At 42.3% G+C, this 262,354-nt stretch overlaps 2 protein-coding genes across 8 annotated transcripts; one reads left to right on the forward strand and one right to left on the reverse strand.

The window, feature by feature from the left end:
- The first annotated feature begins 56,999 nt into the window (after nt 1–56,999).
- LOC147622470 (dual specificity protein kinase YAK1 homolog) lies at nt 57,000–214,416 on the forward strand. Of its 7 annotated transcripts, XM_086822051.1 has the most exons (23): nt 57,339–57,971; nt 58,204–58,519; nt 58,624–58,722; nt 58,834–58,900; nt 58,982–59,157; nt 113,665–113,864; nt 114,105–114,258; nt 114,365–114,474; nt 130,823–130,892; nt 131,096–131,178; nt 131,272–131,350; nt 131,619–131,659; nt 151,037–151,159; nt 172,017–172,164; nt 172,278–172,395; nt 172,498–172,580; nt 173,176–173,250; nt 173,348–173,422; nt 173,518–174,377; nt 212,562–212,759; nt 213,080–213,366; nt 213,513–213,629; nt 213,732–214,416. In XM_086822051.1, the coding sequence occupies exons 6-23, from the start codon at nt 113,668–113,670 to the stop codon at nt 213,803–213,805; spliced, it is 2,892 nt and encodes a 963-aa protein (XP_086678177.1). In that variant the 5' UTR covers nt 57,339–57,971; nt 58,204–58,519; nt 58,624–58,722; nt 58,834–58,900; nt 58,982–59,157; nt 113,665–113,667; the 3' UTR covers nt 213,806–214,416. The 7 variants fall into 7 exon arrangements, with proteins under 7 accessions (XP_086678173.1, XP_086678172.1, XP_086678174.1 ...); XM_086822053.1 differs by having other exon boundaries at nt 57,190–57,971; nt 58,204–58,722; nt 58,837–58,900; nt 172,281–172,395; XM_086822052.1 differs by lacking the exons at nt 58,834–58,900; nt 58,982–59,157 and having other exon boundaries at nt 57,189–57,971.
- Nucleotides 214,417–229,827: 15,411 nt separating this feature from the next.
- On the reverse strand, nt 229,828–236,820 carry LOC147622471 (uncharacterized). Its single transcript, XM_086821909.1, has 3 exons — nt 236,449–236,820; nt 236,029–236,364; nt 229,828–229,833 (listed from the first exon to the last, which is right to left on the reverse strand). Exons 1-3 carry the CDS (start codon nt 236,818–236,820, stop codon nt 229,828–229,830), a joined length of 714 nt encoding a protein of 237 aa, XP_086678035.1.
- Between the last annotated feature and the right edge of the window lie 25,534 nt (nt 236,821–262,354).

Below are 262,354 nucleotides of genomic sequence, written 5' to 3' on the forward strand. Positions count from 1 at the left end.
ATGCTCACATAAGATGAAGAGTTGATTGAGTACAGTGTTTATTAGTTAAAAATTAAGGTTTATTAGTAAAAAAAGGAGATATTTTAGTAAAATGATAAATTTTTGACACCTCAATAAAAAGAGGAAGAGCCCCATCAAGTAGGCACCTTTATTATCATCATTGCTTAACATTTAAAATTTAAAAAAAATCAAGATATTTCATCCCTCCTCTCTCTTGGTGCAAACTGGATCAAAAAGGGAGCCAAACTGATCCAAAACTTGTCCAAATTGGGTCAAACTGAAGTTGGAAGCCTCTAGAACCCAGTTGGAATCGGTTAGTGCCCTCCCTCACCTATAAATAGACCCTCATTCCCTTGTATTTTCATCCTTGTGAATTTACATGCCATTATTATCTTCATTTTAGTGTAATTTCTATTATCCCTCTATTTGCCTCTTCTCCCTCTATTTGCCTCTTCTCCTGGGAGCTCTATTTGCCTCTTCTCCTGGGAGCTTTGGAGCTTCTATATTCTCCATCCTCTCTTGAAGATTACCCTCCCCCTCTTGGTGGCCAAGGACTTGCTTGTGGGCTTCACTTCCATCCAAAGAATCAAGCCAAAATCAAAGGTAAGCTCTAATTAGTTTAATGGCTTTTTCTATCCCTCTCAATGATTTTCTTCTTCTCAACCCCTCTAAAGCTTGAGAAGATTTCAATGGAATGGTTTTCTCTTGGAATGAAGTTTTCCAATGATTCATAATGTTTAATTAGATTAATGCTAGTCTTTATGCTTAATTATAATGTTTCCTTTAAGAAAATCTCTCTTTTGGAAAGATTAATCATCTTTATGATTAGATCCTTGTTAGAAGGATGATTCTCAATGATAATCTCTTTATTTTAATCAAAACTCTAGGCTTGATAAGCTAGAGAAAGAGATTAGATATTTTCATGATTTTTAATCTAGTAAAAATGATTATGAGTAAGAAAAATCATATTAACTCATTCTAAATTGAAAGAGGATTATGCTAACATTTTTAGAAATGTGGAATGGTTATTTTATAATAATCAAGAGATTTATCCATAATTATGCTTATAATTATGATTATATTTATATTATGTATGCATAATTTAATTTTAGTCTAAAATAAGAGTTCCTATCATATTTCCATTTTAAAATAGAAAATTGAACATTCTCAGTAATTGCAGCGAAGCTATGGTAAAATGTCCTTTAAAAAAAGATAAATCTTATTTTTATGCATAATTTTAAAAAGCAAAAAGAGGAATTCCTATCATGTTCTAGGCATAGATATTCCTATGCTAAAAGAATCATTTTTGTCATTTTTATGAAAAAAATTTTTATAGAATTTATGCATAATTAATTAAATAGAGAAAAGAGAAATTTTTGTTATATCTATTTTTACATGCATAGTAAATTTTATGCAAAAAGAGGAGTTTTGAGCATTATCCAATTGATAGAAAAATAAAGAAGGTTATGCACATTTTTTTTCTGGAATCATTCAATTTATGAGAAATATGAAAATGATTCATTTAAATAATTTGATTAGTGTTTATACTAAAAGAAGAAATATGGGTATAAATGATTTTGTAAATCCCATGAATCTTTTATTCAAAAAGAAGAATATTGAGTATATCTTATTTTGAGAAATTTGAGAAAGATCAGAAAAAAGAAGAATTTAGAATACATTTAACCTTTGGAAATTCGAAGTATATGTCTAGATTCTTGGAAAATAGAATTTTGGAGTACTTTCTGAACGGGAAAAGGGTTTCCCAAGAAAAAGACCAGAAACACGCTTAGTTGAATGAACGTATGATTGATTTATTCCTAGATTCCTTGGAAAAGGAATCTGGAATCCCTAAGAGGATCAAGTATCCAAAAAGTGAACGAAAATTTAGATTTAAACATGGGACGTCCATCTATAAAATCCAATTCATCGATTAAAAGTCTTCATTAATGAAGCTTAAGGAATGAAAACACAATACGTAAATGCTCTTTCTGAGTTTTTATTATAAAGTTCCGATAAAATTTATTTTACCTTTTTAAGCCTTCAACAACACTCTGATACTTTAGATTTAATGGAATCGAGAAAAAAGTTACCTTTAACTAGGCAGAAACTTAGAAAAGTTCTATCAGTATCAAAAGTAAAGTAACTGTACTTTCAACCTGAGTGAATGGATGTGAATGGATGTGAACAGATGTGAGAGGATGTGAACAGATGTGAACAGATGTGAATGGATGTGAACACATGTGAATGGATGTGAACAGATGTGAAAGGATGTGAACAGATGTGAATGGATGTGAATGGATGTGATTGGATGTGAACAGATGTAAATGGATTTGATATGATGTGAATGGAGGTGAATGGATATGAACAGATGTAAATGGATTTGATATGATGTGAATGGAGGTGAATGGATGTGATATGGATCTAGGATGATGTGAATGGATGTGATTGGATATGGATATGATGTGATATGATGTGAATGGAGGTGAATGGATGTGAATGGATCTAGGATGATGTGAATAGATGTGATTTGATATGGAAATGATGTGAATGGATGTAGGACGATGGGAATAGATATGAATAGATGTGGAATGATGCGATGAGAAATGATGTGGAATAATGTGGAGTTTGTTGGAAACTATATTTGTATATGAAACTTGTTTTTAAAAGGTTGTTTTATGTCAAGAATGTTGGGGGAGCATTCTGATTATCTTGTCGAATGAGGTCGTGAGGACCTAAGTGAAAAGTTTGCACAACATTTGACGGAGAGTCAATGAAGGACGTCTTGCGTGGCAAGGTTTGGCCGAGGTCTTGTCGAGGTCTTGACTAGCCTCCCTTCGATTAAAATGGTGAGCTTTCGGTACGATGGATGAGGGACCAAGGAAGTGACCTATGAGTAAAGTGCTAGGTCACCTACTAAAAGGAACCTAGAGGGTGCTGACCATACGATGCTTGCCCCAGATACCCGCACATGCGTCTAGGAAGAAAATGAGTTAGAGTTGTTTTCTGAATACGGGCATGGATCTGGATGATTGGCCTTGCTGGTCTTCAACAGATGAGTTCATGGCTCTTTTACATGGATCTTGTTGTTGGTTGATCTTGCTGATCTCCAACTAAGAGTCCATATGGTTTTTATGTGATTATATTCCTAGGCACTATGGGCTAAGGACTATTGAAAAGGCCCCTGAGTGAGCAGGTGGTAAGCGTTCTGGTTTGTCGATGATGCCATAGGTACGTTGAGGAAGGAATGAATGAAATTGGATTTTATTGTTAGAAAGTGAAAAAGTTGGAAATTGGATCTGGATATTTTTGAGGATTATGATTCGAAATACTATGGTTTCATTTCAAGTCTGCTTTAAAGATAGTTGAATCTACAAAAGGAAATTTCATATATTGGGTACGTAAGTGGTGTGTCTAAATTATATTTTGCATGAGTGCCAGCTAGGGATCCTGTGAAGTCTTTTCCCTAGTACCCGGGACAAAACATAACCAAATTTTCATAATGGATCCTATCAATACAATGGTTGGCTAACCCATGGGACTAGATGGGGTTAGGCTCGACTGATAGATCCCTATAATTAAAATTCAATTATGTTCAAGTTACGATAGTTGAAGTAAATCATGGATAATCCTTGTTCTATGGAAAAGAATCAACGGCTGTGCCTCTTTGACGAGGAAAAAAGCGTTGGTCTCTATGATCCAAGTGCAAGTTCCTCCCTTGATCCAACCATGTGATCTGCAGGTTTGGTTGGAATGAAAAAGGGAAGTTAAAGCCTTTCACGATGTTAGAATAATTCTCTTGGTTGGAATCGCCTATTCTTTTTAGGCAAGGGAAGTTTTTTTTTTAATTTCAGTTTTCGAAGAACCGATGGATTAGTCTCTTGTCCGAACATTCGTGGGCGAGGCCTCAAGTGGGAGGCTTTGCCTTGCCCAAGAAGTTGCTACTTCCGCTGCTAGCACCTGAGAATTCAATGCACAGAGGGGGCAGGGATCTTTCAGCTGGTATCAGAGCGAATGGGTTGAAATTGATCAACCAAGAAGCAAGAAATGTCAAAATTTTATGAGTTACTACTAAAAGATTGTAATTGTGTGATGAAATTCATACAAATTGATATTTAGAATGAAGATTCATAAATTGGGAATTGGGTTTTTACATAGAAGTACCGCAATTGTGTGGAATCCCTGACTTGCTTGAGGCTTAGATATGATGGTATTTACCTCATAACTCTAAGGACCATGACTACCCGTATATACCATGGGTATAGCTGGTATAGTTGCAGCTCTTTACTGACAATATATATGAGTGAATCTAAGACCTTGAAGTTATAAGCAAAAATGCTATCCCAGATGATGAATTTGAATGATGGTTGATATGATTTTAGAATTCTGGTTGATATGAATATGAATGCTAGTTGATATGATTTTAGAATTTAGGTTGAGAATTGATGAATTGATTTGGATTCTGATTGAAAGATGATGATTTTTGAATTTTGGTTGAAAGAAGATAAGTTGAATAAAGCCACAATGAGGATGAATGGAGAGAATCCCAGTTTGATGATGTTAGTAACTTGGAAGACGATTATGGCTTTCAGCACATCACTATGAGATTAGTGGATTGTACTGACAGATTGTTCGCAGTTTGACCTTTGATCCAGTAGACCCAATTGAGGGAAGACAAATTGAGAACCTAAATAACTGAAATTTTCGTGGGAAGTGTTCAAATGAAATTACGGGTTTGATGGACCATTATTGTGTTAAGGATATGAATGAACTATGTTCTGATAATGAGTTCTGTATGTTCTTCTTATAGAAGGGACTTTTAACCTAGGATTCTGTGAGGGCTGGGCAAACTTTAAGGAACCCCAGAATTCAGTTGGATCTAAAGTTGGATTTGAATTATAAATAAAGTGGTCTTTTCTGATAAATACATGCGCGTGCATCTAGAAAGAAAATGAGTTAGAGTTGTTTTCTAAACACGGGCATGGATCTTGTTGATTGGCCTTGCTGGTCTTCAACAGATGAGTTCATGGCTCTTTTACATGGATCTTGTTGGTTGATCTTGCTGATCTCCAACTGAGAGTCCATATGGTTTTTATGTGATTATATTCCTAGGTACTATGGGCTAGGGACTATTGAAAAGGCCCCTGAGTGAGCAAGTGGTGAGCGTTCTGGTTGCCGATGATGCCATAGGTACGTTAAGGAAGGAATGACTGAAATTGGATTTTATGGTTGGAAAGTGGAAAAGTTAGAAATTGGATCTGGATATTTTGGAGGATTATGATTCTAAATACTATGTTTTCATTTCAAGTCTGATTTAAAGACAGTTGAATCTACAAAAGGAAATTTCATATATTGGGTACGTAAGTGATGTGTCTAAATTTTAACTTGCATGAGTGCCGGCTAGGGGTCCTGTGAACTCTTTTCCCTAGTACCCGGGACAAAACATAACCAAATTTTCATAATGGTGGATCCTATCAATACAATGGTTGGGCGGTTGGCTAACCCATGGGACTAGATGGGGTTAGGCTGGACTGATGGATCCCTATAATTAAAATTCAATTCTATTCAAGTTATGATAGTTGAAGTAAATCATGGATAAGCCTTGTTCTATGGAAAAGAATCAACGGTTATGCCTCTTTGACGAGGAAAAAAGCATTGGTCTCTATGATCCAAGTGCAAGTTCCTCCCTTGATCCGGCCATGTGATCCGCAGGTTCGGTTGGAATAAAAAAGGGAAGTTAAAGCCTTTGACTACGTTAGAATAATTCTCCTAGAGGAATCGCCTATGCTTTCTGGGCCAGGGAAGTTTTTTTCTGATTTCGGTTTTTGAAGAACCGATGGATTAGTCTCTTGTCCGGACATTCGTCGTGGGCGAGGCCCCGAGTGGGAGGCTTTGCCCTATGCAAGAAGTTGCTACTTCCGTTGCTAGCACACAAGAATTCAATGCGCAGAGGGGGTAGGGATCTTTTAGCTAGAATCAGAGGGAATTGGTTGAAATTGATCAACCAAGAAGCAAGAAATGTCAGAAATTTATCGGTTACCAGTAAAAGATTGTAATTGTGTGATGAAATTCATACAAATTGATATTCAGAATGAAGATTCATAAATTGGGAATTGGGATTTTACATAGAAGTACGGCAATTGTGTGGAATCCCTGACTTGCTTGAGGTTTAGATATGCTGCTGTTTATCTTATAACTCCAACGACCATGACTACCTGTATATATCGTGGGTATAGCTGCAGCTCTTTACTGACAATATATATGAGTGAATCTAAGATCTTGAAGTTATAAGCAAAAATGCTATCACAGATGATGAATTCGAATGCTGGTTGATACGATTTTAGAATTTTGGTTGAGAATTGATGAATTGATTTGGATTCTGATTGATTTCAAAATTCTGGTTGAAAGAAGATAAGTTGAATAAATCCACAATGAGGATGAATGGAGAGAATCCCAGTAATGATGTTAGTAACTTGGAAGACGATTATGGCTTTCAGCAGATCACTATGAGATTAGTGGATTGTGCTGAGATAGATTGTTTGAAGTTTGACCTTTGACCCAGTAGACCCAATTGAGGAATAACAAATTGAGAACCTAAATAACTGAAATTTTTGTGGGAAGTGTTCCGATGAAATTATTAGTCTGATGGACCATTATTGTGTCAAGGATATGAATGAACTATGTTCTGATAATGAGTTCTTTATGTTCTTGAATCTTTAACCCAGGATTCTATGAGGATTGGGCAAACTTTAAGGAACCCCAGAATTCAGTTGGATCTAAAGTTGGATTTGAATTATAAATAAAGTGGTCTTTTCACCTGAGCGTCTTGGTGGTTAAGTTGGAAAAAAGAGACTTAACAAAGAATTTTCGTATTGATAGGATCATGGATCGAGGTCGTCGTGGTAGGAATGCTAACCCTCAACTTGATGAGGAAGAGCTCGATCATCCAGATGTTCGCAAAGCTCTTCATAGATTATCTCAGCCTGGACCTTTCAAAGTTGAAGGGGAGCACTTGGAAACAGTAGAGAAGTGGATCGAAGCCATGGAAGAATACTTCGATGTCACTAGATATAATGATAAAATTAAGGTGGCTCTTGCGAGGCTGAAAATCATAGAAACAGCCAGGGTAGCATGGAGGAACCACTGTGAGACAAACTGTTTGGATCGGAACACCCACGCATGGAATGATCTCAAAGCTTACTTAAGGAAGAGATTTTGTCCTCCCGGCTTCCTAGAAACTAAGATGAATGAATTCCTGGAGCTAACCCAGGGAAGCCGAACCACGGACCAAGAACCACGGAGGAATACCATCAGGCGTTTGCTCTCCTCCTCAAATACTCGCCCACCACCACTGGATGAAAAAGAGCTCATGGCCAGGTCAAACTCAGGATATGGGAAGTTCCAGAATGGAAGAAAGGTCTTTTTTCCAGAACACAATCCCCTGGAATTCAACTTGGGAAGTTCAACCCTTGGACAAAGAAGTTAAATGCTTTAACTATTAAGGATATAGACATCGCAGTATGGATTGCCCAACTCCTTTTGGATCAAGGTTTTCAGGACAAGGAAGTCAAGGACCAAGATTCCAGATGCCAGTTCCTTCCTTCTTCCAGAGTAATCAAGGTCCTTCCCGACAAAATGAGGAAAACCCCAGAGGTAGATCCCCTAACCAACCCTCAGCTTCAATGCAAAGCAATGCAAGACCTCCGCCTCAGAATGCCTCAGAATAGGGGAACTCAAAGAGAGATATTCCCAAATTGGCCATCTACTTCCAAGGCAGTAATGCTGGAAGTGATAGAAGAAGAAAGAGATGAAAGAGATTATCCTCCAGCTGTGAGATGAGGACATCTCGTGTTTCTTAAGTAGGATAGGATGTAAGATTTCTCCCTCTAGCTTTTGATATGTAAAGATGTAAGAATCGCCCCTTCAATCTCTTGTAATCATCCCCCCCTCAGAAATGGAAAAAGATCTTGTTTTACCCTGTTTTGGCCTTGAGAGAGAAAATATCTAGAGAGAGGTAATTCAAAATTGAGATATCTTTGGATACAAAAATTTCCCTAATATCTAAGATGAATTCCCCTAAAACAAAAGTTCAAAATGAATTTTCCAATGTGCATTAGGAATTAATTAAATATGTGTATAAGAGACCTTAGCCTAAGGATCCACATTTTTAAAAAAATTTGGATTAAGGTGGTCCAAATAAGGTGGTCCAAATAAGGTTCCAAAGGGCTAATAGGTCCAAATAAGGTTCCAAAGGGCTAATAGGATTAATCTACCTGTTGTGAGGATCATAAAAATGCAAAGAATAAAATGAAATACCCTATAAATGAGTAAATGCTCACATAAGATGAAGAGTTGATTGAGTACAATGTTTATTAGTTAAAAATTAAGGTTTATTAGTAAAAAAAGGGATATTTTAGTAAAATGATAAATTTTTGACACCTCAATAAAAGGAGGGAGAGCCCCATCAAGCAGGCACCTTTATTATCATTATTGCTTAACATTTAAAATTCAAAAAAAACAATATATTTCATCCCTTCTCTCTCTTGCTGCAAACTGGATCAAAAGGGAGCCAAACTGATCCAAAACTTGTCCAAATTGGGTCAAACTGAAGCTGGAAGCCTCTAGAACCCAGTTGGAATCGGTTAGTGGCCTCTCTCACCTATAAATAGACCATCATTCCTTTGTATTTTCATCTTTGTGAATTTACATGCCATTATTATCTTTAATTTCTATTATCCCTCTATTTGCCTCTTCTCTTGGGAGCTTTGGAGCTTCTCTATTCTCCATCCTCTCTTGAAGATTACCCTCCCCCTCTTGGTGGCCAAGGACTTGCTTGTGGGCTTCACTTCTATCCAAAGAATCAAGCCAAAATCAAAGGTAAGCTCTAATCAGTTTAATGGTTTTTTCTATCCCTCTCAATGATTTTCTTCTTCTCAACCCCTCTAAAGCTTGAGAAGATTTTAATGGAATGGTTTTCTCTTGGAATGAAGTTTTCCAATGATTCATAATGTTTAATTAGATTAATGCTAGTCTTTATGCTTAATTATAATGTTTCCTTTAAGAAAATCTCTCTTTTGGAAAGATTAATCATCTTTATGATTAGATCCTTGTTAGAAGGATGATTCTCAATGATAATCTCTTTATTTTAATCAAAACTCTAGGCTTGATAAGCTAGAGAAAGAGATTAGATATTTTCATGATTTTTAATCTAGTAAAAATGATGGTTAATTCTTTTTAGCTTGATTATGAGTAAGAAAAATCATATTAACTCATTCTAAATTGAAAGAGGATTATGCTAACATTTTTAGAAATGTGGAATGGTTATTTTATAATAATCAAGAGATTTATCCATAATTATGCTTATAATTATGATTATATTTATATTATGTATGCATAATTTAATTTTAGAGTTCCTATCATATTTCCATTTTAAAATAGAAAATTGAACATTCTCAGTAATTGTAGCGAAGCTATGGTAAAATGTCCTTTAAAAAAAGATAAATCTTATTTTTATGCATAATTTTAATAAAGCAAAAAGAGGAATTCCTATCATGTTCTAGGCATAGATATTCCTATGCTAAAAGAATCATTTTCGTCATTTTTATGGAAAATTCTTTTATAGAATTTATGCATAATTAATTAAATAGAGAAAAGAGAAATTTTTGTTATATCTATTTTTACATGCATAGTAAATTTTATGCAAAAAGAGGAGTTTTGAGCATTATGCAATTGATAGAAAAATAAAGAAGGTTATGCACATTTTTTTTCTGGAATCATTCAATTTATGAGAAATATGAAAATGATTCATTTAAATAATTTGATTAGTGTTTATACTGAAAGAAGAAATATGGGTATAAATGATTTTGTAAATCCCATGAATCTTTTATTCAAAAAGAAGAATATTGAGTATATCTTATTTTGAGAAATTTAAGAAAGAATGAGAAAATATTCATCGAGAAAACTTGGATAATTCTTAATCAGAAAAAAGAAGAATTTAGAATACATTTAACCTTTGGAAATTCGAAGTATATGTCTAGATTCTTGGAAAATAGAGTTTTGGAGTACTTTCTGAACGAGAAAAGAGTTTCGTAGAAAAAGACCAGAAACACGTTTAGTTGAATGAACGTATGATTGATTTATTCCTAGATTCCCTAGAAAAGGAATCTGGAACACCTAAGAGGATCAAGTATCCAAAAAGTGAACAGAAATTTAGATTTAAACATGGGACGTCCATCTATAAAATCCAATTCATCGATTAAAAGTCTTCATTAATGAAGCTTAAGGAATGAAAACACAATACGTAAATGCTCTTTCTGAGTTTTTATTTTAAAGTTCTGATAAAATTTATTTTACCTTTTTAAGCCTTCAACAACACTCTGATACCTTAGATTTAATGGAATCCAGAAAAGAGTTGGCGAAAACTTAGAAAAGCTCTATTAGTATCAAAAGTAGAGTAACTGTACTTTCAACCTGAGTGAATGGATGTGAATGGATGTGAACACATGTGAGAGGATGTGAACAGATGTGAATGGATGTGAACACATGTGAATGGATGTGAAGAGATGTGAAAGGATGTGAATGGATGTAAATGGATGTGATTGGATGTGAACAGATGTAAATGGATTTGATATGATGTGAATGGAGGTGAATGGATATGAACAGATGTAAATGGATTTGATATGATGTGAATGGAGGTGAATGGATGTGAATGGATGTGATATGGATATAGGATGATGTGAATGGATGTGATTGGATATGGATATGATGTGATATGATGTAAATGGAGGTGAATGAATGTGAATGGATCTAGGATGATGTGAATGGATGTGATTGGATATGGAAATGATGTGAATGGATGTAGGACGATGGGAATAGATATGAATAGATGTGGAATGATGCGATGAGAAATGACGTGGAATAATGTGGAGTTTGTTGGAAACTGTATTTGTATATGAAACTTGTTTTTAAAAGATTGTTTTATGTCAAGAATGTTGGGGGAGCATTCTGATTGTCTTGTCGAATAAGGTCGTGAGGACCTAAGTGAAAAGTTTGCACAACATCTGACGGAGAGTCAATGAAGGACGGCCTTGCTTGTCTTCAACAGATGAGTTCATGGCTCTTTTACATGGATCTTGTTGGTTGATCTTGCTGATCTCCAACTGAGAGTCCATATGGTTTTTATGTGATTATATTCCTAGGCACTATGGGCTAAGGACTATTGAAAAGGCCCCTGAGTGAGCAGGTGGTGAGCGTTCTGGTTGTCGATGATGCCATAGGTACATTGAGGAAGGAATGACTAAAATTGGATTTTATTGTTGGAAAGTTGGAAATTGGATCTGGATATTTAAGAGGATTATGATTCGAAATACGATGGTTTCATTTCAAGTCTGCTTTAAAGATAGTTGAATCTACAAAAGGAAATTTCATCTTTTGGGTACGTAAGTGGTGTGTCTAAATTATATTTTGCATGAGTGCTAGCTAGGGATCTTGTGAACTCTTTTCCCTAGTACCCGGGACAAAACATAACCAAATTTTCATAATGGATCCTATCAATACAATGGTTGGCTAACCCATGGGACTAGATGGGGTTAGGCTTGACTGATAGATCCCTATAATTAAAATTCAATTCTGTTCAAGTTACGATAGTTGAAGTAAATCATGGATAATCCTTGTTCTATTGAAAACAATCAACGGCTGTGCCTCTTTGACGAGGAAAAAAGCGTTGGTCTCTATGATCCAAGTGCAAGTTCCTCCCTTGATCCAGCCATGTGATCCGCAAGTTTGGTTGGAATGAAAAAAGCGTTGGTCTCTATGATCCAAGTGCAAGTTCGTCCCTTGATCCAGCCACGTGATCCACAAGTTTGGTTGGAATAAAAAAGGGAAGTTAAAGCCTTTCACGACGTTAGAATAATTCTCTTGGTTGGAATCGCCTATGCTTTTTGGGCGAGGGAAGTTTTTTTTCTGATTTCAGTTTTCGAAGAACCGATGGATTAGTCTCTTGTCCGGACATTCGTGGGTGAGGCCCCAAGTGGGAGCTTTGCCTTGTGTAAGAAGTTGCTACTTCCGCTGCTAGCATCCGAGAATCAATGCACAGAGAGGGCAGGGATCTTTCAGCTGGTATCAGAGCGAATTGGTTGAAATTGATCAACCAAGAAGCAAGAAATGTCAAAAATTTATGAGTTACCGGTAAAAGATTGTAATTGTGTGATGAAATTCATACAAATTGATATTCAGAATGAAGATTCATAAATTGGGAATTGGGTTTTTACATAGAAGTGCCGCAGTTGTGTGGAATCCCTGACTTGCTTGAGGCTTAGATATGATGGTGTTTACCTTATAACTCCAAGGACCATGACTACCCGTATATACCGTGGGTATAGCTACAGCTCTTTACTGACAATATATATGAGTGAATCTAAGACCTTGAAGTTATAAGCAAAAATGCTATCCCAGATGATGAATTCGAATGCTGGTTGATATGATTTTAGAATTCTGGTTGAGAATTGATGAATTGATTTGGATTCTGATTGAAAGATGATGATTTTTGAATTTTGGTTGAAAGAAGATAAGTTGAATAAAGCCACAATGAGGATGAATGGAGAGAATCCCAATTTGATGATGTTAGTAACTTAGAAGACGATTATGACTTTTAGCATATCACTATGAGATTAGTGGATTGTGCTGACAGATTGTTCACAGTTTGACCTTTGATCCAGTAGACCCAATTGAGGAATGACAAATTGAGAACCTAAATAACTGAAATTTCCGTGGGAAGTGTTTAGAAGAAATTATTGGTCTGATGGACCATTATTGTGTTAAGGATATGAATGAACTATGTTCTGATCATGAGTTCTGTATGTTCTTCTTATAGAAGGGACTTTTAACCTAGGATTCTGTAAGGGTTGGGCAAACTTTAAGGAACCCTAGAATTCAGTTGGATCTAAAGTTGGATTTGAATTATAAATAAAGTGGTCTTTTCTGATAGATACCCGCGCGTGAGTTAGAGTTGTTTTCTGAACACGGGCATGGATCTGGTTGATTGGCCTTGCTAGTCTTCAACAGATGAGTTCATGGCTCTTTTACATGGATCTTATTGGTTGATCTCGCTGATCTCCAACTGAGAGTCCATATGGTTTTTATGTGATTATATTCCTAGATACTATGGGCTAGGGACTATTGAGAAGGCCCCTGAGTGAGCAGGTGGTGAGCGTTTTGGTTGCCGATGATGCCATAGGTACGTTGAGGAAGGAATGACTGAAATTGGATTTTACGGTTGGAAAGTGGAAAAGTTAGAAATTGGATCTGGATATTTTGGAGGATTATGATTCTAAATACTATGGTTTCATTTCAAGTCTGCTTTAAAAATAGTTAAATCTACAAAAGGAAATTTCATATATTGGGTACGTAAGTGATGTGTCTAAATTTTATTTTGCATGAGTGCCGGCTAGGGGTCCTGTGAACTCTTTTCCCTAGTACCCGGGACAAAACATAACCAAATTTTCATAATGGATCCTATCAATACAATGGTTGGGCGGTTGGCTAACCCATGGGACTAGATGGGGTTAGGCTAGACTGATGGATCGCTATAATTGAAATTCAATTCTATTCAAGTTACGATAGTGGAAGTAAATCATGGATAAGCCTTGTGCTATGGAAAAGAATCAACGGCGGTTGTGCCTCTTTGACGAGGAAAAAAGCGTTGGTCTCTATGATCCAAGTGCAAGTTCCTCCCTTGATCCGACCATGTGATCCGCAGGTTCGGTTGGAATAAAAAGGGAAGTTAAAGCCTTTGACTACGTTAGAATAATTCTCCTAGTAGAGGAATCGCCTATGCTTTCTGGGCCAGGGAAGTTTTTTTCTGATTTCGGTTTTTGAAGAACCGATGGATTAGTCTCTTGTCCGGACATTCGTGGTGGGCGAGGCCCCGACGAGTGGGAGGCTTTGCCCTATGCAAGAAGTTGCTACTTCCGCTGCTAGCACACCAGAATTCAATGCGCAGAGGGGACAGGGATCTTTTAGTTGGAATCAGAGGGAATTGGTTGAAATTGATCAACCAAGAAGCAAGAAATGTCAGAAATTTATCGGTTACCAGTAAAAGATTATAATTGTGTGATGAAATTCATACAAGTTGATATATTCAGAATGAAGATTCATAAATTGGGAATTGGGTTTTTAAATAGAAGTACCGCAATTGTGTGGAATCCTTGACTTGCTTGAGGTTTAGATATGCTGCTGTTTACCTTATAACTCCAACGACCATGACTACCTGTATATATCGTGGGTATAGCTACAGCTCTTTACTGACAATATATATGAGTGAATCTAAGACCTTGAAGTTATAAGCAAAAATGCTATCCCAGATGATGAATTCGAATGTTGGTTGATATGATTTTAGAATTTTGGTTGAGAATTGATGAACTGATTTGGATTCTGATTGATTTTGGAATTCTGGTTGAAAGAAGATAAGTTGAATAAATCCACAATGAGGATGAATGGAGAGAATCCCAGTAATGACGTTAGTAACTTGGAAGACGATTATGGCTTTCAGCAGATCACTATGAGATTAGTGGATTGTGCTGAGATAGATTGTTTGAAGTTTGACCTTTGACCCAGTAGACCCAATTGAGGAATGACAAATTGAGAACCTAAATAACTGAAATTTCCGTGGGAAGTGTTCAGATGAAATTATTGGTCTGATGGACCATTATTGTGTCAAGGATATGAATGAACTATGTTCTGATAATGAGTTCTTTATGTTCTTCTTATAGAAGGGATCTTTAACCTAGGATTCTATGAGGGTTGGGCAAACTTTAAGGAACCCCAGAATTCAGTTGGATCTAAAGTTGGATTTGAATTATAAATAAAGTGGTCTTTTCACCTGAGCGTCTTGGTGGTTAAGTTGGAAAAAAGAGACTTAACAAAGATTTTTTGTATTGATAGGATCATGGATCGAGGTTGTCGTGGTAGAAATGCTAACCCTCAACTTGATGAGGAAGAGCTTGATCATCCAGATGTTCGCAAAGCTCTTCATAGATTTTCTCAGCCTAGACCTTTCAAAGGTGAAGGGGAGCACTTGGAAACAGTAGAGAAGTGGATCGAAGCCATGGAAGAATACTTCGATGTCACTAGATACAATGATAAAATTAAGGTGGCTCTTGTGAGGCTGAAAATCATAGAAATAGCCAGGGTAGCATGGAGGAACCACTGTGAGACAAACTGTTTGGATCGGAACACCCAAGCATGGAATGATCTCAAAGCTTACTTAAGGAAGAGATTCTGTCCTCCTGGCTTCCTAGAAACTAAGATGAATGAATTCCTGGAGCTAACCCAGCGAAGCCGAACCACGGACCACGAACCACGGAGGAATACCATCAGGCATTTGCTCTCCTCCTCAAATACTCGCCCACCACCACTGGATGAAGAAGAGCTCATGGCCAGGTTCATTTTCGGGGAATGAACAAACCTTTGAATACCCTGGTGAAGAATGCCAAGCCAGTTTCTATGCCTAAAGCCATACGAATGGCAAAGGATTTCACTAAGGCCTTTGTTGTCAAGGTCCCGCCATCATCTTTCAAAAGATTCCTAGCTCCGAAAGGTGATTCCAACTTTCCGCCTCCTAAGAGACAACAAGGTCAAACTCAGGATATAGGAAGTTCCAGAATGGAAGAAGGGTCTTTTTCCGAGAACACAATCCCCTGGAATTTAACTTGAGAAGTTCAACCCTTGAACAAAGAAGTTAAATGCTTTAACTATTAAGGATACGGACATCGCAGTATGGATTGCCCAACTTCTTTTGGATCAAGGTTTCAGGACAAGGAAGTCAAGGACCAAGATTCCAGATGCCAACTCCTTCCTTCTTCCAGAGTAATCAAGGTCCTTACCGACAAAATGAGGGAAACCCCAGAGGTAGATCCCCTAACCAACCCTCAGCTTCAATGCAAAGCAATGCAAGACCTCCGCCTCAGAATTCCTCAGAATAGGGGAAGTCAAAGAGAGATATTCCCAAATTGGCCATCTACTTCCAAGGCAGTAATGCTGGAAGTGATAGAAGAAGAAAGAGATTATCCTCCAGCTGTGAGATGAGGACATCTCGCGTTTCTTAAGTAGGGTAGGATGTAAGATTTCTCCCTACTTAAAGGTGTAAGAACCGCCTCTTCAATCTCTTGTAATCACCCCGCCCTCAGAAATGGAAAAAGATCTTATTTTACCCTGTTTTGGCCTTGAGAGAGAAAATGTCTAGAGAGAGATAATTCAAAATTGAGATATCTTTGGATACAAAAATTTTCCTAATATCTAAGATGAATTCCCCTAGAACAAAAGTTCAAAATGAATTTTCCAATGTGCATTAGGAATTAATTAAATATGTGTATAAGAGACCTTAGCCTAAGGGTCCACATTTTTAAAAAAATTTGGATTAAGCTGGTTCAAATAAGGTTCCAAAGGGCCAATAGGATTAATCTACGTGTTGTGATCATAAAAATGTAAAGAATAAAATGAAATACCCTATAAATGAGTAAATGCTCACATAAGATGAAGAGTTGATTGAGTACAGTGTTTATTAGTTAAAAATTAAGGTTTATTAGTAAAAAAGAGATATTTTAGTAAAATGATAAATTTTTGACACCTCAATAAAAGGAGGGAGAGCCCCATCAAGCAGGCACCTTTATTATCATCATTGCTTAACATTTAAAATTTAAAAAAATCAAGATATTTCATCCCTCCTCTCTCTTGGTGCAAACTGGTGGATAAAAAAGGGAGCCAAACTGATCCAAAACTTGTCCAAATTAGGTCAAACTGAAGCTGGAAGCCTCTAGAACCCAAGTGGAATTGGTTAGTGGCCTCCCTCACCTATAAATAGACCCTCATTCCTTTGTATTTTCATCTTTGTGAATTTACATGCCATTATTATCTTCATTTTAGTGTACTTTCTATTATCCCTTTATTTGCCTCTTCTCCTGGGAGCTTTGGAGCTTCTCTATTCTCCATCCTCTCTTGAAGATTACCCTCCCCCTCTTGGTGGCCAAGGACTTGCTTGTGGGCTTCACTTCTATCCAAAGAATCAAGCCAAAATCAAAGGTAAGCTCTAATTAGTTTAATGGTTTTTTCTATTCCTCTCAATGATTTTCTTCTTCTCAACCCCTCTAAAGCTTCAGAAGATTTCAATGGAATGGTTTTCTCTTGAAATGAAGTTTTCCAATGATTCATAATGTTTAATTAGATTAATGCTAGTCCTTATGCTTAATTATAATGTTTCCTTTAAGAAAATCTCTCTTTTGGAAAGATTAATCATCTTTATGCTTAATTATAATGTTTCCTTTAAGAAAATCATCTTTATGCTTAATTATAATGTTTTGGAAAGAAAATCATCTTTTGGAAAGAAAATCATCTTTATGCTTAATTATAATGTTTCCTTTAAGAAAATCTCTCTTTTGGAAAGATTAATCATCTTTATGATTAGATCCTTGTTAGAAGGATGATTCTCAATGATAATCACTTTATTTTAATCAAAACTCTAGGCTTGATAAGCTAGAGAAAGAGATTAGATATTTTCATGATTTTTAATCTAGTAAAAATGATGGTTAATTCTTTTTAGCTTGATTATGAGTAAGAAAAATCATATTAACTCATTCTAAATTGAAAGAGGGTTATGCTAACATTTTTAGAAATGAGGAATGGTTATTTTATAATAATCAAGAGATTTATCCATAATTATGCTTATAATTATGATTATATTTATATTATGTATGCATAATTTAATTTTAGTCTAAAATAAGAGTTCCTATCATATTTCCATTTTAGAATAGAAAATTGAACATTCTCAGTAATTGTAGCAAAGCTATGGTAAAATGTCCTTAAAAAAAGATAAATCTTATTTTTATGCATAATTTTGATAAAGCAAAAGAGGAATTCCTATCATGTTCTAGGCATAGATATTCCTATGCTAAAAGAATGATTTTCATCATTTTTATGAAAATTTCTTTTATAGAATTTATGCATAATTAATTAAATAGAGAAAAGAGAAATTTTTGTTATATCTATTTTTACATGCATAGTAATTTTATGCAAAAAGAGGAGTTTTGAGCATTATCCAATTGATAGAAAAATAAAGAAGGTTATGCACATTTTTTTCCTAGAATCATTCAATTTAGGAGAATTATGGAAATGATTCATTTAAATAATTTGATTAGTGTTTATACTGAAAGAAGAAATATGGGTATAAATGATTTTGTAAATCCCATGAATCTTTTATTCAAAAAGAAGAATATTGAGTATATCTTATTTTGAGAAATTTGAGAAAGAATGAGAAAATATTCATCGAGAAAACTTGGATATTTCTTAATAATAATAAAAAAGAAGAATTAAGAATACATTTAACCTTTGGAAATTCGAAGTATATGTCTAGATTCTTAGAAAATAGAATTTTGGAGTACTTTCTGAACGGGAAAAGGGTTTTGCAGAAAAAGACCAGAAACACGCTTAGTTGAATGAACGTATGATTGATTTATTCCTAGATTCCCTGGAAAAGGAATGTGGAATCCCTAAGAGGATCAAGTATCCAAAAAGTGAACGGAAATTTAGATTTAAACATGGGACGTCCATCTATAAAATCCAATTCATCGATTAAAAGTCTTCATTAATGAAGCTTAAGGAATGAAAACACAATACGTAAATGCTCTTTCTGAGTTTTTATTATAAAGTTCTGATAAAATTTATTTTACCTTTTTAAGCCTTCAACAACACTCTGATACTTTAGATTTAATGGAATCGAGAAAAAAGTTACCTTTAACTAAGCCAAGGAATTGGCGAAAACTTAGAAAAGTTCTATCAGTATCAAAAGTAGAGTAACTGTACTTTCAACCTGAGTGAATGGATGTGAATGGATGTGAACACATGTGAGAGGATGTGAACAGATGTGAGGATGTGAACAGATGTGAATGGATGTGAACACATGTGAGAGGATGTGAACAGATGTGAACACATGTGAATGGATGTGAACACATGTGAATGGATGTGAACACATGTGAGTGGATGTGAACGGATGTGAAAGGATGTGAACAGATGTGAATGGATGTGAATGGATGTGATTGGATGTGAACACATTAAATGGATTTAATATGATGTGAATGGATGTGATTGGATGTGAACAGATGTAAATGGATTTGATATGATGTGAATGGAGGTGAATGGGTATGAACAGATGTAAATGGATTTGATATGATGTGAATGGAGGTGAATGGATGTGAATGGATGTGATATGGATCTAGGATGATGTGAATGGATGTGATTGGATATGGATATGATGTGATATGATGTGAATGGAGGTGAATGGATGTGAATGGATCTAGGATGATGTGAATGGATGTGATTGGATATGGAAATCATGTGAATGGATGTAGGACGATCGGAATAGACGTGAATAGATGTGGAATGATGCGATGAGAAATGACGTGGAATAATGTGGAGTTTGTTGAAAACTGTATTTGTATATGAAACCTATTTTTAAAAGATTATTTTATGTCAAGAATGCTGGGGGAGCATTCTGATTATCTTGTTGAATGAGGTCGTGAGGACCTAAGTGAAAAGTTTGCACAACAGCTGACGGAGAGTCAATGAAGGACGTCTTGCGTGGCAAGGTTCGCTTGCTGAGGTCTTGACCAGCCTCCCTTCGATTAAAATGGTGAGCTTTCAGTATGGTGGATAAGGGACCAAGGAAGTAACCTATGAGTGAAGTGCTAGGTCACTTACTAAGGAACCTAGAGGGTGCTGACCATACGATGCTCGCCCCGGATACCCGCGCATGCGTCTAGGAAGAAAATGAGTTAGAGTTGTTTTCTGAACACGGGCATGGATCTAATTGATTGGCATTGCTAGTCTTCAACAGATGAGTTCATGGCTCTTTTACATGGATCTTGTTGGTTGATCTTGCTGATCTCCAACTGAGAGTCCATATGGTTTTTATGTGATTATATTCCTAGGTACTATGGGCTAAGGACTATTGAAAAGGCCCCTGAGTGAGCAGGTGGTGAGCGTTCTGGTTGCCGATGATGCCATAGGTACGTTGAGGAAGGAATGACTGAAATTGGATTTTATTGTTGAAAAGTGAAAAAGTTAAAAATTGGATCTGGATATTTTTGAGGATTATGATTCGAAATACTATGGTTTCTTTTCAAGTCTGCTTTAAAGATAGTTGAATCTACAAAAGGAAATTTCATATATTGGGTACGTAAGTGGTGTGTCTAAATTATATTTTGCATGAGTGCCGGCTAGGGATCCTGTGAACTCTTTTTCCTAGTACCCGGGACAAAACATACCCAAATTTTCATAATGGATCCTATCAATACAATGGTTGGCTAACCCATGGGACTAGATGGGGTTGGCTAACCCATGGGACTAGATGGGGTTAGGCTCGACTGATAGATCCCTATAATTAGAATTCAATTCTGTTCAAGTTACATTAGTTGAAGTAAATCATGGATAATCCTTGTTCTATGGAAAAGAACCAACGGCTGTGCCTCTTTGATGAGGAAAAAAGCGTTGGTCTCTATGATCTTTATGATCCAAGTGCAAGTTCCTCCCTTGATCCAGTCATGTGATCCGCAGGTTTGGTTGGAATGATAAAGGGAAGTTAAAGCCTTTCACTACGTTAGAGTAATTCTCTTGGTTGGAATCGCCTATGCTTTTTGGGCCAGGAAAGTTTCTTTTCTGATTTCAATTTTCGAAGAACCGATGGATTAGTCTCTTGTCCAGACATTCGTGGGTGAGGCCCCAAGTGGGAGGCTTTGCCTTGTGCAAGAAGTTGCTACTTCCGCTGCTAGCACCCGAGAATTCAATGTGCAGAGGGGGCAGGGATCTTTCAGCTAGTATTAGAGCGAATTGGTTGAAATTGATCAACCAAGAAGCAAGAAATGTCAAAAATTTATGAGTTACCAAGAAAAGATTGTAATTGTGTGATGAAATTCATACAAATTGATATTCAGATCAATCGAGAATTGGGTTTTTACATAGAAGTACCACAATTGTGTGGAATCCCTGACTTGCTTGAGGCTTAGATATGATGGTGTTTACCTTATAACTCCAAGGACCATGACTACCCGTATATATCGTGGGTATGACTGCAGCTCTTTACTAACAATATATATGAGTGAATCTTAGACCTTGAAGTTATAACTCCTAGGACCATGACTACCCGTATATATCGTGGGTATGGCTACAGCTCGTTACTAACAATATATATGAGTGAATCTAAGACCTTGAAGTTATAAGCAAAAATGCTATCCCAGATGATGAATTCGGATGCTGGTTGATATGATTTTAGAATTCTGGTTGAGAATTGATGAATTGATTTGGATTCTGATTGAAAGATGATTTTTGAATTCTGGTTGAAAGAAGATAAGTTGAATAAAGCCACAATGAGGATGAATGGAGAGAATCCCAGTGATGATGTTAGTAACTTGGAAGATGATTATGGCTTTCAGCACATCACTATGAGATTAGTAGATTAAGCTTCGCAGTTTGACCTTTGATCCAGTAGACCCAATTGAGAGGAATGACAAATTGAGAACCTAAATAACTGAAATTTTCATGGGAGAAGTGTTCAAATGAAATTACTGGTTTGATGGACCATTATTGTGTTAAGGATATGAATGAACTATGTTCTGATAATGAGTTCTCTATGTTCTTCTTATAGAAGGGACTTTTAACCCAGGATTCTGTGAGGGTTGGGCAAACTTTAAGGAACCCCAGAATTCAGTTGGATCTAAAGTTGGATTTGAATTATAAATAAAGTGGTCTTTTTTTATAGATACCCGCGCGTGCGTCTAGAAAGAAAATGAGTTAGTCTTGTGGTTGATCTTACTGATCTCCCACTGAGAGTCCATATGGTTTTTATGTGATTATATTCCTAGGTACTATGGGCTAGGGACTATTGAAAAGGCCCTTGAGTGAGCAGGTGGTGAACGTTCTGGTTGCCGATGATGCCCATAGGTACGTTGAGGAAGGAATGACTAAAATTGGATTTTATGGTTGGAAAGTGGAAAAGTTGGAAATTGGATCTGGATATTTTGGAGGATTATGATTCGAAATACTATGGTTTCATTTCAAGTCTGCTTTAAAGACAGTTGAATCTACAAAAGGAAATTTCATATATTGGGTACGTAAGTGATGTGTCTAAATTTATTTTGCATGAGAACCGGCTAGGGGTCCTGTGAACGAGATATTTTAGAGGAATGATGAATTTTTGACACCTTGGTAAGGAGAGGGGGACCTTTGAGGTAGGCTTTTTAATCCAAAAAAATTGAGATATTTTATCTCTCCTCGATCAAACTCGATCAAAATGGGAGCTAAACTGGTCCAAATCTTGTCCAAATTGAAGCTGGAAAATTCTAGAATCTAATTGGACTCAGCTAGTGACCTCCCTCACCTATAAATAGACCCTCATTCTTTTGTATTCTCAACTGTGAGCTATACCATGCCAGTATTACATTAAAATAATCATATTTTTTATTATCCCTTAAAAATCCTCTACTTTTCGAGAGATTGGAGCTTCTCTCTCTCTTCAACAACTCTTGAAGCTTTCTTCTCAACTCACTAAACCAATTGATTGGTTGGGGGCTTCACTTCTAGATAAAGAAGCAAGCCAAACCTAGAGGTAAGAAGGAATTTCATGGTTTTTGTTAATATTCTCAAATGATTTCACTTCTCAACCCCTCTCAAGCTTGAGAAGTTTCGTTGTTGTTTTTAATACAAATCAAGCTTTCTCTAAGAACTTTAATGATTAATCATAAAAAGTTAATCTTTATGCTTATTTTGAATGCTTTTTATGTATATATCTCTCTCCCAAAGCAATATTCATTCCTATGGCTAATTCTTTAGAAAAAGAATGCTTCTCATTGATAAATTCTTATTTCAAAACCAAACTCTAAGCTTGTTAAGCTAGAGGTTAAGAAAATATTATTTTTATGCTTTTATGTTAATAAAATTATGGTAAATTTATGATTTAATTCCATAATTTGGATTTAAGTTTAAGGATAGTTCTTCTATCATAATTGTATTATAAAATCTTATTCTTTTCTAGAAAAAGTAAAAATTATCTGTAATAGCAGCGAAGCTATGGTAAAATTTTTAGAAATTAATACATATCTTATTTTTATGCATAATGCTAAAAGAGGAATTCCTACCATATTTTAAGGTGGGACATCCTATGCTAAAAGAATGATTTTCATCATATTCATGAGAAACTAATTTTTAGTATTTATGCATAAATAATTAATTAAAGCAAAGAGAAATTTTTGGTAATTAGCAAAGAGAAATTTTTGGTAATTTTTTATTTTTATGCAAAAAGCAAAATTCCCATGATAATGGAGATCCATGTAATTAAATAAAAAAAGAGAAATTTTGATATATTAAAATAATAGATTTTTTTATTTAATTTTAAGAGAAATTTTAGATAAATTTATTTTATGCATGAGAAATTTTAAATGATAAAAGGAGAATTCCCATGACATTTGGAATTCAATCATTTAAATGGTAAAAGTGGAATTCTTGGCATATATAAAATAATGGATATTTTTAGTTAATTTTAAGAGGATTTTTAGATAAAATTATTTTATGCATGAGAAATTTTAAATGATAAAAGAGGAATTCCCATGACATTTGGAATTCCATTTAAATGGTAAAAAGAAAATTCTTGGCATAATTAAAATAATGGATATTTTTATTTAATTTAAAGAGGAATTTTAGATAAATTTATTTTATGCATGAGAAATTTTAAATGATAAAAGAGGAATTCCCATGACATTTGGAATTCACTGATTTAAACGGTAAAAGTGGATTCTTGGCATAATTGAAATAATGGATATTTTTATTTAATTTAAAGAGAAATTTTAGATAAATTTATTTTATGCAGCATGAGAAATTTTTAAATGATAAAAGAGGAATTCCCATGACATTTGGAATTCAATCATTTATATGGTAAAAGTGAAATTCTTGGCATAATTAAAAATGGATATTTAATTAAAAGAAGAATTTTTGTGGTATTTAAGTAGGGAAAGGTTTAAATTAAATGTTGGTGACAAAAGAGGAATTTTCACCATAATTCCACCTAGAGAATTAGGGTTGATAAATTAAATTGGTAGAAGAATATCTTTAGATATTTTATGTAGATAAATCACCAAATTGATATTTACCCAAAATTAGATTAAATGGAAGAAGAGTATTTTCATAAAAATTTGATATTCTCATATAAAACCATTTCTTAATCTATTATAGTTAGAATGAAATTCATAAAGTTGGAATTTTCTTATGCTTAGAAGTTCAGTAGATATTTATTTGAAGAAAATCCTTGGAAGCAAAGTTAGAAATAAACTGAATGATTTTGGTTAGACCGTGACTATGAGAGGGCGGCCAGTAAACTACTTATCCATCTCTCGATCTGATCAGAGTCCTACCCTTGGGAGTCTATGATGAAATCCTTGGAATGGATTGGCTCCATAAGAATCAGGCTGACATTCATTGTCACAAAGGAATCATCTCTTTCCTTGACCTTCACAGGAATAAAATTCAAAGAACTAGAATTTGCGGATCCCCAGTATTGCAATTAGTCAAGACTTCTAAATTGTTAAAAGGGCTCAGAAAGAGGCAAGTTGTTTATGTCGTTAAAATGAATCCAGTAGACATAAAATGCAAGGCTAAAGAACCATAGTGGTTAAGTGAGTATGCAGATGTGTTCCCTAAAGAGCTGACTGAGATGCCTCCATCTCGCTAAGTAGATCATGAGATCGAGTTAACCCCTGGAGCTCAGTCAGTAGCCCAGCGTGCATACAAAATACAAGGACCTTAAGCCATAGAACTTAAGGAATAGTTAAGACAACTGTTAGAGCAAGGATTCATCAAACCCAGTGTCTCACCTTGGGGTGTGCCCGTTCTCTTTCAAAAGAAGAAAGATGGAATGTTAAGACTCTGTATTGACTACGGAGGATTGAATCAATTAACAAATTAAAAATAAGTATCCTATCCCTAGGATTGATGAACTTCTGGATCAGTTAAGTGGGACCCAAATGTTCACAAAGATAGATCTCAAATCCGGGTACTACCAGATCAGAATCAAGGAACAGGACATCCCGAAGACAGTATTCAATACTCACTATGGGTATTATGAGTTCAAAGTCATGCTGTTTGGATTGACTAATACCCCCGTGATATTTAATCGTCTTATGCAGGATATTCTCAAAGAATTCTTGGATGATTTTATTCTTATCTTCTTTGATGATATCTTGGTATACTCAAAGAATGCTGTAGATTATGAAGATCATGTGCGCAAGGTCCTGGAAATCCTAAGGAAACACCAACTCTTTGTAAAAAAGAGCAAGTGTTCTTTTTCTGTTGACCAGGTGGAATACTTGGGATTCATAGTGTCAAAAGATGGGATTTCTCTTGACCCCACAAAGATCCAAGCCGTTGTAGATCGGTCGGAACCCAAGACAGTAAAGGAAGTCAAAGGATTCCTAGGATTAACAAGATGGTATAGGATCTTTATACCCAGGTATACTCAGATAGCATCCCCTTTAACTAACCTTCTCAAGAAGAGTACCCTTTTTCACTGGACTGCAATGTGTCAAAGTGCCTTTGATAAATTGAAGACAGCCTTAGTAACCAACCTTGTTCTTAAATTGCCAGATTTTACCAAATCTTTTAAGGTAGTTACTGATGCCAGTGGGTTTGCCTTAGGCGGTGCTCTTATGCAGGAAGGTCATGCAGTGGCCTATGAATCCAGAAAACTCAGAACACATGAGAGAAATTATGCCATCCATGACTTGGAGTTACTCTCAGTAGTTTATGCTGTGAAGTTGTGGAGACATTATCTTTTGGGACAGAGGTTCACCACCTTGATGATGACAGATCATCAAAGTTTGAAGTGGATCTTCAGCCAAAGGGATCTCAACATGCGTCAAAGGAGATGGATGCAAACCCTGTAGGAATTTGATTTTGAAATTAAGTATCGATCGAGGAAAGAAAATGTGGTGGTAGATGCGCTCAGCAGAAAAGCCTCCTTGCTTGCAATTACAGTGGTGTCAAATCCATTAATCTGTGAAGCAAGGGAGAAAATCATGCACGACAAATTCTTTTCCCCTATTGCTACCCTTCTATAGCAGGAAAGCAAGACTCCTCAGGAAATGAGTCGAGTTCTTGGGTACAAATTGGATGAAGGATACATGTATTATAATAATTGGCTATGCATACCCAATGATGAGGGAATAAAGGGAAGGATTCTGAGAGAAGCCCATGATAGCTTGATAGCTGGACATCCAAGATTTATAAAAACCTATATGTTTGTGAAGAAAATATTCTTCTAGCCTAGACTCAAAAAGGATGTACTTGATCATGTGCGGCAATGCTTAATGTGTCAGAGAGTCAAGATGCGAGGAAAACTGCAGCCTCTAGACATTCCACAGATGAAGTGAAAATGTATCAGTATGGACTTTGTCACTGGATTACCTTCATTGCAATCAGGTTACAACTCCATTTTTGTGTAAGTTGACAAACTAACCAAAGTTGCCCATCTGATTCCAGTGAAAGAAACATATACTGCAGTGGATGTTGCTAGAGCTTTCCTTAAAGAGATTTTCAGATTGCATGGCTTACCCGGGAGGATATTAAGTGACAGAGATCCCAAATTCACATCGAAATTCTGGACCACATTCTTCGAAGTCGTAGGAACTTTCTTGGATCTCAGCACAACCTATCACCTCGAAATAGATGGCCAGACTAAAAGAGTGAACCATGTAATAGAAGATATCCTTCGGTCATGCTGTGGTTGGCAGGGAACCCAAGAACTGGTTAAGCCATTTGCACATCTGGTTAAATTTGCTTACAATGCTTCTTATCATTGAAGTATTGGGATGAGCCCTTTCAAAGCTTTGTATGGACAAGATTGCCTTACACCATTGACTTGGTCCGACCCATTGATCAGAGTCGAAATGTCCAGACAAATTCTTAATGACATGGACTAGAAAATACAATCAATCCGTAAAGATATTAAGGCAACCCAAGAGAGGCAAAAGCAATATGTAGATAAAAAGAGATCAGAGAGAGAGTTCGAAGAATCAGATATGGTCTTCATTTGAGTACGACTAAAAAGAAGTTCCTTATCTTTAGGGAAGTACAAGAAGCTCTCTCCTAGATATTGTGGACCTTATGCTGTTATAAAGAAAGTGAGCGATCTAGCTTATAAACTTCTTATGCCTCCCCATCTCAAGGTACATAATGTATTCCACGTCAGTTTGCTTAAGAAATATGTACCCAGCCTGATTCGTCACGTACTTGATGTGAACAAGTGATTTCTCCGACTCAAGGCCAGATGGCACTCCAACCTGAAGAAATCCTTAACGTTCAGGAGAAGGTTCTCAGGAGCAGAGTCCTCAAAGAGTTTTTAGTCAAGTGGAAGTTCTTCCCTCTAGAAGATGCCACCTAGGAGAAAGAAGAAGAATTGGCAAAAGATTACCCCCACTTTGCGAGATAAGGACATCTCGCATTTTTTAAGTGGGAGAGAATGTAAGATTCCTCCTCAGCCTGAATAATGAATAAGCTTTTACCTCAATCTCCTGTAATCATTTCCTATTTCTAAATACAAGAAAATATTATTTTTCCTTGTTTTTGCCTAGAGAATAAAAATTCTAGAGAGAGATAATTCAATATTGAGATATTTTTAGATATAAAAAATCTCCTAATATCAAAAATATATTTTCCCAAAAATAGAAGTTCAAAATAAATTCTCCAAGGTGCATTAGAAATCAATTAAAAAATGAAATAAGTGACCTTAGCCTAAGGGTCAAGATTTTCAAAAATTTTGGGATTATGGTCCAATTAAGGTTCCTATGAGACAATAGGATTAATCCAAGTGTTGGGATGAGATAAATCCAATGAATAAAAGAAAATACCCAAAAAATGAGAAAATCCTCACATAAGATGAAGAGTTGACTGAGTACAAGATTTATTAGTTACAAAATAAGAGATATTAATTTAAAAAATGAGATATCTTAGAGCAATGATGAATTTTTGACACCTTGGTAAGGAGAGGGGGACCTTTGAGATAGGCGCCTCCTTGGGAAGGTTTTTAATTCAAAAAATTGAGATATTTTTATCTCTCCTCTCTCCTGGATCAAACTGGATCAAAATGGGAGCTAAACTGGTCCAAATCTTGTCCAAATTCAGCCAAACTGAAGCTGGAAAATTCTAGAACCTAGTTGGACTCAGTTAGTGACCTCCCTCACCTATAAATAGACCCTCATTCTTTTGTATTCTCATCTGTGAGCTATAGCATGCCAATATTATATTAAAATATTCATATTTTCTATTATCCTTTAAAAATCCTCTACTTTTTGAGAGATTGGAGCTTCTCTCTCTCTTCAACAACTATTGAAGCTTTCTTCTCAACTCACTAAACCAATTGATTGGTTGGGGGCTTCACTTCTAGATAAAGAAGCAAGCCAAACCTAGAGGTAAGAAGGAATTTCATGGTTTTTGTTAATATTCTCAAATGATTTCACTTCTCAAACCCTCTCAAGCTTGAGAAGTTTCTAATTAGTTATTTTTAATGCAAATCAAGCTTTCTCTAAGAACTTTAATGATTAATCACAAAAAGTTAATCTTTATGCTTATTTTGAATGATTTTTATGTATATCTCTCTCTCCCAAAAGAATAATCATTTCTATGGCTAATTCTTTAGAAAAAGAATGCTTCTCATTGATAAATTCTTAATTCAAAACCAAACTCTAAGCTTGTTAAGCTAGAGGTTAAGAAAATAGTATTTTTATGCTTTTATGTTAATAAAATTATGGTAAATTTATGATTTAATTCCATAATTTGGATTTAAGTTTAAGGATAGTTCTTCTATCATAATTGTATTACAAAGTCTTATTCTTTTCTAGAAAAATTAAAAATTATCTGTAATAGCAGCAAAGCTATGGTAAAAGTTTTAGAAATTAATACATATCTTATTTTTATGCATAATGCTAAAAGAGGACTTCCTACCATATTTTAGGATGGGACATCCTATGCTAAAAGAATGATTTTCATCATATTCATGAGAAACTAATTTTTAGTATTTATGCATAAATAATTAATTAAATAAAAGAGAATTTTTTGGTAATTTTATTTTTATTCAAAAAGAGAAATTTCCATGATAATGGAGATCCATTTAATTAAATGAAAAAAGAAAAAATTTGGTATATTAAAATAATGGATATTTTTATTTAATTTTAAGAGAAATTTTAGATAAATTTATTTTATGCATGAGAAATTTTAAATGAGAAAAGAGGAATTCCTATGACATTTGGAATTCAATCATTTAAATGGTAAAAGTGAAGTTCTTGGCATATTTTAAATAATGGATATTTTTATTTAATTTTAAGAGAAATTTTAGATAAAATTATTTTATGCATGAGAAATTTTAAATGATAAAAGAGAAATTCCCATGACATTTGGAATTCAATCATTTAAATGATAAAAGTGGAGTTCTTGTCATAATTGAAATAATGGATATTTTTATTTAATTTAAAGAGAAATTTTAGATAAATTTATTTTATGCATGAAAATTTTTAAATGATAAAAGAGGAATTCCCATGACTTTTTGAATTTAATTATTCGAATGGTAAAAGTGGAATTCTTGGCATAATTGAAATAATGGATATTTTTATTTAATTTAAAGAGGAATTTTAGATAAATTTATTTTATGCATGAGAAATTTTTAAATGATAAAAGAGGAATTCCCATGACATTTGGAATTCATTCATTTAAATGGTAAAAGTGGAATTCTTGGCATAATTAAAAAAAATGGATATTTGTATTTAATTAAAAGAAGAATTTTTGTGATATTTAAGTAGAGAAAGGTTATAAATTAAATGTGTGACAAAAGATAAATTTTCACCATAATTCCACCTAGAGAATTAGGGTTGATAAATTAAATTGGTAGAAGAATATCTTTAGATATTTTATGTGGATAAATCACCAAATTGATATTTACCCAAAATTAGATTAAATGAAAGAAGAGTATTTTCATAAAAATCTGATATTCTCATATAAAACCATTTCTTAATCTATTATGGTTAGAATGAAATTCATAAAGTTAGAATTTTCTTACGGTTAGAAGTTCAGTAGATGTTTATCTGAAGAAAATCCTTGGAATCAAAGTTAGAAATAAACCCAATGATTTTGGTTAGACCACGACTATGAGAGGCACGGCCAGTAAACTACTTGTCCATCTCTCTCGATCTGATTCAAGCAAAAACTTCGTGAAACCAATTCTAGTTCTTAATACAAATAATAGACTACCGTTAAATTAACCTAGTTTTCCCTTGATCGAAATCACCAAGAATCTAGTTGGACATTCAGCCAAATGATGGGTAGATTACCTTGATGAGAGATCAATGATTCTCATTAGGAAAATATGGATTAAGGAAAAAAAGGGTTTTGTGGAACCAATCTCAAACTGAAAATCTGTTTTCTTTTAAAGGATTGTTTTACACAGAATGCTGGAGGAAGCATTTGGTATGTGTTTGACTAAGAAGAGGCTCGTTGCAACAGCTGCTCTGCTGTGGCAGTCATCGAGGGACGTCCTTGTGGCAAATCCTGCCGAGGTCTTGACCAGCCTTGGTATGGTTAAAATGGTGCACTTTCGGTACGATGGGCGAGGATCGACGAAGCGGTCCCTAAGTGAAGCGCTAGGACACCTAAGTAGGATCCTAGAGGGTTTTGACCAGGTGATGCTTACACGGGCTCGCGGTTGCTAGAACACCCATGCGTACGTCGAGGAAGATTCACATGAACTGAAAAGAATGACTTTTGTGAAGCGAATTTTGATATTGGATCTCGTTGGTTGACCAGCTGGTCTTCAACGAAGAGTCCGAATGATATATTTTGTAAAACATCGGACTCAATATTTTGGAGGATTATGATCAGTAATACTATGATCAGCAATATTTTGGAGGATTATGATCACCAATACTATGATTTCCATTGAAAGATTATTTTAAAGACAGCCGAATCTCTTATAATGATCAGCAATATTTTGGAGGATTATGATCAGCAATACTATGATTTTCATTGAAAGATTATTTTAAAGATAGCCAAATCTGTTATAATGGCAATTTTATACTGGGTGTGTACGTGGCATGCCTACCTTAAATTTTGCTTGAAACGCGGGCTAGGGAACCTAGGAACTCTTTTTCTTGATACGCGGGCAAAACATAACCAAATTTTTATAAAGGAATCCCACTAATACAGTGCTTGGGTGGTTGGCTAACCAACCCATGGGCCGGTTAGGCTGGATCAAGGAATTTTAATGATACAAATAAGTTACGATTAATTCGTTAGTTAGATTAAGTCCTAGGAAGACCCTTGTTCTGTGGGAGAGAATCAGCGGCTGTGCCTTGTTAAAGGAGAAAAAAAGTGGTGATTCTATGGACCAAGTGCAAGTGTGTTCTTTGATCTGACCATGTGACTTCGGGTTTGGTTGGATCAGTTTGAATAGATAAGACTCTGACTCGTTAGATTAATTCTCCCGTTAGATGATTTTCCTGGTGGAATCGCCTGTGCCTTCCGGGCGAGGGAAGTTTTTTTGAGTTCAGTTTCAGAGGAACCATCGGGCTAGTCTCTTGTCCGGATATGTGTGGGTGAGGCCTCAAGTGTGGATCCCTACCCCGCACGAGAGGCTGACGCTGCTTCTGTCCTCGCCAGTGACCCGGAGGGGGCACCGTGGAGGGGGCAGGGGTCTCACAATTGACGAGAGAATTCACAAAGGATGAAGAGTGTAGTGGCTTGAAGTCTCCTAACGGGCACAAAATCTTACAGTTTGTATTACCACTAGCTATTAAGTATTGCCTCACCAAGGAATAAGAGCGGCAATATACAAGATTGGTGCAATGGTATGGTGGATATCAAAGAAGGAGATTAGAAGAAATACATTGGAAGCAACTCTTCTAAACTCCATTGAAGAAATTACAATAGCAGAGAAATTATTTCCAACAAGTTTTTTGACCATTCAATTGCACCTATTAGTTCATGTGGTTGACAAGGTTGCTATAGCAGGGGTTGTCCATATAGCCAATTGTGGATGTTTTTCCTTGAGAGATTTATGAAGACACTAAAAGGTTTTGTTTGTCAAAAAGCTTGCCGCCCTGAGGGCAGTATGGTAATGGGATGGCTTGTTCAAGAATCTCTTGTATACATAATAGAATTTCTGAGTACGTCAGACCCAGATATGCCATGATTGTGGACACAAGAAGAGGATGATTGATTCATTGGGGAAGAGCCTCAAGGACAAGGCCTTTAGAGAACAATGGATATGGCATTGCGAGAGAAGATTAATAAATTTTACATCTAAACTCACGTGCTACGGAGAAATGGATTGAGAGGTATAACCTAGCAAAGAGTGAAAGAGACCGAGATCGTTTAAATTTTAAAGAGTCGAACAAGCCGAGCATTACCATATCTAGATTTTCTCGCTCAACTTCTAGAATTTCCTTTTAGTAGATGGCTTCAGCAAACAATATGATAAGTAAAACACAGCGGTGAGGTTATAAGCGACGAGGAGAAGGAGCTTGCATATGATTGTGATTACCATGTAAGCGAGTATTTATATGTACATAAGAAACCGTAAGACATAGTCTTGTATAAGTTTTCATCTTTCATACAACTTCACGATCTCCTTTTGCTTGTAATACTGCAAATTCAATGCACTTTGGTCACACATTTGTCACTTTTGAGAAGTGAATAGATAAGAAGAGAACAACATTTGATTGTGGTGTCAAGGCCAAACTTTCAACACAACCACTTCTAATGCCAAAAATAGAAGAGGACGATACATATAAACTACCTTCTACTCCTATAGCAAACGAGGCTCCACCCATTGACAAAAATGCAGATGGAGAGATCTTTCTAGAAATAGATATATTTGGAACCATGGATCTAGTTGAGGATGGGAGAGTTGATGATGAGATATAACATCTTATTTCACCACATAGTCATCAACAAAAATGCAGATGGAGAGATCTTTCTAGAAATAGATATATTTGGAACCTATGATCTAGTTGAGGATGATGAGTTGATGATGAGATGTAACAACCTTCCAATCCTGCTCATCCTTATTGATGACATTTCACCACATAGTCATCAACTCCAGCCTTATCTTAGGCTAGTAAAATGTCAGCCTCAACCAAATCACAGGTCTGTTGTACCCTGATGGATGACCTATTTGTAGGAGAATCATGACATTTATAAAGGATTCTTTTCCTAGTCTTAGCATAATTTGATATGGATTAAGTATTGATGACTAGCACACACCCTATTAGGTGATATGACTCATGAATCCTAGTCTAAAACTATGGAGCTCCCTACATGAACCTTCTAGTAATACTGACAAAACACCCAATGGTCCAATGTAGCCCTCTCAAGGAATCATACAAGTAAACACTAATCTCATGTGAATTGGTGAAAACCTCCCCAATCTAACTTAAATAGTGATCTACAACTCAATTAAAATTAACTTTCCTATACTAAATGCCCATATCAAAGTCTTGCATAAGCTCTACTCACCGTATCAAAATACCTTTCCTATACTAAATGCTCATATCAAAGTCTTGCATAAGCTCTACTCAACGTGTCTTCCTCCCTCTAAACTCAGGTCTATCATAGTTGTACTTGATCGACTCATTGTCATGAAGACAACAAATTTGGATTCATCCAAATAATGTCTCCAAATTTTCAATGCATATATAACCGCATATAATTCTTTCTCTTGAGTATGCCACCTGACTTGGCTATCTTCAAGCTTCTTGATTTCAAATGCCATAGGTCACCCCCCATCTCCTATGTGTAATCACTAGCATGGGTCTCAACCACAAATGGTTTTCCAAAGGATTCGGTAAGGCCAAAATAGGTGCATCCTTCACCTTGAGCCTAAGAGTATGGAATGTCTCGTCAAGCCTCTCATCCAAGTAATAGGACTATTGGACTTTTTCCCCATCCATTGAGAAAGTTTGTGAAAAGAATAGTCAAATTCAAATAATCCTTCATCACTAAAATTTTAACAAAGACAATGAGTCCCAAGAATGCTCAAAGTTGCTTGATTATCTGAGGAACTAGCCAATCCATCTGCTCAACATTAATTCTCATATCATCCCAAGAAATCTAATGACCTAGGTATGTGAGCTCCTTAAAGAATAACTCACATTTAGAGAGTTTAGCATACAATCATATCCATCTTAGAATCCCCAAGATGATCTCGATGGTATGACTATAAACTAAAATATCATCTAAGAATACCAAAACAAACTTTCCCAAATAATCCCTAAAGAGATCATTCATCATCATCTGCTAAAAAGTAGCAAGAGCATTCATGAGCCTAGAAAGTTAAACGAGAAACTTGTAATGGCCATATCGCATATGAAAACTCATCTTAAAGACATCTTCCTTGGATGCGTGTATCTAGTAAAACAACAAACTCATAATAGCCCTACCGCATTGTTAACCCTTGCTGAAGAACTCTATGGCATCGATGCTAGCCCCACCATGTTTGGGCCATAGGTGCCAAAATGTGCAGAAGTCACTTGAAAACCATGTTTTGTATATTTTACGTGTATGCACCATGTGATTTTAGGTGGAGAGTGCTAGCTTTAAAATAGGTGTTTACACTAGCTAGAGTGGCCAAATGAGCCAGAGCACTAGAATCTTAACTTTGGCCGCCCAAGAGTGTGAACCCTAGAGGTCACCTACAAAACCAAAAATGTAACTCTCATGACTTATTCTTTTATGCTAATTTAATAGAGTGCTCTTATTCTCTATCTACTATCTTATGCCATTGCTTGCTTGTGTGAGCTCTTATGTGTACTTACATGCTTGCATGTAAGTGCTCTTATTCTCTATCTACTATCTTATGCCATTGCTTGCATGTAAGTGCTCTTATTCTCTATCTACTATCTTATGCCATTGCTTGCTTGCTTGTGTGAGCTCTTATGTGTACTTACATGCTTGCATGTGAGACAATGATTTGAGAGAGTAAGCTGTGAGGAGGGTCGAGCTTCCTCTGGACAGAGTGGAGTGTTGAAGTGCGGCTACGTGACAACATCATCTCCTATGAGAATCCCGAGCACAAGTATGTGAGTGACACACCTTGCCCCTGCATTTGTGAGCTAGGTCATGAAATATTGGCTTCTTGGTTGAGCTGTTTTATGCTCCCGAGTGTGGTTGGGCAAAGCTCCATGACATTGGTTTGTTCTTACTCTCTTTCTATGGTGCAAAAAATTCCCATAAGTGGCACCGTTACTAGGGAATAGCCCCATGGCATTGGCCATGAATGCATTTTGAATGCGTGTGTGCGTATGGTTGATTTTTGTTTTATTTTTATTTTTTGTTTTTTTTAAAAATGGTTAAAATAAATTCTAAAAAGCTATCCATTTTGTTGCATTATTGTTGAAATCTTTAGAAATTTATGTTCAATTTCTGTGATTTCTACATGTTTTGTAATTTCTACATGGTTTTTAATTTTTGCATTTTCAATGAGTTCTGTAATTTGTGCATTTGGGTTAACTCTACTCCAACTTATCGTCGTTTACAAGTTCAATTTTTGGTTTTTTGCATTTTTCACCTTTTTGTATTTTTTAATTTGGAAAAGAAAAAAACTATCAATTGAACATAAAATTGAAAGAATTGGGTTAAATAGACCATAAAATTGGTTTCCTAGCATAGTATTTATCCCAATTTTGACTCCTTACGTGGAGAAATTGGGATAAAAATAGAAATTAGGGGAGGATTAGCAACACACATAAATTTCTGTGTTTTTTGCACATTTTGTGTTTTTACATTAGTATAATTAACATAAGTTAATTAGACTTAATCCTCTCTCTAATTTGGGGCATCTTGACTAGTTATCCACATTTAATGCATGCAATCTTTTAGGCCACTAGTCACAAAAATCTGAATCCTAGAAATAACCAGTTTTGGTTAATTCGGGATGGGCTAGCTGTATTCAATGCACGCTGGCTGTATTCAATGCACGCTGGCTTTTAGGCAAGCCCCAAGTCAAAGATTCTAGGAAAACCCCTTTTCGATAAAATCAAAAATTGAAACCATGAAAGTAAAAAATGCAAAATACAAAATACAAAAGAGAAGGTAAAAGGGACAAGGTAAAACAAAAATATATATATATATAATTTTTTTTCAAAAAGTGCACGCACAAGTTTACCTAATATATGTTTTAGGCTATTGTGATCCTATTGATGCAACTTATGTAACACCCCAAAAAATTGCCATTTCACATAGTTGAGCTCAACTATGAGAGCCAACATCTGTAGCACCTGACTGACCCCAAAAAAGTACACTTTTTTGTGCCATTTTGTGCCATATGGGTTAAGAAACACCAAAAACATGTTTTCGAAAAAAAAATTCCCAAAAAATTAAATTTAAAATTTAAAAGTGAAGAATTTATGAAATTATCAAACTTGTTCAGGGCATCTATAGGACCTTCCAACAACCCATATTCACATGCACCTATGATCTGAGCATGTATTAGAGGCCTATTTAGACAATAGCACATCTATCAAGATAAGCGCATACCAGCCTATAGTAGGCTAAGGACCTTCGATTGAAACCTAGTTTAGCATTATATAAGGACCTGTACTAGGGGCCAGTGATACATCTTCATATTTCGATTCAATGGAAGGATCCCCAATCCCAAGATGTGAGAATCCTAACTAGGCCTCACCAGTCAAGCTAGCCTACTAGTCTTTTTGACCATGTATCTCGCTACCTCAAAGGTTCAGCCTCAATCGCTACCTCTGAACCAAATCTTACTACATATAGACCACATGATGAAGGAGTTGAGGTAAACTCTAGAGAGACACCTAGTGTACTCTCATGGTTACAAGCAGGAAGAAGCACTCACATTGATATCCTTGTCCATACAGCTCTTGTTGCACCTACTGCAATTATGTCTATCAAACCACCCCTATGCAAGTGCTTATGTCTGATGGTAGAACACTAGAAGAAGTGCAGGTAGTAGAGGCACTGATCGAGGCTGCTAGAGAAAAGGAACAAGAGACTTTGCAATTGGCACATTAAAATGATTAGCAGCCCAAACAACTCATTATGTCCAAAACAAGGCCCAAGCCAGGACTGCACAAGTAGTGCCCGACAGTCTCGACACAAGCAATAACATTGCGTCAATATCGGGGAAAGTGCTAGGCTTACAAATCTTGGATCAACTTCTCACAAATGATTGGGAGTATGATGCATCAACAGAGACTCTTGTGGATTTTGCCATAGTCCAAGCTTATGGTGTTAGCTGGGAAGGGATTGTCCAATCAATATCTGGGGCAAAAATAGAGGAGGAATGATTGCAAGGCATCTGCGATTACATACATAGGATCATTGAACATGAAAGAATCCAAAGACCTATGGCACAAGTCAAGAAGTCCAAAGCAAGAATGCCCATAATGAACGAAATGGTAACACCTCATGTGAGCCAAGTGGATCCTACTTTTGTAGTATCACCTGGCTACATGATGGACCAAGCTTCGACTCCTGCTATTGTTCCTCTAGGTTACACATGACTCCAAGAATATGGGTTCTACACCACTTATAACGACACCACCTGTGAGACTAACCATGCAAGATTGCCCATTAGTTTCATGCCCTTAGTTACAACTATGATAACCACAGTTGCACAGTAATCCCTATAACAATGGCTCCAGACCTAGATCACATATCCACCTCATTAGCTAGGGCCACAGAAGGAGGGACCTTCACCCAAGATCCTCGATTCCTTGCATCTTCCTCTACTTTGCCAATGTACCTTAGAGCAGGGGACATCCTCTCACAAATGACTAAACCAATGGTGCCCTTGGCTCATATGCCATTGGTAGCTTAAGGAATTCTTGTATGACCCCCCACCTATTGGACTCATGTTGCTCCTCTAGGATTCATGCCATTATGCCCGTAGGCAGCACCCTTCATACCATATGTTACCTGTGTTGTACCAATACCTCCAACAACAACCCTTCCAACTGATCTAGTAGCCTTTACGTAAGCATTGGGGAGACCTATGGCTAAAAGTATAGGACCAATCACATGAGAGATAACAAATGAGTAGCTCTGGAAAGGCTGCACAAATTGTGAAGCTTATGCACAAGTTCAATCAAGAGGGACACATTTAGCCTCACACTAGATGGCAAGGCTGGTGATTGGTATCAGACTCTAAGAGTTGAAGAACCTCTAAACTTTACTAAGCTTTGAAGGTTATTCCTAAAATAATTTGTGTATGAGGGAGCTTTGTGGAGTGTGGCTTTCGTAGTTGCACAAAGCTGAGAGAGAAGCAGATGAGTCAGTGAGAGATTTTATTAGTCGTCTTAAGCAGTTGAACTCTCGTTGTGCTCTACATGAGCGCTTTTCCAACAATAAACTACTTGATCGATTTATCCACCACACGGGCTTAAACATGAACATATCCATAATGGTTTGTTCATTAGAGGTATCACTACCTAGGAGGACATCATGGCTAATGCTATCCAACTTAAGGATAACTTGATAATAAAGGGAGTAAGACCTTTAGATTCTAAGTCCGTTATGTCATCAGTAAGCGGTTGTAATCTGTTACGCCAGCAGCAAAAAGTGGTCATAGTCTCCGGCAAGCAGTTGTAGCACTACCACTGCAAAACCTGTAGTTAAAGGTAATACTTTAGAAAAAATGATGTAGATTGACTTCGCAAAGCCCTCTAAGAGGAAATGAAGGCTACCAAAGCTTTGGACAATATGCACATGTACCCAAGGAGAGAGCTACATTGGTGTTCCATTTGCCATCAGTACCACTTGCGAATGTCCAATTTTAAAAGCTCGTTATAATGGTAATTGTAGCTTTTTGTGGGTGCTATGGTCACAAAGCTCGAGACTTCCAAACACGCCAATAGCCTATTGCCAATAAAACAAGACCACAACTAGCATTACTAGCACTATAACAAATGCTAGATTGAGTGGAGATCCTAAATTGTTTGAAGCGATAAGAGCTCTCCTTAATGGAGAACTTAATGTTGGATTACCACCATTTGCTGATATGCATAAGGCATGTCCCCAATATACAATGGAGACACCTCGAGTTGTACCCAAATCAATAGTTTGAGTGGAAGAAGAAAATACCAAATCTATAGTTATAATTCCACTTAACAAATTGGGACAATACTTTGAAGGTGACGAGTCTAACACTCTACTACCAGTCACCACCAAGGGCATCACAGTAATGGGAGTCCTAGATGGTGGTGAGGGAGTGAGCATAATTACCAAGAAATGCTAGGAGAAGATGGCCAAGCCACGTGTAGAAGTCTCAAGACAGCATTGTCAAGATGGCTGACGAAACAATTGCCAAACCTTTTGGGATGCTATGAGATTTAAAGATCAAGGTTCTCAAACATCGAGTTAAACATACCTTCATTGTTATGGACTTTTCCAAGTAACTCAAATCATATGAAATAATCTTAGGATGCACATTCATGAGAGAGGTAAAGATGGTACATGGCTAGTCTAAGAACCATGTTTACCTCCAATTTGATGATTCCATCATCAAGGTTGATCTTGTGATGACTGGTTGCATACGTCCTATAGGTAGTGGGGGACATTTTGAAAATCGTTCAGACACCACAACTTATGTTGAAATGTGGTCAGTGCATTTGTTAAGCCAAATGGCATAACTCTATAAGCATAAACTCCATGTTCTGTAATAAAAGTAGTTCTCTGTTGATCCTTTGGAGTAATGGAAATTTGGTTATATCCTGGATACCCATTTAAGAAGTTGTATGCTTCCTTGCCATTTGAGTACGTGTTCTGAATATAGCAAGGTGTAATGATCTCATCTTATTAGCGTTGACCTTTTTGAGATCGACACATACTCATAATTTTCCATTCTTTTTAGGCACAAACACAATGGGTGACACCCAGCCCGACGAATGTTCAATTTCATAGATGAATCCACATTCAATGAGCTTGTCTATCGCTTCTTCAACAATGTTAGCATACTTTGGATTCATTGGATAAGGTTGTTGGATAGGTTTAGCGTTTGGTACCATGGGGATTGTGTGTTGCACAACCTCAGCAGGTACTCCCTTCATATCATGGTAAGTCCATGTGAAGCAATCCTTATATTCCTTGAGGAGATCAATAAGTTCACGTTCCTAGAGGACTTTTTCTATAAATACTAACTTAGGATCTTCCCCAGGTTCATCAGCCAAGTTTACATCGTTTACTTCAACAGGACCACTATAAACTCCTTCTTCTTGACTTATGGGTTGTGTGTGGCATTATTAAACACTAACTTGCAGTCCCCTATGGTGTAATACTCAAGTGTAGGGCTCAAGTTAGGGCTTGACCTCTTGATTTTCTTCAGCTACATTAATTGCAGCTTCTTCTTCCCTCTCTTTCTGGGCCTTATTCTTATTTCGCCTCGTAGAACGATTAAGTTTTGGTTCATCTATGACATTGATTTTGGCTATCAGCTCAGTGGAAGGAGGTTTACAATACATATTTTTTTGTAATTCCTCTCCCCAATTGTCAATAAACTTGTGATGTGCATAGAATGCACCAGTGTATTGTAGCCATTAAGCAGTAGACGTCCTCTCTTGTTTCTATGATGATTGGCTACATAGTGTTTACATCTCCGCCATCTTCAGAGATGCTCCTTGGTGCTTTGAAGAACTTCATCCCTTTCTTCAGACTGGGAATCTATAACAGATTTGAAGCTACTCGTTGTAGTTTCTTTTGATATTATCAGCTCTGTTTTGCTTGTGGTAAATGAGGAGTTGGTGTTGCTTTCATTCTCTGTCTTAGACTCCTCATCACCACTATTGGTGCTTGTGCTTGAGTCATCCCATGTGGACTCAAGTTCACTATAACCAATCCCCATGTGGTAAATGAAGAGTTGGTGTTGCTTTCATTCTCTGTTTTAGACTCCTCATCACCACTATTGGTGCTTGTGCTTGAGTCATCCCATGTGGACTCAAGTTCACTATAACCAATCCCCAACACGACATTAGAAGATAGATCACAAATCAGTCATAGTGGCACAACCTTAGGGAGCTCCTCACCATCAACAAGTGTAACCCATGTGGATCCTTTGGTTCCCCAACTATCGATTGTGGCCATCATATGTATTCACTTTAGATCATATTTAGGCTCAATAGTTTGTTTGTCAGCATCCTTGTGGATTGGATCCTTCCCTGCATCAATCTCTTCTCTACAAGTATAGCAGTATTACAAGGGGGCTCCTTAAAATCAAGGAGCCCCATGCACACATTTAGTCTCCATGACTCAAACAAAACCAAAACAAGGGATAGGAGCTACTAAGGAAGCATCTAGACAAATAGTGCAATGCTTTTATTATCATGGACCGCATGTCAAGGTTGCTGACTACCAAGTTTAGAATGCACCTACAGTTCATAATACCACATAACATGAAAAGAGAATAGAGGGGAACACAGCAGACACACCTAAACCATAGTTTCTCTCATTTCATCAACACACACATTGTTATGTTAATGTCATGGGGGGGTGTGTGTTCAGGGGAGAGAGAGAGAGAGAGAGAGAGAGAGAGAGAGAGAGAGAGAGAGAGAGAGAGAGAGAGAGAGAGAATGTGCATGTGTGTGTGTGTGTGTGTGTGTGTGTGTGTGTGTGTAAAGAGGAGAAAATGTGTCTACTAGATGACATATTTTACAAAGAGATCAATTCGGCCACAACATACTATGAAATAGAGACACATTACAAGCATCATCAAAGTTAACTAGTGTTGTAATATCATGGTTATCAATCTAAATAGCCTAAACATGTGGCAAACCACTGACATAGATGTAATCATATATGGAAATACTTAAATGTAAAGCCAAGTGTATACAATAAAAGGAATTAGAACATCACCCAAGGATAGCATCCCATGTACATCCAGTCAACTGAAATCTATGGTTGGAACCTAGAAAAACAATTGGGTATGCATGCTTTATAAATTCTATCTAGTTGTTATCTCTGTCGAGTTATGTCTACAACATAAAATCTTCTATAATGATCTTTACAGCAATATTGAGAACAGTAATGACCTCCAAAGAAGATGTCAAGAGTATTTATGTTATGTGGATACTCTTTGTGACGTAAGATAATGCCAAATCCTCTCATTCCTCATGTAAAGTTGAGGAAAAAAATAGGTTGGTGTGGCTCCATTTTAAGATGAGAAACTGAGTACAAAGATAACCATAGCACATAGGTCTCTTTTTTGTCATTGTGTCATAAAAGCTATGAGGGGATATATATGTCCCTTTCCTTCAAGATCTAAGTGATATGGGTTCAGATTGTATGGGCATACTCCCATTAATAGATGGGGATGTAAGGATCAAAAGCTACATATATAATGTCTCTTATCCATATACTATGATAGATACTATGTCTCTTGTCCATATACTACGATAGATGGGGACGTAAGGATCAAAAGCCACATATAGGGGGAACAATTGAAAAACCATTTAAAAGTTTCTTCTATATAGGAAAAATAAAAGAAGCTAGATATTTCAATGCTCTAAAATAACAAAAACTCAATGTGTTTTTATTATCCTTATGTTAAGCATTCATTTATTATATTTTTTAGTTATAAAACTCACGTGTAGTATACATTTTGGAAAGTAAAATTGGGTATTGTTTGGACAAATGTTTTTATCAAGAATTTAGGAGGTAACAAGGTAAACGGAACTATAAATAGGTGATGCACATGTGGATCTAGTGATCAATTACCATAATGAAGGTAAAAGAAATTACCACTCTATATATGTAACCAAGATAGCGACCTTCTTCTGTTGTAGTAGCTTCTTCATGTGTAGTATCTTCTAGCTTTGTGAGCGAGAGTTGACACATCTATGGTAACCATTGTTTGAGGCAAATTAAGAGTTTATCATAAACATATTTGGAAAGATGTTGGAATCAAAAAATTTCTTTTTAAGTATGAGATATTTAAATAGGTGTGAGAAGCTCCACCAACCTCTATCATGTGTGGAACAAGGTATATGCAGAACTAATTTTACAATTGGGTGTTCTATGTATTAATATAATATTAGTGCTCTTTAGTTATTTCATAATACCATAAGGGCCAGGGTTCAAGAAAAGACAGGTTTGCTTTATCATGGAGCTTGGACAACTTTTAAAAATTTTGCAAAAAATAATCTTACTTGGATGAAATTACGAAGAAAAATATTATTCAAAATTCATTTTCCACTTCAACCCGTGGGGAGAAGGATTAATGTCAGGTTCAGTAAATGTTTCCTCTTAACATTGATCTAGGTGGTATTTAGCATGTTTATTAGCATACATCATGCAAATAATGTGTTAAGCCAACTAACTAAGGGATCACACAATTCAAAAGACAAGTTTACACCCTGCAGCACAATGTGCTTACTTGCGTACTATGGAGGAGAGCAATGGATTATTCAAATGACATAACTCCACATGATACCGCGAATGATAACTATGCTCTACACACAACCCTACATCCACATAATGTCCTAGTTCGATCCGTATTTAGCATGTTTATTAGCATACATCATGCAAATAATGTGTTAAGCCAAACAACTAAGGGATCACACAATTCAAAAGACATGTTCGCACCCTGTAGCACAATGCGCTTACTTGTATACTATGGAGGAGAGCAATCGATTTTATTCAAATGAAGTAGCTCCACATGATACCACAAATGATGTATATGCTCTATACACAACCCTACATCCATATGATGTCCTAGTTAGCTCCGTTGTAGTGCTACCCAACAATGCCAACCATGTTAGTTTTACAAATCATTAATTGGACTTCTCACTATCATTCCCAACATGACAACATATGATAGGCATAAACATAAAAACCAACAATAATACTAGCTCCATATATAACATGGAATCACCCCCAAAACTAACAACTCTAGCATGGACCCAAATGTGCATACCCCAATAACACTAGTGCATTAGTATTTAATATGGAATCACCCATGGTACCAACTACCCTATGGTGACCCTATAGTGCAATGGTATTTGAAGTGTCCCCAATCTATCAAGGATAACATCGCCTCTTTTCTTGAGTTTATAATTACCCTCAATTGTGTGTTTGCTTATATGAGTAGAACAAGTGCAAAAATATCACTGAAGTATCATCCACCAAACAACATCTTCTACATGACGGTTTTTGAAGGCCAAAAGATAGTGTATGTGTTTCTTATGTGTCTAGTAGTGTGTTAATTATCAATGATTGTGTAGGCTCAAGTATTTTCTCTTAATTAACAATTATAGGTGGATCTTTATAAGTAGGATGTGAAGTAAGTGGTCCTCTAAATGGTTTCAAAAAACTAATGTGGGAAGCATGATGAATATGGTAGTGTGATGGTTAATCTAATTGATATAAAAGGTTATTAATCTTCTTCGTGATCCTAAATGGTTTATAGAACCTTGGTGACAATTTCACTACTAGTAGATTACTTCTTAATACTCTTGAGATGTCTCTTTTTAATTCTTAAAGAGAACATAAACACCTATATGGCTTTATGTTACTTATTTTTTGTGCATAGCCTGGCATACTTATCGAAATATATTCTCAAAATCTCAAGTAAACTTATCAGTAGGCTCTATACTTTATGAGAAAAGTGAGAGGAAGAAATGGGTAGACTTCCCATAAATAATCTCAAATGGTCATAAGGTGAAGAATAAGGCTCCATCCACACTATCCTTCAACAAAGAAGTAGCCCAGCAAACATAGCCACCAGTGACAATACCAACTCCACAAGAGGTAGATTCATTAACAAATAATGAAGAAAAGAAGGGGCCATATCCTAAATAGGTGAAGCAGCTTTTGGATGGAAAAGCCAATCTCATAGAAGAGCCAGCTAAATAGAGGAACATAAGAGCTAACAACTATACGTAGATCTAAGAGAATAGAGGAGTAGAAGAGAACCTTTGCTCACATTGTCAATATGGCATTGATGGTTAAGACAGTGAAAGTACAAGAGCTAGCCCTAGCTTAGAGGAAGCTTTAGCACATACGAATCGAAATGGGAGCATTCAGTCAAAGTATGACTTAATTATGAGAAACCACATTTAGAATCTTGTGGATTGTCTTATAAAATGGATAGTTATTGGCACGAAGTGGGTTTGGAAGCCTAAGTACAAGTTTGATGGTACATTGGAGCAAGGCTTGTGGCAAAGGTTTTTGCACAAGTCAAAGGGTTTTACTTTTAGGAGACATCCGTCCCCATAACCAAATTGGCCACTATTTATATCGGAATGACCACTATTTATACCACTAGCCTTGGCCACTCAAAACTAATGTAAAGCTAGCATTTTTGAATGGCCATCTCAAGGAGGAGGTTTATGAGGCACATACACCTAGGTTTGAGATACCCAGTTGGATGAGCTCATTATGAAGGGGAACCATGAAGAGAAGATGTTGAGTTTGGAGTTTGGAATGATAGACCTTGGGCTTATGCATTTCTCTTTGAGGATTGAGGTCTGCTGGCAAGAGTCAGATCGAATCTTCATTTCTTAGCAAAAGCATGCAAGAGAAATTTTGAAGACATTTGGCATGGCTGAGTGTAAGTCCATGGTTACACCCATGGAGGTTGATGCGAAGCTTTCTATGGAAGATACTTCTCCACTTGTGGATATGTAATGCATGACATAACATCAGCTTTGTAGTTGGTGTCTTAATTAGCAAGTTCTTAAATCATCCTTAAGAGAACCATTGGAAGACATGGATTCAAGTATTAAAATGCATTAAAGGTACCATTAGGTATAACATCACTTATACATCGAGTTATACCTTGATTGGATTTTGTGACTCAAATTGGGCAGGAGATTGTGGTAGCAAAAAATTTGTTTCTGGATACCGTTTTCTTATTGGCTCTAGAATTACATATTGGATCACTAGGAAGTAGTTCTTCTATAGAAGCTCAATACAAGGTAGCATCATGCTTTGCTTCATGTGAAGCAATCTAGTTGAGAAGGATTTTAGGAGATATGGGTGTTGCTCAAAAGGGAGATTCAATGTTGCTATGATGTATGGCAATGCTAAGAACCTAGTGTTCCATGCTCATTCAAAGCATATTGAGATGCAATATCATTATGTACATGAGCTTATCATGAATGGAGAGGTGGAGCTTGTCTACTACCCCAACAATAGAGAATTATGTAGATATTTTTTTACAAAGGCTCTTGGGAGACATTTGTTGGAGCACCATCTTCATCGACTCAGCATTAGACCAAAGAGGTAGTTCAGCTACAGCTCTCGTGGACATTGAGGGGGGGTGCTAGCAATTACTCAATGCTTCACCCTTGTGTTATTACTATAGGTGACGAATGTGCTCTATTTTGTAAGTCCCCCTATATGAGGAGTAGCCGCCATTGTGGTAAAGCACCCACCACTTAGTAGTTCCCAATTTAGACACTAGTGTGATTAGGAGACACTTATGTAGACTTGGCAACTCTGCCAAGTCTACCTAAGCACCCGTCACTCGACAATTCCTAGTTTAGACACTAGTAGTTAGGAGAGGCTTATGTAAACTTGGCACCCTACCAAATCTACATAAGCCTCTGCTAAATGTGGCTAGATGGTTAGAAGGGGCTTATGTTAGCTTGACACTTTGCCAAGTAGGATGCATGCTTAGGTAGGCTATGTGATCGCATTAGTGAGTATTGGACATCAAAACAAGGACACACTATTCTTAGGTTGCAGGGCCTCTTTGAGGGTCCAGATGGTCTTAGATGGTCATGGGAGCTACACTACCAAGTCCCCTAAGAAACTATGTTATGGTCTACTATGGAACCAGTTGGATGATATGGTTGGTTGGGAATTTTGGACCAAGTCATGGGTGCTGATGTGGCCAAACTATTTATGGACTTTGTTTGGTAGCCTTTGTTTATCATCAACAAGTTTATTTTGTTCAAGCACTCTAGTTTATTCTTCAACTCTTCTCTTTTGTATGACCTTAAAGGTTAATTTGTTGTATTGAAAGATTCTACATTGGGCAACCCCAACCTTTTTATAACATATCTTTTCTCACAATACAAGGGTATATAAGCAAGGGGCTATTTATACTTTCAATTTTGTTATTTAGCCCAATTTGCATAATATAGACAAGGTATAAGGCAAGAATGTGTAAAGAGATCACACAGTCCACAATGTTAAGCATGCACATCACAAGAAGACTTGGAGTTGTTAAATATGAAAGAAGAGGGGATGGATGCGATGATGGTGGACACTTAAATTATGGAAGCATAGTGGAATTCATGATGTAAAGTTAGCATCAACTCTCGTATATAATGGCACATAAAAATGTGTAAGGATTTCCAACTTGGTAGTTTCATGCTTGCAAACAAATAACATCACACCCATATTTTAACAAGAGGCAAAAAACATGTTGCATAAAGTTTCATGCTTGCAAACCAATAACATCACACCCAGATTTTAACAAGAAGCAAAAAACATGTTGACATCAATTGACATAGACTATAATTGTATTCATGGATGCCCCTTTGATAGCATTGTTTTCCTAGTTGAATTTGAAGAAATAGACATGTATACTCACAAGACTTGCAAAACAATATTATAGCTAACCGCTCATTGACAAATTTTCTTATTACAGCTCAAATAGAACATCTATTTAATTAATTACAAACAATCTCTAGTGAATATTAGGAAATTGAATTCAACTAACCATTTAAACTTTGAGAGGCTTGCTTGATTGTGTTAGATGAGAATATGTAGAATATATTTAGCAAAGGAGAAGCCATATGACTTGTGACTTGGCTTTGTTGTGGATGGTGTAAACCCTTTCATCTCTCTCTAGATCATGGTGGATGACTTAGCTTTGTGCTAGATGCTATACACCCTTTTGTCTTTCTCTAGATCATGGTAAACATGGCATGTAGATGTGGTGAGTTATAACATTTCATCTTATCTATCCATTAAGCATAGACATCTCATATGCTTGTTTTAATAATGCAAAAATGAAGAGTTAAGAACATGGACATGTCTATGGTGCTAGTAATAGATGAGCTTAGAACATTCAAACAAGGTGTAGAAGAACAAGACACATCTCAAGACCTCTTGGGTAAAGTAATGTGATATAATGTGGACCATTCTTAGCTATGTGGAATTAATGATGTCTTATTTGATTTGTGTTCTAAATTCATGTGGCATTTTCATAGATCATCATGGGTTAATGAGGAGATTCTTGCAAGAGAGGCATGGCTCAAATAGGGATCAAAACAAGAAAAATTGTTTTAGCACCTTCAACAAAAATAAGACCTATCTTGAGGTCAAGTAGCACACTTTTGCACCTCAAACCTTCATTAATGAGGTTAATTTGATATCTCTTGCCAATTAGCTTCATTTTTATGGGCATTTTAAAGCCCCTATCCCATCAGTAAGGGATTCAATGTAGAGGTTGTTACAAACCAAATAGAAATGAGGTGCCATGTTTACCTACAGCTTGTTTTTTTTCTAAATTCCCTTTTTTTTGGAAAAGATGTTGGCATAATGTTGTGTCTACTAATAATTTAATGCACTCACTAAGCTTATTAGTTCTCTATTCAAGTCATTAAAAATGACTTGAAGTTGATTAAAGCTTTTTTTAATATGGAGAAATCTTGGCCAATTTTTTTATAAACAACAAATTTTCAAAGATTACATCACAAAAGCTCAAGAGTATTGGGATTTTCAAGTGAATGTATCTAACATCTAGTTTTTCTTATAGTAGCATCTTTCATCATAAGGTGTGGTCCACAACTGTAAGGGAAGGATGAGCAAAGTCAAACCTATATATAGGTGCAACCGGACCCTTTAATTTTCTTGAAGAGAATAATTAAAAAAACTCATAAAATTTATCAAATATGAAAACAACTATTTGAATTAAATTGAAAATTAAAGCACATATCAAAACATAGAGCAAGAGAAAGAAATACATCACCATCAACACAAGGCAACACAAGAAGAGGTGCAATCTTCCCCCCCCAACGAGTGGCTTCTCCTCGGGTGGGTATTTTTGATATATTCCCAAAAGTAGGCTTTCAGCCAAAAATAAAGTATACATCCATATTTGGACTTTGCCATTTAATTAGCCTTTGTCCTCAATTAACCTTTGTCCTCAAACCTTTTAAGGTTTGCATATTTTTTCTAATACAATAATCTAACTTGTGCACATATGCACATTACAAAATAAATCAACTAGTGCTCGTACGCACACTGTACAATAAATTGACGCGTGCACACACACACACATCACACTGATGTCAAAATAATATCAATCGCCATAATACAGCCACAAAATATTGTGAGATCGGTCCACACGCCATGACTCAATCCACCATCCATGCGACACCTAAATCGGTACCCTCGCACTGTGCAACACCTAAATCGGTACCCTTGCACACCTTATCACCTAAACTCATAAACATAAACCACGTTAGTAGTAACAATCAATTGACATCACATCAATCGATCCTAACGTGTTCATGAGAAATAGGCATCATAAAAAATATAAATCAAATATTAAATGACCATGATTATCATTCGTCAAATAACATGGGTCATAACAGTCCCCCTGTTGGGAATCAACTGTCCTCAGTTGCGTAATCAATGAGTGGATGGCTTCATGGCACAAGTGGAGGACAAGATCATCACATCAAACAATTTCTGAAAATAAAACCAAACAAGTGAACGCATGTGAAAGGGATCTAAGTGTCCCATACCACAGAGGTACCTTCCACATACAAACACTCGCTGGTGAAAGATAGAAGACATAGATACATCTGGGGTAGGCATGTAAAACCAATCTAATGTCCCATACCATAGATTAATTCCACACGACACTACCTTAAGAACAGAAGTTTGAGACGGAGTAGCTAATTCCCTCTGAAACTTTCATTCCGACATAACTTTTCTCTATCCTCAAAATTAAACTACAAGTCTTATTCCAAAAGTGAATTAGGTCGAAATGGAAATTCTTATCAACTTAAGATTGAAAAATAATCACTTACATTACTGTCAATAACTTGATGAATTCTGGGGATTGTTCTTGATCTTAATCTTGTAATTGTCGAACTAAATTCTCGGGATTTGTTTTTGATCTTAATCTTGATGAATTCTCGAGATTTTTTTTATCTTAATCTTAATCTTGTAATTGATTAACTAAATTCAAAAATTATAGTCTTTGAATAGGTTTATAATTCTTGAATTTGTGAATCTTACTTGTAAACAATGAAATGTAAAGGGGATCTTGATCTTAGGCTTAATCTTAAACTTGAAATCGGAACTTGAATAATGATAGACATTTTGCATCCTAGTTGATAGCAAGAACTTGATATACTAGTAATGAATCTTGACTTAGATTAAAAATACTTGAATGGAAAAAAATTGAGAGATTAGTCTTTAATTAAATCATAATTACAATTGAGAGAAAATTGAGAGATTAGTCTTAAATCGTAATTGCAATTCTTGAATAAATCTTGTTCTTAAGGGGTTTAAATCTTGTGGTTGAATATATCTTTGACTTAGAGCAATTCTTGGTCTAGAAAGAATCTTGTACTTGGATAGATCTCAAACTAGAACACTTGAAAATTTAGACAAAACTTTACTTGAATTGTTATAAACTTCGTAATTGTGATTAGCATACAGCTTAAGCTTGGTTTCTAATCACTTGAGAGCTATTTCTTTACTTTTCTCATCATCACTAAATTCGATGGTGAAGCAATTGATAACTTGAATCAAAGACTAGAGAAACTTGCTTGGTTCTTGAATCTTCAAATTGGTCTTAATCTTCTATGAAATGTCTAGCAATCATTTTTTTACTTGAATTTGGGCAACTAGATCTTGAAGATAACTTTTACTAATCTTGTCTCGATCTTTCTAGTTAGGTTACGGTATCTAAAATTCTTTTTAGGAGCTAAAGTTTTCTAACTAGGTCTAGAAGAAAAGAATATTCAGAAAATAGATGCAAAAGCAAACAAGAAATTGTATACAATAAATAATTTTTTTACACATACCTCCATCTTTGGTTAATGTGTCGAGTGCGTTAACCTCTTCGGTGTCAAGCTGTTCCTGAATACTACGATGGTGCGGATATTCACCCATTTCTTGACAATTAAAAGAATAGGAAAAATTTAAAACAAGAGAAAAGATAGGGTTTCTTATCTCATATGGAATGTCGAGCTAGATGTGAATCCTGCCAAGTTAGCTCAATACACAAATGCATAATTTTTCAAGAAATAATCCATGTACTCTTTAAAATTAGAAAACTAGCCGTAGGTTAAAGCAACATTTGAATGATATCTTTACTAACAAGCTGTTTATATTATTTGGACTTCATGAGGATTTAGAAAACAACATTATTCACAAGAATTTGACTAAAGTCTCAAAATTTCTCTTGAGGTAAATTCTAAAAATCTGTAGAAGAAATCCAAACTAACTATATGCACATGAGATTCTTTTCCATAAAATATGATGGGAATAGTCAAAAAAAATATTTTTCTTTTGTAAAACATTTTATTAATCTCATTTAAGCTTATTTGAAAGCTTTTAAAGCTTAGTCAAAAGCTTACAAATTATATATATATAGTAAAATAATTTTCCTTCTACTAGGGTATGCTCACCGCATGAATAGAGAAGAGAAAAATAATAATAGTAATAATATGAAGCTTTATTATTATTATTATTTTTTATAAAGCTTTATCTCCATAAAGCTTTCCTAATGATTTATTCATCTAGGCAGCGCCCGTGATGAAGGAGGGAGAGAAAAATTACAGCAACAAAAAAATATATATATATTATGCTTTATAAAGCTTTATTAAAGCCTTTAAAAATTTAAGCCGTAAAGCCTTTATAAATTTAAGTCATCAAACCTCTCCCACTAATATTCGGGCAACGCCAGCAACAAGTAACGTGCAAATTAAAAAAATAATAATAATAATAATAATAAATCAGCGCCGCGTGTAGCTCGCAAGAGTAAAAAGGAAGAAGAGAAAAAAAATTCAGCGCCTTCTCGATTTTGCGCAACCTGAAAATTCCCTTCCCTCCCTGAATTCGCAGCGCTCACCGTCAGGATGAAGGAGGGAGAGAGAAGGAAAAACATCAATTGGAAAATTATATATATATATAATTTTAAGCTTGCGCCCAGCGCATCAACTGAGGAGGAGAGGGAAAATAAAAATTAAAAGTATTTTTTTTTAAAGCAACTCTTGAAGAATTCTCATCCCTCTATTATAGAAATTGAGCAAAGGAAAGGTTTAGCAATTCTGCTTATGGCTCTCCATGCTTCTCTGCTTGCTCTTTCAATCCGTACAGACAGATTAGGAAGAGGATTAGTGAAGAGGAAGGTGGTTTCATGGTTTTGAGAAACCCACTAATGGTTTTCTACCTAGTTTTACCCTTTGGACAATATATTGATGATTGATTACCCAATGGTAAAAAACAAGCTTTATTTCATCCATACATAAACATAAATCCCTAAACGTGTTCTTCTTTCATTTAAATTCAAGAAAATTACCAAAATCACCTCTGTTTTTGTCTCTTTCACCTCTTTTGACCGCCTTCAAGAAAATTAAATTACACCAAAGCTCTGATACCACTGCAACCGGACCCTTTAATTTTTTGAAGAGAATAATTAAAAAAAACTCATAAAATTTATCAAATATGAAAACAACTATTTGAATTAAATTGAAAATTAAAGCACATATCAAAACATAGAGCAAGAGAAAGAAATACATCACCATCAACACAAGGTAACACAAGACTGGGTGCAATCTTCCCCCCCCCCAACGTGAGTGGCTTCTCCTCGCGTGGGTATTTTTGATATATTCCCAAAAGTAGGCTTTCAGCCAAAAATAAAGTATACATCCATATTTGGACTTTGCCATTTAATTAGCCTTTGTCCTCAATTAACCTTTGTCCTCAAACCTTTTAAGGTTTGCACAATTTTTCTAATACAATAATCTAACTTGTGCACATATGCACATTACAAAATAAATCAACTAGTGCTCGTACGCACACTGTACAATAAATTGACGCGTGCACACACACACATCACACTGATGTCAAAATAATATCAATCACCATAATACAGCCACAAAATATTGTGAGATCGGTCCACACGCCATGACTCAATCCACCATCCGTGCGACACCTAAATCGGTACCCTTGCACACCTCATCACCTAAACTCATAAACATAAACCACGTCAGTAGTAACAATCAATTGACATCACATCAATCAATCCTAACGTGTTCATGAGAAATAGGCATCATAAAAAATATAAATCAAATATTAAATGACCATGATTATCATTCGTCAAATAACATAGGTCATAACAATAGGCCTCTTCAAATTTTTATGTTTATGAAAAACATAATTTTACATAGGTTTTTCCTAAATTTGACTTTCATGAACACTTCGCATGAATAAACTCATTGGTTGAGATCAATTATGAGGCAATAGATATTTAAACTCAATGAGGAGGTATTTTATAGAAAATCATGATGTTGGAAAGGTTAGTAAAAAATAGTAGCAAGAATTAAAGAAATATTCTCCTTAGAGGTAGAACAAATTTACAAAGGAAGGTAATTATGGCACAAGCAAGCCAATATATAAGCCTACTCCAATATTTTTATGTTAATGGAAACATTTTTATATTTTGTTTGAGAAAAAAATTATATTACTACATGTAGATATTACAACAAATAAAAATCAAGTAATATTTTATGTTAATGGATGCATTTTTTATATTTTTTTAATAAAAAAATTATATTACTATTACAAAAAAAATCAAGGTAATGAACAAATTAATACAATAGTTTTAATGACGGACGAGAATAAAAATTAAGGTAATGAACAAATGAATACGATAGTTTCCATGGAAAGAGTCAACAACGTCCAACCATTAGAAGGAGATGAAGAAACCCTTAACCTAGACATCACAAGAGAAAATAAAAGTCTATCTTTTTCTCGCACAAATAAAAGGTGAATGGCTTGGCAAGACAAAACTTTGTGGGGTTGAACATGGCTATAGTTGGCTTAATAAATTAATTTTAGCAGCCCTCAAATAGCCTAGCTTGACTTTCACTTTGATGGGCATTATGGATAAGATACTTTCATATTTTTTGACATTTGATTTTTATAAATTCAATTTTAATAAAGTCTAATTTAGTACTAATGACTTTTTCAAATGACATATGAAAATGGTTTTTTTACATTTTGATATCATCTTTTAGTGTTCCTCATGCAACAAGGGTCTCTCATGAAAGCAAAACTTGACCTTGTCATGAAATTAATTATTATTGAAAATAGAGTGCATCTCAAACCCTGCTATATTATGCAAAGAGCACATTAATTGGCCAATGAGTGACTATAGATGGGTGAATATTTGAAAGATGGATTAAGAAAACAAGAACACCTTTTCCCTTTAAAATGGTATTCACATCTTTCTTTACATAATTTTGATCACTTGAAAATCATGATCTTTTATTTTTCATTTTCATCCCATCTTCTCTAGTTATAGATTATATTTTGTGTACTTTGGACCGAGGCTTACTAAATAGACAATGGTAACCATGGAGATGTTTTTTTTGTCGGTCCTTTTATTTTCAGACAATGCAAACGTAATGAGAATCCTTTTTTATATTTTGTACACAAATAAAATGATTCTCATTGGATATTCATAAGATTTTTTTCCATTTAAGAATTGCATGCTTTGTATGAAAGTCTCAAACTATGATTGAGCTATCCAATAGTAATTTGGTTATCATACATTTTTAGCACATTACAATGTTGTTTTATTTGTAGCTAAATACTAGAACTATGATTGGAAGCCAAATACTAGACTTACAATTTAGTTGTGGATCAAAGCATAAGTGATAGCCCAACCTTTGATCACCTACTCACAACTTTTGAGTCATGCCAAAGTTCAAAATAGGAACTATTGACTTGATTGGAACATTCTTATTAAAAGAACAATTAGTTTCTCTTAGAGGGAAAAACAAGTATTTACTTTGACAAACTTTCCTTAATTAAGCTGGCACTAAGCAACTCTCCCACCTTAGTCATCTTGAAAAATTATAACGTTAATTTGGAACTACGTTGCTTGAACAACCATCCTTTTGTGGGCCACTTTTTCTAGGAATCTTCATGAACTAAATTTTGATAATGTAGGAGAGTCAACTACCTCTTGCAAAATTCCTATAAGCTTGCAAAGTATTTAAATGGTATTTAGATGAACTTATTGAGCTAGAGGTTTTAGAAATAATTAAACAAATAAGGCAAACAAAAACATAGGAGTGAAGCTTCAAGGCTACAAAACTTGTTATCATGTAATCTCACAACTTCAACTACCACCACATCTTTTAATGCTAATATATGGGATTCTATTTGATAAAGAAAAAAATGGCCTCCATATAATCCAGTTTGCTCATCATAATAAGAAACACTGAACTTCAATTACCACATCTTTCAATGCTAAATATAAGAGATTCTATTTGATAAAGTAAAAATTACATCCACACAATCTAGTTTTCCCATCATAAGTTAAAGCACTCATGGTATATACAATCATCATAAGTTAAAGTAAGAAACACTAAACTTCAATTACAACATCTTTCAATGCTAAATATAAGAGATTCTATTTGATAAAGTAAAAATTACATCCACATAATCTAGTTTTCCTATCATAACCTAAAGCACTCATGGTATATATGATCAACTTTGTTACATTGCTATGGCATGGGCCATAGGATCAAGGATGCTAATCATTTGAAATGGCAAAGCCCAACTCCTTTTGTTAAGTCTACTACATAACATCATAACACTTATTGGGTTAACCTATTGATTAAGAGGATTGTTTTGATGATGTAATCTAAATACGCTCATCGTGTACATAAAATGAACGCTAATAATTATCCAGAGTTTAAACCACATATATCAAAAAAATATTCTAGATTTTCAATCGAGTCCCTAATTTTTTGATATAGTTAGCTGGGAAGCATGTACCAATCATCTAGAACAAACATGATAATTGGCACTACACTCATCAATGTATCATCAATTGGTATAGTTAGTTAGGAAGCATGTACCAATCATCTAGAACAAACATGATAATTGGCACTACACTCATCAATGGGATTAAAAATTAGCATTATTTGTTGGGAAGGGAGAAAACTTTACTTCATTAACAATTTAAAAGTGCATGTTTTTGGAACGTGGATTTATCTCATGCTTAGATCAACTTATTGAGATGCCCATGATGTCTTCACCCCTTATTTATAACTAGCCTAAAGGGGACCAAATAGAATGTAATGTAGGAAGAAAAATGCATACCTACATGATGTCTTCACCCCTTATTTATAACCAGCCTAAAGAAAAATGCATACCTACATGATGTCTTCACCCCTTACATTGCTATGGCATGGGCCATAGGATCAAGGATGCTAATCATTTGAAATGGCAAAGCCCAACTCCTTTTGTTAAGTCTACTACATAACATCATAACACTTATTGGGTTAACCTATTGATTAAGAGGATTGTTTTGATGATGTAATCTAAATACGCTCATCGTGTACATAAAATGAACGCTAATAATTATCCAGAGTTTAAACCACATATATCAAAAAAATATTCTAGATTTTCAATCGAGTCCCTAATTTTTTGATATAGTTAGCTGGGAAGCATGTACCAATCATCTAGAACAAACATGATAATTGGCACTACACTCATCAATGTATCATCAATTGGTATAGTTAGTTAGGAAGCATGTACCAATCATCTAGAACAAACATGATAATTGGCACTACACTCATCAATGGGATTAAAAATTAGCATTATTTGTTGGGAAGGGAGAAAACTTTACTTCATTAACAATTTAAAAGTGCATGTTTTTGGAACGTGGATTTATCTCATGCTTAGATCAACTTATTATTGAGATGCCCATGATGTCTTCACCCCTTATTTATAACCAGCCTAAAGGGGACCAAATAGAATGTAATGTAGGAAGAAAAATGCATACCTACATGAAGTATGCATACATACATACAAGTATACTAAATGACAAATGCTGGCAGTATATAATTTGGTAATTATATATACACTCCTGCAAACCCACTAAAGCAACCTTAACAACAGAAAAAGCAGCAAACTTTCCTTGCTTTTTTGATCAAAAGACCACGCTTGGGTCAAATTCAACCTTTGGGCGATCATCTTTCATATCCTTGAATCCTACAATTTATTGTAGCGAGAAACATTGTGCAGCCATGGGCTGCTAATTCAGGTGGGTCTTGCTGAGAAGGCCGTCTTTGGCCAAATACGCCTAATTTAGCAAGGCAGGGGCTGTGGCAGAACGGTTTATTCAATGAAGAGCTTCTCTGCTACTTGGGTATTGCCAAAGCTAGCAGAGGAAGGGCCTGTGTAGCTCCAAAATTGCTCATCCAATGAAGCGGAGACCGTCTTCTATGTGGCTTGGATTTTGAGGATTGTGCCAATTTGGCAGGGAAGGGGCCGATTTAGACCTAAAGAACAAAGGATAGGAGGAAGGATGCTGCTTAGCATGGAAGCTTGTTGAACCGGTGGTTTTCAACACTCATTTTTGCATTTTTAAAACCTTTTTTTTGGTTTTACAATCTGCCCAACTCATCAGGAAGCCTAATGGAGGTTGGAGAATCTGCTGCATGTATAAGGTATTGATCAATATGTTTGTAAGAGGTTCGGAAGAAATGGATGCTCAGGACAAGGATGGACCAGAAAAGGAAAAATGGCCTACAACAAACCTTTCCTCAGCACAAGAGAATGGTTGGAGACCCTCAGCTCATGTTTTCAGAGCCTATACCTCACCACAGCTACATCAAAGAGCATCCAGCAAAACAGGGCGCCTTCCACCGCTTATCGTTAACCGCCCTGTAAGTACATCTACTTTGAAATTTCCTTTTAACTGTTTCACATCCTATGCATAGTCTTTTGCATCAACAAACTTGAGAAAATCATCATATGGGTAAGCTCTCAAGTTGATGATGTGGGCATGGCCTTGTCCCATCATAAGGTCTGGTGTTCTCACGACATGGATGGGGTGTCAATTTTTTCATGAGGCTATGATTCTGTGCTGAAATCTGTTGACGTTAATGGGTATCAAAGCATCTACGGACAGCCACCCTTCAACAAGTTTAGCAGAAGTTGGAAAAGAAGAAACGTGTGCCACTATGGTGCCCCAAAGGCATGACAAGTTGAGAGTGCTGGACACCATAAGTTGCATGGTGGGACTCAGCTTAACTGACCCAAGTGGCGAGATCTTACCCGTGGGATGAGTCAAGAAGGTGCCAGTTACCAGTAAGGGCATAAAACCTTTCTCATGTTTGGTCAGGGGGGTGTGCATTGCAACTACGCGGAACGTCGCAAAGCAAGGGGATTAGAACAAGGGCAAAGACAATTCTAGCTGCCACAGTGAAATATGGTAACGAAAGCTTAAATTGCTTTAACCTGGGCTTACCAAGGAAGGGTTGCTGCCAAAATGTTAGCTGGGTAGTGTTTTTTATGTGACTTGGCTGATCATGATAGCAACGACCGTCCCAACAATCTGAAGAAGCAAGGAAGGAAACACAAGAACCAGTGGAACAGTTGCATTGACTCAGAACCCCAGTGGCTTCCACTCTTCAGGTACTGCTGTTACATTAATACATTCTTCAGCCCAATTACAAAGGTAAGCAGTCCCAAATCCTAATGTGAGCCTTTTCATGATTTATTGATTGTTGCTTCTATTGAACATAGCAGTTCGCAGAATACAGAGAGGGCTACTTCCTTCAATTCACCTCTTAGCCTTGACTTCTCCAAGCCTGTACGTATCTTTTCCACAAGCCCATTTATAAACTTCACCAATGGGTTTCTAAGCACATGCTTGGCTGGTCCCTTTTAACAGGCCCCTCATTTTGCCATTCGCTCCCGGCAGCAACCTGTTTCCAGCAGCCAGAGGTGCCAGCATTTCCTTAATCTGTTGCTTGAGCTCCATGAGCTTGGGACTTAAAAAAAATAACCCCTTTCAAGGAGCTTCCACACCAAGAATGAGGCAGATCCAATGGCCTTCCAACCAAGCAGGCAATTTATCTTCTTACATGTCCTATATTTATTCTCCGAGGGGTGGGTGCATAATTAGGGAATCTAGAGAGGTAGCCAATGCTTGAGGTAGCTGATGTGAAGAAGAAATGCAAAGGGAGGGCCCGAGGCATTGAAGGCCTATATGGGGTTTAAGCCTTGGGAAGTAATGGGCCACATGGCATGCATTGGGGAAAGGGGACTTTTCCTGCTGCAGGACAAGATCCTCCCCTCCTTCCCTTTCCCCTTTGCACTCCCCCGCCCCTTGTTAGGCCTTGGGCAACTCGCTAGAGCTGCTTTGGAGTAGATGGGCTCTATGGTTGGGCAGTGAGATAGATGCAAGGTTCCTTCGATTTCAATAAGAAAGACAACTTAACATGTGGTTTTGGAGGATGAGGTTCTTACATCAGTACTAGATGTTGGTAGGGAGCTTTTGAGGAACAGTTTGATGGTTCGGGAAGTGCTTTTCTCTAGCTTGCTTTTTTTTCCACGACTAGGGATCTCGATAAGAGGTTGAATTTGTGGCTTGTGATGTATAAGGGCAAGTTTAGGTGGAAGAGAGGAGGTCATGACAAGGTTGAAAGCTGGACTGGAGTCACTGAAAAGCAGCAATGTTTTCTGTTTGCTGGGTCTGCCAAGGGATTCTGGGAGGTGAGTTCAGCCACTGACTAAGTGCAGGATCAAGTGCAATGGCCTCTACATGCATGGGCACACCATCTAGGGCTATTTTTGGCTTCGAAAATTATGGATCCAAGATTGGCATGGGGATGGTCGCTATTTTGGGTGATTGTGGCTAGTTTTTGTGCATGTTTCTTTTTGGACTGATTGCCTTGCTTTTGGGCCCCAGATTTGTGGAAGCCGTGGTTACCAAGTGTGGGCATGTATGCAGCCAGGCGCCATAATTATCCTGTGATTCTAGTGCATGCTAGCGTTGTTTTGTCTAACCACACGAGTTTCTAGCCACTAGACAATCCTGATCAGCACATTTGACTTCATCTCAGCCTTCCCTACTTTTACTTGCTGCCGCCTCAATGTTTTTCCTTCTTGCTCCCCACTATACCTTGGGTAGACCATGGGTAAGGTTTCATCAGCTAGGCAACAGTTAGTGATAGTTTTTAGGCCTGATTTTGAGTTGATTTTGGGCCTTGTTTGAGGTTTACGTATTTTTTGAACCTTAGGGAAAACATAACCATGAATCCTCGGAAACCAGCAGGCTGAGCCACAAGTTTATGAGTTTTCTCACGGAACTCATCAGCCATAGCAGATGGTTTATCAGATGCAAGGGGCTGAGCAGTGACCTACCTGCAAACCCAACAGTTGTCATAAATAGCCAATAATTATGGATTATCAATAATAATGAACCCTAGCCACCTGTAACCTGGCTGTAGACTTCCCCCTAATCTCAGGGCTCCCCAACCCTGCCCAGATCAGGACCTAATCCCGAGGATTAGTGTTAGGTACAAAACATGCACACCCTACTCCACGAGATACATTGAATTCTACTTCCTTTGTGCAATAATTTTACAAAACTGTAGTTGACCTCTTGTGAGGGATTCTAGTGACATCTCCTAAACACAAGACAAGAAGAAGATTAATCCAGATTAAGTTTGCTTGCGCATGCTAGCTCACTACCCAACCATAGATTCATGCTTACTGACTTACTGGCCTCCGCTAGAGGTGTAATTGGCTGATCCAAATGTTGTCATGGCATGTCCTTGGTCTTAGCTCTCTTGCCCTTGTGCTTGGCTGTGCAATCTCTATCTCCGAATGCTTGGAATGACCCTTGACTTTGCCCTTTTTATAGGGATTTTGATAGCAAGTCATATTCAGGTCGGCCAGCCCTTTTTAGGCCACAAAAAGTCACAAAAAATATCATAAAATGCGTTCACATTGTGCCCATAATATGTCCCAACCATTGGTGCATGTCCTAGGGACGTCTAGGCACCTATAGTGCTGTCAAAACTGCTCAAAACTGCCCATATACAGCCTTTTAACTTTTCCCTTTAGGCGGTTGCAAGAAATAATCATGTCTATGTAGCACGCAATTACGGTGTGCACGTGATATTAACTCCTATGCTCGGGGGAGATCCTGTGTTGTGCAGGTGTTCATGCATAGCATTCACAATTCATTGTAATTACTCATTTATTTAGTAATATTCAGGAGTAGATTAGGTAAAGAGTTTATCTCCTCCTCCTCTCTACTTCTTTGTGCATCATTGTGCATGTGATTACTGTTAATCTTTGTTGCTTAGCGTTAATCAATCAATATTCATGCTACCGCATAAGTTGCATGTTACATTGGTATAAGAGCGTTAGCAAGGTCCTCCACAATTAGGGTTTCGCATTTTTGCATCACTAGCCAATTTAGGGTTTGCATATCCACTTTAATCTTTATTCACATGAGTTAGAGCTGTGGAGAGAGAATGTAGAGTTGACACCAAATCGGGTCATATCTACCCACTTAAGGACCCCCTCCCCTGCAAGCAGAGTGTTTACTTTATTGCTTTGGAAAACTTCTTTACAATGCATAAAACTTACTGATGATGGTTGACTGAAGATTGCCAAATGCAAGAATGATGTAGACCAAACTTCAGCTAAACTATCAAACAGGCTGAAGACAACTGTGAAGCTACTTCGGAAGCCTTTATGCACACCCAAATTTGCTGAGGGAGATGCAAGAATGAAGGCTGAATGCTGAATGCTGAAGAAGTCTTCGGGATGCCTTGGACTGAAACACAAAGTGCTTGGCTGCAGATATGAATGCACAAGCCAAAAGACTTAGGCACACATAACTCTGCTCTTGTTTGACTGCTGAATTGTGTTAGAGTGAGATGATTTAAGCTTGGGACTGAAGGGCTGCTTATATATGATCATTTGATACTAGACGGTTCCATCATGCTGTAGTCGGCTAGTTTATATGCTCACAACTGCTGGAAATTAGCATTAAATGCTGCCTTCGCTTCACACACGTGGTGCACCTGCCCTACTGGCCGATAGGGGTATATGCTTGTAGGGGTATATTCTGGCCGATAGGTGTCTAAGCTCTTGTAGAGCTGGCCGATTGGGTTCAGGCCACTGTTTTCCCCTTTTGGTGGCCCATGGTGACCCATGAGCAATGCCATTAGGTTGGCCATAACCTTATGCCTTATGCCCTACATGCTTGCTATGGACTCCTATGCTAGAATGACCTACATGAACTGACTGTTCTATCATGTGCATCCCGCACTTGGATGCCACGTGGACATATCTGATACCAAGGTGCAGGACCTAGAGCGGAAACTGGTCCCATGTGAGCCCCAATCCGGGATGAGTCAACTAGGCTTCCACTCTAAGCATCCAAGGTCAGGTGTACAAGTCTCGTACATGGTCTTGGTCCAGAAAAGGGCTAATACTTCTTGATGGTCAAGGGGTTATCCCTTGCAGGCCAACCGAGGGGCCAAGAAGCCCGTGGCCTTTGCCCGCTAACTAGGAAGGCTAGGGCATGATGTTGGCCAGCCTTTAGAGGCTTGGGCAGCATGGCAAGGGGGTTGTGGCCCAGTCGGCCAGCCGACCTGCCTTAGAGGCCAGCCCAGTGTGGTGGCCAGGGCATATTGGCTGCCTAGCAGCCATGCGTAGCCTGGATACAACAGAACAAAGGCGGCCAGCAGCATTGTGTGAAAGTGCTGGTCAAAAGCATTAGAAACCAGTCGTGGGATATTTAATAACAGGCCGACTCATGCATGAGCCAGCTAACCAGAAGGACCTATAAATAGCCTAGGCATAAATTCAGTCAAGCATCTCATAATTCACAAAGGGTTGCTGTATTCCGAGGGCCAGGACAGCCAAGGGTATGTCAGAATACGCAGCGGAGATGATGACCAGATCTGGGAACACGAGCAAAACGCAGTGCAGAAAATCACAGCACAAGAGAGAGAGAGATAGAGGCGTGTAACTCTTCTCTATATACACAAGAAGATCCCGTAAAATGATACAAAATGGAATGGGGGCTGGGGGCCATTTTATATGGCCCCTCATCAGCAGTCGGCCTGCTGTAGGGCAGCCGACTGGACACCCATGACCTGCAACAGCAGTCGGCAAGCAAAGAGGGTCCACGACTTGTCCAGTTCAGTCGGCCAGCTCCAAAATGGGAACATAAACATGCTGATGCAGTCGGCCAGCAACTGGATCCTCCTGCCATCTCAGGGCTGCCTCCCAAGCCATAGAAAAATGGGAAAAAATAGGGGAAAAATATGGAGAGTGGGGAAAAATGAGAAAACACCTAATAAGGGTGGGCACACCCACAACAAAGGCCCTGGTGTATAAAAATAGACAGGAGATGACTTCTAACACCCCCTCTCAGCTCCTGGCTGTGAAACCAACCACAGGGAGCTGGGGTGCCGCCTAAGCAAACTTGAGATAGCGACTTCGTGAAGAGGTCCACCGCACTGTCCTCCGTCGAACAGAACTCTAGCAAGATGTCATCAGCAACGATCTGTTCACGAACAAAGTGCCTCTGGATGACCATGGGTTCCTCCAGTGGAAGCCCAAACTTGCAATGCAACCTCTGCATCCTCACCACCTCACAAGCAGCATCACAAACAGCCCGGTACTCTGCCTCTGTCCTCGACAAGGCAAAAGATGACTGCCTCTTACTGCTACGTAAAACTGCTCTTGGGCCTGAAGTAGATCTCCTCGTGTTTGGATCTCCTCCCCAAACTGAGTCACTCCAACCGTGGAGTCGGACTCCATCCAACAATCCCCCTCCTGTGTACAAGAGTCCATGATCCTTCGCATGCCGCAGAAACCACAGGAAACGCAATCCTGCCTCCCAAAGAGTCATCTGCAACCATGAGCTCAACTGCCTCATCAGGAAGCTCCCGTCCAATCTGTTGTCCATCAACCAGATCAATGAACCATTCTGCTTCTGAGTCAAAGAGGCATCACACTGCTCACAAGGATCAACACCTATTACAGTGCAAAACCAAGTCCTGGAAACCTGCTGAAGACCACGCAAGGCCTTCTGAAACCTGTCAACCACCCCCTTTGAATCCGGAACCACAAAGCCTGGAGAAACCACCTCCTTCTGCAACAACAGCCACCTGCCTGGCTTTCGGAAAGGTCCCCGTGGAAAGAACATCCTCATCTACAGGAGTTTCTTTGTCCCGAATACTACGAGACATCATAGCATAAGCTACCTGTTCAGTTTCCTCTGACTGACGAACACAAGAACTACCAACATCAGTACTGGAGAGTTCCTACCAACTGCTGCCATCTACTGGCAAGCTATCCACCATCTGGTTCCGGAAAGCCTGTACCTGCAGCGTATCCACACTTAGGTGGCCATTTCCAGAGTGCCATTCATCACAAACCTGAGGACCTGGGAGAGAGAGTGCTGAAAGCTTGTAAACTCCATTCTCCACTTCGCCTTCCCAAACCACCTGGCCTGTTGCTTTGTCCCGAAGAGCAACAAAATGCTCATCAAACTCCACCCGTACGCCAGTCTTGCAAACTTGATGCACCGACAACAGATGAAAACCAAGTGACGGAACATACAATACCTGGGAGGAATGCTTCCCCCCTCTGCCATCGGGAACTATCTCCATCCTGCCCTCACTGTGAATTGGGATAGTGGATGTATCCCCAGTAAGAATGTGACCAGAATACTTGCAGAGATCTTGTAAACTAGAGCGGGAAGGAGTCATGTGCCTGGAAGCACCACTGTCTAGAATCCACTCCCGAGTATCCGTCTTGCAGAGAATCCTCCAATCTCCTCCCTGCCTGAAGAAAATGAAACATCGGTGTCCACCACCTCTAGGTGCACAAAAGCCGGAGTCTTCATGATTGCTGCTGAGGAATCTTCACCCTTCTCGGTCTTCCGCTTGGGACACTGCCTCCAATAGTGGCCTTTCTCGCCACAATCATTACAGGTCCTCTCTGCCTTTAGTTTCTCGCAGTCAGTAACGGATTTCTTCTCAGAAGACTTCTCCGACGAAGCCTTCCCTTTGCCCGTGTTACGGCCTTTCGACTGTTGGCCAGTTAAGGCCTCCGAACCTCCACCCTGAGGAGGGTTCGTGAATCGTTCCTCCTGGTCCAAGACCATGGGCACAAGCTCCTCCCACGTGATGGTGTTGAGCCTGCCACTTGTAATGAAAGACGAGTAAAATGCTGAGTACGGAGAGGGCAAGTGCGACAGCAACGTTATGGCCATGTCCTCTGACGATATCTCCTTCCCAGCTTGAAGAACTTCCTGCTGAAGTGTCATGTGCACAGTGTGTATCTACCGTGTGCTATACGCATGCAAGACTAGTTTCGAGGCTTGGGGAAGCTTGGAACTAGGCAGGCTGATTGACGAGCTGAGTTAGGGAAATACTAACGGGCGGGCACCCAAGTATGGACGGGCGGGCGGCCAAGTGTGGACACCCGATGACCGGCCAAGAGCCTATAAAAGGGTGGCCAAGGTTAGTTATTGTATTATAGAGAGTCTCGCGAGTTTGTGAGAGCTCTATGGTCTTGGAGCCTGGATCTAGTGCAAACGTGCACCTGCTTTGCGCAGCCGAGGCCGGCAGCAATCTCGAGGCCCGCGAGGGCAGCTTCGTGGCGGTATGGGACGTCGCGAGGAGGAGATTGGTCGGTACGTCAACCTAGTTAGCTCAGCTCGTGGCTCAGTGGGGACAGCCAAGACTGTGGGCTTGCCCACGGCTGTCATGGTTGGGAGGTGAGTCAGGCCTGCATCCCCCTTTGTTGTTTGTTTGTTCGTTTGTTTGCAAAATTCGAGTTTCGAACCAAGATCGATCACGAGGGGATCCGTGGGGATTTGACAGTGGTATCAGAGCATACCTCATGAACGAGCAAGTCGGTAGGTAGAGAAGAAGAGGTCGAAGAACTGTATGTGTTAAAAAGCTTGCTGTTTTTTCTGTGCATACTGCAGTTTTCAGATTTGGTATGTGTTTTTTCTTCATCAAAGAAACCCATGTTGCTGGGAGATGGTAGTGTAGTAAGGGTCGCTTGCTTTGCAAGGAAGAGGAGTCGTTTTTCTGCAGTCGCATGAGAGAAAACAGAAAAAAGCAAAAAAAAACGCAAGTTTGCTTTTCGTTTGCTTTTGATGAACGTGTAAGCAAGAGAGAGAGAGCAAGAGAAGCATATTCGCTGGCGAGTGGGTTTGCTGGCCGAGATTTGTTGACGTGGCAGGCGGGCGGGTGCACCCATGTTGATGGGAGATGGTAGTGTAGCAAGGATCGCTTGCTTTGCAAGGAAGAGGAGTCGTTTTTGTGCAGTCGCATGAGAGAAAACAGAAAAAAGCAAAGAAAACGCAAGTTTGCTTTTCGTTTGCTTTTGATGAACGCGTAAGCGAGAGAGAGAGAGCAAGAGAAGCATATTCGCTGGCGAGTGGGTTTGCTGGCCAAGATTTGTTGACGTGGCAGGCGGGCGGGTGCGTCACCAGGCGGACTAGACCGGTAGGCAGTCGGGCGGCCAAGCCTGCCAAGCCAGGCGGCTTGCGCAGCCACCCCAGGCCGGCCAGGCTTGCGTAGCCAGGCGGCCAGGCCTGTGTAGCCAGGCAGCTAGGCCTACGCAGCCTAGCGCACCAGCTAGGCCAGGCCAGGCCACGCACAGCAGCAGGCGCCCAGGCCATGCTTACATGGGCTGTCGCAGGCGCAGGCGTAGGTTGGCGCAAGAAAGCATAGACGTCAGCAGTCAGCGATGGCAACCAGCCAGCCGTCGGGCGAATCCAAGAGGAGGGGAAAAAAAAAACTAAGGAAAGCTTACATTTTTATGAGCTTTTGGTTTTTTTTGGAGTTTAAAATTTTTTAAGTTTTAAAAGCACCCTCCTCTAAGGTTTCCAAGGTGTTTTATTTTTTTTAAAAGAAAAGAGAATATATATATCCATATCCATATATATATATATATATATATATATATATATATATATATATATATATATATATATATATATATATTCAAGAAAAAAAAAACACAAAAGCTAAAGCAAAAGCTAAGCTTAGCTTTTGAAGATTTTTGGCTTTTGGGAAAGCTTTATAAACCCCTTGAAGTGGGCTTCTTGCCACACATCTCTCAAGTTCTCAAGTTTTCAAGCTCTCAAGCTCTCAAGTTCGCTCGCACTTTTGTTGTGCAAAGATCGAATTTTCTCTCCACATACCCTCTTCACGATGTCGACCCAAGAATCAGAGTTGGAGCCCCTTGTGGAACGCGAAGGCTTGCCGGCTACGCAAGGTACCGATGCCGATCTTTTTGACGATTTTGTGTCAAAATCAGATTTCCAAGAGTTCAAAGTAGCTCTCGAAGCTTCTTCGATGGAACGTCAAGCACAAATCACAGCCCAGATGCAAGCTTTGCAGAACTCCATCGCTCTATTGACCACTACCCTCTCTACTTTCTTGGGTATGGATACCTTGGCTTCAGCTTTAGGCCCCAATATTACTCCGGAACCGTTCGGGGGCGAGCAAAAGCAGCGAACCAAGGAGATCGTGGACACGTGGCTACACAAGTGGCAAGTTCACTTTCAGTTTCATCCATATGATGATGGAAAAAGGATCCAATTAGCAGCAGGTTTCCTGTCCGGCAAAGCTTTGCTTTGGTGGAAGGAACTCAACCCTAAGCCAACGACTTGGGCACAATTTGAAGATATCTTCAAGAAAGAATTCCTCAAGAAAGAGGATGATTACGATGTTGTTGCCCGGTTTTCAGCTTTGACCATGACCTCAAAGCACCTCACTTATGAGGTCTACCTCCAGAAGTTTCGTGACTTGCAGATGAAAGCTACAAAGATGGATCCCACTACTCTTTTGGGGTTTTTCGTAGCTGGTTTACCAGACTCGTACCGATTACAGGTTAAAAATAACAAATGTAAAACATTGGACGAGGCCATTCATTCAACTCGTATCTATGATGATACGATGGTCTCTTCCAAGTCGAAACCCATTACCGAGCAGGGGAACAAGCATAAAAGAAAGTTCTCCGCACCTATGGCTAACACGAATGAAGGCAAGTCTTCGGACCAACCTTCGAAGAATTCCAGTTCGACACCAGCGAAGAAGAAACGACTCCTTAGGGCTTTGAAGCTCAAGAAGGAAGGACGTTTTTTTATCTGCGAAGAAAAAGGACACATGCGTAACGAGTGCCCAAAGCAAAAGGGTACCAAGTCAAACGCAGGACCCAAGCCAAAGGCAGCTAACCAGTTGTCTTTGACAGGTACGTCAATTACTGTACTTTCTCGCCCTAATACTTGTTCTGATTGTCTGTTCAATTCTAAGGTATTTGGCTTGCATGATCTTCTCCGAGTTTATGGAGAAGTGAATGGCCATAAAATTCACATTCTTTTAGACCCTGGCAGTTCGCATAATTTTGTTAACTACAAACTTGTGCAAAAATTGAGTCTTGATACGACACTTAGCGACCATACCTATGAGGTACGTCTACCTGCGGGTAGACAAGTTTGGGATCGCAAGGTGGAGATGCTTCCAATCCAGATTCAGGACTACAAAGATACTCTGGAATGCTATGTCATGCATCTAGAAAATGTAGACTTGTTATTAGGGATTGAGTGGTTTAAGACTCTTGATGTCCAGATAGATTGGTCTAGTCATATTTTTTCTTTTCAGCATAGGGACACCAAGTATAGTATTTTAGGTGATTGTATCCATCCCTCTCAGGGACCTCTTGTAAATACAATTGATTTTGGAAATATAATGGATTCTTCGTTGTATACCGCTTTCCATTGTATATTGATTCCACTTTCTTCTTTTCTTATCCCTTCCATGGATGTGAATGAATTAAGTGTGTTTGAAAGCAAAGAATTACAGAAGATACTTGATTCGTTTCAAGATGTATTTCCTAAGGAACTGCCATCGGGTTTACCACCTGAACGGGAAGTAGATCATCGTATTGACTTGATCCGTGGTGCTCATCCTGTGAGTATTCCACCTTATAGGATGAGCCAAGCTGAGGAAGATGAGTTGGCTAAACAACTCGAAGATTATTTGAGGATGGGCTAGATCGGTCCAAGTAAATCACCTTGGGGTGCACTGATGAGGAGAAAAAACTGAATTAGGGTTTAGAGTTCATTCATGGGAGACATACACAGAGAAGCAAGGGAGAGAGAGAGAGAGAGAGTTGTGGGGATAAGTCAACTCACCAAAAGCATGAGTGTGTGACTCCCCTATCACACATGTATATTGCACTAGTACACATAGTGCACTTAGTACATTAAAAGTACTAAGTGTACTATGTACTATAACTTATGGGCTTGTACACACTATAAGGGTGGGCATAACGCCTTTACCCCAACAACCTCCCACTTAAAGGCAAAGTGCCCTTAAGGAAAGGAAAAGAAAAAATCAGCATGTACATGATAATATACAAGGCCATATCAAGGCTGAAAATGGCCTCATCCAATGCCCATCAAGTGTCTGCAATGAGCAAACCGCTCCGGAGGCAAACTCTTCGTCAACAGATCAGCCGGGTTGTCATCCGTATGAATCTTAACAAGCTGAATTTGCTTGTTCTCTATCACCTCTCTGATGAAGTGATACTTCACATCCACATGCTTCGTCTTTGCATGAAAAACAGGGTTCTTTGCCAACTGAATGGCACTCTGATTGTCACAATGCAACAATGGAATATCCCCTGTATAACCCAAATCAACCACTAACCGAGATAGCCATAATGCCTCCTTGCAAGCCTCTGTGGCTGCAATATACTCGGCCTCTGTAGTAGATAAGGCAATGCACTTCTGCATCCTGGATATCCATGACACAGCACCTCCTGTGAATGTAAATACATAACCGGTAGTAGACTTCCGGTTATCTGGATGACCGGCATAATCCGAATCCGTGTAACCATGCACTAATGCATCCTGTTTGCCAAAGCAAATGCACAAATCCTGTGTGCCCTTCAGGTATCTCATGACACCTTTCACTGCTTCCCAATGCTTCTTGCCAGGGTTGGCCATGTATCTAGAAACCACTCCCACTGCAAATGCAATGTCCGGCCTAGTAGCAACCATGGCATACATGAGACTGCCACAAGCTGAAGCATACGGAATCTTGGCCATATCAGCCCTGTCTCTATCCGACTGTGGGCTGTCCATAGCACTGAGTTTCACATATGGAGGCAAAGGAGTACTAGTCTTCTTCCCCCCGTCCATATTGAACCTCTGCAAGACTTTGCCAATGTATTCCTTCTGAGACAAATACAACACATGCTGATTTCTGTCCCGAAGTATCCGCATACCCAAGATGTGATTTGCATCACCCAAATCCTTCATATCAAAGGTTTGATGCAGCCTCTGCTTCAAGGCATCCATCTCTTTACGAGATTTCCCGGCAATCAACATATCATCAACATACAAAATGAGAATCAAGAGACTGCCATCCAAAGCTTTCTTGGTGTATAAGCAGTGATCTATGTCACTTCTCCTGAAATCCTGGGATTTCATGAATGTATCAAATTTATGATACCATTCTCTTGGTGCCTGTTTGAGCCCATAAAGACTCTTTTTCAGCTTGCATACAAGCTTCTCCTTTCCACTCACTGCATAACCCTCTGGCTGCTGCATATATATCTCCTTATGGAGATCACCGTGAAGAAAAGCAGTCTTCACATCCATCTGAATCAAGTCCAGATCATCATGTGCAACCAAAGCTAATACAGCTCTAAGTGTGGTCATTTTGACCACTGGAGAGAAGATCTCATCAAAGTCCACACCATATTCCTGCTTAAAGCCCTTTGCCACTAACCTGGCTTTGTATCTTGGCTTTGCATCTGGTGCAACTTTGAGCCTGTATACCCACTTGCATGGCAAAACCTTCTTGCCTGCAGGCAAATGCACCAACTTCCAAGTTCCATTTTTGTGCAGAGAATCCATCTCTGACTTCATGGCACGCTCCCATAGAGCTTTGTCTGCCCTCTGTAAAGCCTCTTTGTAACATGAGGGCTCCCCACAGTCAGTGAGCATCAAGTAGTCAACCCCTGGAACAAACCTGTCAGGGGCTCTGGAGGGTCTAGTGGACCTCCGTACCCAATGACCATCATTTGCAGGTTGCTGTCCAGCCTGCATATCACCCATTGGTGGCTCCTGTTCCATGCCATAAGGCTGAAATATCATGCCCGGTATCTCCTCCAACTGTGGTATATCCATAGGGATATCTTCTGCCATCTCTGGCTGTCCATTTGGACCATTTTCAGCACCATTTAAGGGCTGGTTTTCCTGCTGTAATGGCTGATTTACAGCCCTTTGTTGTTGTCCATGATGTCCATCATCATCAAAGATGACTCTGCCAGGCTCCTGTTGCCTTGCAGGCTCCTTATACATGCATGTTTCATCAAAAATGACATCATTGCTGCGTATGATCTTTCTATTTATGGGATCCCAAAGTCTATACCCCATTTCACCTCTGTCACCATATCCTAGGAATATGCATTTATGAGACTTAGGATCAAGTTTGGTGCGCATTTCCCTGCGTATGTGCACGTACGCAACGCAACCAAACACTCTCAAGTGCTTGTATGACGGAGGCTTCCCTGTCCATACTTCTTCTGGCACTTTCCCACCAAGCCTCGTGTTAGGTGACCTGTTTATAAGGTGAACGGCTGTCATAACAGCTTCAGCCCAAAAACCATGAGGTAATGCAGCATGTGACAACATAGAACGGACCTTCTCCTGTATGGTCCTGTTCATCCTCTCTGCTATCCCGTTTTGTGGAGGATCATAAGGAGTAGAGAGCTCCCTCTTGATGCCTTTAGCATCACAAAAGTCCTGAAACTGTTTGGACATATACTCTCCACCATTGTCGGAACGCAAAGCCTTCAGTGTTTTGCCAGTTTGATTCTCAACAAGAGCAACAAACTTCTGAAACACTGAGAATGTATCACTCTTCAAACGAAGAGGATAGACCCACACCTTGCGTGTGGCATCATCAATAAAAGACACAAAATATTTTGCCCCTCCCAAAGAAAGCTGAGGCATCTCACATACATCTGTATGCACAAGCTCTAACTGAGCATCTTTCTGTCCAAGAGCTTTCTTGTGGGGGCACTGTAGTTGCCTACCATATATACAATGCTCACAAAACTGAAAACTTGAAAACTTTAGAGAAGGCAAGTAACCCAAACGAGACAATTGCTCCATTCCCTTGACACTCATGTGTCCCAACCGGCTATGCCACATAGAAATTTCCGGCAGCTTGGTTGCATTTACATTAGCATGGTGACAAACACCTGCATGCATAAAGTAAAGAGTGTCCACCTTAGAGCCTCTGGCAACAACCAGTGAGCCCTTACTAATCTTCCACTTTCCACTACCAAATGTGGTAACATAATCAGCATCATCAAGCTGTCCAGTAGAAAGCAGATTCTTCTTGATCTCAGGCACATGCCTGACATCATGGAGCATAAGCTGTGAGCCATCTGAAAATACAAGCTTCACATCACCTCTGCCAAGAATTTTGCATGCATGGTTATCACCCAAATAAACCACTCCTTCATTGCCAGCAGTGTACCTGACAAACAAGTCTCTGCAACCTGTGACATGAAAGGAGGCACCTGAATCAATGATCCATGAGTGCATACCATGACCACCTGTAAGAAGTGAATGGGCATCAAGTGAAGACGTAAAGAGGACCTCATCCTCACTGCCACCTGCATGTGACACATTGATTTCTTCGATCTTGACTCCACTTTTGCCCTTTGGCTTTACATCTTTGGCTTCATCCTTCTCTTTGTCTTTGCCTTTTCCCTTTTCCTTTTGATCATTTTTCCATTTGTAGCATTGCTTTTTGATGTGTCCCTTCTTGCCACAATAATGGCATTCCAAATCCTTTTTGGAGCGAGACTTGCTCCTTCCCCTTTCTTGGCTTTTCCCCCTTTGCTGGGATCTCCCACGTGCATTCATTGCACTGGACTTTCCAACAGAGTTGTTTTTCCTGTTCATCTCTTCTTGAAGAAGAGCACCCTCAACATCTGCATATGACAGCATAGCATTCGAATTGCTAGTGGCTGTCCTGAATGTGTCCCAACTCTCTGGCAAAGTGCATAACAAAAAAGTGGCTTTGAACTCATCGTCCATTGCCAACTTTTGATTAATGACCTGGCTGACAATACCATTAAACTCATTGAGATGGGCTGTCATAGATGCCCCTTCCTTCATCTGAAGACCTATGAGTTTCTTCAACCAATACACTTTGCTTGAGGCACTTTGTTGGGCATACAAGTCCTGCAATCTCTGCCACATTCCCCAAGCTGTCTTCTCTTCACGAATGCTGAAAAGTAATGAGTCTGACACAGACAACATGATAGTAGATCTTGCCAGCTCATCCATATCTTCCCACTCTTCAGCCGTAAGAGAAGCGGGCATCACACCCCTTTCTTTGATAGGCTTGTGCTGCTTTTTCTGGAGCAACACATTGTAGCACTGGGTTTGCCAAATATCATAATTATGCGAGCCTTCAAGCTTCTTGATGTGAAGCAATGAAGAGCTCTCACCTGTGGTTGCCATAGCAATATGCAACCTGTCAATGCCTGACTCCCTGCAAGTGTGCAAACACTGCACCAAAAGCACACAAAGTGCTCACAGTTTTTCTCCCAAGCTTTATCTCCCAATGCGGAAGCAAGAATGCAACTTTTCTCCCACTTTATGTGATGAAAACACCAAAATCTGGTTGCTGCAGATTTTGGACAGCACTTTAAATGTGCTCTTTTGCCCTTCCAAAGTACTGTGCAGCAGTACAAAGTGCTCACCAATGATGTACCAAATCTGTACCGGCAAGTACAGCAGCTGAATTTGAACCTTTTGGTCACTCAAAACAGTGTACAGCCATGCCAAAACATGCACAAAGCTGTGCCAAATCTGTACCAGCAGGTACAGTAGCAATAAATGCTCTCCTGGCTGTCCAAATGAGTGAAAATCAGACTTTTACAGTCCCGAACACTGCATACAACAGTCCCGAACAGAAATTGGGCAAAAGCCCCTTGACTGCAAGCTGATTTTTGAGGATTCAAGGCATAAATGTCTCGCCTGCTGCTTTGCCAAGCTCAACAAGCATACAAACTTGAAAAGCCCCTTGATTTAAGATCAATTTCTGATCATACATGGTACATTGACGCACATGAAGGCATCCATAGTGTTCACGATGCTTCCCCTTGGCCACATATACATCAAATACATGAAAGCCCCTTGATTTACAGGCACATTGAGTGCTTGTAAGGCATCAACACATTATCCACAGCATCAAATGCGATTGCCTGCATGCAAATCAACCAAATCGGCACAAAAGCCCCTTGATTTGCACTACAATTTGCTGCAATTTGCTGCAATTTTGCCCAAATATGCGATTTTTCACATCATACAGCATGTATGAGTGCTTAATTGCACAATTACATCAAAAGCCCCAAATTTCGACATCCAATTTCCTGCAAATTGATCCTGATTTGACCAATTTCCTGCAAATTTATCCTGATTGTGACCAATGTCACCCAATTTTGCCAATTTTGCTCAAAAATTGAGCAATTGGGCACCTGTACTTGCTCAATTGATTACTGTATTTGCTCAATTGCAAATCCCAAAAAAAAATTGAAGCAGAATACCTTGTAATTTTCTGATTTACTCTTATTTGCAGGCGGGTTGATGAATTTGGTGCTGATGCTCCTGCTGTTCTGTGTAGGTTTTGCAGGTTGCAGGTAAAGGCTTCTCCCACACAGTTGTGTGGGATGATGATGCTGCTGCTGATTAGTAGTTGGGGGCTTGGGCTGGCCGACTACTGCTTTGTAACAAAATACCGAGGAAGTGCTTTCTTCGTTTCCACATGAGGAAGTGCTGCTGCTGCCGACGCCAGGGACTGCTGCTACTCTTGGTTGTTGCTGGCGCCTTCGCTTGCCTCCTCGCTAGCACACGTGACAAAGTCACAGCCTCCGACCCTGCAGCCGTCGTCACCTATGCGCTAATGGCTGCTTTCGCCTCGCGCATCTACGCCCAGCGTTTGTTCGCTCAACGCCGGGCGCTTCACGTATTCGCTTACGTTTCTACTCCAGTTGGCCAGCTCACGCTTCGCCTATCGCTTCTACTCCAGTTGGCCAGGCGTCTAGCGTTCAACACGCAGCCAGACAGCACACGCCTACAGCACACGCCTACACCTTGCACTTCTACTCCAGGCTATCGGCTCTGCCTGCAAGCGCACATCTGCTCTGTGATTTTCTCACGCCCAAGTCCAGCGCTCAGCATACCAATGCTCACATGTACAGGATATCGGCCTTCAGCCATGTTTGCTTGGACACACACCTGCAAGCTACTTGCCTGCGCCAGACGAGGCTCTGATACCAGTTGATGAGGAGAAAAAACTGAATTAGGGTTTAGAGTTCATTCATGGGAGACATACACAGAGAAGCAAGGGAGAGAGAGAGAGAGAGAGTTGTGGGGATAAGTCAACTCACCAAAAGCATGAGTGTGTGACTCCCCTGTATATTGCACTAGTACACATAGTGCACTTAGTACATTAAAAGTACTAAGTGTACTATGTACTATAACTTATGGGCTTGTACACACTATAAGGGTGGGCATAACGCCTTTACCCCAACATGCACCTGTGATGCTTAGGAGAAAGAAGGACAATACCTGGAGAATGTGTATAGATTACAAAAGATTGAACTAGCTGACTATTAAGAACCGTTATCCTCTCCCTAGATCAGATGACCTGATTGACCGGTTAGCAGGAGCGAAATATTTCACGAAGATAGATTTACGTACTGGCTATCACCAGATACGTATTCATGAAAGGCATGTCGAAAGAACCGCCTTTCAGACTAGGTATGGCCATTACGAGTTTCTCATATTACCTTTTGGGTTAACCAATGCTCCAGCCACTTTCCAGCAAATGATGAACGATCTTTTTCGTGAACATTTGGGAAAATTTGTGGTGGTGTTCCTGGATGATATTTTGATTTATAGTCGTACTCTTGAGGATCATGTCAGACACCTCACGATTGTCTTATCTATATTGAGACAGAATCGACTATATGCTAAGTTGAGTAAATGTGAGTTCTTTATGACCGACATTATTTACTTGGGACACAAGATCACTAGAGATGGATTGAGCATTGACTATGACTGAGTTCAGAAGGTTCTGGACTGGCCTATACCGCGAACAGTGAAACAACTTCGTTCTTTTCTCGGTTTTGTTGTTTTTCTTTGGAAATCTGTACGGGAGTACTCTCAGCTCACATTACCGATGACCAACTTATTGAAAGGTTGTGGAGCTCGTTGGGCGGAGTTAATGCAAGATTTTGATTTTGAGATCCGTTATCGGAAAGGGTCCATGAATAGTATTGCAGATGCGCTTAGTCAGATTAGAGAGGTGAATACTTTGTCATTCACCGAGATTTCTACTGACTTATTTCAGTCATTGAGAGGGCTTTGCAGGACTGATAGTTATTTTGGTCCATTTTGGCAGAAGATCCAGGACAGGAGCTCACTGATTGACCAAGACTCGGTGATTGAGTAGTCTACTATTCAGGCTGCAGGAGGCCAGTGGATGATTCGGAATGGTTTACTATTCCGTAATGACAAAATTTGTGTACCACAGATCCCGGACATTAGGTCCAAGATTCTTAAGGAGTGTCACGACGCCCCTTCTGCTGGACACCCTGGGGTACACAGGACACTATCATTAGTGAAACACACTTTTTATTGGCCGAAGATGAAAGGGTATGTAGAAGATTATGTTCTCAAGTGTCAAATTTGTCAAGCAAATAAAGCTGAACGCTTTAGACAGGCTGGGTTGTTGCATTCTTTGCAAATCCTAGGTAATAAATGGGAAAGTATTTCCATGGATTTTATTACCGGATTGCCAAGAACACATCAAGGCCACGATTCTATTTGGGTTGTGGTAGATCGCTTGACAAAAATGGCTAGATTTTTACCGACCTGGAAGACTATTACAGCTACGCAATTAGCTCGGCAGTTTATCGAGCAATTGTTTAGACTGTACGGGTTACCGCAAGACATAGTCAGTGATAGGGACTCTAAGTTTATGAGTGACTTTTGGAAACATGTTTTTGAGAAGTTGGAAACAAGTTTGAATTTGAGTTCCTCGGATCATCCTCAATCTGATGGCCAGACTGAAAGAGTGAATCTGTCACCCCAGGAGGTGAAACTTTTTGCAGTTGTTTTCCTTATTTACATTTCTTTATAAATATATATTTTTCTTTTCTTTCTCTTTGGTTGCTGTTGCTTTCCCCCGGGATCTCTTGGAAGGGCTTGGGCCATTGCAATGTCAGAATGGGTCAACCAGTGGGACTTTGGACCAGTGGTTGGCTAAGCCTGAGAACTGCACTGAAAGATGAATGACAGTGTCCAGGACATGGCCACTGAATGAGGGCATAGGCCGGTTTACACTAGTAAGTGGCCGCCACCGAAATGTGAATGTATCTTGAATTCTAAGCAAATTCTGAAGTGACCATAGTGGTCAAAGATGGTCAGGAGACCAGAAGGAATGCAGATGACATCATCCTTAAAATCTAGGGAACTGCTATTTTTGGCAGTGTCGGAATTGAAAAGTGTTCGCGTCAGTTTGTGCGGAATGTCAAGGGGACCAAAAGCTGACAAAGGACTGTTGTGAGAATGTGAACCAGTCAGGAGATTTTTAGCCTGGAAGATTGCATGTGGAAAAGGCTTAAAAATGTGCCAAGTGTCAAATTTATGTGCATTTTCCTCATTGAGAAGAGGGAAGCGTGGGAATTTGGGCAAAATGAGGCTCATTTGCAGCCATTATGGTGGATTGTTGCAGGAAAACCAGCATTTGTGGTGCACTCCCTTGCCCTACAACTCATGAATTGAGGGTTGAGCTTGCTCCCCACAGCCTCTCTCTCTCTTTCTCTCTCTTGCAGACTATGGAAATGCTCTCATCAGATAAAATCAGGTACAGTTGTGTGAATTTCATGCTTATATGCAAAGGCTAGTTGCCTCCTTGAACAGGAACCGGTGTAGTTAGTTCCTACACCAAAGCAGGGACGGAAGAGGATAATAACCTCTTCAATACAATGCTGTTTCAGCACTGTTTAGGTGCTGTTTTTGGGCTGTTATGTTGCCCGGTTGATGCCAAAATGCAATAGGACCTTGCTTTAGTCCTCCAGGACAGAACAAAGGTTATTTTGGGCTGAAAACAGAGCTGAAAACAGGTCTGTGCAGAAAATTACAGCAAGCTGAATTGTGATGTTTTGGACTCCATTGGGTAGCTTGATGCCTATGGAAGTGAGCCTGTCAGTTGGGACTCATTCTGAGATGTTATGGAACAGTTTTAGTGCAGTTATGCTGGCAAATTTCTCCCAGAATTTGTAAAACTCAGCTGATGTAAGTAGAGTGCTTTGTTGCACTTGTGCTTTGTTGCACGTGTGCTTTGTAATTTCCAACCTTTTAACAATAAAGAAATACCGCAAGGGGTGCCGGACTTCGGGGCCAATGTGTCGTTGAGCGAGGGAGCGAGGATTTTGTGATTGTGTGTCTGAGTAAGTCCAGGTTATTTGTGAATGAATTACCGCTTTATGTGTCCATAGACCGGTTTTATGGTTCTGTTGCCGGGACAGGGTCCTCTTTTCTGCAAGAGCCCGGACACGGATTGGATTGGGTGAACAGGAGACACACATAGTGAGGTACAACTGATTACAGGTGAGAAAGAGTACGGTCTCTTTCTTTGGATACAGGTTTCCTTAAACTTTCAGCTGACAGTATGATAGACAAAGGGAAAGGCAAGCTCCCTGCCGAAGAGAGTTCCTCTTCTACTCCCAGACAGCATATAGAGGTGACAGGTGCCCAGGTGTCAGCCTCTGCTCGGATGGAGCTAGTAGTACAGCCAGCCTTGTTAGAGGAAGAACAGGAACAAGAGGATTTATTTCATGCGCAGCTCCTGAGCATGGTTGGTACCTTTGAACAGTTGGTGAAGAATCCCAGGATGAAGAGGTATTTGCAGTCAAGGATAGGGGATTCCCAGGCTGAATCATCTCAGCATGCAGTTGAGAGGGCACAGGAACAAATGCCAAGGATGCCACAGCATGTAGAGCAAACACCAGCAGTGGCAGCTGATCCAGTGCAGCATGTTACATAGGCACAGGTACATGCATTTAATGGCCAGGAAAGTAATGTGCAAAGGGTCATGCCGACCATTCCTCCATTCGTTGCTTTCCAGCCTGGCTATTTTGGTGGTGGATCTGTTTTCCAGGCCATGGCTAGGCCGCCCACAGTTTTGCCAGGATTGATGTCAAGAGGGTCACCAGGAATGATGCCTATGGAAGCTGTGAACCCTCTTTATGCCAATATAGGTGTGCAGCCCGGATTTCAAACTTATTTTAGTCCAGCTTTGGGGCCTGCAGCACCTGTCAGTGTGGCTGAATTTTCTCAACCTAGTGGACAAAGAGCAGTAAGGACTGATGCAGAAAAGGTGCAAAAGGATTACAAAGAAGGAGGTCAAGCAGTAAAGTTTGAGACTTTCAGTGGAATGCAGGACAAATTGAAAGTGCTGACTTTTATTCAGCAGTTTGATGCAGCATACACTGGGGGTAACTTTACAGAGTCTTCTAAGGTGCGGAAGGCTGCTACTTTCTTGAAAGGTAATGCATTGCAGTGGTGGACCTCACTGTTGATGCAAGGACAAGCACCTGCTACATGGGTTCAGTTTAAACAGCAGTTCTCTTTTGCCTGGCTTACAAATACTTTTGAAGTGGATGTTATGACAGCATGGCACAAACTTGATGCAGCCAACTGTGTAAATTTGGAAGAGTATAATAAGAAGTTTTGGGATGCACTCTTGCCAGTAACCTCCTACAGAACAGTGCCATTGTCAGAGCAAATAGAGAAATATTGCTGTGGTTTGCCCAAAGAAATCAGGGATTATTGCATTAAGACCAATGTTTCTAATATGACTCAGCTCATTGAGAATGCAAACATGGCTAATGCATTGCTACAGGGAGGTTCACGTGGTTTTAAGAGCACAGTGAACAAGGAATCTCAGGGCAAACAGGAACCACTTGTGAAGAGGGATTTCCCACCTAGACCATTCTATAGAAAGAAGCCATTTGAGAAGAAGACTTGGCAGTCACAACCTCAGAAAAGTGTTGGTCAAGGCAAAGGACAGAAGAGGCCACTATATGGCAAGTCATTTGAAGAGAGAAAGGCATTGATGCAAGCTGGGAAATGTTTCATCTGTGAACAGAAAGGGCATATGGCTGCAAAATGTCCACAACAGCCAGCAAAAGATGTCGAGGATAAAGAAGGGCCATTCAAGAAGAAGACAATGCCGAGTGCAGGATTGGTACCTGACATGGTTGGTGACCAGCCATGTGATAATGCTACAGAATTGTGCAGAGCATGGGGTAAAATCAGAGATGCTACAGTGCATTTTCTTTGACCCTGGTGCTCGAGCCAACTTTATTTCACCGGCATTGGCAGCCAAGTTGGGAATTCGTGCTGAAGAGATGGGACCAGTTGGACAGGCTGATTTGGCATGCCCTGGGCATTCAGTTCCTGTCACTCCTATACTTGGCAAACTTCGCATGCATATACAAAGTTATGTGGACACAGAGGAGTTTCTTATCATGCCCTTGGAAGGATGTGATGTCCTGTTGGGAATTCCATGGTGTCATAGGAAACATGCAATGTTGGATGCTTTCAATAGGAAAATCACAATTGTACATAGGGACAAGACTCATGTTTTGGATGTGAAGCTGAAAGGAGAGTCTGTCCTAGTTATTTCTGCTTCTGCTATAACTTCAGTAATGAAAAATCATCTTTCTGCGTACTTGGTTTTTGCAAAGCAAGTGAATGAAGTTGAAACTGATTTGTCTACACTAGACGAAGGTAGAAAAGCTTTCTTGGATACGTTCAGAGACTGTTTTTCAGAGTCTTTACCAGGAGAGTTACCCCCTGAGAGGCCAGAGGATCATGCCATAGATCTTATTCCAGGGTCTAGTCCGCCCAATAGGCCACCGTACAGGGTTAGCGCAGCCCAGCAGAAAGAGATTATGACACAGGTCAATGAACTGTTAGAGAAGGGACTAATTCAGCCCAGTAGTTCCCCGTTTTGTTCACCTGTGTTACTAGTACAGAAGAAAGACGGTTCATGGCGAATGTGTATTGACTACAGAGCCTTGAACAAGAACACGATCAAGAATAGATTTTCGATTCCGCGCATAGATGATATTCTTGATCGTTTGCAAGGAGCAGAAATGTTTAGCAGGATAGATTTGAAGAGTGGGTACCATCAGATTAGAATCAGACCCGAGGATGTGCACAAGACCGCATTTCGCACTACATTTGGTCTCTATGAGTTCTTAGTCATGCCCTTTGGATTGACAAATGCTCCTGCCACATTTAACAGAATGATGGACAGAATTTTCCGTCCTTACAGAAGCTTTGTGGGCACATTCTTTGATGACATGATAGTCTATTCAAAGAGTGAAGAGGAGCACAGAGACCATCTGACAGCAGTCTTTAATGAGCTGAAACACAACAGATTGCTCATTAATGGCAAGAAGAGTGAATTCTTTCTGAAAGAAATTCACTTCCTTGGGCACATTGTATCAAAGGATGGTGTCACAATGGATCCTGCTAAGATTGAAGCAATCGTTTCATGGCTAGATTTACAGACTGTGCATGATGTTCGCAGTTTTCTTGGCCTATGCTCTTACTACCGCAGATTTGTAAGGCATTTTGCAGAGATTGCTTCACCGTTACATGCGCTTGAAAAGAAGGCCATTAAATGGCAATGGACAGATAAAGAGAAATCAGCATTTAGATGCCTGAAACAGAAAATGATTACAGATCCTGTGTTGACATTGCCAGATTTGTCTAAATCATTTGTTGTGCAGTGTGATGCATGTGGGAACAGCATTGGTGCTGTCTTGATGCAGAATGGCCGAGTCGTGGCATATGAGAGTAGAATACTCTCTGACACTGAGAAGAACTATCAGATTTATGAGAAAGAGCTGCTAGCTGTGATCCATGCACTTACTAGTTGGAAACACTATTTGCTTGGTGCCGATTTTGTTGTGCAAACGGATCATCAGACGCTCAGATACTTTCTCACACAGGCAAAGTTGTCAGAGAAACACATGCGCTGGGCAAATTTTCTGTCAATGTTCCATTTTCAGATAGTGCATGTGGAAGGCAGGAAGAATGTGGTTGCAGATGCATTGTCTCGCAAACCACAAGTGTCAGCTGTTTCTATTTCTTATCACCAGGAATTGGATGATATGAAAGAGCAGTATGCTAGTGATGAAGATTTTTCCAGAATCTATGAGCAGCTAATGAATAATCAACATCATGATCACTATGTTCTGAAAGACGGCTTTCTCATGATGCATGGAAAGCTATGTGTGACTAAGCAGTTAAGGCCGAAAGTAATGCTAGAAAGACATGCTCCACTGTATGCTGGACATTGAGGCATTGATGCTACAGTGAAAGCGGTTGAGACTTTCTTTTATTGGCCAGCTTTGAGACGTGATCTTGATGCTTATGTCAGATCTTGCCTAGTATGCCAGAAGGTCAAGTTTGATAGACAGAAGGCACCTGGGTTATTGCAACCACTGCCTATTCCAGAGAGACCATGGGAAAGTATTGCCATGGACTTCATTTTTGATCTTCCAAGGACAACGACATGGAATGATGGAATCTGGACTATAATATGTAGATTCAGTAAGCAGGCACACTTCATTCCTGTTAGAAAGAAGATAAAGCCCGAGCACATGGTTAAGATTTTCATGCAGAATATCTTTAAATACCATGGTATGCCACAGTCTATAGTCAGTGATAGAGACCCAAGGATGACTAGCTTGTTTTGGAAAGCATTGTTTGAGAATATGGGCACCACCTTGAAATTCTCATCTTCTTTTCATCCTCAAACTGATGGGCAGTTTGAAGAGGCTAACTCTACTGTCTTGGATCTGCTGAAATGTTATGTGTCAGAACATAAGGCAACTTGGGAGCATTATTTGCCATTAGTAGAGTATGCTTACAACAATACAGTGCATTCCTCTACTGGCAAGGCGCCTTTTGAAATTGTTGAAGGTGGCAAGAAAGTACTCCCATTCTGCAGACAAAGGATAAGATATTTGAAGCAGATCGGTATGTTGAGGGATGGCAAGAAGTGTATAAGAAGGTCAAATATGCCTTGGAAAAGTCACAAGCTAAGCAGAAAAGAGCTGCTGACATGCATCGTCGAGAGCTCTTGTTTAAAGAGAATGACTGGGTCTTATTGCGCTTTGAAAAGGCACGACTGAGAAAAAGAAAGGGCAAGGAACGTCTGTTTCCTAAGCTCAGTATGCGATATTATGGTCCTTTCCAAGTCTCAGAGAAGATAAGTGATGTGGCATACAGGCTGAAATTGCCAGAAACCTGGAAGATACATAATGCATTCCATGTGAGCCTGTTGAGGCCTTTTATTAGCAATGTGCCAGAAGATATAGTGCCACAGGAACAGCCTGAAGTGGAGGAATTGGATGAAATTCTGGTTCCTGAGCAGATTCTGGCCCATAAAGACAGAAAAGTGAAAGGACAAGTTGCAAGAAGATACTTGGTGAAATTCAAAAATTATTCACCAATGGATGCTAAATGGATGGATGAGGTTGAACTGGCTGACTCACCTCACTTGATGCAACTTTATAAGGAAGCCTTCCTCTTAGAACCTGCAGTGATTTAATATGCTTTTTGAAGCTGAATTCTAAATGACCTGTACATTTGTATTATATGTTTGGCAATGTACAGTTTTGACATTTCTTGTCAATGACTTAATCAATGAATGAACTTTCAGTGCTTTGAAGTTGTATCTGTTACGCTTCAAATGAATGATTTACATGTTGTGACACTAATATTACAAGATATATGCTATCGCCCTGTGTTGCATCCGGAAACATGTATTTGAAAGGCTTGAACCTGCGATGGCACAAATGGTAGTGGGGAATTCCTATCATCGCCCCGTGTCATCCGCTGGCAGGAGATACATGCGATGACACTAATCACCTGGGGAATCTGGTGATCGTCCTGTGTCATCCGTTTGCATGTGGACTTGCAATCGAGGTCGCTTGCTTCTTTCAAGAGGGGGGTATGTCACCAGGAGGTGAAACTTTTTGCAGTTGTTTTCCTTATTTACATTTCTTTATAAATATATATTTTTCTTTTCTTTCTCTTTGGTTGCTGTTGCTTTCCCCCGGGATCTCTTGGAAGGGCTTGGGCCATTGCAATGTCAGAATGGGTCAACCAATGGGACTTTGGACCAGTGGTTGGCTAAGCCTGAGAACTGCACTGAAAGATGAATGACAGTGTCCAGGACATGGCCACTGAATGAGGGCATAGGCCGGTTTACACTAGTAAGTGGCCGCCACCGAAATGTGAATGTATCTTGAATTCTAAGCAAATTCTGAAGTGACCATAGTGGTCAAAGATGGTCAGGAGACCAGAAGGAATGCAGATGACATCATCCCTAAAATCTAGGGAACTGCTATTTTTGGCAGTGTCGGAATTGAAAAGTGTTCGCGTCAGTTTGTGCGGAATGTCAAGGGGACCAAAAGCTGACAAAGGACTGTTGTGAGAATGTGAACCAGTCAGGAGATTTTTAGCCTGGAAGATTGCATGTGGAAAAGGCTTAAAAATGTGCCAAGTGTCAAATTTATGTGCATTTTCCTCATTGAGAAGAGGGAAGCGTGGGAATTTGGGCAAAATGAGGCTCATTTGCAGCCATTATGGTGGATTGTTGCAGGAAAACCAGCATTTGTGGTGCACTCCCTTGCCCTACAACTCATGAATTGAGGGTTGAGCTTGCTCCCCACAGCCTCTCTCTCTCTTTCTCTCTCTTGCAGACTATGGAAATGCTCTCATCAGATAAAATCAGGTACAGTTGTGTGAATTTCATGCTTATATGCAAAGGCTAGTTGCCTCCTTGAACAGGAACCGGTGTAGTTAGTTCCTACACCAAAGCAGGGACGGAAGAGGGTAATAACCTCTTCAATACAATGCTGTTTCAGCACTGTTTAGGTGCTGTTTAGGTGCTGTTATGTTGCCCGGTTGATGCCAAAATGCAGTAGGACCTTGCTTTAGTCCTCCAGGACAGTACAAAGGTTATTTTGGGCTGAAAACAGAGCTGAAAATAGGTCTGTGCAGAAAATTACAGCAAGCTGAATTGTGATGTTTTGGACTCCATTGGGTAGCTTGATGCCTATGGAAGTGAGCCTGTTAGTTGGGACTCATTCTGAGATGTTATGGAACAGTTTTAATGCAGTTATGCTGGCAAATTTCTCGCAGAATTTGTAAAACTCAGCTGATGTAAGTAGAGTGCTTTGTTGCACTTGTGCTTTGTAATTTCCAACCTTTTAACAATAAAGAAATACCGCAAGGGGCGCCGGACTTCGGGGCCAACGTGTTGTTGAGCGAGGGAGCGAGGATTTTGTGATTGTGTGTCTGAGTAAGTCCAGGTTATTTGTGAATGAATTACCGCTTTATGTGTCCATAGACCGGTTTTATAAATCAGATTTTGGAGGATATGCTTCGGGCATATGTATCCAAAAGACAGAGTTCATGGGAGGATTATCTTCCTATGTTAGAATTTGCATATAACAGTACTAAGCATACGAGTATAGGGTTTAGTCCTTTCATGCTTATGTATGGTTTTCAACCTAGATCACCTGTTACAGTAGGATTCTCAGGACTTCAGCATGATGCAGCACGTAATTTTTTGCAAGATATGCAGGAAATGTTACAAGTTGCGAAGGAATTTATTAGAAGTGCTCAAGACCGAGATAGGTTTTATTCTAATAGACATCATTCACCTAGAGAGTTCTCTGAAGGAACGATGGTGTATTTGCGAGTTCCGAAAGATTCCGAGACTTTGCGGACAGGTAGATCTCCGAAATTATCCCCTAGATACTGTGGACCATTTCGTGTTTCACGACGGATTGGTTCAGTTGCATATGAATTGGATTTGCCTTCTCATGTGAAAGTTCATCCTGTATTTCATGTCAGCGGACTTAAGGAAGTACTGGGTGGAGCAGATCAGTTAGTTACTCCTCAAGAAATTATAGATGTCCAGGACATGACATTTGTTCCGCACGAACCTAAAAAGATTCTTGGATTTCGTGAACGACGATTGCGTAATACGCTTATCACGGAATACAAGATCAAGTGGAAGGATCGTGTTGAGGAGGACACTACATGGGAGACATTGACTGCTCGTGAGAGAGATTACCCTGGCTTTTTAGTGAGCTCAGGAGTGAGCTCTTAGAGGAAGGGGAGTATGTCATGTGCACAGTGTGTATCTACCGTGTGCTATACGCATGCAAGACTAGTTTCGAGGCTTGGGGAAGCTTGGAACTAGGCAGGCTGATTGACGAGCTGAGTTAGGGAAATACTAACGGACGGGCACCCAAGTATGGACGGACGGGCGGCCAAGTGTGGACGCCCGATGACCGGCCAAGAGCCCAATGACCGGCCAAGAGCCTATAAAAGGGTGGCCAAGGTTAGTGAAACCGATCCCGTCAAGTGGGAAAGACTCCGTTGGACACCCACACGCTTAATAGCACAACTTTAAAACCACAAATATGAAATGGACAACTTAAAACAACTTGAAATTTAAATGAAATGAAATGGAAAGATGGACACCAGCACTGGGGCCGGAACGGGCCGACCCCCCCTCAATATATGATATATTTATTGGGAGTATTTAATAAATACAATGCTCCACGGGTTCCAAGAACCAGATAATGTCCATGTACATATGAAAACAGTACCAAACAAATAGGCTCGAATTTCGATGTAGAAGCTCGAAGCAGAACGACCACTAGAGTGGTCCAATCTCTACGGTCCTGTGCTTTCACTGGACTCCGCGGAGAGCGCCTCACTGGTGTTCCGAGACCACGCACAAACAGGCGCTCTCGTACTAACGCCTGGCTCTCCCGATCTCAGCACCTTTGGACCGAGGTTCGCCAATACAGCTTGGACAACCCGGCACCGAACGGGTGTTGGCCGAGCGGGACGAATCTTTTATCAGATTTAAACATATAATACTTTACTCAAATCTGTAAATCACTTACTTGTAGATGGTTGATATGAAAACCAATCCTCAGAGTATGATGAAGTCTTCCAGGTGATGTGAAGTCTCCTTGTAGAACACCAATGGAGATAGGATGTACCACCTTTGTAAGAGAAAACAAGCAGCACCTATTTGCCAATTTACTGCCGCCTGTAGGAGCATGTAAGAGGGTTTTGGCTGCAGCCTGTAGTGTAGAAGATAGGGCAGCCTATTAGTAGCCGCCTGTGCGAACAGCCACAGCAATGCCTTGGTGAAGGTGGCCCACGTCTGAAAGCACTGGAGAAAAGGCAGCGCAGCCTGTAGGAGCAGCCGCCTGAAGAAGCAGCAATACAACAGCCACCGGGTAGAGGAGGGAGAAGTAGCCGTACAGCAGAGAAGTTGCAGCCAGCCGCCAGGGGAGAGAGAGAGACAGTCGCCTGTAGGGGTGGTTGCAGCCAGCCTGTAGAGGGGCAAGCGCAGCCAGTAGAAAAGATGGCAGCCGCCTTTGCGTAGGAAGAGCAGCCTGTAGGAGATGGCGTGGAGGAAGCAGCCGCCTGCAACTATACTCAGCCACCTGTAGAGAGGCAGGCGCAGCCAGCAACAGCAGAGGGTACAGCAGTATTGGCAGCCAGCCGCCTGGGGAAAGTAGAGGCAATCACTTGGGGCGTGTACAGCCACCAGCCACGATGGAAGAGATGGCCGCCTGGTTCCTTTTCGAAAGGTGATGAATCAACGCCAGATAGAGACGATGAATCCCATGCTTGAGAGGAAGGTTTCTTTAATAAAATAAATGTGAAGTTAACTCTTGTGATACCCACGCATGCATGTGGGGGATTAGTGGGGGTTGGTGACCATGCCCACCCCCACACTCACTTAAAAGTGGGGCTCCCCACCTTGACCCCAAAGTGGGTGCCCAAAGGGGGTGCCCACTTTTAAATAAGTGTGAACACCTAACCTTATAAATCAAAGGGTTAGAATATAAAACATTTAAAACAACATGTACCATATACTTACCACCTGTTCACATGCACTGAAACTTGTTAGAATACAGGGCAGACTTCACGACTCACTGGCAGGCGTCCCCGCTCAGTAAGTAACACGTCAAGCAGGCAAACACACAAATACATGTCATGCGAAAACAGTTTCAAACATGCAAAATATGTGTGCATGTGCAAAAAGTAACATGGACATATCTCCCGTTCATGGAACATGTACAAAATATCTGTCGGCACAAAACTGGCACGACATAAAAACATAAAATCCTGGTGACAGTCCCATAGGTAAGACACAGTTCCAGGCACGAGTTTCCCTAGGTGTGACAGTCCCATAGGTAAAACACGGCACGAATACTGGCTCTTCCATGGCGTGACAGTCCCATGGATCGAACACAGTCCAGGTCATACACGGGTGGCACTGATCTGGCTCCCGTCCATACGACACCATCCTGCTAACACACGGGTGGCACCAGTCTGGCTCCCGTCCATGTCAGCAAAATACTGGCCTCTTCACACGAGACACCGGCCTGGCCTCAAGTGAACGAGACGCAAAAATTAGGAATGGACCAAATGGTCGGCCAATTGGTGACATCCCCCTGGGCTTCTAAAGAGTTGACCTCAACTTAAAAGCCTCAAGATATGCCTGCAACAATTGCGGATAATCTGCAAAATAATCCTCATTTACCCATTTGGCATCAATAGGCAAATAATTCTTAAACTTCACAAGGTATCTCCTGGAAAGCTTTCCTGCTGGTAGCTTTCTCTCCTTGTGAAAAACAATCTGTTCTGGCTGGAGGATCTCCTCAAGCTCTTCAATTTCTGGCGGATCTTCTCTGACAGGCTCATCAGGATCTGGCCCCACATATTTCCGAAATAGACTCACATGAAAAGCATTGTGAATCTTCCAATGACTAGGTAGAGCAAGCCTGTAGGACACTTCATTGATTTTGTGAATCACCTTGAAGGGTCCATAATAGCGAGGAGAAAGCTTAGGATATGATCCTTCTCGTCCTGGCCTCTTCCGAAGCCTAGCCTTCTCAAATTTCAGCAATACCCAATCACCTTCTTTGACTTCCATGTCCCTTTTATGCTTGTCAGCAGCCTTTTTATGCTTATCCTGAGATCTTGCAATGGCTGTCCGCACTTGACCAAAGGCAACATCTAAGTCACGAACATATTCATCAGCTGCAAAAATCTCATCCTTGGTACGAAGGATGGGTGGCAAGACCACTCTGCCATAAATAATCTCAAACGGAGCCTTTCCTGTGGAAGCATGGATTGTATTGTTGTAGGCAAACTCAACAAGTGGAAGATACTTCTCCCATGCACTCTTTTGATCTGCCACATAACATTTCAACAAATCCAACACAGCTGAATTTGCAGCTTCACTTTGGCCATCCGTTTGGGGATGATAAGCTGATGAAAACTCAAGCTTAGTACCCATATTATCAAATAAAGCCCTCCAAAATAGGCTTGTAGTCCTGGGATCTCTATCCCCAACAATGGATTTAGGCATACCATGATGCTTGAAAATATTAGCAAGAAAAAGCTTTACCATATGATCAGCTTTGATGGTTTTCTTGACGGGCAAGAAGTGAGCTTGCTTGCTAAACCTGTCCACAATAGTCCAAATAGCATCATTCCCATGCTGGGATCTAGGCAAATCCATAATAAAATCCATCGTGATACTTTCCCAAGGTTGCGAGGGAATAGGACCTGGAGGCTTTTGCCTATCAAATTTCACCTTTTGGCAAGTGATACATGCACGCACATAAGCCTCAATGTCTTTACGCATGCTTGGCCAAAAGAAATACCTCTGAATCATGCGAGTAGTAGGCATAATACCTCTATGACCAGCGTATGGTGGAGCGTGACATTCGTCCATAACCTTTGGACGCAAATCCCTCACCACACATAGGCAATTATCCTTCATGAGATAACCCTCGTTGATAACATAAGAGGCATGTGAATGACCAGCCATCAAATCAGTCCATATATGGCAAAAATCAGCATCCAAATGATACAAATCTCTCATAGCAGATAGATCTCCATGAGAGGCCACTGAGACTGCAGCAATATAAGGCCTCCTAGATAGTGCATCGGCCACCACATTTTTCTTTCCTGGAGTATGCACAATCTGAAAATGAAACATGAAAAGAAAATTTGCCATTCTCATTTGCTTCTCTGAAAGCTTGGTTTGAGATAGAAAGTATCTCAAGCTTTGATGATCTGTCTTGACTACAAATTCAGCCCCAAGAAGGTAATGTTTCCAAATCTTTAAGGCGTGAATTACAGCCAAGAGCTCTTTCTCATAGATATCCATATGAAGCTCAGCATCATGCAAACAACGGGTCTCGTATGCAACTGCATGCCCTTCTTGATTTAGGACAGCTCCTATGCAATCACCACAAGCATCACATTCAACCACGAATGACTTGTGCAAGTCAGGAACAATCAATACTGGACCACATATGATCGCATGCTTGAGCTGCAAGAAAGCATCCTGTTCCTTTGAAGTCCATTTGAAAGCAATTTTCTTCTTCGTGAGATCATGTAGAGGAGTTGCAATCATAGCAAAATGCCTTATGAAACGCCTGTAATACGAACATAATCCCAGAAAACTACGTACTTGATGTACGTTTTGCAATTCGGGCCAATTCCGAATAGTCTCTATCTTTGCAGGATCCATTGTAACTCCATCCTTGGATACAATATGTCCCAGATAATGAATCTCTGAAAGGAAAAACTCACTTTTCTTGGCATTGACGAAAAGTTTATGCTTCCGCAATTCTTCGAACACTGTGACCAAATGAGTTCTGTGTTCCTGCTCATTCTTGGAGAAAACCAAGATATCATCAAAGAAGACTCCTGTAAACTTGCGATGGGTTCGGAATATCCTATCCATCATACGATTAAAGGTAGCAGGAGCATTGGTGAGACCAAAAGGCATTACCAAAAATTCATATAATCCGAAGGCTGTCCTGAATGCAGTCTTATGGACATCTTGTGGCACCACGTGAATCTGGTGATAACCACTCTTCAAATCAAGTCTGCTAAAGCAAGCTGAGCCATCAAGCTTATCCAAGATATCATCAATACGTGGAATAGGAAATCTGTTCTTGATGGTAAGCTTGTTCAAAGCTCTATAGTCCACACACATACGGAATGATCCGTCCTTCTTTTGAACAAGAAGCACAGGAGAGCAGTAAGGTGAGGATCTGGGCTGAACCAAACCTTTCTCTAAAAGCTCGTTTACCTGCTTCATAATTTCTTCTTGTTGTGCAGCACTCACTCGGTATGCGGGTTTGTTAGGTGGAGAACTACCTGGCACAAGATCTATGCGGTGATCTTCGGGCCTTTGGGGAGGTAATTCACCTGGCAATGAGTCAGCAAAACAGTCTTTGAATGCATTAAGAAAATTCAGCCTATCATTAGACATAGCATCCACATTTTGATGATTTGGCACAAGACTATCACGCACAAAAACCAAGTACGCTGAAAGACTCTTTTTCATTGCTTTATTAATTTGGATGTGTGATACAACTGGAATAGAATCCCCTTCTTTGCCAGCATCAATAAAATGCATGCGGCCTTTATGCATAAAAGAAATCATATTGGACTTGTAGTCTTTGCGGGGCTCAAGCCTATGATGCCACGGCTTGCCCAACAATACATCACATCCATTCAAAGGAGCAACTAGGAAATGCTCATTATCAAGGTAGCCCTGAATATGAATACGCAACTTCCCAATCAAAGGGGTAACCTGCACCTCTTTGCCAATAAATGCAGCTTCAGCTTCAATCTGAGGTCCCATGTTTTCAACCTCAATTCCGAATGCAGCTGCCATTTGCATAGAGATGAAATTGTCAGTTGCACAGTCATCAAACATAAAGAGTGCGGGCTGATCCTTGATTTGCCCCCAAGCCTTGCAAACCATGCGCTCTTTTGCATCATGACCTGTATTACCTTGCACATCAGGAACTGCATGAACATTTGCTTTGGTGTGCTTGTCCTCATGCTTTGGTTTGCGATCTGGGCATTGTCGGAACATGTGGTCTTTGCTACCACAAGAAAAGCATTTTCCATCCTTAGCATATTGCTCTCTTTGCTCCGGAGTTAATCCAAATTTGTTCTTCCTTGGGCCTTGTTCTTTAGATGTGTTATTTTCAGCTTTACCACCCTTGTAGGGCTCCCGGAAGTTCTTTTTAGGTGGCTGTCCACCCTTTTGCTGATTTGGGACAGCCTTGTCCTTCGCCTTGGAACCTCCTTGATCCTGCTTGATCTTGAGCACCAATTGCTCTGTAGCAAGGGCAGAAGCTGTGAGTTGTTGCAACGTATGTTTTGGGTGCAATTCAATACCCGATCTATAAGCAGGTTGCAATCCAGAACGAAACTTCCTCTTTCTTTCATCCTCTGTGATTAGCATGAAGGGAGTCACTTCCAGCAACACTTTCCAGAATTTGTTAACATACTGTTGCACACTCTCATTATCTTTTTGCTCCAACCTGTCCCACTTTTGAGTGAGAGTTTGCTCTGCATTGGGTGGCAAGAACTAAGCATAAAATCTATCTTTGAATTCCTTCCAAGTAGAGATAGGATCCTTGGTGATCTTTTCGGCGATCCACCAATGGGCAGCAGTGCCTTTCAGAAACATGCTAGCATGGCGCATCTTTGACTTTTCTGTAAAGTCCTCATCGCTAAAAGCAATGTCGAACTGTGCCACAAAGGCTAACACCTTAGAAGCATCATGTTCACCATGAAAGACATCAAATTTGACAGATTTATCACCTGCTTTGAATTCCTTGAGCTTCCTGGCATGAGGCTCATGGTCCTCTCTTTTTCTTTTCCCCTTATCCAATGGGGTAGCCCTGTCTGCATGGGCTCCATGGGCCGTCATAGAAGCTTCATGGGGCACGGTGGCATGTGCTCCACGAACTCGAAGCTCAGATGCATGTGACTTACCTGCATATGGCATGGTCTCTCCATGAGACAACTCAGAAGGCAAAATTTTTCTGGAAGCAGACCTGTCACCATGAGATACATATCTGGCATGCATGTGACTTTCATGCCCTCCATGAGCACTGGCATACAAAAATCTATCAGGCTTTGTGCCTTGTGGAGAGGATGCATGTCGAGAGGTGACAGTCACCTCTTCCTTTTGCATAAAAGATTTCAGCCTTTCGGATGCGGGATCTCCATGCTTCAAACGAGGTGGATTTCTGAATTTTAGCTCTCCGTCATCCCCCTCTTTGATATCACCTTTGCGAAGGAGATAGGCAAGTGCCAACTCCCTTGGTTTCTTGCCCACTTCACGAGCCATTGATTCAAAAGTTACATCAACCATAGCATCAGCCTTCCTGGCTTCAATAGCACTTTGCAGATGGGGATCTTCATGCAAAAACTTTAATTCTTGGTCTTGAGCCTGCAAAAGTTTTCTCATATGTTCCATTTCAGCCCTCATAGCTTCAGGCTCTTGTTCAAGCATAACTGTCTTTCCTGGAGACAGTTGACCCTTGGATTCACTATCAAGAACCCTTTCAAGGGGCTTGTGCCTACCACGCAGGGCATCAGACCCACGAGAGGCACTAGAGGGACCCCTCGAATTTGGTACTTCCAAAGGGTTGCCTTGGCTGTCCATTGTGTTCAAAGTTTGCTAAAAGCGGGATGTCCAGTACACAGGTTCGTTTCCCCACTAGGAAGAGGGAAACAACCGTGCTCTGATACCAATGAAACCGATCCCGTCAAGTGGGAAAGACTCCGTTGGACACCCACACGCTTAATAGCACAACTTTAAAACCACAAATATGAAATGGACAACTTAAAACAACTTGAAATTTAAATGAAATGAAATGGAAAGATGGACACCAGCACTGGGGCCAGAACGGGCCGACCCCCCCCTCAATATATGATATATTTATTGGGAGTATTTAATAAATACAATGCTCCACGGGTTCCAAGAACCAGATAATGTCCATGTACATATGAAAACAGTACCAAACAAATAGGCTCGAATTTCGATGTAGAAGCTCGAAGCAGAACGACCACTAGAGTGGTCCAATCTCTACGGTCCTGTGCTTTCACTGGACTCCGCGGAGAGCGCCTCACTGGTGTTCCGAGACCACGCACAAACAGGCGCTCTCGTACTAACGCCTGGCTCTCCCGATCTCAGCACCTTTGGACCGAGGTTCGCCAATACAGCTTGGACAACCCGGCACCGAACGGGTGTTGGCCGAGCGGGACGAATCTTTTATCAGATTTAAACATATAATACTTTACTCAAATCTGTAAATCACTTACTTGTAGATGGTTGATATGAAAACCAATCCTCAGAGTATGATGAAGTCTTCCAGGTGATGTGAAGTCTCCTTGTAGAACACCAATGGAGATAGGATGTACCACCTTTGTAAGAGAAAACAAGCAGCACCTATTTGCCAATTTACTGCCGCCTGTAGGAGCATGTAAGAGGGTTTTGGCTGCAGCCTGTAGTGTAGAAGATAGGGCAGCCTATTAGTAGCCGCCTGTGCGAACAGCCACAGCAATGCCTTGGTGAAGGTGGCCCACGTCTGAAAGCACTGGAGAAAAGGCAGCGCAGCCTGTAGGAGCAGCCGCCTGAAGAAGCAGCAATACAACAGCCACCGGGTAGAGGAGGGAGAAGTAGCCGTACAGCAGAGAAGTTGCAGCCAGCCGCCAGGGGAGAGAGAGAGACAGTCGCCTGTAGGGGTGGTTGCAGCCAGCCTGTAGAGGGGCAAGCGCAGCCAGTAGAAAAGATGGCAGCCGCCTTTGCGTAGGAAGAGCAGCCTGTAGGAGATGGCGTGGAGGAAGCAGCCGCCTGCAACTATACTCAGCCACCTGTAGAGAGGCAGGCACAGCCAGCAACAGCAGAGGGTACAGCAGTATTGGCAGCCAGCCGCCTGGGGAAAGTAGAGGCAATCACTTGGGGCGTGTACAGCCACCAGCCACGATGGAAGAGATGGCCGCCTGGTTCCTTTTCGAAAGGTGATGAATCAACGCCAGATAGAGACGATGAATCCCATGCTTGAGAGGAAGGTTTCTTTAATAAAATAAATGTGAAGTTAACTCTTGTGATACCCACGCATGCATGTGGGGGATTAGTGGGGGTTGGTGACCATGCCCACCCCCACACTCACTTAAAAGTGGGGCTCCCCACCTTGACCCCAAAGTGGGTGCCCAAAGGGGGTGCCCACTTTTAAATAAGTGTGAACACCTAACCTTATAAATCAAAGGGTTAGAATATAAAACATTTAAAACAACATGTACCATATACTTACCACCTGTTCACATGCACTGAAACTTGTTAGAATACAGGGCAGACTTCACGACTCACTGGCAGGCGTCCCCGCTCAGTAAGTAACACGTCAAGCAGGCAAACACACAAATACGTGTCATGCGAAAACAGTTTCAAACATGCAAAATATGTGTGCATGTGCAAAAAGTAACATGGACATATCTCCCGTTCATGGAACATGTACAAAATATCTGTCGGCACAAAACTGGCACGACATAAAAACATAAAATCCTGGTGACAGTCCCATAGGTAAGACACAGTTCCAGGCACGAGTTTCCCTAGGTGTGACAGTCCCATAGGTAAAACATGGCACGAATACTGGCTCTTCCATGGCGTGACAGTCCCATGGATCGAACACAGTCCAGGTCATACACGGGTGGCACTGATCTGGCTCCCGTCCATACGACACCATCCTGCTAACACACGGGTGGCACCAGTCTGGCTCCCGTCCATGTCAGCAAAATACTGGCCTCTTCACACGAGACACCGGCCTGGCCTCAAGTGAACGAGACGCAAAAACTAGGAATGGACCAAATGGTCGGCCAATTGGTGACAGTTAGTTATTGTATTATAGAGAGTCTCGCGAGTTTGTGAGAGCTCTATGGTCTTGGAGCCTGGATCTAGTGCAGACGTGCACCTGCTTTGCGCAGCCGAGGCCGGCAGCAATCTCGAGGCCCGCGAGGGCAGCTTCGTGGCGGTATGGGACGTCGCGAGGAGGAGATTGGTCGGTACGTCAACCTAGTTAGCTCAGCTCGTGGCACGGTGGGGACAGCCAAGACTGTGGGCTTGCCCACGGCTGTCATGGTTGGGAGGTGAGTCAGGCCCTGCACCCCCTTTGTTGTTTGTTTGTTTGTTTGTTTGCAGGATTCGAGTTTCGAACCAAGATTGATCACGAGGGGATCCGTGGGGATTTGACATGAAGAGCCTGCAGCTTGTTAATATGCTCCCGCATCGTTGCCGACTTTACAGGGCTCATAACCCACATCTGTACTTCCAAGGAAATCCTCTTCATGGGCGATACCCTGTAAAGAGAGGCCAAATGCTGCCATATACCTCTGGCCAGCGTCATATGCTTTACATGATTGATTACCTGCGGTGTGCAGTTGAGAAAGATAAACGAACGGACCCTGGCGTTGACACGATCCCACATCTGTGTCTGAGCCTCCCGGTCCTTTCGGATCGACGGTAACTCCCCTTCCTCTACTTCCGGCCGTGGAATCCCAACAACGACGAAATCAGCGAGGTCGTAAGACTCCAGAACAGATTCCATCATACCCTTCCATATGCCGTAGTTGCTCCCGTCCAACTGACGGTCCATCGGGAACGTGGGGAGTGTCGGGATCTTCACATGCCTCTCGGCCATCTCAAACAGATCTGCCATAGCAGGGATGTACTCTGAAAAGGGTGGGTGGGTGGGAACAAAGAAGAACTAACACCTGCAAGTGGCTGTCCAGCAAATCAGCCCGCCGTCCTCTTGCTTCTCCTCTTCCCGAACAGTCCCGTACGGTCCACCAATCAGCAACACAGCAGTCCCCCTCTTGCTCACACAAATCCCAAGAACTATCTAGAGCCTAGGCTTTGATACCATGTCAGAATACGCAGCGGAGATGATGACCAGATCTGGGAACACAAGAGCAAAACGTAGTGCAGAAAATCACCGCACAAGAGAGAGAGAGATAGAGGCGTGTAACGCTGCTCTATATACACAAGAAGATCCCGTAAAATGATACAAAATGGAATGGGGGCTGGGGGCCATTTTATATGGCCCCCCATCAGCAGTCGGCCTGTTGTAGGGCAGCCGACTGGATACCCACAACGTGCAACAGCAGTCGTCCAGCACAGAGGGTCCACGACCTGTCCAGTTCAGTCGGCCAGCTCCAAAATGGGAACATAAACATGCTGATGCAGTCGGCCAGCAACTGGATCCTCCTGTCATCTCAGGGCTGCCTCCCAAGCCACAGAAAAATGGGAAAAAATAGGGGAAAAATACGGAGAGTGGGGAAAAATGAGAGAACACCTAATAAGGGCGGGCACACCCACAACGAAGGCCCTGGTGTATAAAAATAGACAGGAGATGACTTCTAACGGGGTAGTGCTACAGCCAAGGTGAACAGTGCAGGTCAAGAACATATCATTAGATCTACAGATTTACGTTATTCTACATCATTCTAATAAAGCAAATACACCATTTGTGGTGGAGGCCCTACAGAGGGTATTCAGGACCCAATACTGTGTCCGACTGCCTCTCTCTCTCTCTCTCTCTCTCTCTCTCTCTCTCTCTCTCTCTCTCTCTCTCTCATCAGAGATGCCTAGCTCTATTTGTCAGAGAGGCTTTCACTTTCAGAGACAGGAGACTTAGACAGATGCAGGGCCACCAGACTCACGATACGCGAGAGACCCAGGAGCCAGACAGCCCACCAGACCACACTGAGACTCACAGGGAGGATCCACAGATTCCGGACCCGACATGGCTGCAGAGACCACTGTTGTACCCACGAGGATGCACATATGAGATGATTGAGCAGAGACGCATAGAGCACCTACATAGAGGCCACTACAGGAGATTGGTCTCACGACGCCAGAGGACATTACGGGCATTCAGACAGAGACACCTTGGGGGGACCCTCCATTGTCGCCTACGGATCGCGGCCTCTTGAGGGACCAGATTATCCACTTGATCCAAGGAGGAGAGGTGGAGGGGCACGACTTCTTCTACTATTATGGTGCACCTGATGAGGGGGCCCAGTCCTCATGAGTACCTATATGGCATGACATGCTTCTCATTATGTACACTTATAGCATGCTGCATAGCTTTTTGATTTTCATTTCAGTTTCAGTTCTAGTTTCACACATTTCAGTTTCATTATGCTTTCGGATGAGGCTCCCGAGCGCATCGACTTATGTATTCATGTATGTTCGACATGTGTCTCATGGACCCGTTATGGTCCTTCGAAGACAATAATAAAATTTCATTTCATTTCTCTATGTTGTGCATTATCTTCGTCGTGAAAGGTTACTGAATTATGAACATTAAAGTTATTGATTCTATCCACCAAGCTTTTGCATGTTACATTGGTATCAAAGCCTTCTTCAAGTGTGAAGAATCAGCCAAAAAACCATTAAAAAAAGAGAGATTTTTTTTTTTTCCGCTTGTGTGGCTGGCATCTAGACTCCATTGAGGAGAAGGATGAGATTTCAGCAGTTCTCTCTCAATGCATTGAGAAAGAGGAGGAAGTTCCAGCGATTCTCTCCAAATCCATTGAGGAGGAGGATGAGTTAAGTGTTTCAGTAGTTCCAGAGGAGGTAGATCTCTCCAAATCCTATTCGGAGGAGGATGAGGTAACCCCACAGTTTCCATGGAGTCTACCGTGCCAGCAGAGCATCCTAAGTTAGAGGGGCCAGTTCCAGCGCCTGCAGTTTACAAGGAGGCAATGGCAAAGACATCCAAGAAGCAAGGAGAATCGGTAGCCTTGCTACCTAAGTCAGTTTCGAAGATTGTGTGGGTGCCTCCACAACAACAAAGTTCCCGCATTTCGAGGATCCATACGGGAGTAGAGCAAAGGCGCATCATGTGCCCTAGTGTTCCAAGTTCAGCAGGAGGGAATGTCACGTGCACACGTTAATCCGGTGCCATGTAGACATGACTATTCCTTACAGCCGCCTTAAGGGCAAAGTTAGAGGTCGTATATGGGCAGTTTGGAGCCAATTTGGTGGCCCTATAGGTGCCCGGAGGTGCCCAAGACATGTACCAATGGTTGGGATTGTGTGGGTGCCTCCACAACAACAAAGTTCTCGCATTTTCGAGGACCCATACGAGAGTAGAGCAAAGGCGCATCATGTGTCCCAGTGTTCCAAGTTCAGCAGGAGGGAATGTCAGGTGCACACGTTAATCCGGTGCCACGTAGACATGACTATTCCTTACAGCCGCCTCAAGGGCAAAGTTAGAGGTCGTATATGGGCAGTTTGGAGCCAATTTGGTGGCCCTATTGGTGCTCGGAGGTGCTCAGGACATGTACCAATGGTTGGTTCATATTATGGACACAATATGAACACATTTTATGACATTTTTATGGCCTGAGAAGTGAAAACCGACCTGATTACGACTTGCTATCACTTTCCTATATGAAAGCAAGTCATGGATCATTCATAATCATTCAAAGACAGAGATTGCACAGCCAAGACCAAGGACATGGAGTCTAACAGTTTGGATCAGCCAAGTACATCTCCAAATCAGCTTTTTCCATTAATGCACAATGGAGAACAATAAGCATAAGTTCATTCATAGCATTCATAGTCTAGATCTACATTGGATCTATGACAATCATTGTAATTACTCATTCATTCAGTAATATATAGTAGGAGTAGGTTAGGTAAAGAGTCTCTCTCTTCTCCTTCTCTCTACTTTATGTCATGAGCATGTGATTAGCATTAATTTTTATTGCTTTGCATTAATCATCATTTAAGCACGCTTCCGCATGTTACAGTGAACGATGTCCATTAGAATAAAATCTCTCTGTCTTGAGCACTTCTAATAGATTCCTTTGCAACTTGTACCATTTCTTGCATATCTTGCAAAAAATTACGCGCTGCATCATGCTGAAGTCTTGAAAATCCCATGGTAACAGGTAATCTAGGTTGAAAACCGTACATTAGCATAAAAGGACTAAAACCTGTACTCGTATGCTTAGTACTGTTATATGTAAATTCTAACATAGGAAGATAATCCTCCCATGAACTCTGTCTTTTGGAGACATGCACGAAGCATATCCTCCAAAGTTTGATTCACCCTTTCAGTCTGACCATCAGATTGAGGATGATCTGAGGAACTCAAATTCAAAGTTGTTTCCAACTTCTCAAAAACAAGTTTTCAAAAAGTCACTTATAAACTCAGAGTCCCTATCATTGACTATGTCGTGCGGTAAACCGTACAGTCTAAACAATTGCTCGATAAATTACCTTGCTAATTGCGTAGCTGTAATAGTCTTCCGTATAGGTAAAAATCTAGCCATTTTTGTCAAGCGGTCCACCACAACCCAAATAGAATCATGGCCTTGACGTGTTCTTGGCAATCCGGTAATAAAATCCATGGAAATACTTTCCCACTTATTACCTAGGATTTGTAAAGGATGCAGCATCCCAGCCTGTCTAAAGCGTTCAGCTTTATTTGCTTGACAAACCTGACATTGAGGACATATCTTCTACATACCCTTTCATCTTTGGCCAATTAGAAGTGTGTTTCACTAAATCTAATGTCCTGTGTACCCTAGGGTGTTTAGCAGAAGAGGCGTCGTGACACTCCTTAAGAATCTTGGACCTAATGTCCGGGACTTGTGGTACACAAATTTTGTCATTACGGAAGAATAAACCATTTCGAATCATCCACTGGCCTCCCGCAGCTTGAATGGTAGGCTGCTCAGTCACCGAGTCTTGGTCAATCAGTGAGCTCCCGTCCTGGATACTCTGCCAATATGGACCAAAATAACTATCAGTCTTGCAAAGCCCTCTCAATGACTGAAATAAGTCAGTAGAAATCTCGGTGAATCTACACACATTCTCCAGGTGTTGTCCTTCTTTCTCCTAAGTAACACACGCGCACCCCAAGGTGATTTACTTGGACGGATCTGTTCCATCCTCAAATAATCTTTGAGTTGTTTGGCCAACTCATCTTCCTCAGCCTGGCTCATTCTTTAGTTGGATTGCTAACAGGTTGAGCACCAAGGACTAGATCAATACGATGATCTACTACTCTTTCAGGTGGTAAGCCCGATGGCAGCTCCTTAGAAAATACATCTTGAAACGAATCAAGTAACTTCTTTAATTCTTGAATCTTTGCTTTCAAACACACTTAACTCATTGACATCCATAGTAGGTATGAGAAATGAAGAAAGTGGAATCAAAACACAGTGGAAAGCATTATACAAAAAAGAATCCATTATATTTCCAAAATCAACGTTATTTACAAGAGGTCCTTGAGAGGGATGTATACAATCACCTAAGATATATTACTGGGTGTTCCTATGCTCAAAAGGAAAAGAGGAGTGCAAGTTACCTGCGTGGAGGAGAAGAGAAACTGTGTGGACTGCTGGCTGCGGGTTTTTGTGCGTACAAAACAGGCCGTACAGAACCTGGCCGTATAGACCAGGTGGTTGCAGGCCGTACAGCGCTGGTGGAGGCTGCCTGTACAGAGCTGTTGACAGCAGGCACAATAGTACGGCTGCTCTGCAGGTTCAGGCGGCGCTGACAGGAACGGACAGCAGGTACAGTCCGTACTGTTGGTATTGGTGGCGGCTGCTATACGACAGCAGGTACAGGTTGTACAGTCGGCTGGTTCAGGAGGCACTGGCGACCAAAGTACAGACAACAGGCGGTTGCAGGTTCAGGCGGCTATTGTACGATAGCTGACACAGGCAGTAGTTGCACGTACAGAACTGTACGGACAGGTACAGTAGAGTACTACAGAACTGTACGGATTGGTACAGGCTGCTACAGTACTGTTTAGTCTTGAACAGTTGTTGCAGGCGGCGTTTTATCAGAGTCCGGGTGGTGCATCAGTCAGGTGGTTACGGGGAGAACAGTACAGACAGCCTGTTGCAAGTACAGACTGGTACAGTCAGTCCCTTTGATGCAGAACCACCCATTGAATTGGTAAGCTCTATACTTGTCAATCTTTCTTTCTTTCCACTGGCTTATGTCTGCTGCAGAGTTGTGTCATCTGGCCCCTTGTGAGAGGAGGGGTATGGCAGTTTGAAGGGTGGAAACAGAGACTGGGCAATGGATGTATATTTGAATTGAGTTGTGAAACCATGTTCATGGAATATGCCAGATGTGTGCTCAAGGCTGCCCTGCTGAATTGTCTTGGTTGATTAGAGGGAAGCATAGTGTGTTGCTTTTGTGGGACACAAATCTGTGTGTGAACCCTCTATGCTAAGAGGTCTTGAGGGCTGCCAGATTGGACATGCAGGTTTACTTTTCCTGGATTGGCTTTGTTGTACTCAGTTATACATTTCATTGAATTTAAATAAAGAAATACCGAAAGGGACGCCAAGCTTTGGGGCCAACTGATGTTGATTTCATTTCAGTTTTGGGGCATTCTAGCTCGAGTTAATTTTGTTATTTATTGGACTACAAGTGGAAGGGTGACTGCTAGTCTACCGCACTTTGGTTTCTACCAAAGGCCGGTTTCAAGGTTCCGTTGCCGGGACCCATCATCAACTTTCTTAAGGGGGTGAGCTCGTGGTTGACTCGAGGAAAGTCATTGCTGAAAAATTCAGCAACATGTCTGATATAGAAGATGAATATTTTTATAATGAAGAGGAAGAGCAAGAGACCTCTCTTGAGAGAAATGAATTTGAGGATATTAGAACAGGCTGCAGATGATGCACAATATGAGGATGTAACATAGCCAGAAGTTATGCCTGGTAAAGAGGAAGATGATGCTCAATTTAAAAATCGTTTGGCAAGTGTAATGGATGTGTTTATGCAGCTCACACAAAGTGAGAAGTTTGCTGAATTTATGAGATCCTGTTCTGAGCCTGAAAAGAAGAAGAAGAAAGTGCGTTCTAAGAACCTACCTTAGGGCAATAGTGGTGCCTTCCCACAGGATCCATCTTTTGGACAGTTTCCGAACATGCAACATACTTTTGGTGCCAACTCACAGAGTTCCTTTTTCGGACAGCCATCTATTCCTCAGCAGTCTATGCATCCAGGTTATTTTGGTGGTGGCTCTCTGTTCCAATCCATGACTGGGGGTTACCCTTAGGGAGGCATGGGTATTCTAGGGACTTTTGGAGCTAATTTTCAGCCTGGTATGCAAGGGAATATGTATGGTGGTATGCAGTTCGGAATGCAAGGAAACATGTTTGGGGGCATGCAACCTGGAATGCAAGGAAATATGTATGGGGGAATGCAGCCCGGTATGCATAATGGTATGTTTGGAAACATGGCTGGAATGTATGGTATGCCAGGTGTGGGAATTGGTAATGTTGACCCTATGATGGGCATGAATGCTGGGGGTAGCAATCTTGTGAAGCCACTTCCTTACAATAATCTAACGTCTATGGGTAAGGCGAAGGATTATAAGGAAGGGGGAGCTGCTGTGAAATTTGACACATTCAGTGGGGCCAAAGATAAGCTAAAGGCACTTACCTTTTTACAGCAGTTTGATGCTGCTTTTTCTGGTGGTAATTACACGGAGTCCTCTAAGGTGAGAAAAGCTACGACTTCTCTCAAGGGCAATGCATTGCAGTGGTGGTCCACTCTTCTTCTACTTGGCATAGCACCATCCACTTGGGTACAGTTTAAACAGGTGTTCTCTTCCGTATGGCTCACATCTACTTTCGAGGTAGATGTAATGACAGCATGGCACAAGTTGGATGCATCAAAGTGTGAAAATCTTGAGGATTATAATAAGAAATTTTGGGAAGCTTTACTTCCAGTTACTTCTTATCGTGGAGTGCCTTTGTCTGAGCAGGTGGAGAAGTATTGTTGTGGGCTGCCCAAGGAAGTGCGTGACTATTGCATAAAGACTCGAGTAACAAATATGTCACAGATGATAGAGAATGCTATGACAGCAAATGCGTTACTCACTAGAGTCTCATCTGGATTTAAAGGAAGTAAAAGCTCAAGCAAGAAATCTGAAAAGTCAGGGCATGCTTCGCGTGATGCAAAAGGGTCTACAGAGAAGAGATATAAGAAGTTACCAATGCCCAAGAGAACTCTTGAGGAGAGATAGGCTTTGATGGATGCTCGGAAATACTTTTACTATACAGAGGAGGGACATATGTCTTTTAATTGTCCCAAGCGAAAGTCCCAAAAGGACTCTGACACTAAAGGGGAGCCCAAGTCAAAGAAACCAAAACCTTCTGCAGGGTTAGTTCCTGATCTTGTTGGGGAACAGCCAGGTGGTGAAGAGATTGAGTTGTGCAGGGCATGGGGCAAAGTGAGATCAAAATGCCTTGATTTTCTTTGACACAGGTGCTAGAGCCAACTTTATTTCACCGGATTTGGCTGGCCGATTGGGGATCCGTGCAGAGGAGATGGGGCCTTTATATGAGGCTAACATGGCTTGTCCTGGGTATGCAGAACCCGTCACTCCTATTATTGGGAAGCTCAGGCTTCATTTGCAGGTTTATGTAGACAGCGAAGAGTTTTTCATCATGCCACTTGATGGATGTGATGTTTTGTTGGGTATGCCATGGTGCCACAGAGTACATGCGGTGGTGGATACATACAATAGGAAGATTACTTTGACTCATAGAGGGAAAGAACATGTTTTGGATGTAAAGCTTAAAGGGGAATCTGTTCCTATTGTATTAGCTTCGGCAATTTCATCAGTAATGAAAAAGCACTTGATTTATGTAAAGGATGCACAAGATGATGAGTCTAAATCTAATTTGTCTACGTTAGATAAGGACAGGACTGATTTCTTATGTGAGTTCCAAGATTGTTTTTCCGAGTCATTGCCAGGGGAACTTCCTTCGGAAAGGCCAGAAGATCATGCAATTGATCTAATTCCGGGTAGTACTCCACCAAATAGACCGCCGTACCGTGTTAGTGCAGCCCAACAAGAAGAAATTATGAGTCAAGTACAGGAGCTGTTGAATAAAGAGTTGATACAGCCTAGCTCATCACCCTTTTGCTCACCTGTACTCTTAGTGCAAAAGAAGGATGGTTCTTGGCGCATGTGTATTGATAACAGGGTGCTGAACAAGAATACCATCAAGAATCGATTCCCCATTCCGAGGATCGATGACATTTTGGACTGCTTACAGGGCTCCACAGTCTTTAGTCGGATAGACTTGAAAAGCGGGTATCATCAGGTACGTATTAGACCTGAGGATGTGCATAAGACAGCATTTTGAACCACTTTTGGGTTATATGAGTTCTTGGTTATGCCCTTTGGTTTGACAAATGCACCTGCCACATTTAACAGAATGATGGACAGGATTTTCCGACCTCATAGAGCGTTTGTGGGCACATTCTTTGATGATATGATTGTACATTCACACACTGAGGAGGAGCATAGAAGGCATTTGGCCATTGTGTTTGATGAACTCCGGAAGCATAGGCTGGTCATTAATGGCAAGAAGAGTGAGTTCTTCTTGCAAGAGATACACTTCTTGGGGCATATTGTGTCTAAGCATGGAGTTCGTATGGATCCATCGAAGGTGGAAGCAATTCTTAATTGGCCAGATTTGAGGACCGTGCATGATGTACGCAGCTTTTTGGGATTGTGTTCCTATTATAGGCGGTACATACGGTATTTTGCTGAAATTGCTTGCCCCTTCATGCCTTAACAAAGAAGGCAACTTCGTTTAGATGGGCTGATCAGGAAATTATAGCCTTTAAAAAGCTTACTTCGGATCCAGTATTGGTATTACCGGACCTCCGAAAGGCTTTTGTTGTCGAGTGTGATGCATGTGGCAACAGTATTGGGGCAGTTCTCATGTAGGAAGGACATGTGATAGCCTATGAGAGTCGAATATTGCAGAATGCCGAGAAGCATTTACAGGTATATGAGAAAGAGATCTTGGCTGTAATTCATGCTCTTTCTACATGGAAACACTATTTGCTTGGGGCTGATTTCACTGTGCAGACAGATCATCAGACCTTGCGTTATTTCCTCATGCAAACTAAGCTTTCTGAGAAGCATATGCGATGGGCCAACTTTTTGTCTATGTTCCACTTCTAGATTGTGCATGTGGAAGGCAAAAAGAATGTTGTGGCCGATGCTGTCACGCAAGCCACAGGTCTCAGCAGTTTCACTTGCTTATCATCATGAGCTTGATGAGATGAAAGAGCAGTATGCCCATGATGAGGACTTTGGAAGGTTGTATGATCAGATGTCTGAGGGTCAGTGGCATGATCACTATACTCTTAGAGATGGGTTTTTGTTGATACATGGTAGACTGTGTGTTACCAGGCAATTGCGACTCAAGGTAATGATTGAAAGTCATGCTCCACCGTATGCAGGTCATAGAGGAATTGACGCCACGGTAAAGCAGTTGAAACTTTCTTTTATTGGCCAACCTCGAGAAGAGATGTTGATGCTTTTGTTAGGCAATGCATCGTATGTCAGAAGGTAAAGTTTGACCGTCAAAAGACACCAGGGTTACTTCAGCCTTTACCTATTCCAGATAGACCATGGGAGAGCATTGCTATGGATTTTATATTTGATCTTCCACGGACACAAACGGGCAATGATGGCATTTGGACTATCATATGCAGGTTCAGTAAGCAGGCTCATTTCATTCCCTTGCGTAAGACGATCAAAGTTGATCATATGGTGAAGTTGTTCATGGCGAACATCTTCAAGGATCATGGCTTGCCTTCGTCTATCATTAGTGACCGTGATCCACGGATGACGAATTTATTCTGGAGAGGGTTGTTTGACAACATGGGTACAACTCTCAAGTTTTCATCTTCATTTCATCCACAAACAGATGGTCAATCGGAAGAGGCTAATTCTACAGTGTTAGATCTTCTTAAGTGTTATGTGTCAGAGCACAAGCAACAATGGGAAAAGTATCTTCCTTTGGTGGAGTTTGCTTATAACAACACAGTCCATACCTCGACGGGCAAGGCGCCTTTTGAGATTGTGGAAGGAGGGAAGAAGGTACCACCCATTTTGCACACAAAGGATAAGATCTTTGAGGTTGACCAGTATGTGGAGAACATGGATGAAGCTTATCGGAGAGTTAAGTTGGCACTCCAGAAAACTCAGCAAAGGCAAAAGAAAGCAGTAGACCGTCACAGACATGCATTAGAGTTTACATTGGGTGATTGGGTTCTTTTGCGATTTGAAAAAGCTAGGCTCAAGAAGATGAAGCGTAAAGAGCGCTTATTCCCTAAGTTGAGCATGCGCTATTATGGACCTTTTCAGGTATTGGAAAAGATTGGTGAGGTGGCCTATCGTTTGAAGCTACCAGATCACTGGAGGATTCACAATGCATTTCATGGGAGTCTACTTAGACCTTTCCATCGGGATGTGCCTAAGGATGTATCAGATGAGGCTCAGCCCGAAGTTGAGGAACTTGATGAGGTTCTTATTCCAGAGCAGATACTGGCACATAAGGAAAGAAAGGTACGAGCTAAAGTTTCCCGTCACTATCTTGTGAAGTTCAAGAACTATTCACCGATGGATGCGAAGTGGATGGAGGAAGGTGACTTAATAGACTCACCACAAGTTTTGCAGCTTTTATCTTGATGCCTTTGAGTTGGAGCCGAGTCTTGTTACGGCTCATTCAGGTTCAGCAGAGCATGGGTCTCGAGCATTGCCTGATGCTCAAGGGGGGGGGGGGGGGGGGGGGGGGGTAGCACCTCCACTCCCTTGATAGAGACAGGCTCAGATGACATCTAGAGGTCGCTTGGTGTAGCTTTTGTCTCACCCGAAGGTACTGATGGCTGACAGTACATCTGTTTATGGGACTTCTATGATATATGTGTACTAGTCACATTGGATGTTGTGGTTGTGTATGGTTCACAGTGGTATACAACTTGGACTACTACTACACCATTGTTTTGCAGTGAATGTTGTTACATATGCATGGCTTAGAGAGATTGGGACGCTGATCTTGCCATATTGTACATTTCACTTTGGATATTTTGCTGTATCACCAGATTGCAATCGAGGACGCTTGCCATTTTTCAAGAGGGGGGTATGTCATGACCTTGTGAAAGTGGAACAGCACAAGTGTGGGCATGGTGGTTGGTGAGCAAGATAAATATTAAATGATTCATATTTGGGGTGCATGGACAAATGGTATGATGTGTGGACATCTTCAAGTGTGAAGGGGGACCAAGGACATTAATATTTTTAATGTTTTAACCTTGGGTGGCCCCTAGGCATAAGTGGCCCTTAGGGACTTTAATGAATATTAAGAAAAGGGGCCTAGGATATTATTGGAAGGAGGGTAACTCCACTTTTGGGAGTTACACGCCTCTCTCATCTCTCTCTCTCTTGCTTTTTGGGAGGCGTGCAAGTTACCTACGTGGAGGAGAAGAGAAACTGTGTGGACTGGCTGCTAGATTTTCTGCGTACAGAATAGGCCGTACAGACCAGGTGGTTGCACGTCGTACAGCGCTGGTGGAGGCTGCCCGTACAAAGCTGTTGACAGCAAGTACAGTAGTACGGCTGGTGCAGGTTCAGGCGGCGCTGACAGGAACGGACAGCAGGTACAGTCCGTATTGTTCGTACTGGCGGCGGCTATTGTACGACAGCAGGTATAGGCTGTACAGTCGGCTGGTTCAGGAGGCACTTTCGACTAGAGTACAGACAGCAGGCAGCTGCAGGTTCAGGCGGCTACTGTACGACAGCTGACACAGGTAGCAGTTGCACGTACAGAACTGTACGGACAAGTACAGTAGAGTACTACAGAATTGTACGGACTGGTACAGGCTGCTACAGTACTGTTCAGTCCTGAACAGTTGCAGGCGGCGTTTTATCAGAGTCCGGGTGGTGCATCAGTCAGGTGGTTACGGGGAGAACAGTACAGACAGCCTGTTGCAAGTACAGATTGGTACAGTCAGTCCCTTTGATGCAGAACCACGCATTGAATTGGTAAGCTCTATACTTGTCAATCTTTCTTTCTTTCCACTGGCTTATGTCTGCTGCAAAGTTGTGTCATCTGGCCCCTTGTGAGAGGAGGGGTATGGCAGTTTGAAGGGTGGAAACAGAGACTGGGCAGTGGATGTATATTTGAATTGAGTTGTGAAACCATGTTCATGGAATATGCCAGATGTGTGCTCAAGGCTGCCCTGCTGAATTGTCTTGGTTGATTAGAGGGAAGCACAGTGTGTTGCTTTTGTGGGACACAGATCTGTGTGTGAACCCTCTGTGCTAAGAGGTCTTGAGGGCTGCCAGATTGGACATGCAGGTTTACTTTTCCTGGACTGGCTTTGTTGTACTCAGTTATACATTTCATTGAATTTGAATAAAGAAATACTGAAAAGGGCGCCAAGCTTTGGGGCCAACTGGTGTCGATTTCACTGCTAGTCTACCGCACTTTGGTTTCTACAGAGGCCGGTTTCAATCTCCAAAGCTTGACTACACTTCAAGCTTTGGGGCATTCTAGCTCCGGTTAATTTTGTTATTTATTGGACTACAATTGGAAGGGTGACTGCTAGTCTACCGCACTTTGGTTTCTACCACAGGCCGGTTTCACTCTCCAAAGCTTGAAGTGTAGTCAAGGTGTCTCTATGCCCATGTATGGAGGAACATGGCACTCTTCCATTACTTTGGCCTCAATTCCTTGTGTCACATAAATGGGTTTGCATCATAAGAAAAACCCTTTTTGATGACACAGAAAGTCACCAAATCTTTATTCTGTAATCTGTTCCAAAACATCTTTGAAGTCTTCTATGGTAGATCCTTCATCAAAATGAAATCCATAGGGTAACCCATAGAAACCTCATGGCTCAGGGCTCTCTGAGATAATGCATATGCTACCTTGTTGTCTCTGACGTTCATAGACCACAGCATGGCCTTTTTGGTTCAAGACTGCTCCAATGCAAGCTCATCATGTTCAACCACAAAAAGGTCTAGAATATCCAACACTGGTCCTTTGCTAGCATAAACTCTCAATGCTTCAAAAGGATTCTGTTTCAGCTTTGGTCCACAAAGATCCCATGGCTGTATTTGTCGAAACATGCAATGGGCTAAGCACCACTGCAAACCATTTGTCGAGAACTTCTTGGCATGATGTCAATCTGATGATCTTCCGATCTCTCTGGCTTCTTTGCCTTCCTTTCCTTTACCTGTCCTGAAGAAACTTCATTTGAAAGAGTAGGCCTAGGAGTCCGCTCAATTTGGTGTACTGTGCAAGATCCCCATTTCCTTTTCTCTCTCCCCTCTCTCTCTTTATATTTTCATCTCTTGGACACGTGGCTGAGTCTGTCACACTGCACGCCCCGCTGGGCTTATAGTGGTATCAGAGCAAGATTTCTCTTGAAGAAACTTTCTTGGGGTGATAGAGCCATGTTGAGAGCAGAGGGAGAGTCGAGACCAAGGGCCTAATGAAGGGAACAACTATAAGGCCGATCGAGGACTTCAAGATGGGAACCAGGGTCATTAGAAGAGTATCATGACTTTCAGCAGTTCAGGAGATTTCTCAGAGACGAAGTAGTCCTTGCTTGAAGAAATGTTTGCAGATTTCATCAAGGATTGAGCCATTGAAGCCGAAGGAGTTGAAGCTGCTAAAGCCTATTTTCGAGTCACCATTGCAAAAGGATATAGAGCTACCTGCTCTATTTATCACGGAGGAGACAAGGAAGCTGGAACAGGCCCCGCCCATCCACAGGCACGCTGGCCATGATCAATACAATCAATGAATACAAAACAAACAAATATGCCTATGTAGGATATCCAAGTCGATGTCGATGTCAACGCACAAGATCTCTGATGTCGAGCACACCACGGGGATGACCCACAAGTATCGCTCACCGGGCTAGTACCAGATCCAATATCCAAATCCAATGGATCCCAAGTCCAATGAATCTAAATCCAAGTCCAAGTCCAGATCCAAGTCCAAGTCCAAACCCAATGAATCCAAGTCGAGTGAATCGAGATCCAAATCCAAGTCTAAGTCTAGATCCAAGTCCAAATCCAAGTTCAGATCCAAATCCAAGTCTGGATCCAAATCCAAGTCCAAGTTCCATAACCAAGTTCCATGTTCATGTCCAAGCTTCATGCCCAATCTATATGTCCAAGTTCCATGTTTATGTCCAAGCTTCATGGTCCATGTCCAAGCTCTATGCCCAAGTTCTCCATGTCCAAGCTCTATGTCCAAGTCCAAGAAACAGTCGCTCATCCCATGAGTAATCTCCACAACTCCTATAACCTTGTCGATGAAGAAAATCATGGAAAAGCTCTTAACTGATAGAAAACTTGTTTTAATGGTTTTTGGGCGATAAAAACATCCAAAAAGTAATTTTGAGGGTTTTTTTAGAGCAGTTTTAGGGTTTTTCAAAATTTTAGGGTTCTTGAAATTTTGTCCATACAGTCCGTACAGCTTTTGTACACTTTCGTACAGCTCCGTACACGCGTCCGTATCGCCCATGCATATGCCCATACAAGTCTAGGGCTGACTGTACATGTGAAAAGTAAGTTGAAGCAGGTGTTATGGCGAAGAAGAAGCTCTCCATGATCATAATGATGCCCACACACACTCCACGATCTCCTTCAATCTTTAATGATCTTGTTTATGGTACTACAAGAGAAGTCCAATCCTTTTTATACTTGTAAGAGACCCTGCTTGACTTTTTGCTTTTTCAGGTTTTTTGACCAAGAATGGTGCTTTTTCGTAATCAAACCTTATGGACCCTGCCCCCATGTCTTCTTTCACCTGTCTGGTGTCCGGGCATGGATTTCATCATGTGAAATAGAGCTAGGAGGGCCAAATAGTTACATTCCCTCTCTCTTACATCGCAGTTGTCCTCAACTGGGGGCCGCAAGTGTTCCAACCATATCCATATCTTCCAAGTACATCCATATGTCCCTGGTATATCCATATGTTCTTGGTCATCAAGTACATTCATATGTTTCAAGGTACTAGCCCCATCTAGTGAGCTTGTGCATCTGGTCTTTCCCCATATCTGTGGTATCATCTGCTAATCTGGCAACATCTCAATGCCTTTTCTTTGACCAATAGCTTTTTCTTGATGGTATTTCTTCATGGCTTGTCACATGTGTTAGATAAAATAAATGCATACTTACCTCCTGCAAAAACTAGACACAAGCTAGTCAACAAACAAGTATGCATCATTCACGTCTACTGGGTATTCTAGGTACTGGTAAGATAGTTTGGAGCCCAATGCACTATCACATGCCATAAATCCAAGCGTTGTCCATACATCAAAAACAGCACACAAAGTCAGAAATTCAGACATACATCAGTATGCAATGCACAAGTAATGATCCTCCTGTTCATGGATTGTCTTGTCTGGTTTCATCAAAACCGTGCTGAGCCATGTGGTCACTAGGACCGCTCAGACTAACCTCAAGGCCATCTGGTCACTAAGACCGCCTGAGAGTTCATCAATAGTCATCTGGGCCATCTGGTCGCATTGACCGCCCGATTATGAAATCCAATACAGTCATCTGGGCCATCTAGTCGCAATGACCGCCCGACTGCAATTTCCAATATAGTCATCTGAGCCATCTGGTCGCAATGATGGCCTGACTGCGAAATCCAATATAGTCATCAGGGCCATCGATCACAATGACCGCTCGATTGCGAAATCCAATGCAGTCATCTGGGCCATGTGGTCGCAATGACCGGCCGACTGCAAAATCAAATATATCTGGCATCGTTGCCTCTCATATACAAATCTTGCTCCTTGGGCTATCGAGCATTGTTGCCACTCAAACTGGAGCAGGTCCAAATAACCATTATAAGCAGAATAATGATCAATTCCAGTCCAATATATATACATTGAAGAGGACTAGAGGATTCATACGTTTGAGATTGTTTCAAGCAATACATCTCGGAGATCCAGAATTTTGTGCTCTACAACAGAGGAATGTGCACAATCACCACCGTGGTCCATTTGAACATAGGTAAGACTATGGGCTTGAAGATTGTGAGGGTAGGGTACAAAGAAGTTGAGGATAGTCAGCTGTAGTAGAGTCCCCATGTGAGACTTGTTGAGGTGGGCCAATTACTCATGCTGTTATATACGCCCATCTCCAAGAAAGACCTAGCAAAGAGGGTAGTATTACGGGTGTCCTATAATATCCTTTGAAAAATATAGAATTTAACATACAAACATAAATATATTATATACATATAAAAAATGCATACATCAAAATTAATCTAATTTGATGTAAATTTAGATCATGCACATTGTGCACATGCACACATGCACATTGGCAAACGCTAGGACACATGTGAAAGCACCTTTGAGAGGTGGGTGTGTATGCACATGTGCATACTTAAGTGAAAAGTTGCGTGTGCTTACATATCAAGAATTTCTTTTTTTTAGAATCAACTACCTTGGCAAGGTAGAATGTTTGCCCCGCTCGATTCATAATTTCAATTTCGGATGAGCGCCGCTCGGTTTATCAATTGTCTCCATCTAAGCTCGCTAATTGCAAATATGTAATTTTTTGCAGTGTTTGCTTATCTTGACAGTAAGAAGAGTGTTCTAATTTTGTGGTGTGATTGCATTTCATATTGTGTAGATCATGGTCAAGTTGACAAAGGAGATAGTTGAAACTTATCAAAGTTGTGATGCCACATTCACATTCTTGGAGGCTTTGAATCCTAAACGTTATTTGACTACTCCTTCTCTTCCTGCATCCAATGGAGGCCATGACAACGAAAAGTCAGACTTGATCCTTTCTGTGAATGGTGTGCTTGTAAATGGCAAGACAAATCATAGGTCAGGATATAAACTCTCCCCCTCCCCTGCTTTTCTCCACACCCTTCCTCTTCTTTTCTCCACACCCTTCCCCTTCCTTTGTTATGGTGATTGCTCCAATTTTGTTGAAAAGCTAATTGGGCATCTAGATTGCTTAACAATACTTCAAAATTTATGCCCATCAAACATATTTCATCTACGTGTCACTTTGGGTATATCCCTGCATTAGGCATGATTCAAGGGCTCTATTGGGATATGCAGATACATCATAAAAGACCTTCTTGGCCAAGGGACATTTGGGCAGGTTGCAAAATGCTGGGCAGAAGAAAGAGATTGTTTTGTTGCGGTAAAGATCATAAAAAATCAGCCAGCATATCATCAACAAGCGATCGTAGAAATCTCAATACTTGACATGGTAAATCTTGTTTCAGTGCTTGTCTCATTTCATGTGATTAAATACTGTTAATCATTGCTAGCATTGTAAACATTCAGGCCCAAACTTTTCGTGTGTTTTTATGCAGCTTAACAGCAAGTTTGATCCAGAGGATAAGCATCAAATTGTGCGCATGTTTGAACACTTTCACTATCAAGAGCATCTATGCATTGTATTTGAGATGCTTGGTTTCAACCTGTAAGTTTTTTAGTCTTCAGCCCATGACATGGAAAGTTAAGAGGCTTAAAGGCAGATTATATTTTCACAAATCATGAAAAGAATATGCATAATAATCTTGCAAAATCTAACAGATGTGGCGCATCCATGGTGCCACCTTTAAATGATTATGATTTTTTTCAGAGTCATTATTTTGGTGCACAATGAAATCAGGAGCTGTGTAGATATGAGTTTGTGGACATAGGAATTTGGGTCTTCAGTTCCATTTAGTCAGCCCCTATTAGATTTCTTATCGGTTCAGCAGCCAGGTATTATTTCACCATCAGAGGCGATTCTCTTCTCTTGTGCACCCAAATTCAAGTTTATGATGGTTCAAGACTCAAGCTGCCTTGACAGTGATGCTCTCCAGAGGGTAGAGAGAATAGGACTTGTACATTCTGCTCTACGGAGGTCAAGATGGAGGAGCACTACATTTGAAGATGCCAAGCATACTATGAGATCCGGGGGAGATTCCATTGCCTCTTGGAAGGGATTGGTCCATTGTCCAAGATCATTGATTTCCTGGACTAGCGATGCTTGGGCCTTTACATGATAGAGTGGAGTGGACTCCTCAGAGATAGCAGAGCCTAGCCTCGAGACACCTCACAGCTGACCATTACTAGCTTTGTAACATGTGGAAGCTTACAAACAAGGGTTACACTTTGATTAATGGAATTCAGCACCTTCAATCTTGATGATGAATAGCACAACATAAGAGGATAAAGTGCAGAAATGAAATGTTATATTAACGTCTTCAAAAGGCCAAAGTGACCTATGAGACCAAAGTTACAACCATATGACATCTGATTCACTATCTGGAAAAGAAAAGAAAGGACTGAAGGTAAGTATCTAGCCCTACAATACATCAGTAGGGAGCATCCGGAAGCAGCAACTAGGGAGAGTGGGAAGCTAATGCTACTAGTCAAAATGGGGTACATGAGTACATGGATACATGAATACATGAATATGGGGGAGTACAAAAGTGACAGTGAGTACAACAGTATATGGCTGGATTGGTAATCATCCTAGGAGCTCTAGCATGGGTCTCTGCTGGATGACCTGGATATCTGCCATAGTGAGATGTCTGGTTGGACAAGCCCGATGCCTCGCAATGATGCTCTGAATCCTCCGGTGTAGGCACCGTCTCTGATGTAAGGATCCGCTAGCCCTCGGGCGTCTGGATCTGCCCAACTGGATAGCTCTCTCAACTAGAGAGAGGAGGAGAGAATACATAGTGTTGGGTCCCAAATACCCTCTAAAGGTCCCCCACCACGAATGGTGTATTTGCTTTATTGCTGAATTTGTAGAGGACTTCCTGTATGGCTGTGAACAGCCTGTAATGACAACTTGGAGACCACCTCCTTGCTGCATTTTTGAAAACGCTGCTGGCCGCCCTGGATCAAGACCTTTACTTTGCATTTGGCTATGCACAAGCCTCACCAACTTGTAGAAATGTCAGATGGACAAATCTATATATAGGGGAGAAATGGGCTGAATATGCTGGCCGATCTTCCCCCTTCCCCTTCCCCTTCCCCGCCCCCGCCCCCGCCCCCGCCAGCAAAAAGATTCTTCTATTAGTTACCAAGAACAAACAACCTCAATGGCTAAGTACAAACTCATCTCCACATGGGGAGTGAGAGTCAAGAAACATAATGAGTGGGAAGTATGCTCCTCTCCTCCGGCTATCCGCTTTAGGAGGAGAACGCTATCTCATACAATGGAGGGAGGGGGAAACAACCACATAGGTGGTCTATAGTGCCAAGCGGGCTCACCACCACTGTCAGTGAGAAAGGGACTAGGCTGTCAGATCCTCAGGAAGACTTCCTGACGCTTCCGCATGCGGTCTGAACTACCTTGAAGCTTTCCCCATTGTCCACGGAGGGAATGAATGATATCGAGCCAGATGCTCTGGATGGACTCCGTTGGCGGCGTGAGGGTGCCTTTGATGGCCTCGTTGCATCGAGCTGTCCACATATGCCATGCGGCAATACTGGCAAGAACGTGGAGTCTAGTGACCAGTAGATGGAGTTGAGATCGGCAGTATAGAAATACGAAGGTGAGAGACCTTGTCCCCCACCCCCTCCTCATATGACATGACGGCCTTGGCTTTAGTGGCCCAAGCAACAGTGCCCCACATAATAGCGCAGGAGGGGGCCTGGTTCATAGTAAAGATGCAGAGGATCCACTACCAAACTTGCTGAGCCTTCGGGCAATCCCAAAGAGACGACTCTTGGGGATGGCCACACCTCGGACAGATTGTTGGCCTACCTCTAATGGCCAGCCAAGTGCCAACCGCCAAGCTCTTATGTGCGAGTTGCGAAAGAAAGAGAGTGATCTTCCACGACCAAAAACTATCCCACAGCCACTTCCACAAAAATGCGGGAGAGGCCCTAGGACTGCTAGTGTCCTGCTACTATTGGTGTGCCCTCAATCTCTAGCATTTGGATCCTATGGCCCAGCCGTGTGGTGTATGCAAAAAAGGGGTTCCAGGAGTCTCCTCCCTATCGTCTAGATCCTACCATGTCTACTCCCCCGGGTCCCATTGGAGGCTGGCCCTCCCAAATCCACAAACGCCAGAGTCTCTCTTTGGCCACCTTGACTGGTGGAGGGTCAATGTGCCACTCATGCGCATGGACACCAATCACCCTCACCGTCAGCAAGGTGCATCCCCTAAATCCTCCATGGGGGGCTCTGCTTTCTCGAGTGTGCCATGTGGTCCAATAGAGAAGGTAAGGCGGAGCTCTCATCCGCGCCATAGTCTGCCAAGGGTATATTATGCCTGGTGAACACTCCCAGCCATTGTGGGGGAGGAGGTTCCGGGATCGGGGCCAGCCACTCCGGAGGGATGAAGGGTCGATGTTGAGGCTGAGTTGGTCCCTATCGGATCCCAGTGAGGTCCCTCTCCTGGGCCTCTGGGGGCAGCTGTCTGAATGTCACATGCGGAAGCTCTGGGAGTCTTCTTTCAGCCCTAAACAACTTGCAGAAACAACTTGATGCAAAATGCAAGCAAGAGATGGAGAGAGAAGAGAGAGAGAGAGAGAGCTGTATTTTCAGTATATTCTATATAGTACAAAAAAGGTGTACAATCTAGCTAGCCATAGGCTGCCCCATAAAAGGTTGAAGACCCTAGTCTAAACCGAGTCTAAGACCTATAGGTGAGAGATGCCATCATTGAGCCAAGCACCTGCTTTATACTCAGCAAGTTCCCTGGACAAAAATCCCTTTTTGTTGCAGCGGACACATGAGCATTCTCTTTGTCTACTGGGGCCAATAGCCACTTGGTCCATTCCACTGCATCTTCCCTGCCAATACTAGCTGCAATAGCTCCATTAGCAAGTCCAAAATCTGGTTGTCTGTTGCGCTTCAGGGATTAGCTGTGGGATTAGCATGTACATGTCATGCACATGACATTTAATGTAAACCAATCTCCAATTGACCTAGCGGGACCCATGCTCAAAGCTCCCCATGATACGTGCGGCTGAGCCCCCAACACGTGACCACTGGGAAGACAGACTAGGGGGTTCCAAATCAGAGGCTATTGGAGACTTTCCTCGGAGGCCACAAGAGCTGACTGTTGAAGGGCCGGCCTATCCCAAGCACGCAAAGGGCTGGCTGCAGATTCGTCCTCAAAGGCAGGGCTAAAGCTAGGAGCCCGCATCTCCGTGAAAATCCATCTTGTACTCGGGGGCCAAGGGCCTCTCAGAATTGGGGTGTGGGTGAAGATCCTATCTAGCAGGAAGTCCTTCCAGGGCTCGCGGGCGGCTTGGAAGAAGGCCACGAACTATCAACTTGCTCAAAAGGGAATGACTCTGAATGGATGGGTCGATGATGCCCAAGCCCCGTTTGCGTCACGACTGAATGATCACTCTCTAGGCCACCTTGGCCTGGGCATGCCTCCAGTCTCGCTACTACCCCACCGAAAGTTGCAGATCAACCGTTGAGCCTTGACCAATGCAAGCCCGGGAGAAGGTCCAGCAGGAGGTGATGTACCACAGTGTGGCGAGAAGAACCTAGTTTGCCACCATGACCCAACCAGCTAAGGAAAGCCTGGTTGAACTCCAATTTAAGAGCATTCTCCGAATGCTCAGAAGAAGAGGGGCTAGCTGTTGTTCAGGGGAAATATCGATGCCCACCTAGCATCCAAGATAACGAACTGGAGTGACCCTCGAGATACACTGAAAAGCCTCAATTGGACGCTAAGTCGGGGTGGACGATGAACCAACCCAAAATCCACATGACTTATGCCATTGATTTGTGCTCGACAGAAGATCTCTATCACCTTGGTGAATCTCCCCTTTGTTGGAGGGGTCATTTCCACTGTTCTGGGTGCTTCTTTGCTGTTCCAATACCTCTGAAGGACCTCTGCTAGCCTGCGAAATTTTCCCATATTTTTCTGGATTTTTTCTACATTTTGGCACCTTTTTTTGCAACGTTCCACATTATGCTCCAGTCGGCCTGTTTTATGATGGCCGACTGGGCTCTTTAGGTGCTATATAAGGATGGGCTCTGCCCTCAGTTGTATTATCTCATTTTCCGCATAGTTTGGGATCTTGGCTGCACCTACAGTGTGCCTCGTGCTGCCTGCTCCAGCTTTGTAACCACCCTTTGGTGAATATGATCTTCCTTCAGTTCGTGTGCATCCTGTATTTGTGAACTTCAGTTTTCTTTCACTTTTTGGCACTTTGTCATGGTACCAGAGCAGGTTCAGAACTGAGGATTTGCTGGACAGCACCTATACTTTTTACTTCTCAAAGGAGGTGGGCTGTGGACTCATCTACAAGCTGCGTTTTTCTCCAGAGAGCTGTGTTTTCTGCGTGGACAGCCTACAGGCTGTGTTTTTCTCCAGAAAGCTGCGTCGATTCTTCGACTCCAAAGCCCGACCCCGCAACTTACTCACCAGAGAGAGTGAATTCCTGGACTAGCATGGATCTTTGGGCACGCACAGTCATCTCCTACAACTTGAACCAGCCATATTTCTCGGAATTTTCCAGTATGGAGAAAGCTGCCCAAACCTCTAAGGAATTATGGGATGCACTTGCAGCCCGTTTTTAGAGGAACACTTACAGCCGCAAGGTTCACTGAAAAGCCCAACTCAATGAGCTGAAGATTATCGAGAGACGGATGATGTCATGGCCAAAGTGCAAGAACTCAAGAAGATCCGTTAACAACAAGCCATCTTGGGTGTCCAAATTCCCGATGATGACTTTGTCATTGAGTTACAAGGAAAACTTCCTCCATACTATCAATCCTTCAAGGATACCATTGCCATTCGCCCTGTTCTTCCCCCAGTGGGTGCGGTGATTGGCATGCTTCAGGACAGACTAGATCTCATGAAGATCTCTGACTCTTCTCCTATTGAGTCAGCTTTTTCAGCCAAAGGGAAGCCCAAGTCGCAACCCAAAGGAGGTAATACCCACAGCAGCAAATCTGAGGAGTTTGCTTCAGGCTCCAAGGATTAAGATAAAGGAAAAGATAAGGGCAAATATACAGAGAGGAAATGCCATTACTGTGGCAAGGCTGGTCATCTTCGGTCTGATTGCTTCAAGAAGAAGAGAGACAAGGAGAGAAAGTCCAAACAGAAGGACTCCGATGACAAAGAATCCAAACCCAAACACAAAGATGTGGCCTTCGTTCTAGTCGAAGAGTGCACCACATCCACTGAGGCGCGGACTACTAACTCTCTTGAGGACTAGATTGTGGATTCCGGGGCTACTTCCCACATGACTCACAACAAGGATATCTTGGAGGACTCTCAGTCTGTCTCTGTGCAGGTTTGACTTGCTAACAATGAACCTGTTGATACACTGATTATGGGTAATATTCCTCTAGTTACTCCCTCAGGGAGGCCCCATTACCTGGAGAATGTTCTTTATGTTCCAAAGTCATCCAAAAACTTACTTTTTGTCTCCAAGATAGCCCAAAAAGGCTATGGCTTATACTTCGATGATTAGGTCTTGGAGATCATTCACAGAGATTCTCATAGGATTATTGCTCGTTGCATTCAAGAGGGTGGTCTTTACAAGATCATCAGTTTTCAGGAGGAACCCAATCTTGATCATTCTCATCTGTTCCAACTTTTAGCCTCTCATCAGGCTCTTCTTATAGAGTAGGATCCTACTCTTTGGCATGCCCATTATGGGCGTCTTCCCTTCTCTTCATTGGAGCTTCTTGTCTCCCGCCACATGGTGGAAGGCTTGCCTCAACTACCTCGGATGTCTGGCATTTGCTCAACTTGTCTCCAAGGCAAGCAACATTGCGATTCATTTCCGCAGGAGGCCTCTTTTATGGCTTCCACCGCTCTTCAGCTTGTCCATATGGATTTGAGCGGACCTATGACTACGGTCACACGTGGACGGTGAGAGCCAGATATTTATTCTTATTGGTGGATGATTTTTCCAGGAAGGTTTGGGTCTTTTTCTTGTCCAAGAAATCACAGACATTTACAAAGTTTAAAGAATGGGTTGCTATGGTGGAGGCCGACACTAGCCTCAAAGTCGTCAAAGTGCGCTCCGACAATGGTGGTGAGTTTACTTCTCGAGCATTCATTGACTTTTGTACTTCTCACAGCATATAGAGACAATCTTCTACTCCCACACTCCTCAGAAGAATGGCGTAGTAGAACGGAAGAACAAGACCGTGGTTGAGATGGCTCGATCTCTTCTTTCTCATTCTCAGCTGCCTCAAAAGTTTTGGGTTGAAGCAGTTAACACTGCCGTGTACATCATCAACTGTTCCCCCACAAAGGCGGTTGATGGGAAGACTCTCGAGGAGGCATATTCTGGGAGAAAGCCATCAGTTTTTCAATTTATGTCTTTGGATGTGATGGTCATGTTCATGTTCTCGATTCTCATCGGACAAAGTTTGACCCCAAATCCACCAAAATGATCTTTGTCGGCTACAATGAACACTCCAAAGCCTTCCGGCTTTGGGATCCCAACAAGGAGAAAGTTATATTATCTCGGGACGTGCGCTTTGATGAAACCTCGGAGACTTCTAGATCCCCGGAATCACCAGCAACTTCATCATCTCCTTCCTTGGTTCCACCCTCACCATTGGTTCTTACCTCTCCACCACCTTTGCCGAGTTCCTCTCTCCCTCCACGGTGGCTTCACTCTACATTGCGGGATTCTCAAGTCCTCTCTCCTACCATTTATAAGTCTGGGATTGCTCCATTCAGATTGAGGAGATCTGCCAGATTACCTGCTGGCATGCTTACAGTTAATTTTTCATTGATGACTTCCTTGTTTGCATCATGCGGAGCCTTCTACACCTGAAGAGGTCTTACAAATTCCTGAGTGGCAGCTTGTGATGGAGGCGGAAATGGATGCCATTAACAGAAATCACACATGGGAACCGTTTCCCAGCCCTTCTCGTAGGAAGGTTATTGACGTCAAATGGACTTATAAAGTGAAGTTTCTTGCCGGTGGTTCACTCGATAAATATAAAGCCTGCTTGGTGGCTAAGGGCTTTGCCCAGAAGGAAGGCAAGGACTTCTTGGAGACTTTTGCTCCCACCACCAGGTATACCACCATTCGCATTGTTCTTGCCATTGCTTCTCACTTCTCTCGGCCCATCTTTCAGATGGATGTCAAGTCTGCCTTTATGAACGGGGACCTTCAGGAGGAAATATATATTGAACAACCCCCTGGCTTCATTTGCGATGGTATCGAGGACCATGTTTATCTTTTGCAGAAAGCTCTTTATGGTCTTAAACAGGCTCCCAAGGCGTGGTACCAAAAGATTGATGCCTTCTTTCTCTCATTCCTTTGAGAGAACTCCTGTTGACAGTAACCTTTATGTTTTGATAGAGGAGGATCACATTGTGATTATCATTTTGTATGTTGATGATCTTATTCTCACTAGATCCAACCCCGAATGCACTGGATATTCTGAGTCATACCTTTGAGATGACTAATCTTGGTCTACTTCACTACTTTCTTGGCATGGAGGTGTGGCTGTGCCCATAGGGGATATTTCTCTCTCAACAAAAGAACGCTTCTCAGATTTTGGAGAGGTTTGGTATGAAGGATTGTTGCTCATTATCTTGCCCTATGGACCCAAATTAGAAGTTTAGTAAAAATGATGACTCTCCACTCTATCATGATGCTACTCAGTATAGAGAGCTCGTCGGCTCACTTATTCATCTCACCATTACTAGGCCTGATCTTGCTTACATCGTTAGTGTGTCCTAAGTTCGTTTCTTTCAGCACCACATACTTCTCATTGGCAGGTTGTTGTTCGTGTTTTCAAATACATACAGGAAACCTTGACACATGGGATTCCATATGGCTTTACTCTTGACTTGGTTGGATATTTAGATTTTGACTGGGCAAGTGATCCAGATACTCGGAGGTCTATTATGGGCTATTGTTACTTGGTACTGGACTTATTTCTTGGCAAACGAAGAAGCAGCCTACAGTTGTCGGTTCTTCAATAGAAGCGGAGTATTGTACTTACTTTAAAACAATCAAACAGCTTCTGTGGCTTCCGTTCTCTAGTGCCGTGCCCATATCCAGAGATGACCCAGATTTGCATCATGTTTTAGAGGCACAAGCAACTTGGAGTGCCTTGGCCTACTCCAGCTTTGTAACTACCCTTTGGTGAATATGATCTTCCTTCAGTTCTTGTGCATCCTGTATTTGTGAACTTCAGTTTTCTTTCACTGTCTGGCACTTTGTCACCCTTGTGTCCGGACAGTTATGCTGTTGTGTCATCGGCGAACTCGGAATCAAGCAGCTCCTCTTGTGTGGGGATGGGAAGACGTAGCCCCTGGAGCCTTGTCTCCGGAGTGGAGAGAAAAGTACTCATGGCCTTGGCTACTAACAGAAATAGTTAAGGTGCTAGTGGATAGCCTTGCCGGACCGAGCGAGAAAGCGGAAATCTGTTGCCTCTGGGTCCCTAAATGAGAACATGGCTGTGAGGAGCTGAGTAAAGTCTAGAAACACCTCGGACCCACTCCTCTAGAAATCCCATCCTGCACATTGTCCCCTCCAGCGTGCCCTAGTCCACTTTGTCATAGGCTTTCCCGAAATCAAGAAGGAGAACAATAAGATCGTGCTGCTACAACTTGGTTGAAGCGATCACCTCCTAGAAAGTGGAGATGTTGTCCAGAATGCTCTAATCCTAAACGAAACCCGTCTGTGTACCATGGATCAAGTCGGGGAGGAAGGCCTGCAACTGCTGGCTGATTGCCTTGGCTAGAATTTTGTAGGTGGTCTAGGGTGATGGGTTTCCATTGCCGAATCTCCAATTTGTTACCACCCTCCTTGGGAATCAAATGGATCAATCCCTCTGAAAGCCTCGCGAGCATGTCTCCCGTAGTCATTATCTCATTGAAGGCAACTCTAAGGCAGCCTTCCATGAGATCCTAGTGTTGGAGAAATGAGGAGCCTAGAAACCGTTCTCTCCCAGGCATCTATCCCTAGGTAGTGCTATCATAGCCTCTGCCAATTCTTGTGGAGTGAAGGGAGTCGATAGGAAAGTATGGAGGAAATATGTCGCCAAACCCACTCGTGCATCCAGCACTTGTGAAGATAGGGAGGCACCTGTGAGGAGAGAGCTGAAGAAATCTGTGGCAATGGTTCTCACACAGGGGAGGTCTGTAACAATGGATCCATCGTAGCCTCGCAACCTGCGGATACCATCTCTCCGCTTGTGCGGACGTGCAATCTCAAAGAAATCCCCGGTGACCCTGTCCCTCGTTTGTGTCCAAAAGGAGACTTTGGCATGGTGTCTGTACTCCACCTCCGCTCCTCTATAGATCTGAGCTCTGCACGTGCGGCAACCAGCTGACTCTCAATCCACAGGCTATTCGGTGCTCTCTCTTTAAGAGCTGCAAGGAAGCTAGGCATCCGGTGGATGCTCTTATCCTACTCTTGGAAGCCAGCCAATTTGCTATGTGCATCTTCCGATTTGTAGGCCTCCCATAGGGAGCGGTTACATTGGTATCAGAGCCCGGTTGTCTCTCTTTCTCAAGAGGAAACACGATGTTTTGAGATCGGAAGCAAACACAGGCACTTGACTCAATGGATAGCCAAGGCAACCTTTGGAAGTGCCAAATTTGAGAGGTCAATCAAGTGCCTCTCGCGATTTTGATGCATTGCATGGAAGGCACAAGGCTCTTGAGAGAGTTTATGATAGTGCTTTGATGGGACGGCCATCCTGTGGAAAAGGACCCAATCATCCACATAAAATCTATCTAACCGTGCATAAATACATCCTGCATCTCTTCTCCTGTTAGACCATGAATGAAGAAGAGTGGATGGTCTCCTCAAAATGTCATCCTCATGCCAACAATCTCTGCCATGAATGGAGAGTATAAACCTCTCCCAAGACGCTCTTTCAAGAGGATGCACCAAGCCCTCATGTCCACCTCTTTTATCTGTTGGCATCTCAACCATGTTAAAATCCCCACCAATAATCCAATGGTCGGCAAGAGGCGCCAGTGTAATGAGAGATTTCCAAAAGACAATCCTCTCGCCTCTATGGTTAGGAGCATAGAGGTTGAGAATACCAATGCGTGTAGTACCCTGCATAAGAAGAATCCACTGCGCTCTCGCAAGCAAAATGACACCATGTCCAATGATGCAAGGGAAGATCAAAGCTGAAACATAGATACAGACACCACCCTTGGTACCAACAGGAGGTGACCAAAAGGTGTGTCCCAAGAGAAGCTTGCCTGATCTCCCACACTGGCTAGCATCCAGTTTATGCTCTTGCAAGAGCAATACATCCATAGGTCCACTTGTGACTGCACAATGAAGTTGGGTTTTTACAATTTGTTTCCGCCGACGCGGAAAAAACCCCCAAGACCCTGAATGTTCCAAGAGACAATCCTCACAAGGACTCATAGTAGGAACGACCAGATCTCGTGGTCGACGAAGGACCCCCTTTAGAGGCGGAAGTACATCTCGCATAGGTAAGGGAGGGAAAATCTGACGATGTAAACCTTACCTCTCTCTCCCACTCCGGGGAAAAGCCAGGGCTAGTCCCCAGAACTAGAGAGGTACCATGACAGTGCGAATGCGCAACATCATCCACAAGGGTACAATCATCCTGTAATTGTAATGCAGCATCCTTGTGTGAAGGATCTAGATCATGTGCCTGCAAAGCCTTATCCTCCAAAGAAGGATCAACATCGTGTGAGGCAAGAGCTGCATAAGGGTTAGGGTGCTCCACAAGGGGTGTGGGTGAAGGGGCAGGTACGGGGGTCCGAGGGTGCCTGCCATCCCTAACCACAATCCAACGCTGTGTGGTGTGCTGTGGCAAAGGAGCAACTGGAGTCTCGGCAACTACAGAAGGCCTCTGATGGGTAGGACCATGCCGCCTCCTAGCATGTCCCCTCGATCTGGGACAATCTCTAGCAATGTGGCCTTGTCGACGATAAATTTAACATTGGTTGTCTGCCGGCAATCTCCATTCTCTGTCGGAAATGAGATCCATCAGGTCTCTGAAGCATAACATGATCGTCAGCAATCGATGGATGAGGAACAAGCACAAGGACCCGGGGTACACCATCAAGAGTGGCGGTAACGGCCGTGGAAGTTGAGGCGGGAGAGCTCGGAAGGACTGGTACCTCTAGAACCTGGCCAAAGGATGCCCTATGGAAGCTAAAAGCTTCCAATAGGACCGACGAAGAGCAAGGAACCACAGTGAGGCTGGGGTAAGGCACTGATCCTTCGCCATTGGATCAAAGCTCAAGTGGTACTGAAAGAAGAAAATCTTCCTAGGATCAAGAGGGAAGGGACTGCCAGCCAAAACTTGAGAAGTAGCTTCTGGAAGAAGTATCGCGACCAAGCCTTGTTTAACCTCAATAGTACTACATATCTCTTGTGAGAGATCGTTGAATGCACACACTCGGTCCATAATAGTGACCATATACTGACACCACGGCCCAAATCGCACCGTGTGGTAACTGGAGCTCTCGCAAGCGTCCAATGAGTCGGGATTGAGGGACCGAATCAAAAGCTTTGCAAAAATCCACAAAGAAGCAGTACACGTCTTGTGTATTGATCGTGCTTTGTCTATGAGAGCCAATAGAGTGAATATATGGTCCAATGTGGATAAATTTCTTGTGAAACCTGCCTCACAAACTGCTCTGTGACCCTGATATTCTGCTAGAGAGGTGATTATGTCCTCAAGCACCGTTCCATGGATCTTGGCCATGCCATGCCCAATCATAATAGTCTGGTAGTTATTGAGATCCGTGGGGTCCCCTGCTTTATGAATGGGAACAATGGTGTTGGTGATTGAGAGAAAAAGATCCTAAGGGTCTATGAGACCAAACAAAGTGTTTCAATAGTTTCATGAGATAATTTGATTATAGAAAAGAAAAACATGGACGTGTAGCTACATGTACAATGATGATGATGTTGGGTAGGAGGGCAGCTAGCCTGCACACACACACACACACACAAGCTCAAGCACACCAAGAAATGTGAGGGAGATGGAAAGATGTACTTGTTGAATGAATAAAATGAAAGTACAATGAGAGTACTAAAAAAGCCTAGGGCTAAGTTCCCAACACACAAAAGTGTGTCCACATGGGGAAAAAGCCTGTGTCGAGCTACGGGGAAAAAGTGCCCGTGAGTAAGCTGGGTTCACACCTGAACTAGTCGGGAGTGGCCGGGTAGACATAACCAACAAACCCCCCTCAAGTGAACGGTGTGAACGGGTAGCAGGGTGATAAAGCCGTGAATGCTGCTGTGCACTATGCTCCACAGTAAGAGTGATCAAGAGAGATCACGATGGCGAAGATGAACTGCAGTGCCAATGGGAAAAGCAAGCACTATATAAGGGGGAAAATGAGAAACCCCAATGTCATAGTGCTAATGCTAGAGCACAGTAGTACATAAACGCATCACCTGAAATGCATGTCAAAGATCATGTGGACATCAACTGCATCAAATCAAGAGGCATCGCATAATACCCCCCTGAAGGCAAGCATCCAAATGCCAAGCTAAACTGCATGTAATCCACATCAATGACAACAAGAGAGACTAGTGATAAGCATAAGAAGATGTAGCAAATGTATACGCATGTGTAAAGGCAACAAGATCTAGAAGTCATGCCTATGAGACATGCAATGTAAGCTACAAGAGATAAACTCATCAATGGAAGGTCTGAAGAGGAAAAATCAGCAATGGTAGGGCTGATAAAAGTAAAAATTCAACAACGGGCAAAGCTGAAAATCGAGAGAAAAAGTGGGGGCTTGGGGCGGGCATCAGCCAATGCTATGAGAGGATGGGTAAACTCTTAGCGATGCTATGATGAGTGGCATCTATGGCAAGTGTAAAGATGCATAATCCTACAATGAATAATATACATGTGACATGTCAAAACCATGAGGGCAAGCCAACACTGGCCAAGTGCGTAGAAGGCACTTCCAATAAACATCACATGTGAGAAAGTGACAATCTCAACAGTGTAGAAACAATCCCGTTGCAAGGGAAAGCAGCATAAAAGGCATCTCTAGTAGACATCACATAAGAGAAAGCATCTAGCATAGACAAGCATAAGGGTCAACAAGCATAAGTGACCATGAGGCATCACCACTGCATGTGGGCAAGTAAAATCCCCGCGTGAAATGCATCTGCTAGACAATGCATACCAAGAAGTACTGACTATAGAGTATAGTCATCAAAAGCAACGGCATCAGAAGACATCTCTGTAGGTGATGAAGGTGTAATGGTCAAGGCTGATACATGTGTAGCCAAATTGGCCTGATCTGCACCTATGGAAGAAGATGCTAGCTGCTTCTTTTTTTCACTCTCAATATGCTTCTTGCATTCCTCTATGGTGTGCCCTGTTTTCCTGCAATAATTACAACGCTTTTTCTTTTTAGGCTTGTCCTCTGTCTTGGGAGGATTCGATGAGCTAGGTTTAGGCCCAGATCAATTCCCACGAAAGGGAGAAGCCATTGCTGACTCAGCAGACATCATGTTCCTCCTATTGGTACGGGATTGCTCTTCACTGAGCAAGAGAGTCACAAGGTTGTCAAAAGTGACCGCATTAGGTGCATTGCCAGCCAACAACCGCAACGTGGTGCCAAATGTCTGATAAGAGTCGAACAAATTACGCAAAGCCGTCTGAACAAGATAGCCATCTGTCAAGACCTCATCAATGTTAATGAGATGCTCTCGAAGGTCTTTCACATGCGTAAGGTACTGATCGATAGAGTCACCTTCAAGCATGCAGTCAGTCTCAAGCTTGCCCTGAAGGTAAGCTACACGAGCCTCATTGCGACTTGAATACAACACCGCCAAGGTATCCCAAGCACCCTTTGTGGTGGTGCATGACGAATGTGCGGAATGATATGCCTACGGTACGAGAGAGCAATCAATGCATGGGTCTGAGCATTCCTAGCATCCAAAGTACGTTGCTGCTGGGTAGGAGGACGAGGAGGTGGACCTGGAGGAGGGTGAGAAGGAATTACTTCACCTTCCGATCAGGTGCGAGAGGACGCTCCTTAGTGCCATCCACATATAGCCATACATTCTTGGCAACCAATACATGACGCATCATATAAGCCCACATAGGGAGACAGCATGCCAAAGAGGTCATTGTTACTGTTGGCCATGACAACACAACAAATTCGTTCACAGGTCACCACAAGAGTAGGCAATGCCCAACAAAATTGTAAGAATGCGGGAGATAAATAGCAGGATAATCAATGGACTGAAAGGGAACTTCTTCACCACAAGAAATACATATGCATGTCCCAAATCTGCAAGTGTACTACACGATAATGCAAATCTGTCAGTGTCCACAATGGCATAGATATACTGCAGCAAACCACAAATGTATACATGTGCCGTAAAAAACACGATCAACTGACACTTGTAAGAGCTGCAAATGCTCAAATCCCACAAAATCACACGAGCATATTTACAGGTGCCGGTTCAGATTTGGTCTAATTGGCTGCCTAAAAATTTGGTTTTTCTACATTGAGCCCATTTTTGCAACATTCAACCCATTTACCTTTAAATCTGCTAAACTGTCCAAATGTGCAATTGTCACCTGTGCCAAATGCTGTAATGCCCAAAAAGTTGGGGGAAATGCCCCAATGCCAAGTAAATGTGCCTGTAACACCCAAAATGCTTGCAAATGTCTATAATAGACCTGCAAATAGTGTCAATTTTTGCAAAATCCCCGAATTTCTAGTGCAATTATGCACCAAATCTATTGAAACCAATGCCAATGTTGCAATTGTAGGCTCAATGGTGAAAAGCCCCAAATTTTAGCACACAAAATGTGCAATTTCAGGTCAAAATCTGCAAATCCCACAAACCTGTAAATCTGTAAGGGCTGAAATTTTTGAAAAATGTCAAATGCCCCAAATTTTGCAGATCTGTACTCCGTCAGCTTCGTGGATGCTCGTCAGGTTCAATCTGTCCGTGCAGCTGCAGTTGCAGGGCTACGAAGAGCAGAGCAGGGCGACACTTGGGCGGCAGAAGTGGTGTAGCACTTGGGCGGTGCAGAGCAGAGTAGGGCGGCGCAGGGCAGTAGGGCCGGGCGGTGCTGCGCAGAAGGTACAATCAGCGGTGCAGCACAGCAGGTACAGTCGGCAGGCTTCAAAGGGGTGCTGGGTATTGAACAGAAGTCACTCAAACGAATTGGGTGTAGCTGGCGATCAGGCACTCAATAAATTTGTCCGAGGAACTCCAAAAGGCTTATTTCAGAGGAGTGCCGCATGTTTGGATTGCATGAGAGAGCGGTATTGAACAGAAGTTACTCCTGAATTGGGTGTAGCTGTGACAGAGGCACTTAATAAACTGTTTCCAACCACATTTCAGCCCTTGTGAAGTAGAAAGAGGATTCAATTCACTTAGTAACAAGACTTGTGCAATATCTTTCAACCAAATCGGTCAGCTCAAGTGTACAAAGACAGGATTAGAGACAGACAGAACAAGCTTGGAAAAGCTAGCTCCACTAAATATACCAGATGCATTATCAGTTCAATTAGGCACACAATCAAGCCTCAGCAAGGGGAAAGTTCTACTGTAAATTTTACCTGAAGATTATGGCCAGTATGGCTGCCTTTGGTTTATGACGAATGTGAACTGCCCATCTGCATCCAGGGATCAAACCTGATTCCTGCTTGGGGTTCATCCCACTGAGGCAGGATCTGCATAAGTTTGAAATTCTAAGCATAAATGTGGAGATTCTTACCAAGGAAAGACATGCCATGTCCTTTTGTTTGTCATGGTTATGGAAAAGGCCTGCTTGCGGGATCTTAGCTTCTTGCTTTGTCGACCATTTTTTGCACTGCTAACTTATCATTGCGGAGTTGAGATTTTTTGTTAACCAGACTTCTACTTGTGATTGCTAGATTCGAGCTACTCAAATTAAACAGCCTGAAGGGAATATCTTTGAACCTGATACGGACCTTCAGTAAACAGGCATGATATGATCTTAATTTAAACATTTTATGGCTTTTATTGAAGTTGTAGATTGGGCTATCAATTATATAATACATATATGTAGATTTTAAAAGTACTCGCAGAACTTTGTGATGCGGGTGTAATACAAGTATCAATTATATATACATATCAAAAGTATCAAATTATAGAGTGTGGTATGAAGTATATATACATATATGCAGATTTTAAAAGCACTCGCAGTACTTCGTGATGCGGGTATAATACATTGCGACGTTAAGCCAGAGAACATTCTTCTTACAACAAGGTACATGCAAGACTTTTAATTTTATGCTACTCTGAAAGCCTACATAGTTTTCTCTTGTTTTATAACTGTTGAATTTTCAACCTGGTTATGCAGTCTGGCATCAGCAGAAATCAAGCTCATCGATTTTGGATCTGCTTGCAGGGAAGATCGAACTGTGTACTCCTACATTCAGGTAAACAACGCGCATTCAAGTGTATACATATACATACATGCAGGCGCAGGCATATACTTAAGACTTATACACATACATGTACTTCATACTTATACTCATACATATACGTATGCATATGCATGTGTATATGTACATATACATGCACACACATATAAATACACAACGGACATACATACATACGCATGTGGAATGCATGCAGTTTTAAAAATTTGGAGTCTCAGTTATTAAATACTTTTAATTGTTACAAATTGTGTTGGTTTTTGTACAGAGTCGCTTTTATCGCTCCCCTGAAGTTGTTCTTGGTCATGCGTATCCTTAATGCACTACAGCACCATTATCACCTGGCTTAGATTGTTTTGTAAGGGGACAAATTGATGCAAATTGCAAACTAAAATTATCCAATGGAATGTCTGAGTTCAAGATTGTTGCGAGAATCTACTGAGTCCTGGGAGTGCCACTTAAAATAATGTATGATATCACTTGAGTGCAGAGGAGATGGTTTTATTATTACAGGCTCCACATTTACAGGAGGTGTGTTGTTTATTAGCTTCATATGTATTTGACTTACATACTAGACGTGTTAAATGTTCATCTTTACTTACAAGATATGATATGTATATATACACACACTTTTTTATAGTGAAACCACAGCTTCATTAATAAAAGTAATGTACATTCATAGCTGTCCCAGATGGGACAGCTACGACTCAGATCAGAAACAGTGGGAAAACACCTCAAGCTGTGGAAAAGAGAGATCTCCAAGATCAAAAGAATCTCAGAGAGACTGGTAAAGTGATCTACGGAGGAAGGAAAAAGGGTCGACATGAACAACATAAAAAAGCAGCTGATTTTGGACATGGTAGATAGTCTAGAGTGCCTAGAATCTTGTCTAATCCAGAAAGGCTGCATAAGCTGGCAATGGTGGAGAGAGTCAACCAAAAAGCCAAAACTGCCTCCCAAAAAGTCTGCCTGGAAATCGTGCTTGTAGGTGCCCTGACAATCTATCCAGGAAGGGTCGAGAGTGGGAACAATACCACAGAAGATGGGGCGCTGTCTCACGTGGGTGAGAGTATCGCCACATGAGGCTGAAGCAATGTGTCTACGTGCCAAAAGAATCCCCATTGGAAAAACACCCGTAATACATCTCTATAAAAACAATTGTTGCTTCAAGTGCAATTTGCACTTCCACATCTGCCGCCTTCCACTAACGCAAGGATTTAGACATCCTCCATAGATGATTTGCATGATCATGAATCCAAGAAGGGGGGGCGGGGGGGGGGGGGAAAGGAGCTTGTACGCCCTAGAAACTGTTAGCTGATGAAAAGGAAGAGGTGTATATCCAGGGAGCTGCCTGTCAAAAAGCCTATCTCTGAGTTGGCCTTCTTCTTGAAGTGCAGGCACTGGCTGCAATGGATGCATCATCTCCATAATGACCTTCCAAATCGACCTATGATGCAATCCCAAATGAAAATGTCTGATTGCTTGAGGAAACAAAAAAACCATACCATGCTTAGGGAGAACACGTGATTTTGTCATTAAAATGTTCAAAAACTATATCATCATAATGGGTGACCCAAAGTCCATATGCTTCTGTACGCATAGAGATACACATACTGCCCAACATGCGAGCCATGGCTTTGTTTGTGCCACAAAATCAGGTAGAAGCATCGCCTTCCTCATGAAGGATATTGAGAATATTAAGTCCACTATGCATCTTAGGCGAGCAAATCAATTCTTGCTTCATCAGACGAAGGGCTTTTGTGTCTGCTTTTGTTTTTCACATGCATCCCAGGGCTTCACTATTCGCAGACGTACATGCAATGGCCGTACATTTAATTTTGTGATGTAGCTTCTACATCACCCACTCAGTCTCGTCTTTGAGGGGGATCTCCCATCCAGTGGGATATCCAAGATGTCTAACTATCTGATCAAGTGGCACAATTCATCCTGGCCAGAGTAATCTATGCAAATCATAATTTTTCAGTGGTAATGGTTTGATTTACATTCAGCTCAACAACCAACCCATAAAGTGACAAAGCTTGCATGAGAATCCTCACATTAGGCTGTGTTTCGAGGAAAAAAGAAAGAATCATTGGCATAGGCTTGAGCCACAAACATATGTTGGAAATTCCATGTAGCAAATCATCTTGTGACAGCTTATCTATGTACAGGAGAATCGAATGCGTAGCAGTGACATATAGCAGGGCCTTGGGAGGACAACCCTATCTGACAGAGTTGCCTAACTTCTAGGGAGCTGAAAGTTCTCCTCCCAAAATGCATTTCGCCTTCTTGATATAGCCAAAAAACAATATTTTTCATTTTGCACCCAAATCCCATTCTATCCATTACTTGTGCTGTGAAATCCCACTGGACCGTATCAAAGGATTTAACTATGTCCACCTGCATAATGAGGACATCTTGGTGTATGTATTTGGCATATTCAAGGCCTATAGAAGCATTGGCTATATTGTCCATAATTTGCCTTCTTGGGACGAAGCTATAACTATTTGGCCCTCTAGCTCTATTTCACATGATGGAACACATGCTCGAACACATGGGCAAGTTGATAAAAGCATGGGAATAGGAATCATGAAGTTGGCTCACGAAAAGCAAGGAAAAGCAAAAAGTAAAACTTAGTTGACCGCAAGCCAAGGGCACCATTAGAAAGAGGAGACTGAGCTGGATCAAAAAGCTAAAAGCACTTTTTTAAAAAGCAGATCCAGAGCCTTGCTGAGCCAAAAAGCAAGGCCTTGAAGCTAGATAGGCAATGAATCAAGAACTTTGGCAAAACATGAACAATATTTTATTATTATTAAAATATTAAAGCAAAAAGAGAAAAGCAAAGCATAAAGTATAGCTTTTGGCAAAAAGCAAGGCTTCCCCAAGGTATAAAAGAAGCACGAACCTCTCCTCCCTTCTCCTCATCCATGGAAGCTTGGAGATTATCCTCACCTTCATTATCATCAACTTTGTGGAGAGCAAGGTGCTCATCATCAACATCATCTTCATCTACTCACCGCGCCATCACCCAAAGTCAGCCACCGCCTAGCTCTGCATGTGCAGCGCCGCCGTCGTCGCCGCTCGTGCAGCGCTGTCCGCCAGTGTTTTCCTCCCGATCCATAGGAGGGGGGATTGGCAGTCGGGCACTCATATCTGCCATTTGGGTGTTTGCTTTTTCAAGAAGCTTCTTGAGGATTTTCCTAAAGATTAGGTATTGAGTTCACTTGGATTTGGACTTGGAACTTGGACTTGGATTTGGACTTGGACTTGGACTTGAAACTTGGACTTGGATTTGGATTTGGACTTGGAACTCGGACTTGGATTTGGATTTGGACTTGGACTTGGACTTGGAACTTGAACTTGAACTTGGATTTGGATTTGGACTTGGACTTGGACTTGGATATTGGATCTGGTACTAGCCCGATGAGAGATTCTTGTGGGTCATCCCCGTGGTGTGCTCAGGCATCAGAGATCTCGTGCCTCCAACACCGACTTCGACTTGGGATTCTACATTGGCATATTTGTTTGCTTTTGTATTCATTGTTGTATTGATCTTGGGCAGTGTGCTCGTGGATTGTTCCTAAATAAATTCCTGAAAGGGGGCGGGGCTTGTTCCCCACTCTTTGTGATGTACTGTGCAAGATCCCTATTCCCTTCTCTCTCCCCCCCTCTCTCTCTGTCTATCATTATCTCTTGGACATGTGGTTGAATTTGTCACGGCACGCTCTACTAGGCTTACAGTGGTATTAGAGCAGGATTTCTCTTGAAGAAACTTTCTTGGAGTGACAGAGCCATGTTGAGAGATGAGGGAAACCAAGGGCCTAATGAAGGGAACAATTATGAGGCCGATCTAGGACTTCAGGATGGAACTAGGATCACCGATCCATTACTCATGAGCATGTCATCAGAAGAGTACCATGAGTTTTAGCACTTTAGACGATTTTTCAGAGATGAAGAATTCCTTGCTTGGAGAACCAAGAGGGAACAAGACCCAAAAAAAAAAAGAGACTCAAATATTTGAAGATTTCTTCAAAAGGGATGAGCCACTGAAGCCGAAGGAGTTGAAGCTACTGAAGCCTATCTTCGGGCCAAAGGAGTCACCATTGTTGAAGAATTTAGAGCTACTCGTTCTATTTCTTATGGAGACAGGGAAGCTACTCCTAGGCCTGCTCTCTCAGATGCAGCTTCCTCAAGACAAGTAAGGGAAAGGAAGGCAAAGAAGCCAGAGAGATCAGAAGATCATTAGATTGACATCATGCTAGGAAGATCGACGAGTGGTTTGCAGTGGTGCTTAGTGAAGGCCTTGGACTGTTAGGGTTAGGGTTTGGAGGTGCTGCAAACATAGGCGTGGAGAAGCAGAGAGAACACGACTCCTTGTGTGTATTCAGATAGTGAAGTGAAGTACAATAGTCACATAATAAGTGACCTAAAAAGATGTGTTCACATGTCCGGCCATAAAATGTGCCGGGTGGACCAAAACACTTATAAACTGCTTATAAGTGAAACTAAGCTAAACTGGGGGAAAAAACCTCCACTAACTGAAGTAAAAAGTGTCCCAGTAATCTACTGATGATCACTAGCACTCCTCTGGGTGCATGCACAGCATAAAACCCAACAAACCCCCTTGGAGTGATATGTGATGGCTTCGAATTTCGGACGTGGTAATGCCTTGGTGAAGATGTTTGCCACATTCTGATCTGTAGGACAGTAGATCAGACTGATATCTCCTGCTTGGAGTCTCTCCCGAACAAAATGATAGTGAATCTCAATGTGTTTCGTGCGAGCATGAAACACAGGATTCCTGGCCACAGCAATGGCACTCTGACTATCAGTATAGATAGGTGTAGGCTCCTCCACTGAAATATCTATATCAGTCATGAGACGACGCAACCAAACACACTCAACAGTAGTAGTGTAGGCTGCTCTGTACTCTGCCTCACAAGACGAAGTGGCCACTGTGGTCTGTTTCTTGCTTGGCCAAGAAATGCATGAAGAGCCAAGAAAGAAACGATTTCCACTAGTGGAATGTCTGGTATCAAAATCACCAGCCCAATCTGAATCACTGTAAGCGTATAACTGCATGTCACCCCCCTTAGGATAAAGCAATCCAAGAGACAAGGTACCCTGCAAATACCGGAATACACGCTTCACAGCTTGCCAATGTGACAACCGTGGGCTGTGCATGAATCTGCTCAACTGAGATACGGCATACTGAATATCTGGCCGTGTAGTACACAAGTAAATAAGGCACCCAACAGCCTGAGCATATGTAGTGGCATCAAAGGAAATACTGTCATCTTGTAGTGACAGTTTCATCCCAGGCTCCATAGGAGTACTAATAGGCTTGCAATCCTGAAATTTAAACTTCTCCAGAAGTTTAGCAACATATCAAGATTGCAACAACCCAATGCCTCTGTTATCCTGCACAAACTGTATGCCCAAATAGTAGTGTACAAGCCCCAAATCACACATGTCAAATGTCTGTTGGAGTATCTCTTTAAAAGCTGCAATTTTGTCATCATTAGATCCCATGAGCAAGAGATCATCTACATAAAGACTGATGACCAGCAGATCTGTCTCTTCTTTCTTTACATACAAGGTGGCTTCTGATGGACTGTTCACAAATCCTTGAGTGAGTAGAAAAGCATCTATCTTTACATACCAAGCTCGTGGAGCTTGTTTCAAACCATACAAGGCCTTTTTCAGTCTGCATACTTTCCTTTCATGACCATGTTCTGCAAAACCCATGGGCTGATATACATAACCTTCCTCCTCGAGGTCCCCGTGTAGGAATGCAGTCTTTATGTCCAACTGGTGAACAACCCAACCACGATGTGCAGCCAATGCAATGACACACCTAAGTGTCGACATACGGGATGTAGGAGCAAATGTCTCCTCATAATCAATGCCCTTCTTCTGTGCATAGCCCTTTGCAACTAGACGGGCTTTGTACTTGTCAATGGATCCATCTGCATGTCTTTTCAACTTATAGACCCACTTAGTACCAATTGCTTTCTTGCCTTTGGGCAGATCAACCAAATCCCATGTTTGATTCCTTTTAATAGAATCAAGCTCATCTTGCATGGCTTTGTTCCAATGCACATTGTCTCGTGCATCCACAAATGAATCAGGCTCATCATCATCCTGTAAACTGGCTGCCATAACCATATTTAAATCCATGATGTGTGCATGCTCATTGGTCCGTGTCTCCCTACGAGTACGACCAGCAAGAGGACCCTCTAAATGGCTGTCCTGTAATGTCCTCAAATACCATCTAGGTATGTGTCTGACCTGTGGTGCCTGCTGCCCCATATTTGGTTCAGCTTCTGGCTCAATTTGCTGCTGAATTTCTGCACCACCTTCATCATTTGCTGGCTGTCCTGTACCCTCATGAGTTGGATTACCAACTGTGGAATGAAACTCCATAGGTAGTAGACCTTCAAACACATCATTTTCAGCCTGATTTGCATCATAACCAGCCATGGATATTTCTGATTTTTCATCAAAAATCACATCCCGACTAGTGAATATCTTCCTGGATAGTGGGTCATATAACCGGTAGCCCTTGCTCTCACGGCTATACCCAACAAAAATGCATTTTGTGGCTTTATCATCCAACTTCCTCCTCAACTCTTTGGGTATGTGTGCATATGCAAGACACCCAATGTAAACCGGCCTCTGATAAAGCAAAGGGCGGTGAAACAAACACTCGCACATAAAACACTTCAACACCATTGAGGACCTAGAAAAGGAAAACAAACAAGGGGAGCTAGAGTGCTCCTGCAAACAGTACACGGACACCGATTGGCCCCAAATCGCAGTGGCGCCCCTTGCGGTATTTCTTTAATTGATTTTAAGAGCTTTGATTACAATATAAGGTTGGTAATTCAGCCGTCCCAGTAGAACTCCTGAAGCCTGCAAAGAACCTGCATCTGGCTTCTTGTCCACACGGCATCCACAAAACAAGTCCAGCCATTGTTCATATCGAAAGACTCTTCTCACATGGAGTCTGCATACAGAAGCTTTCTCCCATGATCAAGGCTGCCACAACCATCCATAGCCTCTCACACTATGAACAGCATCACACCCTGACCAACCAGTGCTTCTGCATCACAACAGAGACTCCCAAACTGTCTCTCAAAAGAGTACTCGAATCACAGCACAGCATACCATACAGTTGACACACCTGTACAAACCCTCTCTACCATCGAAGGGTAAATCCATCTCTGTCATGGATTCCCAGTCCCTTGTCCTATTAGTAGCAAGGCTGTGCCAAACATGTGTCCATTCCTGTATCTTCTGCCTGCATGTGACCTATCTCCTGGAGAATCTCAAAAACATGTTTCCTCGAGAAAACCTACGACCTGTTTCCACATGAAACCCTTAGGCCTGTTTCCCTTTGAAAACTTCTGTTCTGTTTCCATACATCTAGTTACCTGTTCCCTCATGAAACATCTGGCAACATAGAGATGCCCATAACTGTAGGTCCCACTGTTCCTTTCTAGCAGGAAGAAAGCAATCTGCTCCATGAGCACGCAGCCATGCGAGCTTGCATCACTCCCATGCCAAGAAACATATTCAAGTGACCTGTACTTGCAGCCAAAAACCCAAGCACATAGCTGAATTTGCAAACAAACAAAAACAGCCCATAAACTGTCCCAAAACAGTCCCGAATCAAAGCATAGAAAGGCTGAAAGTTCCATCAGATGAACGCCATCGAAATGATGTCTATGTTCATGAATATCCAGCCCCTGTCCACCTTTGTGTCCAAAGAAACCAACCCTTGTCTACTTTTCAGCAGAGGGAGAGAGAGAGAGAAAGAGAGAAAGGAGGCCTGTGTCTCTGTTCTGAAGCACAGCACAGCAGCCAGCCCTTTAGTCTCCAAAAAGCACGCAAAAATAGACACCCAGATGCGCCTATATTGCCTGTAGCGCAGCCCGCCAGCAGTACCCTCCTGCTATCCGTACAGGCCTGCATCTACCACTTGGACCAGCCGCCAACCAATCTGCAGCAGCCGTACAGATCTGCCACGTGGACTGTACCTGCACATGCGCCGCCTTCAATCTGCAGCAACCTGTCCTGCGCCGCCTGTACGTGCATCGCTTGAATCTGCACCTGCAGCAGTCTGATCTGCCTCGTGGACAGTACCTGCACAGCAGCCGTACAGTCCTGCAGCAGTCGTACAGTCCTTCCATGCGCAGCCAACATGCCTCTTCAGGCGACCAGCCCTCCTCAGAAAAGCACACGCTTCCTATCAGATAGGCGCCTCCTGCTTTTTCTGCCCAACAGCCCCTCTTTTACCAAAAAGCTCACACGTGGCCCCAAAAATAGCTTATGGGCCACGATTATCTTTAATGAAGGGCTTTTTAATAATTTTTAAAGGTTTTTAAACCTTTTAAGCTAAAATCTCTTTGCCCCCTTTCACACATGGGGTTATCCACACATGGGCTTCCATCTTCACTCCCAGCTGATGCCATTCACACTGTCCACCATGTCCCCGTGCACATCTGCATCTTGTCCAGAGAAAAACACAGGGTCGTGACACCCAAAGATACGAAAATGTGATACAGAAGGCTTGCGGCCATGCCAAGCCTCAAAGGGAGTAATGGAAACCAATGCCTTTGTGGGACATCGATTCAAATTATGACAAGCACACATGACAGCTTCCACCCAAAAGATATGTGGTAGCCTCTTTGCCTTTAGCATACATCTGGCCATCTCCATGAGTGACCGATTCTTCCTTTCTGCAACCCCATTCTGCTGTGGAGTATACTGAGCCTCTTTGCCTTTAGCATACATCTGGCCATCTCCATGAGTGACCGATTCTTCCTTTCTGCAACCCCATTCTGCTGTGGAGTATAAGGAGTAGTATACTGATGTTTTATACCTCTACTCTCAAGAAAGGAATTCAACATGTGTGACATATATTCCCCCCCCTAGGTCAGAATGGAAAGTCTTAACCTTGCATCCTGACTCTGTCTCAGCAAGTGCTACAAAGGCCAAAAATGCATCATATACCTGTGATTTTTGTGTCAAAGGATAGACCCAGCATATACGAGAGAAGTCATCAATAAATGTTGCAAAATAGAAGCAACCACCTAGTGACTTCGTCTGCATAAGACCACAAAGATCACTGTGTATAAGCTGCAACTTTGCAGTTGCTCGTAGAGCCTGATCACGTGGGAAGGAAAACCTATGCATTTTTCCCAAAATACATCCTTCACAAATGTGATCTGGAGGCTTCTCCATGAGAGGTAGATCTGTAAACATGTTATGTCGCTGCATAAGCATAAGACTACCAAAATTTACATGCCCTATGCGAGCATGCCATAACTCCGCATCAACCATAGCTAGAGTAAGAGTGAATGCATTATAAGCAGACTGATCCACTGGCTGAAATGCATCCAATTGATAAAGTCCATGACATAATGTACCAGTAAGCATCAAGGTCAGAGCATCAGCTTTGTCTCTGACCATGCATTTATCATCATCAAAGTGGACTTGCATACCACAATGTGCTAAAGAAGAAATGGACAACAAATTCTTCTTTATCCCTGGTACATATAAGGCATCTGTAAGGCGGAGAATGGAGCCATCAATGGCTGTGAGCTGAATCTCCCCAATGCCACGAACTGGATATGAAGCATTGTTGGCACACTGAACAGTTTTGCCAACAGGGGCAGGTCCAACATGAGAAAACAAATCCCTGCGAGATGTGATATGCTTTGAGGCACCACTATCAAAATACCAAGTACATGCATGCTCTGTCATACTGAGTGCCTGTGAAGACCAAGAGGCATCATAGCTGCATGTATAGAAACAGTAATCCCTGTCCTCAACAAAAGAAGCAGTCTCTGGAGGAGCTTTAGAGGCATCATTTACAGACATCCCAGCTTCCTTTGCCTTCTCTTTGGCAATCCTCTTTCTACATTCTGTGATGTAGTGACCTGGCTTCTTACAGTAATGACATTTGCCCTTCTTCTTGGGCTGTCCATCACCTTTCTTGGTATCCTGAGATGAACCACCATCACCTGAATTCTGATTTGAACTCTTTGGCTGAGTTTTTCCTTTCCCCTTTTGACCTGTAGTAAATGCTTGTTCAGCACTTGTGTTCATATTCATATTCTTCCTCATTTGCTCTTCTTGTAGCAAGTGAGCAACAAGTTCCTGATACTTAAGGGGTTCAGCAGCATTCCTCATGCTGAGGTTCAAAGAGGTATGAAAAGCCAAGTAAGATCTTGGCAAAGAGTGTAAGATGGTGGACACAAGCTGTGTCTCAGGAATAATCTCATCCACATTGATGAGTTGCTCTCTCAAATCCTGCAGCTTGTTTAAGTGGCTAGACATATCATCTCCTTCATGCATTTTGTGATTTTCCAGCTCTCTTTTCAAAAATGAGATCCGAGCCTCATTACGAGCAGCATACATCTGCTCCAAAGTCACCCATGCATTCTGTGAAGAGCCAGCTGAATGAATATGAGGCATAATAGACCTCTGTACTGACAATGCAATGAGTGACAAGGCTTGTGCATCCCAGGCATCCCATGTCTTCTGAGCATTTGTTCTTTGAACAGGCAATGGCTGCCTTGGAGCCTGTACCTGTTGTCCTCGTCCACGAGCACCCCCTTGGGGAGGAGTCTCTGGAGCCAATGGACCTGGACGTGGTTCATCACCACTAACAAAATCCCAAAGATCTTTTGCCACAAGCACATTTTTCAGCATAAAACTCCACAAGGAGTAGTTCTTGCCGTCCAATTTGTCTTCCGTAGACAAATACGTGAATACATCACTCTGCTGTTGATTTGCCATTATGCCTATGCACAATGTTGTACCTGTGTATCAAAAAACCCAATAGCAAGAACCCTGAAAACAACTGTACTCCACTGAATACAGTTCACCCAAATATGCCTGCACTCTCAATCCTCTGAATGTGAAGCTCAATGCACCAGTGACTGAGTAGAGCAGCAAAAAATGGCTTACACAGTGCCGAAATGCCCCAAAAATGCCCAAAATTACTGCACCCAAAACCTTGCAAAAAGCCTTTCTTTGCAAGAAAGTCTGCCTGTATCTGCCTGTAGATTTTCACAGAGAAAATAAAAATGCCCAATATTCAAAACTTGTAATGCTTACCACAGTTGAGATTTCAACAGGTACAAGTTGACTGCAGTGTGCAGGTACGGATGACTTGACTGCTGTACTGTGCAGGTACAGATTACTGTACGGAGCAGACTGCAGGTACAGTGAAAGTACGGCGGGTGTACTCAGATGGAGCACTGTACTGAACAGTGCGAACAGGTATACTGCAGGTACTCGTTGCAAGTACAGTCGACTGTATGCAGGTACAGTACGGAAGCAGTCGACTGTAAGCAGGCAGGTACAGTACGGGTACTGAAGCAGTCGACTGTAGGCAGGTACAATACCAACTGAAGGCGGCGCAGACAGATGCAAAGGCGGCGCTGACAGGTGCAGTATTGTACTGAAGGCTGCGCTGACAGGTGTAGTACGGAACTGACGGCGCAGACTGTGTACGGGCAGGTACTCGTGTACGGGTAGGACAGTACCGAAGGCGGCGCTAGCTGTACGGGCAGGTACAGGTGTATGGCGAAATGTACAGCGAAGGACAGTAGCTTGTACGGACAACTGACGGCGAGGGTGGCTGGTGGCTATGGCCTGTACGGATGGCTCTGATACCAAATGAAGGCCTTGGACTGTTAGGGTTAGGGTTTGGAGGTGCTGCAAACACAGGCGTGGAGAAGCAGAGAGAGAACACGACTCCTTGTGTGTATTCAGATAGTGAAGTGAAGTACAATAGCCACATAATAAGTGACCTAAAAAGATGTGTTCACATGTCCGGCCATAAAATGTGCCGGGTGGACCAAAACACTTATAAACTGCTTATAAGTGAAACTAAGCTAAACTGGGGGAAAAAACCTCCACTAACTGAAGTAAAAAGTGCCCCAGTAATCTACTGATGATCACTGGCACTCCTCTGGGTGCATACACAGCATAAAACCCAACACTTAGTGCATTGCATGTTTCGACCAAGAAAGCTATGGAATCTTTGTGGACCAAAGCAGAAGCAAAACCCTTTTGAAGCATTGAGACTTTATGCTAGCAAAGGACCGGTGTTGGTTATTCTAGATCTTTTTGTGGGTGGTTGAACATGATGAGATTGCATTGGAGAAATCTTGAACCAAGAAGGCCATGCTGTGGCCTATGAACGTCAAAGACAACAAGGTAGCAGATGCATTATCTCGGAGATCCCTGAGCAATGCGGTTTCTATGGGTTACCGTATGAATTTCACTTTGATGAAAGATCCTTATGCTACTAAGGAGGATTTCAAAAGATGTTTCGGAACAGATTGTAGAATGAAGATTTGGTGACCTTTTTATGTCATGGGTTTTCTTATAATGCAAATCCGTTTATGATTAAACAAAGGATTTCAGGCCAAAAGTGATGAAAGAAGGCCATTACAACTCAAGCTTTGGAAAGCAACTAGCCTAATAGAGAACAGACATTGAGCTATATGTTCAAGAATGTTTGGTTTGTCAGAAGGTCAAGTTTGATCAACACAAGCAACCGGGATTATTGCACCCATCGAATGTTCTATGGGAGAGTATTGTTCTATGGGAGAGTATTGCTATGCATTTTATCTTTGGATTGCCAAAGTCGGGGAATGATGGTATATGGACCTTTTCAGGTTACTAAGAAGATCAACCATGTATATTTAGAACATTGGAGGACACATAATGCCTTCCATGACAATGTATTGAAACCATGTACAAGTTACCCCCAAAGGAGCCTGTTTTCGAGGATCCACCAGGGGTGGAAGGGCTACAACAAATTGTGTTTCATTCTATGAGAAAAAGAGGAAAGACATTGGTCAGAAAGTTCCTCTTGGAATTCGAGAATTATTCGCTATTGGATGTGAAATGGATGCCAGAGAAGTACTTCAAGGACTATCCAGATATACTTTGAGCTTATGAGGAAGTGGTTGGTCTAGATGAAGTACAGATATGGACGTCTTGCGACGATCAAGACAGATTCAAGAGGGAGGGATTGTACCTCTAGTCCTCTTCATTGTATATATATTGGACTGGAATTGATCATTATTCTGCTTATAATGGTTACTTGGACATGCTCTAGTTTGGGTGGCAATGATGCCCGATAGCCCAAGGAGCAAGATTTGTATTTGGGTGGCAGTGATGCCAAATGACCCATTAACGTCAACGATGCCATAACGAGATTTGTATATGGGAGGTAACGATGCTAGATGACCCATTGAACAACAACGATGCCAGATATCAGTCGGGCGGTCCTAGTGACTAGATGGCCCAGATGACTGTATTGGATTTTGCAGTCGGGCGGTCATTACGACCAGATGGCCGAGATGATTATATTGGACTTCACAATCGGGCAGTCATTGCGACTAGGTGGCCTAGATGATTGTATTGGATTTCATAGTCAGGCGGTCAATGCGACCAGATACGCTAAATGACTATTGATGAACTCTCGGGCGGTCCTAGTGTGACCAGATGGCCTTGAGCGATAGTCTAAGCAGTTTCCCTCGAGAGCCAGATAGCTTAGCATGGTTTCCGATAAAACTAGACAGGGAAATCCATGAACAAGAGGATCATTACTTGTGCACTGCATACTGATGTATGTTTGAATTTCCTTGACTTTGTGTGCTGTTTTTGATGTGGACAATGTGTGGATTTGTGATAGTCCACTGGGCTCCAGACTACCAAGCTAGAGCATGGTGCTCATCATCAACATCGTCTTCATCATCTTCGACTACTTGCCGCCGTTGTTCAAAGTCGGCCGCTGCACAGCTCCGTCGGTCGCCGCCCAAAGCCGGCCGTCGCCTGGCTCCGCCTGCGCCCAGCTCCGCTGTCGCCTCTCTATAGCGCCACCTTTGCTGCTGCCTCTGTGCACCGCTATCGCCGTTGCTGTCGCTTTTGATCACCGCCGCTGTCTCCCGTGCAGCGTTGCTTGCTGCCAACGTTTTCCTCCCAATCTAGAGCAAGGGGATTGGTAGTCGGGAACTCATATTGGCCATTTGGGTGTTTGCTTTTTTGAGAAGCTTCTTGAGGATTTTCTTGAAGATTCGGTATTGAGTTCACTTGGATATGGACTTGGATTTGGATTTGGACTCGGAACTTGGACTTGGATTTGGACTTGGACTTGGACTTGGAACTTGGAACTTGGATTTGGATTTGGACTTGCACTTGGATATTGGATCTGGTACTAGCTCGGTGAGAGATTGTTGTGGGTTATCCCCGTGGTGTGCTCAGGCATTAGAGATCTCGTGCCTCGACACCGACTTCCACTTGGGATTCTACATCGGCATATTTGTTTGTTGTTGTATTCATTGTTGTATTGATCTTGGCTACTGTGCCCGTGGATTGTTCTTGAATAAATTCTTGAAAGGGGGCGGGACCTGTTCCCGGCTCAGTGTGGTGTACTGTGCAAGATCCCTATTCCCTTCTCAATCTGGTGTACTGTGCAAGATCCCTATTCCCTTCTCTCTCTCTCTCTCTCTCTCTCTCTCTCTCTCTCATTATCTCTTGGACACGTGTGTGAATTTGTCACAGCACGCTCCGCTGGTCTTACATAAGCCATACTTATTGGGATGAAGGCCAGATTGTAGTATACCTTTGATTCTATTCAGAAGCATCTTAGTCACAAGCTTGTACACCACATGCATCAAAGAGATGGGATGCCAATCTGCTGAACCTTAACAAAGCTTTTTTTTGGGCAGCAATTTAAATAGGCCTTCTTCCAAGAATATGGCAACTATATCCAATAGACCGATAGTAAGTGACCATTAAGAGGATGGGCTGTTTTAAAACATCCCAAAATGCGTGAAAGAACTTCAATGTAAGCCCTTCCCATCCCGGGCACTTCCATTTACCCAGATTTTTGAGATCATCATCTAGTTCTTCCTCCTTAGTAAAAGATGCATCCATACTAGTTGCCTCATGTGATGTGACTATAGACTGAGCATATTGTAAGAGTTCATGACGTGCATGGAATACTTCCTCATAAGGGGGTTGAGGGACAACAAACATTTCTGCAAAATAGTGATGACAAACATTAGCAAGTTGTGCTTTTGTTACATGTCCAAGTTCCACATATAGTTTCACTCTTGCAGAAGAGTTCTTTTGTCTGGATGTGTGCAAATTTTTAAAAAAGGATTTGGAAGAACAACCTTTGTCAAGAAGTGGCTTTTGTTGAGCTCGAGTTGGCCACTTGTTCAACTTGTGAGCATCATTTTGGTCAAGAAAACTATCAAAGGTCACAATTGGCTAATTTCAGCCTATTCTTGCAGGGCTGTTTTTGCACGAGCCACCTGCATCCTAGTTTCCTTCATATACCATCTACGATAATCTTAAATGATAGCCTGCATGCGCATCACAAAACCATACCAAGCAACATGCAAATCCTCTCTCATGTGAAGCATAAGAGGATGGCCAGCAGCATGTGCCATCTGCATAAACTGAGCATGCGATAGATAACTGTTATTTACCATTAGCACCCTTCTGTCATGCAAAGCACGGTTATGGATTGGCATACCAAAATATAATCAAAGCCATATAGGCACATGATCTGAAAGCCTCAATGTATGATCAATCTACGTTTTGCAAGTATATGGGTCATCATAGTAAAATACTTTTAAAAAAAAAACACTTAATAAACTATGGAGCTTCAAGCTTGCATGTGAAGGAAGGTTGGGGGGGGAGGAGTCTACACTGCTTGTTTGAGGAACTAGAACGTGGAGATGTGTCTCGAGATGTCTCTCCCAGTTGGATCTCCCAATTGTCTCCAAAAAAGAACCTGCATGGGTAATGCAATACCAAAGGTCTCCCAATGCAACGATTATGACTAAGGGACCGTCCTTGCACAAATATGAGTAGTGCATCTAGGGTGATAGGTTTAGGGACTCCTCTCTAGATCAAAATGGCCATGTCCAATCTTCTCCCTCGTACATAACTTGAGGATCTGACTGTCTAGCCTACCTATACCATGGATCTCCAAGTGATGTAGCAAGATTCTCTCATCCTAGCAATCAAGTGTACACTACCAGTCTATCTTGCCAGATTTTTTAGGTTTCTCAGTAACCCCATATGGAATACTGAGTGGACATGAAAGTTGCGAAGTATTGTGGGCATTTGGGATCTTCGTTGAGCAAGGTTTCTATTTTTTTTTGAGCATTTGGATTTTTTTCCTCAAGGTGGGGAAAAAAAACTCATACCGTACAAAACTGTACGATATCGTACAGTACCGTACGAACCATACGGTACGAATAGGTTCGTACCGGTACGAGAAACAACCATGTGCGTCATATTGGGTAGCATGCAGAAGATACCATCCGTTCAAACGTGCCCAGTAGTTTGTAAGTGCATTATGATGGAAAGTAAAGCCCGGCTGCTAAGGCATGAGATGTGTCCACAAATTGCATGCATCCAAAAGAGTCAGGGTTTCATCCCACACTTGTTTTTCAATGCGTATCATATGAGAACGATGAAACGAATTGTCAGCAAAAGCAGGTGAGTTGTTAAAATCCCCTGTAGTAAAAGCATTTGATAGCCTTGGATATGTTTGAAAAGATTGCCACATTGCAGCCCTACTCGTTGAAGTTTGCGAGGCATAGACACTTACAAATTCATACAGCTCACTAGCAATTATATATTGCACAACAATCCATCTGCCATTGGGATCATTGTATGCCAATTGAGGTTGAAGTTCATGTCTAACCATGATAAGAGTACCAAAAAAAGCTTGCTTTCCCGCATAGAAGATGTGATAACCAGAGAAAATCCCATGTCTACCAACAAAAGCATGTTGGTTATGCTCTTGCAAACAAACTATATGTGGTTGCATAGTATTTACATAAGACCAAAGGAGCCTCCATTTATTTGCATCATAGAAGCCTTGCACATTATATGTAAAGCATATGATTGGTATACACATATTTACAGCATGTGCATTTAAAATAGGCTATCCTTCAACTTGCATGGCTGCTTGGCTTCCTATATCACTATGCAATGTATAATTTGGAATATCATCATGAACATTACTTGCATGTAAAGGAGTGTCGATGCCAGTTGATACATTAGGATTAGTCACAATGTGTGCAAACAAGGGGTTAGTGCTAGTAGATACATTAGGATTAGTCGCAATGTGCAGCCCACATTTTGCCAACACCTGTAACATTACCCGAGATATCGGCACCCCAGAAGTTTGCCCCGTTGTAGAGGTTCCTTCTATCCAATTACGAGACATGACAAATCTCTGTCTAAGAGGGATGATTTTCTTAGGTGTCTGCTATGCATTTGGCTCATAGTTGCATTCCGTACCTGTACTCATCTGATGTGTACCTTCAGTACTTTCCGTACCACTCCATACGTATCGTACCTCGTACGGATAAGTCGTACGGATAAGGTCTTCGTACCAAATATGAGGTTCAATGTACAGTCCTATTTTTTAATTATTTTAGACAATGGTCATTGCTCAGTAGTTAATAGATTAGGTTTCATTTCAGTATTACCAGTCTTTCATGCTATTTTTGTATGGATGCTAGATATTCCTTATCTATATATATATAAATATAAATATATATATATACATATGAACGTACTTAAAGTACTTATCTTGATGCGTACTTCACGTACTCGTACCGTACCTAAAGTACTCAACCACTATGATTTGGCTCTTGTTTTTCCTGTTCTTTCCCTTTTACAACAGGAGGGCTTGCCATACCAATTTTTGCTTTTCCCTTATCTAGGGTGACATTTGGGTCCTACGCCACATTTTTTCCCTTCTGCTACTGCACGGGTACAATAGGAACAACCTCTTGAGGTGTTATTTCTGCAACTGGTGGCTGCATGTGAAACAAGATCTAGCAAAATTCCCCCATTTGAGCTTGAAGAAAGCTTCCTGTGTCGGATGTTGTGGCAGTTCAACATCCATGGCCACTTGGGAAGGAGTTGGTTTATGGGTATCCTAAAGGATGCAAAATCTATTGACACTCCCAGAAGACTTGGGAGGGTAAACCACTTTGCCTGGTGACTCCACAAAAAAAGGTAAAGCAGGGCGCATATAAATAGGAAGCTCTGCAACCTCCACTCACATAGGGCATGTGTTTGATGAAGCTTTGATAATCCTTCTTAGGCGACCATGGGTACACATGCACCATCTGCTGCCCAGAAAAAAGAGGGGACTTTTGCAAAAGAGTTTGTTTACACTGTAGATAAGTAAGTAGAACCTCATAGAAGCCACGAGCAGGAAAGTAGCAGACCTCAGCAAAGCATCATCCAAGCATGGCTTTATGCCACTGCCCAACATCAGCCACCACAGACATCTTCCTAGGAAAAAAAAAAATCACAGCTCTCTGTGAAAGTTTCATCACAGGGTCTAGTAATACTTGGCCAGGAACCCGCAATTGAAACTTAGGGACAGGCTCATCCCATCCTTTCTTGATCTTAGCAAAACCTTCTTCAAGAGTGTCCCAGAAATGTTCCCAGGGAAGAATAAGGGGAATATCTCACTGGGGGCCAAGAACAAAAACCACCACTGCCCTCACCATCGGGAAAGGGGCTTGGAGGGAGGCCTTGACGAAAAGCACCAAATAGGCAGTGAGAAGTCCAGAGGTAGATCCTCATGCCCAGGGGGGAAGTTTGCAGGCTCTTCTTGAGTTCCCCTTGGCTCATGAGGTTTTTGGAGCCGGTGTGGACACGAAGTAGTGGCTATCCAGCCTTCCGCTGAGATGCTCCAGGTGGGAGAAAAATGCACCCCTCAAAGTAATACCCCTCCAGACAACAGCAGGACGATTGTCCCTTCAGTGAAGGTAGGTAAGAGTATCCTTCTCTGATGACAATGACAATGACAATGATGATGAGATAGACATACAGCTAGTCTTTTTCCATGGCCCAGTACCAGGTGGAACTCTTGTACCACTTTTGGTCTCATAGATCCATTGGGTCTTTTGAGGATGTTAAATATAACTTTCTTTCCTTCTTTCTTTCTGAAGCAAAACTGATGTAGAAGAAGACAAAGAGGTGGGCTCCTGCAGCACAGATCGGAGGGCTGTAGTGCTCTCTCTTTCCTGTGATGAGAACTCTCCATGTCGTTGAAGGTGGTCCTGGATCTGCAGCTGACGGATAGTAGAAGGTCGGGATATGCTGGGAAACAAATCCAAGTAGGAAGCTATTCATAATTATAGGTCAATTACTTGATATAGTTCCATACCATCTTGTCTCAACTACAGTAGCAGTAGCAGCTAAAGATTGCAAATTCAACCTGAAGAGAAGATTGAGGAAGCTAAGACCAGGACTAATAGCAGGATGGACTGTCCCGAGGTTTTCTCAGTAGGAAGTATTCTCTCCTATGATTGATATTGAATTACCTTCCACTAAAGTGGAAGGTAATTCATTATCCTCCACTAAAGTGGAATGCAATGGATTCTCCACAGAAGGGGTTGGTCGTGGATGGAGGTGCTGGAGCGAATGTTTTGAATGATCAAACAAAAAACAATGACAACAACACGCACACACACAAAAAAGTACCTTTTTTAAAAGTTAACCTCTGCATGCAGCTGGCATGGCGGTTTTTTTAGAAAGAGACCTTTTTCTGTAAATGCTTGTCCAAACTATTTTTCGCTTTGAAACTTGACCTAGTATCAGATATACAACTGCAATCGATATGTGGTCTTTAGGATGTGTTGCTGCAGAGCTCTTCTTGGGTTTACCATTATTCCCTGCTCAGTCCCAGTATGACCTCCTCCAGCGCATGATAACAGTACTCCGGTGAGTGCCATTTTCCATGCCATTCTCCATGTGCAAGAGTAGGAAGGTCACAACATGCTTGAAGTATTTGATGAAATCCAGGACATAATAATGTTTATCTAAACAGCATTGAGCATTGTTTATGTGTCAATTTGGTTTTCGTAATAAGTAACATTTGTTCGCCTACCATTTCCCCCACAAAATCCCGAATTTTAGCCTCACATTAGCTTTTCTTTTGTTCTTTCTTCTCAACAATTTCTCCCTCCACAGTCCCCTCTTTTACTCCTTTTTTTTAAATGTCTGTGTGTTTTTCTCCTCTTCCTTGTTTTCTCCCCCTTCTTCCTTCCCTTGATGATGTGGCATTTCCCCTCTTTCAGCCCTTTTAAAAGATGTGGTTTTTGTTTTGGTTTCCCCATTTACCTTAACCATGGATTATGTGATTATAGAAAGATATGAATGAAGTGAGCCCAAATCAAGGTGTGTGGATCATAGTTGATCCCACAACGTAGAACGCTCATCCAAATCATGTAATTCTACTCCTGTTTGCTGATGTAGAGGCTTGGGGCAACAAAGCTGTACTTGAGGTGATAAGCAATTGATCTAGATGCCTCAGGAGAGGACTCATCCAGTATTCTTGTAATACCATGGAGTCCAAGTGCTTGCGAGTTGTATAGCTGAGATAAGTGCAGCTTTGGGTGGATGATCAGTTGGTAGGGACGAAGATATCCAACTGCCTGGCGGTCCCATAGGCCACGCACGGGATCGGTGGTGTCCCCCCGCACTTAATTAGTGTTCTTCCTGTGAGCCTTATATGCCTTCCTACATTCTTGCTGTTGTTTTGGGGTGCGGTCTTTGGACACGAAGAACTGAGTGTTCTGCAGATAGATTCTGCTGGTATCAAGTATAATTGCCTGTTTCTGCTCGTCAAACATAGAGCACACGATGGCGTGATTCTGATTGTTCCCAGTCTTCCCAAGTCTACGTACCATATGATAATACCCTGCATGGAAAAATGTGTGCTGAAAACTCAGCAATGTCCATAGCTAGTGAGGCAGCTGTTCTTTTTCTTTTTCAGTAGTCTGCAAATGTGCGGAATGGCATGTCTTGGGTTTGGCCCCCATTTGTTGGCAGGTTGCGGAGGACTTTGGTTCACATTGTATTTCCATTATGCATCTTCCCTTTCTCTACATGTACATCCTCTATCAATTTTACCTTAGCCTGAAGGCTGCCACTACAGCTCAGTGCATCATTCTCTGCACTTAGTGCATTTTTCTTCTCATCCCATTCTTTCTGTTTTTTTGGTGTTCTTGTGTGGCATCTTCAGGACCTTCAACCTCCATTCCTGTAAGGGCCAATGTTGATTTTTGATGGCCAACGGAGCTCCTTGTTGTGTCTGAGGAACACCTCTTGCAGTGAGATGTACAATTTCCAAATACCATCCAGCAGGGCTGTATTCACAGTAATTGGAATGAAAAGGGCGGCTTGCCATTGAGGAGCTTACTTGAGCGGTTCAGGGAGAGTCGGGTGATTTTTGGTGTTGATAGTATTTGATGATGGATTTTCATTCCCTTTGTTATGAGCACAAGATGCACTTGACATTTCAGAGCTCCCTCGGATTAAGGGAGGGGGAGGGGAGGTGAGAGAGAATGAAAGATAGATATATTAAGCGTCTACTAAAGACCCAATGGGCCTATGAGACCAAAGTGATACAATAATGTCCATGGCATGTCTCATCATGGAATGAAAAATAAAATAGAAACAAAACAAAACTATCTGACTGGAGTGATACAAAACTGTCCATGTAAATCTCATCATGGAATACCAAGAACATGAAACATGAGAGGAGCATCAGCCCCCAGTAGATGGTATACCACTCTCCAAAATATCAAGCATGGGGCTAATTAGTATGGCCGAGAGGTCCCTCCTAGCTACATCACATGGAAAGGTAGCTCGATGACGATGGAGCATGTCTTGGATCTGAAGCTGATGAGGGGATGGTGGCTGATGTCCGGGAATGTCGCGCATGTTGGAATGCGGAGGCCTCGCCCAAGGTAACTCTTGTCGGGCGAGGCGGTTCCAGAGTAGCTTGAGATGGGTCCATGGGATCCAATGTATGGGTGTCTTCCTATTGGGTCCGAAAGAAGTTGGTGATAGTTGGCTAGCAAGGGAGGGGTCGGGGTGGCTGGGGCTTAAGCTCTCTCAAGAAAGTGTCCTTGTGTCTACAAAGCAAGGGAGGGGTCGGGGTGGCTGGGGCTTAAGCTCTCTCAAGAAAGTGTCCTTGTGTCTACAAAGCAAGGGAGGGGTCGGGGTGGCTGGGGCTTAAGCTCTCTCAAGAAAGTGTCCTTGTGTCTACAAAGCAAGAGCAGGAAAAGCCCTAGGCAATGCTGGTCCGGGAAGTCAATGATCTTGGAGAGTGGCCCAAATCCCTCATGGAACATACAGTGAAACCTCCCGCGGATCTCACGGTATTCTGGGCGGCGATATATGCAATGCTCGTGTCTCAATCTCTGTGTGGCATAATCGGCGTATGAGCTCCCTGGCTTTGAAGACGCACTCAACTTGTCCTGTCTCCACTTTGAGGTGACCTGTATCTGGCCAAGTGCAATCTGCATGGCATGGGACCTCAGGTAGCCCGGCTGCTGAATGAATCCATCCTCGGTGAGTGTGAGGAAGTGATCTTTGTAGAAGTGCATCTTCCGTGGGAGCTTCAAAGGTGTGATCCATGTGCTGTGGGTGTGTGGTAAGTATCATTTCTAACCTTATTTTTATTTGCAAAGGTTTTATAACCTTAGGAGTTCACACTCACTTTAAATACCGAGTTGCCCGCCGCTAGCCAGTGCCTTGGGGCCCAGTTCCATAACTCGTATCCAGCCAGCTTGGTGGGCACCTTTACTCCCTTTCTCATCCACATGAGGCCATTTAATGGCTTGGGCAGTGCCCACTCTATACTTAAGGGGCACTGCCACGTGGCGCGAGGGGGATTGGACCCCTTCCACACCCACTTTCCCTCACGGCACTCTTGCTCTCTCTCTGTACTAGGCGTGAGAGAACTCTGCATACCCACACTCTTGCTCATTCCTGTACAACGCCCTGTGTAGTCTGTATCTGCTTCATACTGCACTGTATCTGACTGTACTGCAGCTGTACTCCACGTACTGTACCTGCTCCATTGCACGGCTGGTTCAGTACCAGCCCGCACGTACTTATACCTGTGCATCTGCTTGCTGTTCCATCATACTGTACTGCCCATACAGAACCTGTCCGTACCTGACAATACATGCCCGTACTGAACTGCGCGTACTGTTCTGCCCTGACAGTACTGACCTGTACCAGCACCATACTTGCTGGTCAATGCCTGCTGAATGCCGTACCAGTTCCGTACCCACATCTGCACATTGGCTGTGTACGACACCAGCTCTGTACGAGCATACTGGTGCCTGCCGTGTGCTGTACCAGCACTGTACCTCGCGGGTCGCAAAACACAAGGGCTCCCCTTGTGTGCTGGTAAGAGTACGTACATACATCTTCATTTCAGTACCTGTTTGAGTGCCTACTACATCATTTGGGTACTTGTGTGAGTACCTACAACATTTATAGTGCCAGTTTGAGTACTAAGTTCTACTCCAAGTATCTGTTTGTGTACCTGCAACAGTACAAGTATCTGTTTGTGTACTTGTGCTATGGGGATCAATACTCCAGTCTTTGCGAGTTGAGTGAATCAGGCCCTAGTACGAGAGTGCATGTTTGTGCATGGTCTTGGAACGTTGGCAGTTATGCGCCCACTCCGCTCCAGGTGTATGAGAATGGTAGAATGGTTATTTTGACTCTTTCGCAAAGACTGGAGTATTGATCCCGACAAATACATCCCTGCTGTGAGAATCTCGTTCAAACCTGTTGGATTTGACCACAAGGTGCCATTGTAGTTCCATATTGCTAACCTAAGGTGTTTGAACTTTGGTCTCATAGACCTGGTGTTCCTATTTGGAACGGTGCTCGGTGATAATGACCCTACCATCTCTGTAGACAGCCCACTTGCCCGCGCTACGGGCCTCATGAACTGTCACCATCGCCTCACGCCGGTGTGCCGCCTGTGTTGGGATCATCCCCCATGTACATTGAGGGCAGCCCATCTGTCTAAAAAGGCCTGTGTGCTGGTGGCATCAGAGAATCTGATGTTGAGGGGCCGCTCTCGTGTCATATCCTGCCCTCCATGTATTTGCAAAGGGAGGGGCGGTCCTGTCTACTCCTATCATCTGGCAAAGCGTCATGGCATCTACCTTGGGGAAGCTCCCACTCGTAGTCCCCACACTCGCACATGGAGGGCCCTATCCTTCTGGCGTTTCTCCTCCTTGAGAGTCATGTATGATGCTCTATGGGGATTGTGCTTCTTCACCACCTCCTCCCAATCTTTCTTGGTGGTCTGCAGTTCTTCCTGCAGCTTTAGCACTCGCAGCCTTCAGCTGCTCCAAGTCTGTCGTTAGACCCTCCTGTATATTCAGCTTCTCTGCTTCCACTGTATGGTCCTTGATTGTAGCCATTAGGGCTTCCATTTCTGCCCAAAGTTCCCCTATCACTGGGGCAGCCCCTCTGGCATTGCCTGTTGTTGCATCTGGGTCTCTCGGTGTTGTCCCCTCCACAGTCTTGATGTATGCCTCCAGCTCTTGAAGGTTCATTCAGGTTATTCCCCCCTAGTTGCTATGCCTTGGGGGCGTGAGCAGGGTGGGTGGAATAAGCAAGCAGCACGCAGGGCAGTGGACGGCAGCGCACACAACAGGGCACTAGCGCGCCACAGGGGAGGGGTGCGAACAGCAGATATATGCAGCGTGAACATCGGGGGAGGGGGGGGTGTGCAGGGAGAGAGAGAGAGAGAGAGAGAAATGAAATGCTATATTAACGTCTTCAAAAGGCCAAAGTGACCTATGAGACCAAAGTTATAACCATGTGACATCTGATACACTGTCTGGAAAAGAAAAGAAAGAACTGAAGGTAAGTGTCTAGCCCTACAATACATCAGTAGGGAGCATCCGGAAGCAGCAACTAGGGAGAGTGGGAAGCTAATGCTACTAGTGAAAATGGGGTACATGAGTACACGGATACATGAATACATGAATATGGGGGAGTACAAAAGTGACAATGAGTACAACAGTATATGGCTGGAGTGGTAATCATCCTTCATTGTGCACAGAGAGAGAGAGAGAGAGAGAGAGAGAGAGAGAGAGAGAGAAAGAAAGAAAGAAAGATATATTAACGTCTACGAGAGGCCAAAGTCGGCCTATGAGACAAAAAATAATACAACTGTGTTCTTCCTGTCATCGGAAGAAAAGAAACAAAAGAAAAAGTGTGCATGTGTCTGGATACAACTGTGAATCATCATGGATCGGTGGAGCCCATATACAAACAATATAAGGGGGGTGGGGATGTGGATGGAGTGCTGAGGCAAGATGCATCTCTATATGCTGAAGGGGTAGTACAAGCATGCTATGCAGATCTATGTCTAACTCCATCGAGTGCCATCAGAGGGATATAAGATATCATACATCGCCGATGCTGAGGCTGTGAATGGCATGAACATGAACCCTGAGTCTGAATGAAAGCGAGCTAGCCTCTCCTGTGTCGCCATCTGGTGTCTCATCCGGATAGCTGCTGTCTCTCGGTGACGGAGTCGGGTGCTCTATGTCCAGTCTGTCTAGGTCTCCTCCTGGCTCTCAATTCCTCTGCTCTCTGTGCGGTCACCCCACGTGGTACATCAACTGGCACTGGCATAGCTCTCTGGAAGAAATCTGTGAGCTGGGACTGTCTCCCGCCCCTAGTGGGAGCGGGTGTCTGGAGGAGTCTCTCTCGAGAACTATGAAGCTCTAGTAGTAGTCTGCCAAGCTGTCGCTGGTCCGAGGCCTCCATCAACTGATGTAGTGAAGAGTGCTCCTCAAACAATCCTGCATATCTATCTCTGATCCCCTGGTGGGCTCTACATCTACATACAAAGTGATCCTCAGTCTCCACCTCCTTGCGGCACAATCTGCATATCCGCTCGGCTCTAAGAACCCGTGCCGCTCTCCCAGTCTCTATCTCTAGCTGATGTGATGAGACTCGTAGCTGTCCAATAGCAACGCGAGAGGCATGTATACATCCATGTACCGCGGTCGATGTATAAACCCATCCACTGAGATGCTTATAAAGTGGTCTCTGTAATATAGCATCTTCGGTGGTAGTGGGCTCTCTGGTGCTGTCCATGTCTCCTGTATGTAGTGCTGCCATATGTCCTGTCTCATCACTCTGTTCCTCTCATTGAGAGAGAGGTAACCCCGTGGAGCAGACTGATCATACTGAAAAGGTGGCAACCGCTCAATGTCTATACCATGATGTGAGAACCACTGTAGCATCTGTGCATACCAAGATCCAGTGTGTCCAGCCTCGGCCAGCTGTCTGGATGCCTCAAAAGCTCGGCGGGATAATCTCTCCATGGGCATCTCCCTCATCCTGTATATAAAGGAGATCGTCTGGAACAATGCCTCCACTGCCATAGGTGGTGCAGCAAACTCAGCTTGAACAATGTCATGCGGGACGGATGGTTTGCTGCGTATCATCCTCGAGAGCATCAAGATCTGTGGTCTCTCCAGCTGTACCCATGTGCCTGCACAGCCCCCTATACCACAGCCCACAAAGCCATGCTCCACAGTCTCCACCTTCTTCACCCCACCTATGGTTAGGAGGGCCATATGCCGACTCCAACATGGACGGGCGACAGATCATACAGGATTACAGGGAGAGCATCTCATCTATGCTATTGATACATTGGCACCATTTCTTGCTCATCTCTTCAACAGAGCTCTGTCAGAGGGGTTTCCGGCTGAGTGGACGATGCACACTATTGTGCCGATCCATAAAGCGGGAGATGTACTAGACCCCGGGAACTACAGGGGCAGTTTTGGAGGCAGAGCTGAGCACTCATGCAGAGGTTGGGGGATTGAGAGCAACAGGCCAGGCAGGCTTCCGTCGAGCCTTCTCGACCATCGACCACATTTTTACATTGAGGTGCCTGATTGATCAGGCCAAGGCACAGAGGCAACGGCTCTATTGTTGCTTTGTGGATTTCCGCAAGGCATTTGATACTGTGCCCAGAGAGCGCCTCTTTCGGCGACTACAGACACTAGGCATACCTTCAGACATGACGTGGGGCATATACAGGCTATATGAGCAGGTCTTTGGGAGAGTCCGATGCCCAGGAGGCTTGTCCGACACAGTTGCTAGCACCATTGGTGTGAAGCAGGGGTGCCCGCTCTCCCCCACGCTCTTTGGGCTTTATATTGATGAGGTGGTCGATTACATCACACTAGGGAGGAGGCTCTGGGGTTGAGCTATCAGGTATTACTGTCCATGTTATGCTTTATGCTGATGACATCGTCTTGGTATCCGACACGCAGGTTGGGCTTCAAAGACACCTTGTGGCTCTTGATGACTTCTGTGCACAGCAGGGGCTCACAGTGAACCTTGGGAAAACCAAGGTTATGATCTTCCACACTTCACCTGCAGTCAGGAGCCACACTACTCTCACATTAGCAGGAGGGCGGGTCGAGGTGGTGAGCTCTTATGTTTACCTTGGCCTCACATTTACTAGCTCAGCTGGACGCTTCTCCATGGCTCAGGCAGTCCGAGACAGAGTGACCCGGGGGTATGCAGCTCTTGCTGGCCTTGAGCGTCAGTGTCATCAGGCACATTTTCAGGAACCCCGCACGAAGAGACTTTATGATGTGCCTGCACAACCCCCTATACCACAGCCCACAGAGCCATGCTCCACAGTCTCCCCCTTCTTCACCCCACCTATGGTTAGGAGGGCCATATGCGGACTCCAACATGGACGGGCGACAGATCATACAGGATTAGAGAGAGAGAGAGAGAGAGAGAGAGAGAGAGAGAGAGAGAGAGAGGAATGAAATGAAATGATATATTAACGTCTCTAAGAGGCCATAGTGGCCTATGAGACCAAAACTGAGAGTACATTTGAAGTTGGTGTCTCATCAAAGAGAACAACTAAATGAGACTAAAAAGTACAATAAACTGATTGTCCTACAGTTATAGAACAGAACTGTAAGACTCCGAGATGATACTGAGTAGAAAATACTAGAAAATACTGAAAAATGTATATCAGGTAGATCCATGTATGCTGATGAGTTGAAGTGTTGCCCTCTCCTTAGATCAAGTATCTCCGCCATGGGGCGGTCTAGAATGGAAAGGTCGTAGAAGCGAGGTAGGCGCCTTTGATGCCGAGCAATAATGGCTCTGATCTGCCGATGGTGAGGATGCCGTGGTCAGGATCCTAGTGGGCGTGGCGGACGGGCACGACATAAGATAACTGCTCTATCAGTGGTAACTCCCTGGGAGCGTGAGAGAGAAATAAAATGAAATGATATATTAACGTCTCTAAGAGGCCATAGTGGCCTATGAGACCACATGCCCGGAAATGCCTAGTGGATTGGTGTTCCATTGGGTATGGTACCTCGTGTATGTGCCTGGAGCACGTCTATTTTTGGTATAATCTCATGAATGGGGATTGTCCATACCAATTCTTCATTGCATAGCATCTTTATGTGTTTGCTTGCAATTGAAATTGCATGCTGTTTTCATGCTTGCTTGACCAATGTGTAGTTCCGGGTAAGGGGGTGCCTGCCCGTGAACCGTGCATGTGAAATTGTCTGCTGACATGGTTATGTGGCATGTGACAGGTGGTAAGTATTGGTCATAAACCTAGCCTTAGGAGTTAGCACTAATTTATAAGTGAGTGTGTACACACTTCATTATGTTTTGGGCGACCAAAACTCACTTATAAATTATGACCAGCCTGGTGTTCACACACATTGATGTCCCGAGCTGGACAAAACCCAATGTCCACCACCACCCAGACCATATCCCCTTTGTACAAAGGGAGTAACCAGCCATGTGTCCTTTCTAGCTTGCTCCACAAAGCACCTGCCACAACTACCTCACTCTTCCCTCTCTCTAGAAGAAGGCGCCTCCTTCATGAGGGCTTTTGGGCTGTATTTTCTACACTTTCTCCTTCCTAACTCCATATCTAAGCTTGCTAAGGTGTTTCCCAAGCTTCCAAGAGTGTTTCCAGGTGCTAATCACTCCTACACACTCCTAATGACTGAAATTCAGCAAAACAACTCTCTTTGTTGCTGTAATTTCTGGTCTTTTTGTTGAAAAACCTAAGTTTAGAAAACAATAACATGAGATTTTGTTCTCTTACCATCAATCATACTAATTTAATTTCAGTCCTCCTTTCTCAAGTTGAACCATAGGGGAAGCTTTCCCAGGGCTCCCTTCATCCTCTTGAAGACTTTTGTCATGAAGAAATGCGCAAATCAAAGATCTCATCACTCCAAGGACTTCCGTGGCAAAGACTTTCGTTGTCATCGACTCTACTTGCAATTGGTAAGCTTTTATGCTTAAATATGGAAGCAAGTAGCAGGAGGGAGGAACCGGATTACAAGATCACATACCCTGTGTAGTGTTCTCTTGTCCTACGTACTCTCTTGGTGGAACAATAGAAAGCAGATGGTAGGGAACATGGGCACTTGAGAGGGTAGTGTGAGTTGCAAGTCTACACCGACGAGGAAGACCGTACGTTGGCTGAGAATCCACCAATCCAAGGGCACCGTGGAAGACTCTTCTGGGCCACTTATGCAAGTCCAGGATGGCTGTAGGACTGCGGATATGCTGGCTGAATGCTGAAGAGAACTTCAGGGTTTTGCCTGGGGAGGTAGGAGGCTGTAGGCTGATTTGATGACTGAAATCTGCTTGGTAGACTTGATTTTTATGAGTGATTTATGTTGAGGACTGGGCGCTTGTTTATATATGGTGATATGCTGCTGGTCGGCCATTTTACTTTGGACAAAAAATGCTAAATTAATCATTTAATGCTGTGCCTACAGCATTTAATGCTGTGGATATATCGGCTGTCCCCAATGAAGCTGTGAGCCAGTCCTTTATGCCCACTAGGGGCTACCAACTGAGCCTTACAGCCATGTTAGGCTGTTGCGTGAGCTGCCCAAGGCTCAATGTAGGGCTGCAAATACCCTTTGCCTTCATGCCCATGAATTTCCTACATGCTTCTGATGCAAACCTAATTCTAAGGCTTAGTAACATACATTTATCTGATGGGGTTCTCCAAGTGGGTTAAAAGGACTGACTCCAGACTGACCGCTAGGGCTCGGAGATTGATCTACGTAGCTTGTGCTTGATTGTCCTTGGACTGAGGGCTCACAATGGGGTGTCATGGTGTACGCCAAATGTTCCTAAAAGGTACTATTTCTGTACAGATGTTGCACTGATGATGATGCCAGTGTCACTGTGTATCCCAATGCAGGGTGCACATGACATTCCCTCTTGCTTAGCTTGGCGGCAGGTTCAGGACTTTTAAGTATTCCACCAATAACTAGGGGTACTCCTAAAAGAACTCTTCATCCAACCATACTACTTCATGGGTTCTGTCACCAGCCTGGACATTTCCCAGTATGAAAGGAGTCTTGTGGACTCTAGGATGTCTAAATATTTGGAAAGTACAAGCTTTGGGAATGGGGGATTATCCTACAATACAAAGGACCACACTCCTAAAATTTAGGAGAGTTGCTATTTTTGGCCTGACTCCGATGGAAATTCTGTTCGCATCATTACATCTAGAAGTGAGCAGATACCAAGAGTTGGCAAAGTGCCTTTGATAGAATGTCTACCAGTTGGGATATTTTTAGAGATAAAGTTTATGGAAGGACCCATCTCTTAGATTGGGACATGTGGCAAGAAAGTGGACCAAAGTGAGACAAGTGGCCTGACACTTAGCTCATGGGAGGCCCAAATCTATAAATTGGAGTCCTCTCTCTTCATTAATAGAGGCTCTCTTGCTGCACACTAGCCTCTACCACCATTACAGGCTGCCCTAATGATGGCTACTCTCTTTCTCTCTCTCTTGAAGGCTGCCCATGAAGAATACCGGCCGTTGGGAACTGTTTTGGAGGCTTCCATCGTGAAGAAATACTGAAGGCAAGGGTATTTAATCATTTATTTAATCAGTATTTCTTCCATCATGAAGAAATACTGAAGGCAAGGGTATTTAATCATTTATTTTATCAGTATTTCTTCCATCGTGAAGAAATACTGAAGGCAAGGGTATTTAATCATTTATTATGATTTCTAGCCATTGTACTTGTTGTATCAGCCCTTGTATCGACTGTACCAGCTTCTGTACTTGTTGCACCAGCCATTGTACCTGTTGTACTAGTCACTGTACATGCTGTACCAGCATTTGTACTTGCTGTACCAGCCACTGTATCGGCTGTACTAGCCATTGTACTTGCTGTACCAACCACCCCATCGACTGTACCAGTCACTGTACTTGTTGTACCAGCCACTGTACCGACTGTACCAGCCATTGTACCTGTTGTACCGGCTGAATGGAGAGTTGTACTTGCTGTACCAGCTCTATTGCATGAAGACCCGTGGTTTTTGGGGAGAATCAGTACCCACACAAAGGTATATGGATTATGTTGTTGGCTCGGCATTTCTACAGCCTATGTTCCGGCTCAGTTGCCTTGTGTTGGACTGTGTTATGGCATTTGTATATGGATAATCCGGCATCTCCCGTGGGGAGAGTAAGGCCCTCAAATCTTGTACATGATATTATTCTCCTTGGGTAATAAAATACTCCAGGGAGGGGGGAGGGGGGAGGGGGGGGGGGGTTTGGCCCATTCCGGCCTCTATGTGGTGTCACATGTGCAAGATCCATTTTCAGCATTTGTGGATATTTTGTCCAGCTTTATGTTTTATGCAAAGTGATGATGGATATGTGTTAAGGTTGTGGCCATGTTTAAATGTTTTAATATGCATTGATGGTATCAAGAAGTGTGTCAAAGGCCCTAGTCCCCCGGGCACCACCGCGAGTCTCATTGGTATCAGATCATAGGCTTTCTTGGAAGCGGAGGCTTCCTTCTATCAATAAGGAAGAGAAAAGATCTCAAGTGGGGACCACACTTACCATCATTGCTATTAAGCATGGCTAGCCACTTCAGAGCCAAGGAAGTAAGAGCATGAGCAATAGACAGCTTGGTCTAAGGATTTATGAATTCACAAAATTTATCTTGGAAGTATGGAGTTGACTTTATATGCATACATTTAGCACTCAATCCATATGGATATTGTGGATTATATTATCAAGCTTACAAGCAAGCTATATGGAGATATATCTCAGAATATCTTAAGGATATGGTGACGAGATATTTCTTTTGGCTTCATGACTGACCTGGCAAAGAAAAGCTAAGTATACTTTGAGTTTGCAAAGTTGGTGCTTTTGCTATTTACTATGAAGTGTTTTTGATGTTCACTAACCCTTGTATAGCTATGCAAGGAGAAAGGTGTTGTTGTTTGCCTTGAGATGGTTTTAAGGAAACATTGTTTATGGCTCCCTTTATTGGGATGGATTATATCTATGGAGATTTCTTTCTTGGACAAGATTATGGACGAATCTCTCCGAGTTTATAGAGAAGAAATATTTGGATATCTCATGGATATGATGCTTTTATGGATAAAGTCCACCTCTACTCCAAGGTGTGTGGTTAGCACGGAGTATGTGGTAAAAGTTATGGTATACAGGTCTATGGATTCCTGGACTTCTTTTCTAGGGATTTGGATCTATCCTCAGGTTTATGGATTATTCTTTTTGGATCCCTTTATTTGGGATGCATTGGACTTATGAAACTCATGGTTCACATACCCTGTGTAGTGTTCTCTTGTCCTACGTGCTCTCTTGAAGATTGTTTCCTACGTGCTCTCTTGAAGATTGTTTCTACCATGTGTGGGTGGAACAATAGAGAGCAGATGGAAGGGAACATGGGCACTTCAAAGGGTAGTAACAAGCACAACATACCTTGTGTAGTGTTCTCTTGTCCTACGTGCTCTCTTGAAGATTGTTTCTACCATGTGTGGGTGGAACAATAGAGAGCAGATGGAAGGGAACATGGGCACTTCAGAGGGTAGTGTCGAGCACAACATACCGTGCGTAGTGTTCTCTTGTCCTACGTGCTCTCTTGAAGATTGTTTCTACCATATCTAGGTGGAACAATAGAGAGCAGATGGAAGGGAACATGGGCACTTGAGAGGGTAATGTGAGTTGGTGGCCGAAATGCCTACAAACTATTAGTGGCCGAAATGCCTATAAACTATGTGTAGCAGAAATGCTTATGGAACACCAGGTTATCTATGCCTGGGAGTGATTGTTTTATCTTGCTACTTGAGCCCACCTCTCATCCAAGGTGTGTGGTCAGAGTACCAACACGGAGTGCAAGTGGTAAAGTGGACACGGGCACTTCAAAGGCTAGTGACAAGCACAATATACCCTGTGTAGTGTTCTCTTGTCCTACGTGCTCTCTTGAAGATTGTTTCTACTATGTGTGGGTAGAACAATAGAGAGCGCATGGAAGGGAACATGGGCACTTGAGAGGGTAGTGTGAGTTGGTGGCCGAAATGCCTACAAACTATTGGTGGCCGAAATGCTTATGGAACACCAAGTTATCTATGCCTGCGAGTGATTGTTTTATCTTGTTACTTAAGTCCACCTCTCATCCAAGGTGTGTGGTCAGAGTACCAACACGGAGTGCAAGTGGTAAAGTGGACATGAGGGGACTTATGTCTATGCCAAGGGTCATGTGGACTGATGTCTTGTTGGCAGGAGACTTATTTTGTCTCGCTCATTTACGTGGGACATGGATTATGATATCTGCACTTATGGGACTGATTTGTCTCGCCCATTTATCTTGGGACATGATTATGATATCTGGACTTATGGGACTGTTTTTGTCTTGCCCATTTATTTGGGACATGGATTTTTTTTTTATTTTTTTAAAGCCATATTAGAATCACTATCTCCCCATAGAGAGGCCAAGAGGTTCATTGTTCATCTCACCATGCATGTGGATTCATGTTGGGATTGTGAGAGGGCAATTCAATGAGCACTCCACTATACACATGGATTCGTGTTGTGAATTGTGGAGTGAGTGTTTCATTGTTTCCACACCATGCTTGTTGATTAGAGTTGGGGTTGTATGGGAGAACATGGGAACTCTTGAGATTGGGAGAAAGGATTGCTAGAACTATGGAGAACCAGCTTTTCTGTCACCATGGTTTGTGCTCTTGAATGGCACCAATTTGTGTGCATAGCACATGTTTCTGTGCGAGGCACTAGTTTCTTGTGCATGGCACTTATTTAAGTGTCTTAGCACCTAGTTGGTGATTTTCATTGGCATATGATTATCTCATTGATATTGGTGATTGAGACACAATTGGTTCTTGTGCCTGTGTCTAGCATATCTTCCATGGAATTCTCGCCCATTTATTTTGGGACATGATTTTGATATTGGTATTATGGAGACTTATTTAGTCTCACCCATTTCTTTGGGACATGGATTCTTCAGTTATATTGGATTTTTGAGACTGTCTCGTCTCACCCACTTGATGGAACATGATTATATCTTGGATATATGGCTTCAAGCTTAAAGTTGCGGACAACTTTTAAGAAGTTGGGGAGGATGTCACCAGCCTGGACATTTCCTAGTATGAAAGGAGTCTTGTGGACTCGAGGATGTTTAAATATTTGGAAAGTACAAGCTTTAGGAATGGGGGATTATCCTAGAATACAAAGGACCACACTCCTAAAATTTAGGAGAATTGCTATTTTTGGCCTAACTCCGATGGAAATTCTGTTCGCGTCATTACATCTAGAAGTGAGCAGATACCAAGAGTTGGCAAAGTGCCTTTGACAGAATGTCTACCAGTTGGGATATTTTTAGAGAGAAAGTTTATGGAAGGACCCATCTCTTAGATTGGGACATGTGGCAAGAAAGTGGACCAAAGTGAGACAAGTGGCCTGACACTTGTTAGAAAGTGGATCAAAGTGAGACAAGTGGCCTCACACTTGTCACTTCAGCTATTGTGTGGCTCTCCACTTGTCATTGTAGCCTTCTCTTGCCATTTTAGCTCATGGGAGGCCCAAATCTTTAACTTGGAGCCCTCTCTCTTCATTAATAGAGGCTCTCTTGCTGCACACTAGCGTCTACCGCCATTACAGGCTGCCCTAATGATGGCTACTCTCTTTCTCTCTCTCTTGAAGGCTGCCTATGAAGAATACTAACTGTTGGGGACTGTTTTGGAGGCTTCCATCGCGAAGAAATACTGAAGGCAAGGGTATTTAATCATTTATTATGATTTCTAGCCATTGTACTTGTTGTACCAGCCCTTGTACCGACTGTACCAGCTTCTATATTTGCTGTACCACCCATTGTACCGACTGTACCAGCTTTTGTACTTGATGTACCAACCACTGTACCTGCTGTACTAGTCACCGTACATACTGTACCAGCTTTTATACTTGTTGTACCTACTATACTAGCCATCGTACCGGTTGTACCAGCCACTGTACCAACTTTTGTACTTGCTGTACCTACTGTACTAGCCATCGTACCGGTTGTACCAGCCACTTTACCGACTGTACCAGCCATTGTAACCGCTGTACCGGCTGAATGGAGAGTTGTACTTGCTGTACCAGCTCTATTGCATGAAGACCCGTGGTTTTTGGGGAAGAATCAATACCCACACAGAGGTATATGGATTATGTTGTTGGCTCGGCATTTCTACAGCCTATGTTTCGGCTCAGTTGCCTTGTGTTGGGCTGTGTTATGGCATTTGTATATGGATAATCTGGCATCTCTCGTGGGGAGAGTAAGGCCCTCAAAGCTTGTACATGATATTATTCTCCTTGGGTAATAAAATACTCCAAGGGGGGGGGGCGGGGGCGGGGGGGGGGGGGGGGGGTCGGCCCATTCCGGCCTCTATGTGGTGTCACATGTGCAAGATCCATTTTCAGCATTTGTGGATGTTTTGTCCAGCTTTATGTTTTATGCAAAGTGATGATGGATATATGTTTAAATGTTTTAATATGCATTTATGGTATCAACAAGTGTGTCAAAGGCCCTAGTCCCCCGTGCACCGCCGCGAGTTTCAGGTTCCTTGGTCCTCCTTGAACTTTATATAAAATTGTCTTATTCTTCGACTGAAACCATGCTTCCATCTCTGGACAAGAATATTTATGGTTGTTGTTCTTTTGATACATCCTGCAATGCTGGACCTACATATTGTTTCAACCAAGAAACATGAAAGACATCGTGCATAGTCCAACTTTCTTGCAACTTTAACTTCAAAGTGACATCATTTAACTTCTCAATGACTAGAAAAGGGTCGAACCTATGGAATGAAAGCTTGGGACAATGCTTGCTCACTTGCTTCAGCCGTTGCCTCATGATCCGGAGATAAACCCAATCCCCTTCCTTAAAATTTACATCTCGCCTAGATTTGTTGGCTTGCTCGGTATAAATTTCCTGAGCTTTGGCAAGGTGCTCCTTAACTGACTCAATCATTTGTGAAAATGTTTCGGTAGTCTTGGTGGCCTTTAGGGATGGTGATACCTCTCTCGCAAAAGAGATGAGAATCGGCGACCAAATGCTGCCTCATACGACGTCAGGCTAATACTCGATGAGTGAGTATCATTTAGGATTGCCTGTACCAATGGAAGATATTGTTCCCATTTTGACTGCTGGTCATGGCAGTATGATTTGAGAACGTTAAAGGCCAATTGATTATAGATTCTTGTTTGGCCATGTGTCTATGGATTAAATGCACTAGACAGATGTAACTTAGTCCCAAAGTTGTCAAACAAAGATCTCCAAAAATGGAATGTGAATTTCAGATCTTTGTTTGATGTGATTGTCTGTGGCAAACCACCAATGGGATAATGAACAAGCGAGCTATGTCCTTGGTTGTGGTTGTCTGCTTGCATGGAATGAGCATGCATAACTTACTGAATCTGTCCACAATAGTCATGCACTGTGTGTTTCTAGATCCAGATGATGCAGGAAGAGGGCCTATGAAGTCCATACTGATGTCGTGAAAAGGTCTCTTTGTGATAGGCAAAGGCTAAAGTAACCTTGCATGTGGAACTTTCACTTTTTGACATATTTGGCATGCTTGGACGTGTTGGTAGACATCCGTCGCATTTTGGGTCGATAAAATGGCCTCTCTAACTTCTCCAGGGTACTGTAGATGCCTCTATGACCTTCAACAAGAGAATCATGGGCATCATGAAGAAGTACTTGGCGCTTTTCTTTGAGTACACATAGGTGGTTCTTAAAAAACAACTAGCCATCCTGTATACTGTAGTGGCCTGGCTCTGAACTGAGGGCCAACTGATACTGAGTCCCGAATTCTTCCGAATCTGGATACTATGCCATTATGCTTTCCAGGTCTTTTCCTTGAATTTCCAGCATAGTGGACTCTTGCAATGTTGGAATCATGCCTTTATGACTGAGAGCATTGACAACGGGGTTATTCTTACCAGGGACATATACAATCATTTCCCCAAGCTTTCGGAACAATTGACTCCATTTGGATTGCCTGTCACTCCATTGGGCATTGGGCATGGTTTGCAACCATTTAAATGTTTGGTGATCTGTCTTAACCGTGAAATCTCTCCCATAAAGAAAATGTTTCCAATGTTTAAGCAATGGCATCACCCCCAAAAGCTCTTTGTCATAGACCGAATAATTCTTATTGGCGGTATTCAACTTGCGGCTGTAATAAGCCGCCGGTCTACCATCTTGTTGTAGAACAGCTCCAATGGCTAGGTTACTGGCATGGGTAATCACCTGGAAAGGATCATCTCATGATGCCAACTTAAAGACTGATGACTTAGAGGAAACTTTCTTCAATGCCTGGAATGTCTCTAAAGCTTTGCGTGTAACGATACTTTTTTGCGACAAGTCTTCACGCCCTTGAGCAGGGTGAGAGGTGCTCTAAGATTAGAAAACCTATCCATATGCGTCCTGTAGGCCTGACAAAGACCCAGAAATGAGCGGATTTCCTGGGCTGTCTTGGAAATATCCCGAGTATGGCCTGTACCTTTTCAGGGTCGAGGCCATTACCTGATGAGCTAATGATGTATCCCAGGTAATGTATTTCCAGTACTTCAAACTCACTCTTCTTGGCATTGAAAAACAACTCATTGTCCTACGAGTGTTGTAAAACTTTTTCCACATCTTGTTCACGCTGCTTTGCAGTCCTTGAGAAGATAAGAATATCATCTAAAAAGATGAAGATGCATTTACCAATGTGATCTTGGAAAACCCGAGGCATCATCTTGTTGAACGTCGTTGGTGCATTAGTGAGTCCAAAATACATCACCACAAACTCGTAGTGGTTGCGCTCGATCCTGAAGGCGGTTTTTGGAATATCGGCCTCAAAAATCCGAACTTGATGGTAGCCACTCTTAAGATCTATCTTAGAGAATATAGCACCATTGAGTCGCTCTAGGATGTACTCTGTTCTGGGCATGGAGAATCTATTCTTAGTGTTAGCTTATTTAGCGCCTTGTAATCCACACATAAGCGTGCGGTCTTATCCTTCTTTTGGACAAATAGTATGGGAGTGGCAAATGGGGAGGAGGAAGCTCAGATAAATCTAGCCCAGAGTAACTACTATTGTATCACTTTTGGTCTCATAGACCCATCGGATCTTTTGAAGATGTTTAATATAACTTTCTTTCTCACAAGCTTGATGGACACTATGAGGTTATTGCATGTCAGGGGCTTGAGTATTATACCACCAGCCCGAAAGTTTTTTTATTTGGATTTCATGTGAAGGGAAGCCACCCGATCATAGTCTACGACATGCAGAGAGAGAGAGAGAGAGAGAGAGAGAGAGAGAGAGAGAAATGAAATGAAATGAAATGTTATATTAACGTCTTCAAAAGGCCAAAGTGACCTATGAGACCAAAGTTACAACCATATGACATCTGATACACTATCTGGAAAAGAAAAGAAAGGACTGAAGGTAAGTATCTAGCCCTACAATACATCAGTAGGGAGCATCCGGAAGCAGCAACTAGGGAGAGTGGGAAGCTAATGCTACTAGTCAAAATGGGGTACATGAGTACATGGATACATGAATACATGAATATGGGGGAGTACAAAAGTGACAGTGAGTACAATAGTATATGGCTGGAGTGGTAATCATCCTCGGAGCTCTAGCATGGGTCTCTGCCGGATGGCCTGGATATCTGCCATAGTGAGATGCCTGGTCAGACGAGCCCGATGCCTCGCAATGATGCTCTGAATCCTCCGATGTAGGCACCGTCTCTGATGTAAGGTTCCACGAACCCTCGAGCGTCTGGATCTGCCCAACTGGATAGCTCTCTCAACTAGAGTCCCACGGGGTGCCCACTATTGGGCTGTCGGCTGTGTGTCCTCCCGGGTAGTCCCTCTAAAGAAGTCAGTAATTTGTCTCTGTGTGGACTCCCTGCCAGTCGGGCGTCTGCTCCTCATAATGGACTCTCTGAGCCTGCGGATCTCCAGGAGATAAAAACCCAAGCATCGCTGATCACAATAGTCCATTACTCTAGACAGTGGTCCAAATCCCTCTCTGAAAAGGCAATGGTAGCGCCCTCGAATCTCATAATATGCTGTGCAGCGACAGATGTAGTGCTCCTCCGTCTCTGGCTCTATCCAACAAATCTGGCATATCCTGTCCCCTGGAGGTATGCCTCTAAATCTGCCTGTCTCTATCTCTAACTAATGTGAACAGGTGTGGATCGGCCCAATGGCGCACCTCAATCCATGAGACAGATGGGTATCCATGTAGCTCGGTCTAAGTATAAAGCTATCCTCAGTGGTGCGGAGAAGATGGTCTCTATAGAGAGAGAGAGAGAGAGAGAGAGAGAGAGAGAGAGAGAGAGAGAGAGAGAGAGAGAAATGAAATGTTATATTAACGTCTTCAAAAGGCCATGATGACCTATGAGACCAAAAGTTACATCATGGTGGATCTGATACAATGTCTGGATTAAAAAAACCCAGAAAATGAAAAATAAAGATGATACTACAGGCACCTAGAAAATGATACAATGTCTGTAATCTACCTCTATAGGTGTCTCTCCCTCTCTGATCCCCTCCCTCTCAGGAGACCCTCTCTATGTCTCTAAGAGGCCATAATGGCCATAATGATATATTAACGTCTCTTCCTAATTCAGACTATTCCTAAACCCTTTCAGACCCTTTCCTTGATTCAGACTGATCCTTCTTATGATGTTTTAGATCTTAACACTTCTAGCTTTAATAAGTTTTGATTCAGTCCACCATATACAATCTCCAACCTAAAGTCTTGGCTTGCCCCTTTCTTTATCTCAATATTCCTTGCTACCTCCTTTAGTCAATTGTGAGTCAAACAGTTCTGGTTCAGTCAGCTTTGGTTCAAACATCATTAATTTGATCAGCTTTCTTCTTCCTACTTCAGTCAGCTCTATGATTCTGACAGCTCTCTTGATTCTTCTTACTTCGTCAGCACTCATTCTGTCAGCTCTGTTCTTCATGGAATTAAATCATCATGGTACTGAAAGTAAAATTTAAAAAAAATATCCGTTGAAAAAAAAGCAAAGAGCCTCAAGCTCTCGCATCAGCCGAGAATATCTCGCATAGGGTGCTGCAACATGGTACCCAATGTAATAAGGCTGAGCCGGTGGTAGAAAGTCTTGCGGTGGTGGAAAATGATGGCTCTGATCCTCCTGAGGTGACGTAAGTGTGGGCGGCAGCCACTATGTTGGGGGCGTCGGTGGCAGCCACTATTTCATGTGAAGGGAAGCCACCCGATCATAGTCTACGACATGCAAGGAGAGAGAGAGAGAGAGAGTCCACCTTATTTATTTTACAAACCTGACAAACACTGAGGTTGTTGTGTGTCGGGGGCTTTTAGTGTTATACCACCAGTCCTGAAGTTGTTTTATATGGATTTCATGCAGAGGGAAGCCACCTGACCATATTCTACGACATGCAAAAAACACCAGCAAATATTTCAAGATTGCGGGAGCACCAATACAAAACAGCAATCTTATGGGGGGAGGACAACGTTCTGCTTATCACTTTCTTACACCAGATGACATAGAGTCAGTGAGTGCTCACGTGAAACTGAGTGTGCAGTTGTGAGGCTGTTACTCTCCATGTCCTTGGGTCATATTTCAGGCTTACTACTATACTAGATCTTTTCAATTTTTTTGTTGCAGAAGGAGAAGGAAAGGCCAAGTATAGGGAAGCATTATTTCCCTGAGGACTGGGATTTAGAGAAGCTAATCCTAAGCTATCATATGAAGAAGGGCATGAGCCGAGAAGAAGTCGAAACAGGTTTGCATATCTGTTCATTTCACAAGGTATTCAGCTGATTAAAACAAAAAAAATAAAGTAAAAAATGCAATGCATAATCCTTTTTTTTTGGGGATGTTGCAGAGAGCAGTAAACGGTTGGTTTTTGTGGATTTTCTCAAAGGGTTGGTTAACGTGGATCCTTTGAAGCGATGGACACCGAATCAGGTACTGCTATTACCATTTTGGCTATTTTGGGGTTTCTTTTTGGGATCGCTGGATGTTCTGGACTCGGTTTCAAGTACCACCCTCACTATGTTCCTAACTTGGTTCTCCATGGATCTTATTTGGGGATTCCAAAAATGAAAGCTTCCAAATCTGATGGGTAGAAATAAATGCTTCTTTTGGCACCATCTCAGGGGTGACACTAAAAAAGATGTATGATATCACTTAAGTGCACATATGATGGTTTTTGAATTAGGTCTTCTTTGTCTTTACATTCACAGGAGGTGGACTATTTATTTGCTCTCTCTCCCTCATATATATATATACACACACACACACAGAGATAAGACACACCTCAAAACATGTAAAATAGATCTATTTTTATTACCCTTGGCACACAGGTGATCTGAAGTCCCTGGAGGTAGCATGCACTAGTTTTTGTTCTTCTTGTAAGCTGCCCATTGTGATCCAGGTTCTTCTTGTCTCTTCTTATCAAGGAAAACGCTTTTCAGACCTCAAGAAGCACAGTGAGCTCACTGGAGACTAGTTATTGACTTAGTTTGAAGCATTCTTTTGATTTCAATTTTGGATTTTACAGGCTGAACGACATCCTTTCCTGACGGAGGAACCATTCACAGGCTCATTTCAACCACCACCAGAAGCACCACGGCTTGTAGGTTTAGCAATCATCCCAGATTATCATCATAAACTCTTTGTTGATTCAAAATGGGTATTCTCAAGCACTGAGTCGTATTTATCGCATTTCACAGCCCATTCTTCAAGGCATGACTGTGGACCATAATCCAGTTACTGGTCACTGGTTTGGTGCAGGTCTCTCACCCCAGGTATGTGTATCATTAGCCTTCTGGGTTTTGCTTACGAGTTGAAGCATGTATCTTTTGGAAGGAGATTTCTCAGCTCAAATTATTTCACTAAGCAGGTTAGTTCAAACAATGCTTTTCAATTCGGTAATCCACAATATTCTGGACTTCCTCTCTCCTATGGGAGCAGTTATGGTGTTGGGAGTTATGGGAGCTTTGGTGATGGGGGTGCTGGACCTGGGAGTAGCTTCGGGAGCAATGGTGATGCCTTAGAGTCATACATGAACCATCAAACAACCCCAAATGCAGGTTTTGTGATTAGTCCTGACATGTGGCGCAGAAAGGGTCAAATGCCTATGCCTCCTAATGCTTTTGGCTATGCACATCTAGGGATGAGCCCGTCGGCTGGATCATTCTTACCGATGTCCTTGGGGGCGAGTCCTTCAAATCTTACCTCACCAAACTCTCATTTCCAACTTTCTCCTGGATCTCCATCAGCGGGGTCGTCAAGCAGGTTTGGTCCCACTTCACCAGCACGAAGTGGTGGTGGTGGCAGTGCAGCCACTTTGGGCAAAGCAGCTGCTTTTAGGCAATATAACAGGCGCAGGGGATGGGGCTCACCTGGATCTGCTGTGAATCCAAATAGCGAAAGTCGTAGTTTCGCTCATGAAAGCTCCCTTACTTCTTCATATGGTGCCCATGATTATACTTCCACTGGGAATGTTGAATGTAGTTCTAGTTCTCAAATTGAGAGCGTCTTACAGAACAGTCACTTGGGCTCCCCTCGCAGTCCATCTCATCATGCATCACAGTTCAGACAAAGAAATGGCATAGTAGCAGGAACAAACTCTGGTCAAGGCCAAACTTCTCATGTGACAAATTACCCAGTTGGTTCATTAGGTGAATTTATGTCAAAGAGAGGTGGAGAAGAAGATACATCTCCACCACCTAACCCTGGTGATTGGGATCCCAATTACAGGTATAAACTTGCCCCCCCTTTTTTACCTTGGTTATATGGGTGTGTGCGCTTGGCATGCAAGGTGTGTGTGTGTGTGTGTGTGTGTGTGTAAGGGGTGTGTGGTGTGTGTGTGGTAGCTGTCCTCATTTGGGACAGCTATGAATATGTATTTCTTTTTTCCTAATGAGACAGTGTAATGAGACAGTGGTTTCACTATTATAAAAAAAAAGTGTGCGTGTGTGTGTGTGTTGTAGAAAACAAAAATACACCCCCGACAACTACAATTGGAACTAGAGTAGAAATGAGAAAAAAATATAATGTGTAGTGTTGGGTATTTCGGAGTTAGTCTAGAGTTTGGTGAAGTGTCCTTAGTGGTGTGAACACACTAGGTGTGAACACCCTCTTATTAAGGGTCAAAAGATAAGGCCTTGGTGCCTATAAAAGCATGTTGTTGGGTGGATTCATTATAACAATGAATATAACTTGAGTTGTGCGATCTTGCCCTCTCTTGGTTGTTAACACATCTCTCTCTTTGTCTCTCTCTCTCTCTCTCTCTCTCTCTCTCTCTCTCTCTCTATCTATCCTTGTGCATCACTACCATGGCTTGAAGCTCCATACTCTGTCTTATCTGAGGAGATCTTACACTATTCGACACTGGGAGAAGTCTTCTTGATGGGGGACTTCAATGCATGGACTCAGAGCAAACAGTGCAAGATCTATGACTTTGAGGATCCCTTGAGACTAGAGCCGCTAGCTACAGATTATACAAGGAGCACTCGGATCTCCGCTGACGGAGGAGCTGAGAGCACTGGATATGGGCAACATTTGCTGGAGCTTGGGGCGTGACACCATCTCGTTATTTATAACGGGATGACTCAGTGGCCAGATTCAGGTGGGTTGACTTGCTTTCCAGTGGGGGGTGGCAACAGTACAGTGGACTACATGATGGGATCCCGGGAGGCAGCAGATATGGTGTCTCACTTTACCGTACCACCATGCCCCATTGGGGCGGATCATACATATCTATCCCTCACTTTTAGGAGCTTACTGGAGACCCACCCACCCATCATACAGCCACCACGCACTATTTTCGACTTCACTCAGGACCTAGCAGATGTGTATGACTATCATGTTCATGATCAGCTATTTGCCTTAGACCCATCGGCACCCATGGCTATGCTCACCTCCCAGCTCTCACATGTACTGCACTCCGCAGCCGCGAGGAGTTTCCCATACCACGTACAGACAGGACAGCCACCTACATCTGGGAGCATGCCCCAGAACCGATGGTATGATGATAAGTGCAGAAACTTTACCACAGTCTCCGAGTGCAGAGGGCTCGCGGGGAGATCACCCAGAGACAAGCAGGCAGGAGGATGCATACTCTCACCCGCCGTAAGCGGCGAGCTTATGAGGAGGCTCAGTACTGGGACACATATCACATGCTCATGAGCAGAGATGCTGCTTGGAGGAGACTCAGAGAGCCCCGTCCTCCCACACCTATTACCGATCCTCAAACCTGGCAGACATATGCAGAGAGACTCTATGATGTGCCTGCACAGCCCCCTATACCACAACCCACAGAGCCATGCTCCACAGTCTCCACCTTCTTCACCCCACCTATGGTTAGGAGGGCCATATGCCGACTCCAACATGGACGGGCGATAGATCATACAGGATTACAAGGAGAGCATCTCATCTATGCCATTGATACATTGGCACCATTTCTTGCTCATCTCTTCAACAGAGCTCTGTCAGAGGGGTTTCTGGCTGAGTGGACGATGCACACTATTGTGTCGATCCATAAAGCGGGAGATGTACTAGACCTCGGGAACTATAGGACCATCATGATTGGCCATATATTGGCCAAATTATGCGGGGCAGTTTTGGAGGCAGAGCTGAGCACTCATGTAGAGGATGGGGGATTGAGAGCAGCAAGCCAGGCACGCTTCCGACGAGCCTTCTCGACCATCGACCACATTTTTACATTGAGGTGCCTGATTGATCAGGCCAAGGCACGGAGGCAACGGCTCTATTGTTGCTTTGTGGATTTCCGCAAGGCATTTGATACTGTGCCTAGAGAGCGCCTCTTTCGGCGACTACAGACACTAGGCATACCCTCAGACATGATGTGGGGCATATACAGGCTATATGAGCAGGTCTTTTGGAGAGTCCAATGCCCAGGAGGCTTGTCCGACACAGTTGCTAGCACCATTGGTGTGAAGCAGGGGTGCCCGCTCTCCCCCACGCTCTTTGGGCTTTATATTGATGAGGTGGTCGATTACATCACACAGGGAGGAGGCTCTGGGGTTGAGCTATCAGGTATTACTGTCCATGTTATGCTTTATGCTGATGACATCGTCTTGGTATCCGACACGCAGGCTGGGCTTCAAAGACACCTTGTGGCTCTTGATGACTTCTGCGCACAGCAGGGTCTCACAGTGAACCTTGGGAAAACCCAGGTTATGATCTTCCACACCTCACCCGCAGTTAGGAGCCACACTACTCTCACATTAGAAAGAGGGCGGGTCGAGGTGGTGAGCACTTGGCATCACATTTACTAGCTCAGCTGGGCGCTTCTCCATGGCTCAGGCAGTCCGAGACAGAGTGACCCGGGGGTATGCAGCTCTTGCTAGCCTTGAGCGTGAGTGTCATTAGGCACATTTTCAGGAACCCTGCACGAAGGGGTGGCTCTTTGATACATTAGTGACACCAGCCTTGATGTATGCAGCAGCGGTTTGGGCACCAGGGCTTGTAGCCTCCACATGGGTACAGCTGGAGACCACAGATCTTGATGCTCTCGAGGATGGTACGCAGCAAACCATCCGTCCCGCACGACATTGCTCGAGCTGAGTTTGCTGCACCACCTAAGGCAGTGGAGGCGTTGTTCCAGACGATCTCCTTTATATACAGGATGAGGGAGATGCCCACGGAGAGATTATCCCGCCGAGCTTTTGAGGCATCCAGACAGCTGGCCGAGGCTGGACACACTGGATCTTGGTATGCACAGATGCTACAGTGGTTCTCACATCATGGGATAGACATTGAGAGGTTGCCACCTTTTCAGTACGATCAGTCTGCTCCACGGGGTTACCTCTCTCTCAATGAGAGGAATTGAGTGATGAGACAGGACATGGCAGCGCTACATACAGGAGACATGGACAGCACCAGAGAGCCCATTATCACCGAAGATGCTGTATTACAAAGACCACTTTATGAGCATCTCAGGGGATGGGTTTATACAGCGACCGCAGTATACGGATGTATACATGCCACACAGCTCTCGCGTTGCTATTGGACAGCTACGAGTCTCATCACATCAGCTACGAGATAGAGGCTAGGAGAGCAGCACGGGTTCCCAGAGCCGAGCGGATATGCAGATTGTGCCGCGAGGAGGTGGAGACTGAGGATCCCTTTGTATGTAGATGTAGAGCCCACCAGGGGGTCAGAGATAGTTATGCAGGATTGTTTGAGGAGCACTCTTCACTACATCAGTTGATGGAGGCCTCGGACCAGCGAGACAGCTTGGCAGACTACTACTAGAGCTTCATAGTTCTCGAGAGAGACTCCTCCAGACACCCGCTTCCACTAGGGATGGGAGACAGTCCCAGCTCACAGATTTCTTCCAGAGAGCTATGCCAGTGCCAGCTGAGGTACCACGTGGGGTAACCGCACAGAGAGCAGAGGAATTGAGAGCTAGGAGGAGACCTAGACAGACTGGACACAGAGCACCCCGACTCCGTCACCGAGAGAGAGCCGCTATCCGGATGAGACACCAGATGGAGACACAGGAGAGGCTAGCTCGCTTTCATTCAGACTCAGGGTACATGTTCACGCCGCTCACAGCCTCAGCATCGGCGATGTATGATATCTTATATCCCTCTTATGGCATTGGATGGAGTTAGACATAGATCTGCATAGCATGCTTGTACTACCCCTTCAGCATATCGAGATGCATCTTGCCTTAGCACTCCATCCACATCCCCATCCCCCTTTATATTGTTTGTATATGGGCTCCACCGATCCATGATGATTCACAGTTGTATTCAGACACATGCACACTTTTTCTTTTCTTTCTTTTGCTTTTCTTCCGATGACCGGAAGAACACAGTTGTATTATTTTTTGTCTCATAGGCTGACTTTGGCCTCTCGTAGACGTTAATATATCTTTCTTTCTTTCTTTCTTTCTCCTTCAAGCTTCATCCCTCTCCACATACTCATCATGATGATGATATTTCACCCTCAGTTGCATATGTGTGATCTCTTGGATGCCAGTATGGTATCAGAGGAGGTTTTAACTTCCGTAGTGCCTTGCGTTATTATGCTGTGTGTTTTTTGCATGTGAAGGTCGCCATCACTTTCATTATCCTTTGTGTTTTTTCCTCTATCAGCTCTGCTGCCCTAGAGCCAGCCACCACCTCGCTCAGCCACCCCAAAGCTGAGCGTAGCCGACTCTGCCCGCTCAACTGGGCGGCACTAGTGTGGAGGTCTCCACTGCTGCCCCACCGGCTCTGCGCGCCCATTTGGGCACGCCCATTCGGGTAGTGCTAGCGCAGAGGGCTCCGCCGCCACGGCAACTAAGGTTTCTTCCACGCATCGGCACTTGGGGCCGACAAAAGATCATTCTAAACTATCATTTGTACATTGCAACTTCCTATTCATTATGTTTACATAAGACAAAAAAAACCCATCTCACAACGTTGTGAGGCTTGGCCTTTAAACTGAAATGCTTCTATAGCTAGGCAAGCTTCACTGTAAATCACAAATGGAACAACGCTAAACAACCATCAATGCTAGCACAATTCTCTCTCTTCTCAATTTGAAAGTAACTTCCTTTGACATTCAATGATAACGTTATAAGTGAAACCTTGTGATGGTGGGTGAAAGCAAGAGAGTTTTCAATTGCACTTGGTACAACACTGAAAGCAAACTATTTAAGTTGAAGATGACGACATGCAGAAGGCTCACGTTGGCTAGAGTAGCTCAGGTGCATGTAGCGGGGCAGAACGCGAGCTGCGGATTGCTGCATCTCTTCTTTCACATTCCCAACCGCCTATGTGCTGTGCATTAATAGTTGTCAGGAGACCTTCACTATTGTTGACGGTCTACCTGAGCCTTTCATAATTCATGGGGATAGGAGCATTCTTGGAATTCCATTGATTTCTTATCTCTAAGCCCAACGAGCAATCAGAAAAGGAGTTGAGTGTCTGTTGATCTATGTCCATAGTCAACAGTCCGCTATTCAGACAACAAACCCTTTAGAGCAAGAGACCCAAGACATCACATTGAGGCATGACCTCCCGCCGAACTTCCCACCCATTCGTCTTGAGGATCATCGGATTGAGCTGGTCCTAGGAACAGAACCTCCCAGTAAGTTTCCCTATCACCTATCCAAGGCATTCGAGGGCGAGCTCGAACAACAGACCTCCGAGTTACTCCGGGATGGATTTATTCGGTCATCATCGTCGCCATTTTCTACGTCCATATTATTTGTCGAGAATCACACGTTTATGTGTGGACTATATTTCACTTAATAAGCTCACTATCAAGAATAAGTTCCCAATGCCCAGGATCTAGTACATTCTCGAGTGTCTCAATGGTGCTAAGTATTTTTACTAGATAGATCTCAAGAGTGGCTACCATCAAGTGAGGATCTTTGAGGCCGACATCCCAAAGACAGCTTTGAGGATCGAGCGTGGCCATGGCCATTATGAGTTTGTGGTTATACATTCATACCTTTCGGACTCACCAATGCACCAGCGACATTCAATAAGCTGATGTGTCAAGTGTTCATGGAACTCATTGGCAAGTGCATATTCATCTTTTTTAATGACAGTTATTTTTTTCTACCTCTGCTTGAGAGTAGTATGAGCAGAATGTGGAGAAAATCTTGCAACTTTTGCAAGACAAGGAGCTCTAAATCAATGAGAAGAAGAGTGCATTCGGACTATTAGATGTTCATTTCCTGGGACATGTTATCAGTGCCTCCCTGAAAAGGTGCAAGCTATACTAGATTGGGAAATTCCCAAGACTGTTCACAGGAGATGAAGTCATTTGTGGATCTTTGCCACACCTACAATACACATATGGACAAGTTTTTTGACTTTACAACACCTCTCAGAGATCTTCTCAAAGGGATGAAGACGCATTGCCAGAAAGTGTCCGTTACGGGAAAGGCTCTTTAGGAATTTTATGCATTGTGATTGAAGAAAGTGGCCTTTGTCACCAGCCTAGACATTTCCCAGTATGAAAGGGGTCTTGTGGACTCCAGGATGTCTAAATATTTGGAAAGCACAAGCTTTGGGAATGGGGGATTATCCTAGAATACAAAGGACCACACTCCTAAAATTTAGGAGAGTTGCTATTTTTGGCCCGACTCCGATGGAAATTCTGTTCGCGTCATTACATCTTGGAATTGAGGAGATACCAAGAGTTGGCAAAGTGCCTATGGCTACTAGTTGGGATATTTTTAGAGATAAAGTTTAAGGAAGGACCCATCTCTTAGATTTGGTATATGTGGCAAGAAAGTGGACCAAAGTGAGACAAGTGGCCTGACACTTGTTAGAAAGTGGATCAAAGTGAGACAAGTGGTCTCACACTTGTCACTTCAGCTATTGTGTGGCTCTCCACTTCATTGTAGCCTTCTCTTGCCATTTTAGGTCATGGGAGGCCCAAATCTATAAATTGGAGCCCTCTCTCTTCATTAATGGAGACTCTCTTGCTGCACACTAGCCTCTACCACCGTTACAAGCTGCCCTAATGATGGCTACTCTCTTTCTCTCTCTCTTGAAGGCTGCCCATGAAGAATACCGGCTGTTGGGGACTGTTTTGGAGGCTTCCATCGCAAAGAAATACTGAAGGCAAGGGTATTCAATCATTTATTATGATTTCTAGCCATTGTACTTGTTGTACCAGCATTTGTACTTGCTGTACGTGCTGTACCAGCCACCGTACCGGCTGTGCCAGCCATTGTTCTGGCTATACCAGCCCTTGTACCGGCTGTACTGGCTTTTGTACTTGCTATACCAGCCACCGTACCGACTGTACCAGCCACCGTACTTGCTGTACCAGCCACTATACCTACTGTACCGGCTGAATGCAGAGTTGTACTTGCTGCACCAGCTCTATTGCATGAAGACCCGTTGTTTTTGGGGAAGAATCAGCACCCACACGGAGGTATATGGATTATGTTGTTGGCTCGGCATTTCTACAGCCTATGTTCCGGCTTGGTTGCCTCGTGTTGGGTTGTGTTATGGCATTTGTATATGGATAATCCGGCATCTCCCGTGGGGAGAGTAAGGCCCTCAAAGCTTGTACATGATATTATTCTCCTTGGGTAATAAAATACTCCAAGGGGAGGGGGTCGGCCCATTCCGGCCTCTATGCGGTGTCACACGTGCAAGCTCCATTTTCAGCATTTGTGGATGTTTTGACCATCTTTTATGTTTTATGCAAAGTGATGATGGATATGTGTTAAGGCTGTGGCCATGTTCAAATGTTTTAATATGCATTGATGGTATCAACAAGTGTGTCAAAGGCCCTAGGGCCTAGTCCCCCGGGCGGCGCCGCGAGTTACATTGGTATCAGAGCATAGGCTTTCTTGGAAGCGGAGGCTTCCTTCTATCAATAAGGAAGAGAAAAGATCTCAAGTGGGGACCACACTTACCATCATTGCTGTTAAGCATGGCCAGCCGCTTCATAGCTTATGAAGCAAGAGCATGAGCAATAGACAGCTTGGTCTAAGGATTTAGGAATTCACAAAATTTATCTTGGAAGTATGGAGTTGGCTTTATGTGCACAAGTTTAGCACTCTTTCCACTTTATGTGCACACGTTTAGCACTCTTTCCATATGGATATTGTGGATTATATTATCAAGCTTACAGGCAAGCTATATGGAGATATATCTCAGGATATCTTAAGGATATGGCTTTATGTGCACACGTTTAGCACTCTTTCCATATGGATATTGTGGATTATATTATCAAGCTTACAGGCAAGCTATATGGAGATATATCTCGGGATATCTTAAGGATATGGTGAGGAGATATTTCTTTTGGCTTCATGACCAACCTGGCAAAGAAAAGGTAAGTATACTTTGAGTTTGCAAAGTTGATGCTTTTGCTATTTACTATGAAGTTTTTTTGATGTTCACTAACCCTTGTATAGCCGTGCAAGGAGAAAGGTGTTATTGTTTGCCTTGAGATGGTTTCAGGGAAACATTGTTTATGGCTTCCTTTATTGGGATGGATTATATCTATGGAGATTTCTTTCTTGGACGAGATTTATATAGAGATTAGGCTTCACAAGCAATTTCTATGGACGAATCTGTCCGAGTTTATAGAGAAGAAATCTTTGGATATCTCATGGATATGATGCTTTTATGGATAAAGTCCACCTCTACTCCAAGGTGTGTGGTTAGCACAGAGTATGTGGTAAGAGTTATGGTATACAAGGATTATGGTATATAGGTCTATGGATTCTTGGACTTCTTTTCTAGGAAATTGGATCCATCCTCAGGTTTATGGATTATGTTTATGGCTCTCTTTTACTGGGATGGATTACTCTTTTTGGCTCCCTTTATTGGGGATGCATTGGACTTATGAAACTCATGATTCACATACCTTGTGTAGTGTTCTCTTGTCCTACGTGCTCTCTTGAAGATTGTTTCTACCATGTGAGGGTGGAACAATAGAGAGCAGATGGAAGGGAACATGGGCACTTCAAAGGCTAGTGACAAGCACAACATACCTTGTGTAGTGTTCTCTTGTCCTACGTACTCTCTTGAAGATTGTTTCTACCATGTGTGGGTGGAACAATAGAGCGCGCATGGAAGGGAACATGGGCACTTGAGAGGGTAGTGTGAGTTGGTGGCCGAAATGCCTACAAACTATTGGTGGCCGAAATGCCTAAAAACTATGTGTAGCAGAAATGCTTATGGAACACCAAGTTATCTATGCCTGTGAGTGATTGTTTTATCTTGTTACTTAAGTCCACCTCTCATCCAAGGTGTGTGGTCAGAGTACCAACACGGAGTGCAAGTGGTAAAGTGGACATGATGGGACTTATGTCTATGCCAAGGGTCATGTGGACTGATGTCTTGTTGGCAGGAGACTTATTTTGTCTCGCCCATTTACGTGGGACATGGATTATGATATCTGCACTTATGGGACTGATTTGTCTCGCCCATTTATCTTGGGACATGATTATGATATCTGGACTTATGGGACTGTTTTTGTCTCGCCCATTTATCTTGGGACATGATTTTGATATTGGTATTATGGAGACTTATTTAGTCTCGCCCATTTCTTTGGGACATGGATTCTTGAGTTATATTGGATTTTTGAGACTGTCTCGTCTCGCCCAATCGATGGGACATGATTATATCTTGAACATATGGCTTGAAGCTTAAAGTTGCGGACAACTTTTCAGAAGTTGGGAAGGATGTCACCAGCCTGGACATTTCCGAGTATGAAAGGGGTCTTGTGGACTCCGGGATGTCTAAATATTTGGAAAGTACAAGCTTTGGGAATGGGGGATTATCCTAGAATACAAAGGACCACACTCCTAAAATTTAGGAGAGTTGCTATTTTTGGCCCGACTCCGAAGGAAATTCTGTTCGCGTCATTACATCTGGAATTGAGGAGATACCAAGAGTTGGCAAAGTGCCTATGACAGAATGTCTACGAGTTGGGATATTTTTAGAGATAAAGTTTATGGAAGGACCCATCTCTTAGATTGGGACATGTGGCAAGAAAGTGGACCAAAGTGGGACAAGTGGCCTGACACTTGTTAGAAAGTGGATCAAAGTGAGACAAGTGGCCTCACACTTGTCACTTCAGCTATTGTGTGGCTCTCCACTCGTCATTGTAGCCTTCTCTTGCCATTTTAGCTTATGGGAGGCCCAAATCTATAAATTGGAGCCCTCTCTCTTCATTAATGGAGGCTCTCTTGCTGCACACTAGCCTCTACCACCGTTACAGGCTGCCCTAATGATGGCTACTCTCTTTCTCTCTCTCTTCACACTCGATATACTTTTACTTCAGAGACTAATGCTGTCTACAACAATGGGATTTATAGACGTCTGTACACAGAGGAGCCAGGGAGACCTTTGGAGGAGCTGACCCGTATACTGACAGAGACTTTACAGGACGCAGGGAGAGAGGCATATCCACATACTCAGCCTGGACAGAGACAACGTTCTAGGAGTATGCCCGAGAACAGCTGGTATGATGAGGAGTGCAGAGAGACAAGAGCCCGACTGCAGCGGGAGGTTGCTTTGGGAGTCACTACTCACCGACAGTCGCGTATTGCCTTCCGACGCCTTGTGCGAAAGAAGAAGCGGGCCTTCCTTGCTCAGCTAGAGCAGGAATTATACCAACTGTTCTTGAGCCAAGATTCGAGGGAGGCTCGGCATTTGTTTCGTGAGTCCTCCCCTGCTTTGGCCATCACTTCTACAGAGGTCTAGGGTAGTTATGCAGCATCTCTATATACAGTTCCTGGACAGACACCTTTTCCTAACCCGCCAGCACCATGCCCACAGACATGTACTTTCTTTACCGCAAAGATGGTAAGGAAGGCCATTGATAGGATGAAGACTGGGAGAGCATATGATCATGATGGATTGGTCGCTGAGCACTTTATTCATGCGAGAGACATGTTGGCAGAGCTTCTAGTAGTGATGTTCAATCGTGCTATGTGTGAAGGCTTACCCGAGACTTGGAGTAGGTCCACCATCATGCCTATCTTCAAGTCAGGGGACCCTATGGAGCCAGGGAATTATCGCACTATTATGATTGGTCACACACTAGCACGATTGTATGCATCCATTCTTGAGTAGTAGTTGAGTAGATGGGCAGAGAGAGAGGGCATTCGAGCAGAGGGACAGGCAGGGTTCAGGAGAGGTTTCTCTACTCTTGACCACATCTTGTTGCGGAGGGCAGGTCGCATGGGCGATGGATTTATTGTAGCTTTGTGGACTTCCGCAAAGCATTTGATACAGTGCCCAGAGCCAGATTGATGAGGCGATTACAAGAGATGGGGGTACCCACAGAGCTCATATGGGGGATTATGGCTTTATATAGATCAGTTGTTGTAGGACAGGTACGCACCCCAGAGGGGGTCTCTACTTTGGTTCACTCCACTATAGGAGTGAAGCAAGGTTGCCCGTTATCTCCTTCATTGTTTGGTATGTATGTGGATGAGGCCTCTAACTACATTGAGAGATTGGGGGACAGAGGAGCCCAGCTAGCAGCTACATGGATCCCACTATTGTTATATGCTGATGATATTGTGTTGATCTCTGACTCCCCTGAGGGTATGCAGCGTCATCTGGATGCTTTACATGAGTTTGCACATGATAGTGGATTGTTTGTCAACCTTGGCAAAACCAAGTTTATGGTGTTTAACACCACGCCACAGTGGGTTAGGCGATCAGCTCCCACATTTACATATGGGCAGGAGATTGTGGAGTATACATATGCATATACATATCTTGGGGTAGTATTCAGTGGGCCAGTGTTTTCGATGAGGAGAGCAGCAGAGACTAGATTGACTAGAGCACATGCAGCCCTGGGTGGTTTGGAGAGGATGTGTTCGCAGGTTCAGTTTCAGGAACCTCGAACGAAACTTTGGCTTTTTGACACTCTAGTGACATCAGCTATGCTTTATGGAGTGCAGATATGGGGACCTTCAGTGGGCCATCACAGCACAGGCGGGTGGAGAGGTATGGAGAGGCCTTTGGTATCTATGATTGCTAGGATTATTAGAGCCAAGGCCGTGGTACCTCATGAGATTATTCGAGCAGAGCTGGCGGCTGCCCCTCTGGTGATTGAGGCTCTTACGAGATCAGTTTCCTACATACATGGCTTGTGGGATCTCCCCCAAGACAGGTATACACGCCTTGCCCTTGAGTCCTCCCGACAGCTAGCTTTACAGGGAGACACGGCTTGTTGGTATGGACAGATGACATCTTGGTTCCAGGCACATGGTTTTAGCATGGACAGATTGCCTCCCTTCCAGTATTCTCTGGAGGCACCCTCTCTCACTTTCACACGGACAGAGATTACCAGACTCATCCATCAGGATTTAGTTCAGCTGGACATTAGGAGGACATGGATACACCCGACTGAGGAGCTGGGCACGAAGATGGCTTTCTACAGAGAGCATTTTCTTCAGCTCACAGCAGATGGTTTTGTGATCAGACCCAGTTACATGGATGTACACTTGTCTCATGCAGTACGATGTGCTATTGGTCAGATTCGCACATCCTCACACCAGCTTGAGATTGAGATTGGCCGATATAGAGGTATACCAGCTTAGGCCAGGATATGCCGAATATGCCATGGGGAGCCAGAGATAGAGCTGCATTATATATGCCATTGTACTGCACACTATGAGATACGTGGTCGTTTCCACTGTTTATTCAGAGAGGGTTTTGGACCACTTTCCAGAGTCATGGGGTACCAGGACCAGAGGTGTTTGGGATTGTTCTTGCTTGAGCTGCGAAGATATAGAGATAGCATGCCTAGGCGCACAGAGAGCCAGATTTAGAGGCACATTACAGACTTCTTTAGTCCAGCCATCACTGTGCGAGATGGACCACAGCAGCAGGACATGGATACCGCCCACACCAGCGGTACACTGATTGATCGTGCGATTGAGCTTGGGTGGTCCAGACACCCACGATTACGGAGGAGGGCATCCCAGCATAGACAGAGGTTGCAGCGGCGGATTCGGATTATTCTTGCGAGACATGCAGGACACCCAGTCAGGGTGCTGACCACAGAGGATATTGAGGAGATCCACCAGCGTCCGATGCGGCACATATTATGAGATGGAGGCACCTCCATAGTGTACCCCCCCCCGTCCCGCATGATATTGTATCCCCTCACTGTACTCCACTCACCTCCATAGCGTACCCCCCCTCACTATATTCACACCCTATAAGGGTTTCTGTTTACCTTCCAGTTCCAGTTTCATTTTCTAGGTGCCAGTAGTATCATCTTTATTTTTTCATTTTTTGGTTTTTTATCCAGACATTGTATCAGATCCACCATGATGTAACCTTTTGGTCTCATAGGTCATTATGGCCTTTTGAAGACGTTAATATATCATTTCATTTCATTTCTTGAAGGCTGCCCATGAAGAATACCGGCTGTTGGGGACTGTTTTGGAGGCTTCCATCGCGAAGAAATACTGAAGGCAAGGGTATTCAATCATTTATTATGATTTCTAGCCACTGTACTTGTTGTACCAGCATTTGTACTTGCTGTACCTGCTGTACCAGCCACTGTTCTGGCTGTACCAGCCCTTGTACCGGCTGTACCAGCTTTCGTACTTGTACCTGTTGTACCAGCCACCGCACAGGCTGTACCAGCCACCGTACCTGCTGCACCAGCCATTGTACCTGCTGTACCGGATGAATGGAGAGTCGTACTTGCTGTACCAGCTCTATTGCATGAAGACCCGTTGTTTTTGGGGAAGAATCAGTACCCACACGGAGGTATATGGATTATGTTGTTGGCTCGGCATTTCTACAGCCTATGTTCCGGCTTGGTTGCCTCGTGTTGGGCTGTGTTATGGCATTTCTATATGGATAATCCGGCATCTCCCGCAGGGAGAGTAAGGCCCTCAAAGCTTGCACATGATATTATTCTCCTTGGGTAATAAAATGCTCCAAGGGGGGGGGGGGGGGGGGGGGGGTGGGTCGGCCCATTCCGGCCTCTATGCGGTCACACGTGCAAGCTCCATTTTCAGCATTTGTGGATGTTTTGTCCATCTTTTATGTTTTATGCAAAGTGATGATGGATATGTGTTAAGGCTGTGGCCATGTTCAAATGTTTTACTATGCATTGATGGTATCAACAAGTGTGTCAAAGGCCCTAGTCCCCCGGGCGGCGCCGCGAGTTACAGTCTCAAAAGCACCAATTCTTAAGGTGGCATCGTGGGATGACCCGTTCGATGTTATAACCGACGCTAGCAATCTTGCTGTCACCATCTCCTATTTTTACGGTTGGATATGTACATGGGACTCATGGGTGACACTCCTGAGTCGTCTATTGACATGTAAGGATTTACCCAAGATGGGCGGTGCTCGTGAGTGCCCAAGATTTGCATGGATGGTGTCCATGATATTTTTGTCTTTGCGTTGTGCACAACAGAAGACTTAGAGATGTACAGATGAGAAGATGGGACATTTTTTGAGTAACATTTTGCATAGCCATATGAGTATTGGCTTTTGTTTTATTTATGTGACATGTTTTGTCTGCTTGGAGAATGCTTGGTATTTTGACTGTGAATGGTCATGGGGACCGGGGACACCTGTAAACCTTATGGACCAGTGTGTGCATACTCTATTTGGGCCTAAAGCCGTGTTTTGCTAGGTTTTGCAGGTGGTAAGTGTGCACAATTCCTTTTCATTCAATTTTACTAAGGTTTATGGGCGCAAGATTCACACAGTGAAGGTGGGCGGACAAGTTATAAAATTATTAGCTCACTTCACACCAGGCTGGACCAGATTTTAATAGTTTTATGGTTTGGATTCCCATGCAACATCAACTTGGCGACTTTTTCCACACCCAACACTTAGGAGTTTGACTCTCAAGGGGGAAGGTGTCCCTTTTATCAACTCGTGTAGCTATGTTGAGTGGAGAAATCTTTTGGGAAAACCCTAGCAAATCTACATGTAGAAGGTGTGTTAGCCGCTCCAAGCTTGGACAGGTGTTGAACATGCGTGGAGCATGCATGCCAGTCCTTGTGCACCCGTCTTCATCTGGTGCGCCATCTGAGGCCTTGTGCGCCTGTCTTCCGTTTTCTACTACATCCCCTGCTTCTTCTAAAACACCTGACATGTGCTGTGCATCGCATCCCTAGTGGAAGTAGCCGCCCCCGCTACACCTTCTACAGCTCTGCCCAGCATTTTGTTGTTCAGCACCGCCTGTCAGCATCGCTGCTGTTCGCCTCAACAGTCACTAGGCCACTTGTTGAGCCTTCACCACGTCAACGCCGACTGCACCCAATGCTTCTTCAGCTACTCATATGTCAGCTCCCAACTACTGTACCTGCGAGCAATTAGAGTTTGCAGAATTTTAGGACTTTCCTAATTTTTCTCCAAAATTGTCGAATTAGATGCTCTAGTTGTCATAATATTTGTGGGTGTTTGAAAAGCTGTATCATTAATCCCTAAGTAAGGGCCCTTCAAATACCTAAATTGGGGTTTCTCATGCCATGCGAGCTGTTTGCTAACCTATCGGAGCTCTACAACTGCATATCCTAAATGAGCTCCAACCGTAGTTCTCAGTTGAAACCCTAATTTCTTGGCCACATTCTCTCAGGTGCTCATCATGGCATCTCCTACATTGGGTCTCCTCCCGCTCATGGAATGCTTTGATGGCACCAACGGCTTTCTGACATGGCAGACAAAAATGCAGCTCCTCATGGAGGATGATTTACGGGCCGTAGTCTCCGGTGATGAAGAGCAACCTGTGGCAACGGCTATTGAATACAGATTTTGGAAGCAGAAAACCAAAAATCTATTGGTGTCACCGGTTTAAATCTTCAGAGCAACTTGGTGCATCACATCAACTTTACCACCACAGCACGCCAGAATGGGGAAAACGGTAAAACCTAGAAAGTACTTTTGGTAACAAAATAACAAACTCTAAGGTCTTTCTCCAATTAAAGTTTTATGATTAAAGATGCGTGAAGACTAGGAGCTTAGTGAGCATTTTGCCAGTTTTTATTCATTGGTGCAACTTGGCAATCTCAAGTGTACACCTAGTGATGAAGACAAGATGACAGTGTTAACAAAAAGTATGTAGGGCATCAACCACTTTAAGCCATCCTTGGCGATCCTTCAAGTCGCTTCTACTACCTTTTCGACAACATGGTTGCTTTGCTCATCGAAAAAGATCGTCGCAACAAAGAGGCAACTTCCAGCAGCAACACCATCCATGAAGAAAGGGCATTTGCTACTCCAACTTGGAAGAATAACAAGCATATAAAATGTTGATATTGTGGCCGTATGGGGCACAAAGCCTCTCAATGCTACAAAAAGCTTGAAAAAGAACAAGTGCAGCACCTTGCCAGCTTGGTAACTCTTGAAGATCCTGACGAAGAAGCTGACATCTCCATTGACACAGTTACAACAAATCTTGCGCGTGTCTACTCTTTCCCTGCATAAGAGTACTCGCTAGATGGTGATTATGCCCGCTAGTCTTTTCTTTTGAGTCAGTAAGGGTCCTTTGCCCAAGTCGTCCCCCAAAATGTGTATTTTCCCCTTTATTTTGTACGTTCCAAACTCTTAAGATATCATAAATCCTAGCCAAGAGTGTGTGTGGGGAGGGGGGGGTGGGATGACATAGAGTAGTTGCTATACTCTCTCTAGGTTTACTCGGGATTCTGTTACCACAGCACGGGAGGTGTTGAGTGGTGAATCAACCGAGGGGGGGAGTGGAAAGCAGAGTAGGTAATGAAACTTTTTTGCCTAAGGGTCTCACCACTCCTTCACTCCGAAGGGGGGTTTGTTGTGAGATCGGAGTTAAGTGTGGGAGCAGTCTAAAACTATTGGAAAAGTTGACTCCACCTCACTTGTCTATCACTCCATTGGTCACTAGGCATGGTGCTAGGCATGTTGTGTAACCATTTAAGAGTCTGGCGATCCATCTTGACTATGAATTTTCACCCATAAAGGAAATGCTTCCAATGCTTGAGTGTTGTGATCACCCCCCAAAGCTCCTTGTCATATACCGAAAAAAAAAATTCGGCGACATTCAACTTCCGGCCATAGTAAACCATTGGTCTGCCTTCTTACTGTAAAACAACTCCAGTGGCAGGTGTCACAGTTTGGAAGAATGCATAAACTCAAATTCTGCAAATTCAACACAATCACAATTGCATGTCATAATATAATTATCAAGATCACATCAAGAGAGAATCCTCCACAATACACAGCACTAGAGGTCGAGAATGGGCCACCCCCCCACTAGGTAATTGTATTACCAAAAGAGCATTCTTGTACAAGATGATGTGGTGCGCCGGGAATCACATCAACCGGTCTTACCAAAAGTTCTAGTAAACATATATAAACAAATCAAACAAAAGAGTTCCGCAGAGCACCGCTCTTCAAAACATAAGCACCGCTCCAATCTCTCACATCCCGCCATAGCCAGGCCAAGGAACACTCGCACTAGAAGATTCCATAGCCACCAAGCACCACCCAGTCACTCAGTAAGAGGCTTTCACAGCACTCATACACAACATGAACACACATGCAGTATAACACTCAGATTGTGTTGTCCATGCTGGTTTTCTGCATGACCAGCCATGCGTCAAGTTCCAGTCCAAGCTTGTTCTTTGCTCCAAATTCACCGATTCACTTGGTACTCAGTAGAAAACCTATTTTCGACAATTTCCATTGTGTAAAACTGTCCTAAATCTTACAACCATGGGGTTCTGTGATTAGCAAAGAGAAGAGAGAAAGAGTGTTGTGGTCCACAAATCAGCCCCATAACAATCAGATAGTCATCGTTTTGTAGAAAATCGGCCCAGAAAGCAATCATTTTTGTTTGGACAGCTAGCGAAAGTAGTCGACCAACTCATTAGAGTCAACCAGCTCATATAAGGGTGGAGAAGCAATCGGCCGACCCTTGAGGCGGAAAACTTGGTTCGTGGAGCGGGCATGGCTCGGATAGGTCACTGCACTGCAAGGAATGTGGCAAGGTTGCCAGGCAGCAGATGAGAAGCAACGTCAGTTGCGGGCAATTGCACTTCGATGAGTCAGAGGGAGACTCTGATACCAATGTTGGATCAGAAGACTCCTAGCTAAGAGACTGTTCCCACACTCAACTCCTATTTCCCAACAGTTGATGCTTTGAATCGAAAGACCACCATTCAGACCATGGAGGTGTCCATTGTGCTCAAGATTCAAGGTAAAGATTTGGATAGGATGAAGGCACAGTATACGGATTCTCCATAATTCGGGACTTAGTATAACTTGGCCCTCAGTTCAGAACCTACGAAAGCTGGCTATGTGTACTAAGGGAGACTTCATGATGCCCATGATTCCCTTGTTGGGAGTCATCACGGTATCAACAATATCTTGGAGAAGTTAGTGATTATTTTATTGGCCAAAAATGAGAAGGGACGAATATGTCCAGGCATTTCATATTTGCTAGAATGTGAAGGTTTCACACTTGAAGTAGGTTGGCATGCTTCAACCTTTTCTTGTCCCTGAGGGAACTTTTCAGGATATCAACATGGACTTAGTAGGGGCCCTCTTCCAACATCTATGGGAACTAAGAATACATAGTGTATGACCATTGTTGATTGGTTTAGTAAGTTTTGCATGCTCTGTCCTTGCAAGTAGACAGTCACAACAGAAGACATTGCTCAGCTCTTTGTCCGACTTTGGTACCTCGTTTGTGGTTTACCATGGACAATCACAAGTTTACTTCACATTTTTGGAGAGCATTATTTGATAATTTTGGGACTAAGTTATAGTTGTTCAGTGCATTTTATCCATAGATAGATGGTCAAACATAGATTTATAAATAACTAGCCGTTTATGTTCTCAAATCATATTGCCATGACCAGTAATCAAAATAGGAACAATATCTTCCTTTGGTGCAGGCTATCTTGAACCATGGTTGTTAGAGGCATCAGAGATGTTTGGTAGGGTATGGTACGCGCCTCGAAAGACTCATATTTTTTAGAGACATTAGACGCGTTTGTTATATTATATATATATCGTGATAGATAGATATATAGTGAAAGTTGATAGAGAGAAATGAAATGATATATTAACGTCTCTAAGAGGCCATACTGGCCTATGAGACCAAAACTGAGAGTACATCTAATGTTGGTGTCTTATCAAAGAGAACAACTAAATGAGACTAAAAAGTACAATAAACTGATTGTCCTATAGTTATAAGAACAGAACTGTAAGACTCCGAGATGATACTGAGTAGAAAATACTGGAAAATACTGAAAAATGTATATTAAATAGATCCATGTATGCTGATCAGTTGAAGTGTTGCCCTCTGTTGGAAATAAGTGCTCACTAGGAGTACTTTTAGTCTTGGTCATCTCAGTGTATGCCACGTGGCACCTCTATAATTGTCCCATAAGTCACTCTACTCTATCTTGTACTTCTCACCTATATATTGTGGGTGTCACATCAATGAAAGCATCAATCTTGTGTCTTGTCTACACTCATCTCAAGGTAACTCTTTGTCTTTCATTTTTTGTTCTTGTTTCATTTCTAGTCTGCTCTTGCTTTCATATTTGCTACATGGTATCAGAGCAGGCTGCTCTTGTCCTGTGTTGCCCGCCATAGCTTCAGGCCACCATCTCCCTAAGCTGCGCTCAGCTATTAGGACCAGCCTACTCACATTCAGTTCAGGCCGGGTCTGTTTAGTTGTTGTCCGGCCACTTTCTTGCTGTTGCCGGCTTGTTTTCCAGCAGCTGCTACGGAAGTCTATACGTGTTTAGGCTCATACACAGCTCCTGACCGACCTGTTTTTGACGTTGCAGCCCGACTTGGACCTTCGTGGGCATTTGCTACAGCTGTCTATCTCTACAACAGTCTGCTCACGCCCTGATTACAGCCGCCATCTATTTTCCCCCCTTTAGGCCGCCTAACTATTCAGTTCTGCCATCGCTTCTTCTTGAAAAGTCTACAAGGTACTGTGCATTGTCTCCTTTTTGTTCATGCTCATATCTGCAAACTGCTGGTTCCTCATACCTCGATGGGCTGTCACATGCTATGGCCTTGACAAGTGGTGAGAGAGCCGGCTTCTAAAAACAATTTGAATCTCTTCATTTCTGCAATCTTGTAAGGGAATAGACACTGCCCTTGCATTTTAGCAAGAGGTAAGACCTTCCCACATGGCCTCTTCTGCTCATTCTCTCATGTCTATCGACAAATTCAATGGGTCCAACTTTCATACTTGGCAAATCAAAATCAAGTGCCATCTTATGAAAGAAAGTCTTTGGGACGTTGTTCACCATGTTGCTCCCGAAGATTCCGACATTGAGCAAGTTATCACTTATGCTCCCACTGCCAAGAATGACAAAGCCTATGCTATCATTTTGCTCGGTCTTGGAGATGATTACATTCATCACATTTCCGACATACAGTCTGCTTCTCGAGCATGGATCACTTTGGATACCCTTTTTGGACCCCGCTCTAAAAACTCTAAGATTGCACTTATGATCTCATTCTTTGATCTATATATGCAGGAAGGAGCTACTATAGCCTCTCATGTCAATTATTTTCGCAGTCTTATGGTTCAGCTTGCATCAGTGAAGTCCCCCATCTCCGAAGATATTGCTATTGCTGTGCTTCTCAAAAGCTTACCTGACACCTATGCTACTCTTGTCACTACCTTCAAGTATCACAATAATCCTACTCTTGAAGGTATCTGAAACCGGCCTCTGATAGAAAACCAGAGTGCGGTAGGAGCAATCACCCGTCCACTTGTAGTCTAGATGAGAAACAAAACACAGATTGGAGCTAGAGTGCCCAAATCTGAAAACACAGCGACACCTGTTGGCCCCAAAGCTTGGCGCCCCTTGCGGTATTTCTTTATTCAATTAAAATAATATGTATGGCTGAGTACAACACAAAAACCAGCCAAGAGTTTACACCTGTAAGTCCAATCTGACTGCCCACAAATCCTTCTCAGCACAGAGGATCTATGCACACAGATCTGTGTCCTCAAGCAACACACTGTGCCTCCCTCTGATCAGCCAAGTTCACAAAGCAGGCCAGCCATGGGCATACATCTGGCATAACTCAAGAGCCTGATACATCTTCTCAGCTCAAACATACATATGCTGTTCAATCTCTGTCTTAATCCCTTGTCAATCTGCCATACTCCTCCTCTCACAAGGAGCCAGATAACACATACCTGTAGCAGACATCAAGCAATAGAAAGAGAGATAGATGAACAGAGTCAAGGCTTACCAAGTTCAGCTCGTGAAACAACACTGGAGGAAGCAACAGCACTAATCTGTGCCTGCAGGCACTTGAATCCACAATCCTGCTTCACACGTGTGCTTGCTCTTGCCTGTATCCTCCTCCTGATGCTCACTCCTATGCTGTCCTTGAAAAATACAGATCTGAAAATCAGCACAGTACCCATCTGTACCGCCTCGGGATACGTGCCAGGCGTTGTACTTGCATAAACAGCCTGCTGTCCACTTCTGTACCTGCCTGAATTTGAGAAAACAGACCTGTCCAGCACCTGTCCAGCACCTGTTAACACCTCTGCAGCAACTGTACCTTCTGTACTTTGCTGCCCGTACACTGTACGGCAGCTGTACAAGGTGTACTTGCTGAAAAACAGCTGTACTGGTCTTCTGCGCAGAGTTTCCAGCAGCTGTCCTGTGCGCCGCCAGCCAACAGAGGAGAAAGAGAGAGAGAGAGAGTGCCCAGTTCTGGCCGTACAGTGCTGTACGGCTGGTTCTACTCAGAAAAACAGCTACAGCCACAGCAAAACAGCCACCTTCTCCTTTCTCTTGAGCTTTTCCACGCTAGTGCACAAGCGCATGAGGGCTTCTCCACTTTTGCTACACGATTCCCCAAAAAGGGAAGAGAGAGAGAGAAGAGAGAGAAAACTCCTTCTCAATTTAATCCCTAGGGCCCCAACTTAATAAGTTCCTAGGGCCACTAAGGCCTAGGGGCAAACTCCAATAAACATTAAAAATTAATGTTTCTAGTTCCCCCCTTCACACCTAGGGTTGTCCACACATCTTAAACACTGTCCGGGCATCCCCCATGTGAATCATAAAATATTCTGACTCTGCAACCACCATGCCCACACTTGTCCTGCTCCATTTTCACAGGGCCATGACATACCCCCCTCTTGAAAGATGGCAAGCGTCCTCGATTGCATTCTGGTGATGCATCAAAATATCCAAAGTGAAATATACAATATGGCAAGATCAGCGTCCCAATCTCTCTGAGCCATACACATGTATCAACATTCACTGCAAACCAATGGCATAGTAATAGTCCAAGTTGTATACCACTGTGAACCATACATATCCACAAAAATTTCCATGTGACTAGTACATATATATCATAGAAGTCCCATAAACAGATGTACTGTCAGCCTCAGTACCTTCGGATGAGATAAAATCTGCACCAAGCGACCTCTAGATGTCATCTGAGCCTGTCTGTATCAAGGGAGTGGAGGTGCTACCCCCCTCTTGAGCATCAGGTAATGCTCCAGACCCATGCTCTGCTGAACCTGAATGAGCCACAATAAGAGTCGGCTCTAACTCAAAGGCATCGAGATAAAGCTGCAAAACCTGAGGTGAATCTGTTAAGTCACCTTCCTCCATCCACTTCGCATCCATCGGTGAATAGTTCTTGAACTTCACAAGATAGCGACGGGAAACTTTACCTCGTACCTTCCTTTCTTTATGTGCCAGTATCTGCTCTGGAATCAGAACCTCATCAAGTTCCTCAACTTCCGGCTGAGCCTCATCTGATACATCCTCAGGCACATCCCCACGGAAAGGTCTAAGAAGACTCACGTGAAAAGCATTGTGAATCCTCCAGTGATCTGGTAACTTCAAACGATAGGTTACCTCACCAATCTTTTCCAAAACCTGAAAAGGCCCATAATATCGCATACTCAACTTAGGGAATAAGCGCTCTTTACCCTTCATTTTCTTGAGTCTAGCCTTTTCAAAACGCAAAAGAACCCAATCACCCAATGCAAACTGCAAATCACGTCCGTGACGGTCTGCGGCTTTCTTTTGCTTCTGCTGAGTTTTCTGGAGGGCCAACTTAACTCTCCGATAAGCTTCATCCAAGCTCTCCACATACTGATCAGCCTCAAAGATCTTATCCTTTGTATGCAAAATGGGTGGTACCTTCTTCCCTCCTTCTACAATCTCAAAAGGCGCCTTGCCTGTCGAGCTATGTACAGTGTTGTTATATGCAAACTCCACCAAAGGAAGATACTTTTCCCATTGTTGCTTGTGCTCTGACACATAACACTTGAGAAGATCCAACACTGTAGAGTTAGCCTCTTCTGACTGACCATCTGTCTGTGGATGAAATGACGATGAAAACTTGAGAGTTGTACCCATGTTGTCAAACAACCCTCTCCAAAACAAACTCGTCATCCGTGGATCACGGTCACTAATGATAGACGTAGGCAAGCCATGATACTTGAAGATGTTTGCCATGAACAACTTCACCATATGATCCACTTTAATTGTCTTCCTCACGGGAATGAAATGAGCCTGCTTACTGAACCTGCATATGATAGTCCAGATGCCATCATTTCCCGTTTGTGTCCGTGGAAGATCAAATACAAAATCCATGGCAATGCTCTCCCAAGGTCTATCCGGAATAGGTAAAGGCTGTAATAACCCTGGTGTCTTCTGACGGTCAAACTTTACCTTCTGACATACGATGCATTGCCTCACAAAGGCATCAACATCTCTTCTCAAGGTTGGCCAATAAAAGAAAGTCTCCACTGCTTTGACCGTGACGTCAATACCTCTATGACCTGCATACGGTGGAGCATGACTTTCAATCATAACCTTGAGTCGCAATGGCCTGGTAACACACAGTCTGCCATGCATCAATAAAAACCCATCTCTGAGAGTGTAATGCTCATGCCGCTGACCCTCAGACATCTGATCATACAACTTTTCAAAATCCTCATCATGGGCATACTGCTCTTTCATTTCATCAAGCTCATGATGATAAGCAAGTGAAACTGTGGAGACCTGTGGCTTGCGTGACAAAGCATCTGCCACTACATTCTTTTTGCCTTCCACATGCACAATGTGGAAGTGAAACATTGACAAAAAGTTTGCCCAACGCATATGCTTCTCTGAAAGCTTAGTCTGCGTGAGGAAATAACGCAAGGTCTGATGATCTGTCTGTACAGTGAAATCAGCCCCAAGCAAGTAGTGTTTCCATGTAGAAAGAGCGTGAATTACAGCCAACATCTCTTTCTCATACACCTGCAAATGCTTCTCGGCATCTTGCAAAACTCTACTCTCATAGGCTATCACATGTCCCTCTTGCATGAGAATTGCACCAATTCTACTTCCACATGCATCACACTGGACAACAAAAGCCTTTCGGAGATCCGGTAACACCAATACTGGGTCCGAAGTAAGCTTTTCTTTGAGCTTTTTGAATGCTGTAATTTCCCGATCAGCCCATCTAAACGGAGTTGCTTTCTTCGTCAAAGCATGAAGAGGCGAAGCAATTTCAGCAAAGTGCCGTATGTAACGCCTGTAATAGGAACACAATCCTAGAAAGCTGCGTACATCATGCACGGTCCTCAAAGCTGGCCAATTAAGTATTGCTTCCACCTTTGGTGGATCCATACGGACTCCATGACCAGACACAATATGCCCCAAGAAATGTATCTCCTGCAAGAAAAACTCACTCTTCTTGCCATTAACCACCAATCTATGGTTTCTGAGTTCTGCAAACACAATGGCCAAATGCCTTCTATGCTCTTCCTCAGTTCGTGAATGCACAATCATATCATCAAAGAATGTGCCCACAAACTCTCTATGAGGCCTGAAAATCCTGTCCATCATTCTGTTAAATGTGGCAGGCGCATTCGTCAAACCAAAGGGCATAACCAAGAACTCATACAACCCAAATGTGGTTCGGAATGCTGTCTTATGCACATCCTCGGGTCTAATGCGTATCTGATGATACCCGCTTTTCAAGTCAATACGACTAAAAACTGTGGAGCCCTGTAAGCGGTCCAAGATGTCATCGATCCTCGGTATGGGGAATCGATTCTTGATGGTATTCTTATTCAGCGCCCTGTAATCTATACACATGCGCCAAGAACCATCCTTCTTCTGCACTAAGAGCACAGGTGAGCAAAAGGGTGATGAGCTAGGCTGAATCAACCCCTTATTCAAAAGTTCCTGCACCTGACTCATAATCTCTTCTTGTTGGGCTGCACTAACACGATACGGCGGTCTATTCGGTGGAGTACTACCAGGAATCAGATCTATGGCATGATCTTCTGGCCTCTCAGGAGGTAATTCTCCTGGCAATGACTCGGAAAAACAGTCGTGAAACCCACTTAAGAAATCAGCCCTGTCCTTATCTAACATTGACAAATTAGAGACTTAGACTCATCATCCTGTGCATCCTTTACATAAATCAAGTACGCGGAAAGATGCTTTTTCATTACTGATGAAATCGCCGAAGCGGATACAATAGGAACAGATTCCCCTTTGAGTTTTACATCCAATACATGCTCTTTCCCTCTATGAGTCAGAGTAATTTTCCTATTGTAAGTATCCACCACCGCATGTACCCTGTGGCACCATGGCATCCCCAACAAAACATCACAGCCATCTAAAGGCATGGTGAAGAACTCTTCGCTGTCCACATAACCCTGCAAATGAAGCCGGAGCTTCCCAATGATAGGAGTAACGGGTTCTGCATACCCTGGACAAGCCATATTTGCCTCATGTAACGGCCCCATCTCCTCTGCGCGAATCCCCAATCGGCCAGCCAAATCTGGTGAAATGAAGTTGGCTCTAGCACCTGTATCAAAGAAGATCAAGGCATTCTGATCTCTCACTTTGCCCCATGCCCTGCACAACTCTGTAGCTTCACCACTTAGCTGCTCCCCCACAAGATCAGGAACTAAGCCTGCAGAAGGCTTTGGTTTCTTTGGCTTGGGCTCTCCTTTATTGTCAGGGTCCTTCTTGGACGTTCTCTTGGGACAATTGAATGACATATGCCCCTCTTCAGTACAGTAAAAACACTTTTGAGCATCTCTCAAAGCCTGTCTTTCCTCAGAAGTCCTCTTGGGCATTGGCAACTTCTTATACTTTGTCTCTGAAGACCCTTTAGTATCACGAGAAGCATGCCCAAATTTTTCAGCTTTCTTGCCCAATTTCTTACTGCCTTTAAACCCAGAAGAACCACCTGTGAGTAACGCATTAGCTGTCATAGCATTTTCAATCATCTGTGACATGTTCGTTACTCTTGTCTTTATACAGTAATCTCGTACCTACTTGGGCAGCCCACAACAATACTTCTCTACCTGCTCAGATAATGGCACGGCACGATAAGAAGTCACTGGGAGTAGAGCTTCCCAAAACTTCTTGTTATAATCCTCCAAACTATCACACTTTGAAGCATCCAGCTTGTGCCATGCGGTCATAACATCCACCTCAAATGTAGATGTGAGCCATACGGAAGAGAAAACCTGTTTGAATTGAACCCATGTGGTGGGTGCTATGCCCTGCAAAAGAAGAGTAGACCACCACTGCAAAGCATTGCCCTTGAGAAAAGTGGCAGCTTTCCTCACCTTTGAGGACTCTGTGTAATTCCCACCAGAAAAAGCAGCATCAAACAAAGGTAAGTGCCTTCAATTTATCCTTGGCCCCACTGAAAGTGTCAAACTTCACTGCAGCTCCCCCTTCCTTGTAATCCTTCGCCTTTCCCATAGGCGTTAGATTATCATATGGAAGTGGTTTCGTGAGATTGCTGCCCCCAACATTCATACCCATCATTGGGTCAACATTTCCCATTCCAACACCAGGCATACCATACATCCCAGCCATGTTTCCATACATTCCATTATGCATACCTGGCTGCATGCCACCAAACATATTGCCTTGCATCCCAGGTTGCATGCCTGCAAACATATTTCCAGCCATACCGGACTGCATACCACCATACATATTCCCTTGCATGCCAGGCTGAAAATTGGCTCCAAAAGGCCCATACATACCCATGCCTCCCTGAGGATAACCCCCAGTCATGGATTGAAACACCGAGCCACCACCAAAGTACCCTGGATGCATGTTCTGCTGAGGAATAGGTGGCTGTCCATAGAAGGAACTCTGTGGGTTAGCACCAAAAGCATGCTGCATGTTCGGAAACTGGGCAGGAGATGGATCCTGTGGAGTGGTACCACTATGACCCTGAGAAAGATTCTTCGAACGAACCTTCTTCTTCTTTTTCTGGGGCTCTGTGCGGGGCTCTGAGCGAGATCTCAAAAATTCAGCAAATCTCTCACTCTGAGTGAGCTGCATAAAAGTATCCATAACACTAGCCAAGCGATCTTTGAACCGAGCATCATCATCCTCTTTACCATGCACATCTTCTGGCTGTGTTACATCCTCATAAGGCTCAACATCTGCAGCCTATTCTCCTGTAAAAATATCCTCAGATACATCTCTTTCAGGAGAAGTCTCTTGCTCTTCTTCTTCATGATAGAAGTACTCATCCTCTGTATCAGACATGATTGCTGAATTTTCAGCGATGGCTTTCTTCAAAGCAACCACGAGCTCACCCCCTTCAGAAAGTTGATGATTGGTCCCGGCAACGGAACCTTGAAACCGGCCTCTGATAGAAAACCAGAGTGCGGTAGGAGCAATCACCCGTCCACTTGTAGTCTAGATGAGAAACAAAACACAGATTGGAGCTAGAGTGCCCAAATCTGAAAACACAGCGACACCTGTTGGCCCCAAAGCTTGGCGCCCCTTGCGGTATTTCTTTATTCAATTAAAATAATATGTATGGCTGAGTACAACACAAAAACCAGCCAAGAGTTTACACCTGTAAGTCCAATCTGACTGCCCACAAATCCTTCTCAGCACAGAGGATCTATGCACACAGATCTGTGTCCTCAAGCAACACACTGTGCCTCCCTCTGATCAGCCAAGTTCACAAAGCAGGCCAGCCATGGGCATACATCTGGCATAACTCAAGAGCCTGATACATCTTCTCAGCTCAAACATACATATGCTGTTCAATCTCTGTCTTAATCCCTTGTCAATCTGCCATACTCCTCCTCTCACAAGGAGCCAGATAACACATACCTGTAGCAGACATCAAGCAATAGAAAGAGAGATAGATGAACAGAGTCAAGGCTTACCAAGTTCAGCTCGTGAAACAACACTGGAGGAAGCAACAGCACTAATCTGTGCCTGCAGGCACTTGAATCCACAATCCTGCTTCACACGTGTGCTTGCTCTTGCCTGTATCCTCCTCCTGATGCTCACTCCTATGCTGTCCTTGAAAAATACAAATCTGAAAATCAGCACAGTACCCGTCTGTACCGCCTCGGGATACGTGCCAGGCGTTGTACTTGCATAAACAGCCTGCTGTCCACTTCTGTACCTGCCTGAATTTGAGAAAACAGACCTGTCCAGCACCTGTTAACACCTCTGCAGCAACTGTACCTTCTGTACTTTGCTGCCCGTACACTGTACGGCAGCTGTACAAGGTGTACTTGCTGAAAAACAGCTGTACTGGTCTTCTGCGCAGAGTTTCCAGCAGCTGTCCTGTGCGCCGCCAGCAACAGAGGAGAAAGAGAGAGAGAGAGAGTGCCCAGTTCTGGCCGTACAGTGCTGTACGGCTGGTTCTACTCAGAAAAACAGCTACAGCCACAGCAAAACAGCCGCCTTCTCCTTTCTCTTGAGCTTTTCCACGCTAGTGCACAAGCGCATGAGGGCTTCTCCACTTTTGCTACACGATTCCCCAAAAAGGGAAGAGAGAGAGAGAAGAGAGAGAAAACTCCTTCTCAATTTAATCCCTAGGGCCCCAACTTAATAAGTTCCTAGGGCCACTAAGGCCTAGGGGCAAACTCCAATAAACATTAAAAATTAATGTTTCTAGTTCCCCCCTTCACACCTAGGGTTGTCCACACATCTTAAACACTGTCCGGGCATCCCCCATGTGAATCATAAAATATTCTGACTCTGCAACCACCATGCCCACACTTGTCCTGCTCCATTTTCACAGGGCCATGACAGTATCATCAATGCTCTCCAAGAAGAGGAAAGAACAAAACAACAAAAGGTAACTGACACTGCATTTTTAGCAAAGAAAGGAGGTTCTAAGGTAAGAAAGCCTTGCACCCATTGTGGAAAAACTAATCATATGGAGAAGGACTGCTTCAAGGCCCATCCATGCACCATTTGTGGCCGTGATAATCACCGGGAGAAGGACTGCTATTCTAAAACCTCTACATCAGCCCCTGCATCTACCTCAGCCCATCTTGCTGCAGCATCTACATCAGCAGATCTTACTGTTCATTCCTATGATGAGGAGTGGGCTTTCTGATTACTTCATCTTTCTTGTCTACCACTTTGACCACCGATGATGTAGGTCAAGGGGTTTCATGTCTTACTCATTCTGCTTTAGGACCTCTCTCTTGTCCCTACTTGAGAGGCAGAGATTGCCCTTGAGGAGGGATGTCTTCAAGGTCCATCTGTTTGTCTACAGTCAGTCTTCTGTCTATCTAGTCTTGTCTGTCTGTCTATCTGTTGTCTGTCTATCTGTCTATCAATCTGACTGTGTCTTGTTTTAGATCCATCTTGTCCCTATCCTTGTGGACCCATATGAGGATATCACTTGAGGAGGGGTGTCTCAGGATCTTTGTCTGTCATGTCTTGTCTCTCAGTCTATAGGTCTTTATGTCTATCTTCTAGTCTTGTCTTTCTGTCTTTCTCCTAGTGTCCACTTAAGGAGGGTGTTGGAAATAAGTGCTCACTAGGAGTACTTTTAGTCTTGGTCATCTCAGTGTATGCCACGTGGCACCTCTATAATTGTCCCATAAGTCACTCTACTCTATCTTGTACTTCTCACCTATATATTGTGGGTGTCACATCAATGAAAGCATCAATCTTGTGTCTTGTCTACACTCATCTCAAGGTAACTCTTTGTCTTTCATTTTTTGTTCTTGTTTCATTTCTAGTCTGCTCTTGCTTTCATATTTGCTACACCCTCTCCTTAGATCAAGTATCTCCGCCATGGGGTTGTCTAGAATGGAGAGGTCATAGAAGCGAGGTAGGCGCCTCCGATGCCGAGCAATAATGGCTCTGATCTCGCGATGGTGAGGATGCCATGGTCGGGATCCTGGTGGGCGTGGCCGACGGGCATGACATAAGATAACTGCTCTATCAGTGGTGACTCCCTGGGAGCGTGGTTGGTGCCCTGATGGCCCAATGGAGGAGGTATCAGGAGGTGTGTGGGCTGGGTTGCTGGTGCTGGTGCTGGTGCCGAAGAAATCTGTCACGGTCCTCTGTCTAGGTACATCATGGCTCGGCCTCCTGTCTGCCAAGAGGGTCTCTCTATGTCTCCTGAGCTCAAGTAGAAACAATCCCAGGCATCTTTCATCCTCAAACTCCATGACCCTGTGTAACGGCCCAAAACCCTCTCGGAAGAGGCAGTGATATCTCCCTCGGATCTCATAATAGACTGTACATTGGCAAATGTAGTGTTCCTCTGTCTCTACCTCTTGGTAGCACAGCTGACAAATGCGGTCATCCACGATCTGATGCACATATCGCCCTGTCTCAATCCGCAGCTGGTGTGATGGGGTCCGGATCTGTCCAATGGCACAACGTATCCCATGTGATAGGTGTACATCCACGTACGCCGGGCGGGTGATAAAATCATCCGGTGAGAGGTGTACAAAATGGCTCTTGTAATGAGCCATTTTCGTGCCCAAGGGCTCAACGGGGCTAGTCCATGTCCTCTCTGTGTCCACTCTGATGATATTCATCCTGATCACGCGGTTTTGCTCTGAGCGGGTGAGATCCAAAAATGGACAATCCAGAGTGTACTGAAAGGGTGGTAGTGCCTCTATCCGCAAACCATGTAGGTCAAACCATGATCTCATTTGAGCGTACCAACAATGAGTGTCTCCATCCTCTACAAGTGTATGGATGTGCCAATCGGGAGTACCTCTGTTGAGGGAGCTCCCATAGCCGCTGTAAAAAGGTAACTGCCTAGAATAGGGCCTCGGTTACTACTGGTGGGGCACCCAGCTCAGCCCGAACAATCTCATGTGGTACTGATGATTTGCTCCGAATCATGCGGGCAACCATCATAATCAGTGGTCTCTCCATTTGCCTCCATCCCTCATCTGTCCCTCTCTGAGATCGGTGATGTATACTGGGTCCCCAAATTGGAGCTCTGTACAGGAGGGTCGGTGTGACAAGCATATCAAATAGCCACAATTTTGTGCGTGGCTCCTGAAACTGTATGTGTGCACAGTACCTCTCAAGTGCCCCCAAGGCTGTGTGCCCTCCAGCTAATCTAGTTGCTGCTGCCTCCTTCAAGGAGAAACGCAGTCCTCTGAAAGTAACTCCCAAGTAGACATATGACCTGATGTACTCTACCGGCTCCCCTCGGAAAGTGAACTGAGGCTCTGATCTCGTCACCCATGCCTGTGTGGTGTTAAACACCATAACCTTGGTTTTCCCAAGGTTCACTATCAGATCTCTATCCACACAGAAAGCCTGTAATGCATCCAGGTGTCTCTGTAATCCCTCCGGAGAGTCTGAGATTAGAACAATATCATCAGCATATAACAAGATGGGTATCAACACCCCTGCCAGGCATGCCCTTGGGCCTCCCAATCTGTCTACATAATCAGAGACTGCATCAATGTATAGTCCAAAGAGGGTGGGCGATAGCGGGCATCCTTGCTTCACCCCTATCGTGCTAGTCACCCTATCAGATAGTCCGCCTGGAGCTCGGACTCTGCCTGTCATCACAGACCCATACAAAGCATATATCCCCCATTGCATATCCTCGGTACCTCAATGTCATGCAATCTGTGCATAAGCCTGGCACGTGGTACGGTATCGAAGGCGTTGCGGAAGTCCAAAGCAGCAGTATATCCAAGGTATGTGCCCTGCCCTCTTCAATAAGTGCTCGAAGTGTCAGTATGTGATCCAAGGTAGTAAATCCTCTCCTGAAGCGAGCCTGTCCATGTGCTCGATGACCATGCCTCTGCCCATCGGCTCAGCTCCGACTCTAATATAGAGCCATATAATTTGGCCAAGTAATGACCAATCATGATCGTCCTATAGTTGCCTGGTACCATGGGGTCCCCACTCTCAAAGAGTGGTCCAATGATATGCTCTGTCCAGCGTGTCGGGAAACCTCACAAATGGCACGATTAAACACATGTACGATGAGCGGAGCCAAAGTGTCTCGTGCATATGAGAAGTGCTCTCCAACTAGCCCATCATGATCCTGGGCCTTTCCATTCTGTAACCTGTCTATCGCATCTAGCACCATCCGCATAGTAAAAAAGGTGCTGCTAGCCGGTATAGCTCCCAGTGGAGGGGGGGTGGGGGGCTATCCTGGTGCATCATGTAGCTCTCTAGCATAAGTATGCCATGCCTCAGGTGCAATAATCGGAGTACCAGGGTGTCTCTCTTGAAACATCTTCCATGCCTTCTTGCTGTCCTTCCCCAGAAAGAGTTGGTAGATCTCCTCCTCTAGCTTAGCCAGATAGGCTCGTTTCTTCCCCCGCACAAGGCGCCGAAAGATCATCCTAGCCTGTCTATGCATGTGCCGAAAGATCATCCTAGCCTGTCTATGCATGTGAGACCCAATGGCAATCTCACGCTGTAGCTGTGCTTGTGTCTTACGACACTCATCATCATACCACCTGTTCTGTGGGGCAGTGCTGCGGGGGTGGGTGGAAGGGATAATACTGCCGGGAAACGCATATGAGGCGGATGCATGTAGTACACCTGCCAATCCTCTCATGATCTCGCCCAGAGGGCTATGCGGGTCAAAAGCGAACAAGCCATCAGATACTGCATCTCGATAAACCCCAACTGTCTCACGTGTAAACTGATATCTCGGGTACCTAGGTGGATGAGTGGCTGGCCCATCTCTCGGGGATCTACCTACTAGTGTGAAACTCAGGTATGCATGATCGGCTGCTATGCCAATGGGCCTACCGGAAATCGTGAAACCCCAATGAAGGAGATCCCATCAAGTAGTCCATTGTGCTCGCTCCCCCTTTAGAGGTCCAGTGTGTGAGAGTATGTGATCCTTGCCATCTCAATAAGCCATTGTATATGACCAACCCATGTGCACTCCCGAGTGTGAGAAAATGCCTGCCATAATCTGTAATCTCCCCCTCATCCTGTGCTGATCTCTACAACCCTACATCCTCTGCCGTGATCTCCCGGTACATAGCCTCTTGAGTATCATAGAACTCTGTCTGCTCTGAGCCTGTACGTGCATTAAAGTCTCCCAATAGTAATGTCTCCCATGCTGCAAACCTCATGATATCATCATATAGTGGTATATAGGGCGACTCTCCTGATGGTGCAAACCTGGAGTGGGCTGGGGGAAAGTAGCATACCGCCACATATAGCTCGCGGAGCCCCTCTGTACATATTCGGACCCACATGTACCTGGCATCTGCATCTCTATGTACCACATGTATTTTGTCACGAAGCTCCTCCGTGTAAAGTATTGCCACTCCTCCAGATCCTCTAGTACCTCCCACTGCGCATGGCTAAGGGCGGAAAAGTGATTCCTATCTATAACCCCGGACGTCAAGAAGCCTCTTGTTTGTGCACTGATGGGTCTCCGTATACATAGCAATATCACTATGTCTGAAAGTATCCTCAAAGTATCCTGCATCTGTTCTAAGGGCTCTGTTGCAAATGCACACCGTGAATCGCAAGGTCTCATAGGCCGCGCACCATCAAGCGGGCCTCCTCTCCGTAATGATGACTCGGCCATCTCTGTATACCGCCCATTTCCCCTCTTTCCTTGCCTCAAGCACACGCGGCATGTGTTCCTTGCGGTGTGCTATTTGTGATGGTGTAAGGTCCTCATCCAAATAAATCTTTTCCCCCGTAAGGGCCATCCTTTTGGAGAGGAAGGCCTTCTTCTTCTCCAAGTCACCAAACCTGATGATCAATATCTTCGCCGTGGTTTCATCTCTGCCTACTCACCATGCTCCGGTAATGGGTACATCAGTGGCTCCAATTTTTGTTGCAAGAGCTTTTGCATCCTCTTGGGGATTTCCCTTATCTTCCCACCCAACTACACGTACATGTAAGGCACGTGCCCGTCTCTTGGCTTCCTCTTCCAATGTAGCATTCATCACCTCTACTTTATTGATTGGTGTATCCTTCTGTTTTTTTACTACTTCAATCCATGGGTTGACTTCCTCAATTTGTTTCTTTGTGGCACTGGCAATTTCAGCCCATGAATGCATTTCCTTCTCACCTACAGCCACTTTTGCCTTACATGATTCCAAAGTGTGTTGCATTTCTGTGATGTCTTTTTCGCGGTCAGCAGCCATACATGTCTTCAAAGTGCCTTCGTACGATGCAACTGTTGTGCCAATCTCTCAGAGCATGTCATCCTTCCATTTGTGCATCTCTTTTTTTATTTCCGTGTGCATCAAGGCTTGGGCTAGTTCCATCTCAACCCGTACTTGGGCTTGCATTTCTCCCTTCAATTGGACATATATCTCTTCCTTCAGCGTTTCGTATCACTTTCCTTTGGGCATGCATCTGCTCGGTCCATTCCTTTTCAAGCTCCTGTCGCATGGTGTTCATCTTTGTCCTTATGTGAAGTCGGGCCATCTTCATAATCCTTCGTGAGCCAGGGGACATGATTCCTTCCCTCAGTCTTCTGCGGTAGGCATTTGGTGCCTTCATGGGGGTGTGAAAGGTTGTCTCACCATCCTGTTCCCCCTCTAGGGGTTGAGACATGTTTTCCCCTACTAGTTGCTGCCTTGGGGGCCTGAGCAAGGGTGGGTGACTGGCAATGCTGTGTTGTTGCAGCAGCAGGCGAAAATTCTGCACAGGATAGCAACAGGTGAAGAGGCGTAGCCAGGCAGTAGGTGAGGAGACGGCACAGTTGCTGGGTAGAGGCGACACAGGATAGCAACAGGTGAAGAGGCGTAGCCAGGCAGTAGGTGAGGAGACGGCACAGTTGCTGGGTAGAGGCGACACAGTAAAAAGTGGGGGACGGCGCTGCTGGACAGAGCAAATTGAAGGCGGCGCTGAAGGTGGTACTGTAGGGCTGAAGGCTGTGCTGCAAGGCTTAAGGCAGCGCTGCAGGGTATACAAGTGAAGAAGCGCAGCCGACTGAGGAGGGCGCTACCTAGAGAGAGAGAGAGAGAGACCTGAACACTGAAATCGGGTACACAGAGAGAGAGAGAGAGAGAGAGAGAGAGAGAGAGAGAGAGAGGAAAGGAGGAGAGAGAGGGTGTGTATGAGAGTGTGTGTGAAAGAGTGTTTACTAGGCATGATATTCTTCTGGCAGTCCACGGAGCGGATGAGTGCAGTGATTTGCTCACATTTTCTATTGGTCCCCATGCCAGATTAGAGAGATCTGAGCCTCCCTTGGAGGATTTCAATGGATGCACCTTGGAGCAGGTGAGGGTGATTGGATTTTAGTCACGTGAGGAGCACATAGACCCCCCGTTGGCCAAGGTGGCTAGGGAGAGATTCTAGTGGCTATGGATACGGGAGAGCCAGCCTCTCACGCGCCTCGAGTGGGACCCGGGAGAGTGGACATGGCATGATCCCACTGATCGGGAGGAGACTCTGGATCCCTTTTTTGCATATACAACGCGGCTAGGCGCAAGATTCAGATGCTAGAGATTGATGGCGCCTCGGTAGCAACAGTTTATTGCCAGTCGCAAGGCCTCTCCGAGGGTTTCCTCTCAGATTTTTGGAAGACACTTTGGGATAGTTTTCGGCCTCGAAATATCACCCTCTTTCTTTGGTTGATGGCACATAGGAGCTCGGCGGTCAGCACGTGGTTGGCCATTCGAGGTTGACCATCAGCTTGCACGAGGTGCGGCCACCCTCAAGAGTCTCAGCGACACTGTCTTTGGGACTACCCGAAGGCTCAGCAGGTTGGCAATGGATTCTCTGAATCTTCACGATGGATAGGGCCTCGACGCAGATCATTACATGGGGCACCGTCGCATGGGCCACAGAGGCTAAGGTTGTCAGAGCTTATGAGGAGGATGGTGGGGGGCTAGCCCTTCAAATTTCTCACCTCCACATTTTGGCAGTACCAGTCACAGCCCCATCTATTGAGCACTGGAGACCGGGCTCATGTCAGAGATGGAAGATTTGTAGTAGCATTGCAGCCTGGCACATATAGCGAGTTAGGTGTAGCAAAGACATCGAGGGTACCAACACTCCGCCTGCGGAGTCCATCAAGAGCATTTGGCTTGACATCATGCATACCCTCCGCAGTTAGTGGGGGAAGTTGCAGGGTGGCTCTGACTGCATGCAGAAGCGGCGGGAAGCTTTCTTGAGGCTTTGGCGGCCAAGCCTTTTTCTCACCGATAGAGGTGGTGATCCCACTTGGCATTACAAACCGCCTGTGTGGTTATCCCCCCCCCCTTGTATGATATAGCCTTCTCCTCAAGTGGCCAGTCGAAGGGGAAGTGCATCTTTCTCCACCTTTTGATTATTTAATCCCCGCCTTGTACATGAGGGGAGGTTGTATCTAACCGTGTGTGGTTGTATTTAGCCTATCGTGGCTGTTCCTTCATTAACTAATAGAAGGATCTATTTCCTGGAAAAAAACAACTTGGGAATCGATAGCTAGTTTGAATAAGGGTCCTAATTTCATTTAAGAGTTAAGGTTTGAAGAGGGAAAGTATGTTATGTAACTGGACACTAATCCACGGATTAGGGACCTAATCCAGCAAGCAGACACTTGGCTAGGTTTCCTAGATTGATGAAACTAGCTTAATGGTCCTTCATAGCAAGTTAGCTATTTATGGTGTAGTTATCACTATATAAGTGAGAGCTTGGGTTATTCTGAGACGTAGTTGTGCATATGCACCACTGAAGGTCTGGCTTGGACTAGGAGAGTAGACATGCTCATGCCACGCGCATGGTGAGTACATAGGTTGGCATGTGGAAGGCCTACAAGCAGGCTTCGGTGGTATGAGATGCCAGAGATAGACATGGACCTATGGGATTGTGCAGAAAGCCCTAGCCTTGGCTAGGGAGAGATTAGTGGATGCCGGTCGCGGTTGGGAGGTGAGCTAGCCTGCTACCTCATGATTTGGTTTAGAAATTAACCTTGTTTTATCAATCTAGGAGCCCGAGCCATGTATCTGCCTGCTAATCCCTAATCACGAGGCCACCTAACCACGTTGGATTAGGTCTTAATTCGGACGTTAGTGTCCATGTACATAACAGTTTGTGTGTTTGTGTGTGTGCACATTACATACATACATACATGTATGTATGTGTTTGTGTGTGTGTGTGTGTGTGTGCATACATATACATATATATGTATATAGGTATATATGTATGTATGTATATGTGGGGTTGTGATTTAGGAGAGCTTAGGCTGTAAAGAAATGATGATTAGGCAGTTGGGCATGGTAAACACACTAGGCAATAAGAGTTAAGCAAATGAGATATTATCAAGTCTAATGACACTAGTGATTAGCATGTGCAAGAGTACTTCATGCATAGATTGTAAATAGGTTTCAAGTACAAGCCACTAGGGCTAAAGAAACTGGAGTTTTTGAGTAGCTAGAGAATCATTCAAATGTCCCCTATTCTCTCCACAATCATCTCCTTGAATATAGGGAAAAAGGTAGCTACCCTTTGTATTTATGTTGTGCTGAATGTAACTAGGATAAGACCTTGATACTTTTGCAAATAACCTGTGATCCTGTGAAGCGTTGCTTCTCCTATCTCTAGTAGATGCCATCGGAGTGACACTGCAGTGCTTTCAATGCTGATGCGTACACCTCTCATGTATCCGTTGGTGGTGCGCTTCCATTTTTGGATGGTCCAGTGTGGTGGTCCAGTGTCGGGATGATCTAGTATGACACCCTGGGATGGTCGAGTATGGCACCCTGGGATGAATGGTCGGAACAGTCTAGTGTGGGCACCCTTAGTAGCTGCAGAAACTTGAGTTATTGAGTAGCTAGAGAATCATTCAAATGTCCCCCATTCTCTCTACAATTATCTCCTTGAATATAGGGAAAAAGGTGGCTACCCTTGGCATCTACTTTGTGGTGAATGTAACTAGGATAAAACCTTGATTCTTTTACAAATAACCTCTGATCCTTTGAACCTTTGCTCACTCTAATAATGATGGATGATTATTTCCTTCTTCCAATAATATATATATATATATATGTGTGTGTGTGTGTGTGTGTGTGTGTGTGTGTGTATGTGTACAAACATATTTATGTGTGTATGTGTGTGTATGTGTGTATGTATACAAACATATTTATGTGTGTGTGTGTGTGTGTGTGTGTGTGTACACACACACACACACACATATATATATATATATATATCAATAATAAATAAATGAGAACAAACGAATGTGTGTGTGTGCGTGTTTGCACTTGTTTGCTTCAAATGATTGTGTTTGCGTTCTGAATCATGTCAGTGGATTGCAGTGAGGACCTTTTGTTTGAAAGTGATGGAGGGGACATGGTTTCTAGCAATGTTTCAGCTGTAGCAAGCTCATCGGGAGCAGTAGCAACTAGTGGAACACATGTGCCAGGCCCTCTGAATATTGCACCTGTGCCAGATTCTGGCGAAACAGTGCATCATAGCATGCAGTTGCAAGGTGGACTACAGGCTGCTGGTTATAGGTAATAATATGAAACTTTCTGGTCACATTCTCTTCTTTGGGATAACTAGTAAAGTCTATGACAATTAGTAGAAAGTGTAACAAACACTTGAGGCCTGCCATTCCTTTTTATGGTGTTATTTCAAATATAATGGCACAAAAGTTGTTCCATGTCATGGTATCAGATGATGTTGGATATTTTGTGGGCATTGTCAATTGGAATGCTTTTGGAAACGTAAGATTTGTTGTTCTGCATGTGTCTGTGTGTGTCTGTGCATGTCACGGCCTATATATACCCATGGCATGGAAGAATTGACTTTATCATTGTAAAATGCCATGCAGGTCAGCTAATATGATGCCCTTTTACATGGATGGTGGTTTACCTGCATCGCATGCGTTTGGATGGAATGTTTTTAGGCCCTCATACTACGGTCATCAGCAGTCTCAGCAGAATTCACCAAGCAGACTCGGACAGCAACCCATCCAGTTCCTGCAGCAGCAGCAACAACAATATCAATATCACTCTCAACTGCCCATCCCCTTTTCAGTCACACAGCCCCAACTTGGCCACCAGTTCTTTGCTCAAAGCATGCACGCCACAGCTAATTCATTTCCCTACATTTTACCAGGTAATGATGTAATGATAAAAGGTAAATTGAGCAACCATGTTTTGTGAACCTTAGCAGAATGGATGGCATGACAGACATCCTCACATGATGGCACTGGTTGACCTTGGTCTTCATGTTTGTTTTGGTGATGATGGATGGTTTTTCAGGTGCCCCAGAGCCTGCCCAAGGGATGCATTTACACAACCAAGCTACTTCGATTGGGCCGCCCCATTGGGCTTCAGGCTTTCAGAGACCAGTAATGAACTTCAGTGAACAATACAGTGGTAAACAGAACTTTTTATCCCAACTCAGAACAAATTAAAAACTTGTTAATTTCACCCAAAAAAAGAAGTATTTTTTGAAATATCTGCTGGAACTGCAAACAGCTAGGAGGAATGGAGCTTTGAATGGGGCGTTCCCACCCATTCCAACCAGGAGAGATAGGAGGACAGATGTGTAGTCAGTCAAAAATCAGTGGCAGCTCAGCTTCTTTATTGGCTCAAGAACCATTCTGAATTCTGTGTGGGATGAATCTTGATGTGGCCACATGATGGAGACGAAACCCTCCTGAAAATTACAAAATTAATATGGTGGGTCTGGAGACTGGAGTCTCAGCAAAGTTTAAAGTTCATACAAGGCACACTGCTAATGTCCGGAGTCACATGAACTCCATTGGGTAGCCCTTAAACACATGGCTGCCTTTAGTATCTTGCCAGAATTCATCCACAAACAGTGGTGCAAGTCCAAGGTCTATGATGCCAACTCTTGCTTCAGCAACTCCTGCACGTGTGAGACACAGGATGGTTGCAAACGTGAGGAGTTGCCCTGTTGAAGGTGATTATGAATGCTTAACCTCATCCTTAAGTAAATGCCACAAGCTGAGCTGTAGTTAAAGTTGTCAATAGTGTATTCTATTTGGACTTTTGGGGCTCGAAAAGTCCGTGATGGACAGATACTATTTTGGCCCTTGCTCTATTGTTATTTGGTCAGAGTTGTTAATACTGATATTAATTATTGTTTTTTATATGATTATAAGCTAATTTAATAGAGAATGATTGGCTTTGTAGTGAACATAGATTTTTTGGTTGACTTGCATAGGGTTGTGTATTTACCTCTCCCCTCTTGTCAATGTTGCACAAATATATAGATAGAAAAGTTGTAATCGTATCTCAGACTAAAGAAGAGCCTAGGCATCTATAGTACTTAAGGTCTGGCTCTCAATCTCCTAGTTTTGCTAAGGCACAGTCAAGGGCTTTCACTTGACCACGCTTGAGTAGAAACAACATAATACCATAATAGTTTGGTCCATCCTTTCCTTCCTCCTAAAGAATAAGGATACTTATCCTGCCTACTTAAGGGAGGGGGAGTAGGGGGTGGGCTTCAAAAAATATGGAAGTGCATCACTTTAGGTTTATTTCCAAAGTAAATTTACAAGCATATTTGCAAAGAGAATATTTGTATTCAATTTTGTAAACAAAAAACTTTTTAGGAAAAGGAGGGCCATTGAAGATCAAGAGATTTTAAAGATACCCCTTGAATCCCAAAGCCCTCCACAAAGGTTCAATAAAGCTTATTGCAAAGCTATATCTTCCTTCTCCAATTCCTCCAATGTGCCAACATGAGTTAGACAATGGTAAACCAAACCGGTTGCACCGGCACGCATTGCTAAAATGGATGTTATCTCGAGTCGGAACGCTATGCTAGTGCCATATACAGTTATGTTGCAAGGTGTGAAAGGGGCATGCAATGTGATAACAATATTCTCTCCGGTGGAGCGACTCAACATAAAAAGTTCTCAGTTCATAAGATTTGGTGCCAATTATACCAGTGACACCTTGATACCCCATCTAGAGATCTCCATGTGGTAGAGGTGTTGGAAAAGCTCAATGCTTTGCCTTTGTGTTGTTATTGCAGGTGACAGATGTGCTCTATTTTGTAAGGCCCCTTATATGAGGAGTGGTTATGTTGTTGACCACTCCTGCACTCTATAGTTCCTAGTTTAGACATTGGATGGTGACCAAATGTGGCCATATGGAGTAGATGGCTTATGTAGACTTGACACTTTGCCAAGTAAGATGCTTGCTTGTGTGGGCTATGTGACCATATTTGTGAGTGTTGGATAGCAAACCAAGGACACACTATTCTCGGGTTACACGGCCTATTTGAGGGTGGATACAGTCTTAGATGGTTGTGGGAGTGGTTACGAGGTTATGTTGTAGTTGAATGATATGGTTGGTTGGTCATTTTGGACGAAGTTGTGGGTTGGTTGATATGATTGGCTTATGTCCATGCCGACCACCCTGAGCACTATACATAGACTATTTTGGCAGCCTTTGTTTATCATTGAGTTCATTGTGCCCAAACACTCTTGTAAGCAAGACATTCTCTGTTTAGATTCTATCTAGATCACCATCAAAGCTCCTTACCTTGAGCACACGGGTGGGTGGACAACCATCAGTTTGTAACCAAAGTTTGCAAGAAGTATTATTGTGTCAAGATCTTGCTTTAAAGAGGAAAAAATACATTAAAGAAGGGAAAAAATTTGCAATTTTATGAGATTTTAAAGATTCCCCTTGAATGCACATGAACTGTATGTTCTAAGCATGGTAAACTCACAAAGATTTATTGAAGAACTGCAAAGCTCTGTCTTTGTTCCCCAACTCCAAAGGGCTCCAATATGCTAGCATGAGTTGGACACGGCAAAGACAAACCCATTATATGAATTGTTTTTTTTCTATTTTAAAAAAAATAGAGGCAACCCCCATTCTAGCCTAGTTGATATATTGACTAAGAAAAATTCTGTTGTTGCTATATCCAACAATGTCTTGGGGTGTGAAATGGGAGTGCAACATAATAACGTTTCTCGTATTAGGTATTTAAAATAAATGAGGGCTAATTTCACAATGATTTTCATAGACAATGTGCCAACAATACATGTAGCACGTCGAGACTCCATCTCTTGAAGATCCTAATGTAGGATCACCTTGATGTCCCGTGGAGTTGGATAGTAGGTGAGTAGACTTATATAGTTGGGTGCATTTGCTGCCATGTTGAGCATCTTCACTCACGTATAGATGACCACTACTCTCCCTAGAAAACCTAACCTCTTACTCAAAGCATAGTATGTAACCTCTTCCCTTGACCATGTGCATCGTGTCTCTGCTTTGGCTAGGTAGCAAGAATGATGTACTTTTGAACTAGGAGCACCATCACATTCTTGCTGCACTTTTGATCTAGGAGCACTATCTCACCATAGTTGGTGAGATAGGTGGGTGGAACTTTCAACATGATAAGAGTTCTTGGAGAATCGTCAAGGTGGTACTACATGTAGCATCCACCATCTTGGGGGGGGGGGGGGGGGGGGGGGGGGGGAGGGGGGGTCAGGATACTTAAAATCTCCTGGATTTCAACACATATTTCTGTTCTATGAAGGCACACTGACCCTATTCTTGCCATACTTGGCCGTTTCAACCTATGATCGTGGAGGATCAATTGACATATCATTAGCTTTCTTCTACAATGCTCGTGTCTTAGACCCATGGTAGTACGATCATAAGCAAACTCCCCTAGGACCATAGTGAGTAGAGGAGACCCGAGAGACTTTCTTCTTCTCCATTGTTGCACCATTGAGCTTTGATCTCAGGCTCTAGACCTTCAGAGAGTGGGAAAAAGGGCTTTGTTGCAGCCTAGCCACATTGCAGCGCCTTGAGGAGAAGAGCTTGGATTGTAAGGCACATGGAGGTTGCAGCTCTCGCTTCCCTCAAGATGATGAGAGTCCCAATGGTGGTGGGCTACCGCTATCACTTGAGAGCATCTTACTTCTTTAAGGCCATCCTGAGGACGGTCTTTGACGAGACCATGGCTATGGGTATCCTTCTCTACAGGAGGGGGGAATTATTGAATATCGTGATAGAAAAATGCCTCTCCAAAATGATGCTAGCCTAGTTTGTAACAACTAGGATTGGACCCGCTCGTTACTTCCGCACCAAGGTTCTAGAAAAAACCGGTTCCCTGTGTGTGTGTGTGAGAGAGAGAGAGAGAGAGAGAGAGAGAGTTGGGGACAGGCCTAGGATTGAGGGAGAGAGAGAGAGAGATGGTTGTAGAGACCCACACATGCACACATGCACATGACCCTGTCCCTCTCTTTCACGCATACACACACTCTTAAATGTTGAAACTCTCACACACACACACACGTGCTCACGTACACTCCCTCTCTCTTCACACACTCTCCCACACATAGAAGCTCTCTCTCTCTCTCTCTCTCTCTCTCTCTCACACACACACACACACATGTGAATATTAGTATATACAATATTATGTTTTAGATACATATAGCTATACATACACATAGACTTACTTATACATACATATATACGTGTATTTAAAAATATAAATACAGACATAATTTTGATTAGCTATTAGCACAAGCATATTAAAAACTAATAACATCTATTACATAGCTATTAGCACAATTGTTAGTACCTATTAGCACAACATGCGTATTAAAAGCCTATGTATAGCTATTAGTGGATATTACCTCAGCTATTAGCAGTTATTAGTAGAATTAGGACTTACCACAAGTACTAACAACTATTGCCATAGCCATTAATAGATATTACTAGCTAACTATTAAAAGCACTTAAGGTTTAGGATTTAATAGCAAGATTAACAGCTATTAACATATATATGAACAGCTATTACATAGCTATTAAAGCACATCTGTTGGTAGCTATTAGCATAACAAGCATATTAAAAACTATTAACATCTATTACACAACTATTAATAGAAACTCTCTCTCTCTCTCTCTCTCTCTCTTACACATGCATGCATACACACACATTCTCTCTCTCTCAGACACACATATAAATAATTTTAATTAACTAAATTTTAATGGTGGGGATCTGTGGTGAGGTGTGTTCACTCTCAAATAAATGCATCTTACATGTGATCTCTCTCTCTCTCTCTCTCTCTCTCTCTCTCTCTCTCTCTCTCACACACACACACACACGTACACACCTGTATATGCACTAATGTAGACACACACTCTTCCCCTCTAATGTAAACACACTCTTTCCCTCCCCCCCCCCTCCCCCCCCCTCCCCCCCCTTTCACACACATAGACTTTCATCTCTCTCTCTCTCTCTCTCTCTCTCTCTCTCTCTCTATATATATATATATATATATATATATATATATATATATATCTTACACTCGCTCATAATATAATATTAGAAGATATGTGTGTGTGTGGAGGAGGGCGGATAATTTGTTTTCTAATGTGTGATATATATATATATATAAGAAACTCATTCAATGAGAAAATGACTTGATGGTGATAATTACTCGTTGTGAGCTCTAATGCATCTAAGTGTGTGGGAAAGAAATCCCCAAAGACTGTCTTCTCTTCTCCTTTCTTCTTTTCAAAAGTTCTCCCTCTCCTTTCTTCACGTAAAGACTAGGTTTATAGAGCAGGCATCCTTGATTTATCTTGTATAGATATAGATATGTGTGTATGTGTATGTGCATATGTGTGAGTGTGCATGTACATGTGGAAATGTGTATGCATGTGCGTCCACGCATACATATGTGTGCATGTGTATGTGTATATGTTTGTGCTTATGTGCGTGCATATGCATGCATGTGTATGTGTAAGCTTAAGTGTGTGTGTGTGTGTGTGTGTGTGTGTGTGTGTGTTTGTGTAGGTGAGTACGTGCATACAAACATCCTCACATACACACATGCACATGCACCTGTCCTCTCTCTCTCACATATACACATGCACGTGCACTCTCTTCTCATACCTCCTCACATACACATAGAAACTCTCTCTCTCTCTCTCTCTCTCTCCCCATACACACACACTTGCACGTCCATCTATGTGACTGTGTGTGTACATACACATGTGTTTGTGATTATGTAATGTCGACTTCATGCTTGCATGCATCATGCACGTGTTTTGATTGTGCGTATGTGCTAGTGTATGTATGTGTACGTGTTTGTGTGTATGGTGTGAGTGCGTGTATGTTTGTGTTTATGTGTGTCCATGTGCGAGTGTGTGTGCGAGCATGTGAATGTGTCAGTGTGCATCTTTGTGTCTGTGTGTGCATGTGCACGTACATATATGTGTGTGCATGTACATGTCCAAATGTGTATGCATGTGCATCTATGTATACATGTGTGTGTGTGGGTGTGCACGTCCATATGTGCACACGTGTACTTGTGTATGTGAGTACTATGTGTATGTGTGTATATGTATGTGCTTATGTGTGCATATGCATGTACGTGTGCAAGCTTGAGTGTGTGTGTGTGTGTGTTCATATGTGTGCATGTATACATGTACATTCATGTGTGCATGTATGCATGTGTGTGTCTCTCTCTCTCACACAGAGACACAATCTCCCACACACGCACACAAACATCCTCTCTCTTCACATGCACGTACATATACGTGCAATATACCCTTCCTCTCTCTCTCTCTCTCTCTCTCACACACACACTCCTCTCTCTTATGCACACACATGCACATGCACTCTCTTCTCACATCCCCTCACACATGCATACAAACTCTCTCTCTCTCTCTCTCTCTCTCTCTCTCTCTCTCTCTCTCTTACACACACACACACACACTTAGCATGCATATGTGTGATTATGTGTGCACATACATACGTGTGATTGTATAATGTCTACTTCATGCATGCATTCGTCATGCAAGTGTCTTGATTGTGCATATGTGCTAGTGTGTATGGTGTGAGTGTGTGTACGTGGTGTGTATGTTTGTGTTTGTGTGTATCTATGTCCGAGTGTGTGAGCATGTGAATATGTCCGTGTGTGTACATGTTTGTGTCTATGTGTGTGCCATGCATATGCATGTGTGTGAGTGTACCACATGCAAATGTGTATGCGTTTAAGTTTATGTATACATGTGTGCATGCATGTACTTGTGTATGTGAGTATATGTATGTGCTTGTGTGTATGTATACACATATATGTGTATGTGCAAGCTTGCGTGTGCATGTGTGTAAGTGTACATATCTCTCTATGTGTGCACGTGTGTCCATGCATGCGAGTGTGTGTATGTGTGTGTTTGTGTACGTGTGTACATATTATGTGCTTGTGTCTATGTGGTGTGCATGTGTGTGCATGCAGATCTATTTATATATACATGCTTACATACCTATAGATACATACATACATACATACATACACACATACATAATATATATATGTGTGTGTATGTATGTATTTATCTATGTATATATAGGTATGTATGTTCTCTCTCTTACACATGCACATAATATAATATTAGAAATATATATGTGTGTATGTGGAAGGGTGAAAAATTTACTTTCTAATGTATTTTATATATATATATATATATATAAGAAACTCATTCAATGAGCAAATGACTTGATGGTGACAATTAATTGTGTGAGTCCCAATGCATCTAGGCGTGTGTGGGAAAGAAACCCCCAAAGACTTGTCTTCTCTTCTCCTTTCTCCTTTCAAAAATTTTCCCTCTCCTTTCTCCATGTAAAGGTGTAGGCACTCTTGCTTTATCTTATATAGATGCTTGATTTATTTAACAGTTGGTTTCTAATGATGACATGTGTAAAATCTATTCATGCATGGTGTACATATTGAGATATGTGTAATATATTCATCCCTTCTAAATGGCTCCTTTTGTTTATGAAAATTAGAGCTCTCAATCTGCAAAGAGAAATTCAGTGACACAAGCATGTACATGATGTGAAAATTCCTTAGAAAAATCCTATGGTGATTCAATAGCTGACTGTAAACACATATAGATTTAAGTCTTCTCTAGGATAAGAGAGAGAGAGAGAGAGAGAGAGGATCTACGAGAGTCTTTCTCCTAGCTACTAGGATATGAGAGAGAGAAAGAGGGAGAAAGGGCTATGAAAGAACGATAGAGAAAGACAGTTGCAATATGCTGAGAGAGAGAAATGAGAGAGAGAGCTTGCATTTATATTAAGCAATATCTATTTTTAAGAATGTTAAAAAGCTTCTCCATCAAGATGTAATCCTATCAAAAGATAATACCCTTGTCAAAAAAAGATTAAGGATGAAAATACCCTTCTCCATTAAGATGTAATCCTACCAAAAGATAATACCCTTGTTATAAAAATATTAATGTTGAAAATATTGCTAAAATTGAATGGATTAAACAAATAAAAATCATTGCACCACCCATAAAGATGGTTTTACTTTGTTGGGGCAGGTTACATTGGGTTGTGGGGTCTCTCTATCATCGGGTGGCTCAGAGGTGGTTTTACTTTGTTGGGGCAGGTTACATTGGGTTGTGGGGTCTCTCTATCTCTCTCTCTCTCTCAGAAAAGATGATCCGACTCCCCTTCCTTTGGAGCCTCCATGAAGTTTGCCGATGTCGTTCCTTATCCCCACTGGGTTTGCTGTAGCAGTCTCTTGCCATGTGTCCTGCCTTTCCACAGTTGTGGCAAGTGAAGGACCTTCCTCCTACTCTGCCTCTTCCTCGTCCCTCGAGAGAATCCTCCTCGGGTGAAGAATGCTTATTCCTCTCCTGCTCTGTTGAGTCGAGCCATTTCTTCTCTTTGCCTCTGCTCTCTTGCTCTAGAAGAGCTGCTTCTATCTCGTGTAGCTTCAATTCAGGTACATTCTTTAGTGTTGCTACAATATTTTCATATTCACCTTTGTCCACACTCTTCAGAAGCACTGCTAGTTCCTCATCATCTTCTATCTTTTTGCCAATAGCTGCCAGCTGCCAGCTGTTGCTTAATGCTTTTATATTTGATCAAGTGTGTGATTAAAGGTTCACTTTCCTTCATATCTAATTTGTAGAATTGCATTAACAGATTTATCTTTGAGTTTTGAGCTTGTGTGCCAAATAATTTATTGAGTTCATCCCATGCATCTTTTGCCCATTGTATCCCTGTGATGTGATGAATGATTTCATCATTTAAACTGAGTGCAATAAGTCCCAATGCTTTTTCATTCCTGCTCTTCCACTCATTTTTCCCTCTCGCCTCTGGGCATTCATCTCTTCCCTCAACTAGCCTCCCCACAGATTTTTCCTCATGAGTAAATACATGGTTTTTGTCTGCCATGTGTAAAATTGCTCCCCATTAAATTTGGCTATTTTTTGTGATGTACTCATGATGATGTGAAGGGGGTCTTACCTCTTAATCCAATTTCAAGATTTAAGGGCAGTGTCTATCCTTTTACAACTCAATCTGGTGTTTAAGAGATGATTACAATAAATTTATCAGCATAAAGTCACCAGAAATTACATTAAATCAAGGGTAACCAATTTGTACGGAATGGTTAGAGTATCAAACCAACTCTGAATTGCAATCTGAAGTTATAGGGATCTGTATCAGATACCTATTGGTTAATTTGAACCCTCAATTGCACCAAAACATACTGATTAGCATTGATTATGATTAGCAAATTAATCCACTATTTTGTGTGCAGAAAACAGAGTATGCGGGGAATCCAGATCTGATGCCTTAGACTTCAAATGAGCTCAAATGCTTTCAAAGACATCAATAGCAAAGAGCATAGTAGAGGATTAAGCCAAGAAACACAAGATTTGACCAAATATTAAATGCTTAATCTCTGTTTTACCAAAGTCACCTGCTGCTGCAGATTTGATGAGCTTGGATCTCACTGTAGACTTGATCAAATTGAATTCTGACTTCACCAGCTTGTAGAGCATGCTTGAAAACACTTGGGGCTAAGAGGAATTAGACCCATTTGAACTGTGGAAGTGAAGATCTCAAATTTTCTCCCAAAAATAAGCGCCTAAGAAAATTGTGATTTCTCCTGAACCCGTCTCGGCGGTTTGCTGCGCTGATTTGATGAGCTTGAAGAGCAATGAGATAGCTATGTTGTGCTAGAAGGGTTTGGGCTAATTTGATGTGTGCAAGGAGAGGGAGCTCCTCCATTGGCTGGGGATGCAGAGATGAGTTGAAAAATAACTAAAAATTTGATTAATTTTTAATTACCTATTAATCCTAATTAATTAGATAATGGGCTCATAAACCTGATGGATTCTAGGCATGGCTCTGATACCATGTTGAAATTACAGCAATGTGATGAGCTATGGTGGCCCGTGCCTCCAGAAGTGGCTGGAGAAGCACAGGTCTTGTCCGTCCTGCCGGGGAAGGTTGCCGCTTACCTCCAGCAAGGAGCCAGCTGCGTTTATCAGCATCTCATGCACCGACAAAACGATTGCAGCTTCTCCTGCTGCCTCTACAACAAGCGTGAAGCTTCACAACCGGTTATGCTAGCCGGCTGTGGCCACAGGTCTTGTCCGTCCTGCCGGGGAAGGTTGCCGCTTACCTCCAGCAAGGAGCCAGCTGCGTTCATCAGCATCTCATGCAACGCCAACAAAACAATTGTAGCTTCTCCTGCCGCCTCTGCAACATGCGTGAAGCTTCACAACCAGTTATGCTGGCCGGTTGTGGCCACCTCTTCTGTTGGCCCTACCTCTACCACCCGATCCTTCCAGAACAAAGCGCAGCTACATGTACGGCGAGGTGTTTGGTGTGCCAGAGGGCTTTCACAGGCATGGACGTCATTCCGGTTCTGGTCGACGACGACTCTCTCACTCTCTCTCTAGTGCACATCATGTTTATTAAAATAAAGACACAACACTCTTATTCAACACATTACAGAGAGTAACACAGAGACATAACGAATGACAACATCGCTCTTTGTTTACTCGATTACTTCCGGAATCATTGCAAGATCATTACAGAGTAACTGCTCGACACATAAACTACTACTTGCTAAGGACTGTAACCATGTTTGACTTCTCACTACTGGCTGTCAACTATTAGCTGAGAGCTATTAGCAGCGTGTAACCCCCTTGCAATAGTGATAAGCCACCCTTTTAAGATTTGTCTTCTTGATCTTGGTAACGGCTATTCTGGTGGTTACAACTCGCCACCTTTACACGTGCAGTACTAAGGTGGTGCTCATGATGTGGGAAGTGGTTCGCGAGACTGTGCACTCTATCGCCACTGAGCTGCTGGGGCGCAACAGTGTCTATCATTAATTACAAGGCTTTTAAATCCAATTAGCCTTCTAAGCAGTTCCTCATGTTCTCACTTGGATGAACAAGACATGGGAGCACCATTAGAGCTTTTACAACATAAAAAAGACAAAATTACAATATGGTGAGACACTTTGAATAATAGAAGTGCAATCACAGTCGAGGAAGATCCATGTTAACCCAAGTGGTTAACATGCATGATTACTTGCTCCGTGAAGCTAAGCATAGCATTTTGCAAATCTTAACATTCAAGTTGGTTGCCTGTTGTACCGACTATGTGTCCCCCCTATGTGTGGAGCTGAATGGTTCTAGGGAGCAATATGTTCACATAAGGGGATGTGCTAAGGATCGATCGACACCGAGTCCCTTTGTTTTATTCAAATGCTTGATATAAACTAAGAAGGTAGGGAACCATGACTTTTTATTTCCTTAGATATGTTAATATTTGCCTCAATCATTGTTAATCAACTCCTCCATTTATAGTCAAAAGATATAGTTTACTTTAATATTGACCTACTTTTTCATTTTTAGATTTTAAAATCTTGATATTATATTCTCACTAACAATCTTTGATACATATACTTCTTCAAAGATACGTTACAATCAGAGGGATCACATTCACAATTGTTTAACACCATCATTATTTATTAGTCGAGACATGTGTATGCATGCTAATGCACTAGTAGAGGGACTCGATGCTTTTATCAAGTTGAAAATAATTAGTGGCATGTCCCGTCTCCAATGAGCAAGAGTATTCCTGCATACATAAAAACACAAACTCGTCCTCATGGGGGAAGAGGAGAAAAAAACCTTATATTTGAAGCCCACCATTTTGGGCCTCATGGTCCTCAATTCTATATATATATATATATATATATATATATATATATATATATATATATATATATGAACACAGCATGCTTGTCATATATATCAGAGCTCCTAAAGCACTTACTTTTCTTTGAATAAGTACCAGACTTAGCATACACATACATCTAGCATTCCAACCTAGTGTAGTAGTGACAATTTTAACACACGTGAGCAAACCATTAAAACAATCTTCGAGTGACTGGATTATCTCTCCTTGAAAGCCTATACTCTTCTCCTCCATCTGTCAATCAAAAACCGTCAAATTCTCATTAGGCCAATGCCTCAATTTATAGAGTTTACATCCAAGCATCTAATCCCACTGATTTCTCCTTGATTCACTCCACCTCTCCCAGAATATCTCCACCTCTTTTGCTTGATTCTCTCCACCTCTTCACTTTTCCTCCTAGGATATCTCCCAGAATATCTCCACACTTCCTAAATCTTCTCATGCTACCCTTTATTCTCTCCCAATAGATTCTTCTCACCTTTTCACAGGTTCTCTCACATTTACACATTCTCTTTTACAGCCTCTAGTTAATCAACTCCTCCATTTATAGTCAAAAGATATAGTTTACTTTAATATTGACCTACTTTTTCATTTTTAGATTTTAAAATCTTGATATTATATTCTCACTAACAATGTTTGATACATATACTTCTTCAAAGATACGTTACAATCGGAGGGATCACATTCACAATTGTTTAACACCAGAGGGACTCGATGCTTTTATCAAGTTGAAAATAATTAGTGGCATGACCCGTCTCCAACGGGCAAGAGTATTCCTGCATACATAAAAACACAAACTCGTCCTCATGGGGGAAGAGGAGAAAAAAACCTTATATTTGAAGCCCATTTTGGGCCTCATGGTCCTCAATTCTCTATATATATATATATATATATATATATATATATATATATATATATATATATATATATATATATATATATATGAACACACCATGCTTGTCATATATATCAGAGCTCCTACAGCACTTACTTTTCTTTGAATAAGTACCAGACTTAGCATACACATACATCTAGCATTCCAACCTAGTGTAGTAGTGACAATTTTAACACACGTGAGCAAACCTTTAAAACAATCTTCAAGTGGCTGGATTATCTCTCCTTGAAAGCCTATACTCTTCTCCTCCATCTGTCAATCAAAAACCAGCAAATTCTCATTAGGCCAATGCCTCAATTTATAGAGTTTACATCCAAGCATCTAATCCCACTGATTTCTCCTTGATTCACTCCACCTCTCCCAGAATATCTCCAGCTCTTTTGCTTGATTCTCTCCACCTCTTCACTTTTCCTCCCAGGATATCTCCCAGAATATCTCCACACTTCCTTCTTCTCATGCTACCATCTATTCTCTCCCAGTAGATTCTTCTCACCTTTTCACAGGTTCTCTCACATTTACACATTCTCTTTTATAGCCTCTAACCAAGGGCTTGTTCCCGCACACACCCTATTCACTTGTATATTTCAACACCTCCCCTCAAGTGAATACTCCTAGCACACCTGGACCCTATACCAAGTTTCCCTCTTACTTGATAGCCCGCGACCAGTGCCTCAAGTCCCTAAACTCATAGTCCTTGACACTCTTCTCTCTCTACGTGTCCAAGGCTACTACAAGTGCCCGCGACCTTGACTAAAGTGCTCACACATACATCTACCATGTGGCCTACATCATCGGAGGTGGTTTTACTTTGTTGGGGCAGGTTACATTGGGTTGTGGGGTCTCTCTATCTCTCTCTCTCTCAGAAAAGATGATTTGACTCCACTTCCTTTGGATCCTCCATGAAGTTTGCCGATGTCGTTCCTTCTCCCCACTGGGTTTGCTATAGCAGTCTCTTGCCATGTGTCCTGCCTTTCCACAGTTGTGGCAAGTGAAGGTCCTTCCTCCTACTCTGCCTCTTCCTCGTCCTTGTCCTCGAGAGAATCCTCCTCGGGTGAAGAATGCTTTTTCTTCTCCTGCTGTTGAGTCGAGCCATTTCTTCTCTTTTCCTCTGCTCTCTTGCTCTAGAAGAGCTGCTTCTATCTCCTGTAGCTTCAATTCAGGTACATTCTTTAGTGTTGCTACAATATTTTCATATTCACCTTTGTCCACACACTTCAGAAGCACTGCTAGTGCCTCATCATCTTCTACCTTTTTGCCAATAGCTGCCAGCTGTTGCTTAATGCTTTTATATTTGATCAAGTGTGTGATTAAAGGTTCACTTTCCTTCATATCTAATTTATAGAATTACATTAACAGATTTATCTTTGAATTTTGAGCTTGTGTGCCAAATAATTTATTGAGTTCATCCCATGCATCTTTTGCCCATTGTATCCCTGTGATGTGATGAATGATTTCATCATTTAAACTGAGTGCAATAAGTCCCAATGCTTTTTCATTCCTGCTCTTCCACTCATTTCCCCTCTCGCCTCTGGGCATTCATCTCTTCCCTCAACTAGCCCCCATAGATTTTTCCTCATGAGCAAATACATGGTTTTTGTCTGCCATCATGTGTAAAACTGCTCCCCATTAAATTTGGCTATTTCTTGTGCTGTACTCATGATGATGTGAAGGGGGTCTTACCTCTTGATCTAATTTCAAGATTCAAGGGCAGTGTCTACCCTTTTACAACTCAATCTGGTGTTTAAGAGATGATTACAATAAATTTATCAGCATAAAGTCACCAAAAATTACATTAAATCAAGGGTAACCAATTTGTACGGAATGGTTAGAGTATCAAACCAACTCTGAATTGCAATCTGAAGTTATCGGGATCTGTATCAGATACCTATTGGTTAATTTGAACCCTCAATTGCACCAAAATATAGTGATTAGCATTGATTAATCATTGATTAGCAAATTAATCCACTATTTTGTGTACAAAAAACAGAGTATGCGGGGAATCCAGATCTGATGCCTTAGACTTCAAATGAGCTCAAATGCTTTCAAAGACATCAATAGCAAAGAGCATAGTAGAGGATTAAGCCAAGAAACACAAGATTTGACCAAATATTGAATGCTTAATCTCTGTTTTACCAAAGTCACCTACTGTGCTGCAGATTTGATGAAGAGCTTGGATCTCACTATAGACTTGATCAAATTGAATTCTGACTTCACCAGCTTGTAGAGCATGCTTGAAAACACTTGGGGCTAAGAGGAATTAGACCCATTTGAACTGTGGAAGTGAAGATCTCAAATTTTCTCCCAAAAATAAGCGCCTAAGAAAATTGTGATTTCTCCTGAACCCGTCTCGGCGGTTTGCTGCGCTGATTTGATGAGCTTGAAGAGCAATGAGATAGCTATGTTGTGCTAGAAGGGTTTGGGCTAATTTGATGTGTGCAAGGAGAGGGAGCTCCTCCATTTGGCTGGGGATGCAGAGATGAGTTGAAAAATAACTAAAAATTTGATTAATTTTTAATTACCTATTAATCCTAATTAATTAGATAATGGGCTTATAAACCTGATGGATTCTAGGCATGGCTCTGATACCATGTTGAAATTACAGCAATGTGATGAGCTATGGTGGCCCGTGCCTCCAGAAGTGGCTGGAGAAGCACAGGTCTTGTCCGTCCTGCCGGGGAAGGTTGCCGCTTACCTCCAGCAAGGAGCCAGCTGCGTTTATCAGCATCTCATGCAATGCCGACAAAACGATTGCAGCTTCTCCTGCCGCCTCTACACAAGCGTGAAGCTTCACAACCGGTTATGCTAGCCGACTGTGGCCACAGGTCTTGTTCGTCCTGCCGGGGAAGGTTGCCGCTTACCTCCAGCAAGGAGCCAGCTGCGTTTATCAGCATCTCATGCAACGCCGACAAAACAATTGCAGCTTCTCCTGCCGCCTCTGCAACAAGCGTGAAGCTTCACAACCGGTTATGCTGGCCGGCTGTGGCCACCTCTTCTGTTGGCCCTACCTCTACCACCCGATCCTTCCAGAACAAAGCGCAGCTACATGTACGGCGAGGTGTTTGGTGTGCTAGAGGGCTTTCACAGGCAGGGACGTCATTCCGGTTCTGGTCGACGACGACTCTCTCACTCTCTCTCTAGTGCACATCATGTTTATTAAAATAAAGACACAACACTCTTATTCAACACATTACAGAGAGTAACACAGAGACATAACGAATGACAACATCGCTCTTTGTTTACTAGATTACTTCCGGAATCATTGCAAGATCATTACAGAGCAACTGCTCGCACATAAACTACTACTTCCTAAGGACTATAACCATGTTTGACTTCTCACTACTACTGGCTGTCAACTATTAGCTGAGAGCTATTAGCAGCGTGTAACCCCCTTGCAATAGTAATAAGACACCCTTTTAAGATTTGTCTTCTTGATCTTGGTAACGGCTATTCTGGTGGTTACAACTCGCCACCTTTACACGTGCAGTACTAAGATGGTGCTCATGACGTGGGAAGTGGTTCGCGACTGTGCACTCTATCGCCACTGAGCTGCTGGGGCACAACAGTGCCTATCATTAATTACAAGGCTTTTAAATCTAATTAGCCTTCTAAGCAGTTCCTCATAATCTCACTTGGATGAACAAGACATGGGAGCACCATTAGAGCTTTTACAACATAAAAAAGACAAAATTACAATATGGTGAGACACTTTGAATAATAGAAGTGCAATCACAGTCGAGGAAGATCCATGTTAACCCAAGTGGTTAACATGCATGATTACTTGCTCCGTAAAGCTAAGCATAGCATTTTGCAAATCTTAACATTCCAGTTGGTTGCCTGTTGTACCGACTATGTGTCCCCCCTATGTGTGGAGCTGAATGGTTCAATTAGGAACTCAATGGAGTCTTCTTGGGCCCTTTAATTTGGACGTTTAGTGAAATGCTTAAAATGCTAATCCATCTTTGACCAAGCCTAGAGGCCTAGTCCTAAAAGCATATATTTGATTTTTCACAAAAACAAAAAAAAATAAAAAAAAGGAGATATTCCTAGATCTGGCCACCTAGGTGACTTTAAAGCTTTGTAATGGGCTGTCAGTCAGTAATCATAGCCTGCAGCAACCTTTTCGAACTCCAAACATTCCAAAAATTCGTCACTTTCTTCCCCCCTTTTTTGTGTGTACACCAGATCTCTTTCTCTCTCTAAATCTTCTCTCTAAAACGCCCTGCACTCCTTCTCCATGGAAAAAAGCGTCTTTCTCTACTCCAAAAGCCATAGCTAACAGATCTGTACTCCTAAATGAGCCTTCTCTCTCCAAACCCACAGTAGTAGCCATGGCTTGCAGGGAAGAAGCTTACCATGAGCATTCTCTCTACAGTACTTGGTCCTCTCTCCATAGCTAGCAGGTCTGTACTCCTAAATGAGCCTTCTCTCTCCAAACCCACAGTAGTAGCCATGGCTTGCAAGGAAGAAGCTTACCAGGAGCATTCTTTCTACAATACTTGGTTCTCTCTCCAAACCCACAGTAGTAGCACAGAAGAACCTTTTCATGAAGTATTCTCTCTCTATATTGCTTAGCAGCCATAGCTTGCACTAAAGAAGCTTCCCATGATGCATTGTCTCCTTTGCATTTTCGTCTCACCATTGCCAACCCTCTCTATGTTTCTTTGGCTCCCTTTCTGGCTTCTTTCTCTATCCACAATGCAGCTTTAGAGAAGCAACCCTCATCTCCATTCTTCCCATTATTTTTTGATACCATATCCTGCTCCTTCCACTCCTATTCAACCCAAGCTTACAAGCCTACTTTCTTGTAGATGGCACTACAAGACATCACCAATAAGCCTTCTAAGATCCGCCTTCAGGTTGATTTGGAGACAGAATACGCAACCCTACGCAGTAGGCATGTTGCACCCAATATTTCATACGATCAGCTTCGAATGCAAGGAGCAAAGGCCATTGATCTTTGGATTGATGGAAATCTTTATCCACCAGATCCAATATCTGGTGCCCCTCCACCATTCAACAGCATTACAAGTTTTCTTATGTTTGTTGGTGATGGTTTCAATTGGCTTCTTGGCTATTGTAGGAGATTACACATGTTGTGGCTAGATGAAGTAGCTGAAAAGAGACAAACACAATTTGTCTTCGACCAGCTTCAAGCGGCATCGACTAAGCAGATCAATGGTTTGATGCAGAGGATTAAAGAGCTCTCAGAGGAGCTTGAGGTGCAGAAGAATAATCTAGCGGATCGTGTGCGCACAATAAATCAATTTACCGATAATTATGTTCGTCTTCAACACTCCACTCGTAATCTTCGGCGTCGTGTTCACCATTTCACTCACCTTCCCATGGGATATCACGCAAGGCAAAGAAAACGTAAAGCTGTTGGGTTGCTTTCAAAGACAGCAGGCGCATGCAAGAGGCGTAAACAAACAACCAGGTAAAAATTTTTGTAGGAATTATAACAGCTTTGAGAAGCAATTAATGAATAAAGCATCTCTCATGGTTGACCATTGTGATTGTAGGGCTTGTGCAACATCTATACTAGAATGTAACAACGCTGAGGACAATGTTAATGCCTCCCTTCTTCAGCATGTCCTTCAGGAGAAGGATATTATGGAAATGATAACAGGTTCTGGTAATGATAAGCTGCGGGAGACCCTTCGTCAACATTTCTTGAAGGAAATCAAAGAAATTGTCACCCCCAAAGAGATGCTTGATATATGTGACTCAGCAGGTATTAGCCAAAAAGGTTACAGAGCAATATACAGGTCAATCACTTTAGGGTTGCGAGCAAAGGGAGTTATGCAATCCTTGCTTCCAACACTTTATAGCTTACAGATGGCAAAGAAGTGTGCTAATGGTGATATTGCATCCATGTTCGAGGGTGGGTACAAGTGGGTGGAGGATATTATGCCAATGCCAACAATCAAACCCTTTGAATACAATACATATAACAATGTCTACATTGACATGGAAGTGCTACAAAAAGCAATGATTCAGTACTATGGCCTCACACTTGAAGAGACAGGTGGAAATGTCGTGTTTGTCTTGAAGCTGGAGACAAGTGGTTAAAGGTCAAAGACTGGAGCGTGTTAGTTTAACCTTGATGAGCCGAGCACTTAGAGGAAGGCCTTTAGAGACCCAAGAGTTGGATGCAACTGAAGACAGCAACAATAGGGGTCAAGGGCATAAGCAGGACTACTACGGCATTCAATCAGAGAAGAACATCTGGTGGCAAGCAGCATGGGTCCTCCCAAAAGAGAACCATGATACCTTGAGGTGGTATTTTGAACGGTCTGGCATTCAACATGTCGTCTCTTGTCAGGTCAATGGTCAGAAGCTTGATGTTCCCGGAATAGGCTGCTTTAATGTTGAATGGCACTTGGGTGGCGATCTAAAAACCTTAAAGTGTATGTTGGGTTGTAAAACAGGTGCGAATACTATATTCTCATGTGTTTACTGTTGTCATTCCAAGACAGCAGTAGACTCAAGAGTAAAAGGGAAACAACCTAGCAAAGGCAAAAGTCAAAAACAGGTGGGTGCAAAAAAAGCAATCGTTTTTTATGCTGAACAGAGGAAAGGATCAAAGGTATGGCATAATGGCATATTAAGTTGTGACCAAAGCAAGCCACCTAGTCGTGACCAGGAGGACAATGCTTGGAACCCAATCTTGGAAATTCCACTATGTCAAGTGCATGTGTGCACATTACATGCAAGACTCAGGATTTTGGATAAGCTATTGATGCTCCACATAAACTATGTCTGGAACATGGAGCCCGAAGATCGACGAGAAGAGTCAATACGTGCACTAGAGGGTGTACTTTCCTCTATGGGATTACATGCTGGAGCAATGGTCTTGACAAAGGACAGAAAATCAAACCCTACACAAGACAACCCTAATAAAATTTGCATGGGTGGATCAAAGGCAAGACACTTGCTATCAAACCACTTGGGTTCTCATAGCCACACTGACTTTGAAATTTGGAAGAAGATATGTGATGTCACAACATATCGAGGAAATGATGCCAGGCTTGGCCTAAAACGTGCACATGTATGGGAGGTGTGTAATAAAATGGTCGATCTTCTAGAGCGACCTCACCTGGATGACCATGGTATTGAGGCACTTAAACAAGCCACTTGTAGATTCACAGAAGAAATGGTCGAGGCATGGGGAGAAACACACATTACTCACTACATGGTAATGTTGTATTTATTGTGTCCTTGTAGTATGTTCTTCATACTGTTTGTTGACTTTTTGTAATTTTCTATGCAGCATATATTGTATGCACATGGGCCATACTTTCTCGATAGATATGGCTCTTTAGCACTTTGGAGCAATCAAGGCATGGAGAAATCACATTACCAAGCAAAGGCCGTGTATTTTAAGGGCACTTGCCATGGTGGTGGCAAAGTCAAGAGTAATGCACTCCATGAAATGTTCAACTGGTTCTATCGCGTTCTGGTTGGCAAAAAAAGGCAGAAAAGTCGCGGTAATTTGTCTCTTTGGCGTCAAATAATGAAAACTGTTAATGCAAGAAGAACTGAAGGATACAACAGATCAAATGCTAGGGAGAGACTACGGCAGTGGGTAGCAAGCAAGCGTCGGTGTGGTTCCTCATGGGCTTAAACTCTCTGATTATAATCTTTTTGTGTTTTTAAATTTTCTAAAAGTTTTAAAAATTTATATTTATAGACATATTTAAGTCATTTTTCATTTATAGCCACCACATTTCAATTTCTTCTTTGTGCTCTACTCTCTCTTGCCCTCCCACTATCTCTTGCACTCGTACATACCTAGGCCATGCCAAAAGAACAGGAGCAAGACTTGCGGTTTTTCGATCAACTCGGCCCACTACCTGCTACAGCAAAAAGGACAAGTCTACCTATCGTAACAGAGCAAGAGGCAAAGGAGATGAGAGAAGAAGAGCGCAGGAAGGAGGCCGAAGAAGCGCAACGCAGGAAGGAAGCTGAAGAAGCAGGGTCTAGTAGAGAAGCAGAAGAAGAGCGGCATCGAAAAGAAGCCGAGGAAGGTCAAGGGCAGCCACCGGAGATTGTTATTGAGGCCGACACCCTAGAACAGCTAGAGGTTATCTTACAGAATAGGGAGGTCGAGCTCTTGTCCTACGGCATCACGAAAGATACCATTGACAAAGAGTTTGCTCTTGTGAGGGCAGCTTGGGAGACAGAAATGCAAAAGAGACAGCAGCCCAAAGAGGACGCAAGGAGGGCAAGCCAAGCACAGCCACAAGCAGCCACAACATCCAGACGGCCAGTCAAGAAGTGTGGTAAAAGAATGGAGGGCAAGTTTCGAGACCAACAAGAAGAGGAAGAGCGTGCACAAAAGAAAAAGAAGTTCAGGTCTGAACGACCACCGTGGGAGAATCAAAGACCACCACCGCCTCCACCAGTTACAAAGAAGAAGAGAAAATGGAGGCCAGGGACAGTCGCGCTACGAGAGATTAGGAAATATCAGAAAAGCACAGATCTTCTCATCCCCAAGGCACCATTCTCTCGACTGGTGAGAGAAACAATGGAAAAATATTCTGACAGGGTTGACCGCATACAGAGCACAGCTCTTGAAGCTCTTCAAGAAGCTGCTGAAGATATTGTAGTTTCTGTTTTTGAAGACTCAGTGCTGGCTATGGTACATGCCAAGAGAGTTACTTTGAAGCCTGTAGATATGTCCCTAGCCCTACGTCTACGTTTAGAGCGTAGCCTTCTACCTCAATAGGCTAACCCATTTTGTAATTCTCCCTACAAAATTTTGTAATGTTCCCAGATTCCTTTGTAGCTTTTTCACACATTAATGAAAACTTTGTGAGTTGTGTTACATTCTTTGTTGAGTCCATTTTTTTGTATACTCAGTGCCAATGAACATTTCATTTAAAAAATATAAAAGCACTATACACACAGGAAGAAACACACACAAACACACACACACACACACACACGCATATATATATATACACACACAAACATATATACACACACATATATATACATATACAAATATATATACATATGCACATATATATATATATATATATATATATGTACACACACACATATATATATGAATATTTATATATACAAAAAATGTAGATCCTATAAAGTCAACTAGAGAAACTTATAGAGTGTCTTATGTGCCTCAAGGCAAAAAAAATAAAAAAAAATAAAAAAAATAAAAAAAATGCCATGTGCGCTACGGCGCGTTAATCTCCAGTTTGACCAAGTCAAAATGGAGATTTACGCGCCGTAGCGCACATGGTATTTTTTTTATTTTTTTTTGATATGTTTGGTCTGGTGAGGCTCATAAGACCATTTAGGTGCCCTAACAGCTCCAAATCTTACATATTTATATAAGATATTATTTATATTTATATATATCTTATAATAGCCTTAAAATCTTATAATATCTTATGTCTTATGTATATATATCCTTCAATAGCCCCAGAATCTTATATATATATATAGGTACACACACACACACATATATATATGTATATATATACATATATGTACATATATATATACATATATGTGAGTGTGTTTACATCTATAAATACAATATTTTTTCATACCGCTCTAACCCAATCTCGATTACTTTTTTTAATCACGATCTCAATTAAAATAAATCCTAAACAATTTTTTCTATGAACACATGAACAAAATCTTAAAATTGCGAGGCTTGAAATGGTATATCACAAGTACGCCAGGAAAAATCACAACTTACAATGCACAACAAAAAAATTTTATTAAACTTGGAAGAGAAGTTTGCATTACATCTTTTTAATAAGCTCTTGGAAGAGCTCAGGAGAGAGAGTTCTAGAGGCTGGTTTCTGGCCTAAGCTTTGGAATACATCACTCGGCTCATTGATTCCTTGAGCCTGAGAAAGGGCACAATGGCCTAAAACTGAGCCGGGATGGTTGCCCGTGAAGCAATACAAGGCAGCTTCCCTAGCTACCAAAATACATTTATTTATGTTCGAGGCTAAGGGGTTCTCCGACAAGACTGCACTAAGTGCTTTACATTTTAGGAGCTCGGCATAGGCGATCTCTGCATATTCTAAATGAAAAACCCGCACTATGTCGGCTCTGAGGGCAGGTATGTAGTGCCAAAGGGATGCATCTCGACCCTCTGACTTTGGCCGCGTTCCTCCTACGCGCATAGCAAACTTGTCCACTTCAAAAGCAGTCTGTCAACATGTCAATATAGAAGTTAGGAAGCGTGAAATGATACAAAAAATAATTTGCTTTACAACTAAGAAGTAAGGACATACCTCAGTTGCATCGTCACTTGCAACTAGTTGCTCATTCGTCAAGTTTATGCTTCCTTGGTCTTGAGCATCGCCAGCAACCAAGGGCATGTGTGGTTCAAAGGCAGCTACGCTCTCATAGAATTGCACTTCTTGCTTTATTTCAACGAGCGCTTTGGCCACTACAACTTCCAAGGTACTGCTACCAATATCATATGCAAGCGCTTTTGTGAGGTTGTCATCTTCAAAAGAGATTTTCACTTTTCCTTTGTCTTGACCCCCAGCATTCACGGCAATAATAGAAAGTGCCTCATCCTCACGAAACCCGAGTGTCTTGGCAATGTCATCCAAAAACAAAAACTCTTTCCCATCAATAATGATTGGATGCAAAGACATGATAACAAGGTCTGGGACCTCCTCGAGTACTTCATCGCCCTCTAGAACTAGGTCCGGAACCTCCTCAGGGACATTATCTTGTAGAGCCACCAATGCCATTGAGGCCTCCCATTGTTCTGTAACATTCTCTTCCTCAGCATGGGCCTCTTGGACCTGCTCCATTAGCTTTACTTTGCCCTTTTCTTTTTCCTTACCACTTTCTTTCGCCACACCCTCTTGTAATAGAAGGACCAAAACCATGTCCCAGCTTAGGAAAGAAGTGCCGATGTTGCCCATTTGTAGATCCAGGAGTAAGTCTTCCTCCTCATTTCTGTAGTCCTTTTCTGTGAGGGATTTTAAAAACCTGGATAGGCGAAATCTAAAATTCTTCTCTTCCCTGAATGATGAGGTCAACTGGAACCCATAAGCCCTCATCACCCTCAAACATGATGGAGTACATGCTGATGTGTTCATCCATATACTGAATGACATCTGTAAAAGCATCCGCGTGTAGATGCATTGTTGCACGTACATCAATTGCTCCCTCAAACATAGGGACGATCTCATCAACAAGCTTTCCTAGCTGTGCAATAAGTGCATCAAGTAGAGGTGCCATGTCTATGAGTGATTGGAGGAAATAGAGAGTGTGTGATACAGAAAGGTGTGCGAAATTGAGAGCAAGTGTTAGGAGAGAACGATAATTGTCAATTGATGTAAATGAGTAAAGTATCGTTTATAAATGGGCGACCTTGTTATAAAATTTTTAAAAACTTTTAAAATTTGTAAGTACCAAAAATTTTTTAAGAAATGGTATGCGAAAGCAAGAACGTATCCTTCCATCGCAAGGTCATTTCCAATTTACTAGTGGCTCACGCCACAGATGCTTCTGTGACCAACCTTACACTATCACAAAAAAATAAAACTGCACAAGACAATTGAAAATTCTTAATAAGACAGTGAGGCAAAAAAATTGAAATTGTATTTACTTCAATTCAAGATTACATATCCAGTGGTTATCTGATAGCTACACAGCCAGGGAAAGTAATTTCTCTACAAAGAAAAGATCGTTCCTGCCTTTTGCGCACTACTCTACCATTGATTATCAAAGCAAAATCACCACTGAGTGAGAATCGAAGAACTAAGTAGTCACGTAAGTTGGCAAGGGACCAGTCATCATTCACAGTAACATCTTCTACATCCCCACCTTGCATGGATATATGTAGCACACCCTGTTCTGTAGAGGTTGTGTCGGAGTCTAACGCCTCCCATTCTCCATTTGTAAGCTTCCATCGCCTGTAAGGAAACGCAATGGACAACTGTTGCTTGGCAATATGATAGCGCGTCACAACCTTCTCAACAATTACTCCGCATCTGATGGTGTCTCCATTGTGTTGAACAACTTTTTTATCCCATGCAGGTGATAAGAAACAAGTCAGAGCTCTCTCCCCCTTTGCAATCCATAAAGTTGGGGTACGATGTGTGTCACTTGTACGGAACAGGTACACAAAGAGGTGTAGAGGTATAAAGCAGGTTATGGTTGCTTTGTGAGATCCATATGTGCACTTCATAGCATTTTGCACCTTGCTTTCGATCTGCAAACAAGCCATGGCCACTGAAGCATTGTCTAGAATTGGCCATTCAATAGATGTGAGAGTTGGCGTAGGTTTTGCAACTAATTTTCCAGTACCATTTGCTGTCGTGGGAACCACATATGTATCCTCATAGAAGAAGATGTTTCGTGCTAGAAGTTGTGCAGCTGGACACCCTCCAAAGATTAAACTACCAAGCTCCACATGGTATGCTTCACAAAGGTTCCTGAAATTGCCTCCATAGGCTCCCATTCACTATAGTTTGAGGGAAAAATATCTACGCACAGGAACCCAAGAACAATCAAAGCAGTGCTCAGTATACCATTATTAGCACACAATTGATTTAAAAACAAGAATATAAAGTGGTGAAATAACTTACAATTTGCAGGAAATCGTTGACATTGGTCATGGTCTGCTAGTTTCAGCTCTGTTGCCTTGTAAACATGTTGGACCTTGGCTAGCTTTTTTCCATCACGATCTTGTTTGAGCTCCAATATCCGCCCTTTCCAATGGTGACTTTGTATATCAACGTATCGCTTTGACACCTTGTGGCTTCCTCTTGTACTAGGCTGCATCGTAATCCAATTCCACTTCTCGTACTGTTTGATGTTCCAGTGCCCATCCTCATCTTGACCACTGCTACAAGAGAGAGATTGAATACTGATCGGAGGCCTTCGAGCTCTAGAAGAAGACATCAGATGTATATATTAGAGAGATTATAAACCTTGATGGCAAAGAAAAATAGAATGGTGAGAAAAAAACTTAGACTAGGGAGATGTAAAAAAGAGAAGGAGTTGTAGAGCAAGTTCCAATGGCTTGGCTGTGCTATTACTGCACTTTGAAAGAGGATATTGGAGGGGATGAGAGGAGACAATGAGTAAGATTATGAGAGCCAAAGCATTTGCAACTCAAGCTTCCATAGCTTGGCTCCACTGTTACACTCTGTAAAAGGAGGTTGGACAAGGTAGAAGGATGTAAGTGAGGATCAAACTTCCCTAGCTTCTGAGAGGAGGTTGCAGATCAAGCTTCCATAGCTAAGCTCTGCTGTTACACTCTGTAAAAGGAGGTTGGACAAGGAAGATGGATGAAGTAAGGAAATGTAAGTGAGGATCAAACTTCTATAGCCTCTGAGAGGAGGTTGCAGATCAAGCTTCCATAGCTAAGCTCTGCTGTTACACTCTGTAAAAGGAGGTTGGACAAGGAAGAAGGATGAAGGAAGGAAATGTAAGTGAGGATCAAACTTCCATAGCTTCTAAGAGGAGGTTGCAGATCAAGCTTCCATAGCTATAGATCTAGGTTTCTGAGTGAAGAGAGAGGTAGATCAAGAGGTAGATAGCTAAAAGAAGTAGTCTGGAGAGTGAAAAACGCCTTGCTATGAGAAAGGGGGAAGAGATAGCGTTTTGGAGGGAACGTGGGAGAGAGGGATAGTGGAAAGTGAAGGGGAATGTGCATTGAATGCATGGGAACTCGTTTTTGGGCCTCTATCACTTTGGAGGCCTTAGTTAATGATGGCTGCAGGCTGCTGGCAGGCTGCAGCTATCCTTTTCTATATAAAATAGGGGAAAAATGCATATACGTTTTAAACTTTTGAGTTTTAGTTGATTTTGAAAATTTAAAAAGAGCCTATTTAGCCTATTATTCTAAGTTTGACCACTACCTTCTAGGCTCTTACAAACCATTGGTTTCAGTCCACATGTAATCTCCCTATTTGTCTATTTCTTAATCACCTCCATTAGGCAATGGCAAATTAAAGGGCCCAAAAAGACTCCATTGAGTTCCTAACGAGTCCCTTTGTTTTATTCAAATGCTTGATATAAACTAAGGAGGTAGGGAACCATGACTTTTTATTTCCTCAGATATGTTAATATTTGCCTCAATCATTGTTAATCAACTCCTCCATTTATAGTCAAAAGATATAGTTTACTTTAATATTGACCTACTTTTTCATTTTTAGATTTTAAAATCTTGATATTATATTCTCACTAACAATGTTTGATACATATACTTCTTCAAAAAGATACGTTTCATTCAGAGGGATCACATTCACAATTGTTTAACACCATCATTATTTATTAGTCCAGACATGTGTATGCATGCTAATGCACTAGTAGAGGGACTCGATGCTTTTATTAAGTTGAAAATAATTAGTGGCATGTCCCGTCTCCAATGAGCAAGAGTATTCCTGCATACATAAAAACACAAACTCGTCCTCATGGGGAAAGAGGAGAAAAAAACCTTATATTTGAAGCCCATTTTGGGCCTCATGGTCCTCAATTCTATATATATATATATATATATGAACACATCATGCTTGTCATATATATCAGAGCTCCTAAAGCACTTACTTTTCTTTGAATAAGTACCAGACTTAGCATACACATACATCTAGCATTCCAACCCAGTGTAGTAGTGACAATTTTAACACACGTGAGCAAACCATTAAAACAATCTTCGAGTGATTGGATTATCTCTCCTTGAAAGCCTATACTCTTCTCCTCCATCTGTCAATCAAAAACCATCAAATTCTCATTAGGCCAATGCCTCAATTTATAGAGTTTACATCCAAGCATCTAATCCCACTGATTTCTCCTTGATTCACTCCACCTCTCCCAGAATATCTCCACCTCTTTTGCTTGATTCTCTCCACCTCTTCACTTTTCCTCCTAGGATATCTCCCAGAATATCTCCACACTTCCTAAATCTTCTCATGCTAACATTTATTCTCTCCCAGTAGATTCTTCTCACCTTTTCACAGGTTCTCTCACATTTACACATTCTCTTTTACAGCCTCTAACCAAGGGCTTGTTCCCGCACACACCCTATTCACTTGTATATTTCAACACCTCCCCTCAAGTGAATACTCCTAGCACACCTGGACCCTATACCAAGTTTCCCTCTTACTTGATAGCCCGCGACCAGTGCCTCAAGTCCCTAAACTCATAGTCCTTGACACTCTTCTCTCTCTATGTGTCCAAGGCTACTACAAGTGCCCGCGACCTTGACTAAAGTGCTCACACATACATCTACCATGTGGCCTACATCATCGGTGGCTCAGAGGTGGTTTTACTTTGTTGGGGCAGGTTACATTGGGTTGTGGGGTCTCTCTATCTCTCTCTCTCTCTCTCAGAAAAGATGATTTGACTCCACTTCCTTTGGAGCCTCCATGAAGTTTGCCGATGTCGTTCCTTCTCCCCACTGGGTTTGCTGTAGTAGTCTCTTGCCATGTGTCCTGCCTTTCCACAGTTGTGGCAAGTGAAGGTCCTTCCTCCTACTCTGCCTCTTCCTCGTCCTCGTCCTCGAGAGAATCCTCCTCGGGTGAAGAATGCTTTTTCTTCTCCTGCTCTGTTGAGTCGAGCCATTTCTTCTCTTTGCCTCTGCTCTCTTGCTCTAGACGAGCTACTTCTATCTCGTGTAGCTTCAATTCAGGTACATTCTTTAGTGTTGCTACAATATTTTCATATTCACCTTTGTCCACACTCTTCAAAAGCACTGCTAGTGCCTCATCATCTTCTACCTTTTTGCCAATAGTTGCCAGCTGTTGCTTAATGCTTTTATATTTGATCAAGTGTGTGATTAAAGGTTCACTTTCCTTCATATCTAATTTGTAGAATTGCATTAACAGATTTATCTTTGAATTTTGAGCTTGTGTGCCAAATAATTTATTGAGTTCATCCCATGCATCTTTCGCCCATTGTATCCCTGTGATGTGATGAATGATTTCATCATTTAAACTGAGTGCAATAAGTCCCAATGCTTTTTCGTTCCTGCTGTTCCACTCATTTTCCCCTCTCGCCTATGGGCATTCATCTCTTCCCTCAACTAGCCCCCACAGATTTTTCCTCATGAGCAAATACATGGTTTTTGTCTGCCATGTGTAAAACTGCTCCCCATTAAATTTGGCTATTTTTTGTGCTGTACTCATGATGATGTGAAGGGGGTCTTACCTCTTGATCCAATTTCAAGATTCAAGGGCAGTGTCTACCCTTTTACAACTCAATCTGGTGTTTAAGAGATGATTACAATAAATTTATCAACATAAAGTCACCAAAAATTACATTAAATCAAGGGTAACCAATTTGTACGGAATGGTTAGAGTATCAAACCAACTCTGAATTGCAATCTGAAGTTATAGGGATCTGTATCAGATATCTAATGGTTAATTTGAACCCTCAATTGCACCAAAATATAGTGATTAGCATTGATTAGCAAATTAATCCACCACTATTTTGTGTGCAGAAAATAGAGTATGCGGGGAATCCAGATCTGATGCCTTAGACTTCAAATGAGCTCAAATGCTCTCAAAGACATCAATAGCAAAGAGCATAGTAGAGGATTAAGCCAAGAAACACAAGATTTGACCAAATATTAAATGCTTAATCTCTATTTTACCAAAGTCACCTACTACTGCAGATTTGATGAAGAGCTTGGATCTCACTGTAGACTTGATCAAATTGAATTCTGACTTCACCAGCTTGTAGAGCATACTTGAAAACACTTGGGACTAAGAGGAATTAGACCCATTTGAACTGTGGAAGTGAAGATCTCAAATTCTCTCCCAGAAATAAGCGCCTAGAAGATCGCGATTTCTCCTGAACCCGTCTCGGCGGTTTGCTGCGCTGATTTGATGAGCTTGAAGAGCAATGAGATAGCTATGTTGTGCTAGAAGGGTTTGGGCTAATTTGATGTGTGCAAGGAGAGGGAGCTCCTCCACTGGCTGGGGATGCAGAGATGAGTTGAAAAATAACTAAAATTTTGATTAATTTTTAATGATCTATTAATCCTAATTAATTAGATAATGGGCTCATAAACCTAATGGATTCTAGGCATGGCTCTAATACCATGTTGAAATTACAGCAATGTGATCAGCTATGGTGGCCCGTGCCTCTAGAAGTGGCTGGAGAAGCACAGGTCTTGTCCGTCCTACCGGGGAAGGTTGCTGCTTACCTCCAGCAAGGAGCCAGCTGCGTTTATGAGCATCTCATGCAACGTCGACAAAACGATTACAGCTTCTCCTACCGCCTCTGCAACAAGCGTGAAGCTTCTTCTGTTGGCCCTACCTCTACCACCCGATCCTTCCAAAACAAAACGCAGCTACATGTACGGCGAGGTGTTTGGTGTGCCAGAGGGCTTTCACAGGCAGCGACATCATTCCAGTTCTGGTCGACGACGACTCTCTCACTCTCTCTCTAGTGCACATCATGTTTATTAAAATAAAGACACAACACTATTATTCAACACATTACAGAGAGTAACACAGAGACATAACGAATAACAACATCGCTCTTTGTTTTGGATTATTTCCGGAACCATTGCAAGATCATTACAGAGCAACTGCTCGACACATAAACTACTACTTCCTAAGGACTGTAACCATGTTTGACTTCTCAATACTGGCTGTCAACTATTAGCTGTGAGCTATTAGCAGCGTGTAACCCCCTTGCAATAGTGATAAGCCACCCTTTTAAGATTTGTCTTCTTGATCTTGGTAACGGCTTTTCTGGTAGTTACAACTCGCCACCTTTACACGTGCAGTACTAAGGTGGTGCTCATGACGTGGAAAGTGGTTCGCGACTGTGCACTCTATCGCCACTAAGCTGCTGGGGCGCAACAGTGCCTATCATTAATTACAAGGCTTTTAAATCCAATTAGCCTTCTAAGCAGTTCCTCATGTTCTCACTTGAAAGAACAAGACCTGGGAGCACCATTAGAGCTTTTACAACATAAAAAAGACAAAATTACAATATGGTGAGACACTTTGAATAATAGAAGTGCAATCACAGTCAAGGAAGATCCATGTTAACCCAAGTGGTTAACATGCATGATTACTTGCTCCGTGAAGCTAAGCATAGCATTTTGCAAATCTTAACATTCAAGTTGGTTACCTATTGTACCGACTATGTGTCCCCCCTACGTGTGGAGCTGAATGGTTCCAGGGAGCAATATGTTCACATAAGGGGATGTGCTAAGGATCGATCGACACCGAGTCCCTTTGTTTTATTCAAATGCTTGATATAAACTAAGGAGGTAGGGAACCATGACTTTTTATTTCCTCAGATATGTTAATATTTGCCTCAATCATTGTTAATCAACTCCTCCATTTATAGTCAAAAGATATAGTTTACTTTAATATTGACCTACTTTTTCATTTTTAGATTTTAAAATCTTGATATTATATTCTCACTAACAATGTTTGATACATATACTTCTTTAAAGATACGTTACAATCAGAGGGATCACATTCACAATTGTTTAACACCATCATTATTTATTAGTCGAGACATGTCTATGTATGCTAATGCACTAGTAGAGGGACTCGATGCTTTTATCAAGTTGAAAATAATTAGTGGCATGACCCGTCTCCAATGAGCAAGAGTATTCCTGCATACATAAAAACACAAACTCGTCCTCATGGGGGAAGAGGAGAAAAAAACCTTATATTTGAAGCCCATTTTGGGCCTCATGGTCCTCAATTCTATATATATATATATATATGAACACAGCATGCTTGTCATATATATCAGAGCTCCTAAAGCACTTACTTTTCTTTGAATAAGTACCAGACTTAGCATACACATACATCTAGCATTCCAACCCAGTGTAGTAGTAACAATTTTAACACACGTGAGCAAACCATTAAAACAATCTTCGAGTGACTGGATTATCTCTCCTTGAAAGCCTATACCCTTCTCCTCCATCTGTCAATCAAAAACCATCAAATTCTCATTAGGCCAATGCCTCCATTTATAGAGTTTACATCCAAGCATCTAATCCCACTGATTTCTCCTTGATTCACTCCACCTCTCCCAGAATATCTCCACCTCTTTTGCTTGATTCTCTCCACCTCTTCACTTTTCCTCCCAGGATATCTCCGAGAATATCTCATAACTTTCTAAATCTTCTCATGCTACCCTTTATTCGCTCCCAGTAGATGCTTCTCACCTTTTCACAGGTTCTCTCACATTTACACATTCTCTTTTACAGCCTCTAACCAAGGGCTTGTTCCTGCACACACCCTATTCACTTGTATATTTCAACACCTCCCCTCAAGTGAATACTCCTAGCACACCTGGACCCTATACCAAGTTTTCCTCTTACTTGATAGCCCGCGACCAGTGCCTCAAGTCCCTAAACTCATAGTTCTTGACACTTCTCTCTCTATGTGTCCAAGGCTACTACAAGTGCCCGCGACCTTGACTAAAGTGCTCACACATACATCTACCACGTGGCCTACATCATCGGTGGCTCAGAGGTGGTTTTACTTTGTTGGGGCAGGCTACATTGGGTTGTGGGGTCTCTCTATCTCTCTCTCTCTCTCTCTCAGAAAAGATGATCTGACTCCACTTCCTTTGGAGCCTCCATGAAGTTTGCCGATGTCGTTCCTTCTCCCCACTGGGTTTGCTGTAGCAGTCTCTTGCCATGTGTCATGGCTTTCCACAGTTGTGGCAAGTGAAGGTCCTTCCTCCTACTCTGCCTCTTCCTCGTCCTCGTGAGCCTCCATGAAGTTTGCCGATGTCGTTCCTTCTCCCCACTGGGTTTGCTGTAGCAGTCTCTTGCCATGTGTCCTGGCTTTCCACAGTTGTGGCAAGTGAAGGTCCTTCCTCCTACTCTGCCTCTTCCTCATCCTCGTCCTCGAGAGAATCCTCCTCGGTTCAAGAATGCTTTTTCTTCTCCTGCTGTTGAGTCGAGTCATTTCTTCTCTTTGCCTCTGCTCTCTTGCTCTAGAAGAGTTTCTTCTATCTCGTGTAGCTTCAATTCAGGTACATTCTTTAGTGTTGCTACAATATTTTCATATTCACCTTTGTCCACACTCTTCAGAAGCACTGCTAGTGCCTCATCATCTTCTACCTTTTTGCCAATAGCTGCCAGCTGTTGCTTAATGCTTTTATATTTGATCAAGTGTGTGATTAAAGGTTCACTTTCCTTCATATCTAATTTGTAGAATTGCATTAAGAGATTTATCTTTGAATTTTTAGCTTGTGTGCCAAATAATTTATTGAGTTCATCCCATGCATCTTTTGCCCATTGTATCCCTGTGATGTGATGAATGATTTCATCATTTAAACTGAGTGCAATAAGTCCCAATGCTTTTTCATTCCTGCTCTTCCACTCATTTTCCCCTCTCGCCTCTGGGCATTCATCTCTTCCCTCAACTAGCCCCCACAGATTTTTCCTCATGAGCAAATACATGATTTTTGTCTGCCATCATGTGTAAAACTGCTCCCCATTAAATTTGGCTATTTCTTGTGCTGTACTCATGATGATGTGAAGGGGGTCTTACCTCTTGATCTAATTTCAAGATTCAAGGGCAGTGTCTACCCTTTTACAACTCAATCTGGTGTTTAAGAGATGATTACAATAAATTTATCAGCATAAAGTCACCAGAAATTACATTAAATCAAGGGTAACCAATTTGTACGGAATGGTTAGAGTATCAAACCAACTCTGAATTGCAATATGAAGTTATAGGGATCTGTATCAGATACCTGATGGTTAATTTGAACCCTCAACTGCACCAAAATATAGTGATTAGCATTGATTAATCATTGATTAGCAAATTAATCCACTATTTTGTGTGCAAAAAACAGAGTATGCGGGGAATCCAGATTTGATGCCTTAGACTTCAAATGAGCTCAAATGCTTTCAAAGACATCAATAACAATGAGCATAGTAGAGAATTAAGCCAAGAAACACAAGATTTGACCAAATATTGAATGCTTAATCTCTGTTTTACCAAAGTCACCTGCAGATTTGATGAAGAGCTTGGATCTCACTATAGACTTGATCAAATTGAATTCTGACTTCACCAGCCTGTAGAGCATGCTTGAAAACACTTGGGGCTAAGAGGAATTAGACCCATTTAAACTGTGGAAGTGAAGATCTCAAATTTTCTCCCAGAAATAAGCGCCTAAGAAAAACGCAATTTCTCCTGAACCCGTCTCGGCGGCGGTTTGCTGCGCTGATTTGATGAGCTTGAAGAGCAATGAGATAGCTATGTTGTGCTAGAAGGGTTTGGGCTAATTTGATGTGTGCAAGGAGAGGGAGCTCCTTGCACCACTGGCTGGGGGTGCAGATATGAGTTGAAAAATAACTACAAATTTGATTAATTTTTAATTATCTATTAATCCTAATTAATTAGATAATGGGCTCATAAACCTGATGGATTCTAGGCATGGCTCTGATACCATGTTGAAATTACAGCAATGTGATAAGCTATGGTGGCCCGTGCCTCCAGAAGTGGCTGGAGAAGCATAGGTCTTGTCCGTCCTGCCGGGGAAGGTTGCCGCTTACCTCCAGCAAGGAGCCAGCTGCATTTATCATCATCTCATGCAACGCCGACAAAACGATTGCAGCTTCTCCTGCCGCCTCTGCAACAACAAGCATGAAGCTTCACAACCGGTTATGCTGGCCGGCTGTGGCCACCTCTTCTGTTGGCCCTACCTCTACCACCCGATCCTTCCAGAACAAAGCGCAGCTACATGTACGGCGAGGTGTTTGGTGTGCCAGAGGGCTTTCACAGGCAGGGACGTCATTGCGGTTCTGGTCGACGACGACTCTCTCACTCTCTCTCTAGTGCACATCATGTTTATTAAAATAAAGACACAACACTCTTATTCAACACATTACAGAGAGTAACACAGAGACATAATGAATGACAACATCGCTCTTTGTTTATTGGAATACTTCCGAAATCATTGCAAGATCATTACAGAGCAACTGCTCTCGACACATAAACTACTACTTCCTAAGGACTGTAGCCATGTTTGACTTCTCACTACTGGCTGTCAACTATTAGCTGTGAGCTATTAGCAGCATGTAACCCCCTTGCAATAGTGATAAGCCACCCTTTTAAGATTTGTCTTCTTGATCTTGGTAACGGCTATTCTGGTGGTTACAACTCGCCACCTTTACACGTGCAGTACTAAGGTGGTGCTCATGACGTGGAAAGTGGTTCGCGACTGTGCACTCTATCGCCACTGAGCTGCTGGGGCACAACAGTGCCTATCATTAATTACAAGGCTTTTAAATCCAATTAGCCTTCTAAGCAGTTCCTCATGTTCTCACTTGGATGAACAAGACATCGGAGCACCATTAGAGCTTTTACAACATAAAAAAGACAAAATTACAATATGGTGAGACACTTTGAATAATAGAAGTGCAATCACAGTCGAGGAAGATCTATGTTAACCCAAGTGGTTAACATGCATGATTACTTGCTCCGTGAAGCTAAGCATAGCATTTTGCAAATCTTAACATTCAAGTTGGTTGCCTGTTGTACCGACTATGTGTCCCCCCTATGTGTGGAGCTGAATGGTTCTAGGGAGCAATATGTTCACATAAGGGGATGTCCTAAGGATCGATCGACACCGAGTCCCTTTGTTTTATTCAAATGCTTGATATAAACTAAGGAGGTAGGGAACCATGACTTTTTATTTCCTCAGATATGTTAATATTTGCCTCAATCATTGTTAATCAACTCCTCCATTTATAGTCAAAAGATATAGTTTACTTTAATATTGACCTACTTTTTCATTTTTAGATTTTAAAATCTTGATATTATATTCTCACTAACAATGTTTGATACATATACTTCTTCAAAGATACGTTACAATCAGAGGGATCACATTCACAATTGTTTAACACCATCATTATTTATTAGTCGAGACATGTGTATGCATGCTAATGCACTAGTAGAGGGACTCGATGCTTTTATCAAGTTGAAAATAATTAGTCGCGTGACCCGTCTCCAACGGGCAAGAGTATTCCTGCATACATAAAAACACAAACTCGTCCTCATGGGGGAAGAGGAGAAAAAAACCTTATATTTGAAGCCCATTTTGGGCCTCATGGTCCTCAATTCTATATATATATATATATGAACACACCATGCTTGTCATATATATCAGAGCTCCTAAAGCACTTACTTTTCTTTGAATAAGTACCAGACTTAGCATACACATACATCTAGCATTCCAACCCAGTGTAGTAGTGACAATTTTAACACACGTGAGCAAACCATTAAAACAATCTTCGAGTGACTGGATTATCTCTCCTTGAAAGCCTAAACTCTTCTCCTCCATCTGTAAATCAAAAACCAGCAAATTCTCATTAGGCCAATGCCTCCATTTATAGAGTTTACATCCAAGCATCTAATCCCACTGATTTCTCCTTGATTCACTCCACCTCTCCCAGAATATCTCCACCTCTTTTGCTTGATTCTCTCCACCTCTTCACTTTTCCTCCCAAGATATCTCCCAGAATATCTCTACACTTCCTAAATCTTCTCATGCTACCATTTATTCTCTCCCAATAGATTCTTCTCACCTTTTCACAGGTTCTCTCACATTTACACATTCTCTTTTACAGCCTCTAACCAAGGGCTTGTTCCCGCACACACCCTATTCACTTGTACATTTCAACACCTCCCCTCAAGTGAATACTCCTAGCACACTTGGACCCTATACCAAGTTTCCCTCTTACTTGATAGCCCATGACCAGTGCCTCAAGTCCCTAAACTCATAGTCCTTGACACTCTTCTCTCTCTATGTGTCCAAGGCTATTACAAGTGCCCGCGACCTTGACTAAAGTGCTCACACATACATCTACCACGTGGCCTACATCATCGGTGGCTCAGAGGTGGTTTTACTTTGTTGGGGCAGGTTACATTGGGTTGTGGGGTCTCTCTATCTCTCTCTCTCTCAGAAAAGATGATCCGACTCCACTTCCTTTGGAGCCTCCATGAAGTTTGCCGATGTCGTTCCTTCTCCCCACTGGGTTTGCTGTAGCAGCTTCTTGCCATGTGTCCTGGCTTTCCACAGTTGTGGCAAGTGAAGGTCCTTCCTCCTACTCTGCCTCTTCCTCATCCTCGTCCTCGAGAGAATCCTCCTCGGGTGAAGAATGCTTTTTCTTCTCCTGCTGTTGAGTTGAGCCATTTCTTCTCTTTGCCTCTGCTCTCTTGCTCTAGAAGAGCTGCTTCTATCTCGTGTAGCTTCAATTCAGGTACATTCTTTAGTATTGCTACAATATTTTCATATTCACCTTTGTCCACACTCTTCAGAAGCACTGCTAGTGCCTCATCATCTTCTACCTTTTTGCCAATAGCTGCCAGCTGTTGCTTAATGCTTTTATATTTGATCAAGTGTGTGATTAAAGGTTCACTTTCCTTCATATCTAATTTGTAGAATTGCATTAAGAGATTTATCTTTGAATTTTTAGCTTGTGTGCCAAATAATTTATTGAGTTCATCCCATGCATCTTTTGCCCATTGTATCCCTGTGATGTGATGAATGATTTCATCATTTAAATTGAGTGCAATAAGTCCCAATGCTTTTTCATTCCTGCTCTTCCACTCATTTTCCCCTCTCGCCTCTGGGCATTCATCTCTTCCCTCAACTAGCCCCCACAAATTTTTCCTCATGAGCAAATACATGGTTTTTATCTGCCATGTGTAAAACTGCCATGTGTAAAACTGCTCCCCATTAAATTTGGCTATTTCTTGTGCTGTACTCATGATGATGTGAAGGGGGTCTTACCTCTTGATCCAATTTCAAGATTCAAGGGCAGTGTCTACCCTTTTACGACTCAATCTGGTGTTTAAGAGATGATTACAATAAATTTATCAGCATAAAGTCACCAGAAATTATATTAAATCAAGGGTAACCAATTTGTACGGAATGGTTAGAGTATCAAACCAACTCGGAATTGCAATCTAAAGTTATAGGGATCTGTATCAGATACCTAATGGTTAATTTGAACCCTCAATTGCACCAAAATATAGTGATTAGCATTGATTAATCACTGATTAGCAAATTAATCCACTATTTTGTGTGCAGAAAACAGAGTATGCGGGGAATCCAGATCTGATGCCCTTAGACTTCAAATGAGCTCAAATGCTTTCAAAGACATCAATAGCAATGAGTATAGTAGAGGATTAAGCCAAGAAACACAAGATTTGACCAAATATTGAATGCTTAATCTCTGTTTTACCAAAGTCACCTGTAGATTTGATGAAGAGCTTGGATCTCACTGTAGACTTGATCAAATTGAATTCTGACTTCACCAGCTTGTAGAGCATGCTTGAAAACACTTGGGGCTAAGAGGAATTAGACCCATTTGAACTGTGGAAGTGAAGATCTCAAATTTTCTCCCAAAAATAAGCGCCTAAGAAAATTGCGATTTCTCCTGAACCCCTCTCGGCGGTTTGCTGCGCTGATTTGATGAGCTTTAAGAGCAATGAGATAGCTATGTTGTGCTAGAAGGGTTTGGGCTAATTTAATGTGTGCAAGGAGAGGGAGCTCCTCCACTGGCTGGGGGTGCAGAGATGAGTTGAAAAATAACTAAAAATTTGATTGCTTTTTAATTATCTATTAATCCTAATTAATTAGATAATGGGCTCATAAACCTGATGGATTCTAGGCATGGCTCTGATACCATGTTGAAATTACAGCAATGTGATGAGCTATGGTGGCCCGTGCCTCCAAAAGTGACTGGAGAAGCACAGGTCTTGTCCGTCCTGCTGGGGAAGGTTGCCGCTTACCTCCAGCAAGGAGCCAGCTGCGTTTATCAGCATCTCATGCAACGCCGACAAAACGATTGTAGCTTCTCCTGCCGCCTCTGCAACAAGCGTGAAGCTTCACAACCGGTTATGCTAGCCGACTGTGGCCACCTCTTCTGTTGGCCCTACCTCTACCACCCGATCCTTCCAGAACAAAGCGCAGCTACATGTACGGCGAGGTGTTTGGTTTGCAAGAGGGCTTTTACAGGCAGGGATGTCATTCCGGTTTTGGTCGACGACGACTATCTCACTCTCTCTCTAGTGCACATCATGTTTATTAAATTAAAGACACAACACTCTTATTCAACACATTACAGAGAGTAACACAGAGACATAAGGAATGACAACATCGCTCTTTGTTTACTGGATTACTTCTGGAATCATTGCAAGATCATTACAGAGCAACTGCTCGACACATAAACTACTACTTTCTAAGGACTGTAACCATGTTTGACTTCTCACTATGGCTGTCAACTATTACCTGTGAGCTATTAGTAGCGTGTAACCCCCTTGCAATAGTGATAAGCCACCCTTTTAAGATTTGTCTTCTTGATCTTGCTAACGGCTATTCTGGTGGTTACAACTCGCCACCTTTACACGTGTAGTACTAAGGTGGTGCTCATGACGTGGGAAGTGGTTCGCGACTGTGCACTCTATCGCCACTGAGCTGCTGAGGCGCAACAGTGCCTATCATTAATTACAAGGCTTTTAAATCCAATTAGCCTTCTAAGCAGTTCCTCATGTTCTCACTTGGATGAACAAGACATGGGAGCACCAGTAGAGCTTTTACAACATAAAAAAGATAAAATTACAATATGGTGAGACACTTTGAATAATAGAAGTGCAATCACAGTCGAGGAAGATCCATGTTGACCCAAGTGGTTAACATGCATGATTACTTGCTCCGTGAAGCTAAGCATAGCATTTTGCGAATCTTAACATTCAAGTTGGTTGCCTGTTGTACCGACTGTGTCCCCCCTATGTGTGGAGCTGAATGGTTCTAAGGAGCAATATGTTCACATAAGGGGATGTGCTAAGGATCGATCGACACCGAGTCCCTTTGTTTTATTCAAATGCTTGATATAAACTAAGGAGGTAGGGAACCATGACTTTTTATTTCCTCAGATATGTTAATATTTGCCTCAATCATTGTTAATCAACTCCTCCATTTATAGTCAAAAGATATAGTTTACTTTAATATTGACCTACTTTTTCATTTTTAGATTTTAAAATCTTGATATTATATTCTCACTAACAATGTTTGATACATATACTTCTTCAAAGATACGTTACAGTCAGAGGGATCACATTCACAATTGTTTAACACCATCATTATTTATTAGTTGAGACATGTGTATGCATGCTAATGCACTAGTAGAGGGACTCGATGCTTTTATCAAGTTGAAAATAATTAGTGGCATGACCCGTCTCCAACGGGCAAGAGTATTCCTGCATACATAAAAACACAAACTCGTCCTCATGGGGGAAAAGGAGAAAAAAACCTTATATTTGAAGCCCATTTTGGGCCTCATGGTCCTCAATTCTCTATATATATATATATATATATATATATATATATATATATATATATATATATATATATATATATATATATATATATATATATATATATATGAACACACCATGCTTGTCATATATATCAGAGCTCCTAAAGCACTTACTTTTCTTTGAATAAGCACCTGACTTAGCATACACATACATCTAGCATTCCAACCTAGTGTAGTAGTGACAATTTTAACACACGTGAGCAAACCATTAAAACAATCTTCGAGTGACTGGATTATCTCTCCTTGAAAGCCTATACTCTTCTCCTCCATCTATCCAAAAATATATATAAGATAATAACATTAGCTATTGAAAGATATAATTTTAAAGAAAAACAAGCTAAAAGATAAAACCTTAAAAAACTTATTCGGTGGATCAATATTTGAGATGAATGGCATTTGAACAGGTTTGTAAATAGAAAATCACAAAATTCTGTAATGTCCAGTGCCTATGCACCAAAAATCTAACCTATTAGGCTTTTCATAGTCTACAAACATTACATGTACAACATGAAGTTGATCCGCAATCTTTCGCAATCTTAGATTGTAAATTCCAAGGAGCCGAAAGCTCTCGTTGTGTCTAGACCATACAAACCTAGCAATAATCCAGGTTCTAAAAAATAAAGATATTCCTTGATTCAAAAAAACGTATCAATAATAATTTTGTTTACAATTAAACGCAAAAATAAAGATATTCCTTGTTTCAAAAAAATTATCAATAATAATTTTGTTTACAATTAAATGTAAAAACTACATAAAAAGCAAGTTTTTATACTGTAATACACCTGTGCACTCTAATAGTTTGATCATTAGAGATATTGTCGCTTGTGCTTCCGAAGACGAGGTCGTCAAGACTAATATCTTCAATATCTTGTCCATTGCCATAAATAAATGGAAATGATATCCTTGCCACATCCATCCTAAGCAATATTACCCGTGATATCGAATACGACACTACACTTCACTGATCATTTATGCAGGATTTTGAGGTTAGTATCTCTCTCTCTCTCTCTCTCTCTCTCTCTCTCTCTCTCTCTCTCTCTCTCTATGTTAAGTATTTTGAATCGAGCAATAAAAATTAATAATGCCGCTCCAAATGTTATAAAAACAAAGAAGAACTCATTGTGCCCCTATAACCATCTCAAGAATTTAAACCACCCCTTGAGCAATAGATGGGACACTCCATACTTGTGGATCTGCATGGTGGCTTAACCTCAATGTTAACCATTTATTCCACACAATGTAAGTATATTTATATATATATATATCAATTCAATATTACCAGCAATGGTAATGCTAGTGTGGGAGATAAATTAAAGGAATTTTGCCATCGAACTCCTATTTGACTTCATGTCTTCATATCACAATAAAATACCTGAAATTCTAAAAGAAACATAAATCAACTTAAAAGCATGCACTTACTGAAAGACAACATAGATTGCACATGTCACATCTTTGCAAACATTCTCCTAAATGCTTACTTGATTGATACAAAGATATCTATGAATGTAGTCTCTAGCTCTTGTATCAATAGCTCGTTCTATACCTTCTAGGAAAATATTACATTTACATTCTTTTGGATGCCATTTGCAATACCTTTTTGTAGACATCGTTAGCTGTGTAGACTTTCTTTGTACCTTCATTTGTTGTTTTCATGGTCCACAATATCTTTTACACACACTTTCACAACATCTGATCTAACACGTGACATAGCAACATACAATTATCTTTTACACACACTTTCACAACATCTGATGATCTAACACGTGACATAGCAACATACAATTATCCATGTGTGAATACTTGTGTGGCCAAATAAAGTCCCAACACACTCAATGTTTGTTCTTGGGACTTATTTATTGACATACCAAAAGGTAGCCTCACAGGAAATTGTCTCCTTCTCATATCAAAAGGAAATTGAAGCATAAATAGTATAAGTGTTATCCTATGAATAAAGGCCATATCTCCAATGTTTGCACCTATAATAATTTATGCTTCTATCACCTTTAAATGAAATTTCTTGCATATCAATTTGGTACCATTATAAAGTCTTGATTCGGTCCAAATTGCGGAGCAACATGATAGGAGCATTCATCTTCAAAAGTAAGCACGGTGAGGAGGGTAACCACCTCGTAAGTTCAAACTATTCAAGTACTCAACTACATACAATATTCAGTCATTCTCAGAAGAAACAACCAAATCTACACTAAGGTATTCTCTTTCAAGCCCAGGTAATGCACTAGTTCATTGATCTCATCGCCCTCTTGATTTTGTGGTGCAATAATAGTGTAGTCTTTGAAGAAGCATGCATAATCCTCCACTCTTTGAAGATCTTTGTAAACCCATTCTACCAAACTCAACATGGATTTTGTGGTGCAAGAATAGCGTGGTCTTTGAAGAAGCATGCATAATCCGAAGATGTTTGTAAACCCGTTCTAACAAACTCAACAGGGAGATCCCATGGATGAGCATTTATGGTGGAAAATTTACCACACTTGATTGTCTGGATGGTCTATAGAGCCATCCCCAATTTGTAAAGTCCATTTGATAAATTCTAATTATGTATAATCATAACCACTCCGAATGACCCGCATGTTTTGGGTGAGCTTTAAAACATTCACATATTTCCAAATATATGACCGGCACAACGTTGTATCAACAATATCCTCGTGTGATCCTTTGTCAATAGGTAAGATTTGCCTAAAGTCACCACCAAAGAGCATAATTTTCCCACCAACCACTATATCACTTTGCATGATGTCTTTTAATGTCCTATCCCAATGCTTCATATACATACCTATGCATCATTGGTGCCTCATCGCAAATGATCAAACTTGCAAGCTTCAACGTCTCGGCCCATGGGCTATTACCGTTAATACTACGTGCTAAAAACATTTAGAACCAATGGGATTTTAAAACGTGAGTGTGTAGTACTCCATTTGAAAGTAACAATGTAGCTATTCCAAAAGGTGCACATGCCAAAGTAGCTTGATTCTCTCCATGTAATCGAGATAGAAAGTCATTATAAAGATATGTTTTGCCTGATCCACCTAGTCCATCAAGGAAAAAAACACCACCATTGTTCAAAGAAATGACCTCAAGGATGGTATCAAATGCTCTTGATTGACAACTATTTAGACTCCTTTCCATGGAAATAGCCAAATCAACCTGTTGAATAGAATCAAATGTCATCTCTTCCATCAGCAAACCATTGTTGATAGTAGCAACTATCAGGAAGAGGCAACCCTTCAAAATCATGTAGCCGTTTTCCATATTGTTACAGGAGATCTTACATATGTAACAGAGCTTGATTCTTAGCTACATAATGACAAACACCAACATCAGTACAACTTCTCTACAAGATATGAAAAAAATCATCTAAAAGTTCAGTAGAGAATTTATTCCAAACCTGTCCATGAGATATAGGCTCCTTAAAAACCAAAATAATGACAAAAAGTTGACGTAGTTGAAAATCCTATTTTCTAAAATGCATTTTCTTGAAGACATGTATACCACTCCTCATCACTCTCCAGCATTCCTCTAGCTTCATATGCAACCTTAAAAAAGGGATACAAATGTCCATTCATTATTTGTACTTCCTCATAAGATTTGCAGCCTTTACACACTGTGAGTAACATGTGCAGATAATATTGCTCACCTACACAGTCAGGTTAACATTTTACATATGTCCAATCATATTTCCCTTTGTTCTTTTAGTCCATGAACGAAGAGCTATATTCCACACCCACTTGCAAGGGAAATCAACATATAGCAAGCTATTTGCATCTACATCTGCATGCAATTGATTAGCTCTGAACCATTCAAGGAGAGTAGTTCTTTGGTTTCTATCGACTAATTACATCACACGAATCATCATGGTCATTGAATATAACATTATTTTGCATCGGAAGATGAACATGCAACCTTTGTATATTTGGCTTTTCATCATGCAAATCATATTCATATAAGTGCCAACTTGCCTATGAGGCAGACACATACCGTGCATCCAAATATTGACTGACCTCATCAATAACCCCATGTGTATCTTGCAACTCAATAGTAGCTCTGTCATGTCCTTTGTATACATACTTATACAATATTTCGCTGATGTAATGGTAGAGCATACTTTTATGTTAATATGCGCTTTGTATCTCATAGAGAGAAAAGGGTTATATGGAACAAACCATTGACTATCCACCCTATGATCCTTTACGAATGAAACTACCATCGTCTCATCGCATGTAAGTTAGATACCCATTATCATTAACAATAGTAGTCTCATAAAACTTCCGAGGATAATGATGTTTGTGATTCCCATTAACCATGTAAGGAGAGCACATATTTAGTTCCACACATGCTCCATGGATAATACAATGATTGATTATGTCATGCAACTTCGAAAACATCGCCTTATCAGGAAGTTCAGCACATACCAACTTATCATAGTGAGCAATCTCAGTAGCTTTACATCCACTTTCCAACATCAATAATATATGTGCATGTTCGCGAACAATTATGATGAGATATGCATGTTGCATTCAAAATTCAAAGCCGACAAACTTGGTTCAAAATTAGGTGTATACAGCTACCATCTTTAACCTCCTTCAAAAAACAAAAAAGCAAATACTAATTTGCTTTTTACAAACATCCTTAACTTCAAACAGACAACAAAATATTATCTTATTACATTTATTCTACTTCAAGTGCCATTATCCTAACATATGATCTTGGACCTGTATATCACACATGTGACCACACTCTGAAGGATAGACTCCGCACATATGCAAACATAATGTAATTATTAGAGAAATTTATAATTAAAAAGTGTGTCTATCAAATACAATCTATTTACATCTCTAATTTCCATGTATGATACTAATAAGTGATAACCTCTCTCTGTCTCTTACCTTTCTTTGTTAACAAAGGCATTACTCTAGAGAGAGAGAGAGAGAGAGAGAGAGAGAGAGAGAGAGCAAGAAAAAAACATATAAATATAAAACATATTGAGAGACATAAAAAGAAAGAGCAAGATAATAAAATAGAAAGAGAGATATAAAGACTTTGAGAAAATAGAGAATTCATAAATAACATCGCCAAAGTTAGAAAGTTACAATACAACTTTTCCCCTGTACAAAAACATTAGTACTCTCACAAAATCTCTGGGCAACTACCCTAGTTTCCAACATACGGCTCATCTTTTTCATAATAGCATTGAGTCGATTAACGGATATCTTTAGACTCAATACCTCTAAGCCTAATGTATGTACTTGCTCTTTTAGAGAATCGGCTTGTTCTTTACATTCCCTAGTACATCCGGCTAGACGTTCCCCAATTTTAACATGCAAGTTTTCCATAAAGGAAATCATGTATAGTTGGTTGGCCTCCATGCGACCACTACTATCAAAACGCGATGAAGATGATGTGTCAACTCATCTCTTAGCATATCTCCCCTTTCCACGAATCTCATCCCAAAGGGCATTTAGGTACTCCTTGCAAGCAACTTTATATTTTTTTAGTGTACTTGCATATGTCCGTGATAGTTTGTAGATGTTTAGAACTTGGCTGTCCAGATGGAGACCTTGACCGAGCAAGGTGTTTCGCAGCTTGAACATTCATCAACTCAGGCGGGATAGACAAAACTACTTCAGAATTGGACGCTCCATATACGCAACCACTATAACATTTAAGCCGTTGGTATCATTTTGGATCTCCATTTGCTGAAATCCAAAATGAACATCTTGAGGCTCTCTAAACATCTCTTTATATCTTAGTCAACATATAACATAACCCTAATAACTTCACTATATATGGTAACCCTATATACATGTAGATACCTTGTAGTTGCAAAGAAGAAACAATGTGTAGTCTTAGCGAGCCATATAATTGTCTCTCTAAAAGTCTACAATTAGCAACCATAAAGAAAGTTCTTTACTTTTCAAGCAAATTTTTATGATGTTTTAAGGCTAATATAGTCTTAGTAAAAGTACCGAAATACTTTAACATATGTATATTCTCTTAAGCTCATATATTCTCTCTCTAGAACTCTCTCTACAATCAAAGGCAATAGTCTAATAAATGAAAAGTTTCTAGATAAGCCAACCTTGCATATCAATATAATAAACATTAAGTGAGACAGAAAGAGATATAGCGAGACACTTTGAAGAATAGAAGTGCGATCATAGTCGAGGAAGATCCATGCTTACTTGCTTTTGGCGAAGCTAAGCATAGAATTTTGCAAATCTTAACATTCAAGTTAGTTGCCTGTTGTACTGACTATGTGTCCCCTATATGTGTAGAGCTGAATGGTTCTAAGGAGAAATATGTTCACATAAGGGGATGTGCTAAGGATTGATCTCAACACTGATTCCCTTTGTTTTATTCAAAGACTTGATATAAACTAAGGAGGTAGGGGGCCATGACTTTTTATTTCCTCAAATACCTTAATCCATAAAAGTCCTCCTTGTCATCCTTGTTCAGTCCAGGCAAATATTAGGTGCCCTTGGGGTAGTTCCCATGCGCCCCTTGATTTCACTGGCTATGCAAACATGTCTTGTTACCATCTCTCAGGCCTCAAAGTTAAGGCAAAAGGTGCTTGCAAACATTGTTCTGGAAAATCCTCCATTCCCAAAGCTTGTGCAAAAAATGTGAAAATCATAGTGGTGACATTGAATCTGGCGAGTGACTCCTCTCTCAGCCATAGTTTTCCTTTGGGGACTACCATAGTTGCAAAAAAACGTGTTTTTTGGGAAAAGAAGAAAAAAACTTAAACGATTCAAAATGGCCTAGTTTTGGGGACACATTTTTTTCAAGTAGTTTTTTTTTAATAAATTGCCCTCACATTTTTTCCCGTGCAGTTTTTTTTGGGGACGATGATTATAATTTATGTTACCTGCTATCTCTTTAATCCTATCTAAGTTTTTGTGCATAATTTTGACTTTTATACATGAAATCTATTGTTTCTAGGCTTAAATACTATATATGCATGCCAAAATAGTATTTTAAAAATTAATGAATAAAACACTTATTTTAAAAACTTCCTTTAAAAAAAACATTTTTTAAAGTATAAAATTCGTATAATACTTCCGGTTTTAAAAACATCTGGCAACTATGGGGACTACCCTCGAGTTTGATGTCCAGATTGCCATGAGTCAAGTTTGTCTCAATAGCACGCCGTGGTGTTCCATACGTGGTGTTCCATACCACCAAGTCGTTGCTTGCCTAGAGCTACGTTTGACCATGAGGTCCAACGTACCTTGTAGACATCTCTACCACAAGGATTTCTGATACTAATCATAAGTAAGCCCAAGGTGCTCTTTTATAGTGTATTTTTAGCACACAGACATGTTATTAGGATTTTTAGCCACGAGTATGCTTTTAATTTACCCAAGGCCAATCCAAGTCTCATCCTTGCTAACCCTTGGCCTTTGGGTGGGTCCTATGAGTCCCCAAGCCCGACTAAGCTTGGGTTAGCTTTTTAACCGAACCCTCAGCCTTAGCTGACCCTGGGTTAACACATTGCATTAACCCTAGGGTTAACACATTGCATTAACCCTAGGTCCTTGACCCCTAGTCAATATTGGCTTTAGGCCAGTTCAGAATGTAACACCCGTTTTGGATGCACTTTTGGGAAGGCTGCAAGCTCATTCCAGGCACAGAGAGAGAGAGAGAGAGAGAGAGAGAGAGAGAGAGAGAGAGAGAGAGAGAGAGAGAGAGAGAGAGAGAGAGAGAGAGAGAGAGAGGTATTGAACCACGATCTCCAACAGGTACTCTCCAGAACAACTTTTTGCAGTAGTGGCAGCAGTGGATTTGTATCAAGATTTTGTACCCTGGTGTCAGAAATCCATGGTTTTGTGGCGGAAAGATGAAGCAGCCCTAGAGGCACAGCTTGAGATTGGTTTCAAGTTCTTTGTTGAACGGTACATATCACATGTGGAGTTAAAGCGGCCGACACTAATCCATTTTGCTGAGGTGTATAAGATAACGTGCATTAATGTTTTATGCCTCTTTCAACTATATTTACATGAAACTCTTTTTACATATATTCCCTCCCTCTCTCTCCCCCCCCCCTTTATATGTACAAAGGGTGCCAACTTTACATGTAGACACATTTTTGGCCAACTAAAAAAAGTGTGTAAAACATGTAAAAACTTGTGACTTTGCCTTCAAAACAGATACATGTAGGTGTGCCTAGAGTAGTCAATAAAAGTCACAAAGTAGAGATATCCCTTAATCAATGGTATCCTCATGGGACCACATACATCACTATGTATAAGATATAATTTATGGACAACCCCTCCATCTTTTAGGAATGATGCCCATTGCATCTTGCCTAGAATACACCCCTCACATACATGTTTTTGACAAGGGCCTCAAGCTTTGGCAACTCTGCCAGCATCTCTTGCCTTTTAAAGTGTAACTAGATGGAGACCTTGACCGAGCAAGGTGTTTCGCAGCTTGAACATTCATCAACTCAGGCGGGGTAGACAAAACTACTTCAGAATTGGATGCTCCATATACGCAACCACTATAACATTTAAGCCGTTGTTATCATTTTGGATCTCCATTTGCTGAAATCCAAAATGAACATCTTGAGGCTCTCTAAACATCTCTTTATATCTTAGTCAACATATAACATAACCCTAATAACTTCACTATATATGGTAACCCTATATACATGTAGATACCTTGTAGTTGCAAAGAAGAAACAATGTGTAGTCTTAGCGAGCCATATAATTGTCTCTCTAAAAGTCTACAATTAGCAACCATAAAGAAAGTTCTTTACTTTTCAAGCAAATTTTTATGATGTTTTAAGGCTAATATAGTCTTAGTAAAAGTACCGAAATACTTTA

This window comes from Cibotium barometz, chromosome 28 (genome assembly GCF_041138505.1).
Source record: "Cibotium barometz isolate CiBa-2024 chromosome 28, ASM4113850v1, whole genome shotgun sequence".
Taxonomy (NCBI): Eukaryota; Viridiplantae; Streptophyta; class Polypodiopsida; order Cyatheales; family Cibotiaceae; genus Cibotium; species Cibotium barometz.

Bases quoted from the DNA above. Each gene is read 5' to 3' on its own strand.
- LOC147622470 (XM_086822046.1), top strand. From the start codon at position 57,744: ATGTATAAGGTATTGATCAATATGTTTGTAAGAGGTTCGGAAGAAATG. The intron at 114,475-130,822 runs GTAAGTTTTTTA...TGTGATTGCTAG, and splicing joins GAGATGCTTGGTTTCAACCT to ATTCGAGCTACTCAAATTAA. The intron at 130,893-131,095 runs GCATGATATGAT...ACATATATGCAG, and splicing joins TACGGACCTTCAGTAAACAG to ATTTTAAAAGCACTCGCAGT.
- LOC147622471 (XM_086821909.1), bottom strand. From the start codon at position 236,820: ATGTCTTTGCATCCAATCATTATTGATGGGAAAGAGTTTTTGTTTTTG. The intron at 236,365-236,448 runs GTATGTCCTTAC...ACATGTTGACAG, and splicing joins CAAGTGACGATGCAACTGAG to ACTGCTTTTGAAGTGGACAA.